This window comes from Leptosomus discolor, chromosome 5 (assembly GCF_034619465.1).
Source record: "Leptosomus discolor isolate bLepDis1 chromosome 5, bLepDis1.hap2, whole genome shotgun sequence".
Lineage (NCBI taxonomy): Eukaryota > Metazoa > Chordata > Aves > Leptosomiformes > Leptosomidae > Leptosomus > Leptosomus discolor.
In genome coordinates this window covers 26,537,144-26,788,306 of record NC_141395.1, presented here as the reverse complement: position 1 = coordinate 26,788,306, position 251,163 = coordinate 26,537,144, and the positions used below count along the sequence as shown (strand labels likewise).

General features: G+C 38.7%; 1 protein-coding gene across 2 annotated transcripts; it reads left to right on the top strand.

The window, feature by feature from the left end:
- Positions 1–43,596: 43,596 nt before the first annotated feature.
- ZNF385B (zinc finger protein 385B) lies at positions 43,597–191,856 on the top strand. 2 transcript variants are annotated; one of them, XM_009960377.2, is made up of 9 exons: positions 43,597–43,723; positions 53,792–54,094; positions 135,203–135,333; positions 153,262–153,372; positions 166,520–166,682; positions 187,296–187,541; positions 188,632–188,810; positions 189,917–190,018; positions 191,638–191,856. In XM_009960377.2, the coding sequence occupies exons 1-9, from the start codon at positions 43,597–43,599 to the stop codon at positions 191,854–191,856; spliced, it is 1,581 nt and encodes a 526-aa protein (XP_009958679.2). The 2 variants fall into 2 exon arrangements, with proteins under 2 accessions (XP_009958679.2, XP_086321480.1); XM_086465354.1 differs by lacking the exons at positions 43,597–43,723; positions 53,792–54,094 and adding exons at positions 136,851–136,865; positions 143,659–143,670 and having other exon boundaries at positions 135,211–135,345.
- Positions 191,857–251,163: the final 59,307 nt, after the last annotated feature.

The window sequence follows — 251,163 nt, the reverse complement described above, 5'->3', positions numbered from 1 at the left end:
ATTTTAAAGTCATAGACTTGAACTCTAGCCCTATAAAGGAAGTGTTTAAGGAACATCTTTCCCAGTATAATTTGAGTGTCTCAAATCTTTTTAGATGTTTTGAACTACATAGCTTGAAGTGCTCAAGTTTATTGGAAACAAAGTTTACCAAAAAAAAAATTAAGTTGCTGCAGCAGTTTATATTATAAATTGTTCTACCTGGAGCCTTTTGAAGCCACTGGCTCAACATTCATTGTATGAGTAATGAATTAAAATCACCTGGTTGAGACTAAATCTCATTAGTAACTAAGGAAAATTTTCAAAGTCTTTCGGCATGAAATAGGAAATCGTGTGGACATGGTCAGTAGGAGAGAGGTGTTAGTTGTATATTATGCAGTTGTTGATGCTGTAAGACTATATTTTTTTTCCTTTGTGAAATGAACGCAATTGCTGGGCATATGAGAACTTACACATTTCATGAGCTGTTTTATAACAGAAAATAGAGCAATTCCTAAGGAAATAGATCAGATTTGCCTAAATCTTGTCACAACATTTTTCTAAGAAAAATGTCACACTCTTAAAATTTTTTCTGTATTTAACAGAATTTATTTGTGCAAGCTTTCATGCAATAAAACGTTTTCAGTCAAAAACATTTGCATGGAAATAAATTCATATTGCGGGAAAAAAATAAGGTTTCTGTCTTGTTATACCACACAGCTAAAAGTGCTTTAGTGGCATCATGAGGTATGTGTTGTTTAAACTATCCTGGTTTTTTGTCCAACACACTTCTCATTTTCAAAATTATTTGTGCATTTTTGGCAGTGTGTGTTAATTCCAGGAGAACTTAATTTGAAAGAATGCTTTCTAAAAAGAACTCTGCTGATAATTATTATGCTTCTTTGCTAGCTCTCTAGAAACACTATTGAAAATGATCTGTGCTTCGTAATGCTTTAACTGTACAAACTTACTTAATATATCTAGAGTAATACTTTCCTTACTATGTTACGGGTTTAATGGCATAAATTTTATTAACCCGTAACTTTTGAGATACTCTGTTCGAGTTAAAAGGGTTGTTAATGACATCTTTAGTAAATGGAAATACAGTAAAATAATAAATGTGAAAACATAAAAAAAATATTAAAAAATAAAGCATTTGATCTCAGACATGCTGATCAGGAAACGCCAGCATAAACATCTCCAGTTCTTTGTGTTATTTCATACTAGCTGACAAAAATGTGTTCTTTGAAGAAAGGGAGAGGATGAGATTAGGACTTGAGCTCGCGTCTTAGCTGCATTTACAATTTCTTGGTGGTTTTTTTAATTTCCAGAAATATTAATAGGTATTTAATAGAATGACCTATTAAATAGCTTTTATTTTTTAACCGTTACTACTCTAAGCAGGTTAACGTTAGCTAGAAGCAGTAAGACAATGAGCAGCAGTTCCGATGTCCGCATGTTAACAGAGGCGTGCTCAGATAAATGGCTGCACTATGGCAGACTATTGCAGTCTCCAGCAATCCCGAGTGCATCCCCAGCTTTTAGCAGACTGTTGCTTAAGGACTGCCTGAGCCAGAGGTACTATGTGCATCTCTACAAGGCCTCGCCCTTAAGCGACCTAATTTTTTAACTCATTTGGGGGGGTGTTCTGCAGCATCCTGTGTCAGGAGTTCCAGTAAAAGTATGTCTCTTTCATAGCTCCTGCCTGATCACTTTGATTTGCCACTTTCCGATGTGTTTTCCAAATAGTGGTGTGTGGTTGTTTCCTGCTTGCCATCTTGTGTGTGATTTTATAGACCTAAACATGTATATTCTTTGCCATTTCTTTTCCAGAAGTTAAAATTCACCTGTACTCTCGCTGTGTGGGATTGCTCTATAGCCCTGATCAGTCCTTCTGCCTTCATTTATTTAGTTATTTTAATCTATTCTTTATAAGGGAAAAGGAGTCAAAATACAATGTAGTATTCAAAATTAAGGTATTGCAGGAGTTGCACAGTGACATCAGAGTTTTGGGTGCTGGCTTGTTTTCAGTCCATCCTCTGAATCGATGTAGAGCTGAGTGATCCACAGTGACCCTCAGCTTTCTTTCCTCAGCAGTAACAGCTAATTGTAGGCCATGCACAGTAATGAAGTGACTTGTGCATTGAGTCTATAATTGATACTGGAGCTCTAGGTTGTCTTTTAAATAGCAGTTTTGACTGAAAGACTCCAAGAAGTGACTGCTCTATGACATTCTTTGTGGTTTTGCTCAGTCGTTAATCTCTGTTACTTAAAAGCGTGATTGAAACAGCCTCACCTTAGCTTTCTGCAATGGGGTCTGGTTATGACCTTGTTTAACAGACCTCTGCTATCAGAAGTCACCTTGTGTAGGTACCTCTGGGCCATGTTCAGGTAATGGCTTGGCTGCCTCTCTGATAAAATGAGTACGAAGCTGCTTTGGTCTTGCCAAACTGTGGGTTTCAATCGCAAGTGCTCTTGACTCAGAGGAGTGAAAACATTACGTCAGAGAAGTGTGCTGTGTGTTGGCCCTATAACCTGTACCACTGGCCTAAGAAGCATGATGGGAGTGAGGGTGTTCCCAGGGAAGCGGTATTGGGCATCCGGGCCTTGGTCTTGGTGTGTTCGATCATAGAACTGGTGTCAGCTTCTTGGGTTGGCTCCTGCAGTCCCTCATGCTGCTTGGTGTTCAGGTGGGACTTACTGTTGGGGGGGGCTGTCTGTACTGTCTGCCACCGCCTGTCAAGGGGGACAACTGCTGGAGGAAACTTCCAGACTCAGCTTGCTCTGAGCTGCTATGAACCACAAAGATGTTTGGGAAGGAACTTGTGCAACCTGTTTGGAACTTGTGTGCTTAAAATTTACCTTTCAAAAGTAGTTTTAATATCCAAGTCCATAGATACAGTACAAGAGATTGCATCCTGTTTGCTAGGACTCCCTGACAGAGTTCCTCAATTTCCTCACGGTGGTGGCATTAGGTGTTCTAGAGATAAGCTCCTGACTCACCCAGTGAATTCACTGTCTATGGAGGAATAAAACTCAATTGAGGTGCCTATGGTATTTGTAAGAACTCTAATTCTGTTCTGTAATTATAATTTTATTTGGAGCAAGGTCTGATGCTTGTTTGTTCATATACTCAAGTCTGAAGACATTTTTTTTAAGGGAAACAAACTACCCTACCATTGTTTAGGCCATCTTGTTACATAAATCATCAACATATGACCTCATAGTATGAAAGCAGTTAGATAAATTTTGGGACAAAACTATCTACTCTCTGTTAAAAATACTTTAAAATTATCATTAACAGATCATGCTTTCTGAAGCAGTTTTACTTGCTATTTAAGCAATGTTGCAGTCTTCAAATTGTAGATCGTTCATCTCCACAGTTCTGCATTGGAGTGGGAACCTGACTACAAAAATATTTTTCCGTTTGTGTTGTTCATGTTCATGAGTTTTACAAACAGATCATGTACATATTGAAAATCAATTTTGAAAATGACTAGTGGTACTAATTAGATTTAGATGGTATATTATTTTGACCTAGGAGTGCGGTGTTCTCTAATTTACTTAAAGCTCCAGTAACATAACTCTTAACTTTTGAATGCAGGGTATACTCTAAAATAGCTTAGCACGTGTCAGCCACCAAAAAAGTGAGCTAGGAGGAGCCGTCAAGCTCCAGTAGCAATTTAAGTGCCTCCCTGTCATTAAGTTTGTTCAGTTTTATGACTATAAAAGATGACATTAGCTCATCTTCATTTATCGTTCTTAACTACTTTGAATTATCTTTCACTATTGAGGAAAGCATAAAGCTAATTTTCTTGGAGAATCTAAAAAAGCAAGAGTCGTATTACTATGTTAGCAGAGAAAATTGACTCCAGTTACTTTAAATTAAACATTCAGAGAGCAGGGAAACTTGTCCTTCAATTTATTTTCAATTAGATAAGTTAGTATTTTTTTTACAGCTTTTTTATTTGTCAAAATACTTCTTTAAGAAACAGTGAAGTCAAAATGCAGAATAAAGGGGTATTTTAATTAAAACTACATAAAATGTGTATGAGTAGGTTAAAAATGGCATGACAAAATACTACTTTATGTACTGGAGAAACTTGAGGTCACTTCGGAGATGTTCTGCTTTTTATATGTTTTCCTCAAGCAAGTCTATAATTTGGCTGAGAGTAGTTAAAGATTTTCTTTTCTTGTCTGCCCGTGACTATCATCGAGCATTTTCTTCTAATTTAAAAAAAAAAAAAAAGAGGGGGTGCCACTTAAAACCTTAGTGTTGTAAGGAAAATGGTTTGTTAACCTATAATATTTCCCATAACCCATAAAAAGTCCATTGAGAAAATTAACTCACATTTTTTACTTTGGTTAAGCTATGTCCATTTTTAATCATCTTTTTCCATGTTTTTGTAAAATAAAGTGGGGAACAAAATTTTTCCTGAGGGAGAAAACAAGCTGCAACATTTCTTAAAAGAAGGTGGTGGGGAAAAGAGCAAGGGCGTGGAAGAGGATGCAAAGCTCCAACAAAGAGAATTTGTCTTCAGTCGCAGGTGAGGAAATGAGGTCACAGCTGGTCTCGTTGCGGGGGCCACTGACAGAGGTGAGTAGGTGCAATACTAGTTGCTTTTAGCTTGTTGACTGGTCTTGCTCCTTAATTACTTAACTGGAATGTGCCTTCTCCCTTTAAAATTGTTGGTCCCTTGGCTTTTTTTCAGTTGCTTCCCTATTGCTTTTGGACTTACTTTATGCCTCAGTCACAGCTATGAAATTTCCAGTTCTGGCCTTTTTGTACCATAAAAAGGTGTGTAAAAATTCCTTTGCAACTACCTTACCTAAAATATGGTTTAACTCAAAGAAGGTTCCTTGTGTTTTCAAGTCCCCATGGATAAGCCCACTCTATCCCATAGAGACTGGAAATTTTTAGTGTCCTTTTTTGCCCTGGAGTAATACTTGAGCTAATTGTTGATTTAAAAGGGAGAGGAGTAAGATCGTTCACCTGGTCAGTTACAGATGCTGCTCCTGTATTACCCGTATTTGTGTTGCTCAGGATTCTTACTCTCATTAGGCTTTTCCTCATTTTCTCCTGCTCTAGTTACAGTGCTACCATTTTTTTCCTAGCACTTCTGAACTTTGTTCTTTATCTCATGCAGTGTTAGCCATTTAGAAAAGTATGCTGCCAAAAATACACATCAAAAATTTACTATATATCACATCAAAAAAATGATCTTTAAAGGATAACTTGGCTGAAGGAACAGTGTGCGCGCACACCTACCATAAAGAACAAGCATGCAGCATGCTTCTTGCCTTCTCCTTACCTTGGAATAGCGAGTTACAGGACAGTTGCAAGTTTGATGAGGTTGATCAGTCTTACATTTGTAAGCATTTCTTCCTGACTGCCTTTATTTTGCAACAGCTTTGCTAGGAAGGAGCATTGGCGGAGTTCTACAGGTTTCTAAATTAAGATAAAGAGGTGGTTGAAGGGTCTCATGTATGCCAATATGCCCTCAGAGGGGCCGCTGTGGTACTAACAAGAGCAGAAAAAGTAGAGAGGGGTCAACATGTAGCATAGAGTTGGATCCCATAGGCCTCTGTGTGCCTGTAGGGAATACTAAGAGTTGGTATCGAACTAGCAGGCGCTCTAATCAACCAAAATCTTTGGGCCATAAATGCTCATGCAGAGGATCATGGAGAGAGGTGTACACTGCTCAGCCTGTTTATCCATCACCTATACCTGGGCAAGGCTATTAGGAGAGAGATGCACCTTACTGTCCCCTCCCTGTCATCCCTCATCACATGAGTTCAGAGCTAGGCATGTTATGTTGGTGTCCTTTTTGGTGATCATTGCTCTAGTTAATGTTTCAAGCAAGGTAAACAGTAGGTCTGTCAGCTCTTCATGCACACCGAAGGTTTTCACAATGGCTGGCTTGAACCCTGTGTGTCTAACCTACCGTGGCTGCTTTGCAGGTCATAAGTGAAGAAACCCTCTGCAGCATACTGAAAGAGCCCCTCTCAGCTATAAAGAGAGCTCAGAGGGAATAGCTTCATTACACCAAGTTTAGCTTTTGTAAATACTTTCCTCCTTCATCTTCTTTCTGATTCTCAGTTGTAGGTGAACATCTCACGTGAAATTGTGAAGTGTCCCAAGTTTTCATTTGGTAAACTGGAGACAATGAGAATTGCCCAAATAGTCAATGTGAAAATTCCCCTGGAAAAATAATGTAGGCCAGTGCTGCTGAAGGTAGAAAGATTCTGCCAATTCATGAGTGGTCCCAGTTAGGTGGCTGACAGCAGCCCTTTATTTTGCTGTTTCAGTCTTAGTGAGAATGCCATTCTCCCTCTCTTACCACCACTCCTTACTGCTGGGAGTGTTAAACACACTTCTTCAAGGAAATGCACCACAACAGATCTCTCAAACTGCCCTCTCCTTCCTGTCTCCCATGTGCCCCTCAAAAAGGAAGAAACAGTCACCTCTTTGTTTGCTTTACAAACTGGCATCTCATGCCCCAAACCTGATGTGTATGTATACACCTTGAGAAGTGAGCTGAAGTAATTGATAAATTTCATGTGATATTCTCTAGGTCTCCTCTGCCTGTTAACCTGTGTTAACAGACTTCAGTGTCAGGGGACATTTATGGGGACAGAAAGTTGTGTTAATTTGGAGGTCGAAATAGACAATAGAGAAGTTGATGTATTAGATCATGTTGTGCTAGGGGTGCAGACAGCCTTTGTGGCTTCCCATGAGGAAGGAATACTTAAAGTGACAACTACCTGGAGTGGGAGGCACACTTTTAATGAATATGCTTCCTTTGTTCAGGCCTTGAGATTGGATGTCTGGTTTGTAGTCTCTCGTTCTTTGATTAGATTCACAGGGCCCCCTTCTTGTGCTGTACACTTCGTTGTGAGTCACCAGAGGTGGAACACAAAAGTGCTTAAGAAAAAATTGAAGCAGAGTGACTTACTTGATCAGTGATTGAAATCACAAATTGAAAATACACATTTGGGAAAAAAAAAAAAGTCTCTTTGCAGCTCTGTTCGTTCTTGTTCTCTCTTCTTTGCACAGAAAAAAAAACCCTGTTATACCTCTTTGTAGAAGAGAGATTGTGCATCAGCCTGTTTTGATCACTGTACCTGTTTGAAACTGGAATTCTTTGAGATGTCATCCACAAGTGCTTCACAGCCCATCATTTCCTCCAGTCGTGCTGAGTATGTGATTATGGCTGTGAGTAGAAACTGTGAGGATGGGTTTGTTGCTACACCCGTGGCAGGGAAGGACGCAGCCTCCATGCTTCTTGTGGAACCTCAGGCTAAATTCATCCCTATGCTTGTGGAGTTGGTTTGTTTAATTTTGCATGTAATTCTTTCCTCCCATTTCATTTTTAGCTTTCTTTTTACAGAGGCACAGGCATATTGGAGAAGTGTATTTCCGTTTTCCACATATGTATAAACACAGACTTACACTTGCATAGTCTATTTTCATTCTCTTTTTATGCAAGAGCTTAAGATTAGTTGTATGTGTGAACTAATATAGTTCATTGGAATACATTTCAGCTATTTATACTCTGTGTAATAAGCTTTATCACCACGCTATCTGAATAGCTCCCAGACACTGTTTTTCCTTTATACCCTGTTAACAGTACAAGATATTCATAGTCTTGATGCTGTGAATCTGGGTAGAAGAAAAAAATGGTACATGGTACATTAACTGAGGTTCTGTGGTGATACATGGTGTAATACAATGCCACTGAAGTGGAAAAATGTGTATTTTTTTTACAGTACTTAATGACAGGCACTTCAGAAAGTGGGATTACAGATACCAGCACTGATAGTGTATATTTTGGTGTCACATTCGGATGTTTTATATACACACAATTATACTTTCCTTTCCAGGAGTAATTGAAGTTGAAGCTTAACTAGAACATTATGTCTGTCAAGATGAGGCTCTGCCTCAGCATACCAGGGAAGATGGGTGGCACATCCTGTGGTCTCTGTGACTGATTACCAGTGTGGTAAAGAGCAATGACTGGGTTCAGTGCACAGGGTTTCTACCCAAGATTCGAGGTCTACCTCAGTTTGGGTGCATATATAATCAAAAACTTTCTTTGTTTCACAGTATTTATAGGAAGGCTTTATTTCCATAATTGCAGTTTCACTGTAGTTTATAGAGAAAATATAGCATGAAGACTCATTGTTTTAATCATCTGTATATCATACTCCAGTCAAGGGAGAGTGAGTTTCAAGGTTAGTTGCATGGCAGTTGTTATCAGTCTGTGAAATTCTCATTTTGAGTGACAGGTTTAATTTGCACTTTAACCCTAGCGCTGGCTTTAACTTCATCTCCTTCCTTGTTCCTAATAACTCCAGTCTCTCCTTTTTCTGTGAAAACCATTGCAGTCTTTTTATAAAAAGAAATTAAAAGGAGGGGAGGGGAAACCTCATATCTCCAGAAGGTCCCTTTTATTTTCTTAATGAGCTTTCTGCTCACCTGATTGTTCTGAATTACACCTGAAATATTTAATTCCTTATCAGTCAGTGTTTCAGAAGATGTCACAAATCTTGCAGACTATTATTATGGAATCTTCTATAATATTAAAAGAAAAAAGCTGTAATCTGTTTTAAATGTGTTGTTTTCATTTTCATTGAATGTCTCTCCTGTTACGAGATAGGGTAATTTTCTCTTCCATATAACATTCATTATTGCCCATGTCCAGGGCTACATGCTTTTCTATTCATCTTTCCTATAAACAATTCTTCAGAGTTTCACTTCAGAAGGAAAGCCTTCACAGCCTATAATAATTTGTATTCTCTTTCCTTTCTCTCTTGCTCTGCCTGCTGTGATTCTGTGCTATACTCTGGGGTCATCAAACATAGCATCCCAGTTGATGGGACCATACCACTAATTTTCAAAATCACATTGTATTTTCTGTATTTTTTTTTGTTTGTTTTGCCTTTCCTTATACTTTGGAACAGTCTGTATGTTTGCTTCTTGACGGCCACTGAACGGTGATCGGTGAGACTGAGCTGTCCATAGTGATGCTCTTGTCTTTCTTCCACAATTGGTACACCAAACTTGTCTGAATAATTCACAAGATTTCCTCTAATATCCATTACCATGTTCTTGTCAAAAATGACTTTCAGCTGTCATCATGTTGTCCTTTCAACTAATTCAAGTTCTTTAGTTTCCTATCACTTTTGTTCCAAGCAGCAGTACTACACAATGTTAGAACATCATTTTGAGTTTGTTTCACTGTTAACCTATTGGTATACAGAATATTGACCATGTCTTTGTATGCTTTTTCTAGCACCGTGTTTCAAGTTCCTGATCTCTTACCTCATAAGTAGTTGGTTTCTTTAATAGCCTTTTTTGTGCAGGACTTGTTAAAGGCTTTTTGAAAGTCCAAATGAATGAGATTATTCCAAGTAGGTTCCCTCCTATATCTTTTGGTGGTTCCTACATTTTTAATTCCATTTAAGTTAATACTTTTAATTTTTACTGAATATTTATCATGTAACTAAAAATTAGGACAATAATTCCCCTAAAGACCTTTGACAACTTGAATTAAAGGATTAAAAGGTTGAAGAAGAGATGAAAATCTTTGCAAGGGGATAATTCAAAGACTTTAAGTTCAAATACATTTTTAAATGTATTTAAAAGGAAAGGTATTTAAATGAATACCATAAAGAGACTGGGTGTGAAAAACCCTCTCCCTTGTTGTGGCTCCAGGTGGTTGAACAGCTTCATTTGAAACTACTTCAGGAACAGTCAGAGTTTAGTTTGTTTCATGCCGAGGACAAAAAAAAACCCCAGTGAAATAAAATGTTTTACTTATTGAAAGCCATCTTAATCCCTTGAACTGCTTGGCTCAATCACAAGTAGATGTTACAGAGCTGCTGTGTCCTTGACTTGCTACAGCAGGTGACAAAAGCAGGAGGAAGTGTGAAGACAGCATTAGTCCCTCTGGATTTGCTAATCCACTGTCAGCCCAGGTGTTACCCCAGACAGAGAGGTGCAGCAGCCCGGCATGTAGATAGGGAGAATGTCAGATGCAAAAAGGCTTGAGTGCAAGGCTGAGGACAGCACTGCCACATCTTTGCTTGCTTCATTGTTAAATGCTTGACTGGGCCCTTCGTCCCTCCAGCCAGCTGAACCGATAACAGGACAATGGGCCTGGCTGCTAGCTGAGGGAAGCAGACTACTGGGAGGGAGGGCAATGTCCCAGAAGAAGCCTGGTGCTGGAGCCCAGCACTGGACCATGGCACTGTGCCCTCCATGGATTCTATGTGATGCAGCCCTGAGGAGGGCATGCGGGAACGCCTGGGCTGACTGATGAAAGCTCATACAGGAACAGGAAACAATCTCCTGGGCTATAAAGTCCCTTATTATAGACAACACTGCATGCAACGTGCTCTATTTAGGTTACTAAATACATGCACACAGTTCGTGCTGGAGAAGCTCAGAGCTGGACAACCAGCGCCGACTTCATCTTCCCAATCCGTTCTGCAGATTCCTCGCTCTCTTCTCTGTCCCAATCTGTTCTGCAGATTCCTCGCTCTCTTCTCTGTACAGTTGTAAGCAAGTTTCTCATCCTGCTTTATATTATTTCTAGGTCCTAATCATGATTGGTCTTAAACAAGGTTGTAGTTTTCAACATGAAACAGCAAAATACTGCATACTTTCAGATGTGATTGGTGTATTTGGGGCAGAAACCAAGAAACACATGTTCATAATCCCAAGACAGAGGTATCCACCATAACCCCCCAAAATTCAGCCTGATTTCAAGACGAGAGGGGAAGAGATCCCCGAGTTGATACCAGTTGTACTTGTAGAAGTAGACAGGGCAGAGGAAAAAAGATTGAAACACTTTTTGTCATAACGAAAAATCCCCGATATCCCCGCCCCCCCTACAGAATTTTGCTAAAGACTTGTGTTATTCAGTCACAGGGGACCACCTGGTACAAGGTTCACACAGAAACTCCACTTGCTTTCATCAGCTGAGAGCAAGGTATGACTCCGACCTTTGGCCAGAAGGGCTGATGCTGGCCTGCCGGCCCGTGCAACAAGGGCTGCCAACAGGCAGCAACCAAGCTGCAGCTGCAAAGAGCTCTTGAGAAATTAATTTGGTTTTCTTCCCCATTTAGTATGCCTCACTCTACTATGAAGAAAGAACAAATGCAGGCTCTTAGGGGGAGTCTGTCTTCCTGCTATGTTTGCTGTCGTGAAGATTTAAACTCCAAAGGGAATCGGTGGAGGTTGTACAGTTTTGTAGGACGATGGCTGGCAGTAGAGACAGTCATGTCATATAGCGTTTCGTTTGCTGAGACACAACAGCCTGTCTGTGCCATGCATTGCCAGACTGTCACATATTTTCAAAAGAGCCAATTTCCTGTGCCTACTGGGAAAAGAAATATGAAAAGTTGTCCCTAATGAGCTAAAAATTGTGAGCGATAGGGACTTTGTGTAGGTGTAGATCTGAGCAGAGCATCACTTTGTCTTCCTCTCAGTCTGATCCCAGAATTAATTCGTTCGTTTCTATGGTTGTTTCCAATAGGGATTTCTTGTTATAAGAAAATGAGATTATCCAGTATCTTGCTTGATTCTTTCCTATTTGCCCATGTTGTGCAAATGTAAAAAAAAAATCCTACTGTTTTAATATATCTGGATTGTTTAGTGTAAGGAAGGTTGTTATTCATTGCTGCAGCCACGATTGCTCATGTCCTGATCAACCTAGTCATTCATTTTACCTTTATGGCGAAGTAAGAGGGAAGAGGGAAGGAATGAGTGCACAGGAATCTTTTGGTAAAATATTCTGTAGGTTAATAGCTCATATCTACCTTAATTTATTCAAATTCCATTCAATTAATTTCTTTGCATAATTACAGAGTGGACCAACTTTAATAAAACCTCCCTAATAGATAAACTGCATTTGTTGTTTTATAGATAAATGTGTATCTGCACACTGAAGCAGTCTCTTATCCACGTGGAAAGCAGAATATTCATTAGTGTTCCCCTTAGAGCTTCCATTAAATGAACATGGTAGGAGCTCAGGGGGAATTTGTTTCCCCTTTCTGGCACAGGCAGTAAATCTTGTACCAAAATCTGTGCAGTCTCCAAAACCTGTAAGAGACCATGAAAAGCTCTCTGAGATCCCTGTGCCTTATTACCCCTGGGACCACTGTTGTGTTTCCTTATAGCCTGCTGGCACTGGCCGGCGCTCACAACACCCAGGAGAGAGCCTTGTTCTACAGCCAACAGAGGCTTCATGAAATAGGATCATTGTGATGTATTTTTTACTAGTTCTGAGGAAGCACGGTGCCTGGCACATGTTACAAACCAGTGCCTCAGGCCTGAATGCCCTGCGGAGATCCTTGACCACAAGGATGGCTCAGCCCCGTGTCTGGCACAGTGATGGGAAGGGTTTCACAAGGGACCACCTTCCCTCTGCTCCGATGCCATTGCTATCTGAGGAGCTCAGTGTGGTAAGAAACCACCAGTACAAGACTAGGTGTGGCTTTTCTTTGCAAAGGTAGTCTAAGTAATTCGCTTCTGAGAGCTTCCCATTCTCCTTTTCTTTTTGACAGTAACACATTTTTTGTGCATGCTAAGCATCCTCTTAGAGAGAAGGCAGAACCCACAGTAGCACAGATTTTACCTTGTACATGAAGTTTCATTTACTTCTCTGTGGTTACATCAGATGTAATTCGGTTTGGTGGATACTATTTTGGTGACTGTTCTTTTTTGGAACTGTGTAATCATATGGAGGCAGCTTTTGGTCTGTTTAGTATATAATTAAGCTGTATCTATTGCTGCATTTTTTTCTACAGAATGAGTGAGTAAATGAATGAATGAAAATGTACTGGGAAAAAACCCAATTATTTTTTCAGCTGTGTTATAAACCCTCAGAAAATCATATGTAGAATTCAAGTGTTGATGTAATTTCTATTCTATCAGAACTAATCTCCTCCTAAAATCTTAATGTTTAGGATCCACACAAACAATCTAAGAAAAGATTAATTACTTTAAAATTGTTGTGGGACTTAGTGGCAAATATAATAATTGTATTTTAATTACAAAATTGTAATTTTGTAACACTGTGGGGTTGTATGTTTAATAAGCAGCTATTTAATTGCACATCATGTTGGGTTTTTAAAAATACATCATGTAATTACAAGGCTGTGTATTAAAATTAATCTTTAAAATGAGGAACCCATTTTAAGTCTTCCAAAGTTATTTTACTGCATTATCTGCCAACTAAAATCCAGTAATCGCAACATTACTCTTTAACCAATAGTGTAATCCAGTCTCAACACTACGCATAAAATCCCTGTGCATTTTAAAAATGGTGCGTCCGCATAACAGATCAATCCCTCCCACTGGTTAAGCAGAAGTAACTTTCTGGAACTCAAATGTATGTACGCAGGCATAAAACCCCCTATGAAAGTAGGAAATCGGAATACTCTAAATCTTGTTCTTGGTCACCGTTTGTTTCTTTTTCCATGCTGTTCTTACGGCACAAGTATGCTTTTGCAGGTGTCCAATTACTGTGCCCTGTAGACTGATTCATATGACTCATCCAGTGTGTCTAAGAGACATCCACCCTGTTGATGCAATTTCTCACATTTGTGCTGAAATTAAACAAGCGCAGCTGCAGCTTGTCCTTTAAATAGTCTTAGACCTGGTCTCCGTTCAGATTTTGTATGGATGTAATTATTTAAGTTAGGTTTGGGTTTTGTCCTGTATTTTTCTGAAACAATTTATCTTTTGACAGAAAAAGGAAGGGGGAAAATAATTAAAAAAAAAAAAGTCTTAGAATGGAAAAGTTTCCATATGAAAGAGAAGTCTTGACATGCACTCTGTTTGCTGGTGGGGAAAAAAAACCAAACCAACAAACCAGTAGTCAAACACTTAGAAATTTTCAGAAATAATGGTATGGCACAGAGTGTCCAATAACAGAGGTAATGCTAGGATGAACTTCTAGTGTGGCTCTTCATATCAGTAGAGCTGATGTGTATACACATATCCTGCTATAGTGATGGACTTGCATAGCCTTCCTGTACTGGAATATGCTGCAAAAGCAGCATAAAGCACCTAAGAGATGTGTCTACACTCATACATAGAATTTTATGGCATGCTATACCAGTTCAGTTAAGTAGCTAAGTAATACCACCTGTGTTGCCAAATTTGCACTGGTAGTCTTGTTTGAGGTACAGGCTCAGTTAGAACCAAATCCTATTTTTGTTGTCGCTAGAGTAATTCTCCCTGGGGATTAATTAGAAGAAGTATTATTTATTTTATTCTGGATGATGCACTGAGATTTCATACTGAATAGCGTTATTTCAAGTACGTGCAATCACGGATCGTAATGCATTTTCATAATGCTTTCTTTTATTCTCATTGTTCAGAGAAGGTCCTGGGGCTGTTGTAAAGAGTCTGTCTTTCACCATTGCCTTTCATATTTTACTCCACATTAACTTTTCCAAGGTAAGCTTTGGCTATGTAAAGAACAAAAGATTACTCTTATCCTTGGTACCTTTTTCAATCCACGGCCCAAGATAGAAGATAACAGGTTTCCCGTGTGATCTAAACCCCTAGCATTTACATTGGATTTTGTATTTTGTAGTTTTCCATCAGGGAAAAGTGGCAAAGTTATGCTGTATATGCCTGGCTTGTTGCCTATCCTTGAAGTGGCAGATCTCTTAGAGAAGAGACCATCCCTTAGCCAAAGAATGATCTTTTCAATTCAGATTTTCTTGGAGTCATAGTTTGTTGCACTGTTTTTATATCAACAGAAAAATTTCCAATATATAAGCATACATGATACATCATCCTTGGTTTTGACTCAGTGACACCAAAGAACAAATGCATTAGCTCAAATTCCTTATACAACCCTTCTCACAGTTCCTCATCTCCTATGCTGTGCAGGTAGTATCATTTTTAAAAACAGATGGGAACTCAGGAGGTGACTCTGATCTTCCACCTGTACTTTAGAATAGGAACTGCGTAGTTCTTATCTGGAAACCCCTAGTGATTTTTAATGGACACTGGTTTAGGAACGCTGAGGGAAAGAAATATTCTAATTGGTTTTGTTTTTCAGCTGAAGAACAGTTTGTTTCTATGTTAAATGGAGTAGTGAAAACAAATAGTATGCCATCTGGTTAGCCTACCTGGGTACTTTACCAGGAGGTTTTCAGATGTTCCCTCTGCCAGTTCTCAACATCTTCACTCCTATATTACTAACATACTTTCTTTACTCAGTTGTTCTTCCCTGTCTAGGAATTACCTTATTCCTTGAACTGGATTAGAATTTTAAAAATCTGACTCTCTTTTGCAAAGATTTTCCCCATCTGTTGTTGGAATTATTTATCCCCTAAATTACAAAACCTCTAATGTTTCCAACATTCACAATAAATCAGTTATGCAGAGGAACAGGCCTCCATGTTATCTGTGAAGCTGATACTCTCAGGGGGCAGGATAACATTGAATAGTCTTAATATGTACCAGTGAGGTCTCATTCTTAGAACAGATTGTGACTGAAAGGCAGGGTTTAGCTGCTTTTCAAGTGCTTGGAAAGATGTCATATGTTTTTCTTTAGATAATTTTTTTCTGCTTCAGTTTCTCAAAGGAAGAACATCCTGCAAAAAGACAAAAACATTTAACATAGCTGGGAATGTAATGAAGTACAGATGCACATATTTCATTAAAACAAAACATTTATTGCTGATTTGCAACTTTAAATATTGTTTTTACTTGGTATAAAAAACACACGTATTTGTTCATGAGTAATTTTGAGAAGAACTGTGAGTATATAAATGACAACAGATTTGTGAAGAAGCATTCATATGACTATCTGGTTATTCTGTTTATTTATTTATTATTTATATTGAATGTGCATATACAACCCTAATCATAGCTCATAGATGTGGTTTTCTGAGCATGACATAGACACATAATAAAGAGAATTCCTTGTGCCAAACAGCTTACACTCTAAATCCACGTAATTTTACTCAACATGCAATCAGGAAATAGAAATGCTATCATGGGAATTAACTGACCTGTCACACAGGACAAACAGCAGAGTTACGTAAGATTGAATGGTTGGCAGATAGTTCATAGAGTAAAGTACATTCATATAAACAGCTTATCAAATGATTTTGAATAATGCACATAATTTGCAGGTACCCTCCCCAAGCTGAATTCATCAGATACTGAGCATTCCAGCTAAAGCCAGCAGACATAAATTTATAAAAGGGGTGTCTTTGAGCAGTTAAGAAGAAAAGTGGGACACTTAAACACAGCTTAAAAATCAGGGAACTCGAAATCTGAGGAGAAAAATAAAAAGAGGAGTAGAGAGTTAATAGCAAATTGCAAAAAGCATCTCAAGTAACGAGGACTCCATCTAATATAGATGCAAGGCAAAACAGAACAACACAATAAATCATTGCCCTACTTAAAAAATAAAGATAGATTAGTTAGTTAGCAAGTAGCAGGGTGGCTAAGTAGTTGCTTTGTCTGTTTTTACAGGGGAGGCAGATGGAGATCTACTAAATCTGGGATTGTTTCCCCAGAGGCAGTAACAGAGAAGCTAGAAAATGTACAAGCATATAAGATACCTGGTTATAAAATGTCAGATTCCCTTAGAGGAACTGAAACTCAAGACACTGCATACAGCTGTGAATTTTAAATTGAGTAAGGAAATCATGAAGTTTCAAAAGTCTTAAAAAAAAATACTTGATCCAGAAACAACTCTAAAGAACTTCTTCACTGGGAAAGAAACCCAAACAGGTGACAAACAAGGAAAAACTCTTACAAAGTCTTTTGAAGCAATGTTGTGAGGAAATACCAGGGAAATCTCAGTTTGAGACAGGGACATGGAAGATCATACTTCATTCATCAGAAGGACTTTCTTCACCTTACTCTTTCCATGCATGAAAGTAAGTTGTTAGATTTTTAGCTGTGTTTTATTAAAACTCTGTTATCAGACATTAATTTTGAAGACCATAGAAATGAGTGGAAAGCCTCAGAAAAAAAGAAAAAGCAAACACCTCTCATGTTTTTTCTTCACATCTACACGGTGACAAGGCTATTACTGTTTTGGAACGGGTAGAGTGCAAAGCAAACACCGAAGGCTGTCCATATTGCGCTAAAATCAAAAGAATATGAGTTTAGAGAGTCTGGGCCAATTGCCCTGGGAAAGAAGACATGTTGAGGTAATCACTGAGAAACAGCTCCCATTATAAGAAGAATTGGTACTTAACGGGGGGGAAATACTGAGCTAACTCTACCTGTAGTCTCTGTTTCTACATCTGGTCTCCCAATTTCTGAAGTCTTTTTTTACTGAAACATTTTTCACCAAGACCAACATCCTGGTGGGATGGGGAGGAGAAAATATAACAAAAGGCTTGAGGGTTGAGACAAAGACAGGGAGGGCTCACTCACTCATTATGGTCAAGGGCAAAAAACCCTCAGACTTGACTTGGGGAAACAACATCAATCTAATTTAAACACCACCACCAATTTACCAATCAAATCAGGTAAGATAATGAGAAAAAACACATCTTAAAAACACCTTCCCCCACCCTTCCCTTCTTCCCAGGCTCAGCTCTGCTCTTGATTTCTCTACCTCCTCTCCACCAGCTGTACGGGGGGCAGGAAATGGGGGGTGCAGTCAGTTTGCCACAAGTTGTTTCTGCAGCTCCTTCCTCCTCAGGGGGAAGACTCCTCACACTCTTCCCCTGCTCCAACATGGTGCCATGGGAGACAGTCCTCCACTAACTTCTCCAACGTGAGCCCTTCCCATGGAACTGCAGGTCTTCACGAACTGTTCCAGCATGTGTCCCTTCCATGGGGTGCAGTTTGCCTAGCAATGGGCTGCTCCAGCACAGGCTTCCCTCAGAGTCACAGCTTGCTTTGGGCACAGCCACCTGCTCTGGTGTGGGGTCCTCCATGGCTGCAGGTGAGCATCTGCTCCACCATTAATCTCCACGGGCTGTGGGGGGACAGTCCGCCATCTCCCCATGGGCTGTAGGGAAATCTCTGCTTCGGTGCATCTCTTCCCCTCCTTCTTCACTGACCTTGGTGTCTGCAGAGGTGTTTCTCTCATGTTCCTCTCCCCTGCTCCCAAAGACTTGCCCGGCAGCGTTTTCCTTATTACAGAGGCGCTGGTTGTCTCAGCCTTGGCCAAAAGCAGGTCCAACTTGGAGTCGGGGGAGCTTCTAGAAGCTTCTTACAGGAGCCATCCCTGTAGCCCCTCCCATGCTACCATAACCCCTCCACAGACCCCCCAACACAGGAACTCAGCAGTTGCCTTGTTTTATGGAGGAAAGAGAAAAAGTTACTTAGATTTCTTGCACTATGTCTTTTACAGGATGAATAAAGTCTGTGAGGGTTGCTTGAAGCCTCCCAGTGGTGACATCTCCTCATAATCTAATACAAAATATCAGCCAGCTTTAGTATTGCTGTTGCCATTGGCAGGAAATACTTCCCAGCTCTTGGGATTTCCCTAACTGACTTTGGGTTGCAGGCATCCGTAAGAGGTTTGCTTGCATGCACCATTCTGCATGGTTCTATTCCTTTCAGTGACAAGCTCATGCCACACTAAATCTATTCTCAATGACAGATGTTTTAAAAACCAAATCATCTAAGTCTATTTTGGTAGAGCCAAATTTAAAGTTCTGAATAAATTGAAGTGATAAAATGATAAAATGCAGTTCTAATTCACACTCAGCATATTCTTAACTTTACTCAGGCTAGGATCCCACCTCTACCTGTTTTTATAATTTGGTTTATGCAGCTTTTCAGCGGAAATGCAGCAAGTAGCAGCCTCTCCTTTCTGTGAGGTTCCTCTGAGTTTACAGACCAGTTATCTCCTTATAAGTTCTCCTACGTTAAATCATCTTCCTGTTGCTTACACCACTTTTACAGTTGTTTTTATATTCTTCAGCTCCTAAGAAATACTAATTGTACAACAGTTTTGTAATTTCATGACTTCTAGTGTGCTTTCAGTGTTTGAAAGAGATGAAATGTGACACCTCGATAACACAGATCACAGGGCATTTAAAATCTTCCATCTTTCCCACCTATACCATCTTCTAGAGCACAGCATTTGATAGGTGCTGGAGTCAAAAATGGCGGGTTGCACAGTGGAAGATTTCACTGAAATGCTTTATAAAGATGTTTACCAGTATGGGTTAAATGTTGCTGTTTCTGATGGGAACAAGTCTTTCAAAGACAGATCCAAGACATACTTTCTCATAAAGTGTTAAAAACCATATACAATTATCTATCCGCCATTCCAGCTCTCTGTAGGAGGCTGATGGTTACCGTTCACTGAAACATCTTTTTTTTTTTTTTTTTTTTTGTAAAAAGCAATCCATGAGCTTACTGAACAGAAATGTATTTGTTCTGAATAATGTTATAGTATTCACAGGGGTTCTTAAACATTTTCATCTTAACAGCAAGTATGGTGCATGGTCACTGTAGACCACCTTTCAGGTTGAGATTGAATAACATCTCTATGGCAACTACAACAGCTGCTTACATAGAAAAATAATATTGTGTGAACAGAATATTCTTAGTTCTCTACAATAGGACTTAACAGTTGGATATGAAGAGAAAATCACTGATTATTTTTTTCAGTCCTGCTAGATATTTTCAGATTTCTGAATATATTTTGGAGACTGTTGTTCTAGATTACAGCAAGTTTGTCTTGAAAAGGGCTAAAAGACAGATAAAAGATAATCAAATGTGAAAATGTTGGATATTGCTAATGCGCAATCATACATGGATGTTCCTTTTCAAGAATTTCAATTTTGTCTGATTGACCTCAAATCCTGCCAGCCTGGTTCTTTTTGTGTGTGTGTGAGCTGAGGCGGTTGTGTACACTTGCAATTCCTCTACCATTGGTCCAATGTTCATTCAGATAAACTCAGAATTTCTGGGGAAAAAAAAAAGATGTGTGTCCTGTTTTCAGCTTCTCTTTCTAAGAGACATCAGCAAATCTTTCAAGGACACTTAGTGATGCTTTAGAGTTCAGAATTCTTCTGAGTGAGAAGTTTGTGGTAGGTAAAGTACCAGAAGAAGGGCTATATTTATGTTTTCATGGGACAATTAATTCAAACTCTGAAAATTTCCTGTCCTGAATTATAAAAGAACCTGCTGAACACAAAACTGTAAACAAGGTATGATGCAATTCTTAATAGTATTAAATAGCACTGCTCTTCTCTAAAAGCTGAAATACAGCAAGGAGGTTTGCTCCAATGTTAAATGTTCTTGTTTTCCTTTCTGCAGAGGAACAACGAAGTACCACAGGATTTCCCCTATTTGCATCATGTTCTACAAAAGGGATATTTGAACTATGAAAGCTGATAGTATAAAAATGTTTCTACTTAAGTTTGTCTTGATTTTAATGTTCATCATGTATAATATTACTATTTTTATATTAAATACACTTTCAAAAATGTATATTTTCTAATATAACTGTTAGATTTAAGATACGGTTTTGTGCTGTTTACAAATCAGAACTTGCTGGTGATGCTTACTGTTTTGCAGCACTCACAGGCAGGCTGACAAAGCCAAAGGTTTGGGAGTCTCACTAGGGGGTTGTTTAAATTTGGGAAACAAAGAGAAACACCTGATGACCAGAAACTGAAGGGGGGCAAAAGAGGCAGGAGGCACGGTATCCCAGCTGGGCGGCCAGGGGATTTTTTTTTTTTTATTTTTTTTTTTTTTTTTTTTTGAAAGCTGTTGCTCCTGGGACATGGCTGTGGCGCCTCTGACACAAGGAGCCCCAGAAAAATCGGAAAATACGGAGGTAACCGCGACCGGCCGCCTCTGGGTTTGCCCAGGGAACATAATATACACGCTCTGCCAGGGGAGGCTACCTCCAGCAGCAACCGGTTTCGTTCCCCTCGCTGAGAGACTCCCCGGGCCCCGCTACGCGGCGGGGCCGGGGTGGCGGCCGCGCCTCCCCTCGCCCCGGGCTGGCCCCTCAGCGGCGGGGTGGGCGACTCGGCGGCAGCGCTCACAACTTCTAGCGCTTCAGCCCTCAGCGGAGCCACCCTAGACGCTGCGCCCGAACTCCCGGGCGGGGGCGGGGGCCAAGCCGGGGCCGCCGGCGGCCAGCCCAGCCCTCAGCCCGCGGCGCTGCGGCCGACGGCCCCTCAGCGCGGGCGCGGACAGCCCTTCCCTCGGCCGGGGAGGACCCGCGGCCACAGGTGCCAGCGGCCTCGCGCCCCCGGCGCGAGCGCGCAGGCTGCGACCCCCGCGGGCGAGCCCCCGGCCCGCGCGCGCCCCACCTGAGGCCGCTGAGGCGGGGCGGCGGCGGCAGCGGCGGTGGGGAGGGCCGGTGGGGAGGGCCGCCGGGGCCGGGCGGACGCATGCGCCGGGACAGCGGCAGCGGGGGAGCCGCCGGGGTCCGGCGGAGTTGGGACGCGCTCGCCTCGGTCGGGCCGGAGCGGGGCTGCCGCGCCCGCCGGCGCCGCGCTGCCCGCTGCCTCCCTCCTTCCCTCTGGCCGGCGGCTGAGGTAAGGGGCGGGCGGCGCCCCGGGGCTCGGCAGGGGCCGGCGGGGACCTTGCTCAATGTCACGGCGCGGCGGAGGGCGAGGGGGAGTTGGGGCGAGCGCTCTGTGCGGCGGGGATGCCCAGCCCGGCCACGGGGCGCGGCTGGAGCCGGAGCCCCCGGTCAAGCCCGCCCGCTCCGCGCCGCCGGGCAAACTTTGCCGGGGCGAGCGGCGGGAGCGGAGCCGCAGGTAGCGGCGGCGGCGGTGCGGTGTCCCCGGGGTGTCCCCCTGCCCGGGAGGTGCGGGTTTGTCGGCGTCTCTCGCAGCTACGTTTGTTTCCAGAAAAGATAAGGCGCGCCTCTAAATAGGTCAGGGTCTTCAGCAGTGCGTGAGATTTGCGTAACGATTTTTCTTACCTCGGAAAGGTGTGGGGCTTCTTTTCCTGGGCTTCGAGGCTAGACGGAACTCTGTTTCCCTTGCATGCTGAGTGACTTGGAAAAAATAGTTGCATGAGCATAGATCGACTTTCATGTTTTGTAAATCACGACGACTTTGGGAAAGGTAAATTTCTTCAGCAAAGGAGGAATTAACCTACATGAAGGAGTCATCCTTGATGAGCTAATTACCTGTGATAAGTGTAAGTGCTTGCCTTCACAAGCTTCTTCATCACAAGCCCGTGGACAGTGGTGGCATGCTTAAAACATTAAAGTCCTGGTGACACTATGTTACAAGGCATGTAAAGGAGAGGTAGATGCAAGGTTGTGCGCCCTGTGGGTACAGACGGGAAATTTCTTTGTTTCAGGAGGATTGTCAGAATATTCATGCATGTGTGAATGCTCATGTTTGTTTTCTGTTGATTTTTGACTTCTGAACAAACTAGGGAACTCTTCCTTCATGTGTTTTAAATCTTCTGGACACTAGGTCTTCATTGTTAAGCTTGAGTGGAAAAGTTAGAGAAGTGTGGCACTGTGGGCACTCAAAAGTTTAAATAAATCCTCAAAGTGAACAGATAATTGCAGCCACTTATATTGCTACTTATAGGAGGAAGAGGATAGTTTTATTTCCCGTCCTCTTTGCTGCTACTTCAGTGATGCCTCCCGCAAAGTATAAAAATGAGGTACAAAGAAAGTTCTTTATTACTGTCAAGAACCTGTAAGTTTTCTTATCTGAATGAAATATATAATTATATATATAATGTGAAACAGTAGTGTAGAAACCTTAAATTGGTGGGGGTGCGCCTGTGTGATCACGATAGATGTAGGTGAAGTGTTTCTACTGCAGATCCAGAATGAGAGGCACTCGTAGGACACCCAGGCTGGTGAATGCAGGGAGGACGTGCGCTTTGAAGCCTCTGCTTCTCACAGCAGCATCGTGCTCACCAGTGGATGCAGCTGCTCTCTGCCTTGTTACTTCAGCTCTGAAAAGGAGAAGAAGGTATCTCTTTGCACAGTCCAGAGCTAACGCTAGACAGGTTTGAACGGGTTATGCTGCTTCTCCTTTTCCAAATAAGTAATCTTTCTGCTCCTGCCAACTCACCAGGTCAGTAGACTGCTTAGAGGGAGGGACAAGGGTTTTCTTCTTTTTGGTCCCTAAAATGTTCCTTCATGGCCACAAACTTTTTTCTGGTCTTTAGTCTCACCAGCTGGGTTTTCTGTTCCTCATGCCTTTTCCAGTGAGCTGGGATTGATGTGATTGTGTGAACCCTGAAGGCAGAAGAGAAACTGGGAGTTGTGAAATTGGCCACACCACTAACTTCTTTTTCTGTTGTTTGATTAAATAATCCATAAAGTAGTGAGAAATTAGAAAGGCAACAGTCCTCTTACACGATGTCTTTACTAAGTTACCAAGTTCCTGTGTTTTTTCCCAAAGGATAGTATAATGGATGCTTCGTTAAACTTAAGAGTGTTAACCAAAACTAGCTGGTATCAAGAGATTGTGCGTCTTGCCTCTTTCCGCACTAGTGGGAGCTGTCCATTGCCCCTGTGCTCCGTCTGTGCTGCGTGCTCTCTCACCAGGGACGGATGTACTCACACCAGCATCAGTCTCTCATAACCAACTGTTCTCAACTGCCTGCGTCTTTTTTTTTCCTCTTTGGGTTTCTTCAGCTAGGTTTTAACTGAGAGGATACCTTCCTACTTGAGTACCGTTGTTCAGGGATAAGGTGGTATAAGAGCAGGAAAAAGCCTTGTGGAAGATAATCTTTTGGGAGAGTATAGGCTTGTTAGTTAATTAGCTCTGCAAGTCCTAGGATTTCAAACAGCGATGAGGAATGCTGCATAAAACATAACAGAAGCTTAACCGTTGTTGCGGTCTTTGCTCTTCAGGTTATCACAAGGGACTGTGGTTTGAGAATATTTGCTCCAAGAGTTTTGAGAATTTATGAAATGAGGCTTTATTGTAATTTTAAAAATGAACATATGGTACAGCTGTGGTAGTCTCAAATCCTGAAACGTTCGCCAGGCTGTGTTGGGATACAACAGTACAGAACTGGAGTGCAAGGTTCTCTCTAGTGTACTGAAATACGCTGCAAAGCTTAGGTAATCTGTAGTTAATGGGAAGAAAAGATGACTTTGCAGTCTGAATAGCTTGCTTTCCGAAATGCTGCTATCACTTCGTAATATGCTTTAAAATCATGTAAATTCCTTGAATGTCAACTTGCAGCAGATAAATATTTTAGTCCTGTAACTTTTGCATTTCATTCAGAAAATTCTAGTACTTAATATATGTCACCCATCAAGATACAAGCATGAGTATCTTACCCGATGTCATCCTGTATTAACTCCAATGCAGTGGACATAGAGGCAGATGTTAAGTGCCATAATACCCCAGTTAACAAAGGGTAAATTTACCCAAATCCGTAGACTGCACTTAACATCTTTTATCCTCAAGCTGGTGAGTGCACAGAGAGTGAAGGAATTACAGGAACTTCACTCTCCTGTGTGACTGTGATATGTCTCTAGCTGAATAGGTTGGCAGTATTTTACTAGATGCTTTACTTGCCGAACTTTACAGATGTAGTTCAAATGTTGGTTGAAGGGCTATTTTTTATTGTTGTTTTGCCCACAAGTGCAAAATGTACAGGTTCTTTTCAAAGGTAAATTTTCTCTTTTTTTCTGCAGCTTCACAGAGCATGCATAATCTTACTGTAGGAAGTTTATAGTTTTCATTATTTAACAAATGACAATGTTTTAAAAACAAAACATCTAAAACATTTTGAAAACTTGTATCTTAAGGGTTTTGAAAACTGTTTTTCATAAAATCAGTCTGTTTTCTGATTTTACATAATGCACAGAGCTAACTGGGAAATTACTACAAAAATTCTGTTGTTGGGCATCATTCTGTGTTGCAGAAAGTGCTGCAGGACAGTAGCTAGTATTCTAATACAGTTACATTCAGTGGAAGCGTATATTATTAAGCAAGCGTTGCTTAATTTATAGCATCAATAGTATGTTAGTAAAAATAACAGAATACTTGGTAGTTTGTTTTGGTATAATGTGGCTTTTAATGACAGGAGGTCAGGGTCTTACTCTGTTTGCCAAAAAGAAAGCCTTTTATGTTATGCTCTGGAATATATCACCTTTCATGAAGTTGAGCTAATATTTCCAAGAGTTATGAATCATGCCCATTAACTTTTGCAATTTTATTGTGTTTCCTTTCTAGATGAACATTCTCATCATCTGCAGTAATTCTTTTGAATTTCTTAAAGTAAAGCATAGAGTCTTAACACGTACTTGTACATTTTGCATGCAACTGTGATTTTTCTTATGTATTAGCTAAAGCTGACATTGCTTTCTATAAACATATTAATTGACAGGTTAAAAATTCATTAGAGAACCTGAGCTGCCAAGGCTTGTAGAAATAGAAGCCTTGTAAACCAATCTAACTATATCAGTGCAGTTCCAGTCCTTCACTTATCAATATTGGTTCCTTACCAATTTGCTACTGTTGAGCTGCCAGACAGATCCTGTAGTGACGGGTAGTGCTAATACACCTCTAGGCATGTTAGCACTGGGCTGTTTATGTTATTGATGAGTATTTGGATATGAAAGCATTGGTAATACTTCGTTCCTGAGTGAAATTGTCCAGTAACACTTTTTATCGACAACAGCTTTTTTGGTGTTTAACATCTATAGTAACAAATTTAGGGGGGGGGAGTTAGCTAAATATGAGTACAAGTAGAAGCTTTAGACACCTAAAGTCCTTTTCATCTCACTTTATATACCTAAATTCTCCTCAGTTACACTGAAGAACAATTCTGTACCTGACTGAAATGATAGGGTTAAGGTCAGGAGAGCAAAGTAAAATTAGCTGAGGTGAAGCTTGAATTACATTGTGATGTTAAAACATACTTTTTTTTTTTTTTAGTGTGCTGTGGTATTTTTATGGCTTGTGAGGCTTTTGGTGCGTCATGGCAGCCAAAATGCTGTCATTCTACAACCAGTGTCTTCTCATGCGGAGTGGTTCATAATTGATTTACTTAATGGTGGCTGGTGTAGTGCTGATTCCCAGCAGAGGATGCCACCTACTGAATCTTTAACACTACTCAGCATTACTAAGCTTGTCAGATATAATGAGTTTGTAGCAGAAGTGGTTATGGCTGTAGGCCATGCTGTTCTCTCTGTATATACCTGTGCAGGTATCAGGAAGTTAAACATATGGTAGGAGATTTTGTTTAACAGCTCGTGCTGTTGAGTTTTAATTTGACACTTCTGAGTACATCCCATTTAAATACAGAAGAATATCAGGTCTCCATAGTCATATTACAATTTGATACAATTTCAAAGATTAATTAGTTTAAGGATCACTGATGTGACAGGCATCATTAGTACAGTATGCTTCAAAATGGGAAGAGAGGAAGAAAGAAGTATAATATGATTTTTATGTAACTTAGTTTACACTTTACAGTGTTTATTTTTATCTGTCATAATTTTGAGCTTTAAAAATGAGCTTGTTTTCCTAAGCCAGGGGAAAAAAAAAAAATGAGCATAGACACTCACTGTCAAGATACATCCCAGAGAAGATGAGTTTTGGTACAATATTAAGAGAACACTCTCAAAGTTCTAACTTTGCCCTGTGCAGCAACATTTCCAAAGAAGGTATTGGAACCTCCTAACAGGATTTGATAGTGAAAATGCTAATACAAGCTAGTAGAGGAGTACCTAGTCACTGTCTTTGCATGACTGCATATGACAAAAATATATACAGAATTGTGTAATCTTTCTTCCTTTGGCCACCTGCTAATAATTGGATGGTGAATCTTTGACTTGGAATTGCAAATGCATGTAAGTCCCTAGATGCACTTCATCTATGTTTTAAAATTACATTATTTAATACATGTTACTAATTAAGAAGATCCCTTGTAAATCAGTGTCAAAGCTTTACAGAAAAAGATTCTGCCTTTGTCCATTTCTGCAGTCTGTTATCTGCCATGCAGGTGCAGTCTATGCCAGACAGCTGTATATTTGGTAGGTTGTGGGGCCTGTGCACAGCCAGTGCCATGTTTGGTGCTTAACTTGGTTCCTTGTTAATCAGAGAAACAAGAATACCCATATTATTGACATCAAACAGCATTAAGACAACCTAAAAGTTGCAAAGTTAACTATTAGAAAATTAGGAAATGCCAGAAAGTGTTGTCTGTAGAACCTGAACTGAGCTTGTTGGTGTGCATAATCGCTAGGCTTTTTGTTTGTTTGTTTGGTTTGGTTGTTTGTTTTGGTTGTTTGTTTGTTTTCTTCACTGTGAGACTCACTAGAATTTGTGCACAGGATAGGTAATGCTTGCTTACCGACAAGGGACTCTTCCCGTATCTCTTGTTGTGTGGCTTGTCACTCGAACGTTATTCTGAGAATGTGAGCTTTTCACTGGTGCTCAGCATATAGTAGCTGTGTGCTTCACAAACAGTTAAAAAAAAAAAAAAAAAAAAATTAGTCTTTGCAACACTTTCATGACGTAAATGAATGGCCTTCTCCTGACACAGGGAAGGAGCTTCAGCAATGTTAGATGCTCAGTTTGAGTCGTGGGGCCTGGTGTGTCAACACTTGGAATGATGTAGTGTGTGTTCACAGCAGAGCTTCTGTTGCTTTGAATGGCAGCATGAGCATTCAGCAGCTCTGTAAACTAGAGCTCGCAGTTATCAAGTTAGGCTCCCAGAAAAGGCGTCACAATTAGTGATTGTAGAAGGATTCATCTAAGCAACTTGCCTAGCATTACTAGCATCTCTGTGGTAGAGCCCAGGATACAAATAGATTCCACGCTGCATCATTCAAGTGCCTTAACCTTGAGAGAATCTTTTTCTCTTGCAGTCTCCTGCTTTTCTTCCAACATTTTTAGCAAATGAGATAGCTTTTTTTTTTTCAGAAGGTAGCTGTTCTTAGGACTCATGGTGATTGTCTTGATTCATCTCCAGTCTGTGAGGAGAGTGAAAAAGTGATCTTGTAATTTAAAGAGCTGTACAATCTGTCCAAAGGAATCATGGTAAATCTTCAATTGTTCATCAGTGCTTTTCAAATGTTTAGATCCAGAGCCTGGCTTCTGGAGCTTATGGAATGATTGAAGAAATGAACTTCATAGTACTATGTGGAGCAGCATTAGAGGCTTGAGGTGCTTTGTCTGAGTTCCACTGGTATTTGCTCAGATATCGTCAGATCCCAGTCTGGAGAACTTCAGCACGTTCTTTTAGACAGGTGACATCAGAAGCAGCAGAACCTTAGTACAGACAGTTTTGGGCAGCCAAAATGGAGTTATGACACTCCTAATCCCATAGGTAATATGAAAAATATGAAATAGGCTAACATATGGCTAGGGATGTTTGGTGCTATTGCCTTATTCTATAGAGTATTAAATTGCTCAAAATTAATATATGTTGTCTGAAAATCTAAGCGATAAATTTTGAAGAAGGAAATCGCTCTTCTTTTAGAAGTATCCGAGACTGCTGTAACTTTACTGATCTAGGTTTGAATAAGACTAAATCCACTGAACACAGGACCCATTCTCTGCTGCAGGCAGGTGACAGATGCTCTGGAGCAAGTGATATTCCTAAAAGGCTAGAGAAGAGCCACCTACACTGGCATTTTCTTTCTCTTTCAAACGAGTTTGAGAAAACATTTCAAGTCAAATTCTACTGTTTTTCTTTGGCATGTGGGTTAGTCTCACCAACTCAAGAATGCTACAAAAATAGCTTAAGAAACCAGACAATGGAGCCTTACAATCTTCAGCAAACATCAAAGAAAGTTTCAGTGATGATCAGCAATAACAAATGTTGACAGAACTAATGTAAAAATTTTATGATACTGTCAATTTCATAATTTGATTATATTGTCAACTGTGTTGCAATGCCATATGTTAACTCTGTAAATTTGATGAGTCTTAGTTGTCCCCTTCATAATTACAATTTATCATGTAACTCAAATAGGATGGGGAGGAGAAAGGAAGAGGTAGACAAAACAGCAATGCTGTAATGCTTGTTTTTAACTCTTTCAGTGAATTTGCATTAGCCAATATTTCTGCATATAACTTGGTGGCAGTTGTTGCAGTTTGAAAGAGCTGGAAAAATCTCTGCCCTTGAAGGAACCCCTTGGACCTCTCTTACATGTTATTTGTAGCGCTTAGAATTTTTTAACCTTGCTTTCTTAACTATGAACTAGAATGTTGATCAAGTTGGTATTGTAGTTTTGTAAGAAAGGATTTGAATTTCCTTCTCCATATGTAAAATGGACATCTAGATCTTGAGCTAGGATAGGAAAACTTCCTTCTTGTTCAGAGGGAAAGATTAATACTAACCTAGTTTGGTGAATGTTTAAGAAAAAAAAAAAAAAAAAAGAAAAAAAGCACATGCTGGCATTAAACCCCAGATAACATGACACAGAATCGCTGCAAGGAGTCTGTGGCTGACAGGAGCGTGTGGGGTTTGTAATCTCTAGATGCAGTGCCACGGCTGCTTCCTGCCTCATGTGCTATACGCAGTTCACCAGAGGGTTGTTGTACCATGTGGTTGTGATAACTATGGGAACTGTCATGGGGAGTTTGGAGTCAATGGCATGTTTCATGCTGAGTGCAAGGGTCTTGGCAGATTTGCTTTTGTACACTAGTACCGTATAAATGTGTTTGTAATATTAACATGATGTTTTGTATGGAGTGGCTCTTGTTTTTGCAGAGCTGGAGATCACATTGTGTGACACTGCATCAAAGTTTTGAATGCTTCTATGTATTTTTGACTACATATATATATATATATATTTTGAATCTGTTCCTGTCATTTACACTGTTGCTACTGCCATGCTGCTTCTTCCATCTTATGAGAACCCTCAAATTCCTTTCATGTCAGTGACTTGTTCCAAAAAACAGATGTATTTTAAAATTACTTATAAGATTGAAGTAGCTAGCTTTGGGACACAGAAGTATTTATGTTGTTTAAAAGGATGATTTCAGCTTGCGTTTCTGAATGGGCTAGTTTTCAAAAATGGGCATTAGTGGTTTTTAAAGTATTGTCAGATTCTGTCTAGAATGCTTGTTACTAGGATTTATATTTCATGTTTTTCCAAAAAGCCATAGGCATAACTTAATTCATTTATCAGAGTACTGACAAATGCTTCTTGGAGTTAGGGTAGTGTGAAGATGAAAAACTTCCTCGAGATTGCTTGGGATCCTTCAGGTTTGAAGGTCACAGAAGAGTGATCTGTGGCTTCACGGCCTGACTGCTGGCAGCCCTGCCTGACCTCTGCCACTCATCCCTCCTGCTCCTGATCGTCCTCCACACCTCCCTCTTTATTGCCCCCTCAGGCAGCTTAATGCCTTGGCTTTGGCCTTTCCTTCAGTAGTTGTATTTCTTGGCTTTTCTAATTTCTTGATGTCTGCATTGGCTTGGTGAGTTATATATTTGACCTAGTTGTCTATCTGATCCATGTCCTCTTTCCTGATTGCAGCCTAGCTCTACAAATTGCCAGAGTGGCTAGCGACTCTCTGGGATGCTTGGGATACCCAAGTAAAATGCGAATCTTCAGATGGATGCTGCCCCATTTTTAATAAAAATATTTTTGAGCACCTTTTCCAGTCAGTCAAGCCTGAAATAAAAGTATTAAAAAAAAAAATTCGCATACCTTCTTTTTTTGCCTTCAGTAGAATAAAGGAATGCTCTTTATTTTTAAAGCTTAATTGTCAAAACTGTATATACGTTAAAAGCGGAAAAACATTTGTTGTTCCTTGTTTTAAGGTATTTGGTGGGAAACCAGTTACAGAAATGAAGTATAAGACTGCCATATAAGCACTTGACTATTCCTTGCAGTTACACATGATGAGACTGATGAATATGTATATTTTAAAATTTATATAGTTAATAATTACTCTGAGATTAATTCTCTTGCATTTGATGAATTGCTTTAGTAGATACAATTATTAAGTCACTGAAAAGAAGGTGAAGAAGAAATAAAAATAAAATATATATCCATACCTATAAAAATCCTTTAGAGAAAAACCTCTTGGAGTTAGAAGATCATCCTCACACTGTATTTTTATATGGTCTTGGTGTAACGGCTTTCTCACCTACTAACGGATGCTCTAGGTGTCACAGTAATATTATGCATACTTAAAAGTCCTCTTGGGTTTTGAGATATATATATATATGTTTCAGTTAACATGTCTGCATCAGATTTACTTCTAACCTTTCAAAGAAGATCTTTTACCACATAATTGCAGTGACTGAGAAATCTGGTATCAGGGAGTAGTTTGTTTATTCTCAAGTGAGCCATACCTTATTGGCAAAGGAATCTTGTAAATAGCCTTAAGTGCTCACACTTAAGTTTAACTGCTAGATGCATTTGATTAATGCTTTGCATTAGTGCATGTAGTGATTTCTTGGGTTCTGAATTTCTGTCTTCAGCAGCACAGAAATTTGCTCTAATTGGAAGAAAAATTGACTAAGTTCAGGGCTGTTACAAGACTGCACTGCAACATGTACTTAGGGACATGGTTTAGGTGTTGATAGACCTAGGGCAAAGGCTGGACTTGATCTTGAAGGTCTCTTCCAACCGAAACTGTTCTATGATTCTATGTGTGCAAAGCAGAGTAAGTCTGTTATTAAAAAAGAAAGACTGACTCAGGGTTTCATGGGGCTTCCATGCTAGAAAATCAAATACTGATGTCTTTCAGATAGTAATGCCCACCTCTTGGAAGAAAATACTTATCTATTGGAAGTGTCTTTTAGTATTTGATAATATTTTAAACAAAATATGGCCAATTTTAGAGCTCTCTGATATGCAACAATGCAAAATTATATGCTTAGCTGACCTTTTAATTAGCTCTCATTCTGTCTCACGTGATTTATGGCTCCATGACTCCTATGTAAAAATGATATATGACTTAATGATGTGGAAAGGTAGAATGGGTTCACGCCTCTAGTTGTTTAATGGTTTCCCCCTAGCTAGGTGACTGGTGTGCTGGAGGAGAAGAAAGCAGCCGTAAGCATCTCCTCATTTATTATGACAAGGATGAAAAAGTCCGTGTTGCTGTGACTTATGTTTGTTTGCTTCCTTGTCACATATACAATTCATTGGAGCAAGGAGGGAATGTGGCTTTTCCTTAAAGCATAAAAATAGCAGGTAAGAATAGAAATGCAGGTATAATCTTTCTTGTTCAAACTTAGTTTAATACAGCTGCTTCACATATTCGTAATCTAGCTCTAACTTTTTCTTGATCGTAGAGAAATAGTATTCCAGTGGGATTTAATTCCAATAACAGGGTGGAAAACGCTTAGCAGGCCAACTGTTTTTGTTAGTTAAGGGGTTTTGGGGAGGGTTTTTTTTTCAAGTGGTACTTGGTCTACATAAGTAACTTTTTTGAAGAAAGAGGTACTAGTTTGCTCTATTACTCTTGCACCTGAAGTTGCTCTAGTTATATTTCTGTTAGTTTCAGAATATTTGTGTTTACAACGTTGTCAAGGGTTCAGGCTGGGCAGGCCACTAACAAATGACAGATGGTCTCTATTAACCCTCTCCCTTTCCAAAGTGGGAGAGAGAGGGAATAAGGGAGAGAGAGTTACAGACTGGAAAAGAAAACTAATACAGCTTTAATGAAACAGTAACAATAAAAGAAAAGATAATAATATTAATAAGAAAATAATGAAATATATACAAAACTAATATCGAACCCAAGCCCCTGATGACGATACATCACCACTGATGCTGCAGGGCTGGCACAAGGGAAAGTACCAGACTGGACTCCCCAGCAGAAGGCAACCAGGCTTGGGAACTGGATTCAGGAATGCACAGATCAGGGTTGAAGGCAGAAAATCGGATGGAATCCTCCTTGGATGCTGGCTGTTGAAGAAGAGGGCTTAACCCTCGTGATCCCGCAGCTTTATACTGAATACAATGTATATGGAATACATAGTTGGTCAGTTTTGAGTCACTTGTCTGGCTTGCTCCTCCCTGCAGGTGCGACCTTTTTACTTAGTTAAGAGCCTTTTACATTCAACATGGGGTACAACATTTAGCAGTGACCTTGGTTTCTATAGGAGCAAGTATAAGCAAGAGCATTCCTGCATACCATTCCTTAGTAGTGACTCTAAACATCAAGCACTATCACTACTAGAAGCAAGCACTGTCTGGAAAAATATGCTGTTAACATCAGAAAATGCAGTCACTTAAAAGAGACTTAGCTGAAAAGTCACTGAATGGAGAATTGGTTCTGTGTTAGCTCAAACCAGGACAAAAGTCTTTGATATGGTGGTTCTGATGTTCTTAACTACAATACTCTAAACTCAGCTTAGTTAATTATGGATTCTTAATAGTTTAACTGGTCTAAGTGTGTCTTCTGGAGTGGGGAGGGGGAAAAAATCAGGGATATCACAGAAATGAACTGACTTCAGCCTTATTTTGACCTCCAGAAATAATTTGGTTTCTATTTGGGGCAGCTGCTTTCAGGAATTGCTGGGGGAAGCTATCTGAAATACAGGAGTGAAATGAGAGGTCATTTTTATTTTGCTGTGCAGCTGCATAGTTTAAGTTCAAGAATTGCCACCTTCTGCGAAGAGTTCAGTGACATTACAAGTATACCTGTTTCTAGCATCTGTCTGGGACACAGATGCGCACATACTTAATTCTGAATCTGCTGTGATCTAGGCATTCCCTACATATTCCAGGAAGTGTCTATTCCTTACTTAGTCTCTAGTCCTGTCTCCATGGAGCCACTACAGCCTTTACTCTGGCTCGCATCTGGGAATTGTGGTCTGTCCTGAGAGATCTGTGTATCCATCCTGTTTCTTTTTTTTTTTTTTTTCTTTTTTTTTTTTTCTCCTCTTGTGAAACTTGGACTTGCTGTTATTAATCTTCAAAGAACTGTGTGGTACCTTTGCAGTTTATATGATACTGTATACATGAACTACTGAGTTTGTAAGTGAAGTCTGTAACTGACTCCCATGGTGGGAGATACGGTTTCCGACATATATTTTTGGGGTTCATAGAGGGTAATGTTTTCTGTTGCCAGGTGTTCATTCATTAATTAAGTATTTAAAGATTTGTAGAATTTACAAGTTCTTCCTTCAAATTTCTGATCACTCTCATATTCATAAATATTTGTTCAGTGTTTGTGGACATTACAATCTCTTGGATGGCTGGTCCAGGAATTTTTAGGTATCTGTGAAAAAAATAACAATACTCCCCCTCCTCCAAGCATCCTCCAAGCACTGGCAGTGGGTCTAATTGTGCAAGTGGCCTGTGTGGGTCATTGTATTTGTTACTTCAGGTTCCGGGCATTGGACTCGTCATTCTTTTAAATGTCAGTAGAAGAAAAACTGTGACTTGCCATTTTACAATTGCAGTTTGTGCTTACTTTGTGATTGCAGTTAAGATAACAGAAATACAGTATTCAAGGAACTATGCAACCTTCTGAGGTTGTGGCAGAGCTTGAGAAATTAGTGAAAAGCAAAGGTTACTGGGCTTGGGAAGGTAAATCAGTCCTCTTAAACTCTGTATTTGGTGAGGTGTTAGCTTGTGATTCCAGAAGTGAGTTATAGAAGCTTTCCCAGCACTTCTGAGACTGTTGCACCTTCTGGGAAATCTCAAACAAGTTGTAATTTCTGCTAGACCTCTCAAGGAGGTTGTTTTGTAATATGTAGTAAGGAAATTGTTCAAAGTACAAAGAACATCAAAAGCACAATTTCCAGAGTAGAGTAAGGAGTATATGTGCCATTCACTGAATAATGGTGGAAGTGCTCGCTTCCATAATGGCAAATTTCATAGTGCAATCCTCCTCGTGCCCTGTATGCTGCCATGTAAGCTAATCTGCCTCACTCCTCTCAAATCTGGATGGAGGCTTTTTAAAGGTTTATGTGTCAGGCTTGTGTCTCAATTGTAAAACAGAATTTTGGCAATGATGGTGGTTCCTCTTTCTCTAGGTTTGTGTTAGTTCGCTCATCGCTATGAGGTAGGCTGAGGTCACCTACTGGGAGTGGCTCTACATGTGAATGAGGATACCACAGGAAAATGGACTTTTTCTTTCTAGTTTAGGTCATCAACTAGGAAAGAGTTTTAGTTAATGTGGGATATAAGCACCTGTGCTGAGGTATTGTATGTAAACATGTTTAGATGTGTGTAAGGTAATAGCTACGGATGCTATTAAGATCATCCAGCATCTTAATTTTTCTTTAAGAATGTTTTATCCAGTTCTGAGTAGGCTTATCCTGGTTTAACTTGGGATATGATCACTTATATTTTACAAGGTGATACGTTTTGTAGGGAGTTGGAATTTTAGTTATGCCTTTTTCTAGGTAAGAAATATGTATGTTGATGAATATGTGAATATAATAGGGTAACACTGATACTATCTTTATGTACGAAGGTGTTTGCATACTTACTGTGACCATAAGGTTATTACTGAACTATTCAATTGTTCTTGTTCCTGACTCCAGCGTATTTTGAGGTACAGATACATTGATGTACCTGGCTCTAATCATGCAAATATATCTGCATCTGTGGTTCCTCCTTTTCTAGGGAGATCGTTGCATGCTCACTGATCCACCTGTGCAGAAGCATTAGTGAGATCAGAGCCTAAGCGTATTACCGTTAAATGTAATTGGATGTTAGACTTGCACCATAGTGCAATTTCTTCCGTGTCACCCAAGATTAACTGAAAAACAGGAATGATTGAGGCCACTTTAACTGCTGAATCCTTGGAAAACCATTCTGAAGAGGCGGACTTTTTAAATAGAGAACTGGGGACTGTGGGCCATTACTATGTGTAACTCCTTGCTGAACAGGGAGTTTCAAAATGTTCCTCCTTGCTTAGTCTACTTTTAAAGAATAAATATTTTTTCCTGTGAAATAATTTGATCAAAAAAGTAGTATCTAAGTATCAGTATATTGATTATTTGCTGCTGATTTTCTATATCTTGAGTGGTGGTGGTGTTTGCTGATAAAACTGTCGTCTTTGTCTATATAAGAAATTTGGAATGAGAATCTAAAAGGCAGGGTCAGTATGATCAAATCAAATATTTTCCAACTTGAATGAAATATTCTATTAAAATGGCAAACAGTGGATGCCATACTGGCACTGTTTAGGCTTGCTATGTTTTAGAAACCTTGGGATTAGTGTTTATCTGTCCCATAAAGGACACAAATCATTTAGATTAGAAGTAATCTGATTGTATTGAAGTACAAATTATAGCACAAAGGCCATTCAAGTGGGTTAAGTGACCAGGGTTGGTAAACACCATATGACTGCTGATTGGTCGATGAAAGAGTATTAACTGAAAGATAATGATGGATTTTAATCCAAATCTCTAAACCACAACAGCTGTAGTTCTCAAATGAGTTCACTCTCCAACAGAGTTTTAGGACACTGATTTGTTTGTTCCCAACCATTTCTCTTTCACAAGATTAATTTGAAATATAATTCATTATTCCTATATAGAATATAGCTATTCCATACAGCTTTCTTTAGTTAGATTTCTCTTCTACTTTCAGTAAATGAGTTCACTGTGATTTCTAGGCACATTGGAGAAATTGCAATGTTTTCATTTCAGTGTTCTGCAGTATGCTAGGGTAAATTGTTATTGTGATTTGATTTAGGAAAATCAGCTGATGTTCTTCCTTGTTCATGTCTTTTATCAACAGAATATGAAGCCTACTTCATTATTTTAGGGGGGAAAAAAAAAAAAAAAGCAAACTGAATAACCAGTATTCCACATCAACTTGTTTCCAGAATGCTTACTGATGTTATTGCCTGAGAATGGCAAGTAAATGCTAATGTGAATTTATGTGAATTTGTGTAGTGTGCTTTGCTTCAGAGATTCTACATGTATTTTAGAAATGGGAGTTGCATCACACAACGATGAATTTATGATATCCTGAGAGTGAGAAGTGGCAGCTGTTTAGGAGTATAATGTGACATTGTTTAGGATGCGAGATGAAAAATTTAGGCAGGCTGTATTTATTATGACCTCAGTGTTGGGGCTATACTACTTTTTTCTTTGGTTGTTGTTGCAGTGAGAACTTTGCAAAGTTTCTGGTTCTCTCTTAATTTTTCCCCCCAAAATTTGTGCTTACCCTGAAATAGGAAATAGGCATGTTCATTAAAGGAATCGGATGAATGATTGCAAAAGGAAAGTAATTTAACTTTATGGTTCCCTGCTCCATCTACTTGGTTTGGGAAGGTCAACAAGAGAACTGATGAAGTGATCCTAAATTATTGTGTACAGTCCAAGCAGTCAGACACAGGAAAAAAAGTTAAGTTCCTTTAAAATGATATGGTTTAATCTTATCTGTCTTCCTATCTAGAAAATGTGCATGATTAAACCATTCCTCTGTTGTTATTCAAGATTTATGCAGATAATTAGGTAAGATGTGCCCTCATGGCTGGAGCAGGTACTAGGTCAGCCTGTGTATTGTACCTGCAGATTGTTTTGAGAGCAAACATAGAGCCATTAGTACCAGAGTCCTGTTTTGTCCTATAGGCACACCTAATGCTATAGCAAGTTGTCCTGGGTTACAGTGTAAAATGTGCCAAAAGAAAAAAAAAAAAATATTCTATTACCATCTTCAGGAGCTGTTGAGACCAGGTGGGGCGGTGCTCCCTGCCTCCCCCCTCTGGACTATCTCCTGTCAATGGGCACAACAATGCCTTATCGCCTGACCCATCGGTAACTCGCTCCTGGGCTATCTCCTGTTAATGGCCCATCAAGGAACTGCCTCACGACTCCCCATCCCATTGTGAGATGCTCCGCCCGGGGAGGGGGGGGGAAGGAGCCAAGCAGTCCATGCCAAATAAAAACGGAGATTTTGAACACCCTAGCAGCCTTCTTCCACTGGATTCCCAGAGGAGCTTTTCCCCCCACTGGAGTTCCAGAGGACAAGAGCTACCTACCTACCACTGGACCTTCGGAGGAAGACCAGACTCTTTTACCTGATCGCTGCTTCCACAGAACTACACCCATGGCTTCAGGAGGACTGCAGCCAGCATCTTATCGGACTGCTACTGCCACCCTAACAGGGTGTCAGGTTGTATTCCTGACTCTGTCAGTGTAAACCAGTGGGTTGTTTGTTTTTCCCTGCCTTGTGTTATATATATATATATATATATATTAGTAAAGAACTGTTATTCCTATTCCCCATATCTTTGCCTGAAGGCCCGTTAATTTCAAAATTATAATAGTTTGGAGGGAAGGGGGTTGCACTCTCCATTTCAAGGGAGGCTCCTGCCTTCCTCCACAGACACCTGTCTTTTCAAACCAAGACACAAGTACAAGTAGGTATGGATCTTGTCCTTTGGATTTACAGTATGACTCAAAATGCAGTTAGGAAAACTTTAGCTAGTACAGAAGTTATTGGTGAACACCTTTGCAGAACTGGAAGGATGTTGTTCAGTGCAAGTTGAAAGAAGACCTTGGATGCAGTTATGTTAAAGTAGTCTGAAATGCCTTTAGAAAATCATGACAAAAAGCTTGTGACATACCTCTGCTTGGTTTTGGACCCTGTGAAGTCTCTTATTTTAATTTGTTTTCTTATAAATGTAATAGATACTGCTCAGTTATTGCAAGGCAAGAATTTTCTCACTGCGAAGCTGAATAAAAAAGACTTCAAATAAATGGTAACTATACTGCAGGTGCTATCTTGAGAGTTAAAAGTATTTGAGTATTGGCTTGTGCGTTTGGGTAAGAGGATGTCTGTTTTACTGCTACTTCATGGAAAGGGTGAAGCGAGAGAATCTGACAAAGTGCCTGTATATGTTTTATATATATGTGGGTGTGTATATGCTTGGCCCAGCAGTAGCAATGGAATATAATGGTGTCACGTGTCATGCTTGCTCAAGGAGTTCTGTGAGAACTTTTGGTCTGCCCAAAGTTAGGATAGGATAGGAGATAGGATAGAGCAAACTGTTAAATTTTGTTTCTTGTGTTGACAGACTAAACGTGTCTTACAGCTTTTGACATTTTGAATGTGGTTAATCCATAGGTGATTAGCTCTGTGAATATTTTTGGTCATTGGAGTTTATGAAGCTGGGCAAACCCAAAGGTGGACACGAGATTGCTCCCATTCTTTGTCTGCTCCAGTTGCCTTTGTGAATTTCTGCAGTGTGAGGAATGTAAGGCTGGGCCTAAAGTATGCAATAAGAAACTCAATAAAATAAAAATTGTGACTCTCCCATGACTTTCTCCTGAGAATTTGTCATGATCCAATGTGAACCTTGAATATGTTTAGAGGTCAAGATCTCCAGTTGATCAATACCAGGTTATTGTACTGTGGCTGAAGGTTCTGCTATAGCATCTGTAGTCGCACTGAGTTATGAGAGTTAGCACTTAAAATGGCTCTTTCTCCGTATTGGCTATTTTTTGTTTTGGGTTTTTGGCTTATTTTTTAGAAGAGATTTTTCACATATCAAAGGAGGAGGGTGGGGATTAGGATACAGCCCCATTTCCTGAAAGATATTTGTTGATCATATCTAGCATAGCTACAAGCGAGCCATGCCCCAGTTCAAAACATGAGCAGGATTGAGGAGACTTTTGTGATATCAGCCTAGTTCACGAAGGGTCTCTGAATTAGACCTTGCTGGTTAAAAGTGTTTGGAAACTGAAGCCGCTACTTCACTTAACTTTTCAGTGTCAATTTTGATTCTTGCTCTAAATTTGGGGAACAGTCTTTAAATGTTAAACATAAACAAACCAAAAACCCTTTGAAAGTTGCTTCTGTAAAATTTAGAGTTCTTGAGTATTCAATTTTTCCATTTGCAATGCTTGTTTGACAGTGCTGAAAGAGGTGCTCGTGATCCTATTTAATGGCTAAGCAATTTCTGAAAATAGCATTTTGACTAAATTGATTATTTTCTAGAGAAAACTTTGGCTACAAAACAGGATTTTCCAAGGGGAAGTAGAAAATGTAATTGGAAAATTTGCAACTGTATATATTTGGAAATCTCTTCTGGAATCTAAGTCCTTAATATCCATTCCTTTGCAAGGATGTCTTGCAGGATCTCTGAACTCTAGTTGCTTTCACACCTGATTTCCTGTGACAGATCACAGTCTGGTTCTACTGACAGTTGAACTGGGCTTTCTTTACTTATGTCATAGCTAAGGACTGATAAATATTTAAAAACAATAAAGTGGCATTTAATTGACAGTTTGGGTTACTGATTGAATTGGCCATTTAGCATATGAATGCTAAGCTGAATGAATTACAATAGCTGAGAACTCTCACTGATACTTGCCAGTTACTTAATTGCTATACCTAATGAAACATGATTAAACAAATACAAAAATTGATTTGTGTATTGTTTATGAGTAGTCTGTTAAATGAACTAGTGATGGATAACCTTCCTGCTTTTAAGGGATAAGGAGGCATTAATGTCACAATTGCAAAACTGATGAGTCCCCATCTGGAGTTCAGGAAAGTGGTTTGATTGCTGCTTGTGATGAGTTCAGACTGAGATGGGTGCGGAGAAGCATTCTGGTTGGGGAAAAGGAGATCCTGTTTTTTTATGGGAGGACTGCCTTAGTCTTGGAAAATAAAAGCTAAGGGAAGGGAGAGGTTATAGGAACACGGGAGAGGAGGAAACACCCTCCTGATGCATTTATGCACTGCACACACCAGGGAAAGAAACTTTAAACCAACAGCCAGCATTGGCCCAGAACAAGTAGCTGGAGATCACCCTGGAAAACCTTGTATGGCCAAATACAGGTCTGATTGTCAGAGTTTTGTCCCGGATGAGGTACATGAGGATTAAACTTGAAGGTGTGGGGTTTTTTTTGTTGGGTTTTTTCCCTCCCAAGTCTTGTGTTTCTTGCAGTGATAAAGCACAGCAGCAGTACAGGACTTAATCAAGTGCATGGCTGAGAGAACATCAATGCTTCTGCCTAGCTGCCAGAAATAGTCAGATTTGAACATTCAAAAATCTTGTCAAGTCCTAGAAGAAAATTGAAATTTGTTTCTCTTTAATTCCCTTCTAGTTTTTGAGCCTTTAGGGTTCATATTTTCAGTCACCTCTGCAAGGATTAGAGGGATATTGAAAAAGCTAGAATTCCTAGGGATTTTTATGACTTCATGAACTAGGCTTAAGAAAAATGCCTAATACTGCAGGATATAATTCTGAGAGCTAGCAGCCCTGAACTCGTGAGTGGAGTATCATAAGCAAAAGAGACATCAGATTGATAAATTAGTTTTTCTTAAGTAAAGCTTTCCAAGTGTTTGATATTTCAAAATTACCTATTTGTGATGTCAGCATATTCAATCCACTGGATCTTTTAAGGCAGTGTGTTTAAAACTGTCTTTTAGCAGTAATTGTGTTCAGTTATCAGCGATTCAGCAAAGTATAACTTGAGCACAGGTAAACTAGGCAAGCTAGTGAAAGAGCAAGGCCTTCAGGGGATCTGTTAGAGGAATTGTTTATCACAAGGACATTTCACATTATGAAATCAACTGTCCACACATTGCGAAAAGAATATTTTTTTAAATTTCTTAATTAATAAATTATTTAGGAAGTTGAAAAACTACTAAATGTCTCCAGCGAACGTGACAGCTCGGACAAGGGAGAGAGATCTACTGAAATAAGATATAAAAGTCAGCTTTACTGCAATCTTAAAGTTGCAAAGGGCTTTGAAAAGTGAATGATCGGAGAGAAATACTTCATGAAAGTAAAATGGGCTTCTGAAGGATAACTTCAGCTGTAAGTGCTAAAGTAAAAGCTTCTTGTGCACCTCAGCGTTTTTAAGTGCAAAAAAATATATATTCTGCTCACACTTCCATCTTTCTGGGGGTTATATTTATTCAGAGGAGATTAACGGCCAATTTTCAGTGTGACTGCCTTCACCAGTTGTTTATCCCTTCACAAAATGACATTTTTACTTTTTATGGGAGCAGCCTGCATGGATTTCTGTGAAGACTTCAGATTCGTAGTTGTAAAATGAAAGGTGGAAAAATATTTACATTCTGAAGGAAATGCCAGAATTGTATTCTGTGCAGGATGACAGTCTAAGATTAACTGTGACTTATATAATTTTATTTAACACGAAAGGATCTGACAAGTAACTTTTATTGTGGTATTGAGCTTTAATTACATTTGTGATTGCATGGACATTTAATAAAGCCATGTGTTCTGTAGACAGCTGCAGCAGGATGCATAGATAGGTATTTGTGGTCTCTACAGTAGAGGAAGCAGTCTGGGATAATTTAAAGCAACTGACAGTTGTACTAACAGTCATTTAAAGAAGAGTAAGGAACCTTTTGTTAAGGAGCACTGAGAAACTCAACCTTGTGCCCCTTATTGCCTCTGCTTGCTGAGGGGGAGAGGAACGTCAAATCCTTCTCTTTGCTTGTACATGGTATGAATGCTGGAGGAGACGATGCACTAGTGCTGGCTGGAGGTGTCTTCCTTCAGCATCTGCTGCCAGGCTCGCAGGAGGATCTCTGCCGATGCAGCAGTGTTGGTGTGGGTTGTAGCACCAGGAGCTCTTATAGTGTTGGGCACCTGCAGACACCTTTGCAACCCCTGTCTCTCATTACTGTGCAGTGCAGCCCTTCGTGATCTTCCTTTGTGGTCCTGTTTTTCTGTTGTTAATGATTTAAAGGCAATTTGGCTGAGTTTGAAATTCTACTTCATAAGGGCTGGGCTTAAGCAATACTTTTTTTTTTTTTCTGTGCAGACAGTGGTGTAACCTTCACACTTGTGCAAGAGTTAATTCCCTGCCTCAGCAAAAGGTTTTTGTGTACCTGGTTGTTTAGAAATGTTCGGAAAAATGCACTGGTGGATGTTGTTTTCTGTTTTCTCTGCTTGCTTTTACATCTTTATCAACATACAAAAAGAGATTTAGTTAGATAACTTAAGAAGAATGTGTAGAATTATTTTATATAGCTTGAGTGTTTAATGGCCCTGGATTGGGGAAATTGCTGTATTCTCTGTTAGCTGTCTGTAAATGGATATGACAGAAGAAGCGAGGAAGAGGAAGTTTACACTGTTTGTGAGGCAGGCAGAAGATGTCACACTAGTTCTGCTTTTTAATTAACTTTTCTTTCCTCTATATATGTCTATAGTATGACATCCATGTGAATCTGTGGAGATACAGGGGTAGGAAAGGAGTTGGGGCTGGGCAAGAAATCATAAGATGGAGAACAGCTGTCAAAATGATAGCAGCAGAGATGCAAGGAAAGGAGGCAGAAAAAACATCCTGTCAGAGAGAAAGAAAATTTCTAAAATTTCTTTAGGCTAAAGAAATCTGAGTTCTGCAGAATTTCATCTTCCTTCTTTGTCTCTGGTTCCCTCTGAGCTTGTGGGCTGTATGTGCCTTTCGCCACTGATCACAGTGAGAATCCTTGGTGCTCTCATGGTGTTAGAGGTGGGCCCAGCAGCACATTGTAACTTGTTCTTGATTTACTTCATGTCTGTTACAGTGCAACTTACCCTTCTTGTATTGGGCATTTAGAGAGCTGTAGCCTCCTGACCTGCCTGATCTAAAATAAAATTAAACTAACCTAGTAGGTCTCAAAAAGTCTTATAAACTTGACAGCAGATGGCACATGCTTTTTGTTTAGCCCTGCATATACTAGCTTGGTGGGTGGTAACTGCCTTAGGACAAAATCAGCATCCTACCAGTCACCATCTGGGATGGCAGATGATATGTGGGACTGTCATGAATAAGCATTCAGATGTTTGTAAATGTCCGAAGGAAGACATTGCTTGTTAGCACGGCAGTTGGTATGCAGTCAACACTGCGAGAAGCTCACTTTATGCAGTAATCAGCAAAAGCTGAATTCTGTACCTCAGGTCCATCTCTGTAATATGGGTGGGTATAAAGTGATTCTTCCATAGTTTTTTAATTTTGATAATGAACTTGAATGGCTCTTATTTTGGCAAACTTCTAATCTTTGTTGATGCTTTTGTGCTAAAAAAAATTCTTCTGTTTCTTAGGTACTGTGTCAGAGGTGATGTTTAGATGCCTCATATCAAACCATACCTGATGCTGATAATGAGTACAAATGCATGCTATAAAACGTGCCCTTGCTTTGACAGTGTAGTCTGAGTTGATGGGTGAAGGGAGGGGATGATTTGGACACAAAGGTGTAAAATGACTTGCAAAAGAACACCCCATAGTTTTGTTCCAGATGCAGTAGTGGAAATGCACATCTGTCCCTCCTCTATTCCCATTTTCTCTTCTCCCAGGTGGGGGATGCCCAGACAGACGTGTGAACCATGCAGATAGTCGCAGACCACTTCCCTCATCCTCTCTGTCCCTGGCTCTATGCACTGAGCCTTTTTTCGGGACACAAGTGCTTTGAGAAATACTGTTTAGACCAGTTTTGATTGGAAGGGGTTGCTTGTCATTCATGTGACAGGTTCCTTACATGGAGTATTTTAGATAGTAAAGCTGGTCCCGTAGGAAGCTCTGGGTTGTATCAAGTACAAACATATTTGAAAGGAAGAAATCTGTGCATCTATCATGCAATTTGCTTTATACTGCAGTTAAGACATCTGTTTTGGTTTGTGTCAAGTCATGTTTTATGAGCACTTCGTGGGGCTGTGTATCTGCTGAAATGGGTATGAAGCAAAAGTTCAATAAAATGGCATCTACTATTGATTCAAATAGCTGGCTGGACTATTCTTTTTCTCAGTACCTTCAGGATACTTAGTGCAGAATACCTAGAAGAGTGTGGGGTTTAAAATGATTATGCAGTTTACTGCTGTTGGAATTGCCAATGCTTCTTTGGTATGAAGGTTTGGGGGGGGACGACTATACTATCTGAGTCTCTTCAAGTGCTTTTGCTTCTTAAGTATGATATGCAAATAGTATACTGATTTTATACAAATTAATAATAAAAGAGAAGAAAATCAAACAAAACTCCACATGAGTTCTTAGTTCAATTACTACCTTTCAGCTTAAAATTAAAATGTAAAGGTTAGAGATATGTGCAAAAGTTTATCAAAGCCAAAGTAGTTTCATGCAATAGCATGGTTGCACTGTCTGGAATGCAAAGAAATGAGGAATGTTTGTCTGTCAAATTTCTATGAGCAAATGCACTCACTCTAACAGACTCTTAATTGAAGGAAGAGCAGGGTGGGTTATCTGCAGCATGGAAGCACATGCATGTGCTATTTCTGGATCAGGTGTGGCATGTCAGCAAAACCAGCAAAAGGCTGCCCCATTTTTTATGAATAGAAGTGTGTATTTTAATGTGGAATAAAATAGGTATTCAGAATGGATTTTGCAGGCAGCAGTTGCTTAAAGCCTGAGGTGACTGGCAGCTCAAGTTGAGAAGAGGTCTGTGCAAGTCTATGGACGGGCAGGAGGAACTAGGTAGCAGCCATACCTTCGACTCTGCCGGAGGCTTTTCTAAGTTCAGTATCGGCACAGAATATGATTAGCCATGATTCCTTTAAACAAGGAAAACGGGAAGTGAAGGGTTACATTCAAGGCAATGCTAACTTTGACCTGGTCTGTTCCTGCAGGTGACTTCAAACTAGGTGATCCACTTGCCTGTTTTTATGGTCTGGCAATACCAGTTGGATAATTCTCTTATAACTTGATCACAAATCTTAAGTAGTTAATAAGGCAAAATGTATTTTATGTCCCTTTACCTTTGTACCATAAGGGAACATTGCTTTCAACATTTTTTCGGTTCCAAAAGAGAATAATGGTGTACATGGACTGTCTTTTATGGATGATCAATCTGGGACCATCTTTTTAGGAGCACTTTAGGATTCATGTTCACTGCCACTGATCATGCTTGCAGTTTTCTTTTCTGAATATTCTTAGTGCTGTCAAGCAAGCTGTGTGTGTCTCACGCTATTTCTGAATGTTGCTTGTTGTTTGTTCATATTATTTTCACACAGTCCTCAAAGTTCTTGCTCTTGTGTCCAAGAGCTCTTTTGCAGCATTACCAGTCTTTATCCTGAATGAATGGTTTCCAGTACAACTTATATTCAGCTACTAGCATTGTCAGACTTAGGCCATGTGAACCAGATGGCTGTCTACTATGCCAGGCTTTCCATTGTGGCTTCTTTTTATGCTCAGGTCAATTCTCAGTATTTTTAAGAAAGATTGGTAATGATTTTTGCTTCCTGAGACTTGCTCAAGCAAGATAAAGCAAAAGCCAGGTACAAATACCCTGTGGGAATCTCCCATTATGTCAGTGGGTTTTGATCTTTATTTGTGCAAGTTCATGCCTAAAACTCTTTTTTATAATTAACTTAGATGCTTCATTAGAAGTACCTTACATCTTGTACCAGTTCTCCAGTTAGTTAAAAGCAGTTTGCTTTGCAGTGGGTATTAAGTTATTTTTTAAGAAATTATTCTAAAACATATAGAAATAATTTTTTTTTTCTTTAAAAAAGACATGATTTTTTGGGGGTCCTTTTCTTGTTGAAGGCAGGTTCAAACTATATCCTCTACATCATTTGACTTTTATAAGTTTGTTTTCACCTCTTCTGAGTTGTAAAATTTGGTGGAGACATCTAATTAATGTTTTGTATTATTCAGTGTAGATGTTTTTTCTATGGAGGAATACAAGAGGAGTCCTTTGATTTAAAAGAATACTTGGATATGATACTTTGAAAGATGCAAGTGAAAAACCCAGTCTAGCAACTTGGTAGAAGTCTAGCGATTTAAGAAATAGTCTTAGAAAATTATCTTAGAGACAATACAACTAAATTCATTTTATTAAATTAGTAATTTATAAGACAGTTCCCTAGCCTCAAGGCAGCAGATTGTGAAAATAGGCAAAATTTGGAATACACTTAAGAAAACTCACTTTGTTCGTTTCTATTTGGAAAAATAAAGCTTTTTAAAATTTTGATCTACTTTTTGAGGAGTTACTATTAAAATGACTTATACTTTTCACATGGTTAACCTTTTAAAAGTATCCCACGTATTTTTTAAAATTATTAATTTTTGCTGGCTGCTTGGCATTTTGGCACGTGAGATGTTTTAATCTTGGCTTTGTCCAAAGAACCTGTTCAAGTCTGTCTATATTTTTGTGGGCTTTTTCCTCCTTCATGGGTGTTGCTTTAGGGGTTTAGGTCTTTGGGGTTTAGGTCTTTGATAGAAAATTAGAGTTCCTGGATGAATTAAGATGTGAATATGGCCCGATACTGACAATTAGTGATGTTTGGTATGTCGTGGACTCTTTTTTTTGTTTGTTTTGTTTTTTGTTTTTGTTTTGTTTCTGGAGACACTAAACACAGAGACTGGACTGTGGTACCTGACTGAATGTGTTGCAGACAACACACTACAGGTGGCAGTGTGGTTATGAGGAATGCTGTATGAATTTATTCAACAGACTTGTTGATGGAGAAAGCTGAGGGACCTGAGTAGCATTTTCCTGGCAGGCCTATTCTCTCTATAGACTTATGCATGGGGAGGATGAAAGTCTAAGATGACATATACAACCAGACGTTGGACACTTTGGGTATCTAGATGTTCTTGTACAATTAAATAAGAATACTTAAGTAGAGTGCAAGTTAACTGAAGGTAAGTAATGGCTTAGTGACAGATTCCCCAGTAGAAGGCACCAACTTGTCAAATGGTTCATCAAGCAAAAACATGTTACGATAATGCTGGAAAGCTCTCTGTTCCTCTTGAAGCATAATCCAAGATAGCTGTCTGGGCTCCAAACTTGATTAACCTTCTTGGCAGCAATCAGATATGTTATGTCAGGTGAAGATATATCTCTTTGGCAAAGAAGTTGTCATGTAAATCTATTCTTGTTAATGTTAAGAATGCCAGAAGTCTCTAAGTACAGCGGCTAAAGAGGAATGGATCAACCTTATAATTAGACCTAGCTACAAACATGGGCACATGCAACCAGTCTGTGAGAATCTAAGTCGAGAGTGATTTTATTTACTCCAGTTTAGCTGAGCTCACAGTCTAGTACAGTAGGTCTAACTTTAGGTTTCCTTAACATGGACAATTTCAAGGCTGGTAGAACAAAGCAAAATACTAGATACTTGAATGTTTTCAATTTTCTGAATTACCTTGTACTGAACAGCTAATGTTTGTGTTGTGAAACAACCATCTGTTTTTGTAGTTTAAAGAGAATCTTGTTCAAATGTTAAATCCTCTAAAATGTGTTAGTGAAGAGGCTGTCAGCCATTTGTCATACTACACCATTCAAAACTTTTCGTACACAGGAATAGCAAGCTGACTTCCTATTCCTCTTTGCATTGACAAACTAGCATCAAAATACAGGCTATAAAATTACTTAACCAGGTTTGGTCAGTGTGTGATGATTAACTGATTATTCTTTATCTGTTACAAGGAATAAAAATGTATTTACTTTTCTGAACCATCCAGTTTCTACTGTGACTTTGAATTAAAACATTCTATGTGCTTTGTGAACAGAGATGCAAGAAATAAGTGAGTTGATCAGATATGTATGGATGGATAATAAATAGTCTGACAGGTGGAAACATTGCAGAATATGATGCCTCCTTGAGGAATTCCAGAACAAGATGAAGATTAAACATGGCAGTTCTCTGTTTTGATTTGTGCTGAAAGAAAGAGGAACACATTTTCTGAAAGAAAGCTGGTCCCTTAAACATATGGGGGATTTTTCAAGGTTGGCTTCAAAATAGTCTCTAGTGCTTTTTTAACACTGTAGGATACTGCGCACAAGGCACTATGCATATGCTATTCACCACAGTATCCCAATAGAACTTGTTGCCCAGATGGTGCAAACCATATGCCTCTTGATAGTTTATCTATGTTTGGGAAATACTATCTAAAAATATAAGAAAGGTCGTAAGACTTGTCAAAAGCAGCTCTAGTGAACTTCTTTTAAATAATGCTCTGGAGGTATTCAAGCTGATTGTTTTCTCTTGTTGCTTTTTTTTTTTTTGTGTGTGTATATGCATATGTTTTATGGCAGAGGTGAGGAACTATGGAATCAAACTTGCTGCAGTGCAAGACCACAGCTCTTAAGGCATGCATGCAGACTTCACTGGTCCATCTGCATAGATAGTTTTTCCCCATAGGAGGTTCTTAAGAGGTGTACGGATCAAGGCTCAGTCTGGGGTGTCTCTCTTTCTCTCCCCTCCTGCCCCTGCCAGTTGACTGAATTAACATATCTGGAAATGTAGCAATATAGAAAGCCTGTTAACTTTTGTATTTGTTTCTGTGTCTTCTGTAACTCATTTGATTATTTCCAAAGGCGAAATTTCTCCAAAGGAGAAAATTCTCTTTGCCCATATGTAAGTTGTTAAAATACGTTTTCTGTTTTGCTTACCTGGCACAGATCCACTGAGGGATGGCAGCCTAATTACATTTCCAGCATAGTGGTTCTTTGAAGTATCAATTCATTAGGAATCGGCATTCTAAAAGTTTAGACCAGCACTCAGGAAGAGAATGCTTCATGTAACCATCACTAATTTTTAGGATAACCAAAGCTTATTTCCTTTGACTAAAGATTTGCACATTCTCACGTACAGCAGCGTACTATATATAATACTTCTTTGTGGCTCTTCTGAAAGCACAGGTCTGTTTAAAAGTAAATTAGCTGAATTGAAAGGCTAATTGCCTTGAGCTTTGAGTACAAAGCATGTCCACACTTAGATTTCTTTGCCAGCTGTAAGAGGCTGAGAAGATGTGGTTCCAGAAATCCTAACAGGGTATCTCATGACACCTAAGAATTTTAATGTGGTGTCATAAATCACTAATTTATTCTTGCTCCAGTATTGCTTGCAGAATCTATTCAGGTAGATCAGTTCTGTGTACTGGGGAGGAAACATAATGGGAGGACAACTTGTTTAGTCTGGTAATAGCTTATGTCAAATACCTGAAAAGCTCTTATACTTGCAGTGCTTCCTCTTATGATTTTGATCAAAGTAAAAATAAGTATATCTGGTTTGAATCAGAACTTACCTTTGCAAGAAAAAGAAGCAGACTTTCAAGTACCTGTAAAAGATGAATATGGCATACAATCCCTTTATGGACTCACATTTTTCTGGATCATTTCAGCTGGATGTTTTCTAACATGCTTGGATGCTCTTCTTTGTTTCCTGTTTTTTTTTTTTTCCTTGTTTTTATGTTCTCACCTTTCAATTTTTAATTGGGTCTAGTCTTGTAAGTCATTGAGTAAATACAACTACAGTGACATGGCACTACCTTTGCAACGTGTGTGTCACTCCAGTATGATTCACAGAATCATGTTCTTTTTCTGTGGGACATTTTAATTTGTGAATATTGTTGTGGATCAGCTGCTGCTGAGACTTGGCTCATACTGTGCTGTATCCAGGTTATACAAAAGTGGGAGCTCACAGGATTGATCTGTTTTATCTTCTTCATATGATAATTTCCATCCTTTCTCCCTTTTAATGAACTCATATTCTTGTTTTTAAGATTTAAACCTACTTCTAAATACTTCACAATTCCATCTATAACTCTTACTCTAATTTTTTTTTTGATTCCTCAGAATATAATGATCGTGTAACTTCTCTTTATTCTCAGTTCACTGACTGTAGTCTCAAGTAGCTGCTTCTGTTACATGATAATGTTATTGAGCTATGTATAAGCCTGAGGAACGAAATGGCGCAATTTCATATCTGACTGGGGGTGAGTGAGAATAAGTACCATCCAGAACTCTTCAAAATCTGTCTGCAGTGAAAAGCTCTTTTTGAAGGAAAAAGAAAAAGATGCATGCCAGATGCTTGCTTGCATAAATTTGAGTAAATAGGAAATGTAGAGAATAGGAAGAGTGCTCAAATTTTTCTTTTTGTAGTTTGTGTTGGTTTTTTTTTTTAATTACGATTTAATGTGTATGTACAAGTTTCTCTCCTAAGAGTATAAAGCATTCAGATAGCCTTCTAATGAAAGGTTACCTCTTACAAAATAAATTGCATTCATGGTGAGATGCTTGACACTGACTCAATGCAGAGTTGTACTACTTCTACGTATTCTAGGGCCAGGACATTTCAGCAGAGATTTTTAAAGGTATGTTTTTCCAACCCTAACTTTAAAGAGGAAAGGAAGGAGTCAGAATTTTAAGTACAAATGGGACCTTTAATGTAATAATTTTTTATTTTTTCAACAAATACATACACCACAAGAAGTGATGAGTTATGGTAAAAGCTGTATTACTGTGTGAAACATATGCATACTGTAAAATCTCGGTGGATGTTTGCCACCAACATTTTCTTCTTAAACACTTAAGAAGGGACTGGACCAGGCTTTCAAAACACAGATGATTTGCTGTACCAAATGTTCAGGTCTCTTAAATCTCAGGAAGATGAAGGCTGGGTTTTCTGTGTATGAACAGGTAGACTTCTGAGGACCAGCGTGGTTTGGTCTCTGGCTGCATGTACAGGTCCTCTCCAGGGTTGGACTGGTCAGAGTATGCCACTGCAAGCCCTCCTAAAGTGAAGGTTTAAGGTGCTGAATATAGGTATTTTTTCAAAAGTGCTTTGCATCTGCTGCTCCCCGCAGTTGTTGGGAGGTCAGTGCTGCTTATAATCAGGTCACCTTTTAATTTAGATGCAGAGCTTTAGGCAATCAGGGTTATTTTAAAATTTCAGCTTGTGGTTTTTACTTCTTAAATTAGTAGCAAGAGATTGCTTTAAGGACTCATTTGTCCTGTGTTAATGCAACGAAGACAGTACTTTGTAGTAAAAGTGAATTTAAAACTACCCTGTTTGTAAAAACAAAAGTGAAATTTGGACAGGTTTCCTTTTGTTTGTCTGAAGGTTGATTTTCATTCTAGGCTGGCAGCTAGGATGCTGCCTTAGGGTGTCGGTATGGTGTCTGAGTCCTTAGTACACTCAGTTGTTCTTTCTGGGTGTGTCCATATGAAAAGCATTTTTGGTTACATAAGGAGTGCACAGGAGTGCACTTCCGAGGCAAGTGTTCTGATTTTCCTCATTAACCCTGATTTGATTCATATTTCAGAAGTCTTGGACTTTACCAACGGAAAGGTTTCTTTCCTTTCAGTGAAAGTAAACCAAAACATGCAGTCCAGGAGTGTGTGTATCTCATGCTGCAGTGATAATGGGCTAATATGGTACCAAGCTGGTGCTTTCCAGAATAAGCCCCCTTTGAAAGGTTCTGGTGATGTTACAGGCACTCAGCAGCAGCTGCCTGCTACATCAGTCTGCCTTCTGGTCCAAGCCGCTTCCTAATGCAGATATTCGCCTCTGCCACTTTTAAATGTATCCAAAATGGCTTTCATTAAGATCTTACAGATTATTGAAATAATTCCTGAATTATGTTTTGAATTATTATTTGCTTTCTGCAATCTAACTTACAACGTTTCTGACAAGTCAGAATTTTTAAACTTTTGCCTACTTTATTATTAAATAATTATGGTTTTATGTTTATAGCATCTAAAACTAATATAAAAAGACTTTCTTTTCCAAACCTTTTGCTTCAGGGAACAAAATCTACAACAGTGCTGTTGAAATAAAAATATACAGAAAACAAAGGGAGTTATTTATGGTTTTAAAAATGCATTGAAAAGTAACGAATACCAAAGCTCTAAGCAGATTAAATTTTCAGATGAAAATGTCATCTAAGCTCAGCCAAGTTGAGGATCTTGGTTGTTTGCCTTGAAATATGATACTTACGCTTAAATGATTCAGTGTGACAGTGTCTAGCCTAGGTTTTCAGGATCACTAGTATTTTGTTTTTAAAAGCAATTAGGTACTTGGACCCTACAATTATTTTTAATAATTATTTTTGTTTTAATATTTGATATAATGTGTATCTTAATAAATGTACTGTTTATTTTTTGTTTATTTGATGACTACTGTCAGTTATATGAAACAAATATATGACTACATCTATGAACTCTATTTAGAATACTTGATTGGTGAACCATGCTTGAGGAGGAATTTGTACAAATACTAAAATTCTAAGCATGGGCTAGATTTAGGAATGTGATGAAATGCTCCATCCCACCATATAAATGACTCTTAAAATAACCTATTATTGAAGTTGATTCCATTTAGATACCTGTGCCAAAGAACCAGACTTTCTCCTGGCAATATACTTGTCTGGATAGTGAGAGGAGTATTCTAGTATTGCTTGTGAATACTACATTGTTTTGGGGAGGATTGCTACAATTGCTTTTGTGGGGTTTTTTGTGTGTGTGGAGGTGTGGGGTCTCTCATTCCTCCTGCCTAACAGGGAGGTAGATGCTCACAAAGATCTGGTTCATTTGTCATGATGAGCTTTTTATTCTCTAGGGACAAAGTGCGTATTTCAGTTGTTGTCCAGGGACTGTCATTTACTGTGTATTTATGTAGCTCCCACATGACTAACTTCTAGCTGACACTTCTCTGTATAATAGTTTTAATAAGTGAAGCTATTGATGGACTACTGTAGACAACATCTTAACACTTGTATGAAGGCTGAAGATTTGGGTGTATATAAAAGTAGAAAGTATTAATTAGTCTCACTTGAACAGTCTGCTGTCTTCTAGTGTTTCAGTAGCATGTCTTGTTGGCATCCTTTTTGTCAAATAATTGTATTTGGGGCAGTGGGTACTGCTATGGGCATAGGAAAGTGAAAAGCTCTGGAACCAGTGTTTAGTGCGGTGGAGGAAATGTATTTGAAAATAATCTTAACCTCTGCTAGAGATGCAGTAATAAAACTGCTTTAAAACAGAGAGCTTACAGAACAAAATGAATTGTTGTGAGTTGCTGTTGAGTGCAGACTATGATATATTACCAAGCTATTATTTCTGAGCTCTGCAGTGTGTCACAAATGCATCTGTTTCTCTATTAAGCAGCACCTCTGCAATTTGGAACCTTATTTGTTGGAACTGGTCTTTGGTTCATGTTGTATAGCATTTTCTTTTTTAAAATGCTGATTTAGTAGTAAGCATTATTAGCTGGCTTCTGGTAACAATTTTGTCTTTTTGCTTTGTAGGTATGAAGCGTCCATTAAGTCCTGACCACGTCTTTGAAGATGGGATTATGAATCAACCAGCTGTTCTACGAGGATTTGAAGAAAAAGGACTGAGGAGTGACAGACAGGAGTATCAATTAAGCAAAGAAAAAAAGAAGATACTATTTTCCTTCTGTGAAGTATGCAATATACAGCTGAACTCTGCAGCACAAGCTCAAGTTCATTACAATGGGAAGTCCCACCTGAAAAGGGTGAAGCAGCTAAATAATGGAAAACTCCCTACAAGTACAGCTCCTGGCACTTTGTTTGCAAGTACAAGCACAGGTATATGATTAGTATGACTTCTTGAATTTTGGTCAAGAGATCTGAGGAAGCTTTTTAAGTTCTACCTTCCCTACCCAACATAACCATTAAAATTAATATAGAAGAATACTGGTAGTTAATAATATTTTGCCATGTTCAGAATTACTGGTGTATTTCTTTTCCTGTGAAGCCAACTTGTACTGAGGCAATATTGCATTAATGCATGAATAATGGCTGTGTTGGGCCTTGTGTAGCTGAGATGTGGTCTATTTAAAAGTAGCTGTTGTGGCTTCAAATAGTGATGCAATTTGTCATCTGCTTTGGTTCCCAAAACATTCTGGAAGGATGCTGTGTGTACAGAAGAAATTTTTAAAATAAATTTAGGATGGGAAAGGGAAGAAGAAAGCTGGAATTTACAGGCCTGGCCCTTTCATTATTTCTGCTTTCAGTGGTCTGGCTTTTAATTACTCTCATTCAAGTGAGAAGTAAATTTGAAATAATACTTCTTACTTATTGGGCGAAACAAAGGTCTCGAATGCTTGGGCAAAATACATTTAACATGCAAGGTATAGGTGCAAAGCACATAAAGTCCTGCTTTTTGTTGTGTTTTTTATTTTTATTTTAGTATTAGACTCAGCTCATAGCTATTCTGAGAAAAATGTGGCATTTCCTTACTTCTCTGCGCATATAAGAAAGTGAACACATGGAACAAATGATTCCATCTTGTATGGTTGTAAGGGCGTGACTCTCCTTCCCTTTTTTAAGGGGTCCTGGTATGCAATATGGTCTCTTGCATGGGTCATAGTTTAAGGATTTTGCTGCAGGATTGTCCTTTTCCTGTGATGTTCCAACAGCTTTGAAGAAAATTTGTTACAGCACTTTAAGGATGTTTTCTTGCTGATAGTTGAAATAGATACTTTATTTTTTCCCTTCCACTTATTTTGTTAAAGAAATTTCTGGGTTTTTTGATACTCTGTAGAATCCAAAAGGGCCAAAGTTGATCTTAAAGTATTCTTCACATCTCGATCAAGTATAGCAAGTCATCCTTTCTAGTTCTGAGATAAATGAAATGCTGTAGGTTTAAGGAATTATTGTCTAAAAGAAGCAAAAGCTGCTGCTTATTAGCACTTGGTATTGAAGTAACAGATCTCAAATCTTCATGAAAGAAGTTTTATTAGTGTGTTTTTTTTTTTTATTAGCCACTTGAGGGGATTTGCTTTGGGATTTGTTTTTTTAGAAGCAGTCAAACTGCATTAAAGGGTTTAGCTATTTTTTTTTCCTGATTTTGATTCTTGTTAACGGAATTTGACCTTTTTTGAAGTCTATGGTATTGTTCTGTTTGGTTTAAAAGCGAGTAGTGTCTAGTGTTTAGAAGCATAAGGTTTGTGGTCCAAAAGATTAAATTCCTATGGAATAACACTTAAAGTACTTAATTGTGTGCATTCTTAAAATAGCTTAATATCTATGGGACTTTCTAATTTAATTTCAATTCCTCTGTGTACTTATAGAAAACATTTCAAATGTTTGCGCTGTATATTTTCTGTTGCTTTTTGTTACCTGGAACCCTGCAGTCGATGTCTTTACTGTCATTCCTGGGGATTGCATCTGATGCTCTGGCACCATTGCTCAAAGAATGTTTTGATGCTGAGAATATTTTATGTTTGCTAGAACACACACTTTGGGGTTACTGTATAGCTTAGGAGTTAAAATTCATGTTTCTTTGTATTTTATTCACTCATCTCTGTGTTGGGCTATATCCTAGTTATTTACTAGTTATGCTGGACTATTGAGTGCATGTTGAAATAGGTGTTCATAACTGAAGGATGTTGGTTCTCACCTGCCACCCTGAAAACAAGGGCTACAGTATCTGCTCTTCCAAGGCGGAGGAACCAGTTTTGAGAGTGCGATACGAACTTGGCTAATTTAAGATTGCTTGGCTCCTTATCTGCTTACAGAGGTAGCTAATGGGTTGCTTGATTAGGAACCAAAGATCGGAGGGGACAGCATTTTTGCACGCAGGGAAGGCGCCGTGGCTGCGGGATGGCAAGGCTTCCACGAGGTGGTGCTGCAGCCCGGCGATTGAACAACCGAGCCACGGCTGTGGGATTTGTTGGCTTGTTTTGCCTCTATTATTTTCTCAAGCCTATTTTATTAAGCAAGCTATCTGTAGGGATTACAGCGAGTTGTTTGGTAATCTGTTCTGTGGCCAGCTTTGTGCATGATTTTGTTATATTCATCCCAGTTCTCCTTCGTAGGTGGTGCTGAGTTTGTTCCACAAATTCTCATTACCACCCTGGGGTAGTATCTCATGGTGAATTCCTGGATTCTGTCTCCTTTGCCCTGATGCTGACATGGGAACGGTTGTAGTTTTAAGAGTGAGTGTACTAGAAATACCTATCAAAGTCCAAATTTTACAGATCCGTGGAAATGGATAAGGCATTTTCATTTTTATTACTGCTCAAGTTCTAGAAGCAGGCAAAGCAGAAACACTACTTTCCTGGGTCCTAGGATGTTTTAAACAGTAAATGTGCTTTGGGGTCCAGATGCCACTCATTAATACCTGTTTGAAGATCTTTCTGTGGGTTGGCTAGAAGTGAGATTGGGATATCTGTCCTCTGGCAGTGTATTCTGGTAGCAGCTTTGCCTTTTTGCTCTTGAAATCTTGGACCTTGCAGGAAAGTTTTGGAAGCACTGTGGGCCCTATGCTGTGACTCTTTGTAGGGAATAGTCCTACAAGCTAATGTGTTCCCCTGTGACACTGAGGAAGTAATCAAAGGATGGTTTCCTGAGGGATACCAACACACAGTTGTGTGATCTGGCTCACAGCAATGACAGCCATGGATTTGTTAAACTAGCAAAATAAATGCATAAATGTCTAGACCTCTGTTGTGTTCATGAATTAAATCAGGTCATAAAATGGGCCTGGTAATGCTAGTGCAAGGGAGAAGGTAAAACAGCAATCTTGGACATGAGATGAGAAGAAGGGAGTACGGAGAATGCAGATTTTCTTCACTTTTGGCAATAGATACTAGAACTACTTTGCCTCCTTGTGCAATGCCATATTAAGTTAGAAGCCTAGGCGTCCTTTCAAGTTAATGGAGGCAGGGAGGCTTACAATTATAGTGCTAAGAATTGTCCTTCAAAGATCCATGGGCTATATAGTGAACTTGCGTATTAGTTTGTCAAATGTCTAGAGTTAGGAAGTGTGCGTAGGGTCTTCAGCTATGTCAAATGAAAAGGAACTTCTTAAACATCTAATATATATTAATAATTAATTTTCTAAGCATTTGATGTTTTCTTTCTCTCAAAAAGTAAAAATGACTATTGAGAAATTATTTGGAAAATATTCCAGCTAGCCTTAAATCCACACACCCACCTTTGGCCTGGTGCATATGAGGAAGACTTTTTTTTTTTTTTTTTAAAACTAAACTGAAGAAATTACCATGCCAGGTAACTAGGTTAGTGCAGGATTAAATGATGGTCTGTTACCACAAAATGAAACTGCAGTGCTTTACTTGAATTTTAGTGGAGTTTTTCCTTGGTTTTTAATTGTCAGGAGAATCTGATCCTAAATGGAGGTCTTTGTGTGTAGGTTTGAATCCTTAGCTAGGCCAAGAGTAGCTTTCTGACGGTTAGCTTAGTTGCCATCTGAGGCTGCTTTGTGGCGACTTAATGAAGAATAGAATTTCTGCTTACTTTAAGCCTCTTGATCTAAGTCCTCAAAGTCCTTATCAATGTCTGTCTTTCATTTTTCTGAAAAAAAGAACAAGGATAATCTGACTTTTATTATGGAAGATCTTTATGAATTATTCTACCAAGTACTCAAAGCAATGCTAAGCAGCAACCAAAAGTATCTTGAAAAAGTTTGTGAGCAGAGTCCTACTAAATGCATGCATGCATAGCTGTAGAATTGGTGTGTAAGACTATGGAGAAGAGAGACTATAGTAGAAAGCACTGTGAATTGATGCTTTCTTGTGTTATGCCAAAACTGTTTTTAGACCTATAGAAGGTCAACGCTTATTCTGCCTTCCACATTTTCTGCCTACAGCCCAAACTTTTGGGAAAGCAGTTTGAAAAAAACCTGCTGCTCTGGGGGCACAAAGGAGAGCAACGCCTCCAGGCTTTCTCACTCTGCCCTCTGTGTGAAAAGGTGAAAGGGAGGTTGCTCCCTGCTTTGCTATCCTATTTGGCTACTCTGTTTGGAAAAGATAAGACTCTTGTTAAAACCAAAAGTATTACCTTTCTCCAATATAATAGTGATTTTTTTTTTAAAAAAAGAAAGAGTTACGTTCCTGTGAAGCAACTTAGACTAGTGAGCTGTTGAGAAACTGTCAGTATTTCAGTTCTCACTATAGGGTATGTTGACTTCTTTTCTTATTCAGTGGACATTTGTTCAAAATCGCATTTGGTAGATGGTTCCACGTTCTTCCCATCACTTGAATATCTTCCACAACTTACTTGAAAAAGTCAACATTTTTCTTATAATATGAAATGTGTTTATGATAAGTGATTGCTATATTTCTTTCACAGCAGTCATGTTAGCTGGTCTGAAAATTAAGGGGATTTATTACATTGGTTTTGGTGCACTTGGTACCACTTACGAAATGTTGAGTATGAGAGTTAATATCAAGGGACAGAGCTGACATTAAAGATGGTTTCTTGTTTGCTAGAAACTACAAACTGTATCTATAATGCTTTGTTCTGTGTTTGAGAAGCTGTACTGTGAAAGTACTGCTAAAATTCATAAAAATAATAAGTAGATGATACAGGTACTTACTGGTAGTCTTCAAGGAAAAAAAAAGAAAATTGTTTTCTTGAGGTTGGTTGGTTTTAAGTGATTGTCAATTTGCATTGGAGCAAAACATTAAAAAATTCCCTGATGGAAAAGGAAAACCCAACCTTTTTTGAAGTTGGTAAAGGTTATCAAGACTTATTATTCATTTGTAGCCTCCACTTTGTTCTCCAGGAGGTAGGGAGCACATGAATGACACTTGTAAGCAAACAAACAGAGTATGTGGCTAATATGGAAAAAAAGCAGTTTTTCTTTATCCACTGGCAGTAGTGCTTTGGCTGGAGTGGGGAAGGGTTTCAAGATAAAATTGGCTACCACAGTTTGCACTCTTTGCCAGTAGTTTGCATAAATACATTCTCATATCAAAATTCTCCACAACATTTCTTCCTGGAGAGTTTAACTTGTCTTCGGGGGCAGTTACGCTGTGGTAAAGAAACCAGCATTTGAGACATCACTTAATCAGGTGTTCTAGAGTCTAGGACCAAAAATATAGCTGGTCAGCAGCCATGATTTCAAGCTGAGAATGGCTGCAGAAGTGGTGATGACACAACGTCTGCTCAGGTTGGGGGGCCTCCCATGTCATTTAAACAGTCTAGCCTGGAGAGCTACTGAAATCAGTGAGTTCATGTTGCTGCAAGGATTTCTTCACTGTCTCTTTGAAAGATGTGATCCACAGTTTACAGGAGTAGACAACTTAAATGAAAAGGGATCTATAAATGCAGAGTCATCTTTTTTTATTCAGTGCTCATTTCCAACAGTGATTTCTGTATTATAGTGACTGAAAAAAAAAATAATCAGATTTGTTTATTATTATCTTGCAAAAGTAAGTCAGATACTTTGTACACTAAGTATCCTTAGCTGGGATTGGATCCTGCCAAAATTTCTCTCCTAGTTGTCTCATGACATGGTAGTATATTTGGATAACTGTACAGGTATTATAATAAAAAGTCCTGTATCTTTTTATTTCTTTGCAAACCTAACCTGGTTGTGATTACATCTGATTCTTACTGTACTGTGTATCTCTGTGGGTGTGAGTATGCACAGTGACACATGCCCTCTTACCTTTTTTGGGAAAGAAAATGTATGAAGTACCTGAAAAGACAGAAGGATTTACATAGTGGGAAGTCTGTGGGAGTAGGAAGAACGTGAATTTAATAAGCCATGGAGATTTTTCATAGTGAGTAATTAAAAATTATTGTCGTTTTTGAAAGACGAAGGCATTGGTCATGTAATGTCATGCATTCAATATTTGTACCAAAAAAAAAAAAATCAACAACTAAATCTGCTGGACTGTACAAATCTTTGCTGGGTCAGTATTCTGAAATTTTTCATCCAAATATTTATCCTGCTCTTTAATAGATATCCTATTTGTTTATGTATAATAGACTTTGTCTGTTATATGGTTAAAAAGTACTTATTTCTTCATTTGCATAATTGTAAATTAATCTTATTTAGAAAAGCTTTAAGGAATCATTAATTTGTATTGCTGGATTTTTTTTCCAATAACGAACCTCATCAGAATACAGGCTACTGATTCTCAGCTGTCTCGTGTTCATTGTAGAAAAGACAGAGCTATTTTTAACATTTACACAGTCTAGATAGATGATTCTTCTTTCTGTGTGGTTTGGAGCTGAATCTGTAGAGCCTTTCATAATCATATCCTTTTATTTACTGGTTTATTTGAATTTGATCACTGTAGCTGATTCCATGCATTGATAATGAAGGCTTGGATTGCCTGTTTCTCAGCATAAATTCACCTCAGACTTCTACTTTGACAGTGCTCTGTGTTTCGGTACGCAAGAAGATACAGAACTGAAATTGCTTTGCTTTCTTTACAAATGACTCAGAATGTGCTTGTCCTTCCCTAAAATGTTGCCAGCGTGTGAAGGATTTTCAATGAGCAATGCAATAAGCCGGCATCTGGGAAGGTTTGAGGCTGCACTGGTGTAACAGTGACTGTCACACAGATGATCAGGGGCTGGAGCCAAGTCTCTGTAGCACCGTAGATCATATTGGTCAGATACTGGAAGTTTTGTTTATGTAACTTGGTTGCTGTTTAAGCTGCTTAAATAGTATTGCCATAATGTGGAGTGGACTTCCCAGTAGAGGTGAGCATGATTTTTATTATTAAACTTCACTGAATTGCTTTGTGGTATGATATTAAGAGTAGATGCTTACGTGTTTGGCATTATTTCTGTGTGCATGTCACTAGTGTTTTAGTTATTCCAGTGGAAAGGATAAGAAAAATGGCAAGGCATATAATGCATATTTTTTTTTCTTTTCTTATTTCAGTATTAAAAGTAACTCTAAATATGTGGCAAGCTCCCTTTCCTTGCTTGCTGTTTGCAGAGGGCATCTTTCCAGTAGGTGACTTCCTATGCATTTTAAATGTTTTTGGAACATGTCAGTGATGCTACGTTATTGTTATAGAAAGAAGCTAATTAGCAGTATGACTAAATACTTCTTACCAAAGCTTGCTTTCTGGGTTGTTAAGTCTCAAATTATAATGACACGTAAAACACAAGAGCTGTCGGATTCTCCAGATAAAATAAGAAAGTAAAGAATTAAATAAACTGTATACTGGATTTGACATCTTGCATATGTCTATCATTGTTAATATTAAAAGTTATGATCTGTCGTGCCCAGGATAGCTTCCAGTAATTCATTTGCACTGACAACTTGCTTTGAGAAGGGTATAAAATTACTGTCACTTCTCCCTAACCAGTTAAATTTGACGTTTAGTGCAGTAAGTTTTATTTAAGGGAACAGATAGTGTGCTAAAGGTAGCTCTTGAAGTTTTAGTAGTAAATCTTTAAGCTTGAAAGAAGCGTTATCATAAACTAAATAGACTTTGTACCTGTGTGTTTAAAAAAAAAAAAAAAGTTTTATTGAGAATTTCACCTATAGCAGAACACAAAACGTTAGTTCAGCTGAGTTACTTATTAAGCATTGCTGTTCTGCTAGTATGTTTGGTTTGTGGTAAGACCTGCTATGACTATATTTGCATTTGCTGATAGTATTTTTTTAACAAAAGAAGGAAAGAAGATGAAAAATATCTGTTAAAATTTTTTTCTTGCTTGCTACAGAAATGTCTATGCTTTACTATGTGAAGACTGCTGTCAGTTTGTTTGGTTTTTTTTTAATGAGGAACTAGGACAGCTCATGCGTTTTCCTGCTAAATATATTTATGAGGCAGCTGTTTTATAGCTTTCAGCTCTAAAGTTATAGATAAGTGTGTATTTGTTTGACAGAAGATTCGAGAATTTCCGTTTACTGCCAGTACATGTAAAGCTTGGCTAAGCAGACTGCATCAGGAGCACACACCATTTGTATTAGCCAATCTGTCTTTGCAAGTCCCAGGGCCACTATCTTGCTAGAAGCCACTGTGTGCTTTTGAAAGCATGAAATTAGTTTTATACTGAGCACATGGTTTCTCATTTAGCAGTTCTTTTTATGGTAATGGTCAATTTATGGTTCAGTGCCAGAATTTTGGTGTTCTGTCAAAGCTGATAGCTTCTACTAAGGTGTTCTTTGGAGATAAAAACAAACAAACGAAACCTGAAACAACACACCTCCCACCCCCCCAAACAAAACAACAAAAATGCGGTTTGTGGTGGGGATCATGGGGAGACCCTAACAAAGGAAAATTCTCCCCAGTGACTTGAACTGCTTACATTTCTGGAGTTATTTTGTTATAGTCTTTCAGATAACATTTGTGACATGAAATTTTTAAATTGATTGTCACCTTCTTAAACTTCATAGAGAGTTTTATAATCACTTTGCAATAAGATTTTTCATTGCATGGAAAATTATGATCCCTCTGCTAATATGCTCTGTGTGCTTATTTTAATGATCAAGGACAAAATACACTTGAAAAATATATATGAAACACCCTAACCATTCAGGAAAGATGCTTTTTAGAAAGCAACTTTAGAATGCCTTACAAACTTTGCTCTTTCTTCGGAAATCTATAGGAGTCAAAATGAGTTCTTAGTAAATACCTTTGTAAAACCTCCTTTAATACATGTAATTCATAAATTGATAAGCCAGCTTTTTACCGATGTTTCATTCTTGGAAGAGGGCATACTAATTCTGCCAGATTTCTAGCTGTTCCCTTGCTAGCAGCTATCCTTAGTGAAAGATTAAGGTGGTTAACGTGCACTGTTAGACTTCACTTGGGTTACTTTGTCCAGCTTACATTAATCTCTCTTATATATTAGGTAATTTTAAATTTCATTGCTTTTAATATAGGTCTCCATAATTCTGGTGTGATCCTGCAGTAAGCATTTATTTATGATACAATATTTACTTCTTTGCTCACTTCTGGCTGCAAGGGGCAAAATTTGACATTGCATTTTGTGTGAAAGATGTGATGGGCTCTAGAACTGGTAACATTTCTTCTCTTAAGTGCTGAGGAGAGATCCTGATCAGCTACTGACATGCCTTCCTGGGAAAGAAGAAGCTGGAGGCCATAGCTTCCAGAAGCTTACTTAAGAAGTAAACTTAAGCTAGTGTACCAATTTTTTGTTATTCCATCATCATGGAGGAGGAGAGAAGTAGAAATTAAGGAGACTACTGCTCTTTGTCAAAGACGCTTGGAAGGCGCAGCAGAGTATCGCTTCAACAAAGCTTCCTTCTCAAAGCCATGTTGTTTCAGTCGTCCTGTAGTCATGAAACAGATGCAGACTGACAGCTTGGTTTTCATACAGCTTTTCTTTTTTTCTTTTTAAAAAAAAGATTGCTGTCATTTTAGGACCTTTGAATAAATTTGCTTGCTATCCTTCAGCACATTTTTAAAGGCTACCAGGCAGAAAATATCATTACGAACATTTGGAAAACAATGTGTGACATGTCACTACCATGACATATAAAACTTGTTTTATTTCTTTAAGTCCTTGAGCTAGAATGCCTTTCCTTGTCCTTTTATTCTTTCTGTGATTCTTTTTATCTGTGCTTTTTAACACTATAAATACAAGCTTGTCACATTTCAAGCTGGCTAGTTCTTTGTTCCAAGACATTGTTGTTTGTAAGGTGCTTTCAGCTTCAAAGATCTTGCATCCTCTTCCAAGTGTCTTTATTGCTGCTTATTTTCTCTCCTGCTGTTTCACATTGGTAGGTGAAGTGAGAAGCAAGATCTGATGTGCTTGTTACACTGGACAAAACTAGTTTGCTTCCTGGTAGGGTGCTCTACTGTTGCAGGAGCCATTTCTGTATTGGATTGCTAGTTAGCACATGGCATCATAATTCTATTTTGTTCTCCTTTAGAAGACGTCAGTGTTAATGTATGGTGATCTTTTGCAGTTTGAAAGCGTTTGGAGGATAGCAGCTGCACTACTGCAAGGTTACTTAACAAGGAGATTCTGAAGGAGAAGAGGATACTGTAAGCTAAAAGGAAAAAATGACTGGGGAAGTGGTATAGGGTTGTGAGCAATGCCATGTTGATCATGTGACTTGGGGACTCAGGTCTAGCTAAGCTCTTTGTGGAAATCTTGAATTTGCATTTTTAAATGAGGGTCACTGACTATTCCTGCCAGAGGAGCTAAGTAAACTGAGAACTGTAGTTCACTGTGGCAGTCCTGTTGAAGCTCTACTGCTGAAGCTGGAGTTTATATATGTTTTTCCCTGTATATAGGCTAAAGAGCCAGAGATGTTCTGGAGGTCTCACCCAGAATGTTCAGCCAAGAAATTGTTTTTTCATCTGCTTTCTGTTCTGTTGGATTCTGATGAGTGCTCATAACATGTCTGGGAAAATGAACTAACCTCCCTCTTTCACGTATGCTTTTTGTTCCTGTAAGAATCTTTTTTTTTTTTTTTTTTTTTTTTTCGGAAGTGAGGAGAGCAGGGTACTTTTATATCTGTACAGGTGTAAGGAGAATGCTTTTGAATTGACACCAGCAGTTAGGGCAGATGAAAGGGTAAACTCCTTAGCCTTGGCTAGGTTCAAGACCTACCCTGAAAAAGCTTTTTGTCTGTGATTGAGCAGTGCAGATCTCCGGAGGAGATAAGGCAGTCTTTTTAATACTTGGTGAATAGAAAATTACAGCTTCTTTAAGGACTGAGATTTTCAAATTCATCTAGTGTGTAAAGGAGCTACCTGAGGGAAAGTATATGACTGTGAAAGCTCAGTGGGCAAAACTTTTCCTGGTAGGCAACTTGTGAAAGTGTCAGGACTTTTAAGTGGACAGGAATTTGCAGTATGATGTGTTTGGTAATACCACTTGTTAGTGTTTGTGGTTGCTCTGGATGGTGTACAAGATCTGTGTTCAGGTGATTAAAGGATGTTTCCGGGTCTAGGGACTTCTGAGATTATTGTGGTGTATTCTTTTTTGGATTTTTTTTTGTTTGTTTGTTTTGTTAGCTGTTCACTTGGGTAATGTTTATACTTTTACTGAGCTAGAAGAAGAGACAGAGAGAGAAGGTCTCTAATGTGCTGGTTTCCTTTTTGCCTCTTCAGGCATTCTGTAATGACATAATTAGAAATCAGAACACATGCCTGGAAGCTTGTGACTTCCACTCAGCGGCCTCCATTTCCCTTCTTTAGGATACCTCATAGAAGACAGAGTGGAGAGAGGAAGGAGAGGTAAAAAAATCCATGCAGGAAGGTCTTAAAATTGTCTTTCTGCTTAACCTGGATTCAAAATGTGCAATCTCTTCTCACTCAGCCTAGGGTGTTTGCAATGATGACATCCTGAAATATTTTGTTTCATAGTAGGTAGAATGAAACCATAGTTCTGGGACTGAGCATTTAAATGTGAACAGAAAAGGAGGCTTTTCTATCAGCAGAACACACTTAAATGGAAAATGGAGAAAATAAAAGAGGTGAGGATGATTTCTAGGCTTTAGAGTGGCACATCTGGATAAAGAGTCACAGAAATCACTTCATCAAGAAAAAGCAGACTAGTTGGAAAGAACTGAAGATTATTGTTAGGAATTGCAATTAGTGTATTGTGGCCAGCTTTGTTAGTGGTACCATTGAAGCCTGATGTGTCTCTAGTAAGATTCTGAATAGTAAAAATCCATCCTCTCTTAAGTAATCATTGTAGCAACCTCTTTTTAAGGAAACAAAAATAGCACTTGGCACCTATGTACCCAGGTTACTTCTGAAAATAAGATTCAAGCTTTTCAGTCACTTTGGCTGGTGAGCAGGGCACAGACTTTCGGAGAAGCCAAAGCTGGAACCCTAGAAATTTGTTTGTTTGGGGATTAAATCATCATGAAAATATCTTCAGGTTTTTTTGTAGACTTTATTTATTATAAAGAATGTTTATATGAAAGTGGTGTAGTACCAGATTTTTTGTTAATAACTATTGACATAAATGAGGAAAAATCTGGCAGAAGCAAGTGAAAATATTGTTGTCCCTTCATTTTGTTTGTCATTTGCAAACATTTGCTCATTTTAATAATTTATCCTCTGTAACAAGTGTTTCTCCTTTGAGGACAAAAAATCTCTTTTTTTGCTTTTCCTCCTTCCTCAAAACATATCAAATGGCTTTGTTTCAGAGATTACTTCAGACTTACCTTTGCTGGAAAAAAAGTGTTTGAGTTGACATTGTTCTCTTAGTTGTATACTAGACTTCTACTCTGGAAGTTACTGTTACTGAATGGTATCTATGCTGTCTATATCCTTCTGTGTAGGTAATGTTTCTCAACTGGGCAATCAATGAAGCTTAAAATCCAAATCAATAAAGTAATAATTTATCAGCAGCTAATTAATTGAGTCTGTAATCTAGTTATACTTTGTAAGGAAATACTCACACGTGAATATCTGGGTGATGAAGCTGTTTGGCAATTTATAAAGTATTTAAGTAATATTTAGAAGATTTTTGTTACAAATAGTCAGTGTTTGGTACTTAAATTGTTTCATATTGTTCGCTAACAATTATTCAGTTAAGAGGCAGAAACAGCCTGTTGCTTGGTAAGTATATCAGGATACCCACTAGCAAACAAGTGGTAAAAATGAGAAAAATATAACTTAAGGAAAGATTAGTTTGAAACATGTATCCAAACTATTAAGTAATTATGGGGGGAATGAATTGACATAATTTCCTATGTGATTTGCTAAGTACAGCTATATCATTGTGATATTGGATTTGTAAACATTTGTCAAATAGTTTCATCAGCTTTAACCAAAGCTATCATGTTGTTCACAACATACTTATTCATTGATCAAGCCCTAGTTTACTGGAGTCTTCTGAGAAAGACAAAACAGAATGAGCTGTTGCAAGAATGGATAAAAGCTGCTGGGGATTTCCGTGCTTTGAAGGTGCTCTGGAACCTAAACATGTGTCTTTCCGTCCCGCTGTCTTTTATGCACATGCTTGCTTGTTGGAAAGATGTCAGTGGGCTTGGTGGTGAAGAGAGGGACATTTGGGTTAGAGCTTAAGTATTATGTACTAGTAAATTAAAATAAGAGTAAGGAATTTGTGAGATCAGAAGGCATTGCTGCATCCTGATGCATGAAATGAAACAGTGACATGGCTGGAGTCAGGATGTTCCAGACTTTCCAACGGCCAGCTACCCTTACGTGCGCTTTATCTGAGACTTTAGTAATGATTAATTGTGCACCTAAGTTTAAACATTTGCGTAAGTGTCCACAGGTGGTTGGATATGGTTCGTGGATATAAGTTTTAATTGCAGCAGGAGAAAATTCCTGGCTGTTGAAAATTCCGTCTTAAAAAGAGTTGCATCAAACCAAGATGAAAAGTAATACATAATATTTTTGGGGAGAGGCCTAAAGAAACACTACTTGAAGAGATGCACACTGGATTTTGATTTTTTTTTTGTTCTGTTTTTTCCTTTCTGGCTGCTAGTTTGACCAGTTTCCTTGTTTTCCTGCCTGCAGAAAGTGAAGCTGATGTGAGGTGTGCAATGGTGCAATACTTTGCCCCAGAAGGTGAGGAATGTTGAAGCATCCTGGGTCTTGGCCCCATCAGCTGGGCTTGTAAACTGGAAGTGAAGTTGATCACAGCTGAAGAGGCAAATGACTAGATAGCCTGAATTCTGATGTATTTGGGGGGTGTGTGTTTTGGTTTTTAATTTAAAACATTTTTTTAAACCTAGGAAACCTTGTGGAGAATATTTGTTTGAGGAAGTGCACAATCCATCAGAAAAATAATTCTGAAGAAATGCACAAACACTTTAATTTTTTAAGTATTTTGTGTTATCTGTTTGTAGCAAGAGGCTAGTATTTGAATAAATATGGTATACTTTAACTTTTTATCTGTGTTTAGAAACACATTTTAATATAGCAAACTGTTTATAGAATCATAGAATCATTTTGGTTGGAAAAGACCTTTAAGGTCATCAGGTCCAACCATTAACCTAACAAAACCCTGTTAGATCATCAGGAGTCCATTTTATGCTTAATAGACGTGTTATTAAATAAAACAAAATTCAAAAGGTTAAAAATAATTTTATAAACAATATTTTCGTCAGATGATTTAATTTTTACTGTCATTGTTTCAAGTAAATCTTCCAGCCACCTTTACTGAAGCCTCTTTTGAAAAGAAGCTTTGTTGAGTTCTGTAATTGTTGATGTAGGTTTCTCTGGGTTGTGGTCTTTTATATAAAAGAAATATATTTGAAGGGCTGTTAATTTATTGAATACCAAACATAACTGAAATTTAAAGACCTATTTGAAATTGTAGATTTCAATTGCATTTTATGTCAAGACTCCAATGACAGAAGGAAAGAGCAGGTTTTAGTGCATAATGATCCCATCTATTGCACATTATTGAACTGGGCATCTACCATGGCAAAGACAGGCCATGTTTACAATCGTACTGTGCTTATTTTTTGCTTGAATTCTTGGGGAAGGGATTGAGGGACAGACACATGCTTTCTGGCTTCAACTAAATGCAGTTATTTTTTCATCTTTGTACAGTTTTGCTTCAGAAATATTTGTCATGATTTTCTAAACTTGAAGTCAGCGGATGAATTGGGCAAATAAAGCTATCTGTACTTTTAAAGTATTTCTACTTTGTACCGCTTTCCTCATTTGAAAACCTGGGGTTGCTTTGATAGATAGTGAGCACACTACCCTGGCTGCTCAAAGTCTTCCCTCTGCACGGTTGGTGCAATGCATCAAAGTTACTTTAGCTGCTTAAAATAACTAAGATAAGAATCGTAATCACAGAAATTTTCATGCATTAATTGAATAACTACGGAGTGGAGAGCAGGAATGTATTCTTTCTGCTGCCTGCCGATTAGCAGGCTGTTTGACTGCTCGGAGACTCATCCATCCTCTACGAGGGGTTATCATTCTGTGCGCTGTGCAGAAGGGAGCTGATCCAGCCCCTCTGAAAGAGGATATGCCCCGCTTGTTCAACAGCGATCCCTCTGTGGCAAAAGCATACTGCTAGAAAAATACTAGGAGTTTAGAAAAACTGGATGAGGTGTCCATGTACAAGATAGGGAGCATGCATGGAATTTGGGTGAAAAAATGGCAACTTTTATTCTGTCTTGAGTGGTCAAAAACATGCAGCTAGAAATGATATATCCTAAAATGTGTGAAAATAGCAGCTTTTAGTAAGTAGTTGAGTGCTGATTATGTGCAAGAAGCTGATGTGCTACTGTAAATATGCTACCTATCCTGAAATTGAAATCCCTTTGCTCACTGTATTATTTTCTAGTCCATCTATTACATGAATGTTGTTTATTGCCTACCTTTAATAGAGTTCTAGTGTCAGTAGGAAATGTATTGCAAATTCAAGATCTCAGATGTTAAGTAATTGTTAGCTCAACAACCAGTAACAGTGCAGACACGCAGTGAAGGACTTTGAGGAGCCACAATCTTGTAGAAATGTTCTCTTTTTTTTTTTTTTCTTTTTTCCTTTGATCTTATTACTGACTATTAGTGGAACATGACTGTATTATTGTGGTGTGGAGCAATCAGCTGTCAGAGTGGAGTCAAGTCTGAGGGGATATCTACCAATTAACTGAAAATAATTAGAAAAATCTTCTTGTTACACTAATCAAAGCGAACTTCTTACCAAGAAATTTGGAAGTCAACAAATTTCTAAGCCATGTATGGTCTAGCCTGACTCTTCTGGTATAAACAAAATCAGAATCAGTGCATTCGCTAGGGCTTATAGACTCTGAGGACCACAGGAATCACCAAGCCTTATCTCCTGTGCAACACCAGACAAAATAATCTCAAGCATTAATTCCTTCAGTAGAAGAAATTGCTTTCCCTCACTTGCCAGTGCTTGCTGTTAAGTCCAATAAATTTCCAATTGAACTAGAACACATTATTTAGAGACACATTCTGAAGTCCTTAAATTAAACTTGAATGTGATGATATTACTTGTTACACTGTTGAATCATTTAAACAACCCTTTACCTTTGCAGTTAAGAACTGCATCTTACTGCCAATTTGAATTTTCTAATTATGAGCCTGGAGGTGCCTTTTCTTCCCTGCTGTTAAAGAACCCCTATTATTAGATACGTTCTTCTTTCAAAATGGCAAAGAAGCTTGACTTAAAGTCCAGCACTGTTTGTATTAAGTGTGCAATTACAAGCACAGATTGTGTAACATCTGAAAAGAGTATGTATTACTTTTTTAATAACATGGTTTCATTAGTGGTCTCGGTGACTCTCCGATGAATTGGAATGACAACTTTGCCTCTGCAATAGTGGACTGTTGGGTCCTGTTTTTTAAAGTCTGCACAACCTACTCTTGACAGTAACAAACACTCTTTCAGCCACAACTGAGTTCACAAAGCTCTCTTTCTTAGAACAAAGTTAGGAGCATGAAACCAATACTTCTCAAGATTTTTCTGGACTTTTGCTGTCTTTTCCTCTCCTCCAGTTAATTTTCAGCTGGCAGGATCAAGATTTTCTCAGTGAGCACTTGTGAAAGGGCAGTCGTTTTCCAGGTCAAATCCCTTGCCTGTGCTACATAACTGCTTGTTTTCATGTTCTATAGAGGTTGACCTCCATTTCTAAAACTGTATGTTAAATACTGAAAGGTAGCTATGCAGCAGCTGTATGTCCACTTCTTGATACCATCCAGGATGTTCAATGACCTTTGTTGTCACCCAAAGTTATTTTATCAATTGTTTCTCTTTTTTTTTTTTTTTTTTTTTTTTTTTCAAATGCGTGAAACTTAATATCAGTCTGGGGATTGGGATGATGTAGTTTTAGTGTGATATCCTTTATATGATCTGTGCTTAACATTTCGCCTAATTTTCTTGATGTTAATTTCAAAGACTTCTATTTATCTAAAGCATACCTTCAGTGAAGATGCAGAAAACAGAATACAGAATCTTCTGCCTATTTCCAAACCAGCTTGTAAAGACACTGCATAAATGATTTACCTGACAGATGTTTTACAGTTTTACCTGAAGTTTTGGAACTAAGAATATCTGTAATTCAACCATGTAAATAATTTTGTGGAGTCTTTATATTTTTTGGTACACTAGTACTAGTACCTGATAGGCATGCTCATTAGCCATTGTCTTTTCCCCCACTTCACTGGGATTCTTTAGAGACCCAGTGTTATAGTCAGACTATTATCCTTGGGATGTCTTTAACTCCTGTGGAGCGTGTCCCCAGCACCCATGTCCATCCATCCACAAAGACTTCTTTCTGTAGTTTGTGGTAAGAGTGGAAGCACAGCGTAAGAATACCGATTTATTTGGATGACTAATTCCTTCCTCTTTTACTTAAGGTAAAATGCTTACAGTTTAGTTGTGCAAAACTATCTTGACAAGATGGCACCGTTAACAGGCTTGCTCTTAAGCCTGTGACTGTAGTACATAATACTAATCTTTATAATACCTTGCTCACTGGTATTCAGGATTTCTGACTCCAAAGAGTGTGCTGCTGGAATATGGCTTTTTTTTTTTTTTCCTGATACCAAACTTTCTCCCACAGAAGTTGGAGTGGAAAAGCTGTATGAATTTAAGTATTGCTTGGAATTTATTTCTGCAGTTTCTATATCACTTGCAAACTTGACCTTTATCTAAGGTCTTCTCACTTCTCCATCAGGATGACCACTAATCCATATGTGTACCTGTATTCAGGATTTTGAGAGTGCTGACCGTGAATAAATCCAAAAATATGTTGCAATTTTGTATTTTAAGAACTGACAATCACAGCATGGTTTGAATTAAAAAAGGAAGTTGTTTTGTAGCACTAGCTAAGGTGGAAACACTCAAACTAAAACAGAAATAGCGTTCTGCTCATCTGCACATCATCGAATGTCTGGGAAGGTTGGTCACTCCTGAATTGCCTGCTGTTTTCCCTCACTGTGTAAGCCCTCCCTCTACTTCGCCCTACTGAAGTAGTTAAGCCAGGTCAGTTACTTTTTTTCCTGAAGCATCATCTTATGCTCTTGTAGTCTAAATTGAAATTTTATGTAATCATGTGGTAGTATTTTTCTGCCCTTCCTGTATATTTTTCTTTTAGTGTCAGAGTTTGTAACTGTTTTTTCTCTAAAGTGAAGTAAGAATGTGGTGTGCTTTCCTGTGACTTCTGTTCCTTTAGCTGTAGAATTAACTTAAGTTTAACATGTATAAAGTTGTTTTTGTTTTTTTTTATAAATAACTGTTCAGGTATTTTTTTTAATGACAAACCTAGTGTTGCCTATTGTGCTTCATGTTTCATGTCTGAGAGTATCTGAGTATTTTGAAACACAGTTTTGGAAGTTGCTAGTAACTGCTGAACAAAAAGACTTATTTTTTGGTAAATAAAACATTTATAGAATATGAGAAGTTGGAAGTAAAATATTTTCATCTAAGGTAGTGACCTTGGCTTGGTTCCTCTAAAATGACAACACATAGAAGTGCTTTTCCTCTTTTGTCATCCGTCACCCACATGTACATCTGAGGTTTCTGATCTTTGGCTTAAACTACTGTTAAGTTTTCATTATAAATGTGCCACTTACTGGAGCGAAAGGCCCATCAGCAAATATTTATTAATGTTATCTTCTCCCAGACACATCTGCATAGTAATTTCTTGCTAGATTCCTGTGCTTCTGGTTGTCAAATCTACACTGCTTCTTGTCAGCCTCACCATAGGGTATGAAAATGGTAATAAGAACTGGAGAGGATGTGGAGCATGAAGGCTTAATAAAATGCCTTTAAAAAAAAATTAATACAATGAATTATAATGAAAAATACCTGCCTGCCGATGAATGTCCAATAAAGGAATCTTACATGCGTAGGTACTGTATGTCTTTCAAGATGAAAAAAAATAATGTAATTGTTCAATATGGCCTTGTAGCAAAAAGAGACCTTAAACAAGATTTTAGATTACACTGTGGATTTTTGTTGTTGCTTCTAAAACAATTCTTCAGCCTTTTCTTGGCACAGGACTAGTCATGATCATCTTTACAAATGAGAGGTGTTTTGCTCAGAACTTGTTGTCTTTTATGTTATAGTAATTAACTGAATGGTTATTTGTATTGCAGGCATGTCTTAAGATCCACAGTTTTATTATGCTTAGAGTTGTACAGTATTGTGGGAAAGAGTTATCCCCTAAAATTTTATAATCTGCTTTGGAACATAATGCATTAAGACAGTAGAGCAAATTGGAAGAGAGTGATCTAGAAACAATCACTGCTGAAGTCAAGTGGTTTTCTTGATGTTTCTCATGAAAATGAATGTTTGTTTTGGCAACACTTCATTGTATCATAGTGAAAAAATAGTTAATGTATGAACAAGCAGACTGGCTTCCTGAAGATTAATCTGGTTTGCTGCACATTAAATTTGTCTGTTCCTGTAGGACAGTCTTTGGCTTGGGCAAGGTTGCTATTTTTTTTAAATAGGCTAAACACAATTTAGCTGATATATTAGTGAGACAGTTATAAAAAATTTGGTGGTTTTCCATATGTAAGTTGCTAGTTGTTTCCTTCTGTTCCTTGCAAGTAAAACTTGGCCAAGAGGGCATTTGCTTTGGAAAAGGAAGAATGACTCAATGAACCACCATCAGAAAACAAGTATGCAGTCCAACAGGCTATGAAGCATGAGATACAAAGAGGTCAGAGACCTAACTCCCTATCTCAGGTGGTGATGCATGTTGCACTTACCCAGGTATTCAGCAGCCCAATTCCAGGTCCTCAATGTTAAATGCAGAGAATCCAAATTTTACACTTGCTGAATCTTAAACTTCTGTTATAATTCAATAGAAATATAAATATTCAATTGCATAAATTTGGAGGTTTTTAACATAGATCTGTAAGCAGATCACCATAATCAGTGTCCTTGTACACTGCCTGTGCATTCTTTTCATATGTCAAATGCTGTTAAACTATTTTTTGATCTGGAAATGTTGGGATGGTGTTAAACATTTGGTCCATATATCATAGATAAATAGAACGTAAGTATCTACGAGAAACTGTCAAGGAGGATGGAATGACTGCTGATAGGGCTACACGGTATGTCTGGGATGGCACAGTAATTGGATGCAGCTAGTGGCAGGATGTTTTCCTTCAAGTCTTAAGGGGGAAACTGAATTTCTTAGTCATAGGCATTTGTTGCATGAATTCTCTTTTCCGTTGTTTATTTAATAATTGAACATCAAATTTCATATTGCTGGGTGAAGGACATTTAGCTTTATTAAGGTGTTTTCTGATATGTGCAGCTGAACCATTTCAAAAACATTCATTTTTTCTAAAATATATTTTCTTGGCTTTATGCATATCAAATTTGTGAGCAAAAAGCTTGCACATGCGTTTTTCAGTGCTGCATGAACAAAGAAAAGACATGTTGAAAGGCACAGTGAATTAATGACTTTAAATGACTTGAAGATCTTAAATGAAAGGTTTTACAGAAATATACGGATTCTGATTTTTATTTTCTCATTATGGAAATATCTTTGTCTTAAGCCACCTCCTTGGAGAGAACAAGCTTTAGGGTTTTTTTTATTTTTGTCTTCTCATGACTCACCTGGTTTTATGTTAAGTAGTCCTGCTTATGGAAAATATAAATGACTTCTTTGTCTTTGGTAGGTGACTGAGTGTAATCTTCTACAGTTTTGTAAAACAGGCCAGGGTATATGTCTGGCTTTGCTTCAGGTAGTGAGCACTTGGAGCGAGCTGGGGCAGTGCTTCAGGAAACATGCTGCTTGCAGGAACAGGGCTCACATTTCCATTGGCTGGAAAAGTAGGAACATCAGCTGGAGTCATTAACATCGTTTTCTTTAGGGGTGCCTGTAGCTGATCTGCCTGCTTTCCTAGAATGGGACACTGAAGCCAGTAAATAAGGCAATAAAATATTTCACAGGTAATAAATCTCATACACCAAAAGAAAATAAGATCTAAGAGTTCTAAGAACACAATTCTTTCAAATGTTAGAAGATTGAGGTCATATGGAAAGGGCATGGATAAAGAAAAACTCTGCTATTTTTATAGGATATGGTAAAGATTTTATCACAGGAAACTTCTGAAATGCTTTTAAACATTTCAATAATGAAAAAAACAGAAAAGGGAAGTAAGTCCTAAGCAATGTCTGAAAGTGAAAACACTTAAAGTATGCGAATGTAACTCAAGGAAATACCTGAGTTCAAGAACATATCCCAGGGAGATATTTGAAATAAGCAGAGTACACTATTACAGAACTGAAAAATAAAAAAATCAAGTTCCGCATGCAGTTTTATGGGCATGTGGAACTGATTCAAGGCCTATTTCTTCATAACTGGGCTTTCAAGGATAGAGAAATGACCTAATCTATTATTAAAACCATAGTCCAAAGCATGATTTGATTTTTCAGAGTGATTTGGTTATTAGTCTTTTGTCTAATGGGTTAAATCAGCAGTGTTTCAATTTATAATCTTTTATAGGGATGTATGTGCTCGTATGTAGTATACAGGTATGTAGAATTAAAAAATAGCTAAAGATAATTCTAGAATACAAAACTGAGTTGAGCGGAGAAGTGCTATGCTAGTTGTCTAAGCAGTGATAGATGATTTCAGTGAATTGCCATTAATGTAGAGTTGTGTGTATTCATAGTGAGAGCATCAATTATTTGGTTCTCATTTCAGTTTATTTCCTGTTATGCCTAAGCAGAGGAAATATGCTTGGCAATATGCGCAATTCAGGATGACAGAATCTAGCAAAAGTGGAAAAGACGTGCTAGTTGAAGTCACTGAGAGATGTGCCATACCTGTACGTCTTTCATAAAATATTGTGGCCTCTTATTTACAGCTGTTCAAAAGATTTTTGTAACATTAATGTCAACTACTAAAAAATAAATCTCTCTGGAGGAACATCTGGAAGTGTTTTGAAACTCAAAAGTTTTGGGTCTTTGTCTAACTCAAATAATGATGCTTTTCTAGGGTAACCTCAAAGTGAGCACTTTTTTTTCCCAATTGTGTGTTGTAATCATAAATAAAACTGCAACTTTGTCTGCCAACCAAGAATTGTTTGCTACTTACTTTTCAGTTGATACGTAAGCTAAACAAGTGTGCATCGCATTATAATATGTTCTATTCATGATATTATACATTCCTTGTCACTGTCATACTGCACACCCTTAGAATTACTTTGAGATGATTTAGGCATTTTTAGTGTGCACTTCTTCCTATGTGCAGGAGGAAACTGCAAGGAAGGTTTTATGAAATAAATGCATGTATACCTTTGTATATGATATATTTTAGTGTGTGTGGTGTGGGAAGGCTTTAGGTATCACAAATTTGAGCATGTCTGTGTCTTGTGCTAATGCCATTGTGGTTGAGTTGTTGTTGTTGTTTTTTTTTTTTTCATCCTGGTAACCTTTATGGCCTGTGTCGACCATTGAAGTCACTTCCACTTTTGTCATTTGAGAATGATGACTTGACTATGGTTGTCAGCATCTTGGACGAGGTTCAGACTCATGTATGCCATTAGGAAATCTCCTTCCAGATATTATTCCTTGTGAACAAAAACCGCTTCAACAGAGGGAGTGGATATTGCTGAGCGTTTTTGTGGTGCCTTTGTACTCTGAAAGACTAAAATGGTCCTTAGCTGGATTTGTAAAAGCAGTGGCTGCCTTCCTTGTTTAGTATGTTAGATAAAGGCTTTTCTGCATCTCTTCAAGTGCAAGAGATTGCAGACCTCCTTATGTGAAATGACCTGTGTCTAGGTGATAATTTTGGGTTTTCCGTGCTGCCAAATAAAACCTATATCTTTATCCACTGCCATAAGTTGAACTTTCTGTCTTGGTTATTTATTTTGAATACGTATTTTAACATTCTGCATAGTTCACAAAAGCAAACTGATTTTTTCTTTTGTCTTTTCCAAACGTAGCAGTTAAGCACCATATTGCTGAAAATAGAAGCTAGGTAGGATGATTTGCATCCATGGCAGATGTTGCTGTCTATTCCTCAAATGCTTTTTCTGGCATGCCATTAACCTTAGCCCACCAATGGCTATTCAAGGGTGTGCACATGATTAGCATGCTGTGGTGCCATTGCTGATACTTAGTCCGTTTATAGCAAGTACCGCATTCTGAGTTTATTAAAGGTGAGCTGCTCTTGTTTACGTAGCTTGTTTGTATTTTGAACGTGTCCTGTATAGTTGCCTCCATATATTCACTGTCCCTCAATTATATTCTCAACTTAGCAACTGATCAAAGAGAATTAACACTTGCAAAATTAGGTCTGTGATAAAATGTTCCAGCGTAGCTGTGATCAAGTTACCACTTCATGAAACCCAAGCTGAATCACTCCATGTTTATAATAAAAGAAGTATTGTGCACAGCTAAGCTTTTATACAAGAACAAATGTTAGATTATACTGACTGCCATCAATAATTAGTTTCTAAATTCTGTCTTTCTAAGATGGAGTTGCAAATCCAGATGTCCCACATCTAGAATTCTGCATTTCGACCTCTCAGATTTCTGAGGGGTTTGTAAAATTCTCAGTTGCCAAGCTGCTTTCCACTGAGCACACCTCTGTGGCTCATTTGTTTTATCCAGTAAGAGTCTTGAATCAGTTTCCACTCCAGAAATGTGTTCCTGATTTCCCCATTCAAGATGGTAGTGTACAGAGAATTGAGTTGCTTGAAACTTCTGCTTTTAGCCAGATGGGACTGCCTTCAAACACATGTGGGAAACATTAAGCTATCTGAATGTATGAATATTAAATTGGCAGAAACCTGTATAATGTGAAATTATACATTATAGTTGGATTAGGTCCTGATTTTTGAGTCAATAGCTGTATTTATTTGTGATAGACTACAGCAACTATTAATATGATAATTTTATCAGATAAATGTGATACCACAAGGCGTGTTGGTTTACAATCTGTGTTTAAAAACCCCTGTGTTTCTTGCATAATAACATGAACCTCTATTCATCTGTTAACATGCAATGCACTTATTTGGGTTTTTTCTGAAAAACTGTACTTCAAGTCACTGTTGGGGTAAAAAAAAGTATTCACTGAAAACGTTTTCAAGATTCATATCAGTAATATGGATATTAAAATTAGCAAGGTCAGGAAAAACTCAAGGTAAACTTGCATGATAGTACATCCTACACATAGCAGCTTAATGGTTAAACAAAGCGGCATGCATTTGGGTTTCAGCAAGGACCTAATCTAGCATGGTGTTGAACTAGCAATCCAACAATGCACTTGAGAGCTTAATTTTAAGTTTTTAAATAACTGTCTTGAAGATTTGTGATTGAACATGGGTTTCTCTTTAGTGACTCAAAGGCAGTAAAACCAGTGTGATGTCTTGTACTCTGGAGCTTCACCACTACTACTGGGTATCACTGGGGTTGTGCATCAGAGCAAGGTCAAACAGTGAAGCAAGTTCTGTGAACTAAGTGTGATAATTCATCTTTTATTGGCAAATCCTCGGTAAGATGCGGAAAATTCGGTGTGTTCAATGCTTGGAGACTGCTTGGAACTGCTGTAACTTTCTTCAGAGTGTAGCACCCACATCAGTCAGCTAATTCTCTTGATTTGTGAGTGGTTTTGTGTTTACTGCTTTAACAGGCTACTTATGTGTTTTTAAGTAAAACATGTTTGTAAGGCTGTGAGATGCAATTTTATTGAAATGTGCTGCCATTGATAGCTATATGAAAAGGTATGATTCATTTCTCTCTATGCAGTTGATGGAGAATGACTTACTTTTAATGTGTTTCTCGATTCTGTCTATTTTCATTTACCAAAGTTGCTTGAACAAAAAAAAGGCTAAAGTAGTGTATTGAATTTCTATAGTAGCATAGAAGGTTTGGAATTTTTAATACTTAATGAAACTTGACTTGTCTTAGTATGTCTAAATGTATTGTCAGTACTACTGAATTTCAGATGATATTTTCTCTCTTCTTTAGTTACATACAATTTCGAAATTAGGTGATAAAACCTAAAAATTTTATCACCTAATTGGTTTATAAACCTAAATGTTTATTTATGCTAGCTGTAGCCAATCTTATTGCATTTAATAATTTCAAAAGAAAGAATTGAACTTCAGCACTGAAATTTGTATTATATGTTGAAATAACAAATGTTATTTCACTGCTCTGAATTGATGTGAATGAAGTATGTAGCACTGTTGCATGCTTTTTTTATCGTTGCACCTACACAGATACACCAAAATTTACATACCATGTGGGAAATTGTATTTGCACACTTTCTACAATATTTCCTAATCATTCTCTTTTTCAATGGATAGCATTCACATTTATTAAAAGTATACATTTCTTAGAGTAACTACTTTCCCCCGCCTTTCCTTTGATCCCAGCACATTCATAAGGTTTTGAATCCTTACAATACTAGGTGCACAGTTTCTGGGGGGAATTTCATTTAGTTGATGAACATTTTCAGGCTTTATGATTATGGTACTGAAATGTAACTCATTACTTCTGTAAGATTTATGCAGTTAGTTAATATGTGGCTGGTTAGAATTACATAGCATTTAGAAAATGTCTTTGCTCTTATTCCTAAAAATTCTACAATATATTAATCCAGATTAACCAAGGGGAGCTAAAAGGTTCTGTATAGTACTAACCTTGGGGACTTGGGGTTGCTGGTGGGTGAAAAACTGAATATGAGCCAGCAGTGTGCGCTCGCAGCCCAGAAGGCAAACCACATCCTGAGCTGCATCAAGAGCAGCGTGCCCAGCAGGTCGAGGGAGGGGGTTCTTCCCCTCTACTCTGCTCTGGTGAGACCCCACCTGCAGTGCTGTGTTCAGCTCTGAGGCCCTTAGCACAAGACAGACACCTGCTCAAGCAGGTCCAGAGGAGGGCCAAGAAGATGATCTTAGACTGGAGCACCTCCCCTGTGAGGACAGGCTGAGAGAGTTGGGGTTGTTCTGCCTGGAGAAGAGAAGGCCTGTTGCGTCCTTTCAGTACTTACAGGTGGCCTATAAGAAAGGTGGGTGCAATCTTTTTAGCAGGGCCTGTTGCAATAGGACAAGGAGTAATGGTTTCAAACTAAAAGAGGAAAGATTCAGACTGGATATAAGGAAGAAGTTTTTTACAAGGAGCATGGTGAAACAGGCTGCCCAGAGAAGTGGTAGAAGCCTCTTCCCTGGAAACATTCAAGGTCAGGTTGGATGGGGCTCTGAGCAACCTGATCTAGCTAAAGATGTCCCTGCTCACTGCAGGAGGGTTGGACTAGATTACCTTTAAAGGTCCCTTCCAACCCAAACTGTTCTATGATTATGTGATTGTAATCTACTTAATTATCCTCTGTGTTTGACGTACAAGTATTAATAGGATATTTCAATTATTTTACCATATTTTAACTCTAAGACTCTTGAGAGTTTCAGAAATCATAGGTTTGGCATTTTTCCCAGCCAGGACATGTAATATATGCACATCTCTAAATTGAAACAAATAGCTAAATTACTTCCATAATTATTTATAAAATAAATTTTGAAAACATTATCTTTTTATACTATTTCAGGCGTGTGCAAATGTGTTTTTGGGGAGTGTTCCCCTTGCAGTTGCTGCTGTTGAAAATCAGTTTCTTCCTGGATAAAACACAAATGTTGCTTTTAACACATTATATGCAGTTCTGTATAAATAAAATGTGAATTTATTCGTATACATTATGCTATGTTTTTATTTGAATTTCTAAATATTATTAGTATACTTTGGGTAGCACATTTTCTGAATTCTTTTACAAGCACTTAAGTAAATGAGATTAAATTAAGCAGGCACTCCATTATTACAGGTTGTGTACTATTGAAAGGATGGGAGGAATCCTCAAAGTAAACAATTTTGAGTTAAATAATGCAAAGTTTGTACATCTGATTGTATCTGCTAAATTTTCCACATTTTCTCCCCAAATTCTTACTTTTGGTATCTTATGTTCATGGCAGTAACTTCAGTATCCTGGTAAAATGTTGTATGTCCTGCATTTTGGCAGTCAGGGTTGTGTTGTGGTAGACTCCCCAGTAGTAGAGGGCACAAGACAGTACTGATTTCCTGATTTACAGGGTGCTTTAAAACAGGCTCAGGAGGTGTGGGATCACAGATGGAGGGAAGGAACATGGTTATTGGCCAAAATAAAGAAAATCACTTAGAAAATACCTGAAGTTTATATAGCCCAAATATGTAGCGCTGTTGCTTTTTCACAAACTGTACAGTATAAATAGGTTAAATATGAATTCCCTCATGAACCACCTACCTAGCAATTAGGTGGTGGCAGTTTCTTTGAAATAATCCGTTAAAAGGTTGCTGATGGAAAAAAGGGTACCATTAGACAGAAACTTCTAGTGTTGGGGTAGCATAAGGAGTGACTTGCTTGTGAGAAACTAATGAGTTGATGCTCACATTATTGATGGAAGGATTGGTAAGGGGGAGTAGAGAGACTGCTTTGCAAAACTTAAAAAGTTACTGTTCAACATCTAAACGTAAGCTATGCTAGTGTTCGTCATTGATGAGAGCTCTCCCACCACTAGACAATGCACACAGGTTTTGGTGGTGTCTGGAGTCCAGCCCCTCTTTCAGACTGTGCAGCAGGTTTGTTCAGGAGAAGTCATCATTGGCTGCATTTCAAGAGAGTCCAATTTCTGCACTTGTGTTTAATGAATTAACATCAAACTTAATGTAGATGTTCATTCTGGCTTATAATGGTGGTCATAACTATAATACCCAGATGCTGTCTTCCATTATTTGAGCATTATTTTCCCATTCTCTTCAGCAAGCTGTCCATTGCCCAGGCTTGATTGGGATGTTGTGTATACTGAGCAAGGCCTTACAGCAGTGCAGTCCCACCAGATGCAAGAAATGGTGCTATAGTCAAAACCAGAACACTGACACCTCACAAAGCAAACTGTAAGTTAAATTGCAACCAGGATAAATATTTGAATAAAAAGCAACCAGTGTGGAGAAGAATGTACTGTAGAGACTTATTAGTCATATCTGAAATGAGCCCAGAAGGCCAATCCTATTGCTTTTATTCTTATCTTGATGACCTTGTAGTTTGAGTTAATGGTTTCTAAATTAGACTGAAGAGTTTTCAGGACAGTCCTGTTTGTCTCCAGTCAAGGAGAAAGGAAAGTAATGTAGAGCTGAAAAACAGGCTCTTAAAATTTTGTTGATATGCTAAATCTTTAATATGTATTTTAATTTCCATGGGTGTAGAGTCAATGAAAACATTGTATTCATATAATCTAGACAAGACTGAAATGTACTTAATTTATGTTAAATTATGTATTTCTCGTAATGATCTGGAAATCATATGGAACTACAATAGGTGTACTTACTCTTATCTAACAGAAATTCCTGATGAAACTGCATTTTGAGGTGGAGGGAAAAAAAAAAGAATGGCACCTTATTGATCTAAAAGCTGGGTTATTTCTCACTGTGGCATTCTTAGTATGGCTTCTAAGGCAGAATCATTTATGCATATCTGTGGATACGTTTTTCTAGTGAGGGAGCTGTTCTAGTTTTGGAAAAGAAGGGCCGCAGAATCATCTGAGGGAACGGTATTTTGTGGCAGATCGTTAATCAATTTTAAAATTGTCACAGCTTCTGTAAATCCAGACATAACAGCGAGTATGCAGCATTTCATGTAGCTAACGTTAAGATACATCCTGATTTTCAGTTCCCACACGGCATAGTGAACTTCTCCTTCATACGCAACATTGCTAAAACTTGGATGCTGGGCATCTTATAGACGAAGAGGTGGTTGTGCTCTCATAAATGTTAACTATCAGAGCAGTCTGCATAAGATCAAGAGGCATCAAGGGATAATGTAATTACAGTTTTCCAAACAACTGTATCTGTTTCAGAATGAAGACTCATTATAAGAAAAAATAAGACAAAATAGATCTCACAGTATCAACATAATTTTTTGTCAGTGGCTATTATGGGAAAACTTTCTTAAATATTTCACTCTTACCCCTTTGAAAGATTTGATGTTAGATGAGCAGGATTTTAATTCAGCAGCTTCCTATTAAACAAAAGCAGCTCTGGTTCCCAAACTTGTAGCCAACAAAAAGGACCAAAGCTTTAAATACCATATTTAATTACCCTTTTTTTTCCTGATGGACAGCTTCTGAAGTCAGTCAAGATGAGGGGAAATTATGTTAAAGCACCAAGTGTTTTGCTCTTACTAAAAAGTTGAGAAAAAAGCAAACTACATAATAATATATAATTATATAAAATATATAAAAATAAAATTAGGTTTGAGCATTGTTCTTTAGTTGTTATGGATTTAAATTATGTAGATATGTCTGCTCTTGGGAACTTCCACATTAGTATCCTCTTCAGGAAGGTGATTAACCATGCTTAAGCATGTGCTCTGTTTTGTATGTGTAAGGAACAAAAATAACAATAAAAAAATACCCAACAAACTTACAGAAGGTATAAAGGGGAAAAGAAGCTTTATTTTTACAACTATTTTTGGTTTGGCTCAAGTTAGCTTAGTAACACTATGTAGAGGCTTCTATATAAAAATTCCGTCTATTATGAGCAGTATTAAAGCTCCCTTTTAACAATATTGACAAGTAAACACTTGACCTATTACATGTTATTGTAATAGAGATGTTTGAAAGACAGTCTTATCAACCTCCACTTGGTTCATTTGTTGAAGATGTCTGAGCAGCAGGCTATGTCAAGATTTTAAGATAGATTCTTGTATTAATTGGCTAGTCTCTTATTTCCTGTCCTAGTATCATTTAGCACAACTTATTATTATGCCTTTTTTTTTTTCATGTACATGCTATTGCTAACTCTCACATGCATAGAAAAGAGTTAAAGCCCGTTGTTGAGGTCTTGGAGTATCAGCTGCCATTTTATTATGGTCTGTCTTTTTATGATGTTGCTTTATCTTAACATGTAACAGGGAGGAAATGATTTATGTAAAAACAGTAACTAATATTGAAGTAATAGAGTTCACGTGAGTAAGGTAGGTAAGAGGAAAGAACTTGTGGCAGAGCAGTATATTATACAGAAAATGGATAATATCTTTACTCTGGTGAATTGATTTTTTTCTGGATAGACAACACAAAAATAGGAGGTACAAGATGAGTAAAGGATTTGGGATTTGATCTTTCTATTTGTAAAACTAATGAATACATTTCACAGTAAGACACTAGTCCTATGCGAAATGGTAATGAGCCCATTTCCAGGTCAGTATTGACTGGCTATTCTTATCTGCTACAAAAAATGCCTTCTCTGAGGAAGAGGAGCATGTAATGTTAGGTGCTATCACAGCTAGTTATAATCCGCAAGCACTTTCTTGTCAATATTATAATAAGAGAGAAAATAAAACCTGACAAACAGTAGTGGATTTTTTGTGTGTGTGTGTTTCCCCTTATGTTTTAGCAACTGAAGCTGGAGACATTAAATTGCCATTTCATATTCACTTTTTCCAAACAATATGTGTAATATTTTTTGTTTAAATATAAAAGTGGATTTCCTATGTCATGTTCACACTGGAGCTTCAGAGAATACTTGGAGCAAAGGAGGCCTTTAAAAAGCCTCTTAACAAGATCTTTCTTGGAATTTTATATCTTGAAAATTTTATGTCACAGTATTTCGAGTTGTGATTGTTTAGTCATAAAAACAATAGTTTTTCCATCTCTCAGGGTTCTGTACAAAGAATGGACTCTTAGTCATTTCACATAGTCTACAGGGATTTTGATAGGTGGCTGTTAGCAATAGAGATGGCTGTTTTCCCTTGTAGGTTGATTTGAGTAAAGGTTTCTTGATGTTGTTTTTATGCTGTAGAATTTTATGTTTAGGTCTCCTATCTATTACTAGATAAAACTGTTCATCTGCGTATAGTGGCTGTGACTTAGAACTTGTTTAAGCAAGAAACACTGTACAAGCAGAATTGTGGAAATCATCATAAAGTTTCAATGGCTGTTTTGAAAAAGGGTGAACAAGAGAAGTTTTTTTTATAATATTGTGTTATGTTAATTTAACATTCTTGTGACTTTTTCACTACGTTTTTTTTTAAATAAGTCTTTTGGAATCGTCAGCATACATATGTGTCCTTATAACCTTTATCACGACGTATTCCTGCAGAACTGGTTAATCATCATATCAGAGAACAGCCCACTTTGGAAAGGACCTTGAAAGATCATCTGGTCCAACCTTTCCTAGGAAGGGGAGCCTAGATGAGATTATCTAGCACCCTATTCAATTGTATCTTGAAAACCTCCAGCCATGCAAACTTCACCACGTTCCTGGGGAGATTGTTCCAGTGAATGATTGATCTCGCCGTAAAAAATTTTTTTCCTCTTAGAAGAAGAAACCTCTCCCACTGTAACTTATACTCATTGCCCCTTGTCTTCTCCATGTGGCTCTTTGTGAAGAGAGAGCCTCCATCCTCTTTGTAGCTGCCCTTTAAGTACTGAAATACTGTGATGAGGTCCCCTCTAAGCCTTCTCTTCTTCAGGGAGAAAAGACACAGGGTAGGTTCTCCAGCCCCTTGATCATCCTCAAGGCCCTTCTTTGGACATCTCTAGTCTGTCCACATCTTTGTTGATTTGTGGGGACCAGAACTGTGCACAGTACTCCAGGTGCAGCCTGACAAGCTCTGCGTAGAGTGGGATCATCGCATCTCTGCTTATAAAGCCCTGGTGGATCCGGGATTAAAGATTAATCTTAATCAATTAAGATTAAACATATTTGTGTTTCATACTGAGATTTTGAAAGTGGCTGAAATGACAGTGCATGTTATGCTGTTCTGTAGTCTCTCTGTGTTTGGATTCACAGCCAGTAATGTCAGACATGGTTTTTGGTTTATTCTGTCCTTTGTATGTCTGAAGACATACAGTCTGAAGACTGATAGAAGATGTCCATTTCTCTGTAAGAAAAAACTAGGATATTGGTCTACCTGAAAAAGTAGATGTGAGGTTGCAAGATGATGTATTTTGGTGCTAGTCTTTACATAACTGTGTTCCTTGTCAGCCTTCCCATATGAAAATAAAAAATTATATGAAGGATTGAAACAAAGCTGCTCTGGCTCTTCTTTGCATCTCAAGTTTCAGTCTAGATCCAAATCTGGCTCTGGTACAGAAGCAACTCTCCTCTCTTTGGTCAATTTTTCTCTTGTCAGGGACCAGCAATGCTGACTGATACAAATGAATGTGAACTGTTTGGAGGGGTAGACAGAAGAGTGCTTGTGTGACTCTACTTGGAGATGTCCAAGAATAAAATACTGAGTTATTGTTTTGCTGATTTACTAGTGTGGAAATATTTGTACTTCACAGGTCTGTTGCTGCTAATCTTTTGTGTTTATTTACACTGGCGGGAGACAGTTGCTTGGCTGCAGGTCCAATTTATTTCCAAAGAGGGCAAAAATTTTCTGTAAGGGTCCTTTTCTAGGTTCAGGAGGCACCACTCTCTTTCTCATGATGCATCTGAAAATGGCTGCCCTGTGCAGGTTAACCCACTGAAAAGAGAATATGCTCTGGGACAAGAACACTGGTCTGTGTTCTTCCCACTGGTTTTGAAGGACTTAAAGTTCTTGGCTTGTAGGATTTGCGGACATTGAGTTAACTGCACAGGCTTTGCCTTTCTGTGGGTTATCTTTTATACATTTCTTTTTGCTTTTTGTATAAACATCTTGAAACCTATGCTTCTTTTTAAAGCAGTTATTTTCTCATATACAACATATTTTTAATAATTTGAGATGCCACATTAAACACTCATTTATCCCTATGTGCAGTGTTTTGTTTTCTGTAGAAGTCCAGTTTTTAAAATAAGAAACCAAAGTCAGTTTTACTCTTTTTTTCAAGTTTCTCTCTAAGGACCCAATTTTTTGAAGAAAATTCTTAGGAAAGATGTTATTTTTGTCTAAAGAATGTGAAATTGAGAAGAGGAAACCTAAGGCTAGGTTATCCTAAGATCAACCAGTTCTGCTCATCTTCTACCAAGTTTACTTAACTACTGTGTGCCCATTACATTTTTCTTTGAAATTGGTGAAACGAAAGAAGATACCTGACATACTTAGTAGAGCAATGGGCATGGAGACTCAGAAATATGTGCAAAATACAGAAACAGTAAAATAATACCTTGCTTAAATATTTGCAAATAGGTTGGCAGTGGATGAGCTGCTTCCTCACACTGCCTGTTCAGTAAATTAAGTCATTGGTTGAGGTACTTATTTTAACTGGCAATACTATAGTGCAGACAGCAAGCCCAAACTACCCAGTTAATCCATTCCCAGACAATACAGGTATTTCTGTATATTGCAGGAGGAAGTGAAAATGACATTAAAAATACAGTCCACCGTTATTCATTTGCTTTTAAAATGAGGTAGTGTGACCTAGCCTTCCAGGCTGCTTTGTGCGGCCATGTTTCTAGGTGCTCATCATGTCTGCCCAGCGCCTGAGGGGGGCATCCCAGGTAAGCAGGAAATCACCAAAGGAGTGACCTGACATTGTTATAAAGTAGTGCAGATCACAGAAGAGCAGGGCTGAGTTACAGGTAGTTGCTATACCAGTCAGAAGATTTGGGGAAAAAAAGAAGCAAGTGACTTTTCCATCCCAAATTCATACACTTCTTCACTAGCCTGACTGAAAGAAAAATGTAAAGTGAAGAAAGGGCTTTAATGTTAGTCTGTTAGGTTTGTAGGTAGGTGCTGGCTCCATGTGCTGCCCAGCAGGGCTTTTAACAGGTCCTGCAGTCTCCTTTTTGGTAGCATCTTGATCTTGGTGCAGTAGTTGATTTGCATTTGAAGAACTGGGGGTGGGTGTAAAAGTGTTTTTCTCCACTGTGATCCTATCAAGTGCTTGATGCTGGCCCGGGGATTTTTGGAGTGGTTCATAACAACTGTATCTGAATTTGTCCATATTGGGAAGAAAAAAAGAGGGAAGGGAATTATATAACTTATATAATTATTTATATAATCAATTTATTATATAATTTGTCCCTAAAGGAGATGTAGAAGTTAGCTTATTTTAAATATTTTGATAATCATTATGATGTAACATCTTTTCCAGATGTTTGGTACAGTTCTACAGCTGTCAAAATGAGCAGACTTCAAAACTTGACTCATTCACAGAAAGTGGTCCTCTGCTCAAGTCAATTAAAACTTACTTCTCTAAGCTTAAACCTTTCTATTTAAGAACACAACTGTTATGATTTTATTAAACTGGAAAATATTGTGATCTCCATCACTGCTTTCCTGAGCCCAAGAGGCCAGACATAACTGGGAAAAGTGACGGACTTAGCAATAACTTGGTAAATTGGGAAAGAGAGAGAGCTGATGACAAGACTTCATCTGAAGTTCTGATTTATCCAGAGTACTTTTTCAAGGAAAGAGTCCATAAAACCTTTATATGTTTTTATATATATATAAAATATGTATTCTATATAACACCTATATACAGTATGTGTTAAAAGACAATGTAAATTGTCTCTAATTTTCATTAAACTGTATTTAGAGTGCCATTAGGTGCCTAAATGCTCGGTAGCTAAAGGAGATACTGGCTATACTGCGGAGTCCATCTCATTCAGCTGTTCTTAGTTCATCCATTCTTGGATTATTTGTTCCTAAATTATTTATTATTGGTGTTTCATTGTGTGGCAATGCATAAAGCTTCCTTAGGCAACAGGCTTGCTCAACAAAATCTGTCTTGTAGTATCATTTACAAGTAGGACAGATGTAAGCCTCAGCCACGTTAGTAGGTCTTGCCCATATTTTCATTAGGAAACCTTTCATGGCAGCTTAAATTACTACTGTATAAGCAGGCGTAATTGCAATTGTTGTGGTTCAGTACCATTCATTTAAAGAGAGCTTGAACTGTGATTTCTTTTAAGGGTACCTCAGACTTAAACTGAGGTGAAGCTGAAGGATTGGAAGTCCCAGAAAGACAGCTGGCCCAGTTTTCCGAGGACACAGTATCTGGCAGGTTTTTTTTTGGCTTCTGTGTAGTTTCAGAGGCTCAGTGCTTTTGGAAACTGGGTTGAGTGGCAGATAATAGTGAAATAGCCCTCAGGAATGATCACCAGATTAGGCAAAGATTAGTCAAATGGCTTTGTACTTGTGATATTTTTATTTAGATAACAATGCTATTGAAATAGACTAATTTGAATGAGATTTTTATTGGAAAAAATGCATATGCATGTCTTGTATTAAAAAAAAGTTATGATGCTTATCTGTTTTCTGTATGACAATTAAAAATTCAATTATGTTTTTATGGGAATAAATCTGCACCCTGTCATACATTGCAGTATGTTGGTACTTTGCCAAAAAGGTGGCAGACTGAAATACTATGAATCTGTTGAAGAACATACAAATTTGTTTCAAGAAAACTGGTGAAAATACATGCCATTCTGATTGAGCAAATCCAAATTACTTCAACTGATGACTATTTAAATTAGGTTGCTTCAACAGGTGTCTGGAATTACCTTACTTAATGCTATCTGTGCTTTAAATGTCTCTGGAGAACTTGGATTAGCTGACCGAGTACCCTGTTACAGAAAGGATGTCCTGTGTGAGCAAGTTGTTCCAAAGGGATAAAACTGGTACATCTCAGATACCCTGGAGGAAATCCATACCTGAATGGATGTGATAAAAGGCAGCTAAGGTATCAAATAAGAAGCTTAGAGGTTCAAATTGCAAGATTAGTATTTTATCCAGATTGGAAAGGAAGGATGTCATGTACATTGCAAATAACCTTCTATGAGGAAAGCTTATCAAATATAATGTGATACAGAGATAATATTTCAAGATGAAGTCATCGCTCTGAGATGTTGCTGTGATTTTTGAGCTGTAGCAACATACCCTACACAATTCACGTGACTCTTTTAGAAGTGTTAGCTCTGGAAGCTGCAGGGCAAACTGATGGAATTTCCCATCAAAACGGTATAGGTAGAGGTCTGACAGTGGAGCCACTGCTGCAGAGCTGTTCCTGGAGTGGGGGACGGTAGGGTTGTTTTTCTTCCATCCAAAGCCTGGAAATTTTCAGCCAACCTTCTGTATATCTTACACTTGTTCATACACAGCTTTGGGAGCATATGCTTGTGGAGTCTCAGAAACTTTTAAACAACTGTGTGCATCTGTGAACCTGCAAACCTTTTGGGATGGATTTTAACAGGTGTAAGTCTGCTTCTAGTTCTGATGTGTCTGTACAGATGCCATCTCTCCAAAGTCCATGCACACAATTCGATGACTTTGTAGAAAGAGAAGGCTGGCTGCCAAGAGAAATTAGCTCCGTGTCTTGTGTCAGTTAAGCAGTTTAATTGGCTTTCACATCTAAGGCTGAAATAAAAACGAGCTACTGCTTGTCATCATGCCCTGAGAGACTGGTCTCTTTGTAGAGTAACACACATCCATCTGCTTCAGAGGGAATTTATTACAACAGGCTGTGTCCTACTGCACTGGAATTCAGCTGCCTGACCCCAGAAGTGATGTCCCTATTAAGTTCAGAGCCCTTGGTCATCTTCTCACACACATCTTCCATGTCCAAAATAACCCTGACATGGATTCTCATGTGCTGCGTAGCTCCATTCCTTAGAGCCTTTCTCCCTTCCCATGATCTGCAACATAACTATGCTGATGCAAGAGTGTGCTTTCTTTCCAGCTGGCTCTGAAGATCTGATGTGTTGCAGAAATACAGAAACACTGGAACAGAGGCTCCAGAATGAGATATTGTGCAAACTCACGGGAAAAAATCCAAAGCAGCTGCTAACTCAAGTAGCACCAAAGAGGAAAAGGATTTGGTGTGCAGGAAAAGGATTTGGTGTGCAAGAAGAAACAAAGGAAGAGAGGCCAGTATCATCATAGTTATGCATAGTGGAGTGTGAATTAAGTAGAGAAAGGGTAGATGGAAAGACCAAGAAAAGGAAAACTGAGAGAAAGTGGCAAACAGAGAGGAAGGATTGAAGGGAAGAGATTCTGGGAAATGTGCAATTCCTTTCCAACTTGAAGAGGCTGTGTGGGAGAAGCCTGGAGCCAATACACAGTCCACAGAAGAGCAGAAATCTCACTTCACATTTACAGAGTATGGGTAAAAATTGTGTTTCTCTGATTGTGCCAGTTAAGCAACTCAGCCCTTGAAGGCAGGAGGCTTTTCTCAGCACCTGTTTTCCAACTCTGGATTAACACAAATGCTAAGAGTTGCACTGTGTCACATTTGAGTCCTGTTGAAACACATGGGTTAGGACTAGACTGAACAGTCTTTCAGCCCTGCATTTTATCAGAAGTGTTTTCATCTGTAGAAAATTCGTGTTGTGCCTTACTGTTAAATGAGAATGCCCATTCGGGGTGGAGGGTGGAGGAAGTTAAAATCTGAACAAAAAGACATAATAATATGTTGGTTAAGACTGCCAATAAGATCCCCTAATGAGTGAGCTCATGAGTCAGGGATGGTGTTTCTTGACATGGTTTCATTTCTTTTGCTGGTTCTGCTTGCATCAGGATGTTACTGTCTTCATAACCCAGCATTCAAACATCAGAAGGTAATTTGGAGCCATTACTAGCATAAATTTGAACAAGTCGGTGCTGTCATCAACTCTGAGTGTTATTTACAAAAAAGGCCTGTCCTGACAAAAATATGAACTTTAAATTGATCAATGTATCATTATCTCCTTAAAAATGTAAATTAAACAAATCAATTCATCAAATGTTTTTTGTCTTTGCTACGCTGCTGCTTCTAATTTAAAATTCTGTTTTGAAACACTCCAGGGAGAGGGAAAAGAACAAATGAATAGTTTTTGTGAGATGGTCCTTGAAACAGGAGATTAATGCAGTTTGAGCTGTCAGCTCATATTATAATACACCTGGATGTGTCATTTGTTTCTTATGGCTTCTTTCTCTCAGTAGTATTTCCTGCTTATGTTCAAACTTTTTGGTGTCTTAGTCCTTGCAAACAGTATGCATGGTTTTCTCTCCCTTTCCCTTTTCCCTTTTCCCTTTTCCCTTTTCCCTTTTCCCTTTTCCCTTTTCCCTTTTCCCTTTTCCCTTTTCCCTTTTCCCTTTTCCCTTTTCCCTTTTCCCTTTTCCCTTTTCCCTTTTCCCTTTTCCCTTTTCCCTTTTCCCTTTTCCCTTTTCCCTTTTCCCTTTCCCTTTCCTCTCCTCTTTTTAGTACTTCTTAAGGCTCTTGGGGTCATCGGAAGGATTTGAATGTATTTTCCAACTCAATAATGGCTCAGAAGGCTGTCTTAAACTTACTTTTTCGTGTCAGTGTGAACGTCTAATTTTTTATCATGAATCTAACATTTCTGCTTCCGTTTATGTCACGTGAATTGATGATTGGTTTGCTAACATCTATAATCCCTTAACAACAGAGAGAAGAATGCTGATTTTAAAAAAATAAAATAAACCTGCATGGAACTTCTTACTGTTCCTCTCCCATAGCCTTTGCTGTATTTTCATATTTCTAGTGTTAAAGGGGAGGCTATCAAGATAATTAAAGTGTTTCTTACAAGCTATTAATGGTAGTGAAGTCCAATACTTTCCTTAGAAATCAGACAGTAGCTCTTACTGGTATCAACATATGCCGCAGTAAGCTCCCCCTGCCCAAGCTGTAGAAAGTTCTTTCAGCACCCTGAATCCCTGTCCCCTACTCCCTTTTCCTCTTCCCTTTTGCCCTGAAAGTGCTTGTGCTTTTTTTCAAGTACAAAGACTTCCCCAGACTGACCGTGCACGTCTTTCCATCACAATTTGGGAATCTCTGGAGCATGAGTGTGGCTTCTTCCTCGGTGACAAAGTGCTTTGCAAATAGCATTGGACTGTTAAGCATTTGTGAGGTTTCTTTTTGTTGTTTCTTTGGGTTTTTTTTAAGGTGCATCATCACTTTCTAAAAAATATTGTTATGTTTCAGGAGTAATGTTACTGTGATTTATCTGTTGTGATGGGATAACTTTTCCAGCTCTAGTGAAGATGTCTCAATTAAAGAACATGATCAGAATCGAACATGCTTAGTAGAGAAGACTTGCTATTATAAAGCAGAGGCATACCACATACTTTCTTTTTGACTTTGGGAAAGTCAAAGATGCTTTAATTCATTATACATAAAACTTGATGTACATGTCACATGTATCTTTTCTGGTATTGCTTACTTGAACTGTAATCTCTTAGGTCAGGAATTCTTTCTTAACCTGTGTATGTAAAGCTCTTAGTACTGTAGAGCATGATGTCATTTGACACCTCTCAGGATTACTGTAATATATATAGTTAAAAATCATCAAGGGATGTTTTACAAAATTTTTTAGACTAACTTGCAGCTGCTTAAGCTCTGTGATTCCCTGTTCACATTATTTAGGAAGTCTTTTTATCATTAACATTATGATGAATGTAAGAAAATCGGTATTTATTTATCTGTCGATATTTATAAGGGTCTTAAGGGCTGCATACCTGTTGGGGCCATTGCAGTCCTTGAGGCTGGAGAAAGATTTAAGAATTTGTCTATGAAGATCCCTGTTCAGGGGTGAGAATTAAATTGACACTAAGTACTTATTGCTGCTTCATCCCTTGCCAGTGACACCTGGTTGCTAAGTATGGAAAGACTTCTGTGCTCCATGAAAGGGTAACATATAGGGGAATATATTTGTCATCTCACCTGTGTCCTAGAAGGAATTATTGTAGGTAAAATGTCATCTTTCAGGACGCACTGTGGGACACCTCTCATGATGGAGTGTCATTCCAAGGTGCAAAATTGAGATCTAAGGAGCTGGAATGTAATGATATAATTATATTTTCTTTTTCTGAATATGGTAAACTGGAACAGGAATACTGTTTTATTATTTCATTTGGCATGCAACAGAGCACAGAGTGGTAAGTTTAATGGGATGTATAGGCACATGTTAATACATGTGTCTAAGTTTGATGCATCTGTGTGAAGCAGATATACTGACAAGTAGCAATAAGCAGAATTTACTTCATGTAAGCACAAGTAACAAGATACACAGCATGAGCTGGTAGTTTTTAATAGTTCTTGCATATGCATTTCAAGAATGTGTTTACTATGAGAGATGTGTTTTATCTATAAACTGTGGCGGACTTAAATGATGCTTTTCTAAATCCTCCTAGAGCAAAACTTCTAGTGAGGGCTGGATCCAGTGTTCTGTATGATAGGAAGAGCTGTAATTCATATATGACTGGATGTTCATATGGCTTGGCAGGTGTTATGATTTGAGAGTTTGGGATAATACAGTTGCTTGCCTTTGCTTTGAATCTGTGTCTGCACATACCAGAACTCACTGTAATTAATCTGATGTCGGAGAAGGAGAAGAATAATTGAACTCCTTTGATTCAATACTTTACTGTTCTGAGAAATTTCTGAGAAACTTTGCGAGTCCATTGTGTCCTGTGAAATTTGTCTACTGAGAAAGGGCTTTAACTGTTACTCCCAGGACACATGCTTGACGACATCTTCTACCTGTTCCTGTATGTCTGTACAGTAGGGTCAGGTTACTCTACCTCACTTCTGACTTCTGTTTTCCTCCTTCAAACTGAGATGATTCTTAGGGATCGTATTAAATGCATTGGATTAAAATGCCACTGAAGTGTGGCCAGCAGATTCCCCAGCATGTTTGACAGAGCTTCAGTATTCTCCTGACAAAGTTACCTTGCCTTTGCTTTGATTCCTGCCTCGAATTTTAGAAGCAAAATATGGGTGATTTGGCACTCCCTGTGCTTAGCAAAATTTGAATTACTGATGCGAATCCTTTATTACAAGAGGTAGGATAGTTGTGTTTTTTATGGAACAAAGGTCCTTTCTTTCACATACTAGTCATTGGTTTAAGTCAGTGTCTCTGGAGTGCTTGTAATTAATTAGTGTGATATTCTATGTATCATTATAAATCCATTGAGATATTAATGATACTCATTTAAGCTGAGATCTTAACAGTAGCATTCTTCTGCTCAAAATGTATACGTGAAAATACTTGGTGAACGAAGTTGAGGATTAAGGATTGTGATGGGTAGTACAATAACAATAAGGTCAAACCTTAACTACTAAATTTTGTCTTTTTCTTAACTTTTATGTTATTACCAGATATAGTAGCTATAGCCCATTTTTCCTAGACTGCCCTTTCATGAAAAGCTTCTGCAGCACTTCTGTATATGCCTGGTCTATGGTGCACTGAAGACACAACCTTGAGAATGGGTATGGCAAGCCTAAAGAGTTCTTTGTGCATGAAAAGCAAAGAACCAAACCTAAAGGATCGAAGCACAGCCATGCAGAGAAGCCTCTTACAAATTTTACAGCAGGGTGCTATTGTGACTGTTTGACACTAATCTTTACAGAAGTCTGAAGTGCTGAATTTTGGACTTCTGGAAGCTTGATTTGCTCTGTGCTCAAGCTGAAAAGACAGCATATCTACACACACTGTCCATTTTTCTTCAGTCATATCCTGACAGTACAATTCTCCAAGTTTCTGAGCATCAGCCAAAATATAAGCATGTTATATTGCAGTCTACTAGGGAGACTTACCTGTATCAAAGTGGTCTGGGGACAGAGAATGGATGTAGAAAGAATGGAAGTGTAAACACAATGTTTTGTGTAGACATTGATGGATTCCATGTGACTTTTGTTATTAAAACTTTTTAGACAGAGATAGTAAGTAACCTATTACAAATGCTCAAAATGCCACTTCTCCAGCCTCCACATATGAGAGAGAGATGCTAGGAAAATATAGGGAAAAAAATTTTAAAGCATGAACTTTCATGTTAGAAAAAAAAAAAAGACACCACCTGAGCGTCTTAGCAGTTGAGCTGGATGTCAAGTCTTCATTCTTGGACTACAGGAATTGCTCATGAATGAAACCTGAGTGCACTTGCCCTCAGATAACCTCCTCGAGGCCTTTCTTTTCTTGTTGCTCTATGGTATGCGTGCTCTTTCTCTTCCTCTTAATTATATTTGTGGTAGTAGGTACCACACTTCCAGTGACTGTTGTACCACCTTGTCTTCTAGAAGGTCAGCACCTGATAGCTAGCTGGAAAAAAAAATGCATTTACTTTTGTCATATTTAATTTACCTTTGTTCTTTGTCAGTTTTACTTCATTTCTTCTTAATGTTCTTGCTTTCTTTTAATCTCTCCTTTTCTGCCTTCTGCTGTCTTAAAGTAACATTTTGCCCTTTCATTCCATTCATCTCACGTATTGTACTGTGTTTAAGCCCTTTTTTTTTTCTTTCTCCTATGTATTCCACTGTTTCTCCTCTTTCTTCTCCAGCACCTGTCCTTACCTTTTCTGCTTCTTTGCACCATCTATAATGCAACAGCTGCATGATCACCTCAGACTGGTGCTCAAAAGAAAGTGCTGTGCTCCTGCTTTCCTCCTCATTCACACCATCTCCATTGTGCTTGTACCTATTGTGCTTGCACAAGCCTATTGCGTGCCCTCATAGCCAAACAAGTCATCATGCTGGTAGTGTGGAGTGGCCATCCGTGCTGTAACTGCTCTGATTATGCCACTCTGAAGCAGCCTCCTTGGACAAAACCAAAATCAAGGGATCTCCAAAATCTTGGGATGGTGGGCATTAGTAGAGTAGATGTGAGTTAATAGTTGTTTTAAAGAGAAGGGAAGAGATCTGTAGTTAAAACTGTGACTATTTGTGTCCTGGAGATCACATTTCAAATGTGAGCTGGAGGGAAGGATAAAATGTTAAGATTGTGATTAGTGAGTCCTAAGGCTTTCCTGTGCAACCAAAGACTGGTCTTCTGTGAGACAGGCTGTTAAATGCTATTGAGAGGGAAATAGAAGGGAGCTACAGTGCGTTGAACCAGCTACATGGTTAAACCTGAGCATGCTAGTGCATTCTAATGGCTTTAGCAAGGAACTATTAAATATTGCCAAAAAAGAGACATTAGAGTCCTTGAACAAGTGGAGGGAGTGGGATAAGCGTGCCTCCCAGTTCAGGGGAAAATAAAATCCTTGACATTTTGTCTTGCTATAATGCGTAAACATACTATGTGCTCACGGAACATGGGAGACGCTTCTGCAGTTAACAACGAAATTTAAAAAAAAAATAAAAAATCCTTCAGACTCTATAGAAAATACAAGTATTAGTATTATTGTCAGCATGAGAGAATGTAGTATTTACTTGAGAATACCGGTCATCTTGCTAAGTCATCAGAGTCTATATAAAACCCACATAAAGTTTCATAGAGGTTCGGTGTTGCCAATCCCAAGTGCGCAACGAGAATGAGTCACATCTTCCAAGATCACAAGATTTGCTTAAAAATCAGAGAGGTTTATTTTTAATTTGGTTTCATTTTTATTTGCCTTTTTATGTCAAAGCCGATTCATTTTTTTCCACTGTTTTTCTGTGATCATTACTGCTAGTAATGCCCACCCCCCTCTTTTTTGAAGGGACTAGGGACTTTTAACAAGATACCAAATATTTCAGGACATGTAAGCATGTAATTTCTGCCAAGTCATGTTGGCAGGTAATTATTGAAGTAATCCCCCTTTTAGTAGAAAGAATGAGGAGGAGGAGGTTGTAGAATAAAACATGATTATGCTGAAGTTTCATGTGTGCTGTTTTGAGTAACAAGTAGTCATACCCTAGAGAAGAGTGTCGTCACTGGAACAATATGTTTTATTAAGGACTGGGTACAAAATTAATCTGGTCACAAACATTTTGTGTAATGTTTCTAGGTATGTGGAAGTTTGTTCCAAGTAGTTTGCTTTTCAAAGTCTTCTTTGACCCCTCATCCCATCCCTTCACTGTTGTAAAAAAATTTTAAAAAAATAATGAGGAAATCAAGTAGATCTTAATTCTGTACGCTTAAGTCAAAGCACTAAAGCACTGCAGTGGGAGGGTTACATACAAGGTTTCTTCCATAATCTTCAGTTTCTCCATGAGGAATTATCTGACATAACTGCAACTGCAAGTTGCATCAGAGAAAAATCTGTCCCTAATGCTCTTGGATTTCTTTTTTCTTTTTTTTTTTTTAAATAAAATTAGTTTTATCAAGTATCCTTACTCTTTTGCAAGTATCTATTCTATCAATTATCCTTATTCTTTTGAAGATTCAGAAGTTCTGCTCAGACCTCAGTTGTAGTGTACTGACACAGCTCAGCCCAAAGTGGGGAGATGCAGGGCATGGGACCTCTTTCAGTTAGAAATTTATGATTTGAGTCCCAGCTTTCAGATGATGTGCTTTTTGCTTTTATCATAGGAAGAGGGATTTTTTTTCCTCTTCATGGTAGATGTTAATTTTAATTGTGCAAAACCAGTCTGTGGTGGATTTTTGTGGATAGTAAGTACTTGCCATGGTAGCAGCAGCATTCTAAATGTTTTTATTCCATGTCCCAATTAGTCTTTTAGGTGACTTTTGAACTAAACTAAAAATCCCAAACACGCTCCCTGCTGGTAATTCTTTAAAGGAAGTCTTTTGTATTGGAGGAGACAAATTCAGCTGTGGATATAATCAAGCACTATGGAAAAACATGTTATTTGCTTTTGCAAAACTTGAATTTAGCTTACTGTTTAGATTTCTTTGGTACGGTCTATTACTCTAAGTAATACAGTAGTTCTGTAGGGAGTTTTTCCCTTGCTCAGAGATAGGCAGCTAGTTTAAAACCAGTTGCAGGACAGATATATTAAAATATATAGCTTTAAAACTTTAGTTAAATGACAACTTTCTTTTCTTTTTTAAGCTTTTGTTACCTCAAATTAAGGTGGCACCAGCTACCGCCTGTCTCTCCATGACTTCTACGTAGTCTGAAGAGGTATCATTCACCAATGAGAGTTAAAAGTGTGCCAGCAGCTTTATGGGGCAAGGCAGATTTGTCAGCAGCTCGAGTTCAAACCCTACTCAAAGCCTGCACCAAGTCAAAAAGGAGCTTGTGAGAACGTTCCCTTTGCTAGATCTATTGTGCAGAACTTTCTATTCTGCTGAACTAACTGTAGATGAGAAACATGCTTCTGGGTAAGTAATTCCATGTGGAGGTTGAAATCTGTCTTTCAACTGGCTGCATAATAGAATGCTGTATGCATGCTCCAGCTCTATGGAAGGAGAAATACAGGAACTGTTTGGCTGATGTATTTTTAATAGCAATCCATTAGTGAAAGCTGTACTCATTTGCTGTAGTTTAGGAACTGAGTAGTCGAATCAGGAAACATTAGCACTGTGGATGGCTGTGATCTATTTTTTTAGATACTTTTTATCTTTAGGTGAACTACGTCAGAGAAATACAAATGCCAAAATCAGCATTTTTTTTCCTGTTCAGATGGTAATCATGACATTTTCTGAAGGAAGGCTATAAATTAAAATTCTTGTTAGTAAGCCCATTGGAAGAATGTATTTCTTTAATATTGAAATAAATTTGTTTCTTATTTGTGAGCATACTGATGGTTCACTGTAAAAATTTAATGCTTGATTATTGTATGTCTTTAATTTCCTTTTAGTATTATGCTGCTAAATCCTGTTGACTGATATTGTGTTATGTAATAGTTTCAATAACCATAAATAGTAATAGCCTTTGAAATAGGGAATGCCTTTATGTGTATTTTAAAGAACAAGTTATTGAGCTTATGAAATGTTAATATGCTGCAAATTACACTGTACTGCTTAGCTGCAATGTTAAAAGTGTGCATAATGTATTCAGAAAGTACCTCTTAGGATGCCTTGTTAGGTCGAAGACATAAATGCTTTCTTTCTGTCTTCGAAGTCCTGTTTATAGTTAGACGATTAGCTTGTAGAAAACATTTTTTATTTATTTTTTTTTTCATACAAGGCAACCTTGTCTGGAGGAATGTCATTGGGAGTTTTTTCAGATGTTGAAATAAATACTAATAAAATGCTCATTTGCTGTGAATTGAATGTTATAAAATATCCTCTGCTCTGTGTAAGTATGATCGTCCTCTGACTTTGGCAAATTCTGTTCCATAGGATTCCATTGCTTTTAAAACTACTTCTTTTATCTCTGTTGGGTTTTGTTGTTTTTTTTTTTTTTTTTTTTACTAAAACAATATGTATCCATTGACCATAATTTTCTGGTTACTGTCACCTTGGTTTAACTTTCTAAAGGCATGAAAATGGCCTGGGGAGATGTTGTTAGGCAGAATTTAGGATTAGTGCAGTATTCATCTTAGTCTAGTTAAATTGTTCAGATTTCAGCAAACTAGGTTGCATGTTTGTAGGTGCTTCAGGACTGCAAATACAGCTATTTCATAAGCATTTATCCCTAGTTCTCCTTCTCTCCATATATGTGTCTGTAATAGTGTTCTTATGTTTTGTTTGACGGTCATAGGTTTACAGCTTGGATGCTGAATTCTTTGTGGTAGGGAAATGCTCTCTGATTTTTCTAGACCTCTGCTTCTCTGTGTCATTTTGTATTCAGACATAGTCATGATAATAACTTGCTGTGTGGCAGAGAAGTACATATTGTAGAAAAATTTAACAGAGAAGTCTGAGAGACATCTGGTGATTTGGTTGTTGCTGTTGCTCACTTACGTGATTTCAGCATTCTGTATTTAGAAATGTATTAATTCTCTCTGAATTTGTAACAGTCCACACCTTCCATACTGCCTTCAGGATGCTTAGTTAAACATCACTAGTCATAATTTCCCTATGCTACCATTATCACAGTAATGTCTAGATTCACATTTATCTTTGGTCTTCCAGTATGGCTCATCCAATAGCCCACAGAATGGGCCAGGCTTCCATGCGTTGTCCACAGCAAATGGCTGCTGGGCAGTGCAGACAGCCCAAAAATCTTGGGCTGTTCTGATGCCTGGGAGACAAGGCATAGGTGATGGGCAGTCTGTGCTGGCCAGGCATGGTCTGTCTGCTGCTCTTGGGCAGCAGGTGGCAAGTCCAAGCGGACACTGTCCTGGCAAAATGGCTTGCAAGCTGAGAGACAGAAGTGAGAGTCCAAACTCCAAAAAACCACACAAAACCCAACAAAAAACCCCAAACAAACCCAACCAAAAAGGCCCAGTTTTTGCTCTTCAAAACATCAAAACTGCTTTATGCAGAGCATGCAGCTCTGTTAAGCTAAGAAAGATCTTCTGTTGAGAGTGGAAACCCAGCAAAATTTGGAAGCTTGTGTACAAAAGATGATGTGAATTTTGGCAGGAGATGAGCAACACAAGTGCTGCCAGATGAGGAAAAATGTCTCAGTCTTGCTGGTGGCAGTGACTCCTGCTGGCCCTGCTTTCAGGGAAACAGGCACAGGGCTCTGAGTGACAGGGGCAAGAGGCAGCAATGAGGGTCAGAAAGAGTCCTGGAAATGGGGGTTTTAAACAGGACTCTTAATTTGTGGGAGGTGTCTGGGTAAAGAAGAGTAATCCAGAAGTACAGACGCACTCCACAATTACTTTCCCAATGATGTTTTGTAATAATAGTAATTTAAAAAGCGTTCTCTGTAGGACAGATAAAACTGACTTTACAGGTAAGCAAGAATTTCAGTGAAGGGCACTGGTAATGGGTAGTGCGCAAATAAAATTTGCATCAGAGGATTGTGTTCAGGTGGATATTCCAGATGCATGTACAGATTTCTTGCTTTTGCAAACAGATAATTGGGTTTGTTCAGTACTTGAAAATTTTGCCTTTGGGGAATAAGATGCTTTTATATGCTGTAATACTAAAATGCTTTGAGCAAAGTTTAAAATCATTATATTCTATAGTTGTAGATAACACTGAGATCTTTAGGAATGGTTTATTCAAATGTCCTTATAGTTGATGGTGTATTCATATTTGAATAAATTCAGGAAAGATTCATCCTAAGCTGGTTCTATCCAGTACTACTTTAAAGAAAAATGAAAATATAATCATTTCGTCACTTAAAGCTGCTTAAACCTTCAGGGGAAAAAGGGTTACTACTTAAATTTCAGATGAAAGGAGTATTTTGTGAATTCATCTGTGTCATGTATTCATACCTGAATTAAAATGAGCCATGATGTTCTGCACTTTCTTGGGAGCATTACATAAACTTCCTTGTTCTAAACCACGCACAAGTTTGAAATGTGCAAACAGAACTGAAAGAGACTTTGCAGTAGTTTCTCCACAAGCAGGAAACCTAATATTTACACAACAACCAATAGGGTAATGAACACAGAGACAAGCAGTACTCTCTCCTACAAAACTTGGTTTAACTGGTAAAAGCAGGTAGGTTCTATCTGAACAACAACTTTCTTTTTAGTTAGATGGGTATGGTTGGGAATGGGTTTGGCTTGAATCCTGTGGAACCTTGTTGGCCAAGATTCGGAGTTGTGCAATTAAAACAAGGGATTGTTTAGAAGTGTGTTATATTTGGAGCAGTTTTCTCCCGCTTTAGTTTCTGGGATTTTGATCAGGTCTTTCATTAGTGTTTTCATGAGCCTCTGAAGAAGATAGCTCGAGGAAGAATCTGATCCTGATACAGCTTGCTTTGGCATAGATAAGGACTTTCTTTATGTATGATTTACTTATATCTTCCTGTAATTCTTTGCTGTAATATTTATTTCTGTTTGTCCTGTCTGCCTTTAGGGAGAAGTTCTGTCTCACTGTGGACAGATAGGCAAAGGGAAGCAAGAACCTAAGTGACCTCAGAGCAACCAGAAGTGGACAAGAAGGGACAGGGGACAGTAGACTTAAGCATATTTTTTGTTATTATCTGATTTACAGGGCTAATAAGACTATCTGACAATAAAAGTGGCAATTTTCAATTAATGCAAAAAGTTGCTGAATCCAGGAACTTGTAAAAGGAAGCTAAACCTGTCTTGGTTCCTCTTGTTTCCAACATCCTTCTTGCAAGGACTCTGAAAAATGTTGTTGTTCCCTAAGTTCTGTGAGTAGGAATGATTGCTAATAGCATGTGCTGCCTGCAGGAATGGTTGAGAGAAAGGCCTGCCTGTCCTCATATCCTTGGATGAGACTGTCCATTGGAAGGAGAGGAGATAGCTGGAGTATTGAGACACTGTGCTAAATTACAGTTTTGAGAGTGGATGTTTTGCTTTCTTACCCTGGTGGTCTGTTTCACTGCTCCAGTGGTTATAGGGGACCAAGTGTGTGAAGGTTGTGGGTATGGCATGAGCTTTAGAAGTAGCATGGTCCTTTCTGAGATTGTTGAAAGTTTTTGGTAAGTTGTTGAAATCTCTCTGGGGCAAAGGTGAGGGTAGGAATTGGTGATTTTTAACGCTTCAGAAGGTACGTCAATAAATCTAAAATTAGGTGTACAGGCTTAGGACAGTCTTCCAAATATCAACAGTCAACAGAAACATGAGAAGTTCCCCAAAAATTTTAAGAATCCTTTTGCAATGACATCAGGTAATCCTAATTGGGTGATGTCTACCAATTTTTCTTTGTTCAGGCGTATATGCCCCCTAGTTATTTATAATAGCTGTTCTCAGAAGTGACTTGAAATTTAAAACAATAGTAAAAATTTAAACTAGCAGGAAGACTTCAACTAATAGACTGACAAATTACAAGCTGCTGAAAAATGTGTTCGTACAATAAAAAGTAGTGTGCAAATCTCCTAGTTATTCTAAATGTGTTGCCTGTTATAGTAATACAAGCCAGACAATGAAGTTCAGTTTATACTATGAAACAAAATTTAATTTTGTATTTTTTGTGATTGAACTCTCTGTTTTATTCGGTAATTTCATTGACAGTTATTAACAAAAAGAAATGTATCTCAGACTTGCGTGTTTCAAAGGGTAGTGCATCCCAAAGAACTTGTATATACACCTTTCGGGCATAGATCCAAACCAACGTCCAGTGTTCCCTGATGAAGCAGATTCCTTTGTCTGAAGAGGTAATGATTGATGTAACAGTGATAAGTGCAGTTATCCACAAGTGATGAGGCATATCACCAGCATTTACAAGGTAACTTTCTATATGTTATTTTCAAAACCCACCTGTTGGCCAACTTAGATCTTCATGTTTATGCAGAGCTCCATTTGGTATTGCTTTCTTATTTAGCATCCTGCTTGTATGGGTATGCTTGTGTGGTACTAGAATAAAAAAAAAGAGACTTTCACTTGTAGCTAAATTGTATTCTGAAGTAATTTTTAATTTTTTCCGCTGTTTTTAGCATATATTCAGGCAGTAATTAAAATGTGTGTACTTGGTGATTCTGTGCTCTGTACTAGACTAAAGTTGATGTCTAAAGAATCAGATTATTCTTTCTAGATTTTGTGGGGAATCTGAAGAGAGAGAGAGCTTTCAGAATGGAGGAAAGAAAATTTCTTTTTGAACTCTTCCTTTTTGTCTTTCTATAACAATACAGGCATTGTTGAATGTCAAGACATTTGCTCAACGCAAAAGAATGCTCAAGTTCATCTCACCATAGCTTGCTCCTTGTTACCTGTATTTCTTGTTCTTGCTCAGGAAAGCATGCAGTCATACTACATTATAAAAAACCCACCATATCGCTTAACAACTTGGATGGTGTCTGTCCTAAGCCTATAGCCTCTGTTTTAATTGATTTAGAAGAGGATAAGAATAAAAGTAAAACCCCAAAACAAAATACTGCACCCCAAAACGCCTAAATTGTCATATAGTTCTATAGTCGTGTTCAATTTAGAATACTTTGTTTGTACATCATTGTAAATAAACTAAAATGTAATATATCCTTCTTGTATGTAATATATAATTGTTAAAATAGAATTATAACTGTTGTAGACTCTGGAGACTTAAATTACTTTTATGTTACTTAAGATTACTTAGGGATACAATCCTACAGTGTTAGGAAAGAGTTTTTGCTGACATATATCAGGAGGCCTTCAAGAAACTAGACTTAGTGGATAATGAAATAGTTGTGGCGAGAAGTTAATGAGTCGGCCGTAGGCCAGCTTTTCCTTTAGAAAGTGCAGTATATTTAAAAAGCAACATCCAGTGATTACTTCAAAATAAAGATTTGAAAAGGTGCAGTGTTATTCTACATTCCTTAATTTTTTTACTTTTCTTGGTAGCCCATGTCTTAAGGGTAGGTACCAAATTAGAAGAATTCTGAAAAGGCAGCTAATTCTGAATCCCAGAAAAGCATCTGAAGCATTGTTTTTTCCCAGAATTCCAGCTTTAAAGAAGGTGAAAATATTTTGAAGGTTCCATGCTACTGAAACCTCTCTCTTTTTTTAAGATTGAATTTAAGAGGATTGTGTAGATTAGAGATTGTGTTTGGCAATAGCTTCCAGGACTGTTCTTAGGTTGATTCATGTGCTTTCTCCTGTGTAAAAATTAATCAGCTTGTTGATATTAACAACTGTTCTTTGGTGACTTGAGACACCCTATATTAATGTCTGTCACCATGTCATGGTGGCACAGCCTAAACTTACGTAGAAATGTCAGTAACAGGTCTAAAAATAGTTCTGAAAAGTTCTTGGGAAAGCTACTGCCAACTTCCTGAAATGACAGGTAGTAGCACAGCAGGGTAGGAAAGCAGCCTTGTGTGTGGGTGAGGTTACCTCTGACAGAGAACCAAAGTACTGCATGTATGGGTAAATAACAGAAAAATCATGGCTGACTAGAAAGCAAATGTTTTGTCCCTTGAGGGCTTAATGTTAGTCTAACTATAGGACATTCACTTATGAACTTTTAAAACTTATTTACTGATAAAAAGAAGGCTGCAAGTCTTAACAAAATAGCAATAGTTCAAAGATCTTAATTTGAACATCCCTACATATATTACATAGCTATTCAGATTTTTGGCAAATACAAAAAAACTCATAGGAATTCATTAATTCTGTCTTGAAAGGTCCATAGCTAAAGCTCTTCCTAAATCCCTGCTCTGTCCCTTCCCATGTTCTTTCAAAACCAAGAAGCTTCATTTAGTTTAATCCAAAAGCCTGTCTATTTTCCTCTCGGGTAGTCCCAAATCTCTAGAACTACAGATAACTTGGTAAAGTGCACCTCTGCAAATAGAGGATTTGTTAGTTAGGGTGTCTGGGAAGAGAGGCCGTTTTGGAGGTGTACATTTTAAAACTTCAAGTTGTGGGTGACTGTGAGTCAGTGGCTGAGGCTGAGGAGGAAAATTGTATGAGCAAAGTATTTGCAACTTTTTTATTTTTAATGTGCTGTCTGAAAGTGAAGGGAGGAAGAAACCTCAGAACAGGTAGGGTGTAATTTCTGTGCTTACGTGATTTCGACAGCATTGAAAGGGTAGCAGTTCAGACAGTAAAAGATACAGGGAATACTTGGAGGTAAAGGCTTAGGGTGTCCATCTTTCTTTCTCAGTGTTCTTGTAGCTTATGGTGTGTTCCAAGCTGTAAAGCCGAGTGACTGGGTTTTACAAGATTCCGTGTGAATGTTGTTCTTTACCCTTATATTGCTAGCTTGTAATTCTGGTTTAGTTGGAAGTTTTGGCACTCACTGCAGTGGAATGAGAAGTTGGCCTCTGAAGTGGTGTATTGTATTTCTGACATGCTTTAAAACTAAAGGCTGATCAGCATCTCCACTGCCTATCAGTTGCCTAACGTACTATAAGTCAGTCTGTCACGAGGCATATGCTTCAGCTCAAAGTGTCTTGTGGCTGGCTTGCTTGGTCTTTATTTTTTACCCATGTGAATCCTCTGAGGCTAGTGGAATTAATCTAATGGACAAGAGCATATGTGAGAGTAGAAATAGGCTCAGCAATCCACAAAAGCTGGTCTTTGTCCAGTTTAAATGAAAGATAAGTAAAATCTTAGAAGGGGGGAATTTTTGTTTTGGTTCTGCGTCTTGAGTGCAAAGGACTCCATGGGGAGTAATGTGTGGTTTCTGTTTAAGTAGAACTCCAGCTATAGAACAAAATCAATCAGCTTTTCACTGTTCATAGTCAATAGTAAAGGATATACTTTAAGATCAGCAATGTTAGAGACTACCTGATTACTCTGTGGCTCTGTGCTCTTTGCATTTTTAAATTATGGCAATTATCACATTTAAAATACATTTTATAACTTTTAATATTAAAAATACAATTGAAATACAAGTGAAACTGATATTGAAACACATAAAAATAGGCTGCACTCACTAATTTCATTATTTTCTGATCTTTCTTTAGAAGTCCTAAGCTATTTGGCTTTCCTGCCTTTCCCGTGAGACACTGTCCTTTTACTTTATTGGATAGGTTGTTTTGGATAGTGGTTTTCCCAATATTAAGCCTTAGGAATACCATTCATTTCTTCCATCCCATCATTCCCAATTATGCCCCAATGTATCAAACTAAGTGACATTCTTTGCTTACAGTATTTATGCCCCAAACATTTGTGGTGCAGTGAGGCGTGCAGATGCTGATTTCCTTTTAAATTAGTTCTGGTAATAGCAGTAGGAATGGTGTTCTATGACAGCATTTAAGGGTCTTAACAACCTTATTGAAATACATATTTCAAAATTGTCTGTATCTAGTCAACTCATAGATGCCTTTTGAACAGTGCTTTCCCTGCAGTGGAGTTAGTCTGACATTCCTGCCCTGGTCACTGGGTTCATAAAGGTGGAATTCAGTATTCTGCCATTTGGTTATTGCTGTTCTTTTACGTACAGTAACCTTGGAGTTAGTTTTAGTGGCATAGTCTGCACATATGTGGTGCTTTGAAACATTTTTTAGATTACATGAAAGGACTTTAAGCCAAATGGTTGCTGCTAGCAGCTGTAAATGGTATCAGTTTACTGTTTTAGCTGTCTCCTCTTGGGACATTAAGAACAGTATCATTTTGCTTTTTGAGTCCCTGTTCAAGTTTGGCCATTGAGAAATAGTATCAGATAATGAAAGGGATGGGATCCTATTACAGCTTCATAATAGTAAAACAAACAAGCAAACAAAAACAATTAAGTCTTTCTTTTTCTCCCCCTTCAGGAATCAAATTAAGTTAAAAGTAAAGATGTTGTATACTGTAGTGATACTTAAGAATCTAGTAATAGTCTTAATGTTTCAAAGATATATTGCTGGGATCTGAGTAGCTCTTTGAGTTAAAAGAAATGCGCAGCTTTTGTGAACTGGGAGGGTGAGCTGATTACAGAAAAACTAACCACAGAACAAACAATAAAACTTTCTAATACTTTGTCTAAACAGAAAAGATTCATCCCAATACATTTAACATGCTGGGCCTGTAAGTCTAGGGATTTATTTTGCTCAGAGTTTGAGGGCTAGTTGTAAGATTTGAGAAATCCTTCTGTTACAGCTGTTTGTGAAGTAGTTATGCAAGTCTAACAAAAATGAGGATCTCAGCACTGTCTGCTTTTTAAAATTAAACAAAGGAAAGACAACTTCTTGAAAGAGAGGAATTACTTCTTGTAAATCTGAACATCAGGAATTGAAATCCTAGACCCCTAGAGCAAGGAAAGCGTAAGAAATGTTAAGAAGCATTAACAAAGTTTCTACAAAGTCAGTATTTTATATCCAATTGTGAGTCATTCAGTACTTTAAAATTACATAATACTGTCAATTATGAATACAAATCCAGGAGGAATTTTAAGACCTTTCATTAGAATTTTAAAACCCCGATACCCTAAGGATTAATTCTCTGAGGAAACACGAACACGTATAATGAAGTACCTTATGCTGACCTCTGAGAAAATTCACAAAGTCCTGTTATCTGGAATGATTGTTCATGCCACAAGAAATAAAAGGATGAATGATGGACTTATTGGAAGGGCAGCAACGCTTCTTAATTTGAGCTGTTGCAAGGATGTTACATGGTGGCTGTAACAGCTTTGCCATGCTCTGCCCAGAGCCCCTTGCTCTGAGCAGCAATACAGCTTCTTTCTGCCAGACTTATTAAGGGAAAGGCATTCCTGTGCCTTCACATCAAGGAATCCCTCATCTCACTGAGGGACAAGCAAAACAAAGGTGCAGAAAGAAAGTACGAAACTAATATAGCAAGATAGCAGCTAAGTCTGTGCTTTTTTTGTTTATTACTAGATGATCTATGGGTGTGTTTGCCAGTGTCTGCATCATTCTTCATTTTCATAATTTGATTGGATCCTTTCTAAAACTTTACATATAGTTTGACCTCTACTTACTCTTCATCTTAAATGCATTTCTTCCTTTGCACTTGAGTAGTCTGAGTACGCTACTTGTTCACCCCTCAGTTTATCCAGATATTTGCCTTCTTTATTTATTTGAAGTAGAAATACAGTAGCTGAAATCCTAGGCAAACCTATACCACTGCAAGTCAACTCTCTATAATTACCTCAGGGCATTAATTTTCTTTTTTTTTTTTTTTTTGTTTGTTTGCTTGTTTGTTTTTAATCTAATTGTCGTGTAAAAGAAAGACTCCTACTTTGTCTGAGGAAGTTAGGTCTGGGTCTTTCTCAGGTGTCCTTAAGTGAATTAAGCTAGACTTCACATAGGTGCTAGTACGGTGTCTCTCACAAGGAATTTGTGTGAATAGCTATTAAACTTTAAATGCACACCCTTTCGTATTCCTCTGAATATATGTTAATTTTCGAATACAACTTGACCTTGAAGCTATCAGTTTCTTGCTTTTTTTTCTTTTTGAGTTCCATTTGGAATTTTTTTCATTGTATGGTCTTTTCCATAAGTCTTCCCCCCATAAAATGATCTTTCCATATAACCTTTCAAATGGAAGCCTTCTATTTCCTGTCTCATCACATGTTTCTTTAAATTGTGTTTCGACAAATATTTTTCTTTCCCACGATGGGAGAAGTTCCAAACGTATTTGATAAAAATGCCAGTGGGACTGAGCTGAGGCTGCCACTCAGCTGTGTTCCTTTTCCCTTTGAGTTTTACGTAGTTTCATGGTGCATGGACTTCTTTCCCTTCCATTCAGGCTTGACTATGGGGGCACAAGGATCAGAAACTTCATCATTTTGTTAGCGGATTTATCTTCTCCCTTCGTCCCTTGCTTTTACAGAGGTATGGAATTGGGCTTGGCAATCTGTCAGAAGTGATGTGCCAGACTGCAGTTTTCTGTCTGTAGCTGGTGACCAGTGTGTTGGCTCAGCCTCATCAGAAACTGGCAGCTGTTGAAGTGTTGGTGGGGTGATGCCCAAGTCCCAGCCCTCTGCTTGCCCTGATAGATGATGCTATTCCAAAGGGGGAGTTGCGTGCTGTTGTTGGGCATCCCTGCCATGGGCTCTTGATGCCTCTGAATAAGTTGCCATATGAGGAGTACACTCTTGTCTCTTTGGAATGAGTTCCTGTCTTGCTGGGCATCTGCCCAGGTGACTTGCTTAAACTGTGCAATCTCTCTGGGATTGAACAAGCCTAGAGCAGGAACTGCTGAGGCAAAACTGAGGCTGGAATGATAAAACTCCTGAGAGTGGGCAAGGAGCTTATTTAAAATACTGTCTTGCCCTCTTTTCAATGAAGTTGCTCTTATGTTTTCACTCCTCTTTGTTGTTGCAATCATTTGCATCATGTCCTTTAGACCTTGGGATTGCAGATGAGTGCTGTCTGAGATGCTGAATTAAATAACTGTAAAAAAAACTTCTTTCATCGTTGTCTCTCCTCTTCTCCCTCAAGTAACAGAAAAATATTTGCTCAAAAGAACAAAAAAGTAGTGTTCTTTCAGAATTTTATTTCCACTTTAAGCACCTTTGCAATAGATCAGAGAATCTGTAAAACTAGGATCAATCTGTGTGTTTAATTTCATCTTATCAATAGAATGTTCTCACTCAGCTGGAAACTTCCAAGCTAGAGGAACAGACCTCCACTGTCACAGCCTGCCTGTTCTTTCATATATTAACATTTAATATTTTTGCTTCTGAGAGCTCCAAAGTCAATTCAAGGCTTCTCAGCAAAAGCAGATTTTGTCCAATGCAAGTTAAAGATCATAATCCTCAGTGTGAAGTGTTCTTTCTGAAGTGTCAACAAAATGTATTTTGGCACAGAGGCCAGGTTGTTGAAAGCTGTGCATTCGTAAGAGGCTTCTGTAGAGGTGAAAGGAACCACAAGTGGGAGGTCAGGGCTGTGGGGAGCAAAGGCAAGGAGGGCAGAGACAATTCAGTGACAGGGAAAGGGTATGCAGGAGTTCTTTCAGCAGGAAGGTCTGGTGAGGAGGAGGAAGAATCATCTTTATCTCAGTCTTCCTCCTCCTCTTGTTCATTATCCCCTACCACTTGCTGTCTTGCTAGAATATTTCCTCCTGACTCTATTATCCTGTACCTCATGGGAACAGGCAAGTCAGGGTCTGCTCATGGGGCAGGAAATTGAGGGGCTAAAGCTGCTCCTACTGCTGGGGAAGGATCAGGCAGCAAACCCTGGGAATAGGTTTTGTGTTCTTGCTGCCATTGAGGTGTTGGGAGAAAGGCAGCAGTGTCAAGTGGAGGGTGAGGGGAAGGCTCTAGTACATGAAAATATTCCTTCAGCTGTCCCTGACAGCTGCTTGCTTTGCCTACTGGTTGGCTTTGCAGGGCAAGACTCTACTGCATTTTTTTCTCTGATCCACTGTACCAAATCACGGATAATCTGCTATTTATAATGATCTTTAGAAATTCTCTGACTTGCCAACAACAGACAGAAAAGTCTTTAGGTGATACTTATTTTGATCCTATGTGTGCTGTCAACCCAGGAGCAGGAACTGTGGTGAGATGGAAGGAATTAAACATCTAGGACTGGAATCTGAAAGGTGCCAAGTATCCCAGGGCTGAGCACCCTCAATTCCCATCAGTTATCCTGTAATGTGAGTTTATGGATTGTGAGCAGAGAGCAGTGGGATTCAGCTGTTAGTCTGAGCTTCTACACATACTCTGTGTAGGAAGGGTTGTGCTAGAGAAAAGGCAGATCTGTATGGCTAGAGGAAGAAATTCAAGAAGCTCCTTGATTTTTATCCTAGTTTGTGTTGTGTTTCTGTGGATGGAGCAGCACTTTACCTGACTTGGTGAGGAAGGTGAAGCATGGAACTTTCTTATTCCTTCCCATTTTGAGGTTATTTGCAACCTAGAGGCGCATGAAGAGAAAATAAGGTAAGCATCTTGGTGCAATAACTGTTGTATCCATCAGGATGTGGGGCTGGAGGCAACTTCTGCTGTGCTGATCTCTTGTGCTGCAGCAGGGAGACGGTCTCCTCTGCCTCTGTTCATGACCAGTAACACTAGGGTGGGCAGAAGGAAACATGTCTTCTTTTTTTTTATTCTTTTATTTTATTTTTATTTTGTCTTTCCTTTGAGTGAGGTTTAATTCAAAAGTTACTACTTCAAATAACTTCCATCCATTAAACCCTGAGACTCCATACTGGCAAGTAGCATCCTTTTACTGAAGAATAAGCATTTCTCAAGCATTAAAATTGCTATTCAGCTGTTCTTTTGTCTCCATAGCAACTTTAAGTGTAACAACAAAGCAGTAGGTGATGTTGTCAGCCAAAAGATCTGTAATGCTCAAGTGATTGTTGATAGCAACAAAATGGATGCCAGTGCAGGGTCACTTACAGCCTGTAATAGATACTGCACCTATGACTAAAGTATTGCATGACATTTTAAACAGAAAACATACCAGAAAAAGTAAGGCTGATGCAACTGGCAGTTTTTATAAATTATACATGAGGTGCTGTTTTAAAATTCAACAGGAAACTGTGGTTTACCTTCTCTAATGGAATGAATTACATGAAAAGCAAAGAGCTGCTTGTGTATACAGTATGTGCCACCTGGAGAGGAGCTCAAGCTTTCTTCTCAGTAGGTTGATGGAACAGAGAACAAATGCAACTTTAGAAAAGTGGGGTCAGTTCCTGAAGGGTTAAAAGTTGAAGGTTAAAGTTCTCAACTAGCTTCAGTGTTGATCTGAAAAAGGAAGCATGTTAAAAAAGAAAAGGCAATGCTTTTCTTACAAATAATAAAATGAAAGGGGAGTGGGAGGAATTATCATCAGTTTTTGATCTTAACCCCATGGTGCCAGGGGCTTGGATATTTTACTGACATGTAAAATTGAAAATCGTTCATGGGGAAAAAGCCTTGAGAAAGTCAGACTGAACTCTGCCGAGACTAGTGCAGGAAACCAGCTATGAGAGGAGAACAATTTCAAAGAAGAGTGCTTGATGTTAAAATGGAGAGAATAGGAATTAAAGTAGTTTTTATGTAGTTGAACCATAATACATGAGGAAATACATTCTTAAACAAAAGTAGTGACAGATGAGTTAATGAAAGTAAAACTATATTATTTTGAGTAATTTGTGTCCAATATTTGACAAATTTCTTTGAACTGTTGGTGCTGGATGTACTGTGGGAATTCTGCTTCTTAATATGTATGTATGCATGCTGTCAATGCAGCGTGTACCAAGACACCCTTTGCAATCTTAAATTAGCTGAATTTGAGTGCTGGTTTCTCCAGGTAGTATATCATGTTATTGCTCCATATTTTGTAAAGGTGTCACCTCATTTCTTGAATCCAGGGTTCCTGATTGTTTAAACTGTCTGTTATCAAAGAAAGCTTTTCTCTTCTGTGAGACAGATGGGAGATGGAGATTGCAACCAATTTTCTTCAGAGTCTGACTGGACAGCATCACACAAACAGTCTTTTAATTCAGGCAAATAGAACAGCTTCTTTCACTGACAACAGCATGAGATACCACCTGATGTCTGTTTCAGACTTTAGAGAACTGGACAGATACTCATGTGGTCCTTGGTTGCCCATGACTCCAGTTACACCTGTTTGTGTCCCTCACAAATGTAGACAACATTAGTGTATTTCCTTTATTTTGTTTTATCCAAATAATTTAGTGTGTTTGCACTATGAAACACATCCAGCTCTCGCTGAAAGCTTGATTTCAATATTTGGTTTAGTTTGTCTCAGATACAAAAGCTTTCTGGGCAGTCTTTTGGTTTTGAAAAGTCCATAGGCAAACCTGAAGCATACATGTAATTCAAATAAAATAACAGATTTTTTGAAGCTCCCAGTTATATTAGACTTTCTTAAAACTCTTAGTTAAACTGAAACTCTAACCTACATGGTCCTCACCTGTTTGTATGCCAACTTGTTGTGTGACAACTTAAAACTTAAGCTAAGACCTTGTAGCAATTATTCATTTGCTTGCTTACAACTTCTGCTGCTGTACAGTTTGAGACCAGATCTGCTTAAGGGAGTAATGCAGCCACTGCTGTGGTTATCATTGGAACTACAGGTTTCAAATGAGAGCACTGTTAGAAGCTGTTTATTTCTTGGTGTTAACAGCTCTGTAACTGTCTTATGAAAATATGGTATTAGTTTGATTGAACTAATGAAACTTTTGTCTTGTATATTTTCTCCTATATATTTATTTTATACAAACAGGCATCCTTCAAAACATAGACCACTTCAGGAAGTTGTGTTTGTAGTCAGCACTGATGCAGGCTTTCTACAAGGGATCTCTTCCAAATCAGTGTTTGAACTTACTTTGTGATAAGCTGCGATGATGAAAAGTGGAATGGTATGGGAGCACACTCTCAGGACAGCAAGCCACCCTGGATAGGGTGGGGATGGGAGCTCAAGGCAGGGGCTCCTGCTTTGCTGTGAGAGCTAACAACAACAGTAGGCACATGGTGCTAAGGAGACATACCAGTCAGATGGGGAATAATAAGTCATCATGCATGTTCTTACCAATTCTGCTGTCTGCTGTGGTGTCAGGTCAAGCAACTAAGAAAACTCTTTGGACCTTCTTGTCTGTCAGTGGAAAGACATTGCAAAGAAATTCACAAATGTCAAGATTTCTGTCATTTTTACTTTTAACCTTTGAAGGGTAGACATCAGGGTAAAGAGCTGCCACCTACTCGTTCATGTGTCTGATATATTCAGCTATCCGTAAAGCAATAAAAGAAATGAGACAGAATGGTAGGAATCTAAATGAATCATAGAATCATAGAACGGTTTGGGTTGGAAGGGACCTCAAAGATCATCTAGTTACAACCCCCCTGCCACGGACAGGGACACCTTCCACTAGACCAGGTTGCTCAAAGCACCATCCAGCCTGGCCTTGAACACTTCCAGGGAGGGGACATCCACAAGTTCTCTGTTCCAGTGTCTCACCACCCTCACAGTAAAGAATTTATTCCTAATATCTAATCTAAATCTCCCCTCTTTCAGTTTGAAACCATTACCCCTTGTCCTATCACTACACTCCCTGATCAAGAGTCCCTCCCCACCTTTCCTGTAGGCCCCCTTTAAGTACTGGAAAGGCTGCTAGAAGGTCTTCCCAGAGCCTTCTCTTCTCCAGGCTGAACAACCCCAGCTCTTTCAGCCTGTCCTCACAGGGGAGGTGCTCCAGCTGCCTCGTCATCTTCATGGCCCTCCTCTGGACCTCCTTGAGCAGATCCATGTCTTTCTTGTGCTGGGGGCCCCAGAGCTGGAGGCAGTACTCCAGGTGGGGTCTCCCCAGAGTGGAGTCGAGGGGAAGTATCACCTTCATTTGATACAGCCCAGGATGCGATTAGCTTTCTGGGCTGCAAGTGCACATTGCTGGCTCGTATTCACTCTTTCATCCACCAACACCCCCAGGTCCTTCTCTGCAGGGCTGCTCTCAATCCACTCATTGCCCAGCCTGTATGTGTCCTTGGGATTGCCCTGACCCAGGTGCAGGACCTTGCACTTGGCCTTGTTGAACTTCATGAGGTTCACACAGGCTCACCTCTCCAGCCTGTCAAGGTCCCTCTGGATGGCATCCCCTCCCTCCAGCGTGTTGACTGCACCACACAGCTTGGCGTGGTCAGCAAACTTGCTGAGGGTGCATGCATTCCCACCGTCTGTGTCACTGACAAAGATCTTGAACAGCACTGGTCCCAATACCAACCCTTGAGGAACGCCATTAGTCACTGGGTTCCACGCAGACATCGAGCTGTTGACTGTGACTCTCAGAGTGTGACCATCCAGCCAATTCTTTATCCACCAGGTGGTCCATCCATCCAATGCATGTCTCTCCAGTTCAGAGACAAGGATGCCATGCAGGACAGTGTCGAACGCCTTACACAAGTCCAGGTAGGTGATGTCGGTTGCTTTTCCCTTACCCACCGTCGCTGTACCCCATCATAGAAGGCTGCCAAATTTGTCAGGTGCCATTTGCCATTGGTGAAGCTGTGTTGGTTGTTAGCAATCACCTCCTTATTTTCCGTGTGCCCTAGCATAATTTCCAGGAGGATCCAGTTCATGTAAGTGAAATAAACTTGGGCAAATGTGCTTGATGAGATTATTTGGTATGGGTTGATGGAATTGTGGGACAGTAGTTGCCAGGTCACCTAATAAAATGAATTTTCTTCTCATGAGGGACAGGATGACAGCAGCACTTGAGACTGACAGGCTCTTTTTCGCAGCATGGTTATAGCATAAGTAGTGGAGGCTTCTCTGTACATGTTTGCTTTCCTGAGAAACAGACATGGATGTAATAGTGCCAAATGTGACTGTAGGTCTGTCATAGGATGAACTGAAGACCACTAGGTAACTCCAGACTGGCCTCAAGCCAAGCAGCGCCTGCTTAAGTCACTGTCCCTTCAGGCTCGATTCTGCACCTTGTCTTACAGTGAAACTTTATGTCCTATTTCAGTCCTCTTCCCTTTGCTTGAATCTTTTGGGGAGCATTTACCTTCTGATGTGTTGTGTGTGTTAAATCTCACTGATACCCTAAGTTGTTCAACCTACAAGCAAAACTGTTATTGCCCCTATGTCCAGCCCTATAAGCTTTTCTGAAAACTGAAAGTTGCATGTGATTCTTTTTTGCTGTGATTTATCACCAATGACAACTTTTTTTGCAAGCCAAATATGTATTTATACTTTTTTTAACTGCAACTTTTCCAGTGTCAGCAAAACTTTGAACAGTAGGATTCCAGACCTTCATGGAAAGATTCACCACATGTCTATGTTGTTCTCACTGGTATTAGACAGAACAGATCTCTCAATATGTAGTTGCTATTGAAGGATGAACTTTGAAATGACTAAGTCGTTGTTATAACTCCATCAATTAGTCTGCATAATTAACAAGTATAATCCATCTAATTATTTTTCTCTATATTTTCTCTCAGGTAATTAAATTCCAGACTATGAGAAAGATCTCGACACTTGTCATTATTTGCTTTTTACTCTGTGGGTATCACAGAATCTTGATGACACTTCTTTTAAATGTGGGACGTATTAGGGATTTTTGTAGTTTCTAGTGAATACCTTTGTACAGTTCACTAAGATCTGTTTCAACGATGTGATTTTTTGAGCTAAGCACATACACAGAAAATGCACCAAATTCCATGGAACTGGTATCAATCTATTTTTTTTCTCCTGCCAGCTTTTCACTTACCTTTACTTCTTTTCCCTCTGCTCTGAGTGCCATTTATAGTAAAGCGATTTTCAAATGATGGGGAATTTGACTGACATCGTAGATTTAAGGTAGAACTTTTGTTTTACTTCATGTAGATGTATTGGATGGCTTGAGACTGTCTATCCCTACTTCCCATGATTCAGTGATCAGCTTTTAATCTAAATGCTTTGATGTATCTAGTAATAATGCCTGAAAGTTGCTGTCACTCCAGAAAAAGTAAGTATAAATTCTATGATAGATATCTTGCTTTGTTGCAACTTGCACAAATCTTAATGTCCCTAAAAGAAAGCTGTTCTTGTTTTTTGCCGATTCAGCTCACGGTGCTTTGCATGCAACCAAATTGTTATGGTAGGTGTAAGGGACGTGGCAACTAGCAGCTGTGCTCAGGGTGTTTTATCATGAATTTTGGTAGAAATGCATTATGGAAAATCAACATTTAAATCAGATACAATTTATATTTAAGAATAAAATTGTAAATCTTGGATTTATGGCAAAGATAAGCAACACTGCTCTTGACTATAATCCATGTTTGACCTTAATATGAAAATAAAAATGTTCCGTGAACAAAAGTTCCCAGATTCATTACAGCTGTGGAACTTTCCATTTCGTGTGTGGTGGTAGCATGTCTCCATACAAGTTTCTCTGACAAAAATAGTATTTATATGAAGTGGAAAATTCCACTTGCAGAGTGAGAGGGAATCTTAGCAGCCTTGTCTTCCCAGAATTTGCAACTGCTACTGTATTGAGAACTACTAAAATGCTCAACTGTCGACAACCAGATTTGACAGAAGCGTAAATGTGAAAAGTTTTTCTGCTTTACTTGTCTGCAGGAAAAGGTACATCGTTCCTATCAGAGTGATTCTGTTAGTGTTTATGTTGTTCTCTGCATTTCAAATGAAAAAAATGCAAGTACCATAGGAAAATAAAAATGCAAATTTCGAACAGAAATACATGCTCTTGTCTCTTATTAAGCTAAAGCTTTTTATTTCTCTATACAAGGAAATACGGAGATATTTCTATATATTTCCATGTTATGATGTTAAGTTTTTGACAACCCTGTTTGTGGGCGAAGGACCCACTTTCGTGCTGTAGAATGGACGCAATAATATACGCTGCACTGGGGACATCATTGATGTTAGCTTGTGGCATATGTTTGTTCTTTTGTTTACTTCTGTTAAATTTTGTTTTATTGATCTCTTGACCGAAACTCATGGTTAAACTATTTCTGAAAGACAGAGCCTTCTTGAAATCAAGCAAGGCCATGTTTATGCTTCGTAACACTGGCTATAAACAGCTTATTGCAATTTGTCTTTAATGATTGTAATCATAGTACCCATTGCTGGTCATCTAATGCTCTCCTTGTCAATGTGGAATTGCTTCTCTTGTACATATAACACCTTTTCATTCAGTCTTGATACAAATGCATGTGTAGTTGAGATTCCCAGATTCTCTTGGGAGGTTATTTCCAGTCTGGTACTGCTCAAAAAGGCTGCCACTGTGAGCATTAAATATCACTCAGAATAATCGTGGTGTCAAGAAGCTTTCACTGATGTTCAGACCTGTTTTTCTGATTTATATACTTTTATGTCAGTTTTCACTATTCTCCAAACCTTTCAGAATTCTTTACTTCAGAAGTTTTTCAAATACCCTGTCCGCACTCTTGCCTCTGTGTCTGTTCTGTATTGTTCCTAGGATGTCCATATTTAACTTTTCTACTTTATAGACTTCCCAGAGCTTGCTTCTTGTATTGCTTTGCCTCAGTCTCTTTTCAATTTGTAAATCCTTTTCAAGTTAAAAGGTACCTGCAGCTCAACACAATAAGCTTTATCAGACAGGGACTGATAAGTCCTTGCTTCATGCAAGTGATACAGTGATACTTTGAGCTTTGTCCCTCATGCTGTGGCCAGGTTACTAGGTTTCGTGCATGATGGTTTTATGTAGAAGAGGGACCTGGGCTTTTTCCTCCTTTGCCGTAATTGCTACTCTGGCAGGTCAGTCCCTCACTCTTGCAACTCAAATACTGTTTGGAAACACATCAAAAGGTTTTACTGTTTATACCTTTTTCATATTTCTCACTGCATGACCAAGGTCATCTTTAAAAAACTTTTCAGACAGAATGGCCAGATATTTTTATTTTCTGCAGGTTTTGTCTAAGTCTTACTTTAACTCTGTGCCACTGCTGATGGTTTGATTTATCGATCTATAATGTATACCTAGCCCAACTTATGAAGGCCAGGTGCTCTTAGATTGATTTACAGATTTTTCTCCACTATTTTCTTTGAGTATGCATGTACAGAAATAGAAATACTGGGAAAGGCTCATCTTGTCCAAACTTTTGCTCTTGTAGGCACAGAGGTTTACAATCTCAAAACTAGTTGGAGTTTTCTAATTCTTACCACACTAGAATCCAGCTGCTGTTATAATTTCTTCTTATTCGCATCTTAAGTTCATTTTTCCTATCCTTCCTCATGGATACCAAGAATTAAATACTGTGCTGCAGGTGAGATCTCGTGCCATGGGATGACTACTTCTCACTTTATGTTGGAAACATATTTCCTCTATTTCTTTTCATGTAGAATGATGGCTGTTCTGAAGTTCATTGTTGCAGATAATACTATTAAATCTGGGAAAAAGAAAAAGTTTATGGCTATTTTGTATTCTGGCTCCAGTGATGTCTAAAGACATACCTATCCTTTTTTTTTGTGTAACTTTAAGAAGTGTTTAATAGAAGATGTTTGAAGGTCATGTCCTAGGAAAAAGGTGGTGTAGAAGCCTGAATTTCTGTGTTGGGAGAAAGTTGTAAGATAAAAACTGTCTTTGCAAAACTTATGAAATGTACCTTAAATTAAAAAAACCCAAAACTTAATGCATGTCACATCTTTAAGGGGTGGATTTAGAATACTTTACATGGAGGCAAATGGACTTATTCTTCTCTTTCTTATTCTATTCTCCACTCTGCCTACACTTTTTTAAATACCTAACGGATTTTTTCCTTTGGAAGCAGCTAAGGTCATCATGCATCCTCCTGATCAAAGCATATAAGAGCAAGTTAACGATAAGTTCAGTTGCCTGGTCTTCTCCTGTTCTGGCAAGCATATACTGTAGTTACGGACAAGTTTTACCTAGACTCTAATATCAAATACTTCCACAGGCAGTGTTGAAAATCATGGAAAAATGACACAGACATTCCAAGGGTGTAGGCACCACCAGTGGAGGTGGAGGGAGATCGCTTGTGCTGTCTGTTGTAGGTGACCGTGTTAAAAATGTGGGCTCTTCTGTAGGTGACTGAAAAAAATGCAAAGTGCAAAATGCAAGTTTAGAGCTGCCTACTTAATCACTTGCTTAAGGAACTTCACTCCTGAATTAGGGACTTTGGCTATACAGCAGTGAGTATGTACTGGAGTATGGTTTCACTCTGAAAGGCTGTATCTGTGGCTGAAATATATGGCATATTTTTAACCCATTCTGGCATGCATGATTAACTGTGAAACCGTGACTGGTGTATCCACAGGAACGTATAAGCCTTGACCTTAACTAAGGAGCCAGTCTTTCATCCTTATGAAAGGATCCAAACTTCTCTTGCCAAATTTGGCATGCTACTGTAGCAACTATTTATGCAAGGAGATGTTGTGATTCAGGACATTTGCACAGAAATGGAGGGAGAGCTGCAATGTGTATTGCAGAATATGTGGTAATAGAGTGGGTAAGCTGTGATCCTTTCCTGGACTGCAAGTCATTCTGTGTGACTTGCTTGCTGTGGTCCTCCTGCTACAAATGCTATCTGTGTAATGGCATAGTTTGCCTCTTTCCATTCAGTGTTCATGCATTTCATGTCTTCACTGGGTTTGTGCAGGAGTTTAAGAATTATTAGCCAACAAAGAGCATGTAGCAGTTTCCATTCATGTAGTATCAAAATGAAGACATGAAACTGTGCTAACGAATACCATGGTACCTCCTTTTACTATTGCTTTGCATTGAGAAACACCAGCTATAGCGTCTGACCTGTCAGCTGTTGTTTCTACACAGAGCTCCTCCTGCTGAAGTTAATCAGCCAAATTTCACACTTGTACTGCTGCTAATCCTAGTGACTCTGTGGGCTTCGAAGGAATGATGATAGATTTGCACCAGGGTAACAGATCTAAGTTTGGACCATTTACTGGCATTTTGTACATCACACATCGCAGCTCCGGGCCTGAAGTTTATAAAAGCAGTCTTGCTTCTCTCAACTTTGCAAATACATACAATTAAAAGGGAAAAGCAGAGGTATATTATAGATACACGTTTTTTTAAGATTCCTTTGTGTCTAAAAGTATACTCTTATAAAATGCTTTCAACTGTGACTTCAAAATCTTACATGAATAATTCTCTCTCCAATAATCTGGGTTACATTTCAGGGGGTTTACTCTCCTTGTTGCAGTGAGTGGCATTATAGCTACTAGAAACATCATGAGGGGGAGGAAGCCATGTCTGTGATAGCAGTTTTTCCTCCTTGATACCTTTTGCCAGTTCTTCCCACCTTACAAAAACAAAACATCCTTTCTTTGAATTATGTAGTTTCATCTCATTGTTAAGTTTTGAAAAGTTTGGTGATATAAAGCCACATTTTATCCATGTGTTTTGTGTAAAATGTGTGCTGCCCTTCAGTCAAAAAGCCTCTCTTTAGTCTTTCCAATTGCTAAGTATGAAGTGAGGTTAAATGTGCATGTTACGCTTGAGAATTAAGAAAAATGATTAATGTGAATTTAAAGCCCAGTGGTTGGGAATTTAAGCTCATTTTTAAAACAGGAATCAGGACAGATGAAAAAAAATGTGAAGTGTTCATTGCTTCATTCTCACTTCTCAGAATGATAGGCTCAATTATTTACCATAGTATATAACCAGGGTTTTAGAGAGTTAAAGGGTGAGGGAAATACATCTGCCTGTTCCAGGAGGCAAGCTGAAGCCTATGTGATGCTTAGATCCATCTTTAAACTAACATTTAGGAAACTAAATATTAACTATTGATTATTGCTTTTAAAATCAGAGTGAAATATTACACTTCTTTTTAAGATAGTGCAAAGAATATTTGTTAGAAGTGAGAGGGAGTTGCTTCTTAATAGAACTAATAGCAGAATAGCCATCTTGTCTGATGTTTAAGTTATGCTGCAAAATGCTACTACATTGTAGTACACCAAACAACCAGTAGTGAAAGTAACTTTGAAAAGAAGATTGAGTGGATTTTTTCTTTAAGACACCCTTATCAGGATATTTATTTTCTCAAGCATACTGTAAGGGTTTGGAAGTTCTATAAAAGAGACCCTAGAAAGAGCACAACTGCAAACTATCCCATGGTAGAGGAAAGACAGGAACTATGGCAAAGATAATTTGACTGAACTATAATCTCTTTATGGACTCAAGCACAAGGACTGTGTGTACAGGTAGGAAAGGGAAAGTAGTTTAAATTACTAAGGATGATGAAGAAAGAGTAACTTGAATGTGTAGGACAAAATTAGAAAGTAAAACGAGACTGAAATTAGCATAAAACTTTAAGAAATCTTTCTGTAAGTGCACTCACAATACCTACAGAATACCAAAGAAAAAGGTGGATTTTTATTCTGTGAATGTCAGAGGAAACCAAGAAGTTTGGGTTGCATGGTGCCATTTTTGCATTACTTTTTATTAGGAAGATCGATTGGGTTAATGGGACAGCCATCAGTCTAAATAGCAAAAGCCTGTAAGAACAGGTCAGAGTATCTTGATGAACTAGAATCTTCAAAACACTGGTTCTGAAAAATGTGATGCACAGATACTTGCACGGATGGAAATATCAGAGCTGTTACCACTTCTGAAGAGAAGACAAAGTCCCAGGGCACTAGGAATGCTGATGGGGTCCCAGTACATTTAAAAGAGAAGAAAGACCAAACTGGGTTTATTAAATAGTAGATTATCTTCCCTTTGAAGAAAGGGACAAATTAATTATGCCAAAGTACACAATGGAAAACAGGAGCTGAGTAATAACCAATGCAGCACGTAAGCAAGAATCACTACTCTCTGAATGCAGGAAGGGATTGCTGTATGTCACATGCTGAACGTGAGTTAACACTGCCTTGTTATCAACTAAGACAGATACCATCCTGAGAGGTATAACCAGAAACATAGTGTGACAGGCATGAAATTTGTCTGCTACTCTGCAAGGAAGATGAGGGCTAGTTCAGGCGAGTCTGGATGAGAATAAGAAGCATCAGCGCTCCAAAATTTTTCAGCCACCCTCATCTCTGTACTCCGTTTCACGACCATGAGTTCAGCTCAGCCAGCTGACTGGTCTGCTTGAAAGCAAATTTCTCTTCTTGGTTTATTGCCAGTTTGTTTCCAACTGGTCTGACTCCCTGCGCTGGCTCAAGGAGAGTGTCAGGAATGGAGGCACGGTGAGGCTGTCCAGCCATCTCCCAATGTGGTCATGGAAAGTAGATGCAGACTACATGGCATGTTTCATAAAAATGCTTTCATTTTTTTTTTACATTGACTCTCACCTTCTGTTTATTTCTCTTTATTTTCAGCATAGTGTTTGATTAATTAGATTTAATTTATGAAATAAATCATATTAAAGTGATATTAATTAATCTCTGGGAATTAGAGGTGACTTTTTGAAAGGCTTGCACTAGCTGAAGTCCTGTTAAAAGTCAGTTCAAATGTTTTCTTAAGAAAATTTCTTCTTTGGTTCAATCTCAATTTAATCTAACAGAAACATTCTGTTATATACTGCTTTTTTTTTTTTTTTTTCTCATCTGTCTTTCTGAATGTAGATGAGGGTATGGTTGCCCAAGCTCGTGTCATGCAGTCTTTGAAAATGTAACACCATCAGAAGCCTTTGTGGTCCAGCCCTGGGGCACCCAAAAGCAGGATAAGGTTTCTAGTCAGATACCAGTGTTTAATTAATGTTCAATAAGATCACAAGTGTGGTGATCTGTGCTAACTGATCTGTTAATTTGACATCTATTGCCTTCATTCCTCCCTGTGTAATAGAGGGTAGATAGCATGTGTTATAGTTTTTTAAATTTTCAAATTCTTTTTTATTCATCGGTCCTGACTTTGAGAATAAGTAAAGCAGTGCACCTTAATTCAGGAGAGCCAGGATTTGTGGACTTTGATCTTCTGAGTGTTGTGACCCCACACTGTCTGTAACCCTGTGCTCCGAGGCCCCCTTTTATGAACTTTTAAAAATTCAAGCAGACACCATTTATTTTTTTTATACTTTTTTTTTTTCCAGAGGCTATTTAAAATGCAGCTCTGCAGCAGCCAACTAGCTAGTAACCCCTCTTAAGTTTACTTCAAAGAATAATAGCAAGGAAGATGCCACTGAAATATAGTTTATCAGTCTTCTAGGTTATATGTGATCTGTTGATGTCAATAGCAGGCTGCCCTCCCTCTGGAGTCAAGTTGTAAACACTCCTCAAGGGTAGTTAAAGTTAAGCACATAATTACAACAACCCGGATTTGTTCAGACTTGCTGGTTACCCACTGTCTCATAGCACCCAACATCACAAAAGCACCATGTTGAAATTAAAGGATTATTTATCTCTAAGTCTTATGCTGTGAGTATGTTTAAGTGCTGCAGAGGACGTGGATTGTAATCTTAGGGACTAAAGTAAGCATCATGGCACTGATTAACAGTGGGAAGCCTTTATGAGACTACCTGGTCCGTATTTTATTATGCTTTTGCTTTGCTAAAATTCACAGTTGTGTGGTCATAGCAAAAACCTCTGCAGCTTCTGAATATTGTAAGGCACTGGCGAACTTGTAGTATCTGTCTTCCATTTATAAATGGCCTAAAGGACTTTGGTCAGAAATGCAACCCCTGTGCTCTTTTTACAGCTAGGTTGAAGTACCTTTATTTATATTTTTGGGTGAGAGAAGTGCTGAGTCTGCCTCCTACTTTCTTGAGTGGAGTGATGTCTCTTCACTTTTTATGATTCCAGGTACAGTACAACAGGGTGCACTGGTAACTTGTAAAGCTTGAGAAATGGAGCTCTTACTTGTCCCTTGCTGTGACTTTTATGAGTGCAGGCTCTGAAAAGAAGGAGATGTAGTATGACATCTGATAAGGAGAAAGTTGAAATCCTCCAGGAAATCCTATGCAGATGTTCTTGTTGCTTTATGTAGGGGCAGCAGATAGAGCACCAGGAAGAATTAGAGAAGTTTGGGAAGGAGGAGCTTTTCCCTTCTGTAGTATTAACTAAGAAATTATGAAATAGTTCTTTTTCTCTTTAAACTACTTCTAAGCCATCTAGGAATTTCTTCAGTAAACCAGTTTTAGAAAAAAGGTTCGTGTCGCTTGGACTTAACTTAAACTGCATGTGTGGTCAATCTGCCCACTACCTTTACACACTTGACCTCTTTTCTAAACAGAAAGATAGTGGTTATTCTGAAAGCATGTACCTACCTATGGAAATGACAGCAACTAAGGGAGAGATTGTGACTGAAATTGTGATCTTTTGGATAGAAAAGAGATGGATTGGATTTTCAAACTTAGTTTGCATTTTCTGAAAAATTGAAAATTTTCATTGGCAGGAAAACTAGGTTTCATTCAGTAGAGATCTTGATTTCCATTGCAGGTAGTTTCAGTGGACCACTTTCAACAACCTAAAAGATTAGCTGTTGCGATCTTTTATGTGAAGGATATTTAGGGAGCAATACCAACAGAAGAAAGTACAAAAAGAAAACAAGAAGCAACTTAAGTAACTCTATTTTCTAGAAGTGGTTGTGGAATATGTGGGAAAAGTAAATGAGGTGTCAAGGCTGAGCTGTGATGACTTTTTAAAAAGAGTTAGAAGTTGTCTAATGTGGTTAAGTGATTAGACACATTTGTGAGGATGCATATGGGTCTAGACCCCTATTACCTTTGTGCACAGTGTTGCTGAGCTCGTGTGTTGGAGTACTGAAGTGGGATTAGAGCAAGAAGGCAAGTGCAGACATAAATCCCCCAAATGGAAAAGTTAAGGCATAGTGGCTTTGACTGACTAATAACAAAATGGTCACCCAGAAGAAGCATTCCCAGTGATAGGCTTGTTTGGTTTTAGTGAATAGCAACTCAGTACCTTCTGAAAGAAAGTCTGTGTTGAGGCTCACTGAGGGTTAGATGACAAGTTCAGTGGTGACAAAATTCAGGATAAGAGCTGAATTTTGAGAAACATCAGGTTATATGAGAGGTGAAGTGATAACAGACTCTCCAAAAAGCTAGCTGCAACCAAGTCCTGTCCCCCAAATTATGAAACTTTTAAGGTAATGTAAATTGGCTTTTTTGCATCTGTTCCTTAGTAGGGAAACTTCAGTTTGTAATGAAACTTTGTTTTAATCAGAATACTGAACCAAGAGGGAAGGGAATGCGTAACTTTTTCCTTAAGCATTTTGATATCAACACCTGCTGTTCAGATACTCAGAATTATCCTGGGAGACTCATAGGCTTGATGCCCAGGACCTAAGAATGTGCACTGAGGGAAAAAATGGGGGCTGGCATGGAAGTTGCACCATGCTCTGGACAAGATTGTGACTTCGGTAGGCGTGTGTTGCTGTCATGTTTTTAGTTAAGGGTGACAGCAGAAAAGCAAACAAATACCCTGTCTCACTGTATCTTTGTGTTGGGAGAGCAGAAAAGGGAAGGGTGAACCTGGTTTAAATAAATCAAGAAGATCCTAAGGATTTCAGAAAGATCACTGTTAGTGCAGATGGCAAGAGAATAGAGAGCTGAAAAAGACGCAGCTGTTTTTTCTGTCATACTTGGAAAACTTCAAAGCAAAAACAACTCCAAAGCAGCATCTCCTAGAAGCAGATAAGGACAGAGGAGGGGGCAGAGCTGCTTGCTCAGGCCGTGGATACCAGAGGGAGAGGCTTGAGTAAGCCAGGAGATTCTGAGAAAAAGAAACTGGGATAGACTGCAAATCTCCAGCTGACTTTAATGCAGGCAGGAGCATTGCTTTTATTAATAGTTGTCGCTGTTTGATTAGAATAAAATTCAACTTACTGAGCTTGATGGTGTTAAGCTATAATGTACCGCTCTGCTTTCCAGGCAAACAAGTTGCCTTGGTTGCTTTAGAAGTCTAGAGAATTAACTCTCTTAAGAAACTAATGACAAATATTTCCATACTATCTTTAGATAATAGCAAATTGCAGTTGTACTGCAGCCAGCATTTTCCTTCTAAATACAGTGAAGGATGTTCCGTAACTGATTTAATTGCTTAGGCTTGCCAAGGAGCCAGGGCTAACAGACATGTTTTAATACTAGTATAGTACTTCTGGAGTGCACTTGACTTGGAAATAGAAATACTGCAAAAAATGTGTGGAACAGTATAGCACAATTACTGTATAATTGAGGCTGTACATTGTGCAGGTGTGCAAGTCCTTTCTCAGCCACAAGAACCCGAGTGGTGGCTAAAGGAGAAAGGAGTGGGAGTCATACGTTCTGCAGATCCAGGGATCTTCCAAAGGTCAGGCAATTTTAACACAGTTATTTAAGGAAAATGCAAGATAATTTGTTGCACTTCTAATTATTGGACTTCTCTTCCCACTCCATCTGTTCTGGTATCTTCTATATAAAACCTACAGGGATTCCTGTTGTTATTGCAAACTTTTAGAAATGTGGTACAACTGCAAGGAGAATGAGATTCTTGATTAATGTTTTGATGTATTTGTCTCTAAAATACTGAAGTTCATTTCCTACTGTTATGTCTCTACCCTCACCCCCACCAGGTAAACATCATTCTTTGTTCTCCATGGTTTTGATGAACCAAATGCAGACATTAAGGAAACAAATATTGACACAGTTCTTTTGAATATTAATGTTATTATAGTAGAGGTTTTTAATATCAGCTTTTCCATGATTGTCTTCATATCAAATGTATGTATAGCATTTATGATATATAGTCTATGTTTTCACTTTTTGAAATGAATGTCCTTCAATCATAAGACATTGGAGAAGGAAAACAGTTAGACAGGCAGAGGAATGTTAACAATTCATGGAAGTTAAAGTAATTCCAAGTCAGCCCCTAATATTTCAATCAGGAAGGGTCTGATCTAATGAAGATTTGCTTACTTGTAAGAACAAGTAGGTTTATGTTTTTATTTTTTAGAATTCTTGTGTGAAATACATGCAATATATAGCTATATTTCTTTTTTGATTGTAAATGAACTATATATAATTATCAATTTTAGGTAAGTAAGTGATGGTTGGCTTTTTGAATTGATTAAATGCCAGAGCTTCCTTTCATTTCAACAGCGCCAGATTTCAATTTATTTTTGGTATTGACCTAGCTGATGGAATCCTGAATGTATTTGAAATGTAGAAATACCTCATTTCATGGTATCTGATTTTATACAAAAGGAGAATATGGAATTCTGTTAACACACCTTCATAGAACATTTATTTCTAGATGGATAATAATGGAAATACTAACTTTGTGCTCAAGCATACTGGAAATCATGTTTTAATTTGTAGGGAGATAATTATTTTAATAATCTGACATGTTTTTTTGATAAGTCATTCCTGAGCATGAAGAGCTTAAACTGTTCAATATATAGATAATTTGTACATTGCAGTCAAGTTGCAATGCAGAATGGAGTGCAAAATGTTTAGCATGTTATTTTGTATCCATATGTTGCTATGAAGGCTAGACCTGGACCAGTGCTTTCTTATCAGTTGTCTTATGTGTTACACTGCGTGGTTCTTGTTTAGTGCTGTTGAGTAGCTATAAGCTCTACACCCGTTCTTGCTGCCTTTCCTTGCCGCTTCTGGAAAAAAAACACATCTTTTGAGGATTTACCCATTTTTAGTTGCCAAACATCTGAATAATGTTTAAGAGGCATGAATTAGGTTTTTAAAACTCTTAAAGTTTTAAAAGATTCATGTGTATCAGTAGCTCTGATGGTAGTCATATCAACTCCCAAAGGAGCTGCGTCCTCATTTGTTAGTGAGGTAGTTTGTACGGTGCCCTGGGGGAAGAGAAGTTCTTAGCATTTTTCCTATTGTCACCTGGGGGCTGTGCCATATCTCATATTTGCTGGGCTTCTGCTTCAAGTTATTTTTAAAAATAAGTTGCCTGGATAGTGAGTTATCTCTTAGGATCACGTTAATTTGCCATTTGGGAAAATCTGTTGAAGCAATGGTCTTGTCTCTCCTTGACTACTTTACTCTTGACAGACTGTAATCCCTATGGGTATCGTCTCGTTTATCATAATACCATATTATAAGGAAGCAATGTTTGTTCTGCTGAGTGAATCCTCCCCCCAAATCTACTGAAATGCTGTATTTATTCATATTTCTTTTTATTTGAGAGGGGAGAATGTCTTAAGGTTCGCCTCCATGAGTATTATTAATGGAATGCTTCTAGCATAACTTTTTCCTTAAGCATTTTGATATCAACACCTGCTGTTCAGATATTCAAAATTATTTTACTTGCACTTAACTTGTTTTTAGCAGTTTATCTTAGCAATAAACAGAAACACATGACATTCTCTAATATCCATGTATAGCTGTAACTAAACAAACAAAATTAGAAAATTTCTGATCATACTGAGAAAGAAAAAAGACTAATATTTTTATTAAGTAATGAGAAAGATCTTAGGGGCTAATGTCATATAAATACCTAAACTACAAAATGTAATGACTTGCAAGTGATTGATTTTTATGTTATTTTTGGAGGAAAAAAACCTGTAGTGAAAGCAGATAGATCTCGGGCATGATGAGGGAACATCAGATGTAAGGGAAGAAAGCTATTAATTTTTTTATGGTGTGCATTTCTGTAGTTAGGTGGTTCATTATTCTTTATAAACATAATTTCGTTGTGCCAGTCTTGCCATAGAGTAGGAAAGTCTTCTGCAAGTTGGGGGTTTTTTTGATGCTGGGTTTTGGGTTTGTTTGGGTTTTTTTTTAGTTTCTTGTAAAGCATAGACAATAGAACTGAAGAGATTTTTATACATTATGAGAGCCTAGGTACAACCTCTGGCTCTAACCTGTTTATAAAACTGTTTTTTGAGCCATATGCTAAAGTAAGTATTTCTGACAATGTTGAAAACTTTCACCGAAAAATTAATAAACTGTGCTGAAACTGTAGGGTCCCGGAAAAAGCTCATAAATTACCATATGCAGAATTATCTCAGAATCATTCCAGGGAGCCGTTTCAAATGTGTCCTGCCTGGTCTTCCTCCTTCTGGATTTCTGAAGGAAAAACGCTGTAAATTAATATGACTGTGAGGTCTAAAGGCAGGGTGGCTGTGCATAGTGTGGTTGTAGTCCAGAACGAATTCAGCCAACAAGGGCAAAACAAAAGGGTCAACTTGTCATCTACCCTTGAAGGCATACTGTTGGCTTAAGCAGTGTCTGAAAAACACTGCACTAAAAAGGTCGAGGGAGGAGAGAGCCAAGAACTGACCCATCCCATCAGTTATATTGCTACTGTTCCCTGGCCAGATGAGACTAGTCAACATTGGTATAGAAAGTAAAGGTTCCTCATAGCTGAAAATGGACGGGTAATTCGGGGATGAAAAAGCCAGCACAGACTGTCCCTAAATTGAAAACTCTCAATGTAATGCACGTAAGTGGTGGTGGGTGTGAATAACTCCAACAAGGTCCCTTTGAAATTTTCCCAAATACTCTCTGTGGCACAAGCTAAAACAAAGGCAACCACGTGCAATCTGATGGAGGATGTAGATTGTCCAGGTCACAGAAATTTGTCAACCGGATGCTTTTATTCTGTCCTGATAGCACTTCAGACTTCTTCCTTGGATTGGAGAATTAAAACATCGCAGTAACATCTTCAGGTAATAGAAAAAGGGGAGAGGCTTGAGTATGGATTTAGCTTTCTGTCTAGTTGCCTTTAATGACGACTTTGAAAGAGCACGCTTTCAAGTCCAGAAGGTAATTAATTTCTTTAAGTATGCTGCAATTGCTCACAAAATGTGTTTTAGATGAGTAAGTTTTGTGATGGGATTGGATTTTTCAGGTAGTGGTCTAATATTGACCAAAATCAGAATAATTAATGTGCAGACATTACACCTTTTTTTTTGTGTTTGTCAGTGAAAAGAAAAAAAAGCACTTAGGGAGAAAATCGTACAAGTAATACTTTCACAAATAGTTTTCAGGAGGTACAAACAGATTTGACTGAACTTGACACCGCTCTTACTGGAAAGAGGTGAGCAGTGACTGTTAACCATGGCCAAAGTTAACTGTGATTGCTTCTGCCAAAACTGCGATCTTGGCAGTCTTGGCTTCCGCAGTTTTTCTGTGAAGCTGCAAAAGAGCTGTGGGGAGTTGTTGGTAGAGACTTCTTGAATCCCCATGTTGGCTGCCCTGTTTCTGGCTCCTGGGTAAAGCATGTCGCACTGGCTGCTGGGACTTGTCTTGCTGCAGGAGTGACCAATACAAGATTTTCGAATTGCTTCCACAAAATACCAATTTCACTGCTTAATCCATTAATTGTGTACCTTTCTTGTTAGAGACAGATCAAATTTGGGTAAAGATTACAACCTTCCATAACTTTTGCAAAAACATCAGTGTCCCAGTGTGTTGCAGTGTGTGTGAGGCCATATGTACGTGGCTAAAGAGGAACAGCGCCTGTTGCACAGGGACTTGCTTTTCAGATAAATATGCATAGGAGGAAGAAAAACTTTTGACAAAATGAGACATTTTGGATCATTTGCTTAGATAAAAACCTATTTTCCTCCTCTTAGACAAGGGTAAAAGGGACCAGTTAGGATCAGTGCCTTTTGTCGAAGTCTGTCTGCTGCTTGCATCTCTAGTACATAGGTAACTCCTGCTGCGGGTGTCAAACTGAAGTTACAAAGGTAAAATACTGATTAAAAATCATGAAGCTGAAATAAGCAAATGCATTTACAAGAAAGATCAGTTATATTTATGCCAAATATTTACAAGTAGTTTAAAACAATCTATGTTTGACATGGTAAGTTGTCTTTATCATTAAAATGATCATGAAATGGTAAACAACTGTTAAATTTATAGAGATAATGAAGCTTGTCAGCTACATCTTTCTTGTGCCGGTATTCCTGTTTAGCTCAGGTCTGCATACAGATTTGGTGGAGTGATGATGAGAATCTGTTTGACCTTTGGGAACGATGCCAGTGTAAAGCTGTGCCCTGTTCTGTTTGATTTGATGAATTTGTCCTGAAGTGCTTCTACCTGTAGTTCAGATCATCTTTATCTGATTATTCTTCCAGACGCTTTCAAAGGTGGGTCTGAAAATCAAACTTCGGTCAAACAGGGTCGCTGGTATTTGATTTGCAATAGTTGAAGTTAGTAAACTGGAAAACAGAAGTCGTATTTTTAATGTGTCCACTAATCAGTCTGTTTTCTATTTTGTACGGATCCTGAACGTATCCTAGTCTACTGGTCACATATTACTCTGGCACAGAAACACCATGGACTGCAAAACTGTGGGGAGATTTCAAATGTCTTTGTTGTTTGAAATTATCTGTACTCAGCCAAGGAGTACAAAGAATAATGCATTATTTACAGGAGGATGCTAATTGGTTTTTTATTTTTTAAAACTTTTATACCAAATGCTTTCTATACCTTAGTTAAAGACAACATCAGAAACCTAGTTTAACTCTGATTTTAAATGTCAGTAACAATATAACTCTATTCTGTTATATTTTTTTTCTGTAAGATTTAGTTAAAATATGTAACCATAGCTTCATTGAAGTATGTATATGTAAAGAGAGGACAGGTCTTTTTTAACTTCATGGATCTTTAATTGCTTATGAACTTCAAAGAGAAACTTGTAGAAGGTAGATTGATGACAGCACTTTACTGTGCTTACAATTTAAGTAATTGAATACAACATAGCTGCTGTTTGAATACAGCTCTGAAATCCAAATTATGTAAATCTAGTGTTTCAGAACCAGCTAGTAGAAATAATCATCATTTTCGCAGTTGAAGATATTTTCTTTGGATAAATCCTCTGACACAGTGCTTTCCTATTGATGCGTTTTTTTCATTATGGATATGAAGAAGAAACTGTAGGCATGTTTGCCTTTAGCTTTTTGACGTTTGTGACTCCACTTGAATAAGCTTTAACTTACAGTTAATTAAGCACAACTGTCAATGAGCTTCATGGGCTTATGCAGAAACAAACCTTACGTTTATGAAAGTATTGGGGTAGGAGAAGGGAAAAAATATTCTGGGAAAGTGTCTCAAGCATATTTTTCCTTTCAAGTTGTGCAGCTCAGCTGGGATGGTGTTCAACCGTTCTCTGTCCATAGTTGTCAATGACCCATCTTTGTGCAATCATCACACTTTTCCTATACAAGAAACACAGAACAGATTATACCCTGCTATTCATCTGCTAGACCATAATATAATGTTTACTGCGCTGCAGCTGTGATCAAAATGACTGTGTCTCCAGCATCTACAAAATTTGAGCTCAGGGCTAGTTATAAGTGTTTGGTCATCCAAAAAATCCATGCAGCCCCATCTGGCTTCTGAACTCAGCTTTCCTCTTGGATACTGTAAGATGGGTTTGAAATTGTGTCCATGGAGGCAGTATGATGAGATGAAAAGGAGGAAAATTTCTACTCTGCCTTCGGTTTTGTGTCTCCTTGACAGGGAGAAAGGGAGATGCATTAATGGAACACTGGCACTCAGGCAGCCCATATGGATTGCCCAGCATCTTGCAAGTAGATGTAAACAATTTGATTTTATGGGAGAAGAGAAGGAAAATTGCTTGTTTACATTGCTTGTTTACATTCCCCCCCTGCCCGCCCCCCTTCCTGACTGAGTTTAAAAAGCTCAGATGACTTTTATGAGAAAAAGCTTAGGTGTTGTGTCAGCTCTGCTTGAGACCAAAGAAACTCCTAAGAGGACTGTTATGCTCCCAGCTGATGTGATGGCCACCAATGAGTGGGAAGAGGTGGCAATTATGGAGAAATTCTGGCAGAGGTAGGAAGGGCAGAGTGTGACTCACCCTTCTTCAGAGGTATGGGACACTTGTGTTCCAGTACCTGCTCCAGTTGGTGTTGAATTATTTATTCAACCCAGGAAGGATAAACTGAGACTTTTTTTTTTCCATTTTATTTCAACAAGTGAAATTTTATTTGAAATCTATTTTGTATGATTTCAGGAAAAAAAATACTCCCACAGGCATAGCTGGAAGCTGTGTGCTAGCCACGCTGTTGTGTGGATAGGGCAGGTACCTAGTTAAAAATGAGTATTTCAACATCTGTGCCTTCCTGTTCCTTTGGGGTCTTGCTGGGGAATGGTTCTCAAGTGTATACAGAAAGAATTTCAGCATGCAGATTTCTGGAAAGCTCTTGTTTGGAGAGGAAGATGGGGGCTCTAATTAAGAAAATGCTAGTTTGCATTGCATGTAAAGAGTTGTGTTCGTTTATGTGCTAGCTGATTATTTAATTGTTGGCTGTTTTCTAATATTTGTCTTGCGCTGTAAAACTGAAGGCTTTTTTTAAATGTTAGGTGAAATGGTGTTTGTGCAGCACCTGATAGTTACTGTCAGAAGAGCAAAAAATAACAAGTGGCTCCATTTTTGGAAACAAACCTCTGGATTTCAGCTTGCATGTATTGTCTGTGCTAGCTGATGTAATAGGCAACCTTGAATTGCAAAACATCTGACTTTCGTGGGTGCCTATCTCAGCGTTTATGGCACAGAAGAAGTTTTCAGCTTTAGAAAGGATTTATTCTACCTGCCAGTGTGATTTACATACCGTATGTCTCCTCTTCAGGGTCTGAGTATCCATGGCCATAGCAAAGTGCTCTGCCTCATCTGTAGTGTGTGGAAATAGGTTTCTTTTAGTGATATTAACTCCTACAGAGCCACTTTATTGCCATCCTGTATTATTTTTTCTTGGCAGTTGTGCCAGCTGTACTGTGTGTGACATGGAAAGGAGAATACTATGAATTCCTGGTTTTGTTTGTTCTTGGCAGGCACTACTACACTTCCTACCCTCGTGCGCACACCTACCTTGATGATGCAGCCTTCCCTGGATATCAAACCCTTTGTGTCCTTCCCTGTGGACAGCAGCTCTGCTGTTGGATTCTTCCCAAATTTTAACACAGTAAGTAAAGGTGTTTCCATATTTAGTTTCAGTATATGCTTTCCAAGCCAGTTCTAAGATCTGGTATTGAAGTTGCCTTAAAACAGTGCATCGTGGACACAATTCTAGAGAACTGTTTTTGTCTGTGCTGTGGTGGTTGCTGTTCCCTTGTGCGGAAGGCTCAGAGTGGTACCCAGCCTTCTTGCTGTGAATGGGGCCAATTCTTTTTTAACGTGGTCTGTTGGGGTCGTGTTTGCATACTGAAAGAAACCACAGCAATAGAGATTTGATGAGCAATAGAATAATTTTCAGCATTTGCCTGGGCATGTGCATTTCCATGTGCTGTTAAAAAGGAAAAAGCAAAAGCTAACGGAAAAACAGGTATGACAGGTAAGACCTAGATCTGCCACTGACGTGAATCAAGCAAAGTCTATTACAGCTAGTGAAGCAATTGGAGAATCTTGTTAATTCTGCATAAAAATGATAAGGTCTGAAATTGCGCAGCCAGCCAATGTGAAAAATGTGAACCTGCTGCTTTTAGTTAATGGTGAATAACCTGGGTTTTTGCAAAAATAGATATTATTGCCAAAATAATGCTGAATGCTTCTTTAGTTCTTCATGTTTTTATCAGAGCAACAATAACAAAAATACGGTCTATTGCAGTTCTCATTTCTTTAACAGCTCATAAAATGGTTCTGTAAGTTATCAAAATGCTTTTTTGCTATTGCACTTAATCATTTGTTTAATTAATTATTATCTTAAATGCATTGAGTACAACAAAAAACAGTATTTTGTATGTTTCCGTGTGTGGTGGTATTTCATCATGGAATGAGTCGGCAAACAGTAAGCTAATAGCAACAGGAAGAGAACTGCTCTGGGTCATTTCTGCCAAGTCAGCGAGTACAGTCTGTTCATATGTGACCGTTGCCTGAACTGTACAGTGTTGCACTTGTCATCACTGTAATTGCGGGGGGGATGGAAAGGGAAGCAGGGTCACCACTGCCAGACAGTGATCAGCTGAACCACTGCCAAGGGTTTCTTTTTGCAAACTCACCTTCTGTCTGAAGTAAAAATGGCAAGAGGATTTTTTTTCTTCATGACTTGCAAATACATCGTGCTGACAGGCCTTGTGCTACAGCATGCAGTGCTGTGGGATGGTTATAAGGTAACGTATCAGTTAGATTCTTTCAAATGTCAGCAGCCTAACACGTATTATAAACAGTAGCAAATATTACTAATTCATTGCAAAATGTATATGTGAAAATTGTGCATTTGTGAGGCAGATGTGGGGATGTGCATGTGTAGATACTGGGGGGGGTACATGCACATGTACAAAGAGATAAAAGATTAAAAAGAATGCTGGTATGTTTAAAGTGCAGGACCAAAACTCAATACAATTTTAAGAAAGCAGTGTGTCATTCTCATCTTCTAGGCATGATGCAATTCATATTCATTTTCCATCCTCTTTCTAATACATTCAGGAATTTTATTTGTTACTGATTTGTCTGCTTTCCAGTTGCACTGGTTTTATAGGTGAGCTTTTTCACAGAAATGTAAAGACTTTGAGAACTTTTCTTTAGGGATGCCGTAGTTGTGTCAACCAACATTATTTGCTTACTGGTGGTATTACTGAATTTCTGAGTTGCAGTAGGGTCTAGAGACAGATTAATTTGGATATTTAGAATGGTTTTGTCTGTGTACACTAGCTTACATCTATCCAGGTTACATTAAGTTTGCCTAATTCCTGGAGTGTTTATCCTTCACACCTGTTGTTTCTCTCCAAACTTTTATGGGTTTTATTAAAAAAAACCCAAAAAGGCCTGGGGTAATCAGCAAATATTGTTGACTCAGTGTCTACTTCCTCCCTTCAAATTCTTGATGATCATATAGAATCATGCTGCTATGAGCTACGGACAGCACATGTTTAAACTCTTTTTTGAGGAACAGTGGTTCAGTACTACTCTATTTCTAATTCACAGACTTTGCCATTTATCTTGCAGGTATTGATTTTCCCTAACAGTCCTTTACAATGGACTTTAGAGCTCATTGGAAAAGTAAATCATTGATGGTTATTTACTGACAGGCACAGTGAACACCAGCTGTCGTGCACTTCCTTTCTTTATAACTTAGCACAGCCTTTGCAAACATAGATTTCTATGTTTGTGTATATATAATATTTTTTTTTCTTTTTCACTGCGAAGTGGTGGGAGCCGTATGTAGAAAATTTGTAGAAAGCCTTTTTCCAGAAGAGTTTGAGTGAGTAGAAGCTAAATCCAGTTGACACATAACGTATGCATCATCCAAAGTGCCTTAATTTTTCATCTTGTGCAGGAACAGAATATTATAAGAGCTTTTTGTCCCTTCCACACCCCACCCCACCACCATCCTGCCCCTCCAAAGCTATCATTTACCTTATGGAGCAATCAGGAAATCTATGCATTTCACTCACAAGAGGACTTGTCAAGGACTGTAGAAAGTGAAACCTCTAGTGTGCAGCACTCAATCTCTTTGCCTTCAGTAGGACCCCCTACAGTGTTTCCTAAAGAACTTCTCTGATTTATGGGGATATATTTAAAATCTGAGGTAAACCCTTTCTTACATAGTTAACTTTGACATTTTCAATTCTGAAAACATCTGTGTTGCTCCAGATAAAGCATCAGTGTTCCCATTTCATTTGTGGAAGTGTTCTGATTACTTGCTTCTCTCCACATGGGGTACTTTCAAATGAAGCACTGAGCAGACCCTGATTTTTTTTTTTAAGAGAAATGCCTACCCCAAGTATATCTTATTTTCTTGATGGAATTGTGTGATTTAGTTTAAAATGTCTCCTTTCTGTTTCTCCTAGAAGCATTAATAGTTCTAAAAACATCATAGACATATGTATAGTACTTACCAATTCATGCCCCAATTACGTTTATCTTTGTTCCTTAGGACTTGCTTATTATATAGGAAAAATTAATTGATGAATGATTGCACTAACTCCTTGGATACATGCCTTTATTCCTTGGTAAGGGTGCCTTCTTGTTTCAACAGATCAGCCAGAAGGGAATCTTCTAAGGGCAGAGTGAACAGTTGCAAGCAGAGAGGTATTGCAGAATAGGTGCTCTCTTCTTTCCTGGTCTTTTCACGGCACCAGGAAAATAGTTTTGTCAGAACAGGACAGGCATGATCAGATGTCACAGCCTGAACCTGAGTTGCTGCACAGAAGGACAAACCCTCTCTAAGAAGTGCTGTAGCAGCAGATCCAAAGGTGACATCATGTTTGTCCTGGCATCAAGTTCTAAAAGCTCTTGCTCGGTTACTCATATCCCTCTGTCTGAAACACACAGATTGAATCAAAATCTCGGCTGGTATTACTTAAAATGTTCTTGTTTATAGTGGAGTGGGCAACAGCATTATAGGAACTTCCCAAACTGGTACCTCCAATTTGGAACGGGTGCTGTACAAAAAGGTGTTGTTGAAGCAGAGCTCCTTTTTAGCATGCTAAAATGACTCTAATGATTCCTTAACGTGTAATACCTTGCGTATTGTTTATATTTAAAGATCTGTAAGACTTCAAAGTCAAGTGCATAAAGTCAGCGGAAATCAAATTTAAGATTACTGTGGTTCCCGTTGTGTGTTTATTATAATGTAATCTTGAATTTTACATTCCCTGGCTTCCACCACACAGCTTCACCTTCTGTACCATTCTTTCTCTGCACTTCCCTGACTTTGTCTCATGTCATCCATCTTGTGTGCTGAATGAGGAAAGGGTGCTTTGTGATCACATCATGGAAGGTTATCATGCTGCATTTGCTAAAGTGGTTAAAAAGTCAGGATTTATCTTGCAAGCTAAACATAATGATCAGTCTACATCTCTCTAAAAAAGGATGTATACTCCCCAGGAAGAAAAAAATTCAAAACTCCAGTGTGTTCTACCTTGTCCTGAAGTGAGAACAGCACTACGTGATTCAAATTTAGTCAAAGTGTACAGCCAGGGACCTGTCAGTCTGCACAAAAGCAGTATCAGCAACTTCTCAGATTCTATCATCATAGAAAATAATCAGCAATTCATATGCTTCCTTCTGAGTTTGTTGTGGCCCCAGGGGTAATCAAAGATTATAGCATCTTTTATAGCTTTCACATTAGTGAAATATTTTCCATCTAACTAGCCCATGATTGGTTTCTAAATGCTGGTTCATACCTTTGTATTTTAGAGGACACATAGGTTAATGTGGCCTAGTTACTGCTTCAGTGTCTATTTCTCTTCAAGTAGGTTTATGCTGATTCTTTATATGAGAGTTCCCTCAGTCCCGTTGCCAGTGGACCAGAAGTATTTTACATCTGCCAGTGAAGGTGAGCCAGCTGGAATGTGCTACAGGAAGAGAAAGAGGAGCTGACTAGTAACTTAGTCAGAAATATCTGACTCTTCTCCAACATTAACCCCGCCTGGACTAAGTATCCCTGGCCTTCCCCCAAGACAACTATTGGGAGGGATTAATTTGCACTTTCCTCTTCTGCATTTACAATTGTGTCCCTCATTTGTATTTGCTACCTATCCAGTTTTCATTTGAAGGGCCCAATAATCAGCCAAGGCAGAAGCAGAGGTCTGCAGATAAGAGTACAGGGCACTCATATTGCCAGCCTCACTCGCCGCCCTGTGCCAAGTGCCTCTTCTGTGTTTGGCATGGCATTGTGGCTCAGGAGCTTTCTCTTTCCTTAGCAGAGTCTGAATTCAGCCACTTAACACCCTGCTGCAGTGCCAGAGTACGCTCCGGAGCTCGGGACTGTATACAGGAGGAGCAAATTACAGATGCAGCCAACTGGATGTTGCCAACCCATTATCTATGGTCCTCTTTATCTAAGTAGATTGTCTATGTGCTCTGATTTCCCCTTTTCCTTTTTGTGAAGTGCTGGAGGGAAGTGACCTGCTCTGCTCCTCTCCCTCTGAAACACTCGAGATTTGTAAGAGCTATGCTTTACGCTCATTAACAGCACAGAAAGGAAATTTAAGTGATTAACTGAGAAGGAGAGGTGTTTTGTGGGGTAGCTGTGTATTTTGTTGGGGATTTTTTGTTGGCTGTTTTTTTTTAAATCAAGAAATGGCAAGATTTTTTTCTTAGACATTTTATACCCTTTTTTATAGTCATGCCGGCACAAAAGGCACTTCAGGTGTGCCTATTTCACTTTTAGTTATTATGAATATAATAGTTCATGTTTTCAGAGTCATAGCCAGAGTCATCTGAACTACAACATGAGTTGTAGCCTGTTACATTTATAAAGGCAATAAAAGAGAATAATAGGTTTTTTCCCAGATACTTACAGGTGAGGAAAGCACAGGTTCAGGAACCACATAATAAAGTCCAAATTCTGGCAGCACAGACCTCTGCTCTGTGGCTAGTCTGCTTTCTCCTCTGACTCTCTCCTCTCGCAGTTCCTTAGCTGCAGAGGCCCGTTACCCTCCATGTCTTCCTCTTTTCAGTTTCCTGTAGTCCCTTTTCTTTGTGTCCTTGGGCTTTTTGTACCAAGCCAGGAATTCCTCCATGTCTTTCTATAGCTTTGATGCAAACCAGCAGAGACCTCTTTCAACTGTGGTAGCAGTTTTCATAAAAATGCTTCTTAGCCTTTGAAGGACCTGAAAAATGATGATTTAAGGTGGTATATTTTCCCCACAAAATACTTGAGCCAGCAAACACCTGGTAAGATACACTGAGTTGGATATGGAAAAAAAAAAAATTGCTGCCAAAAGCAAGGAGTTGTCAATCAGTCTTTGACAGCTTTTACAGATTGTAGTATTTTAACATAAAGATGCAGGTTCCCTAGTTCCTGTCAGAAATTTCTTCAAAGACCAACACTTTGTTAAAGCGCTGAGCCTAAATAACTTCTTTTCTGCCTTGTTTCTAGTCTTTAATACATATTTTTCTCAGGAAAAAGTCTTAAAATAATACAGACTGGCTTTAAGGGAGAATCTCTTCAAACATTAATTATTGTTTGAAGTTTCATGTTACTTTGTATTTTCTCTAACAGGAATTGAATGGATGAGCTTCCTCCTCTCTGTTCCCAGATCAGCAGCCAGATAGGAAACCCTGTGGCTAAGGAGAAAGTGCAGTGACATGCACTGGTGAGAAACAGAAGTCACCAGGTGTGGTAGACTTTCCCTACTGCTCTACAGGGGCTCAGCATCCATGGTGTGTTTTTTGCTAAATTGCTGCAATATGTCCATTGTTGGGCATACACGTAATTAAGTCATCAGCCTACTTCTTTGAAGAAATGCAGTTTCTGTATACAAATCCTACAGTTTGCTAAGTCCTTCAGAAAATCTGCTCCTTTGCTATGTATTTCATCTCTGCCTTTACAGAAAGCTTGGAGTTAGTCTCTCCAACACTTCAGCAGTATTTATTTCTTTTATTGGTCAGCATAGGGGAAAGCTAAGAAGCCTTTATCTTCATTGAATTGCTTTCTTCTTGAGTTAGTAGTATGTTCATGACACAAGCTGGTTAAAGGGAAAGGGTTGTTAGCCATGAATATTTTAGGCATTAGACCACAGAAGGATGTTTTTCAAATAGACTGTGATGAAAACGTCTACCCCCAAAACAAGCTGTTGTAAAAATGTAGTTTAAGGCGAACAAGGCACATGTGTTGCACCACTGTGCTTATGAAGATTTTCCTAGTTTCTAGTTATGTCTTGTCCTAAGCAAAATTCTAGAGCACCCTTTGAGAAATCTGATTTTCTTTTTGTCTGATGAATACAGAAATGACTGCTTTTGCAGCATCCTGGCTGTACGTGGCTGGCTTTCCTGCCCTCCCTTAGACCTTCATCACGTTATTCCATGAGAAACTAATTATTACTGCAATAATTATTAAGTAGTAAATTAGAAGAATGTAGCTAGGAATTAATTCCTGTTGTACTCTTTCTTTCTGATAGTGGGTATAGCTAGTGGTCTCTTAATCTAGATGCAGTCAAGTTTATGACAATTTAAAAGTACTGAATGGCAATTTAAAGTCACGTGTGAAACCTGTCTGTCTTTAGCATACCTGAAAACCAATGATACACAGGTTTGAAGCACAGATCAGCTCATTTCAACTACTAGAGCAAGGCTGATTTGAAGATCTGTGCATTTCAAACTAGTCTTCTCTGTATTCAGTCTGTCTGCTCTCACAGTAGCGATACCACGAACTTCAGCTGCTTCCCCAAGTTAACACTAGGGAAAAAGGATCACATTTCTTGCTCATGTGTTTGTTAGAAGAGACAGGTTTCTACCTTGCTTTGTATCTCATTTACTTAGGTTTAGAGAAAAAAAACCCCACAAAACCAAAAAAAAACCCCAAAACAACAGACTTCAATAGTACATTAAGTTTCAGGGCAGGTTTAATTACAAATGGAGCATTCCTTTAAAGATTCATATCTAAACGCAGCACATTTTAATCAAAACCATTTTAAAGACTGTTTGTGTAGTGTGTGGTACTGATAAAAAAAACAAATGCAAATGCAAACCAGAAACATCATTATCGATTTTTAAATGAAGAAAGTCTATTATTCCTTACTATGAAGATTAGATGACAGCTGTCAGCTAGCATACTTACGCAGTTCTCAGTTCTGATTTGCTTCTCATTTATATTTAGCCATTTTATACATTTATATTCAACTATATATACACATATGATTTATCCTCTTTTCGTATTTTTTTTTTTCAGTATGTGAAATGTAGTGAATTAATTTTGGAAGACTAGGCTTCTTGTGTCTGTATTCTCTCCTGCTCACAGAATTAATCAACGCCATGAATTTGTCCATAACCTCTCTTTGTACAGTTCAGAACTGTAGAGGAAATTCAGATCTACGTAATGGGATACCATTCATCTTTGTGTTGCTCATGTTCTGGAGTAGGTTGGGAGCAAGAAAACTGTCAGCAAAACTTAGAGCGGACCCTTAAGAAGAAAAGGGTCATATCTCAGGACCATCTCAAAGATGAAAGCAAAAATCAGGACTCTTGTTATCTAAACTGTTTTTCTGACTACAAACTCCTAGGCTTGAGTCTTTTGGCAGGATTCTACTGAAAGGTAATTTTTCCTGTTGTTTTACCATTCATATTGTTTTATTGTCAGATGGTAATAGGTAGTATAACAATAGTTTTGCCCTCAGAGTATGTTATTGGTTTGATTTTCAAACTGTAGTATGTTTTTATTTTTTTGCTGAATCTGGAGGCAAGATGGTTTTGGTATTTTTTTTTTGTTTAGCCACACACAGCAGAGTGTTCTGAGTAACAACAGCCTTAATAATATATAATAATATATAATAAATAGCAGTTATATAGCATCTTCCGTCAGATTAATTTGAAGACTTTTAAACATGTTATTTAGACCTTTCAGCCTTTTTGTGAGGTTGCAAATATTTTTATCCCTATTTTACAAATGAATAATATGAGGCTCAGGTGAAGTGACTCGTACAGTTAAACTTGTGAGCCAGCAGAGCCACAAAGGAAAGGGGAATTGTCATATTCCTTGAGTATTAGTTTAACCATTGGGTTTGTACTTGACGTCGTTCTTTTTCTCAGGTTTGGTCTGTCATGGTCCTAAAAGTTAATCTTATAGATACAAAGTCTTGTAATATGGTAGAGGAGTGATCAGGATGGATTAAAAAAGAAGCTGATGATTACTTAAAGCTGGTTCAGTTTAGTATTAAAAAAGCATTAAACCTCAGATACTTGCTTTTATCCCAAAACATTTTCAGCAGCTTTCTGTTTCTCTGTTTCACCTACAAAAATATCCAATCTTGTCTTGAGCAGAAAATTTGACATTTTTCTACCATAAGGGTTAAATCTATTGTTGATGTTTACATTAAAATACAATCCTTTTGTGTATTTATATCCTTACTTGAGAATAAGCCTTATAAGAAACTGAGACCAGAGTCAGAATTTTTTTTTTTGCTGTTGTGTCTCACCAATTCTTTCTTTCTTTGGGTTAAGTCTTTCTACAGGAATCAAATATTAAATTTTAATAATATTTGACATGAGAATTTCTAATACAGCACTGGTATTTAATTTCCAGAATACTCTTTCTAAGGATCTCCTGATTACAATTTTCTAAACCAGATATTATTTTTAACATGCAATAAATATCCCCATGGATGAAGGGAAGGAAGGGCAGAGGAAATTTCCGACACTGGAACAATAGTAGTAAAATTAGAATTAAAAGGTGTTTTCTCAGTTCTCTTTTGATCTCTGTGCTTAATCATACCACGTTATACGGGGAGAAGAGAGGGATAGGGAGAGATTGATATTTTTATTTTAAAATCAGAGTTTCTTGATTTAAGCCAGAGAAATGCAAAGACAGAGGAGGACAGAAGAGCAAAAGATTAGAAAATCTCTGATTTTATTTCAGTTGGACAGTGTAGTATGTTTTTCCTTTTGCTTATGTTGGTCTAAACCACAATTTTGGACTGGTTTAGGAGGAACAAAATTCTACTGAGAAGGCTGAGATTCATCCTTGGCCTCCTGAGCTTGGTCGGACAAAGCCTTTCTACGTGAAAATCCTACTGAAAGCAGTCTCTGCTTCAGCATAAGAGTCCCAGTTTGGTGCTTTTTCAGACAGCTCCCTTTCCCAGACTGGGTCAGAGTATATCCTAAGGTAGAGAAGGATGTGTGGTGGTGAAATTATTTGTACTAGCACACAAGATGGATAAATGGGCGTGTCAGTAAAGATTTAGGGCTATGCTTCCCAAGTTGATGCTGAGGCAAAAGATCAATGCATTTCTTGTTAAAACAAAAAAGATGTAATTATGTAGGTAAAGAGAAAGTATATTTGAGCATATTATTCTAACTTTTGGTACCTATGTTTCAATGGTGTGTTGAAAATCTAAAAAGGAGTCAGAGAAAACCTACCAAATGAATCAAGCCTCTTATAGTGAGTGGCTTAAGAAACTTACTTGGCTTATCAGAGAGAAGGTTAAGAGCTGATCCAGTTGCAGTGTATCAGTGCCTACACGTTCAGAAGGTATCTGAGATTAGGGTGACCTTTACTAGAGAGTTACAACTAGATCGAGTGGTTTATAATAGACACGATAAGCGTCTCTTCCCCACTGATGTAAATTAACTTAGTTGGAAACTTCTAAATCAGGCTGTTGAGGTTTTTTCCCAAAATTTAGGCTATGGTTGACCGCAAATTGTCAGACTTCGTAATAGGAAGGGCTAAAACTCTCCAGTGAATGAAATTGTGTCATTAATTTTTCAGGAAATCAGATGTAATGGTTTCTTCTGGCCTAAAACAAATCTGTAAATTGCTGCAGACATTGCTTTCTGTATGCTGTATGATTGTGAATACAGGCATGCAGAGAGAATCATCCCCTTTTTCATTTTTCCATGCAAGCTGTACTTTAAAAGGGGAACATGCAAGAGGCTGTGCACACCAAGTTGTTCTGCATTGTGCCATAGGACTGGATGTAGAAAAGTAGGGAGGGAAACCTAACTCTAGTGGCTGGGGACAGAAGATTGGTCTCCCAAGTCCGGGACCCCAGCCCTGCAGCTCCTTTAACAGAAATGATGTGGAATTTACAAAAATAAAATTAGCTGAACCTTAATTTCTAAAGGAAAATGAGGAAGCTGAATTTATTAATATTTCACCTCTTTTAAGACATAAAAGGTTCTTCCCAGCTCTAGCTACTTTTTTAGTTGTTTTTTACTAAAAATGAAGTAGAAGTGTAAACTCCAAGGATGTCTCTTTCCTTTTTTATTTTTCAATACTTACTGTTATTTCAACAACTCTTCATGGATAGCTGTAATATCTGACATGTTAGCAAGTGAATTACAGCAAGATTTTTGTTTTGTTTAAAAATACCTCCAGGCTGATTTCACTGACTAGTAGTAGTGTGTGGAGGTCACAGCTATCACAGCCGTTGTTTTCCTCAGCGAAGCTGGAACTTGCTGCCAAATTGATCAAGAGGGGGAGAGACAAATACAGTGAGAGGTTGCATTCAGAGAGATTTGCCTTCAGAGTACAATGTTGTTAGTATATTTTGGGAACCATGTGGAAGGGAAGGGAGATTTTAGTTCCTGTGGTCTGAATTCTTTCGTAGTGGGTGCTTGTGGCTTTCTGAATTTGGGGAAAGACATATACTCAGAATGTAAAAAAAAAAAAAAAAAAAATCGTGGACTCATTGCAACCTGAGTGGTGTTGGGTTTGATTTCAATGACATCCAGGTTTCATTTCAAGTACATTAAGACATCCTGTTAAACAACAAAAGCAACCCTCAGTTAGACCACAGGATTAGGGTAAAAAGACCATATAATGTTGCAAATTAACTATTCTTTCTGTTCTAATTAAACGTTCGCACAAGTGTCTGAATCAGCTGCTGGGAATCTGACAGAAGCCCTCCCCTGCCTTGGTTATTGGCCATTTACATATGCCTGTTTTTTTCAAGCCTGAAAATGTTGTGAAGAGCATAGAAATAGAGGTGTGGGGAGGTGATTAGAGAACTGCAGGCTCATCATACAGAAATACATCTCTGGGGACGTGCTCTGTCCTAGTCAAGGAGAGCTGATATGCAGGGAGCAGTGATGGCATTCCCACAAGAAAAGTAAGTTGTGCACATCATAGAATCATTTAGGTTGAAAAAGACCCTTTAGATCATTAAGTCTGACTGTTAACTTAACAGTACCAAGGCCACCATTAAACCCTATCTGTTAAGCGCCACGTCTACATGTCTTTTAAAGGCCTCCAGGGATGGTGACTCCACCACTTCCCTGGGCAGCCTATTCCAGTGCTTGAAAATCCTTTCAGTGAAGAAATTCTTCCTAATGTCCAATCTAAACCTCCCCTAGTGCAACTTGAAGCCATTTCCTCTTGTCCTATCACTTGTTACTTGGGAGAAGAGACCAACACCCACCTCACTACAAACTCCTTTCAGGTAGAGCTCCATCAGTAGAGCTGACTCAAGTGTTCCTGGCGATGCAAAATAAGCAAGGAAATGTATAACTGTATAGCATTGATTTGAACAGTAAAGTACACTTAGCATTAGCCAAATGCCAAGTATGTTCACTGTTGGGACAAAAGCAGCATGAAAATGGAGAGAACAGATTCTTGCTAGTTTGTGTTGGCCAAGTATGGAAAGTATTGCATCCCAATGTTTCTGATTTTATGCTAGGCAATTTAAATAAGTGCTTCTATGCACATACAACTATGTGTATTCACTTCTGTCGCTCTTTTAGCCATCATAATATGTACAGTTATGATAGGAGGGCTGTGTATATGTGGCAGAATTTATGATAAGCTTCAACGTATGGTTATTCTTCACGGTGGCAGTATGCTTGCCTTTCCTGACAACTGGAGCTCAAACACAGGAGGAGTTCATGTAGGCCTTGCGATCTAGAAGGATGTTGATAAGATCTGATCTACAGGATGCTCGTTGGTGTTTGCCTACTTACATCATCATCATGGCACACAAATAAGGAGTGTTGTCCAATGGTTTAAAAAAATCCCAGACCTTAATTTAGATGCTGCTCCTGCAGTGGTAATTTATATATACCACTGTTTTGTCCTGTTGATTGCCACAGGGAAACATTGGATTGTATTATCAATTCGTTCCACATACAGTTTAAAATTTTGCTTTATCAGAGTAAAATGACACAGTATGCCATAGGGCCACTCTCAGTCTTGTTTCAGAAGCTTCTTAATGCGCAGTGGTTAAGTGACACTCAGTTAAATCTCTTCTACACACTTACAATATTCTGCTTACAAATGCTTGTCTGACAGCTCTAGATTTGACCCAGGAGTTACATCATGATGAGAGGTAACTGAACTGAGGGCATAAATTCCCAGTCACAATTTTAAACGTTAATCAGATTCACAATTATGCTGCTGCTATGAGAAGACAGAGCTTTTGGGTGTAGATTTTTGTTGTAGTGGTAGCAATAGCATGTATGACACTTGCTTAGCATGCTTCAGTAGCTAAGCAGATCAGGAAGAGAATGAAAGTGTAAATCAGTGCAGTATCACTAGCTCAGATGTGTAACCAGCAATTTAGCCCTGGATACCAGCCAAGCACTGATAGGTTCAACTCGGATAACCATCTGAGTTTATCCTAATTTTTAAACTGAAGATTGTACCTGAGCAAAACCTAATACAAATATTCTGGATTTCCAACATCACAAAAAGCAGCTTTTCTTTCAACGTAGTGTCACCTAATTTAAACAAAAGGCTAAGAAATTTTACCTAACCTTTCTGTTTGCAGCAACTTCCCTCTTTACAGGATCAGTGCCGTTTATTTCTGAGGCTCACAAATTGGTGTTTGTACTGTCTGCTATGTGTAAAGAGATCTTTTCTATTTTAAAATAACTAGAGGTTATTTTAAAAGGACTTCTCATGATGCATTTGCTCATTTTTTTTTTTCTCCTTCCTGTGCCTAGTTTGATGTCTCTTAGTAGTCTGGTTCAGTTCTCTGAAGGCACCAGAAGAATTCATGATACCATGACACACAGCAGGGCAGGGAGAGTTACTAGTTGCAAGAATTATTAGAGAATTCAAGGATTAAATTGTTAAATAACTGACAATAAAGTATAACAGCTCATGTAAAACTGCTTTTGTACCTTAGGACTGAAAGGTGACAAGTGTGATGCAAATTTTAAAAAACCATTCCATGAAAAAGGTAAGCTTTTGGATGACATGTTTTTGTGAGGGAAATTAATAGAAACCTCAATAAGAATAGTATAAGAGGACACCTCATACTGTAAACTGCCTGTAAAGTGTCAACATAATTCCTTTTTAAAGATAAATCCCTCTTTAAAAACCTGTCTGTAGGGGTCAACAAACATGTGAATAAGGATGCTTTAATTGACATATTTTGAGTTACTGAAAGGGTTTTCACAAATCCCCTTGGCAAAGATTTTAAAGAAAAACTAAATTGGCATAAGAGGATCCTGGTGTGCTGAAAAGATACTTGTGAGGTAAGTGAGCTGAGGAAGTTTGCTAACGGTGAAGTTCTCCAAGGTGGTAAGGACAAAGAAAGACCAAAATATTGTGAAAGACCTTAATGAGACTAAGAAGCCAGACAATAAATGGTTGGTGAAGTTCCATCTAAATAAATGTAAAGTGATACACACGCAAGGAAAACTTCACAAAACTTCATGTAGAAAGTAATGTGCTATGAGTTGGCCATTAACACTTGGGAGTGAGATCTGAGGTTTACAATAGTGATTTAATGAAAACATGAGCTCAGAGTTCAGGACTGATCCACTCTGAGTATTATGTATGGTTCATTTTCATGTTTTCAAAATATTTGATTGAATTTGTTAAATTGTGGTAGGGTTAGAAAGGCAACAAGGATGCTCAAAGGAATGGAATGGTTTCCATGCACAGAATGACTGAGCAACACAGATAAAATTGAGTTGCATGGAGCTAAATTTAAACAAAAATAATGTTTATTGACACAGAGGATTGTAGGCGTTGGAACTCAATGTAAAGAGTGCAAACTGGTCTACATCAGTTCAGGGAGTGACTATGCAAGAGAAAGTCACTGGAATTTACCAAATGTGGAGGAAACACCTGGCTGTGGAAAAATATGTGAACCTTGTGAAGATAGTCGGGGGAAATTTGATGTATGTGTGTTCTCTTGGTAGCTACATATGATTATTTTGAGGGATAAAATGATAGGCTAGATGGAGCTTCAGTAGAGTTCAGCAGTTTTTCTGTGCTTTTGGATTGTCTGTTGCTACATTTGCATTTTTTAAATGCTTTGAAAGTCATTGTTGCCAGTCTTGGTAGCTGTAGAGTATTTCTCAGGTTGGCGTGTTCTGAAATCTGGAAATTGAAGTAGTAATAGTAGGTTACTGCTGAAACCTGTCCCGATTCTGTTAATCCTTGCTCACTTCAATAGTTTGGGTGGTTTTAAGGAGACTCATTGCAAGAAGATAGTATCTTCTAACTTCGTTGGAAAGGCGTTTTTAAATTTAACTTTTTATTAAACCAATTGAAATAGAAGACTAAAAGGTTGTTAAACTTAATTACGGCTATTATTCCTCCTGTAGCATAAACAGTGGAATGTAGCTTTTTGTTTGCATTTGTGGTAGCTGTTAGCTTCTGTTATTACTTTGTTTTATAGAACTAGTTTTTAAATACTGGTGCTCCCCACTGGGCAAAGTGTGCTGTGTCATTTCCTAATATATACTTCAACAAATTACTCTCTCCCTCTTTCCTACTCCCTCCCTTTCTCCCTGCAATGAAGAGGATAATTTTGTGTAGCGATCTGAGATCAGTTTACCTTGCAGCATTAATCTTCTAACAGAGAGATACTATTTTATTTTTCCAGTATGCTGTAATCCACCCCAGTTTCTCATATATTTAAAACCTATTAATTGTTAATGTTGCACTTCTTGAGTTCTAATCATGACCAGACTACATGCGGGGCTCTGGTTTGGGAAGGATCATTAACTGTTCCCCCGTAGTACTTTCTGGAGGCAGTGCAAGCTGTATTATTTGTGTAGATTTTGTCCTTGTGCTGCTACATCTGTTTGAAACTGGGACTTTGTACATAGTCTGCATTGTATGGTTTTGAAGTGCATTGCCTAACGCTAGCACTGTGGACTGTTATCTGGAACGCACAGAGGAATCATTGATCACTGCTTCTTTTTCCCTTTATATTTTTTGAACGGGACTACAGACGCTAGTGGGTATTTTTGCTATTTCTTTTCACCGATCTCAGACACTTCAAATGATTGAGGTACTTTTCAGCATTACTCTTTTGTTCTAGGTTACCTGCTCTAACAATTAGTAGTTAAGTTGAAAAGCAAAACATATCTTCCATTTAAGAAAAAAACCCAAACAACAAAACCTATTCCCTAATAATATAGCAACCTTTTAATATATATTATAAATGTAATAGTAGATATTGACTGGCATATCTATTATAAAATGGGTGCTCAAAAGGCTTATAATCTGCATGTATAATTGTGATATATTATGCAGGGTGATGCAATAAATGGTACAAGTCAAAAACAGATTTTTTTTTGTTATATTTTAGGCTTTTAAACTTTGGTCTGTCACTATATTCTAGAAACAGAAGAATTAGGAAATAAGGATATTTATTTTGGGGTTTTTTTAGACTATCACATTCTTTGTAACAACACTATCTCATTTAATAATGCAGTAGTTCATTCTAGATGAGGTGTTTTAACTTTTGTAATTGTCTTAATATAGTACCCCTATGGCAATGAAATACAGTATTTAACGGCAAAAGCTGATAAAAATTGTGTCATCTCTCCAGAAAATTCGTTAGCAATGATATTTACAAAACCATGCATTTGGTTTAAAAGGAATGTAGCAAGAAACCTATGTAGCCATAGTCCAAAAAAAATTAAGTGTTTAATGTTAGGGAATAGATTATCGGGGAATGTCTTCTTAGGCTTACACAGTGTAATATGTTTTTCTTAAATTTGTTTATTTGTGTGTGTGCATATATTTGAAAAAAATCCTTATTAGTGCTGGCTTCTCTGGAAGCTTAAATGTGTGTAAGAGAAAATTACAGTCTTTATCTCAGGATTAGAAAATCCGGAAGCAGCTAATTTACTGTTACAATTTTTTTAACTAATAAATCAGTAACTTCAACTTTTCTCTCTTGGTTTTGTGAGTCAGCTTAGTTATCAAATATGTGATGTGTAGCACCCAAGATTAAACAGCCAGGTTTGGTTTCTTCAAATAGTACTGTAAAGGAAGAAAAAACATCACTGTGACTGCAAAGCAAGTTTCAGAAAAATATCTTTGTAACAAATTGAACTGTTTTCCCCTGAGCTGTTTTAAAAACCAAGTTGGGAAATGAGCACTTATCTTTTCTTGTAGATTGCCATTTTTTGCCCTCTGCTCTTTGGAATCTATTTCTCATCTTAAATAAGGATGGAGGATCAAATGTGAACAGTTGCTTATAGGATAATTTGGATTGAAAGGGACCTTAGAGGTCATCTGGTCCAACCTCCTGCTCAAAACAGATCAGCTGTGAGATCAGACCAGATATTCTGTTTTATTTGTATTAGAAAAATATGTTTTAATCTTTTTGAGTCAGGAAATTAATTTTAATCTGTATCCATGCCACATCAAGAAAAATTACATATTATGCTTAATGGAGACATTGATGCATTAGCAGTTACAAACTGTGTTTCCGTAACATCCAGTGCCATTCCCCAGCTCCTGCAGTGTGTACAACAGAGCTGTCTGTGATCTTGAGGAAATTCTAAACTGGTGGTCAACAAGAGTCCTAGTATTTAGCAAAGATGTAATCAGGATTAATATATTCAGTCCTTCGCTTATCTCACATTTTTCACAGTGTTAAAATGTTTTCTGTAGCGTGGTAACTTCAGTACCCTTTCCTGGTGCAAACGCTCCCTGCGTGCTCCTCCGAACTTCAGCCTTCCCATGGGCTCCGTCACTTATCAGTTCTGCATGGAAATGTTTAGGGATTGTGACCTTTTTTCCCAGCAAGAGGTGTTTCTAACAGTGCCTGCAAAGGACCTTCTCTCACAAAAAGGTCTCCAGGAGAGAATATTTTGCAAATAATACTAATATCTATCACTGAACAGAAAACAAGTAGAGATACATGACAGTGTTTTGTTAGGGGGCAAACGTGGTTTCTCATCAAGTGTCTGTTGGATCAGCAGGTGATAAGGGAGGGCTTTCAGGGGGCTCTTTGCAATTCAGATGCAATAGTGGGGCCCTGCGGCATGGAGGATGTGCAGGGCTGGGGGAGGAACTATTTCATAGCCTGGGGATGGCAGCAACAATGGAGCTGCCTTTTCTTGATAAGATTTGGCATGCTACCAATTCCCTAACCTATGTTAAATCCAATTATTAGGAGGGCTGAAATTTTGTTTCCTCCTGTTTATATCAAAAAAATGAAAGAAAAAAAGCTTCCAACAGAAAGTGTTATTTTTAATTTTTTGTCTGTACTGTATATTACCCTGAAAATTTGTAAATTAATTATCTTTTATTCTCCAGATGGATCCTGTGCAAAAAGCAGTCATAAACCATACATTTGGAGTGTCCATTCCCCCAAAGAAGAAACAAGTCATTTCCTGTAATGTCTGCCAGCTTCGCTTTAACTCCGATGTGAGTATTGGCTATTTTCATTCCTCTTTTTTTTTTTTTTTTTTCCTGGTACATTAGGTTTAATTAATCTAAACCCCTTTTTCCCAAACAAATTATTCCAGTTCTGCCTGCATTCTGCTCAGCCTGCTGGGCTGATATTTTGTCCACTCAGAGGTGGAAGTCCATAGAGGTATATTGCTCTTTGATTTTCTTGAGGGGGTCTGGCATGATATTCAATAGCATGTCCATTGATGATATCCCATTTGGCAGTCCAGTAACCTTCAAGAAATACTGCAAAAAGAAATTTTTGTTCGTTTGGTTGGTTGGTTGGTTGGTTTGGTTTTGGTTTATTTGTTTTTTTCAAAAAAAAGGAAGGGGAGCAGACAGAAAAGCTTCCTTGCAAGTTCTCCATGTCATACCAGCTCTTCTAGAAGAAATAAGTTTTTGCTTTTATTCCTACATCCTTGCTGATAATGTGTCATCTGATTTCTTAATAAAGTCACTCTTCCAGTAACTTTCATTTATAATAAATAAAACATTTACTTCTAGATGTCTTTCTGAGTATGATAAAGTTCAAGGAAGCTGTTTTCTGAGGTGTAATTAAAAATAATGCATTACAAAAGAGTACATTGACTGATATGTTTAAAATGTATATCCCATTAATGTTGTTTCTGAGTAGCTTGAAAATTAAAGAAATTCAAGAAAGTTATGTCTATGAAAATTATGACCTTTGGCACTTTAAAAATATGTATTTGTTCTTGGACACTACTTACTTATGTCATTAAGCTAATTAAAAAAACCCCTAAAATTCTCAGATTTTTTGTTGATTTCGAGTGTAAGAACAAATCCTTAAGGGATGTGTTAATATTATATATTTTGTTGTTATAATTTTGATCTAAGAAATAGTTTGCAGGCACCTCCTCACAGCCTTCATGTACTTGATGCTCCTAGAGATTCACAGTAGAGCACCCATACCTATTACTCTGATTTTCTCTGCCTTTACGATTCCACTTTGAAAAGTGTCCTGTAAAGTTGTTTCCCCAATTTGGGTTTAGGCTGGTGTGGATTTTGAAGCAGTGCTATCTTACCTTCAAATTGATTTCTAAATCTGTCACCTTTTGATAAGCTTATTAAACTTTCTTTGAAGTGGCAATATCTACTCAGTTAACAGACTTCAAAAGTTGTTGTTTAAAATTTAGTTCACTTGTCTTTCCTCTTTAAGGTTAAGATTTAAGGTAAAAAAAAAAAATCTTTCTGCTCTGATACGTGGTCCAGATATCTACTTTTACTGATTAAAACAAGGAACCAATAAAGTTTTTAAAAATTTCCCTGGGTTTCATGAATCTGAATCCTGCTTCTGAGCTGGACCTTACTGTGTCACCAGGGAGGGAGCTCACTCTGTTTCTGCTCTTCCCTCTCTTCCAGAGGTCAGGGTTGCTCTGATGATGAGTCCTGTCCCTAGAGGAGTCAGTCACTTTGTCTGCACTGACATTCAGGTGGACAAACAGCACTTCAGCCAGATGGATTGAATCGCACTTAGTGGCTCGAAACAAAACAAGAGCTGAAATATTATGTCATTTTGTAAATCTGCCAACCAAGCTATTTTCCTATCTAGAGTTAGAAAGTAGAACAAGAAGCGCGTATCATATTCTGCTTTCAATAGTGGCATCACAAAAGCATGGCGGATTATAGCCTTCTTTCATCTTCTGGGACAGGTGTATTCATATGATGTCGGGCTTCTTTCTTTCTAAATGTGACCAATATGTTCAGTTCTAGTTGCTAGAAAATATCATCCTCCTTTTGTAATGAATGATTGTAAGAAAAGATGAAGCATCATGACTGTGCCACTGTTAGTGATAAAATGCAGTTTCTTACTTTCTACAGCAGTTTGCTTTACCATAGCATTCACAAACAACCTGGAAGTTTTAGCTTAGAATGCGCTGAGATTCTAGTAGTGTTATTAATACTAGAAAATACTTTAATATAAATTCAAGTTTCACAAATAGTTCATAACCACAGCATACAGGAATATTTGGAGAATGAGTTTTTGTAGTACAGCACTTCTATTTTAAAAGCTACCTAGCCTTTCATCAGATTATTGAGCTTCTCCTGGGAAGCTCACATAAGATTTTAAATCTTTTCTCCAGGTTCAGTCTTTTGACCTTAAGAGTTATTTATCTGAGCATGTGTTGCCTTTTTTTTTCCTGAGAGATTGAAATTGTATTTTATTCAGATATTATTCTTACCACTGCCTGCTCCCATAATCTGCGTTGTAATTTCAGTGAGGTAATGCTAATGGCCTTTCAACTAAGCTCTGCAGACTCTTAAAGTTCTTTCTTAGCTTGTTAAAAGCTCCTTCACAAAAAAAAAAAAAAAAAATCTGGACTCTCTGCTTGTATTTTTCTTTTGGTCCCTTTATAATGTGGAATTATGCTTAGAGGGTGGAATGGTCTTTAGAATTCATCCTGTGTTTGTGGACTGGGGAAAAGGGAGTCAGATTTTTGTGAACCTTGTAACTGTTGAATTTTTCTGTGAATCAGTTCCACTGTGTAACATCCTAGGAATGTATTGAGAGCCTTTCAGGTGGCATCAAACTGTCATAACCTGCATTAAGATCTTGAGCATAGCACATTGCAGAATGAGATTTGTAGTAGAGCCACTTCACACTTGCAGTTTCTTCTAGCTCTACAAGGCTGACATGCTTCTTGTTGTTGATGGGTGTTTTGTTCCTCTGAACTTCCTTTGGCCTAAATTTTGCAAGCAAATGAAATAAAGATGACAGAAGTAAGCTATGAAGTAGTTTTCTTTCTTTTGTTCTCCTAAATGAATTTCAGTTGCATCATGTTTGAACATTCTGACCTGATTCTAATAGTGCTTTATGTATTGTATGAGTAACGTACGGACCAGTGGATGTTCATCTGTGAGAACAAAAAAACTGGTTTCCTCGCTTGCAGTCTTTTCCTCACACTGTGTATGCCCACTGGTCTGGATCAATAGACCAAGAAATTCAGACTAGTCAATTTATGGTCATCAAACCTCCCACTAAATTAATACAGTAAATTGCAAAGGTTTCAGTTTTCTGCTGCTAGCACGTCTGCAGGTTTAGCTTTGGTGAGAGTGTTCTGGCATCAGATTCAGAGGCAGGGATCTGCAGCTATCTGCAGGAAGAGAAAGTCTGATGCCAGGGATGGAAGGAAATTTTAAAATAGGTTTTCTCCAATGTGGGAGTAAACATACTTAATGTTGAAGTTATGCCTTCGGTATTTTGAAAAATAAAAATTGCTAGGATGATGCTATTTTTCTTCTACCATATTATAATTTGAAGAGAGTGTTTACTAACTGAATTCTTCAGGATCTCCCAGTCTCCTGTACTTTTAAAACAATTTTTGAAAGTACAACATTAAGAAAACATCTGTGTACAAACTCTAAATTTGGCCTGTTTATCCTCTTCCAAAAATGATGAGGTTTGACTCATACTCATAGGCATTCACCATCGTACTCTATCCGTCCTTTTCTAGAATTCAATAGCTGCAGTTTGGTCAATTTGGAAGTTGTGTTTTTCTGCTAATAAATTGTGGCACAAACAATTTGAGCACTCCAGGAGAAACTGTAGTGCAGAAGAGGTGATCCAAAATCTTGAGAAACAGAAAAATAAAAGGTCAGCTCTGTGAAATAATACCAAACTAAAGTTGTTTCAATAGCCTGAACTTTGAGGTCCTTGAATGGGAATTTTATCTGTAATAGTAGTGTTGACTTGACAACCATGATAACTGCGGTTGCTTCAACAATATTTTTCACATGATCGAGTTAAGATGCTTTAGCTGGTACTTAGAGTGGGATTGTGTGCCTAAACCTAAGTGTCTTGTCGTTTGAGTATCCAAGGTATTTAGGACGTCCACGCCAGGCTGGTAGACCTGACAGAGCACCTGCAGTTGGAGGTCAGGCTGCAGACCTGAGGACATCCCAAATTATACTGGATGACCTGTTTCTAGAGCTGAATCCCCACTCATTAGGTTTGCCTTCTATTTTCTTTTTCTTTTCTTCTTTTTTTCTCTTTTTGGAATGGGAGGAGGGAAGCAAGATTTAGTGAGGGGGAAAAAAAACATTAAAAGAAATAGGAGAAAGTTAATTGACCTCAAGATTATGATACTAGAAAATTAATAGAGTTCTTAACAATTCAAAGGAAGTGAAATGGCAAAAAAGTGGGGGAATAGAGAAAAGGCCTTTTTCCTAAACTATTTTTTAACAATGGTAGATACCAGGAGTCAACTGCTGTTGAATTAAGTTGCAAATCTCAATTTAGGAAGCATAGCATTGTGAGGATTGGTAGTTGATAAGATTGATAAGTCAGAATAGTCAATGAGATCCTTATTCCAACCTACTTAAACTTGATTCTGTTATGCAGAGGAACATACTTTTTTTTGGAAAACTGTCTTAAAAAAATAAAGCAACACCATCCATTAATATTTACAGCTGGATTTGCTCCAGTATATTAGACTGAACACAGGTGTTTCCATCTTTGCATCAAAATATCTGTTAACACCATTTTATCTTTCGATTTCTACGTGATGATGAAACAGTATGTGTTCCAGTGCAGCAATGACTAGTGTGTCAGTGAAGTTCAAGCTACAGTCCTGTGTTATAATCTGGCTCAGAAAAAATGAGAAATATCTCAGTTACGTTTACTACCACGAGAGACCATGCACCAGAAGAGGAAGAATCCTCTTCGTGGAACAGATTGTGATAGTGAGTCAGATTTAACACTTGCTTAAAGGCCACCAGAGCAAGGGACGTGACTGTGTTTCACCAAGAGGAAGCAAGACATGCTGTGGAAGATCTAGCTTAGCCTTTGAAAAAATACTTTTTTTTTTCCTTTTAAGAATTCTGGGATTTAGCTTTGCTAAATAAGTTTTCATATTAATTACATAGGTCTGGCTTGTTGATATTAAGTATTTATATTACAGACATTCTAGCAGAAACAAAAAGCAGCTTGACTGAGTTTGCTGAATCCTTACAGTACCTGTAAAAGGGTCCAGTAGCAACAGGGCAAGGGGAAAAATGGCTGTTTTCTGTCCCACATAGATTCCTTCTCTGCCTACTTTTGGCTTGTTCTTTCTTGTTCCTTCTGGCCACCAGATGAATTTGCAGCATCTCCTGCAGCTGCTGTGTGGCAGTAAGTCCCTCCAGCAGCTGTGGAGCTTTGGCTAGACTGTCCCCGAGATGTCTGTTATATTCTGTTATGGTGTCTGACACTGTAGCTTGCAGACATAAGAGAAAAGTGAGTGGCAGTTGCAAGGATACCTGTTTGGCTTCTGCAGAATTGCCTTTTTCTCCATATCTATGAATCATCACCTTATGTTCAAGAAAATTCTATCTATTCTTCTCCCTCCTTATTTGAATTGATAGTCCACAGAGTTTTTGGAGCTTGGGCGCTATACAATAATGTCAGTGCTAATCCAGTCCCTTTCCTCAGCAGCCAGATCTCTCTGTACTCCAGGCTCACAAATACATTATGCCAGCAATCCAGCCAGCAGTCCACACAGGTTTTTGTCCTTTTTTTTTGTTTGGTGATGCTTTTTTTTGAGAACAGTTTGTCATCTGTTGATCACGTCTAAAAGATCTGCTTCCCTCTGCACATTTTCTGTTTCTTGCAGAAAGGTCTTTGGCTGTGATACAGCCTGGTAGGTACCATCTTGTTGATAGGATACCACTTGATTGAAATAAATAGGTTTTGTGCAGTGTATGGCTCTGTGAGTAACGACTGTAAGTTGGTACTGCTTTTTGGTGTCACCTGTGAAGGCTCAGAAATAAAGAAAAAAACACCTTGTAGGTAGATCAGAAAAAGCAGATGTAACAGTTGGGCGTTAAGAGATGCTGAAGGTCATCTTATTGTTGAATGCATTTATAGCTAATAAAAATGATGTGATGATAGTGATCATCTTTTTAAGAAGCCAGAAGGCAGATTTTTGAAGTTTAGACAAGTTATTATCAAATGTTAACTTTGCAAATTGGAATGAATCACTGATGCTGTCAAAAAGATAACACACAAGATAATCAATAGCATCAGATAGCGTCTACAGAACTGTCATCGTCTTTTGTCGAGTATTTTACATTTTCCCTATAAATAAGACTATTTATATTGATTCTTTAGAGATGGAGGGTAGTGAAGCAGATAGGAGGTAATTAAAAGCATAAATCTCAGGAACTTGTGAAGGTAATTTTCTGTTTTGTAGACAGAACTGACAAAATGATGAAAGCTGTTAGTTCCAACATGACAGAAATACTGCACGATTGTAGGGTGCAGGGTTATAACTTGCTGAAAGTTCTGTTCAAATAACAGCTATTTAGCAGAGCTTTTAACTAAGTTGACTTCTTATGACATGGCTGATCCTCACAACTTTTTGATTTTTCTGTGTCCTTTTTGATAGTAATCTACCTTATTATTTGGAGCAATTAGGTTTTAGAAATCCATTGAGAACAGAATTGAAAAAATAATGCGTACCTTTGGTAAATAAATGTATGAACACGTCAGTTTTGCAGATTTCTTCAATTACATCTATTATTAATGTCAAATGAGGTAAAACTAAATATTTCAACACCACTTCCTAATTTACCATTTCATGTAATTTTTATTAAAGTTAGGATTCTAGTCTAAATTCTTCTCAATTTGTATACTACTCACATAAATATGCATACTCTTACAGTGTGGTTCTAACAGGTAAATTATGTGATCAAATATCTGGTAGACCTCTTACTATTTTAAGAAAGGGACCTTTATAGTTTAGGACCTGCTGTGAATTAAAATGATAGTATGTTATGGATACAAATACATCTGTGCTCCTCCAGTCTTGCACAGTTAGATGCCTTCTCTAATAGGACCACTGCCACTGCAGCCATGTCAGGACACCTGTGGTAGGGATGCTGCACACACTTCATTAAACCACTTCTCCTTACTGCCTAATGGGGTGCAATTATAGTTAGTCTAGCTGCTTCCACACTAAGAGCTTTACCTGCAAACACAATGATTTTTTTTTTTTTTTGTACGCGAGACTATATAGTTATGACGGAATTCTGTAGTTGTCCGGATTTATGGAAGTCACGGCCTAGCTTATATTCGTGCTTTTAAAAGAATACTATTACTTATCTTTTGACACTACTTAGGCCTTATTTATATCTTGCCAGACACAAATTCTATTGACTTCAAAATAAGCTTGGGTAATTCCAGCTATTGATAATTTAGGATAAAGACCTGAATACTTACACATGTTCAGTTCCATTTAGTTATGGCACTGACCTGATGTTGCAGAGCTTAAAGCATGAACCCAGACTTCCCATGTGGATACTTCAGAGTCTCCCTTTATTTCTGTATTTCTCCTTCCTAATGTCATGCTGCTCTACATATATTTAATTGTATATGTTAATTGTCAGATTGGATAATGTGGTAGCAGATTCAAGCATTCAGCTTAAGTGTTGATGGTCCAGTGGTCTTATTTCTATGAAGACTTATTGAAGTGCTACTTCAGCTGATCCTGAAAAAAATGAAAAAAAATCTTGGTCTTACACACATACACACTGAACCTATTAGACTTAGTCAAACCTTGCATTAGGTTGTCATTGAAGGGATCTGGTAGGTTAATATTTCGTCTCTTTATGTAGTAATAAATTCAGTTAATTAGTCGTTCAGGCACCAAATAGATTCTAAAAATCAGTCACTTGTGAACTGTCAAAATGAATAATGCTGATTTCAAATATACTGTCAGTCATTGCTCTTGACAGGGATAATTTTCTGTAATTTTTTGTACTGAAATCTTATCTGAATTTCAGTTTTCTTAAAGGTAATACCACTGTCAATGAACCTGTATGATCTGTATGTTTCCTCATTATCTATATCTTTCTATATATACATATCTATACATATACACATATTTAAGTTCATGCAAAGTAAAGCTACTGAGGATTTTTTGAGCACTTTAATATACTAACGATATTCACGTTTCTGTTAGAAAGCATGTTTACATGTAGAAGATGAAGATTTGCCTTGTTGATGTTTCATCAGATGCAATCTAGTGTACAAGGTTAATGTATTGTATGTAGTCTCACAGTTTAATATCCTGATACTTAAATTTCAAACAATAATTTGGAATTGAAACTAGCAATTAACTTTAGATTTTAAATAAAATGTAGTATTTAGATGATTTGTGTGTCTCAATGAAATGTATTTTTAAGAGAGGAAAAAAAACTTGTTCTTTCTTACAACCAAGTCATTAATCCTTATAGCACAGAAGGCTTTCTTAAAAAAAAAAAAAAAAAAATTGCTTGGGGTTTTTTAATTACTACTTAAAGACTGTGAATGGAACTAAAAATCTGGATTGCTTAAAGAGAGGACAGGCATCCTCCCACAATTTTTAAGGTGTAGAAATTTGAAAAATGATGGGAGAAAATCGCATATTTATTTGTCTGTCAATGATGTTCTTAGTTATTTGCAAGTGAATTCAAAATACAGCTTTTCATTGAGCCGTGATCTTCTAAAGATTTAGATATATGTTTAGTGTCTTAAAATATGCATCCCGTTGATCAAAAAGTAATGCCAGGCAAATGCATAAACACTTTTGTGGAATTTGGCCTGTCAGTACAAAGGTATTTTTTTGCATTCTGGTATGTAATGCCACATTTATTGCAGCTTAAAGCTTTTCTGGTTCATTTAATCATATTAGCCAGTACTTGGTGACTTTCTAATAAGTAGGGGGATTCAATTTTAGAATGTTGCAATGTGTATATATCAAGCTAGTAGACCACAGCCAGTTTTAGAACCAAGTAGAAATTAGATTTTTCTTTTAGGTAGGGAGTTCTTTCATATGAAATATTTTCTTATTTCACTTCTTCAAAAACCTCCTTAACCTAGTAAGCGTTTCATTTAAAAATTATAGTAATAATAGAAGTTCAGTGGTGACATTTAACTTTGATTATATAAGCAATAAATTTAACAATCTTTTCACAATAAAAAATTAAAGATTCCAATAATATTGAATTGTGGCACACATAAATTATTTTGCTATAGAATTAATTCTTCCCTACAGTAAATGCAGCCCTATACACTGGAAAAAGTTACTGCACAATTGAAAAGCATCACAGTACATGAGTACAGAGAGCTATGTTAAGGATACATATCTTTATTTTTGCTTTTCCTAACTTTTTCTACTTTCTCGAATATTGTTTGGGTGATATGGAATTTGCATGAATTAGTTGTACTTAGTTTAGTTAATGTTAATGATGATCAAAAAGCACACTCAGTATCCATTTAAAATCCTCCCTAAGATATTTAGTCTTAATTTCACTTTGTATTTTATTGGGGTTTTATATTAAAACTGGTAAATTATCTTTCTTTTATACATGTGACTATTAAACTTTGTATGTACAGAACTTCCTTTGGATTATCAGAGCAAATGAAAATAATTTTTTGGCTTCTTGTCTTAACTAAAAATGAACATTTTATGTCACAGCTTATTTCAAAGATATGTTTAGTATTTCAGTGATGTATGTTACAAAGCTTGTAACCTGTACTGCATTGCTGTATTTGTGTCAGAAACAAGTTTTAAATGAGACTTGGAACAAATACGTTTGCCTTTAATGTGGTACTTGTGCAAATATTTTATAAAACATGGTTAGTAACGATCAGGATGTTAATAATCAGAATAATTAGTACCAGTAATAATCAGAACTTGTGTTCCAATTTCAGATTCCCACAGCCATCTTTTTTCTTTTGCTTACCAGAAAATTCCAATGGCTTTTGTAACACACAAAACACAGTTCTGTGTTGGTATTGCATTTTGGTTACCAAAAGGTAACCAAATCAATTATTTGTCCCACAGTGGATAATAAGCAAACTCTGAATATCAGGTGTATCCAAAAGGGTTAGAAAACAGTGCTTATGTGGCTAGGAAACATTGTTTCAGTTCCTCAAGGAATGCTTCTCTAACTTCATGTTTGAAAAGAGTATCTGTGTTTCTACTCACAGAACAGAGATGAGTTGAAAGAGCCTAGAAAACAAAATCCAGCCACTGAAAGTTGAAACTAGACAAATCTGGTGTAGAAATAAATGGTATGTCCTTGACTGACAAAGTGAAACACTGTAACAATTTGCCAAAGGTAGATTTTATCATCCCTAGCTACTTTAAAATCAAGGCTGGACAATTTTATTTCCCCAAAGGAATATGGACTTGTTCAAATAGCTTTGGGAAAGGCTGGTGTTTTCAGAAACCCTACTTAGGTGGTCATAGCAATGCCTTTTGGCCTTATAATGTACAACTATGAATTTGAAAATAAAAAGATTATAATAATTACAAAACTTAAATTAAAAATGAGTCCACTGCATTTCCATGAGGCTTTACTTGTGTGTATGGAAGTCTTAATTTTAATTCTGCCTGGGCTTGTTTGTTCTCAACAGGTCTCATGTACACTATAAGAGGATTGAATGAAGGGAATCAAAGACTGTAGTAGGTTATTACTGATATTGCAGGCATTATTATTGCAAATATCAGCAGAAAGGCTTATTATCAAGGAATTGACTTACTAAGTCTTTCTCTTGAGTGCACTTATGTCTCTTATGTTATAGCTTTGGCCTCAGGCAGCATATGATCCTATCAACAGCACACATATGCTCAGAGCATTGAGTTCAAATATTTAAAGGGACATCATCAACTTGAGAATGCTTGCATGGAAAATCTTGCTATTACTTAAAGTTAAAAGTATTGGAACTGAAAGGGTATATATACATCTCAATTTTTAGCTTCATATCTTGTACACTGTAATGTGTGAATAGTTTATTTAATTTTGTTGATGGCACACACTCCTTCTAGTGCATCACGTAGCAACAGCAAAGCTTAAGAGAAGTGGACAAAACTGAGCAAGGGTGGAGGGAGACAGGGTGAGATTCCTGCGCTTGTGTAAGGCCCATCAACATAACAGGGTGCAAACAGATCTGTGCTCCTCTGCCCCCATTCAGAACTGAAGAAGTCCAACCAGAAGTTGACAAGTGTCCCTTTAAGTAGTGCACGTAGTAGTAGTGGTATAGCTGTTTAGTTTTTCTTTATAATCCTTAAATTCTGTTTCTACACGTGTTAATATTTCAAAGGTTCTAAAACCAAGAAATAGTTTAGTAGCAATTGATGAGGAGATTCTTTGCTGGTTTTATAATAAAGGGGCTTTTTTAAAATCTTGATTTCAAAGGAATTCAAAGTAAAACTTATCTAGCAGCCTTTCTTACTGAATGCTTGCTTACTGAAATCTCCTATAAAAGAAAAGTGGCAGACACACAATGTCACATACACTATATCCTTTCGAGGTGGAAAGCACTGTTTCACAGGGTGTGTAATCACTTAAGAAGCTTCGATGTATACGAAATTCTCTATTTTAGCAGCAGTTCTCTGTCAGTTTTAATGGTGCGTATAATTTTGTGAGGACTCCAACACACTGTCTATTCTTTTGTCTGGTCCAGCTGTTTATACTCTTCGCTTACACTCAAGCTTACACTCATATGATAAAACTGTTATTACATGATGTCCCAAGGTGACTATTGTAATGCCTATTTCTGCTGATCTTAAAACTATTTTCCTCATTCTGACAGCACTCTATGGAATTCAAATGTCTTAGATGTTATAGCTGCTTTTTATAAAAGCATGTGACTTGTTTCATGGCTTGCTTCATTTAACACAGTGAACTAGATAAAATAGTCCTAATCAATTGAGGAGAGAGAATGTGTTTTTGCATGAACATAGTAAAAGTTTACTTGCACTGATGTTTTTATATGCCAGGTGCCAAGGTGTGGTCATCTGGTTACATGAAGCATGCTTTCTCTGAGTGTTTTACTTTGAAATAAATTACAATATTAACTTTTGTAGTTAATATGTAACCTTCAATAGAGGCACCTAGTAGTATGTCTGAAATAATTTTTTTTGATTGTGTTTGGAAATACTAATAGTGCGAAGTTATTGCTGAACAGTATAATGTTATGAAAATAGACTGTGGTTTTTATAAAATTATGTTTCTTACCAATTTTTGTTAATTTCTTAAGAAGTCAAGAAAAACATTTAAATTCATTAGCTGAAATTTCCAAGCTTTGGAGTTTTTATTAAACATGTAGTTCCTTAGTTTTACACCTAACAAAGTGGCTTGATTTGGGAAGACAATTGGTTATGTAGAGTCAGGAACAATAACGGGGACTGAAAAAACGGGCATTTGTTTTTGTGTCTAGGATTAGCTTCAAAAACAATGACCTACTTTCTGAAAATAGTTTTAAGACAAATGTGAAATAAACATAACATCTCAGTACATATTTCTACTGTTCTTTTTGGGCAGAACAAGAAGAGTATATTATAGACAAAAAAAAAAAAAAAAACCAACCAACAACAAAAATCAAAAAAACCCAAACCAAAACAAATCCACAAAACAAACACACAGAAAAGAGGACAATAAATATATGCTTCTCACCTTCCTGTCCTTCAGGTTCTAATTTTCTCAGGTTTTGGAAAAAAATTATTCAAGGCAATTTATAAAACAGTCAAGACTGATAAGTATTTAGTTTTCTGTGTTTTACTTGAGTATACTGAAGTTTGTAAGTATGGTGTTTTTTCATTTTAACCCTTCTTTCTTGATCTGATAGTGAAGTCATAATGTCATCAATACCTTTTTCAGTTGCTGTTAGTGTAATGATGAAAATACTTTCTGACTTGACTAGATCAAACAGAAGGAAAAATGGATTATTTAATCATGTTACAGCATGGTACATCTTTCTAACTACAAGCAATAAAGACTAGGGAACAGTACATTAAAATTGAGTAGCATCTTTCTCAATTGGATGTGTTTACATTTGTGTAGTGCTTTAAATCTTTAAGCACCGTCAAAGTAAAGAATTATGTTAGAGCGACAGAGCTTTATGTAATCTTGAAGCCTCTTTTTCCGAGTTACTGAAAACATGTACCATTCATTAAAATCTTGTCCTTTGAATAAATAAGAACTTTCATCAAGGAAAACTGTTAGTATAAAGCTACTAAAATTTTCTGGGAGGAATAATGTGGTGCCTGCTATTGAAAGTGTCACTTTTCTGCCTTGTCATCCATTATGTTATATGGAAGTACAGAAAACAGTGAGCCTGATTTGTTCTCCTTTGTAGAGCCAGGCCGAGGCCCACTACAAAGGAAGTAAACATGCCAAGAAGGTCAAAGCACTAGAGGCAACGAAAAATAAACCCAAAGTTGGTTCTTCCAAGGACAGCGCAAAGGCTAACACAAGCTGCTCCACCACGCCAGTCACAGCCAACATCTCTGACAAATCAGGTCAATGAAAAATTTTGTTCTATGCATTCTTTATTTTCTCCTTTTTTTTGGTGTTTGTACAAGAGAATCTGGTTGCATGATAGTGATCTGTGACTTGTGTTTTCTAAACTATTTGCTATGCTTTCTTGTACAGAATTGATTAGTTTTGATATTATCCAAGTGCTTTTTTCACGTCTGTGAAACATCTGGTATCCCTGAGTGCTAGTCTTTTTTTTTTTTTTAATTTGTGAAGTTTGCTCTTATGAAGTATGAATGTTGTTCGTAAGACAATAGTAATGGATGGGTGTGGGTGGAGGGGCAGGTCTTTTAGCTGAATCATGATAAACCTTTGTAAGGAATTTTTCCTTTCTGAATAGAATAATACTGCTCAAACAGGAAAGCACACCAACAGAAACGTAGTGAAGCTTCATGGCATGGATATTTCCTGACTTCCACAGCTCATTAGTGCTTCAACATGTTGAGGTTTTTTTCTGTATTAGTAATCTGAGGAAGATCAGTAACACTAATTGCAGTGAAGTTGCTTGAGTCTCTTTCTGTTCTGTCACTGTTGTGTTACTGAATGAAACAAGAGAATTTTCTGAACTTGCTGACAGTCTGAAATACCATACTTGTTATCCAGGAGAAAGCACCTACTGGAGGTACCTGTTGGTCTAATAGACTGCTTCTGACAAATCTGCTTCTGCCTTGGTATCCAGTTATTATCCTCTTTGCCAGAGCTGAGCTTGACTCAGATGCCATAAAGTGAATGACACAGACAGCTTTCTGGCACACACACACACGCAAATTCCATATCAGAGGTTATTTGTCATCCTGCTCTCTTCACAGCAGCACCATAACTGTCTTTGTCTGGGTCTTTAGCAATGACAATGGGTCCCAAATTTTGGGTTGATTCACCTAAGAAATCCCATTTTAGGTTTGAAAGAGAGAACACGAATCCAAGTAGCATCTTCAGGTAAAAAAGCCAACAGTAGCAAACTACCATTGATCTAAATAAGATCTAGACTATTGAATGGGAAGAGATTTAAAATATTTGATAAATCTTTTACTCTCTGAAATATCAAAATTAGCTTTGGTTAAAATAGCTTACTGCTCCAGGTTTACACTGTAAGAACTCAGACAACTGCTTAAGATATCAGTTAAAACTTTAGAGAATTTAACATGTTAAGAATGCATTCTGTGATACTGTGATTGTATAATGCTCTCCCCTGCTTATGTCAAAGGCTGAGGACCAAATAACAAAAGTTTCAGCATCTTTTACAGATTCCATGATCTCTTCCATAAATCTGGATCTGTCTCATGTTTCCTTTGCCAGACTATGAGATCTGTCCCTGAATTAATTTTTTTGTTTCTATACAATGTACCTAAAATTATTCATACCTCTGCATTCAGTTTTTGATAAAATAATCTAAACAATGACAACGTAAACCTGTCTTGATATTTTTATATTGCCCTATTTTGGCAGTGTGTTGGTTTATGCTATTAATTACTCCACACAAATTAGACAGATTACCATCTGTGTATGTTGGATTGTACCACTGCAAGTGTTTCTACATTAAAAATAAATCACAGTGGCAATTTAGTTAAATGCTTTCTCCCCATTTAGGAGAACAGTGGGATTCTCTGTGCAGGGGAGGCTCCTCAGAGCCTGTTACTGCTCTACAGGAGATTGTGGATGGCATGTTTGGAGCAACAAAAACCTGAACCTGGAGTGGCAAATTCTTCATATATGCAGGGAATGTTGCTCACAGAGGTGGAGAATAGCTTGGAGACTGGGTTTTTTATCAGGCTGTGGACTTGAAACCAAATAATTTTGTTCGGCTACTCTTTCCCTTACAGAGGCTATTGTTCATCTGTTCTTTAACATATGTTTAGCTCTTCAACGTAATGCTTATTGCAGTAAAAGCAATCACTATGTTGCTTCTGGGAATCAGTGGTGGGTTTTTTTTTTGTCTTGGAGCAAATTAACTGGTACCATTTTTTCTGAATATTTTAACACAGCTTTCATTCTCTGAGAAATGGATCATTACTATCTATTAACTGTATAGGTATATTTTAGTTTTCCTTAAAAGATTTCTAATACTAAGAGTTTCAGTTCATGTGTGCACATGTGGTCTTGTTTTTTTCTATCCTGATTTCCAGAGGAAATGAGAATTACGGTCACATCATCAATCTTATCTCTGTTATCCTCTGGCCCTGTCTTCACAACTTTGTATTGCCTAGTGTCAAAAGAATTCATGAGATGAAGAGGTTTTAATGAAACTCCTATAAATTTGATGAAAATTGGCACCTGGGTAGAAGAGAAGCTTTAATTTATAGTCCATCCTGAGAGATGCTACTGTATAAGCTGGCTTTGCTTGGCGTACTGACTGGCAGGCACTTTGCCTTCAGGACAGGGGCTTTGAGAGTATGTATGTGTGGTGTAGGTCTGAAAAAAATGCATTAGAAGGACATAAGGTAGGGGCTAAATGGAACCAAGGAGGGGTATTCTACCTCTTGTGGAGCTGTTGTTTAACCATTGTGCTTTGGAGAATTGCTAAGTTCCTGAGCAATATTCAACAAGAAATTCTGGTGTGGTTTTTTGAGTATCGAAGAGGTGAATAAGAAGCTAAACAGAGAAGACAGTTTTAAATTCTTGTGTTCCTTTGTTATCCACTGTACTTCCACTGGTATTAGTGCAAAATGGGTAGGGACTATTGTACTAAACTGATAAACTGAATTTACTATTCTTTTATGTAGGTCTGCTAATAAAAGGACACAATAGGCATGACCAGCAGCCTTTTTGGCGTGCTGTCGTTTTGAGTGACATAATGATGAGTGATCTGGAGCTCTCCAGACTGAACAGTTGCTATATATTGAACTAAAATGTCAAGTTATGTTTGCTACAGAGCTACGTATTCTGTGGGTCAGACGTAACATGAGATCCAAAACACTTATTTGTCAGATGTCACTATTGTAATAGTAACAGGAGAAAGAATTTCTCTGTTAGCTGAGTTTGCGTAATGAATCTATCAAAGGCAAAACCCAAATTCCAACAGTCCTTATTTTTTAAGACTTATGATGCAGTGGTCTCGCAACAGCTGTCTCCTGCTGGTAGAGCTACAAAAGTTAAGCTTTAAGATATTTTGGGAAGTTTCCACAAGAACATTGACTCCTGCAGAAAAAAGTGGCCTCAACTGAATGGAAAGGGGTGACTCTGGAACTTGGTTTGAGCATGACAATGCCCAAGTTGTGAGAGTCGTCTTCCCTACTGACATTAATAATACATTATGACTCAGAAATTACTTTTGTAAATTGATCATCGGCAAACATGTAACAATAAAGCCATAGTACTGTAATGCTGAGTTGGCTGCAACCTCAGGTAAGTGGATATTGATGGGTTGGATAGCACAAGGTTTGCATCCTACCATGATTAGACTACTGTGTGGCCTTATTCACTAAGTGCACAACTCTTCACCATTTAGAAAATACTTGTTTATTGGTACTGGTAAGTACCACCATACTATCCTGTTCACTATTTCTGTGGATAGGAAGAAAACACCACAAGCCTGTTGTTCCCCTGCCTCTTGTTGGGTCATATCTGCTTGTCCTGATGGGTAGACTGGAGGTGTCCATAGGGGACCCTTCCATAGCCTGTCTCCCACATAGTTTCTCTAAACACCCAGGAAAAGTCTAGTAATGGCTATAGAACAGTTTCATATGCTAGAAAATCACTACTGTGACACTGCAAGCTTTTTTTGTAGCTGCTTTAAGACATGGTAACAGAACAGCAGTGTTAACAGCACTGGGAGCTTCTCTTTCGTGTGGTGCTGTGGTGGGTTGACCCTGGCTAGACACTAGGTGCCTACTAAAGCCACTCTATCATTCCCCCTCCTCAGCTGGACAGGGGAGAGAAAATATAACAAAAGACTTGTGGGTCAAGATGAGGACAGGGAGATCACTCAGCAATGATCAGTAATGGGCAAAACAGACTCAACTTGGGAAAAACTTACTGATCAAATCAGAGTAGGATAGTGAGAAATAACCCCAAATTTAAAACACCTTCTCCCCACCCGCACCCCTCCCTTCTTCCTGGGCTTAACTTTACTCATGATTTTCTCTACCTCCTCCCCGCAAGTGGTCCTGGGAGACTGGGAATGGGGGTTATGGTCAGTTCATCACACATTGTTTCTGCTGCTCCTTCTTCCTCAGGGGAAGGACTCCTCACACTCTTCACCTGCTCCAGCGTAGGGTCCCTCCCACTGGAGACAGTTCTCCAGGAACTTCTCCAACATGAGTCCTTCCCACAGGCTGCAGTTCATGAACCGCTCCACCGTGGGTCCTTTCCAGGGGTGCAGTCATTCAGGAACAGACTGCTCTGGCGTGGGTCCCCCACGGGGGTCGCAAGTCCTGCTGGCTAAACTTGCTCCAGTATGGTCTCCATTCTCCATGGGCCCACAGGTCCTGCCAGGAGCCTGCTGCAGTGCGGGCTTCCCAAAGGGTCACAGCTGCCTTTGGGCATCCACCTGCTCTGGTGTGGGGTCCTCCATGGGCTGCAGGCAGCCATCTACTCCACCATGGATCTCCATGGGCTTCAGGGGGACAGTCTGCCTCACTGTGGTCTTCCCCACAGGCTACAGGGGAGTCTCTGCTCTGGTGCCTGGAGCATCTCCTCCTCATCCTTCACTGACCTTGGTGTCTGCAGGATTTTCAGCACGGCTTCACGCAGAAGTATAGATATACATGTGGCATATAGGTATGGCATTACTTTAGAAAAGGGCAGGGGTAGCAATTAGTACATAACACAGTTTAGAGTATTTAGAGTGTGTTTTGAATATAGTTCTGAGAATGCAATAGAAGACGGTGTCTGTGATCCCAGGTTAGCATAGCCTAGATGCTTACAGTGATGACTCCTTTAGGAATGCGTATGGTAATAGCTGAATTGAAATATCACTGTTTACTTATCAAGCAAAGAGGAATTCTTTGATCATATTTCCAAATCAAAATAACTAGTTGAAAATGAAGCAGACAGATGATGTGGTATCACCTTCTTTGCATTTTGCTTTGATATAAAAATCAGGAAGTAAATGCAACTGTTTTAAACTACTCAAAAGAGTCAAAACCAGGTTTCAGATTATAAAAGTAAGGTAATTTTTTTTTTCCTGTCTTTGATCCATTCAGTATATGCTCTGTTTCCTTTGTGCCAGTGAGAGTTGTCTGTGAAATTATAGGTATGGGCATTTGAAGCTCAGTCCTCATTCGAGTAAGAGAAGTCTCTGCTACTTGGGACTTGGTAGGTACAGACAAATCCTTTGGATGCTCTGTGGAAACTCCTTTTTGTTCAGCTGGCACAGAATATGCAACATTATGCACCTAACTAGGCCAAATGCTAGACTGTTTCAAATCCTGACCCCTCTTACTACTGCTTTGTTCTGTAGTTGTATCTCAGGGCAGCTCAACAAGCAGTGTACAGGGTCATGGTGATCGTATTGCAGCATATGAGTAGTCCTATGCTGATCTGCTGTGTATGGCAAGGACAGCAGGAAAAGGATGCGACTGGAAAATTGTTTTCCAGCTTCTTGATACTAAGCAGGCTCTGTAAGAGTTATTCCAGTCATTACAGCTGTATAACTAAAACCAGCTGGAGGTTGTTCTGAGGAACATTGCCATGCCAGAGTGCGGTTTAGTGTCTTAGGCTGAATGGGCTAGCTTACATTTTGAAAACAGCCTAAACATGTTGATGGACCTAATAAGTGCCACCTGATGTCATGTAGACATCTGGTAATTAGTTGGCCCATTAGACAGGACTGGCAACTCCAAGCTTTGTCAGACTCAGAAAAGTTGATCTTGAGGTCTTGTCTGTGGGTTTTAGTTCATTAAGGCCTTTCTGTGGGCTTTGACAACAAAACTGAGGGTTATTTCCTTTTATTTGTAGAGTGCAACGTGTTCAATCACAATTACTCAGGAAGATTACGATGGGTTGGATTTCTCCAGTGTCCCAATTACCAGTGCTGTTTATTCATCAACTACCAATGAGGTGTAATATTCCAAGGGAAGGCTCAGCTTGTATTTCGCAAGTCTACCATGAGGACACTCCCTTAGTCATGTTGCTTTTATGACTTATTTTAAAAATCCTTCTGCCAATGCTTAAATTCTAAACTTTTCCATATGCATCTCCATACTTGGAGTAGTCCTAAAAATGACACTAGTTCTCTTAACAAAATCATAGAATCACAGAATGGTTTGGGTTGGAAGGGACCTCAAAGATCATCTAGTTCCAACCCCCCTGCCATGGCAGGGACGCCTTCCACTAGACCAGGTTGCTCAAGGCTCCATCCAACCTGGTCTTGAACACTTCCAGAGATGGAGCATCCACAACTTCCTTAGGCAACCTGTTCCAGTGTCTCACCACCCTCCTTATATATAGTCAAAAAACCCTTTTCACCTTAATATTTATTTGCATTTAATACCTTGTTTTCCACTCATTTTGAAGGAATGGCTTGTACATAGATCCAGTAAACTTTTTTTTAGATAGTCCTTCAGAAATAGATAGGAGATAGAGACATGCAGTCTCCACAGCTGAACTGTGGTATATCTGTTCTGGGGGATTCTAGGTTATTTGTCATACAGATACCATTATAAGAACCTCAAAGTTTAGAGTGTTTCTAGAACATTTATTCTTCAATCTTTAATTTCTTTGTAATGTACCCAAGTCCTCTAGACCTCAAAATATGTTGCGACAAAGTTGAATTTTGAGGGTGGGGCAGGGAGAGAGAGAGGCTCTGGGAGAGGAACATGACAAGGATGCGTTTGGCTTTCTGTCCTGCAGTGTCAGTGAGCCATATTTAGACGTTCTGTCTTATGCCCCTCAAAGATGCTTGTCATTGTGTGTAACCTCTATCGAAAGCTACTGTTGAGCCTCTTCAGTTCTTCACATTTATGCTTACGTAAAGAATTCTGCCGAAGTTATACTCGGTAAAAAAATCATGCATCTGTGTTTATGTGTATTTAGATAGTGCCTGCTAAGCACAGGCATATTTCTGTTAGATAAAGGCATTAGTTTATGGTCAACTACATAGTAAATTCAATCAGATTCAGCCACCAAGGAGAGTCATTTCAAGGGCATCTTTTTATTAAACCCTCTGAGGATAGTAAGTTTTGTTCTCTCTTCATTCAATGTTTCACAGCCATCTGAACCACTCTATATTGAAACTCTGTCACCAAAACAGAGGTAAAGGCACAGTATAGAATTTGCTGCTTGACCACAGTGCTTTTATAGTTGATAATATAAAATAGAATTAATAAATGCTCATAAATTCATCACAGATACACGGTTGCAAGCAACCATGAGTGTATTTAAATGAACATTATATTATCAGTATTGATATGTAAAATATACTGTCAGTGGGACATTAACACCTGTATTGGACTTAGTAGTAAATAGCTTCTGGGCATTTTCTGGTGGGTTATTTCAGCAGCTGTTTCAGGAAGTTGCTGTTTGGTTTATGCTCTTAGGATGAAAGGTTAGCCAAAAGGATAATCAGCAAATCAAAGTCTATTAACAGGAAAACATTATAACAGGTTGGATCTTTAAACAGTTTTTTTCCCTGTCACTTCTACTGTTCATACTTTTCAAAAGTGGATCTTCAAGCCTCATCTTTCCATGTGCATCTTATAACCTGAATGGAAGAGCAGTCATTCTGCACATTTTGGTATTGATAAACTCCTGGGAGCTCCTGGAAGTCTTCCGGTGTTTCTTTGGTCTGTCTGTGTAATGCTAACTAGCACATATCAAATTCTGCACCTCTACTGAAAACTGATTATAGATGCCATTAACTGAAAAATAAGCTCTGTGGCTGACACAATTACACTGATGAGATGTTGCAATTCCTGTTCAAATTGAAAAAGGTCACTCTTTTCTTTCTCCAGTTATTCTATCAATCAGAAATACAGGCAAGCAAGATTTTGTTTTGAAGAAATGGTAAGCTTTTTCTCCTGCAGTAATTTAAGCAGAAACTCTGCATCAAGAATTTAAGATGAAATAAGACTCCTTTTGGGTGCTCTGCTCTGTGCTTGAGCCTTCATGTGTCCTGTATCTTTAAAACTGTATACCACTATTACTTTTACTAGTTCCAGTTCTAAAAACTGGAATTTCATTGCATATTTCTTCATTAGCATCCTTAAAATTATACAAAATTTTTCTTACTTGGGGAGAGCTAAAGATAGGCATTGGGCTAAGCAAGATTGACTCTACTAATGTTGCTGGACAGTGAAAGTAGAGCCAGGTATGCTCTCAGTTACTGGGTTTTTTTTTATAGCTAGATGTAAGTAGTCATTTAAAGAATCCATTTATATACGTTGAATCTTTCAGGACCTCTTTTTTATTGTGAAATCAGGCATCTGTTTTTCTTCTTTCTTCTGCTAATTGTGTGCCTATTGAATATCCAAAGATTTTTTTGGGTAGGATGATGGTGATAATGGAATGATGATAATTGAATATGAAATAACAAAAATTACTAGCAAATGTATGTATGCGTCTTTCCATAGAGGAGGTAATACCAGAGAGGTGGCACTATTATGTGTCACATCATTCTTTACTCATCATTGTCTTTATGACGTACCATTACAAGAGTTCTTGAGTCTTCAGGTAAGGAAGTGGAGACAGAGAGAAAGTGAGACAAAAAAGAAATAGCTGGCAAAAAGAGACTGAGATACCAAAGTCACTCATCTGCTTTGCTGTTTTCTATTAGGAAGAAAGATCCTAAAAAGTGAGGGTTGTGTAATGAGACTTTGTAAAAATTACAAATGGGAGGAATAAAATATCATCTTCTGTCATCTTAAGATGGTTATTATTTTGATGATGAATGACAGTATTGTTTGCCTAAGAAAAAATTAATTCATTAACCAAGCCCTAGGTTTGTTTTTAGGTGACTAAGAAATTCAAATCGGTGGAGGTTCTCTTTATTTACTCAGTACTGAAATTAGCCCTTTAAATCCATTAGAATGGAAACCCCCCTAAAAAAGCAGCTGCTGGTTTTGTTGGGTTTTTTAACAACTCTGGAATTAATAGCTTTATCTATACCTAATGCTTTTACAAAGCTTAGTAAAGAAATACATTGCTAACAAAGTAAGGCCATTCTGGAAAACATGTCTTATAAGCAGCAACTGAGGGAACTGGGATTGTTTAGCCTAGTGAAGAGGAGGCTGAGAGGAGACCTTATTGCTCTCTACAGCTACCTGAAAGGAAGTTGCAGTGAGATTGGTGTTGGTCTCCCAAGTAACTGAGAGGACAAGAGGAAATGGCCTCAAGCTGCGCCAGGGGAGATTTAGTTTGGATATTGGGAGAAATTTCTTTACTGAAAGAGTGGTTAGGCATTGGAACGGGCTGCCCAGGGAGGTGGTGGAGTCACTATCCCTGGAGGTGTTCAAAAGACGTATAAATGTGGTGCTTAGGGACATGGTTTAGTGGTGGGCTTGGTAGTGTTAAGATAATGGTTGGACCTGATGATCTTAAAAGTCTTTTCCAACCAAAATGATTCTATGATTCTTTTGATGCCAGACATTTAGTTTTCTCACGTAATCAGAAAGTATATAACAAGAGTGCTGGCAATTACTCGTATAATTGGTAGTTTAATGGAATTTTGCCTGTGTCTAGTTATGCCAGAGTTAAAGGGTGTGTCAAGTCTGTAAAATTTGGATTAAGTTTCTGCCTTTTCTCTTAGCCTTTGAGTGAATTTAGTCTCCAAATGTAAAAGAATGGGTCAGGCCCAATGCTGTTGCTTCAGGATGCTTTGGTTATTTTGAGATAAGTGTTCTATTTTTTAATATTTTATTCTGGAAAACATGTACTTAATGATTGGGGAAAACAGTCTTGCTGGTGGCTTGCTTCTGTATTTCTCAGCAACTATTTAAGTAAAGGAAAAAACGAGAGTACAAGCTGGTCTAGCAGCAACTTCTACACGATCAATAATGTGGCTTGATTTGGGTTTTTTTTGGTAAATGTTATTTTTACTCATACTTATCTTTGGTTTTGTAACATAGATGCAAGCAGCATTTAGAACACGAGGAAAAATGCGTGTTGCTAGGGAATGACAGGCAATTGTGAGACCAAGAAGTTGATGAGTTGGTTTTGATACAGAATTGTTCAGAGATCCTGAATCAAAAACAAAAGCAAAAATATCCCTGGCTGGCACATCAGACATTTAAATAGGTCTTTTGAAAAATCTTCCTTTGTCATCTTTCCAGCCTTATTTCTACAGCTGCTGTGTTGTTGACTTGGTATGAGAAATATGCTACATTTCCTATAGTATAAAAACTATATATACAAACAATAGGTTACATATTATTTCCTTATTACTTGTTTTCAAGGAGAATGAAAATATTTTGGTGTCTGTTATACAAGTTATGTTTGAAATGCAATTTTTTTGTCAAATCTTGAGGGCATGACTAAATACTCAGAGTCTTCAGTCAAACCTGCCACTGAAGTCAGCGAGAATGCACAATTATAGATGTCATTTAACTGAAATGAAGATGGGTGTTTCATAGTTGACTTCAATGGCAGTTCTGCCTGGGTAAGTACTGAGTAAGTAGTTCAAACACAGGCCCACAAGAATGTACTTGCATGCAGATTGTCAGTTCTTCTTGATTCATTTATTTAGACACCCATAAATTTTGTATTGAGTTCCAAAGCACTTTAGCAGCTGTGGGTAGAATTTTAAGACTTTTTTGCACAAACAGCAAGTGAAATGTGTTTGTAGTAATATGTTTCAGTTTCATAGATGGAGGAGGCAATGTTATTTTTATAGTTGAGGAGAATAACCAAGACATTTTTAAGCAGAGGTGAAGGATGTCTGCGCAGAATACAGTATGTTTGTTGTAATCTTCGAATGTTATTTTTCTAAGCATTCCTACGTTATTAAAATGTTAAAAAGACAATGCAGTACTATAGAAAGTTTGCTTTCCAGGACATCTAAAATAAATGTGGCAAAGTCTGTAATGGGAGTATAAAATATTTACGAAATAATAGATGTCTGGTGTCAGAAAAAGATAAGTGTAACCAGTAAAAACATTTTCTTTCATCCAGATGAGTCACATTTTGCAATAACAGATCTTATACTATATTTCAAACTTTGCCCAAACTGTATTATAATTTTCCAACTCTTAAATTTTTTCTTTCCAGCAAGTACAGACTGGCATAGCTCAAGAAAGATGAAAGGTTAAGGTGGACAATTTGTCTAGACATACAGCAGCAGGACACAGGAAGACTAAACTGTTGGATAGTCTCCTTTTATGGATACTCATTAAGTTAATGTCCACCCTTGCTAGCTGTGTGGTGTTATGTGTCCCCTGATTAGATCCACCTTGTCTTCAGCTGCTGGCAGCGTAGTGCTACTGATCTTGCTGCGTTTTATGAACAAACTTGTAGTGAAAGTTCTCCCAAGCGACTGTAACAGGGCTGCAATGCATCATTGAGAAATTAGATATCAGCAATGTACACTAGGAAATTGCTCTGTATTTGTGTTTGTAGACGAGCTGGTTTTCTCCAGAACTAACATCCTGCATTTACCGTAGTTACCCATTCACCCTATTCAGTCTAAAAAATGTAAAGAGGGGAGGGGGGGGATTATTAATCTCTTTTCAAATGAGAAAAAGAGCAGTCCAATATAGCCTGCATTCTGTAAAAGAGCAGAGCTGAAGACAAGCAGGTGAAATGGAGATATAATCCAAGTTGCTCCAAGTGAGTGACAGAAGTTAGGTTGTTTGCTCCAGCCATAGTAGCTACACTCCTGCATTTTGGCTAACAGTGCAGAATCAACTCTTCTTGTTCTTGCTTTTACACAGAGAAAATTCCATTGTGTTGAAATATTAAATAAGAGATTTTTTTAAATGTGAATGTCCTTTCCTTTCTTCTCTTTTCCCCCCTGCTGAGTGAACTCAGATTTTTCTTGAGCTTGGTCAGTAAAACAAGTCTAAAACATCAGCCAACCAACCAAAAGCAATTCCCCAAGAATCCTAACTGTTGCACGGAATTGACTAAAAATCACAGATGATATAGTGGGATCATCACAGACACCCCAGTAATTGGAGCAGCAGGCACTCTCTGTCCAGGAAGGTGTACAGATAGGTACAGAAACAGATTTTGCAGGGCAAGATTTTACAGTTGCAGAACTGTGTGTACTTCTGAATATTTTCTGATTCTCATCAGTCTGCTTTCATAAAAAAAATTAAACGCATCCAAAATTTGAAAACCAAACCTGTTACACATTTAATCTGATCAGTCACAAATATTTTTGTCCTCTGAAAAATCGACAGGTTACTTTGTAAGAAAAATCCGTAGTGTCTTTGGTATGCCAAATCAGAAATAAAATATCTGAGAGATTAAATGTCAACATCACTGTTGCACCATAGCCAAACAAGCAATACTTCTGAAATGAAAAGATACTTCGGCTCAGCCTGTTGGAGAGTAGTGATGCAGTTAATCAAATAATCAGTCTAGCTACGGGGTTCACTCAATATTGCAAAGCCATCCAGACATTTCCTGATGTAGCTTCAGTATCTCGAGAAAATATGTTGTAGCTTATTTCAGTACATATTTGTGTTTGAGATGAAGAGCTTTATATTTATAGCTTCCATTTGTTTCTCGTCTTTGTATAGAAACAAAATTGGTTTTCTTTAGGTTGCATCAAGCAGGTTTATTTCATTTAACATGAATTTATATATAATTTTTCATTATGTAAAACCTAGCCATTTTTCAGACAGGCATGAAGTACAAGGAAAAACATTTTACAAAAACTGAAGGTAATCGAAGTGTTAATAGATACACTGTGCTGTCTGATTTGCGTGTAGGTTTGCAGTGGAATTTTTCTAGAACAGAGCCCTACAGGGTTTTCAGCCTCATTTCTCAGTAGACTGCACAACTGGTGAGAAAGCAGGTACTTTCTGTGACAGCCATTAGTCTCATTATTCAGCAAATGTGGAGATAAAACAAAAAAGATTTTGAAATCCCTTATCAAAGTTAGCTAACTCTGTCTTAATGAGTGTCAAGAAATAATCTAATGCTTTTTGTTGTTTTTTTGAGTGATGCTGGGATGCAGGACAGAGTGCTTACAAATGCTGTACAGGTTGTGACCATTAGTGGCTTAATTGCTTTCCTGCTATTGCCTTTGTGGCATATATTACTCATAGTGTTTATCCTTTTTATGAAGAAAAAGATTATTAATTGTGTGAGTGCATGCTTTATTCCTTTATAGCAGTGTGAGCCAGCAGAAGGTAAGACTTTCTGTGAAGAACAATGTTTTGCTTTTCTTAATGGAGCTATTATCTGTCTTTCTGTTCAGTAGCTTTTCTGCTAATATATTGAAGGAGGCCCTTCTTGTCCTTCTATTAATTCAGTCATTGATCTCCCTCTGTATCCAAAGAGATGTACAGCAACTATTGTTTCCAATATGATGACTTGTGAGTCTTCTCTCTCTGCCTCAGACCTATGTCCCAGGGTAGATCCTAGGGTTTGTTTAGGCAGCCCTTCAAGTACGATGTGGCTAAATAAGTTTTCCCCACCTTGATTTTGTTTTATCATGGCTTCATAATGTCTCCCTTAATTACTTTCAGCCAGGCTTGTAACCTCTCTGACTGTGATGTCTCTACTTTCATGTTTGTGTTTTGAATGCTGCAGATTTTGTTACAGTATTTCTGTGGTATAGCTAAAGCTACTGATTTTTCTCTCTCTAAATTCTTCGTGTCCTTCACTTTCAAAGCTCTCCATACCTTTGTATGTCTTTTGTAATGTGCTTTCAAGATGCTGACTTGCACCTACCACCATCATGCATTGGAAACAGCTTCCTGCTTTTCCTGGTCCTATTTGTGAAGAGGTCCCTTGCAAATAGCTGCTTACTTCTGTTACTCTCACCTCTGAAAACTTCTGTTTCTCTGTGGTGGATTGAGAAACAGAAAAAAGCTTGTGAAAAGTTTGGCTGCCGCACCAGTGCCTGTCTTGGTGACTGGTTGTCTCTGCTGTAGTTTCATGCCTGTCTGTCTGCAGCTGTGATCTCTGCTCTTAAACTGAAAATAGCTTTCTGGGGTCCACCTTACTGTTCTGTGTGCAGAAAGCTTAGAACAGCAAGATTGAAAGATAGATTTTAGTAATATCAACTTACCTCTCTTCAGCATTGTCAATGGGTATGTTTTAAAAAGAAGTGTAGGAAGAAAAACCGTAGTGGGGAATACATGTCACTTACTATTTTTATGTCAGATAAGCATCTAACATGTCAAATTTTAACTGAGTTTTATTTTTCAATACACACATTTGGTCTTTGTGTTTATTGATGCCAATTTACCTACAGTGATAAGCTTTCCAGCAAAATTTCTTCGATTGTATATAGCTGTAATTAGTGCAGCTGATTTTACCTTTGCTACACAGTTGATCAGGGAAAGTGTCAATAGTCTGACGATCTGATTGATTTCCTCTTCCTGTTCTGTAATCACTGTATGCTTCAAAGGATGTTTAATGCAGCCAAATATTCATAGGCATTTTTGGAGCTGTTGAAATTGTAAGGAGAACCTGAAAATATGTTTCACTCGGTACAGCTCTGCTGGTTTGGGAGATATGCTTGCTTTACATCAAAGTCTCAATTACTATCCAAAAATCAACACTTCAGACCAATACGTGTTCACTGTAACACAGCTTAAGTGAATTCAAGGCTATCATAAGACAATCTTTGCACCACATTTCTAGTAACCCATAAATAAAACATAAACCCTTTCTTTCAGAAATCAGTTTCCTAGTTACCGTAGGAAGTGGCATAGTCGGAAATTAATTGAAGGTGTTCAGGGTCATCAAGCTGTCCGTGTTTTAAAAAGTTGATCTTTCAGTAGCGATGTGGTATTGTAACATACCACCGTAAACAAGGCTGGTTGCACCAAAGGATTTGTGCCTAACCATGCATCAGTTCTGCTCACCGGTGGCATAGCCTTGATAACCATGCAGTGATCGAGTTATATGTAAATTATTTTGTTGCTGTGTTTCTCCTAATGTAGCTGTTTTCAGGCTGGAAATTGAATGGCTCTTTCCTCCACGTTTTTCAAGAAGAAAAGCAGCCACAAGTATTTACTATTTCTTACCTTTACAAAGGAGAATAAAAAAATATCTAGACTGCCTAAAATAGTTTTTCCATTATGCTCTTGTCTAAGCTGGCAATATGGTCTGTTGTGTGAGCAGGTGGAAGTATATAAAAACAAGTCTCCATTTGTAGGACGGGGAATGAAACAAATCTCTCAAAAGGGCTTTGGTGTAGGGTTGTCTAGAGCAGCAGCGGCCACTTTGCAGTGCCTGTGCTGCCCTTATGTTGTAAGCACTTTGCTGTTCAGTGCCTGCAGCTGGGGATGCAGTGAAGGACCTGGCACAAGGAAGGGTGCGAAGCTGAAGGCTGGAAGTGGCTGGTTAGAAGCATGGCATGGTCTCTTCCCAGTGAGGAGCTGCCTCCATTGCAGCTGGTGCCACTCTGGGAGGCTGTTCCCTGTCCTGGGATCCTTGTCTGTTCGTATGCTCAGCCTTCAGCACAAGTCATGGGAAATGGTCCAAGCTTCTGACAGAGAAGAGAGGCAGGCAGGTGTAAAGCTACACTTTCTATCACGTGCACACAGACGTACACACAAAATACATATTTACAGTAACTGAAATATTATTTCTTCTGTTACTGTCACGTTAAGAGCAGGTTTATTCGTTACAGGCAGAAAATGTATGTGACAGTTTTGTAAGGGTTATTAAGATCATAGCAGATCTCTATCTAAAAGCTTTTAGTGTACGTGTTGGAAGGGGCTCCTGCAAGTATATAACATGTCATCTTTACCTTGGATAATCCTTTAATTTCAATTGCTTTTGAACAAGCTGTTGCAAAACAGAAGTTTATTGCAAAGTTATGTTTTGTGTATTTTCAGTGATAAAAGGTGTGCAGATAGGCATGTTGTGGGATGTAAGTAGCAATGACTATTATTGATACAGATAACCTTTATCATTTGAATTTCTAGATTTATACATGAGTTTTAGAATTCTCCTTGTTTTTATTTTTATTAAGAATCTCAATTCTGAATTAAGGATCTGAATTTTAAGTTACTTTTCTATTGAAAATAGCGTGTATCTTTTTGTCATGAAGTCCAAGTTAGAACTTCTGCCTAACATGCACCAAAATCAACACTCAAAAAGAAAAAAAAGTTGTTTCCTAGCTGTAGAAAGCAATACCTATAGGCACATTTTAGTATGGTAAGAGATCATTTTAAAATACAAATTTATAATGTGCAAATATGTATACATGTTATAAAATCGTAAAGACTTCACACAAATCATAAAGTAAACGAAGTGAACTGTCTTAAAGGTACCTTATAAACCAAACTGCCTAATGGAAGGGTTAGGGGGATGAAAAAATACATTCTTTTTTGCTTTTTGCACTGATCACTGAACTATGAGCCAGGGCAGAGCGTTCACATTCAGTTGTTCACCGGGAAAGAAAAGAACTGAAAAAAGTAGATGCATGTTGAGTGTCAGAGGAAGAAGTTTTACGGTAACATTTTTGCCCTGTTTTAAGCTGGGGCTAAACCTGTTTGCTTAGCTGGACTAGGATTTCAGCATTAATGGTCAGGTCCTATAGATTATGCCATAGCAACTGTAGTGAGGGTTGCATGGCCTGCAAAGGTTGGTGAATCACTTCAGCTGGTCTAACGTTGGAAGCTAGAACCTGTTAGGTTGGAACCTGTCAGATGTTATCCTGCGCTGTGTCCTGACTTTGGTACGTACAGCTGAGATGAGGCAGTACTAATTAGATAAATAAGTCTTGAATTTTAACATGGTGCTGACACAAACGTAAGGCAAACAACCAGAAATATGTGAGAACCACTTCAAAGCAGAATTGAAACAATGTAAGTAGGCGGCAAGAGCATTGATATTACTGAGCCCAAAGCAATACTTAATTAGCTTGCTTTATTTTTTCCTTGGGCTCTATTTCAAAATAAATTCCAACTTCAGTAAGAACTTGAAATGAACCATTAATTCACTTCTTTGGAGTCTTGAGGAAAAGGGAGGCTTAATTTAAAGACAGGAATTTAACACGGATGAAATATTGCCTTTCTGTGTGGAAAAAGAACATAGTCGGACACAATGCAACAGTATGGGTTAGATTTTAAACGAGTGTCTTGCATGTGAATGATGATGTGAGCATTTCAACCTGATCCTGACTCTGGTTGAATCACAGCTACAGTTTTCTGGGAGGAGCTTGATACCGCCATGGTCTCCTGCTTCCAGCTGTGCTCTGCTGAGCTGTGCAGCAGAAGCCTCTGGGTTCGTGGTCCTGGGCAGGATGGACTCACTCATGCACTTGTTTGTCCTCTGTCTGGCTCTGATGGGCTCTGTGGGCTTGGCCCAGGTGGAAATCAGAATCAATTTGTGCCTATTCTCAATAATATTTGCCTTCAGAAATAGCAAGAGGACTATAATCCTACAACTGCATCTAACCATCCACATGTATTTTATACAGTGATTACAGTTTCAAAGTATGTATGTGTGTGCAGGCATTAACAGTTACATTTCTGGTTTCTGCATGGAGATATTATTTGTTAGCTCTGTGCTATAAGTACAGATAAAAGAGTAGTAGTCATCTTTGTGCTTCATGTGTACGTGTGATTTACATTTCCTGTGCTTTGCACAGTTGAGCACTTGGTACTTCTGTCTCAAACATAAAACTGTAAGTAATGATGTTTTGAATTCTGTGGATTGAAAACAAAAAGCTGTTATCAAAAGCCCGTTTGGAGAAGTGCAATTTTCTGATTTTAGAAGCCAGGAAAACCCAATTCTGGCCCCACTGCAGTGACAAATATGCACTTAGCTCTGTGTACTTTCTGTGGGAGTTAAACTGTGTAATAACCTTACAATTACGATCTTTGAAGATGTTCTGCATTAAGCATTTAGAATGGTGGAAGGAAACATTAATTCATAGAGGGGTGTATGTCTCTTCTTATACATCCCCATGGATGAAGAGCTTATTTGTGTCAGGAAGCTTTCCAAATGATAGAATTATTATGTGAACTGAGGTTCTTTCCAAAAGCTGCAATACTGGCAGAATTGAGCCCAGCTGGATGCTGGTAACTTCTCTCTAGTTTTCTGTAAGTTTTCTTGTTAACTTGTTATACATTATGTACTCTAGAATTGCTTTGTATTATGAATAGTGAAAACACTGCAAATCTCGGGAATGTTTTAAAAAATTCATGTACTACATCAGCTGGTGGCCAGCTAAGTGAGAAGTGGGAAATCAAATCTGTCATTTTTCAATCATCTGTTAAATTCAGTGATGGAAAACCATCACTCTGTGATGGTAATTGGTGGCCTGTGTAAAATGGATCTTACTCCATTGCTCAGGATTTCACTCCACAGATGTTTGACGGCAAAACAAAGGACTAAAAATCTGCTCCCTCTTATAGCAGAGGGTTTGAACAGGTAGGTCAGGGGCTGCAGGCAGGAGTGTGAGCGGTGCACTTGCTGCACGAGGCAGGCTCTCAGTCCTCCTCTCACAGGAGGAGATGATTTCTGTCTCCAGGAAGTGTTTCAGAAGCACCAAATCTTTATGCTTACATTAAAAAAAAAAAACCCACACTGGAAACAACATAAGAAAACTCTGAACTAGATGTATAGTCTTCGTATGTTACCATACAGCTTGCAGTTCTACAGGTGTATTATTCTTTTAAGGCCTGAAATGCAAAATACTGAGGAACCTTCCTTTATTGCAGTCACGTTCACATATATGCTCGTGTTATGCCTTTTGCAGTCTGGCATAATATTGTATAGAACAACAACATCAACAACAAGTTTGTTTTCCTATAATGTGAATTCACAAATGGCAGTGGTTTAGCATGCTTCCTTTGTAGATGTTAGCATCTCTGAGAACTTTCCATATTGAAAACTCTTTAATTTAGAATGTTGGCAACTGCTATTTATTAAAACCATGTATTTTATGAAGACTCACAAGTCATATAATGCGTTCTAGAATTTTGCAGATGCGGTATTACTATAGAGACATTAAAATTGAATAATCTGTGAACTATGATTTAACATCACTTTCTTTTGTCTTTATCAATCAAAATACCTTCAGAATCTGGTTTTGTCATTAATTTGGTCCTAATAGTAGTCTTTATACTTGATAATTTTCAATGTTTAATACAGTTCGCATTGTGTAATTTCAAAGTATTACTGCTATTTTAAAAAATAATAATTCTTTTATTAGCATTTTCTTTCTCCTGTTTTTTAGCAATCTAAAACTGATGTGCTGCAATGCGCTTCCAGGAAATATGCCAACAACTGCGGGTTTTAGTTTCAGGATGCCTGTTCATAGTTCATACACGCTCTCAAGTGTTCATTGTAGGGGCTACAATCCTGTTTTCAGAATTCTTGGTAGCACAGCATTGGCCTGATACACAGAGTGATGTTAAGACAGTCTGGAAGCTGTAAACATAAAGTGCAAGGGCTCATATTTAAAAATAACTAAATGTCCAAAATAGAACCTAGTTTTTCAAATCAGTTCAACACTGTTTAAAAGTACGCTATAGGTTTCAAGTGGGATATAAGTAGTTTTTAAGGGGTTGCTGATATATAGATATTGTACTTGCTTAGATGATAAAATTTGATTCCTGCTGTTCAGAGTGACAACAGATCACTCATGCAATAATTTCTTCTGTCCATTTTGTCAGGGTTGCTCATACCGTAACCACTATACTGTCCCACTCCCATCCCATCTTTTGTAGAGGTGAGCTTGTTTTACTGCTGGCAACTAGTATGGCTTGTGGTCACAAGGACTCCGGTTGAATAGATTAAAATGCAATGAGCTCTTGTAGACAACACGTAGGCAAGGGGCATTTCAGTACTGGCTCTGGCACAAAATTCCTCTTTAGGCACAGTTGGGACATCTAATTTCTCACCTTGCAACTGCCATCTGTACAATGAAGTAATGCCTGCCTGCCTATCTCATAGGAGCACAGATGAGAGATTCATGCTTGTGAAGTGATAGAGGAATGCACTGAATGCACGATAGAGCCATCTGATCTACAGGGAATTGTTCTTGAAAAGACTAAAAATACTAGCAGCTATGTTCATGTGTGTAGTATAGTACTTTAATCAACTCCTGTAACTGAAATGAGGGATATCGTATGTCAAGAAGGTGCTGGAGCCTTTCAGTGTCCTCCCAGTGACTTTGAGAAACTTGAGCAAAGGCAAATATATTGCTTTTCAGAAATATTTTTGTAATCCCCAGTGCAAAGCCTTGCATGTTTCTGAGTGCTCTCCAGTCCTTAACTTTGGCTGCCTTTGGGCTTTCTTGGGCTCCTTTCAACTGGCCAAACCTACAGCATGACAGCAACAACAGCTGGCATGAATTTGTCGAAGTCATTGGTATTCACTGGTAACCTTAAAAATGGGGAAATCGTCCCTTTTGTCGAATTACAGACATTGCACGGTAGGATTTCAACAAGATTTCAAGGATGCTACTGTCCTGTATAAAATTAGATGAACTAGGCCCCTGTTATGTTCACTAGAACCACAGGACAGTTACTGTATGATTTTTTTGTGTGCTGCATATTATGACATAGATATTTTGCTTCTTTTAGAAGATAAAGGGAAAACAAAGCCCAATAGTGCAAGTCAGCAGTCCAGTACAGAAGTGGGTCCTTTTCTTCCCAAACCTGGAGTGGCAGCAGTGGCACCTGTAACACCTGCCTCATCCTCGAAGAGCACAAATGGAGCTCCTAACACAGTTTCTGAGTCAGAAGAGGAAAAAGCCAAAAAACTACTTTACTGTTCGTTATGCAAAGTGGCTGTGAATTCCCTGTCACAACTAGAAGCCCACAATACAGGTGAGTATGCAAACAGTGCAAGTCAGTTGTGTGTTATAATTTTAAAAATCCAGTGTAACAAGCTGGTTTTCTGACACTGTGGTAGTCACACTTCGCTGAAGGGTCTTTAGTTGAAACTTACAATAGCAAGTTACAAAAAAATTTCTGTTAATGACAATTTCTTGTGTGATGTTTGATATTTTATTAAAGTGCTCTCTAAAGTTTTTTGAACTGTCCTTTATGTACTCTATAAACTTTTAGTTGACAAAATCCCTACACTTCCTGTTATCTAATCGGATTCCGTCATACCTCCATAGTGAGGACCATAGTATGATCATAGTGGTTTCTGTTACACTAAGGTTTCTAAAGTGTCAGTTCTGTGTCTCTTTCATATTTCATCTCACTATTTCTGGTGTCTGTTTTTTTGCTGGTACAACATATAGTCATTTTTGTTATTTGATATTTTTGATAATTTTAGGGTTGACTCCTTAGATTTCCAAGATATCTTAGAATCTTTTGATTATTGCAGGTTAGATATGCTCCCTTTAAAAGGCCACAAGCAGCAATCCCTAGTGTGCTCTGGCTGCTCTGTGATGTGCTGGTGACATAAAACTTGTTAACAAACCATTGAAGCTGGTTTTACAGCTGTCATCCAGTCTTGAAATGGCCAAAGCAGCCATTTCTTACAAATCAGGGGATACTTATTGAAGTGTTACTGTTCCTAGGCAGGTTTTGAGTGATTGATGTGGTTCCTCTCCCACTCTTGGCTAATGCCTTTTTTCGTGACTCACCAGCTGTATGGATTTCGGCAGAAGAATAAGCAACAAACACCTTGGTCATACAGACGCACCCTGCCCCCAAACAGAGAGGCAGTGATCCAGCATGCCTGGTGTTCCCTTTTTGTGCAAAACTTTCTTCCATTGTCTGGCTTCCCTTTAGATTGAGGAAGTGGAAACTACACTGACCAAGAACAGAGTCGTCATTAATCCCGATCTGTGGTGACTTTAATCATTCTGTCTTGAAGATAAATGTGTTACAAAAAGTCCCAAGGCTAATGGACATGGTTGTATCTTGCTGATCATTAACTCACCTGTGTCTCCTTGCCCATTAGGCTCCAAGCACAAGACCATGGTTGAGGCTCGGAATGGTGCTGGTCCCATCAAGTCTTACCCTAGACCTGGATCCCGGCTGAAGGTGCAGAACGGCAATAAAGGCTCAGGACTGCAGAACAAGACATTTCATTGTGAAATCTGTGATGTCCATGTTAATTCAGAAATTCAACTTAAGCAGGTAGCTTGCATGCATCTGGGGCTCCTTTGTTGGTTTTAGTTGCATTGCAATATTGTAGGTGAGATGTATGTCTGTGTGAAGATGTTTTGGCAAAAAGTGAACTTAGTTTTTCTTTTCTGTCATCCCACGACTATTTCTAACATTTCACCATAGGTCAAGTTCAGCTAAGTGTTTCAGCTGGGAAAAAATGAGCTTGAGAGTCATAAAGCAGAGGTGGACAAGGTGTCAGTTTCAAGAAATAACATAACAGATCTAGTTTAAAAGTTTGCTGTGGCTCAGGAGAGAGATTTGAACTTTGGTCTCCCAAATGGAAGAAATTCTAGGTTTAGGTTCCCTGAATTCCTCTTTTGGTGCCGTTTCAGTCTGCTGGGATATTTTTTAATACTATGTGAGAAGGAGAATGTGACTTGAATCTATTAGTTTAGGACAATCAGCAGGAGGGTAATACTGCAGATACATCTGAAGTGTGTAGGGCAATGTTATCATTAACAGCGTAGCTGTACGAACATGCAGCTCTGATCTGTCTGAGCCAATTAGCTGTGAGTTCTGAACTGTGCCAACACAAATACAGTGTTTCTGATACCCAGACGGGAGTCTCTAACTGGATGGTGCTGTGCTGCGTGGATGTGTCCTCTCATTCCTGTTACTTCAGTTATCTCTAAGATGGTCTTAAATTTCAGGGTGTAGACGTATCCCTGGGTACTGGTTCTTCCTTCAGCTAATACTAAATTATTTATACAACTGAACAGCATCAGTAAGACTGAAATTTACCTCCTACTTCTGAACATCCCTGTGACCCAGTGATTACAGCTCTGCCTGGCTCAAAGCTCCTCAAGTGGAAAAAGGAAATATTAACCAAAATATCAATAATTTGCAGGGCCTGGCTTGGATCACAGAATGCACTGTATTTGATTAGTTTCTGATTCGCTATTTGATGTGCTCCGAATTGTTATGTTTAATTTAGCAAAACTCATTTTTTCTCTCTCTAAAGAACCTACTTTATCTTACAAACAGAGGCTTAGGCATATCCTGCTGATAAAACAGTTTCAAACTCAAAACTGAGAAATGTTTAAACAGCTAATTAAATGTGAGGATATTTATTTCAGCACATTTCCAGCCGAAGGCATAAGGACAGAGTTGCAGGAAAGCCTATGAAACCTAAATATAGTCCTTACAACAAACTGCAGCGCAGTCCAAGTATTTTAGCAGTAAGTATATTTATTTCTCATCATTGTCTGTGTGAATTTGTGACCCTGGGGACTCCCACCGCCCAGAGCCAGGAACATGACAGACCTGACGCTTCAGCAGCGTTTGTCTCCCTGCAGGCTGAGCCTGCACGGTGATCAGATTTGGAGATAGTTATGTATTCTGTCTGCCCAGTCAAAGGCACGCAGACAGCACTGCAACTGTTATTTACTGCTAGGAAGAAGGGAATAATCAGTGGAATGGGGAATGAACCATGTACCTCATGGAAAGGTGTCGGCTCTGCTGTGCTAGTGCACTTCTTGAAGGCTGCAATGTATATACTCTGTCTTTCTGGGCACCTGAGATAACTCTTAGTTATGATGAATGCAGTCAGAGAAAAGGACATAAGATTTTAAGATACAAAAATACTAATTCTCATTCTCCGTATGCGGCAAGACAGAGTGCTGTGTGGATTTATTATGTTGGTGCAAAAGAGCTATCGGGTGTTTAGGAGAATTGATTGCCTATCTGCACGCTCAGGCCATGTCTGTCACTGGCTATCAAAACACCTCTCCTGCCTTTCTGCCCCCAGCCATTCCCCTTTCACACCCACCTGCATTTCCAGGAATTCCCCAAGCTGGTTCTACCATTCAGCTGCAGCTGGAGTTCAGGCTGGCTCTAGCACAGCACAGCACAGACTGTATGTTTGTTTGCTCATGACTCAGCCTGTATTTTATTCATTAGGGAAAAGTGCTTGCCACCTGTGGCACAAAAACAATTTATAGGTTGGAGAGAGAGATGCAAATGTGTGTGTGCAAGAATAAGCATGTGAAAAGCCTTTAAAAGCTGAAATATTAATATGTCATTGTAATTGTACAGAGGCAAATGAAAATGCTGCAGGCTTTCTCTAAGTCTCTCCATTCAATAGGTTCTGCACACACTGATCTTCATGTGTGTAATACATAATTTTATAATCTATTGCATAAGGAGAGACTAATAAAGGAGGGACGTGTCTTTGCCCTCAACAAATGTGTGATTGTGCTGCAAACCGTTTTCAGTGAGACTGTAGTGTATATATTTCTTGTTAGCTTTTTCACCATAAGCACCAGCAACAACTGTAGATCACAAACTGAGAAATAATTCTTTCAGAAAGAATTCTTTATGGTATTGATCTTAAAAAATATCTCTATTTTGAAAAGAGCAGCTCTGCACTGGCAGGTAAAAAGCTGACTGGACTAACACTAGCTTCCCATCTTGACCTCTCTGCTTCTCTACAACTCATTTTTGCAAGTGGAAAACTTGACTTTTGACATTGAAGTCTTAATCGTGTTTCCTTAATATTTCTTGCACAGTTATGATTTACATGATTTAATGTTGTTCACTTGCAAATTATGTTTCCTTCTAAATGTCAGCATGACTGCCCTTACACTCAAGAGATTTATGTATCTTTAAATATACAATTTGGTTGCTTTAATTGCCTTGGGAGTAAGAAGACAATGTGGGTAAAATTTCTAAGCAGCTGACGTGAGGCTTCTCTGAGAAACCACAGCGTGCCCTTTGTCAGAGTTCATTTTATCCCTCATGTAAAAGTAGGCGTGGGGAAAACTGTATTTACATTGCTTTTTTGTGTGTTTTATTCTAGGCAAAACTTGCATTCCAGAAGGACATGATTAAGCCGCTGGCACCTGCTTTCCTTTCATCTCCTCTTGCTGCAGCTGCAGCTGTATCGACAGCCCTGTCCCTTCCTCCCCGTCCCTCTGCCTCCTTGTTCCAGGCACCTGCCATACCACCAGCTCTCCTCAGGCCAGGCCATGGTCCCATCCGGGCAACACCTGCCTCCATACTTTTTGCACCATACTAATTTATTGGTGTAAGAAAGAGATAACTATGGCCAGTAGAAAGGGTAAAAGAAAAGCAGGAAAAGGGTCGAGATTTTAAAATGTCTTTCTCTTTTTAAATGCCAGCTAGCGTGACACCTCAACCTCCCACACCATAACATTCATCATTGACGGTACTGCATTTTGGAGTCTAGACAAGTCTCCTTCTTGGTCTCTCTCTGTCTCTCCTTTTTTAATACAAATAGAGAGTGATTTAGTAAAAACTTAATTGCTCATAAAATGCATACCATTAAAGATTCAAGCGTCTATTACTTTTTTTTTTTTTTTTTTTTTTTTTTTGCAATGTGTATGATGCACCTTGGAATCAAGGAACGTAAAATATTTTCCTGACAGACTTGAAAACTAGGGTCTTCCTCGCTCACGCTTATGTAAATACTTCTCTGAAAACCAATGGGGTATAATCTAATGTGGAAAAAAAGGTAGATGAACCAAATGCTTGATTGTGGACAACATCTCAGAAATGAATTGCGTCTTTTTTTTTCAGTGTGCTCTTGTTGACAGGGATTGTGTACTGTCCTAGGCCCCAGTACTGGTGTATCTTGTGTAGTACTAAAGATGTATCACATGTCTGATTTTGATATTTTTAGTTTCTGTGCAAATGTTGGAAAGCAATGCAGCGCTGAAGCTCTTAATTATTTCTTTTGTGTCACACTTTATTTAGAGAAATTAAAAATAGAAAGCCATATAACATAGTCAAGATTACTACTTGTTTGCTACTTTCATTTAACTTATTTTTGTTGTTTCCTTACTGGTGTTGCTAAGCAATGTTTAAAGAGAAAAAAAGCTTTTCAATTGCACATTACCACAGCTCACATGCATTGTTCAAGAAGACGATGGATCCATGTATTTGTACATAAATATCCTTTTTTCTTCATTTCTAACTAGTTTCCTTTGTAACGATGCTGCATAAGGTTGTGGCTCCCTAATGCAATAATGTACAGAACATAAAATATTTATAATTGACCGTATTCTCTGTTTACTGAATATATTGCAGTAATGCCCCACCTGTCTTCTTACCTCCCCAACCCTTTTATAAAGGTGATATCAATATGCAGTACTCAGACTGAAGTCATTATGTGATGATGGGGACAGCAAGTGGAAGAAAGGAAAAAAAAAATAGAATTAACTTTTAGAGCATCTTTATCTGCAATCCATAATAGTAAAATGTCTGTGTATTTTTTTAAATGTACCTTTTCAATAAAATAATAAGAAAAAATATACATGCTTCTTGTGTTTATTAATTGGTATGGGAAAAAAAAGAAGAACCTGAAACAAGCAAATTTAGCTAAAAGAGTCTTCAGGAGCAGTCAAAGCATGAGAGTTGCAATAAAGTATAATTACAGAGCCTGTGTTTCCCCCCCCCATGTGTTTTAACTCTTTTCCTTGCTACATCCATTACAGCCTTTACTGAGGTGTTTTTGCAGTGAGACTATAAACATTCACTACCTTGGAGATTCAGAGGAAGAAGCAATAGAGACAGGTGGGTGATTATGCACCACCAAAAGCTACAACGTGGTTATGCCATCTCTGGTGGAGATTAAGGATTAACTTGAAAACCAGCCTGGGTGTACCTGAGACTGGAAGCAGGATGCTTTGGAGGCAGGACTCGCTCTGAAACATGGGCAAAGTACGCAGTTGCTTGATGCAGCAGAGTTTTGAAGGCAGGTTTGGGGAAGCTTTGAAATGATCTTTTTCACTGCTGAAAATCTTTTCTTTGTTAATATAAATTGAAAAGCAAAGAGTGCAAGAGTAAAAAGGCTCAACTGTAAGGCTGTTAGGGTTAATATAAAGCTGACAGGGACATTACAAGTCCACAGAGGCTGAGGGATAAAAATTTCAGGAACTTTATAATAGAGAATTTACAGACCAACATTTGCCTCATAGTTGCAATGTATTGGAGACCATTTTCTGCAAGTGTAATTCTGCCCAAATTACACCATTCAGTGGATCAGTCGACTGTGTTGTGAGAGGATAATTTGCTGGAGAATCAGCTACGAAGGCTTAGGTAAGGGAAGGCTTAGGTAAGGGAGTCCGGACTTTTAGCGTTCTTTGGGGAAGCAGGTATGCTTGTATTAACCCTGTGGACTGTGAGAATTACAAGGTAGCACAGGTAGGCATCTTCCATGTGCATCTGTTTGCATCTGATTTTGTAACTCATGCTTGTAGGGAGTCAGATTTAACTGCTCAGCTACTTTCCAAAGAGTTACTTGCATGAGGAGCCTGTTTCTGTCCAACATGAGATAAGTTTACAGAACTGAGTATTTTAATTGGTTCTTCAGGAAACAGGCTGTTCATGCAGCCTGCGTATTAAAACACAATTTTACCTGCTTTTTATAACCTACTGTTGATGATAAGAAATTTGAAGCAATTACAAGTTTCTGCAATGGAACATGCTCCCGTATAAAATAGAGAAAACCTGTACTAAGGGAGGGGACCAGCCAGGGGTGTGTAGATTTGTTGGACAGCTGATTATTTCAAAGAGCATCTTACACTGGAGAAATATTTTAGTCACTAAGAGTGAAAGAATGTGTCATGTCATTGAGCAATGAGAGGATTACTTAACCTGTGAAACACAAGGAGCTAAAAGACTATGATTGTAAGCCAAGGAAGACTCATGTTGTTCAACGCCCTTTGTACTCTTTGCTGTGTTAACGTACATTTTGTGTACTGTAACTCTGCTTGCCACCAGTTTTGTCTATGAAATGCAGGACTGAGCATTTGAGATTATAATTATGTGATAAACAACAAAACCCCCTCTCATTATGCCTGCTGGGATTTCACATTTCAGAAACGAGGTTTACATGAGAAGGAAAATTTGTATCATACTTGCATAAAGGCTATCAGCTGCTTTTTTGATATGTTAGGATGTTTTCTCCTGAGGTGGAATAGCATTACAGACAGCTGGCTATGAAATTAATGGATTCATTATAACAAGTAACTAGTACTGAAATACAGTATTTGCAATGCAGTTGCCATTTTGAATAGATACATTGAATGTGCAAACCACTAAGGTAATAAAGTTACGTTATAAGTCTATTATTCTAGGTCTGTTCACTGCACTCTGAGCTGCAAGGTGTTCCTGTATGAGAAGTCAGAAGTGGTAAGGGGCACTGTGTTGGTCAGGGATTGTCACCTGGCACTGCTGTCTTTCTGTAGCTGAAGAAAAAGGATCCAGACTGGACACAGACACATCAGCAGGAACTTTCAGCTGGCATGTGTGGCTGGATCGTCGTCCCTGTACTGCAAAAGATTTCCATAAAGTGTATCAAACAGAGGACGTGATCCAGTAGTCTATACAGATATAAACATTTAAGAAAAGTAATAGGAGTAGGATCTCCTTCGACCACTGCAGGATACTAGTTAGTATGTGTGCCTCTCATTTCTGCAGGTCAAAATAATAAAATCTTTCCCTCTGGTTTTGGTAAGATAGCAGAAGGAAGAAGACAGAGGCTGGTACACACATTACTCTGTCCATATGACCACTTGAACGCCTATGATAATGTTACACTGGGAATTAGAGTCCATCTCCTATAAACTAATAGATGTTTCTTGTAAGAAAAGGATTATTTCATTAAAAAATAAATTACCTCATTTTAGTCCCTTAGTCTGTGATCTCAAACTATAAATTTGTCACAGTTGTCTGGATAAGAGTACATGGTTGTTTTAAGATCTGCAGGAAGCAGTTCACTACCTTTATGCATCTGGCAATAACCCAGTGAGCCTCACTGTGTATCTTTTGAACATGTCACCTTGAGTAAGTGAGGTACTGCACTATTTATTCATGCTTGGTTGGACAGTAAATCTACACAGCTGTCTCCTTCTGGTCACAGTGGTCATGATGATTTTCTTACTATGGCTAGTATTTTTTTAACCATTTATTTCTTAACATTGTTGTTTCATGTGATAACCTAGGCATCCTCAAGTATTTATTGGAATGGCGAGCATTTCAGGTAAAACTATATATACTTTTTTGAGTATCTAGAATTCTTAGATTATATAATGGTTTTGGATTCTAGTAACATTGATTTAGTTTCTAGTTGATTTACTTTCCTGTTCATATTTATTTGTATTGATAGAGTACTGTGCTAGATGCTGAATGCCAAGAGCCAACTCCTGCCAAGCACTAAAAGTGGAGGAGGCCAAACTGAGCCTGTTTGCTTTGTAAGGCTGCAGTTGAGGCAGGTCGCCAGTGACTGGGGAAAAAAAGACAATTATGTGCCTATCTTCAAAAATGGCAAGAAAGAGGTTCTGGGCATGTGAAAACAAGTAGGTGATTGGGATTGGCCAACATGGGTTTACAAAAGGCAAGATTGTAATTTCTGTGGCAAGATGCCTGTCTGTGCAGACAAGGGGGAGCACTGGGTGCCATTACGTTGACTTTAGTAAGGCTTTTGGCACCATCTGTCATAGAATCCGAGCAGGCAAATGGGGGCAGCATGGACAGGGTGTGTGGCTGTAGGAGTGGCTGGGCCACCAAGCTGCAAGCGTTGGGCAGCCGTTTGCAGACTGTCACAGCCAGTTGAGTGCTGTTCTTTGGGTCAGCAACACGTAGCATACTCATCAGTGACCTGTACAGTGGGATGGAGAGCACTTGGCAAGTGTCTGGGTTTTAATACCAAATTAGAGGGCCTGCCTTTCCAGGCGGTATGCTGGAGGGTAAGGCTGCTGTCCAGAGGGACCTCAGCAAGCTGGCCACATGGTTTTGACAGGAACCTCAGGGGTTTCAGAAAAAGGCCAAGTTCTGCATCTGGAAGGAGCCACCCCATGCAATATTGCAGATCGGGCCCGCTCACCAGAAAGCAGCTTTGCAGGAAAGGACCCGGGGGGCGCGGAGGGACACCCGTATTTTGTGGTGGACAAATTGAAGACAAGTCTGCAGTGCGCCCTGGTGGCAGCAGAGCTTAATAGAATACTGTGCTGCAGTGTTGATCTGCTTGAGGGTAGAAAGGCTCTTCAGAGGGACCTGGACAGGCTGGATTGATGGGCCAAGCCCAACCTTACGCAGCTCAATAACACCAAGTGTTTGGTCCTGCACTTGGGTCACAACAACCCCGTGCAGTGCTACAGGCTTGGGGAAGAGTGGCTGGAAAGCTCCTGGGCGGAAAAGAACCTGGGGATACTGGTTGACAGCCGGCTGAACATGAGCCAGCAGTGTGCCCGGGTGGCCAAGAAGGCTGATGGCGTCCTGGCTTGTATTAGAAATAGTGTGGCCAGCAGGGATAGGGAGGTGACTGTCCCCCTGTACTCAGCACTGGTGAGGCTGCACCTCGAATACTGTGTTCAGTTTTGGCTCCCTCACTACAAGAAAGACATTGAGGTGCTGGAGCGTGTCCAGAGACAGGCAATGAAGCTGGTGAAGGGTCCGGAGAGTGAGTCTTCTGAGCAGTGGCTGAGGGATCTGGGGCTGTTTAGCCTGGAGAAAAGAAGGCTGAGGGGAGACCTTATAACTCTCTACAGCTACCTGAAAGGAGGTTGTAGTGAGGTGGATGTTGGTCTCTTCTCCCAAGTAACAAGCAATAGGACAAGAGTAAATGGTCTCAAGTTGCACCACAAGAGGTTTAGATTGGACATTAGGAACAATTTCTTCGCTTGAAAGGGTTTTTAAGCACTGGAATAGGCTGCCCAGGGAAGCAGTTGAGTTGATATCTCTGGAGGTATTTAAAAGATATAGATGTGTAGTTGTGGTGCTTAGGGACATGGTTTAGTGGTGGACTTGGAAATGTTAACAGTTGGACTCAATGATCTTAAGGGTCTTTTCGAACCTTAACAATTCTATGGTTAGCAAAACTGTGGCCAGCAAGTTAAAAGGTATGTGGTAAAGCTTCCCTGTTCAGCACTTTTAGAAGCTGCACCTGGAGTAACGTGTCCAGTCTGGGTCCTCAAATACAAGATTTTGACAAATTGGAGGAAGTCTGGGAGAAGGACACAAAGGCAATTAGGAAACAAATATGTTGTGTTCAGGAAAGTGGGTTTGTTGAGCCTGCGGAAGGCTGTGGCACTTCTGGCCACTGTCCTCAAGTGTCTGATATGTGGTCACAGGGAAGAGAGATGGATATTTCTCAGAGAAGCCCCAGAAGAGGATGAGAGGAGGCAGCCAGTAGCTGGAGGAAAGACCATTCTGACTGCACATAAGAAAAAAAAGATTTTCATAGTAAAAGTGGGTAAGACCTGGAGCAGGTTGCCCAGGAAAGTTACTGCAATATCCACCCTTGGGGAAGCTCTTATATGCAGCCAGATGAGCAATCTGATCCAACTCTGAATGCTTTGAGCAGGAGGATGGATTAGGTGACCTCCAGAAGATCTGCATCTTAAATGAGTCAAAAATTCTAAAAGATAAAAAGGTCTTGTTCTGAAAAAAAACAGAAGTAATCATTGTATTACAGATCAATTAGAAGCCGAAGGAAACTTTGCAGCGCTAAATGCTGTCTGACCATACACAACATGGTGAGGATCTGCTATGAAAGCCTGAAAAAATGAAGACAATCATCTTACCTGTAACAGATTGAAGAAGGGGAACTGAAAGGAGGATGTACATGGAAAGGTGAGAGAGTCAAAGTGACAGAGAGGGGAAAGTAATTGTACTGCAATATTGTGACTGTATTTTGGAGGAGGGGCTAAGGTTTTCTTTTTCAGGCCAAAAAAAGGACTTTGCACTAATTGCAATGTGATGTGTTTCAGCCCTTGGTGAGTTTTGCTAAAACAAATGTGTTTTCACAAAGCTATTTGTTTAGATTATCTGAAACCTTTTAACCAATTCAATGGCTGAAAAACTTGCCAATCTTGCTCAGATCCTGTATTCATGTCAAGCAGCTTCTGTTAGTGCATCAAGGACCACAGCCGACACCGGTTTGACATGTCTCTGGATACATGTGCTTTGGAGCAATGGACTACTTGGATTTTGAATGGCGTATTTCTTTTGCACCCTATCAGACTTAGAAAGGAAAGATCAATACAAATATTGGTCATATATTTTAGACAAGTGTCAGGGACTGTTTAAGGGAAATGTTGGCGATATAGAAAAGCAGCAGCCAGAGAGTGGATTACAATAGGAGAAAAGTACTTTGTGTGCAACAGACAGTAAGGCTGCTCCTGGCTGAATCTGATGAACATCCACTCATTTATGCAGGTAAGACGCTGATTGAAAAAAAAAAAAAGAGCACCTGCTATCTCTGAAGCAGTGTTAGGTAAGGTGGAGACAGATTTCTCTGCCTGGAGAACTGGCCAGCAAAATCCAAAGAATGTAGATGTGCTGTCAGACAAAAATTATTCGTTTCTCCCCCATGAAATAAAGGTAAGCAAAATATTGTGATTTTATTGTGCAAGCCAAATGAAAATGGAACAAAACTGAAAGGTGGAGTTCATACCTTAGAAACAATTTTTTACTGACTGTTAAAAAGTATTTGAGTGCCTCCAGTATTTGTCTCAATCCCATGAGATATAAAGAGAAAGGGATGTTAAGGACTTAGGTGGAACTGAAGAAAACAGTAGTAGAATATTTTCCATCAGCGTAAAACATGTTCCATCAACATAAAATATTTCAATGTGCTGTGTGAAGGAACAGAATCAGGTCAGTCCCTTTACAGGAGACTGAGTATGTGTAGGCGTCTGCAGTGGTTTTGTTAGTGCAGGAATCACTTAGACACAGTAGACAGCTTCCTCTTGCACAGAAGACCTGATGCGCCCTGGAGGAAAGGGATGCCTCCCCCATCAGATGGACTGAGGAGAGGACCAGGCATAGCTAGGCTCGCAACCACAAAATGCAGGCAGCACAACTGCCAGGATGGACAAGTCTAGCCCCGTGAAGCAGGTTGCATCAGGAAAGGAACAGACATGTTTAGGTCAGTCTTACATGAAATTTGGCTCTAGTGGTGCTGAAAATCACATTCATTGGGAGATGTTAGCTACTGTGAGCTATTTTTCTAGCCTAGGAGCAGCTATGGCACACAGGCTTCTTTTTCACAGACTGCGGTTTACACCTTAGATACACGATGTAATTTCAGCAGATTTAAATGCCCAACATGTGCAGCAGCCAGTTGGTGCTGTCAGAGCACTAAATCTGAGCCATAGCTTTCAAGATACTTCAGGCAATGAGAACACTCTCTGATGCTCCAGATCCAGACCCAAACGTAACTCTTGTCCAGGATGGGAAATTTCCATTTTGTTTCCCCAGGACTTTTTGTTTCCTTGGGGAAGTCTCTCGCTCATAAAAAGATGTCATCAGCCCAGGTTACTTTCCATTTAGATACTTCCTCCCCTCCAGCTGTAAGAGGGAGTTTTTTCCCTACTGTTCGAGGATCAATTTCTGCCAGCCAAGCTCTCACCGTCCCATGTCTGAACCTATTGCATCATCGTCCTGCCTTCTGGTTATATCATCTAACTCATCCAGCCATGCCACTTGTTTCTCTGGTCCTCTATCAGCCTCTTAAGTATTGGTTCTCATAGCTTGTCAATATGTCAGCTCCTTCCTCCATCTCCTGATTGAAGTCTGTCTTCATTTTCCAGCAGGTGCTGGTGAGATTTTTCCATTCTACCCTTGAACTTGAAAGCAGCTCCCTAAACTATGATGTCACCAAACAGTCCACCTTCAATATCTTCCCTAAACCCCACTTAAAGCAGCAACACCTCACCTCCCACCCCCCCAAAAAAAAAACCACCACCACAACACCTGCGAGGAGAGTAAAACTGGCAGGAGATCTTATGATGTCAGATTTTAGCACATAAGAAAGCCTAAGAACAGGGGACAACATAACCATCACCCTTTTCATTTTATCTGTCTAAGCTCTGTCAGCCTTGACTGTGCTAAGCACATTTTCTGGCAGATCTGATGCTTGCCTTAGAGGGTCAGTGATGCCTGCAAACACTTCCTTTTCGCGATATATTATCTCCTCAGGAAGGCAGGTGGTAGCTTCATTCAAAACTAATTTTCATGTTCAACTGTGCCAAATCAGGTTTTCACATGCAATTTGAATTTAAAAATGTTCTCTAACATTTTGTGCAAAGGCTGAATGAAAAAATGGATCTTCACTGCCTGACTTCGCTGGAGCTGCTTTGAGGCTCTCACTGTTGAATAGTGTGAGCCTACCCATTGCCAAACAGGGCAAAGGAAATAGAAGGGGTTTGGTTTGTGTAAAAGCAAATACACTGGCTCCAACCTTGCTTTTTCTTCTCCGTATAACTCCTGATGGGACCACATAGATGTGTGCTCCTGTTCTGAACACAATCCACCCACCCCACAAAACAGCACTGTTTGCAGTGTAGCCACAGTACAGGAGGGCGCATACATGCCTTATAATTTTTCCTGGGTTTTAATTTCCTTTCCTGCTGAATAGCTAATATGCATCAGAGGGAAAAGGGATCTGTCTCCTGTTGTCTGTCTGCCACTGAGTCCAGGGCTACAGTGGTCCCCTTCCATATCTTGAAACAGGAATCCTCTGCAGTGCCTTGAGTGGATGCCTCTCTCCTTCCCCTGGGCAGAGATGGGTTTCCTGCATCTCAGCTTCCTGATGCACTCCCCCAGTGGAGAAATGATCAGAGTTCATTAGAAAAACCCTCCAGTCTGAGATTTACCTGTGACTTTCACTGGTGAGTGTTTGCTGATGAATTATTCAGCCCCCAAGAAAAAGGAGATGGGAACAGGAACACAATGTCTATCTGACACCAGTTTGGACTTCATTAGTGAGTGCTTTTCACCTGTGACAGCTATCAAACCATAAATCCCAGGCTCTAGTTCCTTGTTGATGTTAAACAGACTCCAGTTATATTCTCCCCTTTCTCTGCTACGCATCTTTGGAATACATAAGGGGTGAAGAGATCATGCAAGCACAGATACTTTCTACCACCTGAGCCCCTTGTGGTGCCAGACCTGGCACCAAGCTCGTAAATCAGCTTCAGTGGCTGCTCTCTGTAAATGATTCAGTGCAGGAGATACTGACTAGTGGTAGCAAAGGCACCAGAACTGTTTAAATGTAGAGGGTGATAAGAATTAAATCCACATTTTCAAATGCAAAAGTTAATTTTGAAAATTATGCCTTGCTGTTCCCTCTCTGAGACTGAATGCTGGGAACGCTCTGGTGCTTTCTAAATCATAGGAGCTGACCTGCTCTGCAGTCCCCTGTCATGGGAAATAAAAGCATTTAAAGAGTTTTAGCTTATACTTAACTCTTTACATATGTTGCCTGCCATTATTTACACCTATTTTTAAAGAGAACTAATGGAAATTTGAGATTTTTCTATTTAAATTTGCATCCTGTAGCAAATGCTTGTTGTGTGCCAGGATGACACTCCACCACTACAGAGAGGAGGCAGCAAGATGAGAGTGAACAAGTGGGCTGCAAGAGGAGAGGGAGCTCTCTCTGCACCGGATTGTTGTGTGAGCTCTAAGAGGTACAATGCATTCACAGTCATTTAAGGAGGAAAAAATATTTAGGAAGGTGTGTTTTCAGACTGTCAGTTTTTGTTTTACACTGTGAGTGAGCAAGAATTCATTTGTGATTTGAAATGCACTTCTGTGTTGACACTTAAAGAATATATAACTAGAGACTTAAACCAAAAAGCTGTTTGATAGATGCTTGATAGATCTTATGAAGTGGGCCACTGAGGAAGGGACTCAGTTCCAGGAACTTCACCTGGACACCTTTAACCCATTCTACTGGCCTTTCTCTTTCTGTGCACCATCGCTTGATCACCTATAATACATATTTGCACACTAAAACCATTAAATTTTTTTTCATTTTTTTTTCTAGGGCTACAATTTTAACTCCCAAATTTGGCTTTATGATTTGAAAAAGCTCCAATGTGCAACAAGTTCAGAAGTTCTATTAATTTTCTACAAGGCACATTTACATTTATTGTCATTGCCAGCTCCAGAGTTGGCAATGTTCCAAGTCAAGGAGTTACCAGAAAGCAATGAGGAAACTTGGATGGTGGTGGTTATTTCTTTCTATTCATATGCTCAGTGCAGTGTTTACTCTAAAGTAGGTAAAGTATAGTATATATACTATATATACTATAGTAAAGTAGAACAGTGAAGGTTGAACTTTAAGACTACTAGAACTTGTTGGATATTTCCAATAGTTCAGTAAAAATATTGGTGAGCACCAAAAGAAATGTTCTTCTTGGCATGAGAGACAAAGGAATTCTCTTGTGCTGATTCATTGACATTGTTTGACCTTGGCATAAGGAAGAAACACAAAATGCTATTGCGTGTTGTTCCTCAGGAGGCAGTGATAAAGAACTTCACAAAATGTTGGCTTCTCAACGTAGTAGTATGGGAATAAAGAACAAATGTTTCTGCTTTTTTTTGCCTCATGTTCTTAGTCTGATTTGAAACTTGTTCGTGAGGCTTAAATTAGATGATGTTGTTTGGATACTGTCTTCCACTGCTAACACAAATACTAAGTGGACTGATGACAATGTTTGAATGCGGTAACTGCTCATATTCTTCAACGTATCGAATAGGAATAACATTGAAGTGGTTACAACACAGAATTTAAATACTGCATATCTGCTTTATAAGCAGCAATCCTCTCAAGACTATATTGACATGACGAGACATCCTTTAAAACGTCCCATGTGCAAAATTTATTGCTGCCTTGATCGCATCTTAAAGTATCTGATTCTTCCAAAATACATGTAGGGGTTTTCAGAGAATAAGGTCAATAGAAATGGACTCCAGGTAGCAAATAAGGTTTCTTTTAAGAATATGTGAATCAAAAAATTACAATCACCCTCTTTCATTTTAGAAATATATTTCACCACATTGTCAAAGGAATTGTCTTTTCTTATCATGACAGATAGAGAAGATTAAAATCATCAAACTTTTTTTGCTTGGTATTTGGAAGGCTGATAGCAGTGGTTGTTCCCACCTTTTCTCAAAGCTTGGCTGCATACTTTCAACAAGCAGTTCACACAATGATGCATTTCAACAGATCACCCACTTTCTTTCCAGTTTCATTTAAAATAAGAAAATTTTCAGTTCTGTGAGTGTTTCTTTCACATGCAGCTGAGACAAAGGGATTTTTTTATATTGCCTACTGATGACAAGAAACACCAGGACCTCAAAAACAGATAATGATTCTTTGAAAAGGGGAAAACACAGGCAGTTCTACCAGGACTGAATCAAAGCCAGGCCCCTGTGCTGATGGGAAAGTAGCCTCTTACCCATTATGTATTATTAAAAGGAAGGGCTAAGAAAATAAAATGGCTATCACGTCACAATTCTTTCCTTTGCCTTATAACAGCAAGGAGGAAGGGGTGATGCCATTCTCTTCAACCAGCTGAATGCCCTAGCCATAACTTTTCGAACACTTGAATGCTAGGCTTCTCTGATCTCTGGCATTTATCCTGCAGCTTGTGACTTCGCAGCCAGCCCACAGACAGGGCTGCCTTGTCATGGTGGAGGACCTGGAGCTGGTCTCTAGGAAGTATGTACAGGTATTGTAAAGAGAAAAATCCAGTTTTCAAAGTTGTTTGTATCTGATACATCTCATAACAGTAGACTAGCCAGACTCATTTTCTTATTTCTGTGTGCTGTTAAGAAGGCATGATATTTGGTCTACATATACTACTGGTGGCAGGGATTTTTTTCCCCTCTATTTGCCTCGAAGGCTCTTCTTATTCCTAGCAGCATCAAAACAAGTAAACGAACAAAATGCTTCTGCTTTATTGGAATGCTTTATTTTCAGAGTTAAACCTTTGAATAAGCAGACTCTGATCAGAGTCTCTTTAGAGGATAAAGAAGCCAAAAAATTAACACCACCACTCTCCAGCAGAAATGCATTTCTTCTTGGTACTGCTTGAAAGTACAGAGGTTAAACATGTACCTCCAAAGAAATCTCTTTATAGGCATTGTAAAGGATTTGAAGCTGATGCTGAGTATCTCTGAAGTTCCTACAGAATCTTCATACCGGGACAACAACAATGGACCCCAAGGAAAGCTCAGCAGAGCTTGTCACATCTGGAACAGCTGAATGTAGGTTTATAATAGAAATATTTCAGTCTGCTGAGAAGCCTTTAGGTTGATTTTTAAAAAAATAAGAAAGAAAAGGAAAACCAAATAAATTATCTACTGTTGCCTGAGAACTTCACATTGATCATGCTTGTTGGTTTTCCTTTTTTTTTTCTTAATGTATGTTAAGGTACTGAAAATAATCTTTAATATTCTCAAGATAGAGCTGAGTTAAAAGAACTCTTCAGGATTTTAATTAGCTAGAACACGGATTTGTAATTAATTGTATTTTCAGAGATTCCTCCCATACGTTTATTGAACCACACAATGCCTGCACTTAGAGATACAGCCTTGGCTGCCACAAGAAGCCTAATGATTGAGGTACACAGCTCAACTCCATGTTCTGACATGGCCTCTGCCCTCCTTTGCTTGATCTCCCGTGGAAGGAAAAATACAGTGGACAAAAGTATCACAGAACTTCTGCATAAAAGAGTTTAATTTAAGGAATTTCCTTTTCTTCACTAACCCAAGAACAAAAGAAACAGGAAAGAAGGAAATAGGAAAGAACTATACCCCTAAAATCTGTAAGTCTCTGTTGAGCAGAATCCTTGCAGGAATCTCCATGACATCAACCCCACTGCAGCTGTCTCACCAGCTGTGCTCCTCCCACAGGCATGACTGCTGAAAAGAAAAACAAGGCTCTTTATATTAGAAATTCTGACTTGATATGCAGATAAAGACTAACAATCTGTGACTCCTTCTGATGCTTCATGGTACCTTGAAATGCAAAACTTTAGGAACAAAAATATAGCTCTCTTGGCTATCAGTCGAGTCGGCGCTAGGGATATTTGATTTATGCTGCATCTCAGAGTAAAGGAAGTAATGCAGGTAGATGGATTTTCTTGTGGCCAGCTGCTGTTGTTCTAAGATCAGTGCAGTTAAACTTTCAAATAGCTTTCTTTTTTTCTTTTTAGAACTACAGCTTTAAGTTGCAGAAGTTTTGCAAGTGTCTAAAACTGAGCCTACCAAGGACCTGTTTAAAGCCTGCCACATATGCTTCAAACTCAAAGAATTATTTTATTAGGAGAGAGCTAGCTGTACCAACATTTCTTCCCTAAAATACAGATTAATCAGAAATATATCATTAAAAGAAAAAGATAAAGTACTTTCCAAATTCCTTTCCTAAAGTAGTTAGATTACTTCAGTTTACTGTTAAAAGTCAATAAAATTGTTTGCCACAGAACCTAACAAGACATTTTAAAAATACAGTGTACAATAAAATGTTACTTCTTGTAAAGACACATTAAAAACTTAACATTAACCGGCATTTATCATGCTATAATAAAAAATGCTAGTGATCCTTTTTTTATAGCCAAGTACTTAATTAATCTGAGCCCATAAACAAAAAAGAAAGAAAAACCCCAAAACCCAAAGATGCAAATCCTTAAATCTAGAACTACATATTTTAATTTAGAACCGAACTACACTGGGCTAAGATCTCTGAACAATGGAGATGCATATACCATGATGCAGTCAGAAAATCTTTATACTTCATAGTACTATGAAATTCTGTTGAAAATGTTCTGCTAAATGAAATTATTGCAGTTTGAAAAAATAGATGGAAGCCCAAAGAACCTCCAGCTGGAGAATCAGTTAGACCTAAGACCAAAGGACCCCTCTAACTGGCTTATTATAGATTTTCTACAGAAATTCAAAACGTAACTCAAAGTTGATGATCGAAGAGGACTAAAATTTGAAACAAGTTTAACATGTTTGGTTTCACCCTGGATTAGGGTTTTCCCTAGAACAAACATACTAGATAGACGCAGAACAGTTGAAATGGTGCCACGTGGTTTGCAAAGGTCAGTCACCCACAGCGGATCACATCTAACACAGCAACTCCTGCATATCAGCAGAAATACCCTGGGGAAGCAACCTGTGATCCTTCTGCCAAGTCCTGGTCTTGAATGCCTGCCTGTGCAGGAAGGAAGCAGGTACTTGTCCACTTCAGCTACAACCTTTTGTACCATCCAGAACCCCTGGTGGCAATTCCTGCACCTTGTCTTCTTGGGTCCAACTAATTAGTGAGTCAAGGAGGATGTAAATGCGTACGTACCTCTCAATATGTATGCTATATACCAATTTAGACTCATTAGCCAGTATGTAATTATGTCTAATTTCACGTAACTCCTGAACTTGGTCCATTAAGAAAACTTAAAATAGTATAACTTATGTTCTCTGAGACAGCAACAGTCTGACCTTAAATGAACTGAATGTGAAATTGCCCAGTGATTGATTTTTTCAATTTAATTATTTTATCTGTAGAAGTTAAATTTAAATATGGCACTTTGCACTCTAATGAATCTAGGTCAAATAGATGGGATATTAATAATAACCCACCCTGTGTGAAATCTAGGGGTTATATTTAACAGTAAATTCAGTTTGTGGAATACTGTGGAGCCTGAGTTTCATGTAAGTAGCTGTGTCACACAAGACAAAGGCATAGGCCAGAGTTTCCCAGACTTCTGTACATACTCAAAACTGACCTGAGACTCTTCCTTCCTGGCACACGCTTCCTCCTTTGTACCAATTCTGGGCATCACAGGCACAGTCAGAAGTAGACAGTTTCTAGATTGAGATTCTCTTTATTCCTGTTTAATCAAAGAAATTGAGTGAGCAAAGGAGGCTCTGCTATCTGCATATGTGCAAATGAAGACATAGGGTTGTTTCCCCTGGATCCCAGAAGGAAGCAGAATTCCATGCTGACCCAGCCAGAAGGCAGCTGAGCTAAAAGGTGTTAGGTAGCATCCAGTCCAGCTAAAACACCTCAAAAGGTAAAAATCCAAAAACTAGGCCCTGCAGGAATGATAAATCAGTGAAAATATTTTGGATTGTGTGAGCTGAAACAAAATAACAAAGTTGGAGATATGCAATTTATTTGTGTATTGGAGCTGATTTGCTTTTCTGAAAGATTCTAGAAGCTTTGGTGACACTTTCTCTTTTTTTTACTGCTATGTGGTCTCTGTAATTTGCTAATAGACGATATTTCAGAAAATTAAAGGGTGAACCTCTCCCTGTGTTTGGCTCTTGTGAATCACCTGCCTGATGCCAGACAAACTGAAACCAGCTCAGCAGAGCGGCAGCGACTGGCTGCAGGATGCTGCCAGCATGGAGCAGCCCACTGGGCCGCCACCGCGGCTGACCCGCAGGTGCTGCCCAGCTGTGTCCGGTGTTGGGTGGTTGTACAGCCTTGGCACACCTTTGGCTGGGTTTACTTTTCCCCCATGGACAGACACAGTAAGTCCTACAGTGCCTAGCCGTCTCTGCAAATTCAGGGAAAGTTTATTTCTGCACTTGACAGATAATGGGTTTTGTATTAGGGATCTGATTAACAGCCCTGGTGAACTTCTGTAATTTATTCAAGCTTCTGGTCCAGATGATTTAAAAAAAATAAATCCCCTATGCAGCAAATGAATGTAGAAATGGAGAGCTGGACAAGTGACAGCATACAGAATTGGGCAGTTAGACTGTGATAGGTAGAAAGAGCATTTAACATTTTTGTTGAAAAAGTAAAATTTGGTGAGGGAGATATGGAGGACAACAATGAAGAGTTACATTTGCTTTGAAAAAGAAAATGCTTCACAATCTATCAGAAGGATGGGGGGGGGGTGTGGTGTTTTTAAATGCTTTTTAAGTGAAACCATGGAATAAATGAGTATGTTCTATCTGATGCCTCTTCTACTCATGGGCTTTTTTCATCTCGTAGATGTCGTGGAACTGGGAGCTCCGATAGCCTGTTGAAAAGCCAGGAAGGCCTGACGCAAGGGGAAAGACTTTTTCCAGGCGTGCTGATGAGCACTGTAAATCCGGACAGACTTTAGAACAGCTCTTAATGAAACCAGAGGTAAGCTGATGTCAACCACCCGCAGTGCAGACGTTTGGAGCGTGCTGTTTGCATCTTGTTGCTGTAATGCAAAAGTCTATCTAAACAGAGAAAGGCACGGGGAAATCAGACGTGTGGTCCCCTTACTACGGTGTCAATTTATCGGCAGCTAATGAGAATTTCTCTTCCCCCCGCCCCCGAACTAACCAAGTCTCTCGGTACGCGGGGAGCCGCGGTGCTGGTGGGCGTTTTGATGACACCTAGTGGCAAAGTTGGGATAATGCGCCAGAAATAGAAGGCGCGTATGGGTGAAATCAGTGTTATTGAAACTAAAGGAAAATGAGATCCAGGGGGAGCATAATGTGAACTAGAGGCTGACAGCAAGAAGTAGAAAATAATATGTTATGAATGAAATGGATAAGCTTAACAACATTAAGAAGCAAAACCAGCTCTGATAAATGTATTGCGTATCTTCGTAAAGTGTTCCATACAGAGGAGCTATAATGGGCTCTACGGGAGCAGTTCCTGTCTATTTAAAAACAACTGTAAACAGCAATAAGATAAGATTAATTATTTTAGTTCAGTAAAGTTGTCTCCTTGGACACCATTCAAGTGACTTCCACCATTGTTCATGTGAAATAACCAGGAACACAAGCTTCAGATTAATAAATACAGTGTTCCCGATAAACATTCGTTAAGTGAATTTGATGTGGAAGATCTCTTTTCAGAGCAGAAGCTTTGAGGTTTGCCTTTAAACACCTTGCAGCAGGCGAGGGGAAGAGGGAAGAGGACAAAGCTGTCCCACCATCCCACCATCTGGGACCTGCCGCAGCGTCAGAAGAGGCCAATAGCCTCCGCAGGTAGCTTCGGTGAGCGCGGGTAGGCTGCTTGAGGATGTTACTCATTTATTTCTTTTACTGCCAAGCTGGATCTGTGAGGCTATTAAAGTAAAACGCCAGCATCTATGCTCTCAGGTACATGCCCTGAGAAAGACTCTTCACTGAGGAAAGGGTGTGATGCTTTTTGGTTTGTTTCATTCTTCAAACATACTCCTCCTGTACCTTGCAGATGAGTTCCTGAGAGAAGTTTGTCACCACTGTTACAGACCTGCAAAATACTCCAGACCCCAACCCTACCTCCAGAACAATTTCTTGTACTCTAAAGGCTTCCAGCACCTTGCTTTTATCTGTCCTCTGTTGTGTGTTTGTGTGCTATCTTCTGTTTGCTTTATGGAAACAGACCTGAAATCACCTAAGAAACTTCAGTTTAGCTTCCAGTTCACATGTCATGTCTGCTAATAGATGGTATAGAGAGAGAGATGTATACACAGAAAGGGAAGCTGCTGTAACCCTGCTGTTTGTATTATCCTCCTGCTGTGTGCCACATCATGGAAGCACTGGGGCTGCATTCAGCCTGCCACAGTTATTGGTGAGGGCACAGCTGAATTACCAGTTTGAGATACCTTAGCCAGTTGAACATTCATTTTAAAAGTATAATAACTTATACTTTGCAGAGAAGCAGTGAAATTAAAGAGCTGGTTTTCTCTTTGTTTTAAATCTGTGAAAGTTTCATGACTAGTCAGTTCTCTGAGAGGACCAGTATTAACAATTTGCACACAGTGACGCACACAGTTTCATTTTCCTGTCAGAATGTCCTCATTTTCACTTTGTAATATCACAGTTAAAGTTCAGCAACTACTGCAGTTTCAGGACTCCAAGCTGGAAAAGAAAGCAAGCAGGAAATTTTCAAAAACTTCCCTCCTCCAACAACATTTCAGTAATTTTTCTACTGTTGGGGCAATATCCTAAACTTTCAAAGCCCATTTTAGGGCTTTTTTGTCTCATTTAAATTTTTTCCCAAGGCTGAATAACATATTAGTCCTGCTTATGGGTTTTTTGGTGTTTCTTTCTAATTAGATCATTTAAATAGGTTAAACGAAAAAAAAATTGGTGAAGAAATAAAATATCAATATTCTTAAAATATGCAAGTGAAGTCTGTCTAAGCTCTAGCGAAAGTAAGAGTTAGTTATTTGTGCTTGCAAATAAGGAGAGAATTAAGTATATATTTCCAACTTAAAGTAGTTATATATAAAGCAAATATCTTATGAAGGCACAGTGGCAGCAATCCTGGATTTTAACACCCTCTTCTGTAAGATAAATGCAAGCCCCTGTCTTGGCTTGGATCGCAGAGATAGGATATGCAAAGGTACATTGGCCTTCAGGGTTGACCTAGCTATTTACAGCCCTGGAAGTGGTGCAGCCCCTCATTCAGACCTGCTGCCACTCACTACAGGAGCTGTAAGACTGGTGATTTGCACAGTATGGTGTAAGGTAAGGGTGCAGCCCTCACCAGACCCTGTGCAACATCTGCTTGTATGTCAAGCCTGTGAAAGGCTGCAGCTGAAAAGATTAAAACAACCTGTTCTTCATGATGACTGGGGCTAGCAGAAGATGCAGTGAGCTTACATTTGAGGAAGGAAGATTTAAATCATGTGTAAGGAAAAATTCTCATGGTTTGGGTGAGTAAGCATTGGCATAGATTGCCTAGGCTTTGTTCTTAAAACCTACAACAGCAGAGATTTCACAACCTCTTAGCAAACTTTTGCCAAAAATTACTCACTGCAGAGTAATGTGTTGACTGATACCTTAAGATCCCTTGCCACTCTAGATTTTAATAGTCTGTATATGCACAGTTCATTGATTTGCTGGTTTGTTCAATCATTTGACATCTTAGCCCCAGTAATTACATCAAAAGTCCTATGTCAGCTGCTAGTATGGTTGCATTGCAGAGTGCTTTGATGCGTTTTTATTAATTGGCTGCTTCTGTATTATTATTTAGTGTGTGTTAACTTTTAGCCTGATTCATAGAGAACACTTCAAGTACAAGTGCCAAACAATAATTAATGCTGTTAAAAATAACCTGCAGCAAAAAGTAGAAACTGAGACCAACGAGTGAAATATTTGCTGCTTTTTCCCCAGAAGGCTCCAGGGTGAAAGATATTACAGTATCAACTGCTCACATAGTAACAAGGCTTGTGGCCTTCCTGTTAGATCAATGCATTTCCATCAAGGATTCACTTTTTCCTGGAAAGGCCTAGTAATTCAAGACTTCAGAGTACCCAAGATAATATTAACAGCTGTGCTTTCCCCAGCCAAAGAGCCTAGCAGTCTGGCAGGGCCACCAACCTCTTGAGGCCTCTCTGTTCTTTTTCCTGCCACATACCTGGTAGTGCAGAATTGACGTGGGGTTACAGACCACTGAGGGCAGCCCTTGACTTAGAAGGACAGCTTGTTAGTTGAAAAAGAAGTTACACTGCTATCAAAACTCATCTGTATTTTGTTTCCAGAGAAGATGAGAGCAGCTGCCTAGCTTATGTTGGGAAATGTGTAAGCAAAGCCGTTGGGGCACAGTTTTAAGAAATTCAGTCCCACTTTCCCACTACCTCTAAATTAATAAAGACCCCAAGATATCCCCGTTGCTCATTTTGCAGCTGCTAGAAGGGTTTGCCACAAACACATTTTTCAGCCTCAGTCCCAGGTCTGTCTGATGGATAGGGAAACATAAATTGGGAAATAAATATTTATGATATATAGTCTCTCAGATTCTTTTATTTATAGATTGTTCAGTGCAGATGCCCATCACAACAGTAAAACTGAGCTAGGTTTCAGCATTTATGATTCATCTGCTACAGAAAGCTTAAATCATCAGTCAGCTAAATAGAATGGTTCTGAACTAAATTGTGAAGTCTTTATAAGTGTCAGTCTTGCAAAGAAAAGAAATTTATGTTATGCAGTTTTTGCATTGACCAAAAAGGCTATCTTAAATGCAAAGGAATTACCAACCATCCCTTGAATACCAACAGAAAAGCTTAGAATAACTGATGCTAGAACAGTAGCTACTGAAGTTGACAAATTTGTAAGATGACCGTGGGGCTCAACAGTGATCCGACCTATCTGTATACCAAAGGGTTTCCACAAGTCACTCGCATTTTGCAAAACGCAGTGTCTGTCACAGAAAGTTGTTGTGCTAGGCAAGATGAGTTGACAAATGATTAAAAATATCCCCTGCCTGACACCACTTTTTTGAAACCCTAGGTTGCATATTTTTCATGCAATTTAACTTTGAAGAGACATATTCATATCTGGCCATCAGAACCTAACCTTATAAGTCTCTAGCTCTGCAATTCTCCTCTTCGTGGGCAATGATTGCAGTTAAAATACCTTCAGGTAAGATGGCTCTATGTACCTGTACCAAATCATTTCAGCCTCTCCTCCAAGGTACTTTGGATCTATTGACATGAACCAACCTAAAACAGTCAAGAAATGTAGTGTCTTAAGTTAAACACAAACAAATTCTGTGTGAGGCTCAAGCATTCATTATCAGCTTTTGTACACTAGGCTACATCACTCCTCAATCTCCCTCACAAGTACTGTTTACTAGTATTTGTATTTCAAGTGATCTTAGTCAGCAATCAGGCCTCCACTCTGCTCATTACTGCTTGCACACAGAAAAGATGATCTTGCCCCAGAAAGCCTACAGCTTAGGCATATGGCACATAAATTGATGTCAGAAACTACTTCCGGGCCTCTGGAGGGAAATGAACTGGACAAAAGAAGAGAGGATAATAGATAATAACAGAAATGGCACTCCGTGTAACTACTGTACCATGACCGCATCTTTCTTCTACAGAAAGACCTTCCTGCTTTTGCTTCTCCAGCTTTTGGGAATAAGTGTCCTTCCTACAGCTTCTGTACTAATCAAATCTTATAATTGTTTCCCCTTAGTTGAAATTGGTGCCTCTTGCTCTTAGTTGTCATTCCCTCTTGGTCTTTTTCCATAATTGTTCAGGTTGTTTTAAGACACAGCACTCCTGCTGGTCCTCAGCCTGGGTAGATTTTTTGTCTGACTCAGCCCTTTACATTCACTTGCTTACAAAGCCCTCTCACCAAGCTTTCTAGCATTGTGCTTTTAAGATACAAAATAGTAAAAATTGTACCTCCGACATCATGTCCTCCTTGTGAATCCTCACTCACTTGTCCCAAGATCTGACTTCCTCGTTCTGAAACTGTGAACTATTTTTAACATTTACCATTTTCTTTATTTTCCAGTTCTGAAAAGCCTCTTTCACTTTTCAAGTCTGGTATTAGGCTTCAAAATCAAATTGATCTCAATAATTGATTTTATGAAGACCAGATCCTCTGCTGTTCTGTTGCTACCGCTACAAATGGCCCCTCACTTAGAGGTAGTAGCCTTCATTTACAGGTACCAGAGTGGGATGGTTTTCCATCAAGACCATTATTACCTCTAAAGATGGATCTTTACTAAGTAAGGTAGAGCTTCCCTGTTTGTATAATGCATATTTGATGAGCACTTGAATGAGTTGTGCTTCTTTGCATTGAACTGACATGAGATGTCTAACATTTCACCTAGGCACTTCGCCTGTGGCAGAATAATGGTTTGATCAGCACAGTGTCTTTCATAGACAGTAGTGGTATGTTGTCAGTTTGCTTTTTGTGTTTATTATCTTGTGGCACTGCCGTAGGAAAGCGGGAAAGTTACCACTCAGGCCTGAGGACAAAAAAATAACCTTGGTGCTTTCATTTTACCTTTTTGAGTATTATGCACTCTGACCATGGTCATACTGAAAATGTGCAGAAGTAGCAACAATATTTACTACAAAGTTCATTTGAACAGAGAGGTTAAAAAGCAGGACTTTATTGACTTGTTATTTCTTTATCAGTATCGTCTGGTTTGGTGTCAGCTCAATATAAAGAGGAAGAAGTGATTCATGTCCTAAAGAATTTTTGCAAACTGAAACTTAAAATGGACATTTCTGTGGATGGACCCCTGCCTGAGCCTCTGTGCCATAGGAAAAGTCAGTTCCTGTAGACTCTTCTTGCTTGAAGTGAGGTCAGGGCTGACACTGACTACTGCTTACATGTCGTAATGCTGGTTCTTTGGGAAGTAGTCTCACTTCAGTTAGTATCTGGGTTTGGACACAGTCAAGCTGTTTGGACACCTCTCTTATTGTGATAATTCACATGCAATTTCACTTTTCTTGATTTAATGAAGTTGAAATCACATCATTGTTGTTGAATATATATACTTCCTGGGTAGCAAAGCTCTACTGGATTTTTGTACATTTAGTTGGTAACTAACACTTTCTTACTAGGCTGTAATATTGTTTGCTTATCTTGCCTTTTTTTGGCTTCAGAAGCGAATAGCACAAAAATAGATTGGCTTGACTGAGGGAGACTATTTTGGTGCCAGTCTAGAAATTAGCTTTGGTTGCTACTTTTCTACAGATGTTTGTCTAGGTGATAGGCTTGAAGGTCTCTCTTCCTCCTGAGGGCCTCAGGGACTATTTTGCAGAGGGGCCCAATTAAGTCAGTAGAGGTTTCACTGCTCAGTCTGCTTTCTTTCCATCCTGCAATTCTGAGCACCAACAGAGGCTGCCAGGTTCACAGGCAACAAGTTTCCTACCAAGCAGGAGTTAGTACAGATGGTCCCTCCATCTGCCCTGTTCAGCAAAGGAGGACCTGCACTTTGTCCTATATTCCCTGCAATATGGCATAGCCACGTCAGCATGGCCATAAGTAACTATGAATCTGGCCTGCAATTTTGAAGGTCGTTTTCATCCCTTCCCGACAACAGAGGTCAGTCTGCTTAGCTAATTGCACAGAAAAGCTGCTCTCTGAGTTACGTGCTCTATAAGCAAGTCTCACTTATATGATGAGTCACTGAAGGGGAAGAGGCAAGTCTAAAGTAGGGAAGTTTAACTATCTATCATATCCTTCCCTTAATTAAAGGTTTGGAGTGAGGCATGTAGATGCAAAGAAGAGATAATGAACTTTTTTCTTTAAAGGCAGGGAGGAAAACCAGTCTTGGCTTTAAACACAACTGGCAGAATACCAGCCTGGAACTCAAACCAACCTCCATGGTTCAACAGTCCAGGGAGAGCACCTGGTTCCCAATAGGATGCAAAACATTCTCTTACTTTGGAACGCTTGGAAGCAAGAGAGGGAGAAACCACACCCTGTAGAGTAAGTGTCCTTCAGATCAGTTGCCTCATTTAGTGGTTGGGGCAAAGACATGGCTCCAATACTTCATCTTCTCCTAACGATGGCCCCATGCCCTTCACAAAGCCTACGGTCTTTACACGTGTCCTGGAATCAGCGTTACTCACACTAACAATAACTGCATCTATTGTGTTTTTAAAGCAAATTTGTCCCCTTAAGAAACTTCAAACACCACACACACTCACAAAATTTTAAACATTGTACAGTAAAACATCTGTTGTACAAGAAAAGTGCTATCAAATACCAGAAATGAGGGGAAAACAGGCTTCAGTAATGAGGCACAGCAATCATGTTCCTGATGCCATCACCCACTGTGGCTTTTTTGTGGGGACAGAAAACCCTTTAAAGTGGTTGATGCTTAACCGAAATTCGTCTCAACAAAACCCCAGATCACAACCACTTTTTGACTTTACTTTTCTCTCTCTTTGATACTTGAGAAAGACCCTTTTATCCCTCTTTTGCATTTGACAACAAAAACTTGTTTTATAGAAATGCAAAATACTATGGTGGCAGACCTGCACCACATCAAACACTGTGGGAGAGCCCTTTGGATTTTTGCTCCAAGATTTTGAAAAAAAATTATATTAATAGAAAGGTTTGGAGGGATGTTTTGTCCTGAAATGTTTTTACCTGCAAACAAATATGAAAACAAAGCCCAGGAAGTCTGTGGGGTTTACTGGAAAAGGAGTATTTCAGTGGAAAACCTGAAATAAAATACTACTTTTTCATCCTGATTCATTTGATTTCACAGAAAATGCTCAATGGATTGTAACTGCCAGTACCTTTGCAAAATTTAACATAAAAATAAACTAATAATTAAGTACAGTAGTGATTGTTGGTCTCTGGTATTTTATACTTAAGAGTCTCAGTGCCTTGAAAGGTAATATATATTATGGCATCCTGATGAGACACTGCTGTCTTATAAAGAAAATCGCAGTGCTAAATTTTCCAGACTTACATAAATGTAATTACGTCCTGCTGAGGATCTAAGTACTTATTCATAGCATCATTACTTTTAGTAATTAAGTCTGTAATTTCTTTCAGAATATGATTTGTTCCTTCCCAAATCATAAAGGTTGGGCCCAAAAGTTGTACTTCATTGGTCAATGTATAGAAATTTCATTACATCTGCTCCATGCCAGAACATACATTAAATCTTCACCTTTTAAAGTGAATCAAAGAAACTTCTAAATCCTGCCTGAGCTGTAAGGAGCAGTGAGGAAGGACAGTGATCCAGTCAAGGGAGAAGGAGGAGATGTGTCCGTCCGTCTGAGCAGATTTTAACATGAAATCCACTGGCCAGCTAGGACGGGGAGCACAGGCATGTCTCTGTGCTTCTTCTGAAGCAGCCAAGTCTCCAATTCTGCAGAAAGCCCATGAACGTTTGTGGTTATTCTTACTGAATATGTTGAACAGAATTTTGCTCCCAGTAAATTCTTTTAGCTGAGGTTGCTTTTCCTTCTCAGTGCAAGGGATCGTACTCACTTACAGAAACTTTAAGTCAACATAACAGTTTTCCTTTTGTTGTCTCTTTCTGCCTATAATATGAAACAGAGAAGAGGATATAGTCATAAGATGGTAGATAACACAACTTCATGGTAGGAAAAAGTTAGACTGATCTTTGATTTTAACAGCAGAAGCTGACTTAATGCTGTGCAAGAGTTGCTGGTGCATAAGGCAAAGATATCCCCATGTTATTATGCATGTTGAATGTTAATGTGGTATTTCCTTTTTTATAATTCAAGTCAATTTCCTTCCAATTTTTCTCTTCCTTTATATGATTTTTTTTTTTTTTTTAATTCTGCCAGGAAAGAAAAATCTTACTGGTTGCTAAGTAACTGTAGCAGTATTGCTGCAGATGTGCGATAGGCATATCTGATTACTATGGTGGTGTTTAAGTAAAAAAAAAACTTTAAGTAAAACAAACATGATATTGAGAGTAACAATGGCCTGATAAAGATGCTTTTTACTATCCCAAACGTTTGCAGCCATGTATGCATTATATCAGCTAATAGTAAAAATTTTTTGGGAAGAGTGGGTTATTTTAGTAGCATCAATCACCATAGGACCACCCCTCCCCAGAGATTTATACACACATCAGTTATGACATATGGGCAGTCTGGTCACACCTGGCTGCAGCTGAGGTGGAACAGACCTTCTTCACAGCATATTCATGCTAAAACAGGGTAGGCCAGAAGTTGCAAGGTCATGGACTCTGATTTGTATCAGTTTCTGTAAATATTTCTAGGTAAAGCATGAGTCTTATCACTGGCCAAGATCTAATATTTCTGTCCACGGAGGCTGGCAAGTCCCCCTTTGCTTTTGTCAGTAGAGTACTCCATAGCTTTAGCCAAAGTTTTATGGGAATGTAATGTGGGTGGCTATCATGGCAAAATGAATTCTCTCGACTCATTTGCACAGCTCTTTGCTGGCAGTGTGGATGTTATTCAAGTGTTGCAGTTGCACTTTCTGGATTCATTTCCCTGAGCACTGCAGACCACCTTGGGCTCTTGGAAGTCAGGAATTCCCATACTAAGGAAGTTCTCGCCTGTTTCACATCACCTACGGCAGACGGGGCGGGGGGTGGGGTGGGGGTGTGTGCATGCAGTTGTTTACTGCCTGGTCCATGTGAGGGCAGACAGCTATTTCTCTTACTAGTCATTCTTCTGTGCAAGAGAACTGTGCTGTTGGGCACGAAGTATAAGAGTTAAAATCCTATTGATCATTAATTTGTGAGGAAAATAGCAGAATGTATATGTGACAGTGAATGATTGCTCTACTGATAGATTTCATTTTAGCATTTACTAATTTGGGTATGTTTGACTTTGTACCTGGAGCAGGATTTTAATGTAGATTTTTAGCAGTAATTATATATAGATAGACTCTCCTCTTAGTGTCAGGAGAAGAATTGTAATTGTTGACATTATTCAAAACTAATACATGGCATTTTAAAGATGTGGATATTGTGTTAATATTTAATTTATTGTAGCTAGGTTAGGAGGGTTCCATTTACTTTCTTTTTTTGTACTCAGTTTAATCAAATGTGTCCATTAAGTGTAGGATGTGGCATTTGAATTCTTTTAAGGTATGCTTGCAGGAGATTGATTTTTGCATGTGTTTGCAGAGAGTGAAGGAGTTTGCCTGTGTAATCTCCAAAAAGGTTAAATCTTGACTTAATAAATGTATGATTCAGGAACATAAAGCTCATTCTTTAGGACATCACATTAATATTTATTGGGGTCTGGATACTACAAAGACCTGCTAATTAGCTAGAGCGTCTTTTGTGTATTGGTTAAACTGGCTTAAATCCAGTTTTGCTCAAGAGGGATTAAAATTGCTCCCATTATCATAAATCTGCTAAATGGAGAGCTCATATTGCCATTAATTCCTATGGCTCAGATTAGTTTGTAGCTACATCTTTCTGCCATGACTAGTGGTAGCCAAGTTTTTTAATAAATTCAGCGAAGAATATTTCTAAGAAAAATCATCCTCTATTGGACCTGGCCAAGCTTGCGAAGCGGGCCCGTGTGAACCTCACAAGGTTCAACAAGGCCAAGTGCAAGGTCCTGCACCTGGGTTGGGGCAACCCCTGCTATCAATACAGGCTGGGGGATGAGTGGATTGAGAGCAGCCCTGCTGAGAAGGACTTGAGGGTGCTGGTGGATGAAAAACTGGATATGACCCAGCAATGTGTGCTCACAGCCCAGAAAGCCAATCACATCCTGGGCTGCTTCAAAATAAGTGTGGCCAGCAGGTCGAGGGAGGGGATTCTCCCCCTCTACTCCGCTCTGGTGCAACCCCACCTGCAGTGCCGTGTTCAGCTCTGGAGTCCTCAGCACAAGAAAGACATGGACCTGCTTGAGTGAGTCCAGAGGAGGGCCACAAAAATTATTAGAGGACAGGAACACTTCTCCTATGAGGAAAAGTTGAAAGAGTTAGAGTTGTTCAGCCTAGAGAAGAGAAGGCTTTGAGGAGACTTTATTGTGGCCTTTCAGTACTTAAATGGGGCCTATGAGAAAGATGAGGGCAATCTTTTTAGCAGGGCCTGTTGTGATAGGACAAGGAGTGATGTTTTCAAGCTAAAGGAGGGTAGATTTAGACTGGATATAAGGAAGAAATTTTTTACAAGGAGGGTGGTGAAACACTGGCACAGGCTGCCCAGAGAGGTGGTAGAAGCCCCATCCCTGGAAATATTCAAAGTCAGGTTGGGTGGGGCTCTGAGCAACCTGATCCAGCTAAAGATGTCCCTGCTTACTGCAGGGGGTTGGACTAGATGACTTTTAAAGGTCACTTCCAACCCAAATTATTTTATGATCCTATGATTCTATTGCTGACAGTAGAGTAAGAACCAGGCAGCAGTGAGGGAGCCCAGCGGCAGCTGTGCAGCTGCATCTGGAACAGACACCAACTGTCCCACCCCATGCAGCATTCAGCCTATGCAGGAAGGAAGCAAAGACCAGAAACCTGGGCTAGGAGCTGCCTGAAGGAAATGCTCCCAGATACAGAGCTAACAATCAGTCAAAATTTTAAAAGTACAGAAAAATTAAGACGGCTACCATATTGAGACAACAGAAACGCAGCTCTGAAAATGGAGCAGGGAAAAGAAGTTACTGTCCAAGTAAAGGGCTACTATGCACATCTATAGTTGCAGTACTGCCCAGGTGAGTGAGGATGTGTCTATATACTGTGCAAGACAATACATTAGAAACAGCACCAGGCTGAACCGAGCCTGTAAATCCACAGGACTAAGGCTGGATCTGGTCCAGAATGAGTGCAGCTATATTTGCATAGTGCCAGCCCTAATCAAATATACTTTGCTTCTGGACTCCATTCAGTTGTTTCTCAAATACCTTTGATTACAGGGTTAGTGGGTTGGAAAAGATAAGATTAAACAAAGCAACTAGTAATCTCAGTATTTTTGTAAAGTGAGAAAGAGAATGTATGCAGTGTAATAGCTGAAAAAAGACTTGTTGCCCTGGTAGAAAATTCCTAGAATGAGTGGGCTTAAGAAACGCTTGTAACTAAAAGCTCATGCCTTATGTTGAGGGACGAAGCAACAGAGTCAGAACTGGATTGAAAAAATAAGGGTGGAAAGGACGTAAACCAAGAATCATATGGTGAAGAATGACACTAAGCAGAATCACCATATTGTTTTCTCAAAGAAATGTGGGACTACTGTTCACAGGCATGCAACTAAATGGTGCAAAGCAATGTAGGGATGACAGTATGTTTTGTCAGCCCAGGATGCCTCAGCTAATCCTGCTTCTTGACATTGTAGATTGTGACACAGACCAAGGTGGGGAGGATGCTGAGGAGGCAGGTTCATGTCTTGTAGGGATTCTGAAGTGAAGGGAGGAAAGTAAGCACATACATATGTTTGAGGAAATTGAAGAGAATGCACTCAAATGAACTGTAGTACACCAGCTTAAATCTTGGAGGCACTTTCTGGACTAGTCAGTGTGAGATAAGTATTGATGGAACTTCCCTGACCTCGAATCAACAGAAACTTCTTTGTTTTCATAGAGTGCATAGCATCTGATTCATAGCGTGATCCAGCTGAAGGACTTTGCACCTCTGCACAGTATCATCAACGTTGTGGTAGTCTGGAGGGATAATGAGATTTTAAAAAATGGTTGGGTGCAGCTCTGGGAATCTTAACTCCTGTAATTTTTTCTGTTTGTTTTTCTTTCTGACGGGTATTATTCTAAAATAGAAAAATACTATTTCATAAAACCTCATTTAAGCCCCATGCCCCAAATCTTCAAGACTCTCATCTCTTGGTGAAAGGGAGAATAATGGGCAGAGAGCAAACCCGTCAGCATAAACTGTTTACCCAGAACTTTTGATAGGGTAAAACCACAGAGTATAAAGTGCTCTCTGCTTTTAGTTATTGGCACACAGGGAAAAGTCAGCCCTCAGAAAGCTTCATTTGCATTAGCTTTGAATGCAGCACTTCGCCAATGATGCTTTTGAGCCGTAACAGGAAGCAAATTAAAAACTGGTTTGGATAGCAAAGCTGAACTTAATGTAGAGTTCAGTTTGAAGTCCTTCTCCAGAAGGACTCTCCAAAAAAAATGAAGGTTCTTCTAGAAGATGAAGGGAGTGATAGCAATTCTGGATTAGCTCCATGAGGGCCTCCTTTTTCACAGAGGAACAGAGCTGAAGAAGTGGCCACTGTTGGCTGAGCTGAAGGACAGGGTCAGGCAGTGTTCCGAAGGAGCTGAAGCCTCTTCACATGTCCTCTTGGACGGTACTACACAATGAAAACCGTGTACCAGCCAGAGAAGTGGTGGCTAAAAGCATGTATACTTCCTGCATGCTCTTTCCAGTGAGTGAGGAACCAAAATAATGAACTATTTCTAACACTAGCTTAAGGGAATATATTATGTAACATCATAAACATCTTGCTGGGGGCAGTGTTCAGGTTGAAGCTGTGTTTCTCTAATAATGGTAATCTCTCACTTCCTACCACCAAGAATCCAGTGCTTGGAAGTGGGGAACTATTTTTAAGGTCTCTCAGGGAATATATTTAGTGTTTCCAGAAATTCTGGGTGAAGGCTTGAACTAAAGGTATAGGAGAACCCCAAAATACATTGAACTGTTTTCCTGATTGTTCCAATCAGCTAGGAGAGAGCTTATATGACTTGAAGCTTTTATTTCTTGCTAACACATGTTCACACACACAATGGCATTCTGTTGAATTGTATCCAGAAAATTAATTATTCTTCAGAAGGATTTTGGCTTTCTCTGAGGACAGTCTCTACTTTTCTGCATTAAACAAATCTTTTGTCTTTGTTTAACAAATAGGTGCAGCAGGGAAATACTTGCCTGGGAAATTCCTGGAGGGAATAAGATGTGCAAAGATCTTGATGCTGCAGTCCAAGATAAATAGGACATTGTAATACACTTGGCAAATGAAAATGCAAATCACAGAAAAGTAGAGGAGGAAAAAAAATATATTCCCTGGCCTGAGCATTAGGAGAAAGGGAGTGGGACTGGGAGGTGTCTGACAAGTACATTATTTGCAGTCTCTTGCTAATTGAGTGTTATCTGAATTGCTTGCGGCTGTCATTCCATGAGCAAATGTATTTGTAGAAATGCCAGTAGTTTCAGAGAGATTATGCACTTAACAGAAAAAAATCTGAGCACTGTAGGGAGACTACAAGCAAATGGTAACTGGTAGAAGACATGTCCAGGAGGACTCCTTGTGCTTATCAGGAGCCCGTCCTTAAAACCTAATCAGTGTGGTGTTAATTTATCAGTTGCAGCTAAAGAATCTAATTTTCTTTGTTTGTATATGTGAGTTCAACTTATCAGCATGCTTGGCCTCTCCACAACCTAACAATGAATTACCATCTTAGCAATGAGATGTAGGTGAGGCCAATGCAGAAAGGTAGCTGGCAAAGAAGGAAATATTTTTAAAGGGACTCAAGAAGTAGGCATACAACTCTGTAAGACTAAGGAAGCAGGAACACCAAAGAAACAAAGATAAAAAACACAGGGGGAGGAAAGAATAGATGTGGAAACAATAAAGGAAGAAATTTGAGGAAAAGTGTAGAAGAAGAAGCAATAGGAGAGAAGAAAAGAAGGATTGTGCAACAGAGGAAAAGTCACAGAGGGGCAGAAATAGTTATACAGAGGGCAAATAGAGATTGGTATGAGGAAAGAGACTAAAATAAGAGAAAAATGTGAAAATGAGAAAATAAAAACAAATTAACAGCTAGAATTATGGAATGAATAAAAGTCATACCTAACACTGTGCTGAGTGAATGTTTCATACTACTCATCTTAGGCTGTCTGATGAAACTATTTTATCACAAACCATGAAGCCTTGGTGTGCCACTGATGCACAGCAATGTGGATCTTTGTAAGACGAGGCTGCTTGTAGCCAAACTGAAAAATGTTTTGCCTACAAGCAGGTGTGTTGCTATGTTGTGATCCCCAAATGCAGCTTGAGGGTGCAAGGCTACCTTTTAGATGCCCCCGAAAGCATTTCTCTCTCTCTTCCATCTGTCTTTGGCTGCTACTAAATCACAGATTTGTGACAAAGTATGAGTCTGAAGGACACTTACAAAGTAACTACGTCTCTGTAATTCATAGTTTTACTTGGCAGATACAGTTTAACAAGTCTTCTGGCATGTATGATGTTGCTCCTTGTAGATTGTAGGAAAATCTTGTGTACCTTTTTAATCCTTTTAATGACATTGAAATATATGTTCATGTTTATTTTCAACTAGAGATCATTTAATTTCCACAGTTTCTCCTTTTGGGAAAGCAGTTTTATGGAGATGGAGCAATACAAATGACTCCATCCAACAAATTCTGTTTGAAATTTCTGTTGTGTGGATACCAAGCAAGTGATTTGGGAAAAAAACCCACAAACCTCCAAATATTCCAAATTCTTCAAAGTCAGATTTGCATTGAGGCATCCAACTGCTAGCAATACCACTTGCCGACTGACAAACCCCATGATATACTGTATAGCTTGTGATGCTTTTGCCATGGATTATTGATTTGGCACTGTGGTCAGCAGAGCATTGGTGATTCTTCGGTTACAGCTGTCTGCAGACATACGGGTACGCACACGCCTGCTCCAGCCATACCAGTGCAACTCTGTTTTCAAAAGCTTTAATCATTGCAGAAGCGCCAGGAGAATAATTGAAGTCCTGTGGGCATTTGAAATAGTTCAGCCCCACTGTATACTGTGAAGGCTGCCAAGCTTTATGTGTTATGGCACAAGTAGAAAATGCTGTTTGAATAGTGTGCAGGGAGAAAGAAATAGATTAAAAGCCACTTTCAGCACATAGCACCTTTTTCGAAGTGCTGACTAGCAGCAGTTTGTGTTTAGACAGTAATTTGGGGCAGAGAGGATGCTTTCAGATCTGCTCCAACCTAGCTGTGAGGAGTATGAGGGTGTGGGGAAGAGGACTTCATATACTGACTGCCTTGATGGCTCTGCTGCTTTCCAGCAGTGCTAATATGAGAGGCTTGGGGACCTTCAGAGATGCAGGGACACCACGTTTAAGATAACAGAGCTCCAAAAAAACGGAGTGACTTGACTCAACAGGGTTATTTTTCCCTGAATTATGGGCTTATTCATGCCTATACTCTTATAAATGGGCTTCATTTTAGGCATGTTATCTCTACCCCTGAAGCCTCCCAGTAGGTACTGCTGGTTTGTTGTTTTGAAGATTACATCTACCATAGGTTTACACAGACAAATTCAATAACATAAAAAACTCACTAGAAACTGCTGCACGCACGTCTATGTGCTTTAGATGATCCCAGAAGAACAGTGCTACTTACAAATCACTATGAATGTGTAACGTCTCCCAAATAATGGGTAAGTGCTACCATTCTATAGATGTCATATTTCAAAACAAACAAACCAACCATGCCACCAATATTAAAAACAAAAAACAAAAACACAAGTAGGAATGGTTTCTGAAGAGAAAAAGGGCAGCAGTTTTTTGAGTATCAGTAAGAATAAGGGATGTGTTCGCAGTTGATGAATATTTGGAGAAGAAGCAAAAAACTGCAAAAATATCTATCACAGCTTTGAGAAACTTTGAGGAACAAGCATACTTGTCCTCTTGAAATGAGAAGACATTGTACAATCACCTTGGAACCAGTGACAGATAACCATTTGGTCAGTGCAGCAACTGAAAAAACTCCAACCAACCAACCAACGAAACAAACAAAAAATACCAAACAAAAAACAGAAAAGGAAGACCACAATGCAGTTCAGATGTATATGCCCTGAAATATTCAGTGAAATACTGTTCTAATATTTGAGTTCATCTGTCATTTACAAGTGGGAATAATTAGCTCACTTAGTTTTATCTTTCCAATTTTCAGGGTGTATATTTAAGCTGGTGTTTATTAGAAACCCTTGAAGTTTGAACCCAGTCCTTTCTGCTGTCAGTAAAAGTCTGATATAAGGGCTCTATTCCCCCATCTTCTTAAACATGGTATTTCCTGAAATATTTTGCAGTTAACATTTGGATATTTAGCCTTAATCAATACTCAGAAAAGTGTGAGAACTTCCATATGCTGCCATGTACTGCAGGGCACTGTTGAATCTTCAAATTTGTTCTTACTTAAACTACATGTGCTGATACCTCTCTTCCTATTACAGTTTGAGTACATGCTCTATTTCTAACAAGTATAAGGTCATTAATTGTCTCACACTTGTTTACAGCATCCAGCATTATGTTAAATGCCTCTGCCATGCTCGAAAGAGCAGCTTCAGTGAAGAATTTATAATGTCTAAAATAAGGGACCAGAAAGTCACCAAATGATTGGCAACCTGAGATCAATTTGTGTGAACAGCCTGCATTCCTCCCACCTCCCTCCCTATGGGGTCAGGCATGCGATTCCTAAAGGTGCTCATAATACACCTTCCTCAACATAAGTGCAGGTGCTTGGCAGGACATTCTTCACAGGGACCCCTGACAGCTCTGAGATGCTTTCTTCCTCTTGCTATGAAATGCTTTGGAACTACTCATTTTGAGGCACAGGTCTCAGCTCATTTGTTCCAAGTTTCCTTTAAAGAGGTGAAAAAAGCATGAAATACAGGCTCCTGTGTCTACCGTGGACACCAGCTATTGCTTGTGGGAGAAATGAAATAGATTGCATTTTCATTTTTGCAGTCTGAAATGGTTGATGGGACATTCAGATGTGGTGGTTAAGTTCCTTAAACTGTGCTAAATTTCAAAAAATAGGAGAAAAAAACTTGCAACTTAAAAAAAGTTACTCGTAGTTCAGGTATGATTTTAAAAAGATACTGCACCCACTATTGGCTTAACTTACTTTATTTTTTGTTTAAATATGCATTACTTACTGTACTAGTAATATGTGAAAACATACCTTGTTTTCTCTTACAAAGGCAAAGTTTCTCTTGATGCACCTATCTATAGTCTCTGCCTACTTTGCATTTGGACTCTGACAAATAAACCTCACATTGTGGTTTTCAGTGGTCATCAAGATATTAATTTGTAAAGCTGTATTTCTGTAAAGGCCTCTACCATGTACTAATCTCACAGCAGAGAATGCTCGGCTGTTATTTAGATCACCATACTTTCCTAGCCCGTTTTCCAATGTCAAAGTTTCTAAGTAATCATCTGTTACTTCAAATAATATAAAAATAGCATGTCATTACCATTAAACACCAACTGCAAGGATTTAATTTTAAACCATTTCTCCTTCCCCTGGCTGAAGAAATGCCTCTGCGATCATTTTTAACCTTTCATTAGCATAATTGCTAAATAATTAACAATGGTTAAATGATGAGTACCTGAGAGATTTGAAAATTATTACTGAAGTATATATTTCACTGGAGCAATGACCTATATGAATCCGTTTCAAAATAAAAGCAACGTGTATTCACCAGTGGTAGCAGCACAATTTCTTTATATGTGCTAGATCTTCTGATATATGTGCTTACGCCTTAGCCCCTTACAGCTGCCCCTGGTCCTATGTCAAGGGTAAAGACCATCTCACTGCGCAGAACTTGTGTGCTGAGGCTGAGCTTTACTTCTTCAAGGTTACTTCATAAAGCATTGCACTTTTTGCACACATTTCCACTAATACAAATTACTTACTCCACCAAGTAAGCTGTGCAAAACAATGTAAAGGCTCTATAATCCCTTTCTATTTTTGTAGCAGGTATTGAATATTTCCTTACTTCTGTTAGCTGAGTTGATTAGCATGCTGAGTTTTTCTGCAGTTTCTCAACTCTTCTTAATAAGCTCTATGCGCTGATTTTGAATATGCCTTTTATACGCCCTTTACAAGCCAACAGTTGTCAGCCTCTCCATCCTGTCCCATCTCTATGAGTCATCGGGATTTGCTCACTCTCCTTTGTCTCCTAACTTGGGTATGCTTAGAAGTTGCACATAGATCTGCTGGGATCCTGATGGCCTGCTAATCTAGGTGCCATCAACACGTGGGCCCTTATGTCCTCTCCTGCTGTTTGTTCCAGGCATTCCCATTCAGTGTCCACTCACCACATTTCTGCTACAACTCTCTGCATAACAAGGGTGGGAACACAGGGAGGAACTGAAGGTATCTATTGATGGGGGGAGGAGAGCAAGGGCAGGAGAAACCATGGGAGCATGACCTGTACAGCCGAAGTCTGTCAGAAGCCTGGCTGCTCCCTAAGTGAATTATTTTTCTGTTTTTCCTTTTTTTTTTTTTTTTTTTTTTTTTTTTTGTAAAGGTGGTTAGTTAGTGTACACAATGTTATGGTGACACTATTAGGACTCCCAAATCACACGTTTGTCTACAGATCTTCAGGTGCTTCTGAAGTTCATCCTTTTTGTTGGTAAGTTTGTCTTCCCCATAATTTTTGGTAAAATCATGACAAGTTCTCAGTGGCTTTCACTCCCCATTTTGAGGGTGTGGATATATCTTACATCTAATCACACACCTGCATCTCCCCTTTCCACAATATTCTTCTTCTCAATTGCATCATGTACCTTTAGTGGTGGATGTGATTCTGCAGTCAGAGGCTGACGCAACTGCCCTTTGAATTACAATTTCCTCCGGTTTCAACCAAACCTCTCAACAGCCACTTCTTTCTTTCTGCATGCTTTCATCTGTTGCTGTGCCATTCATATTCAGCCAAAGTTTATAATTTTATTTCATTTTTTTTAGCTGAGGTTTTGGGGGAAGTAGTGGCAGAGAGGGTTTTTTTTGGTTTGGGTTTTGTTTTTTTTTTTTTTTCCTGTTAGGGTTTCTAAGATATGTATTTTGAATCACCAATAGTGTCTATAGAATCCTAATGACCCTTCACTCCTGTTGCTTTATTTATGCCTTTGAGCTGTTTAAATCAGGGGCACCTGGCTGGAAACAAAGGGAAGTGGCTGTCTGAGTGTTTTCACAAATAAAAGCAATGTGTCTATTGCTTCAGCTATAACCCTACCTATTCCTCATGGAGCATTTAGCACAAGGGTGTTAAGCAGGCTTTGGCTTTGTTAAACACCTGCTGAGATAATCTGCTGACTACCAGAGACCATAGGAGTACAGCAGCCCATTGACGCTTGCTTTTGAAAATGCTGGTCTAACACCAATACAGCAGTTGTGATTCTCTATGAGAAAGTGCTCTAAATGCAAATTTTAATCAATGCCATTTCCTCATAAATCAGTCCTTCTGGCTTCCTAATTATCAGCGCCAGACTCTGAATTGTCGGAATTATTCTTCTCATATTGAGGTCCAGATTGAAAGTGATATCTTCCTGTGCTGCACAGGAAAGGGTTCTGACTTTGCTGCTCTATCAGGGATCTGAGCATACAACATAAAGCTGATCAACACACCTTCTTCTCTCCTGCACACACAGTTCCACCACCGCAGCTTTCCTACTGTAAAGCTATTTATTTTTCATTCTTCTTTAAAAAAACCCAACCAACCAAACAAAACCTACATGACGCTTCCGCAGTACTGTCATTTACAGCTATTTTTAAGAAATGCCAATATGAAAGTTGAGCCAACATCAGGCTTATTTTATTATGCAGTTCATAAATAATGTGACTGTTGTTTCCCTTTCCTCCTGTGCTGACATTTTTGCAGCCTCCTGCTTTTTCTGAACAACTGAAAACCTTTAGATCAATTAAAAGACAGTGAGTTTTCACTGGAATGGCCTACAGACATCCAAGCTTTCAAAACCACTGTGAAATAATTTCCCTCCCCAGTAAAATAGATGTAAAATTTGTTGGCAAGCAAGAGCATGTTCTGTTATGTGTAAATAGAATTTAAAAAGGAAGTATGATTCCTGTATTATAATTGTTTGGAAAATAATTGCATGCAACCTGTTTCCATTACCAATAAGCAGAGCTTATTTATTGATTTAATAACGTAAAAATAATCATACGCTTTTTTTAGGTTGTTTAGTTTCCTTACGACTGGATGTGACCTTGTTATACCTATTATAAGAATAAAATTTATTATAGCTGGTATTTATTGTTAATAAAATAATAAATAAAAATGAGAATACGATCAAATTAAGAACGTACAATCCTTTTACTGCAAGAAACAGTGAACAGTTTGCACATTATAGAAATTTTTTTTATTCCTTAAATGGAGAGTCTTAAAGAGATTTTTGTAAAGCAAAGAGAATAATCTTGCTTTTTGCATTTAAACCTGAAACAAGAAACACAGATTATATTTTTAAAAGATTGCATAGTGGCTCAGCACTAGGGATACTGTAGTTTATTAATGACTTTTGAAGGCATGCCCTGCCAGGGAAGCCTAAAAATGTAATTGAAAAAAATGCACGGCAGCCACTGATAAAAATAAGGCTATTAATGAATATGCAGAATCAAAAAACTTGAAATCTATTCAAGGGTGAAAATTTTGAGGCATAATCTGGATTAAACCCAAATACAATGTTTTATTTACCAACTACAACAGAAGACTTTAGGGTTTTGTTCCCTTTCTGGTTTGCTTTGCTGCTGATTAACTGCTGCAACTGTTTAAAACAGCGTATCTGTGTCCTGCTCCCTGTGGGAAGCAAAGAAATGCTGTGCATTTTCTGTTATGATCTGGGATGTATCCTGTACACTGGAATAAACTGCCTTTGTTTACTTGGATCTGGCCTCTAATGTCTGCTTTACAGGACAGAGATATCTCAACACAGGTTTGTCAGTTTGACTCATCTTTCATGCTGCTAGAAGTTCATTAGCTATTCCAAAAGACTTCTGATAATTAGAAACTTGTTTTTAAATCTTTTCTATCGTTCATATGCTTATGTGGTTTATAGGTGATCTACAGCCCAGCCCACAGTCCTGCCAGCGGAGCTACAGAAATGTTTGAAGTTAATAGGGCTTCTTGTTGGTAGTAGCTACCTATAAAGATCCAATTACAGGATTTGCACTCCAGTGCAAAAAAGATGACTAATTCTGCAGATATTTTACTGAAACAAGCAACTTCACATACATGAGTAGTCACCTTGAATTGTAAATACAAGAGCACTAATTACACCGATGAGGCTTAGCAGGACAGGAACAAGAATTATGACAAGGCTTTTCTTCCCGCTCTGTCAAAAATGGTTTAATTTCTTACATTGGGTTGAAAATTAAAAAGAATGAAGGAAGAACTCATATATAACTGCCTGGGGAATCTCTGCACAACTTAGAAATTCTGATTGATCTCAAAACATTTCTGTATTACTAACTACTACAGCGTATATGTAACCTGCTGCATGCTGCCAGAGGCTGACACACATTCAAGAACTGGAATATTAGAGGGCCCCTGAATTTTGCTGGTGGCACTGAAGGGGAAGTCACTTGAAGATTGGTACAGCAGCAACTGAGAAAATCCTGGCTAGTCAGCTTTGTTGGACAACAGCAAAATGTTTGAAGAGAGGACTAGTGAAGTCAAGGATTGATATCAGGAAAGGCACAAAGGACTGAGCGAATACTTAGAGAGAAGGGCACATGTGACTGAACAGGAGGGATCTACTTTTTAACTCGAGGTGTTTGATGAATACTTCCTTCAGTGGAAGTGCTGGCTGAATCAGCTTTGCAGGGAGGGCAAGAAGCTGATTTTGAACTTAGTCAGTTCTCCAGCCTGGCTCACTCTGTAGCTGCACAAATTAAAATGCACAGTGAAAAGGCAGTGGCAAGAGGGGCAGGTGCAAATGAAGTTAGGGCTTATCAAACTCTGGCCTGAGATGACCAGCCACGGAGGGGAGCCTGCTTGTAGGTTGGAGGATGGAGAGACACACATGCCATCTTCCAGGTGACAGAAGCATGGGTAGACAGGCAGCATGACCGCAGTGAGTGCATTTTGAGCTAAACCCAAAACATGTTTAGAGCAGGGATGAAACCAAAACAGAGACATGCATAACAAAGTTTCTACTGTTAGCTGAAGGTAAAGCTGAGAGGGCTGTTAACTTCCTTTATGGCACAACACTGAAGTGATAAACTCTAGGCACTAAACAGGCCAGCAAGTTTGGAACTCAGAAAAGGACTTCACCTGAGCTAGTGAGGATGTTGAGGAAGCTATAGGGGGAGAGCTGGCACTAGCATGGGTGACAACTGATGGGCATGACATATTTCTGTGAAGGGGTAATAGATGGCCTTGACTGTTACAGGAGCCAGCGAAAATAAATGGGGCCTATTATCCCAAGGAAGGTTTAAAAGCACGCTGCTTCTGACTGCATGCACTTAGTATGCTCATGAATTTTAAGCAGGAATGTTCATTAGGACAATTTGCTGCAATGTCAAGATATGGAAAACTCAAATGTTTCTTGCCAGTCCTGAGAATTCTAACTTTCTATAGTTTTTTTTCCCTCTATTTTATTCCAGATTGTCATCATATAGGCATTCGTAAATGCAGTGCAGCTAATTATAAGCAAAATAGTTGCTTTTAGAATAGAAAGGCAAACAGTAGTCTGGTTCCAGTTGCTGATTATACCTAGATGACACACGTTTTACTTATGGATAAAATATGAAAGATAGCCACAGTTATGAAAAAAAGTTTAGGAGAAGAATGAATGAAACCCCATTATTTCATAAAATCATTTGAGACTAGCAGAGTCCTTTGAAAAGGCTTAAGCAAAACAATCTCAAAGCTATGCATTTATTGCATTGTTTCAAATATGTTGATGTTTCAAATATACTTCAGATTCAGTGAAACCAAACTTTTCAAAAATCCTGAAATGCAAGCCTGTGTAGAAATAAGCAATAAAAGACAGTAATAACATCAACTCAGCAAGCAATACATCCACTAAAGAAGCATAGAACTTGAAAAGCTCTAGCTCCAGATGTCCATTTCATTAGGTACAAATTATGCTTTCTCCTCCAGCTCAAAATACAATTTTGCGAAACCTGAAAAGGAATAGAACTGCCACAGTTTTGCTGAAACATGCAAGTGTATGCTGTTGCGAATAGCTGTTCCTTTTCTGTAGAGTCTGAGAACAAATATAGCAGCTTGATTAGCTCATCGTAAAAGGATCTACAAACCACACAGATCAAGTGGCCCAATTTGGTCGGTAGGTATAGACAGGCTGTCGTGATAGTTCTGAGTCAGCTGCCACATACCCTGCACTGGACTCCAGGAAAGAGTCCACCCAACTCCTGCCTCTCTGAAGCTAAACCAGTTAAATATTAAGAAATAACTAAAGTTCAGCTCTTAATGCTGAAAAATGAAGTACATTTAAACACTTTTATTACCATTACAAGAAAGACACTATTGAAGCAATAAAGTACTCATCAATATTTATTACAGTATAAGAAATCAGCTTGTATACAAAATTACTAATTTTAAATTTCTTACCTAATGTAAGTACAGAAATATTTTCTCCCCCTGCCATGCCCTAAAAGTGGAGTTGAACGCATGTACTTGAGCTGTCTCTGGCTGTGCTCCCTGAGATTCCTTTCCTTTTATCTGTGTGCATCTGATAATTTTCCTTATAGTTTGTAGTACTGAAAGTTTAATTCATAGTACATTGGGGTTTCAACTTGCTCACTGGCTCATAGGAAGAATATGAGGAGGTTTAGTGATCTTTTCTTTAGAAGGGATCATTTGCTGGAGTAAAATTTGCTATGACTGTAAGTGAAGGTTTTTTTAATCTTTTTTTTTTTTTACATATAGAAATGTAAATTTTAATGTTTTGTAAAATTTTGCTACATACAGTAACTCAGTGCATAACATTCTTCAACAATATTTGTTTCTATGAAAGTTTTGCACTGTTACCTTATTAAGTAAAAATTGTTGTATGATTTCGTTCATCTCTGCCCTATTTTTCCTATCTCTCAGTATGAGCTGTTCTGAAATTATGTTCATGTACTAGAAGACAAAGTGCCAAGTACCTAATTTAGTACTCAACAGTTACATCCAAATTTCAGTTGTTGTATAACACCAAATACTGTAAAGACGAAAAGCTCGAGAAATCCTTGCCTCAGACTGTTTATCAGTACTTTGGATTAGGCAGTATTATTCATATGCCATTTAAATAGTACCTTAATCTCAAGGTGGCCTGAATGACTTTAACAATCGATTTGTGGTGTGTGTGACCGCTGTGAAGATCAGTATTGCAGCCTGATTGCCCATGACTTCTGAGGTATGTGTGCAGCAAAGTGATACAGGAAGAAGTTTACAAACTACTTTGTGAACTATGCAAAACAACAACAAAACAAGGACCAATGAGTGGCATTTTAAAACACCTCTGTGGATTAGAAACATGTCCCATGATTAGGCTCCTAGGGCTTTTGGATGTATTAGAAAATCCTGGCCATTCTGACTAAGATTTCAGAAATATTTTAAGGATAAACACAATTAATTAGACTTGAGACTACTTCAAAATGCATTAAAGTTTGTACAAAACAGTTTTGATAAGTCAATGAGAAATTACCTCCACACATTCCAAAATATTTTACTTTTTAATTATAACTACAGATGTAATTCCTTTCTTTGGTAAAATAGTTGGGTTTTTAGCCATGACATTCTCTCTTTCTTGAAGAGGATTTCTGACATGCAGGGTGAGTACTGAGTAGCTGAACACCAAGTAACACTGAATTTCTGAGAAACAGGCACTCTTCTATACCAAAGGTTACAATTTAAAGCTCCTAAATGCTTAATAAATGTAATAAACCATAAAGTCAGAAGGCTTTAAGGACATCCATAGACTAGCAGACACAGTGATGAATTTTAACCAGCTCAGCCACTTAGTCCTAAAAATGGCTTTTCTCTGAGAGTGAAGAGCTCTAGCTTACTGCCTCTAAAAATAGTTCATATTTCTTAGCCTCTTTCAATTCACTGCCACTAACGATTGTGATTAGTGTTAGTATATACCCTGGAAGCCAGCTGCTCTTTGTAAAGTTAGAAATCCAAGCCATAGGAAGACGAAACTATACAGAAGCTGTATTTAAAATCCATAACTGACCAGTTCTTGTTAATATAGAAAGATTTGCTATTTAGACATACAGAAAAAAGATGCTACTGGGGAACTCCCTTCAATTTATTATATTTCCAAATGATCCTTTCTGACCCTCAGAAGAAAATTAGATTTTTTTTCTCAGGAACATGCTCATTAACACCTCCTGGCCAGAACTGCACTAGAATCTAGAACCACCCAGTATGGGGAATGCACACAAAAAGGGTAAAGCTGTCATTGTCTTCCCTTTTTCTAAGACCACATGAAGTAACAGCTCCAGTACAGGACACCCATTTCTGAGGTATGCTACCATCTAACCTCCTTTATGCTGTTAATGTTTTGCTAATAGTTCATTCTGAAGCTGGGAATGAAATCTAAATCCAATGGAAGCAAAAATGGTAGTGGTACTAAATGTAGCTTCTTTTACAGGCTAATGCTAATAAACCCCACGGCCAAAGAGCAAGGAAATTGCAGGGAAACAGTAAGTAATCGTCTCATTAGAAAAAGCCCTGTTCTTTCTTTTTTTTTGGTGCAACCAGAAGAAAGCAGCATGGAGCTGCAAATATGGTTCCGGCAGAACATTAGGTGCTTTGTATGGGAGTCATTCAGAATGTCATTGACTTTCACCACTCTCTCTGTTACTTCTATAGTTAGCATTTCAGAGTCATGGATTTTTGGAGGTGTTGTGCCTCAGGTGATGACTAGTATGGTAAGTACAGTCATTCCTTTTCTTCACCAAGCACAACTGCAGTAATCCCTGATCAGATTGAGCCATCAGGCAACACAGTATGCTGCAGACACCCCACCAAACCTGCTCAGTGGTATGGCACAAGCACCTAACATAACAGGTGAGTTGGTTGTCATCTCCTTCCCCTGCAACCACAAATGTGACCTGAGACATGCCCATCTCCATTCTGCTGTCATGTACCTTCTGACTGAAGCTACAGAAACGGGATCAAGATCCATAGCCTTGTTATTGCACGTCAGACTCAGGCCAGACCCCATGGACCCATTTCCTGTGTAGAAAGGAAGGCATTCCCCCTGTATTATGGAGGCTCAGCCAGAAATGGTTTCTGCCAGCCAGAAACTGTTTCTCCTTCACGAGATGAAATAAATTTGTGAGGAAACCATGTTCGTGTCTAAGAAACCTGGGCAGAAAGATACTGACCCCAGATAACTGTCCTTCCCATTAAACATTTCTTAGGCAGCTACTCAGGCAATGCAGCCTTTAGGCATCTATTTAATCTTTTACAAGAAAGCCCTTATTCCCTCAGAAGGAAGGAAAGCATAAGTTATGAAGATTGTATTTTACAGAAAATAAAAAGTAATTAATCAAAGTAATAAAAGTCACTGCAGTGTTTGCTGCAGGACATACAATCCAACAGCCTCCAGTATTTGGAAGGATATGATGAGTTCAGGGTATGCTTTATTGTTTCTACCTGAGCACCAAGAAGCATATGAAAAAAAGACGCAACCCCGCCCAGTTTCTTCAAAATCTTGCAAAGATTCATACTGCTGTCTCTCATTACAGACATGTCACTCATGCAAAGACCTTTATAAAACAAAGACTTTTTTTAAAAAATAATTTAACTGAAGAACTTCAAAATTATTGCCAACACGAGGTAGCTATTGAAAAGATTGTTTTATACACCCTTTGATAAGTATGAAAATAATAAAACAAAGTTCCTTCAAAACCTGCTAGGCCCTGCCTACGCTGAGTGCCAGGCTTTCAGCTTGTGCTAATCAGCAAATGCAGTCTCACGGGTTTGGGCTATTTGGGACTTGAGTTTCAGATTCAATTAAGAGCATAATTTAAGGCTTTGTTGTTAATTGTTTCAGAAGAAACAATCACTCCTCAGTTCAGGATTAAAAACTAGCATTTGTGTTTAAAAAGACATTTCAAATTTTTGTGCTAATAGCAGGTGAACATGGCTACCTTCAGAAGCTAGTGAATGTTAGCTCACATACTGACTACTGTAGCAGATCTTTTGTTTGTTTCTGTGATGTTTTGACTGTGCACTGAATGCTTATATTTTTCTGTCACTTCTACCTCCCAAACCTCCTGATACTGCTTATCAACATAGAAGGGACATTCCCCACTGTTTTGCCAACATGAACCTGGCTGTATGACAAATACATAAGGCTTTAAAGTAGTAGATGTCTCTGCTGCTTACCTGTGAATGCGATGATACCATCTTATTATGATCATAAAGATTCACATAAAAAACATTCTCCAGTTTTTATTTACAATTCGTCACTGCCAGCCTACACTAATCCCACTGCATATAGTTATTTGCTTATTTACTGTATATACCACTTATGAAGTGCAGTAGTCTGCAAGTTACACCTCTAGCCACTTAACGCTGGGTAGTGCTAGCTGGCACTAATTTAACTACTCACATTCAGTTTTGTGCTACAGGTAAAACCAATTGCCTACCTGTTGCATGGAAATGTGGAAGCAAGTAACGAGCAAGGCAGGAGAGTAAATCACTCCAGGTAGAGAGTTTCCAGCCTGCCTGGTTCAAGGCTGTTCCCAGCAGCATCTCCCTCTGCCCAGTGGCAAGTGGAGCAAGAGCAATAATATGTAGCAGGCCCGTGGGGTGCTGCACAGGATGGCACTTGTCACGCGTGTTGGCCAGTGTCATGGTGATGAGCTGGTGTCCACTAGAAGTGCATGGGGGTTTGGTTTGTTTTTCTTTGAAGGCTGATTTTCTGGAAGTGCAGCAACTGAAGCTGGAAGCAGTAACTATTGTGAGAGAACTGCTCTGCCTGTAACAAAGGCTCTGTTGTGTTGGCACACAGCACAGCACTCAAAGCTCAGGATGTTTTCAGCCTATTTACTTTTATTCTTATTTGAGTAAATCTGGCATGGCCACTGGAGAATAACAGCATATATTAAGGCCCGTTTTAATCAAATGGATCCTTGATACAAAAGTGTACTGTGATTTCTTTCTACTGGCAGTATGCATGGCAAAGGCAATTAACGACAACGCTGAACTGCTGGTATGACCTTAAACAAAATTGATTGTCTCAGATTCTGTCCTGGCAAATCGTTCAGCAGAGTACACACGGAAAAGGAAAGTCAGAAAACCTGTTACATCTGGATACCCAAACTAGCACAGCTCCAGCCAGAGCACAAATGAGAGCAACTTTGGGGTTGCTCTGTCTTAGAGCATTGGAAGCTGCTGCAAGGGGTTTGCCCTCCTCTCTGCAGGATAAACCTCCTTCAGTCATTGAGAAGAGATTCCAGTTGTGACCAGGAAAACAGAGGAGAAGATGGATCTGTGTCCTTTTGGCCTAAATTTCTCTTCTCTCAACAGTAACTAAGAAATTTTATTGGATTAATTCATTCATGCATACTGAACAGTTTGAGATCCACAAACCAAACCAAAAGCACCAAAAGTGCACAATCTTGTCATAAATGGATGTACTTTCATTTATAGTATAGGCTATGTGATAGGAAAGGTACACAGAAAGTGATGTCTGTAGTCTCGAGGCTTTTAGAAGTGTGAAATAACAAAGAAATCGCAGTATGGCAATCTGCTGTAGTTTTCCCTCTGTTGATTTTAGTTTTGCTCCTTTTAAAGATATGCGTGTCAGTGACTTCCACTGAGTTTTCACTTGTGCTGGACATCAGTGCTGAGCATCAGATAACTTATCTAGTGTTCTGAAATATTATTTGTCATGCTGTCAGAGATTACAAAGATACAACCTGTGGGATCTTAAGCAAATGTTCATGAACAGTAAAAGCTTCTTTCTATTGTCTTACCTTGTGAGCACAAGTATGCAATAACTAAGTATAAATGTAGAAGTGACCTGAAAGTTGTATCTGGCCCATTCTTAAACCATTAGTGTACACACTTAAAATATTGTTAAAATGTTCCTCTTTTAATAAAATACAAAATAATTTATATGGTTCTCCACAGCAGTTTTGGTGGGAAGCTGATGAAGATCACTTATCTCTGTTTATCTCTACAGGTTGTTTGGGAAGTTTAGTTTGCTCTTGCACTTCTTTTGCTGCTGCTGTTTTAAGTATTCTTCCAGGAAAGAAAGTCCTGACAAAGAAGGTACATTCTCGGGGCTGACAGGCCTTGGCTGATAGGCCTCCTCTGAAAATGACGATTCTTTAATAACAATTCTTTATCTTTAGCTCTTGCATGTCCCATCGGTTGCATTGCTGAGAGCTTTCTGAGTTAGCAGAAGCCAGAGATGAGGTCAGTATCATAGGAGTGCTCCAATGGTGATGCTGAGGACAGTTGCTACAGCAGATGTTGACTGGCAGCCACCAGGAAAGGGGGGAACAGTGTCAGTTTTGCAAACTGTGTTTTGAGGGCAGAAACCAAGCAGTTGCAGCCTATGTGAGACAGTTTTCACATTTGGAATGAGATGTAGTAAATGATATCAAGTTGCTCTGCAAACAACAAGAGCAAAATTTCTGTTTGCAGATAAGATAAGAGTTTGCAGAACGCAATTTATTTTTTTAAGAGCCATTATGTAGCCTAAAAATGTTGTGTTCCACAGAAGATTTAAGACTGACAGCAGTGTGACCTAGGGCAGCTAGACTGAAAGCAAGACAAGTGTCCTGTCTGGCTTTCTTCACAGCATTTCTTTCCACATTTTTGCCTGTATTATTTTGGTCTTGGCGTGACAGAGTTCCGGGATGTTTGTCCAGCAGCCTGGACAGACGATGGGTTATTAGCTGCGATCCGGGGGAAACAAACACGCATTAGCGCTGCGATTACTGAAGCACTGACAACGGCGAAGGGCGCAGGTGGAAGCCGACGGCTGCCTGAGGCACTGCCAACGACCAGGTTTCACCTGTGATCAGTTTGACTTGCATACGCCACACGCACTCACGCAGACGTTATCTCCAAAGAGTAAAGCACAACTACGTTACCTTAACAGGGCTGCTTGTGCTAAAACCCCTATCCTCCGTGAGACTCCAAGCCCGCCCTACGCTGAGCATTTACTGCAGCCCCTCGGCCACTGGCGGGCGGCGGGGTGGGGGCCCGGGCGGGGCCGAGGCCTGCGGGGCGCAGCGCTCGTCACCCCCTAGCGGGGCGGCGGCGGCGCATTGTCTCCCGGCGGGGTGGGGCTTCGTGCTGCCGTTTCTCGGCCGGGCCGGGTCCCGCGCAGCTGCCGCGGCGGCTCCGCGCCCGCAGGCGGGGGGGGCTGAGGCGAGGGCAGTGGAGCGGAGGCGGGCCCGGCAGCGCCCGGTGCTCGCTGTCTCCTTGCCGACGGGGGAGGGGGCGGAGCCGCCCCCGTCCCCAGGGGTTGCCGCTGGGCCAGCGAGGCGGTACAAGGCGGCTGAGGGCGGCCGCCGCAGCCTGGCCGGAGCGGGCGGGACCAGGCTCCGCCCCGCGTCCTCCCGCCCTGCTGCCGGTGTCCTCCCAGCCCGGGCACCCGGAGCGCCGCAGCCGGGTAAGTAGACGCGTCCGGAGGGGCTCTATCCTCGCCCCAGCCCCGCGGAGGGGCGGCCTGGCGGCGCCGGGCGCAGCGCAGGCCCTGCGGCCTGGCCGCGCTTTGTTCCCCGGCGGCGGCGTTGGAGCTGTGGGGCGCCCCGCTCCGTCGGGCGGCGGCCTGCTCCCGGCCCTCCTGGGGGGCGGCGGCGGTGGCCCGGCCTTACAGCAGGGCAGCCCTCCCGCGACCGGCCTCCCTGGCCGGCGCCGCATCCCCGCGGCGGGCGGGCGAGCGAACGGGCGAACGGGGTACCTGGCGGCTGGCTGTAGAGCTCGCCTCCTTCTTCACCGGCCGCCCCCCCCCCCCCACCCCCCACCCCCGTTTACCCTGCCTCATTGTGGGTCCCGCTGACTATTCCTGGGCCGGGGGCACGTCGGGTCGGTGCAGCCCGGGGGAACACGCGCAACAGGTTTGGGTATTGTTGGTGCCGCCGCTACATACGTGGCCGCGGTGGTGGTAGGGCTCCCGGGGGGCCGCTACCGCCGCCGGCGGGGTCCGCCTTTGTGCGGGCGGCGGGCGCGGGAGGGTGGCGGCCCCCTCCCGTCGGGCCCTGCCGCGGCCACCCGCGGGTGTCACGGCAGCCTCGGGAAGGAAGGAGAAGGCTTCGGGCAAGGGAGACCTCCCCGGAGGGAGATGAGGGCGAAAGCCGGCTTCTCGTGGGGGTTTTCCCGGTGCGTCGCCGCTGGTTAGCGCGGCGGCGGGCTGGTGGGGACGAGTCACGGCCGTGTCACTGCCTCGGCGTCGGGCGCTCCCGGGTTTCTGGAGGTGCTGCCTCGTCGGGAAGCTGATTCATTGCTGAAGCAGTGGTTGCTCGGAGCCGTGGTTGCTATTTCTTTGATTTTTGACGGGTCCATTGTCTAGGAATTTTGCCTTCCCCCCCCCCCCCCCCCCCCCCCATAACGGTAGTATCCCTTGCTACACATTAACAGAGCTTTTTAGCCAGGCAGTTGTAGGAAGGAGATGCTCTAAAGCACCCTTTTTATTAATGAATTCGAATGAGTGTATGGAAGCAGGAGTGGAGGCAGTTAGTGGAGAATGGTTTGGGGTTTTTTTTGAGGTTTTGTAATATTTTTAATGAGCAAAATTGGTAAGGCTTACATGGATGGGTATTAGTAGGTGCTTTTGTCAGTTACACTTTCATCTTCATCCCGAAAGAAGTACTGGTCCTTTGCGTTTTTAGTATTGCAGTATCTGCATTGTCCTAACGATTGGACGTTGACTTTGTTTGTGTATTAAAATTCACTGTGATGAAGTAGTACTGGCTTCCCCTCCTTTCCTCATTATAGTAAATAATAAATGCTCTTATTACGTTATAGGAACAGTGGTGGTGGTGAACTTCCATGCTAATACTCATTTTTCTGAATGTGAGTTTTTGTAGTCCTAGTCCAATTGTCTATACAAAGCAGAAACTTCAGGAGGAGAAAAGGGGAAGGTGGACCACAGAATAGAACTTAGGCTTGATCAGAAAGGCCTACTGCTTGCTGGTAAGGTGCTGATCATGCTTTGCTCTGTTGGGGGTTGGGGGGAAGCAAAACAAAACCCTCCACCAAAACTAGGAGCAATTACGATGGTTTTTTTAGTGAAAGATTTTACGATTTTGCACAGTTCCTTACATCATAGATTGTTGCTTGAAGAATCCTGTGAAATTGCCTCAAACAACTATTTTCCCTAAAGTAGTGTGCTAATAGATGATATTTTGTTTGCAGTTTAGATGATCTGTAGCATCAGTTTTCATAGAAACAAAAGTGCAGAGAAGAAAATACATGTAGTTTTAAATTTCTTACAAGAAACAGTGCCATCATGTCTCCTGGAGTTGTAGGCTATGATTCTAAATTGGCTGTGGGATGACATTTCTCAGTACAGCTTATGTAAATAGGGGAAACGTACATAGTTTTGTTATTTTCCTAGCAGGAGAATAAAGAGTCAGGTGAAGTTCAGGTCAGTGTCAGTTGGCTGCTGCTTGAGAGGGTACCTCCCCTGTCCAAAGGACGGGAACGGCAGGTACATCTGGAAGAGACTAGATACATTGATGGTGAACTTTAATACAGTGCTACATAATTGTCGAGAATCTTAGGAACAGAGTATGAAGAGAAACACCTTTATTCCCCAGTGACTATGAGTAGTTGGAGAAATACAGCACACCTTCAGTAGGTAGCTTCTGGTAAAGCAGGCAAAGCCTACCCTAGGCTCTTGTAGGGATAAGGAATGATGTTGCAGGATTTCCACTGCATCTCTGTTAAAGCTATCTTGAGCACTTGCTATTAATATTCTTGTTCCTGATCTATAGGTGTGTACTCTTGCCTTCTCCCTATCTTTTTGAGGCTGATAGTTTATTTGCCTGACTAGAAAACTCCTGAGTTTTTTTTTTAATTTAAAACTTGTTGTGAGAGAGATTACTGTAATGACTGCTCTGTCTGAGTGACTGTAAAACCTGTGAAATGTGTTTAGCATCTTGGCTTCACCTGTAAGACAGTATACACTGATTTTGAGGTTTTGGATTTCGTGGGTGGAGTTTGATCAGTTACAAGGTTTCCTGCAAGTCTAAAGTATTTGCTGAGGCTTAACATTTGATGCTTATCTCTTAATTCATCTTCCAATACACATAGGGTTTATTTACATTTTTAAGTTCAAGTTATAATTTGGCTTTTTAACTTTATAGTGGCGATTAACTTACTTTGTAGGAATACTGTCTTCCTCTTTTCACAAAAAACGCTGTTCTATTTTCAATTTTGTCTTAAACTTTATGTAGCTTACCTCTGTCTGAAAGCAAACTACAAGGATTCTGGTTCTTGTTACTTTCTCACTGCTTCCGGTGCTGCCTCAGGAGCATTGCCTGCTAATTATAAACAATGTTGATGTCTACCATATGTTTTGGTAGAAAATATGGGATTCCTGCTATCCCACTCAACTTCAATGCCTAGCTTACAAGTGTTTGGGAATACATAATGGAAATATTGACCCCCCTATCATGTAGTTTTATAATGAACCCTTGTTTTCAGCCTCCAAGGAAATAAAGTTTTAGATTGAGTATTAGCATCTAAAAATATGATCAAATACTTTTTTCATTTAAATTCGCAGAGTCTGGGATCTGGAGCTCAAACTTGCATCCCTAGCAGACTGAGTTGCATTCCAGTACCAATGGTAAGTAAGATCAATCAGTTCCAAAAATAAGATCTTTGAAATTTTCATGCAATATATTTGATTCTTATGAAGCACCGCATAGAACAATATCTTTGCAATTGGTTTCGCACGCTTATTTTGGCTATAACTCATGCTGTCTTTAACGTACCTACTTTGCTTTGTTTTCATCTTGTGACTTTTCAAAATATTTAAAAGGTGCTATGACAGAACCAAAGCTTCTGATACTAAAGATATGTTACATAGTTTGGCTTAGGTACTATAAAAGTAGTGCCACTTCTGTTATAGTGTCGTATGTAGTGTTAGTTAGCGTCTCACACAGAGAGTAGTGTTGCAAATGTATTAGAGGGTGTTTAAGCATAAGACCGGAGAGATGCGAATTCTAATTTAAAGAGGGAGCTGTGGTTGTGGGTGAGTGTAAGGAAAGGAAAGAAGTTTTAGAAGTGTTGAGGTACATTGTTGCTGCTGTGGTGGGGTTGGAGAGCTTGTGCACAAAAGAGAAATTAGAGACTGCAGCACCTTGAATGAGCAAATAGAAGAATGCACTGGCAAAGTTTCTCACTCTTTAGACTAAATGAGAGAGAGATTTTTGAAGTGAGGATTTCCTTACAGCAGGCTCTAAACTGGACAAGGAAGCAAGTGAGAACCAATATGGAGTGTTGTTTTCCTGTTTCTAGGTGAGAAGATGAGCTGCTGCATTTTGGACAAGCTGAAGTTTGGAACGCTGGGACATAAAGAACCCATTAAGAAGGAAATTACAGTAGTTAAGAGGAGATGAAGGTATGACTTAGGGCTTTGCAGAATCAGTGGTTCAGGCGAGACAGATGTAGCAGGCATGTGAGAATTCGGAGCTAAGCTGAACTCCTGTGGTGTTGGCAGAGATGAATTTAAAATGTGTTCTTAGGGGACATCATGAAGGATAAATGTTGGCCAGACCAAGCAAGGCCAAAAAAAAAAAAAAAATGTGTTGGAGGAATAAGATAAATGGATTTTGATGTTAACTTGGTGTTTTGGTCACTAAATTATAAGTATGCCTGAACTTGAGAAAATAATGCCTCTTCTTGAGGGAGAGGATCAGGATGGACACATAATACGTAGATGAAAGGTGTCATGGCTTATCTACTTTTAAGTGTTGGTAAAAGTGATGGTTTCTTTCTAATCAGTATACCTTCAATGCAGGTTGTCTGTTTTCTCTCTGCTAGCATAGTGTTTGCTAATTCTTTTGGTTTATGTTCTAATTTGTCCCTAGAAAATAGTATCGGTGGAAAGTGTGTGAGTTATATCTATGCAAGATGTTCCGGGTAGCAGTTTAGAAAGCTTGATTTTATATTCTCTGAAGCATGTGACCATTTATTTATTTATGATAGTGGAATGCTACATGCTTTATTTTGAGGGGGTGGGAGAGAGGGAGATGTGCTGTAATTACTGCAGGTAGTTTCTGTCGCCAATTTAATTTGTGGTTTGAAGCTGAAATGTTCAGAATTTTGAACACGAGTACAAAAACTGAAGACATCTGTGCAAGTTAAGGGAAGATTTATTTCTCTTGCACACAGTAGTTCAAGAGCAGCATAGATAATTATTTTTATTTTGTAGCAGTGAATTAATGTAATTCTGAAATACTTTGGAACTTCAAAATGAAAATGAACAAGGTATTTATGTACCAGATCTGGAATATTTCAATCTCTTCTACTTTTGTGTTTCGTTAAGATTATCAAAGTTCTCAAATTACTTTTTTTTTTATTCCTTATGAAGGGGTTTTTATTATTATCCTCATTGTATCTACCTTATGTGTTGTGCAGTGAGGTGGTGGGAAGCACTACTCTAGGTTGTGGGGTTTTTTTTGGTTTTGTTTTTTTTTTTGTTGGTGGTTTGTTTTTTTTTTTCCAAAATGCAGAGGAAATTGTTTATGACGTTTCAAGGTCCACACAATTTTACTCTTGAGCTGGGAACTTTTTTGTCGTGTATCAAACCCGGAATTTTAGATATTTGTAAACAGTCTTTTTATTAGCCTCTCATTTGTTTTCTTCTTGTTTTGGCTCAGTTTTCTCAACATAAAAAGGATGACTGCTTTTGTGTCTGTTACGCTTATGTCTACATACCACACCCTACTTTTCGTCTCGAACAATCCCTTGCCCTTTCATAAGCCCTGCCACTCTAGATGGTTCTTGGTTTAGAAGAGCATTTCTTTGATTCCATTCAGCTGTAGTGTTGCCATACTGAGCTGAGAAGTGATTCCTGAAGGCCTGAGCTGCATGTACTTGTAACTAATGCGAAGTATGAGTATTGTTATGAAGTTGTAGATTGTTTTCTTATATAAATGCTATAAAAGGAGCAAGAAGTTCTAATCTTGCACCCCAGAGGGAAGTTATTTTTCATTTGCTCCGGACTGCCAACAGTTGCACTCAGCAGTGCAGCTATTTGTCTTGTGACTCAGCTTTTTATGGCCTGAATTGTCCGATATCATTCCTCCCAATGTCTTAGTAAGTTAGTTTTATGAAGTACTGAAGGTATAAGAGCTCTCTGTTATCTTTCATCACAAACTGTTTTTGGACAGTTCCTTAAAGAACCAGTGATAAAGTACTCATTTCCTCCAGCTCATTCTTGGAAGCTTTTATGACTTGTTTGGTTTTGGTGGTGTTTATTTTTTATTTTTTAGTAGGGGGAGAGGGGAGTATGTAATTTTATTGCTTTATGATTCACTGATTATTTTTTTCCCCCCCAACCTGTGATTAAAAAAACTATTTCTGTGGGAGAATTTACAATCTGTTTGGTTTCTGTCTTATTTCCATATGATCTCTGAGAAAGTAAAAGTTTAAGAGCTGAACCTGAGATTATTTTTTTATGGGCTTTGGGGAAGTGTGATGAGGAAGAGAAAACATGTGCTATGCTTTGAAAATAGCATTTCAATTGACCTATTGCTATGTATAAAGTGGTGGAAGAAGCAACCTCCCAAATTGCATCATTTTGCATGTTTTGTGGTCACTTGATGCTGTGAAGTGAGTTGGGACTATACCAGGTGACTGCAACTTCTGTGCTTTTGGCTGCCTGTTGGAAGGAAGGGTATAAGGTAGACCAGACTCTTCTGTTGCCTGTGGTAACATCCTACATGGGCAAGCTATAGGGTTCTGTAGGAAGATAAACTTGGGGTCTCTCTCTGTAAATGTTGCAGAAAAGGAAATGTGGGGATGCATCCAAAACCTGTGACTTCTCTACTATTCTCGACTAAAGAAGCATGGAAACTGCTGTAATTTAGCATATACCATATGTGTTCAGCTTGGCCTGAGGCTGGAAAGGGTAGCAAACACTAGCAAGCTATCATTTTGTGTGTCATGTGTTGTAGGATCATTATGAACTTCTGCATGTGTTCTTTTGGGTTGGAGCAAGACTGCTGTCTGTGGACAAGGCCTTTGAATCCAAAGAAGTGCTATTCTTTGAGAGAGTGCTAATTGCTGCACAGTGTCCTGCGCTTGCCCTTCTTGTATGAGAAGACTGAGGTTGTTGGTATTGTTGTTTCACAGCTGTAGATGCAGATGTTATTGTGCATCCTTAGATATATTGTTTCTGTGCTTGGTACTCTTACTTTTCTTTTCCTCTGACACTTGCTCTAAGTCTGAGGAAAAGCTCTACCATTCTGTGAAATGAATAGTTGACCGAGATCAAAGTTAAATCTTACGAGCACAATGCCTTTTTCTTCTTGGATGGCATAACCTCTCTTGTTCACTTGTTCTCCATTTGTTGATTCACTGTTCGTTATATTGCTTATCACTTCTTTTTGCCGCTCATCTTTTATTTCACTTTTCTCAGAATGTTGAGGAGGTGAAAAACAGTGGGGAAACTAATATGGAAGATGGATAAGATAGCGGAAGTAGTTAAGGGACAGTTCTTTTAAGTTCTATTGTTGGCTACAGTTAGAAGACAGTGTACAAGGTCAGACTTGAACCTCCAGGTGAAAATGTGCTTTTGGATCATGGCCTAGCAACCTATTAACCTTAGGTTTAACAAAAAAAAATACAGCACGTTATCAATCTGTTTATTCATGTGCCGTCACAAGTTGCTGAGTTAGAGTACTAACTGTGTATGTGTAATGGAACTGACATTATACGGTTGTGTTTTGCTTTAAAATTAAACAAGCTTACATACTGGTGAAATCTACTGAGTCTATAGTTTTTCTTTTCTTAATCCTTTAGTGTGAATGAACAGGTTATGGAAGAGCAAGAATATCTTCTTTGTGTACAACTTCAAAAATCAGGCATAATATAAAGCTTCAGTGTACCCTTTTTAATGGATTTTTCTACAGATAGTCTAAAATAAAAAGAACAAAGTGATTGAAAAAGCAAAAAGCTTGATTTGATCTTCCCTAAATAGGTGGAGTTACCTTTTCTCCTAAGGCCTTAAGGGGCTCTAATGTTAAAAATTTTAGGTGCTGCTTATGTGTTAAAGAGTAAAAACCAAACGCTGCATTTGAGTACCTAAGCTGATGTTCATCTGTCATGTTTTATTGTTGTTTTGAAACTGTCCAGCTGAGTCACCCGGTTTTATGTGCTCTTTAATTGAAGACAGCATTAACTAATTAATGCTTACAGCCTTTTTCTTCTTTTTGAGAAAGTTTGGTGCGCTTCTCAAATTACCCTGGGTTATCAGCCCTGGAGACACCTTCATTTGTGTTCTCTCTGTCTTTGTGCCACTTAGATGTGGGACAGATGACATCCTTTAATGTAGCTTTAAAAGAATGTGAAATAGTAATCTACATAGCTAATCATGATATTCGGCTTTCTGTCTGTCTTTTGCACATGGATTTTATTTCTGTGTGGGACACATGAACACTTTTTTTAAGCTGATCTAGGGCAAGAGTGACATAATGCTTTGTGGGTTGAAGTTAGCTTCTGAAAAAAACTTGCGTGTTGGCTTCAGGGAATGAAGCTGTTAATTTTGAAGGTTTGCAATTCGGAAGTTGATTTTAAAAGAGAAAAGATTTTCATCTTATGATTGAGGCTTTTTTTTTTCCTCCGTATTTCAGAATGTCTGTTGTTATTTGTGCTATTGTTTGTGCCTGGACTTGCAAGCTGCTACAGTTTTGAATGTAGCTGCACATCTGCTGCTTGGTTATTTATAGGCAGATCTGTGGAGTTTCTTCTAATCTCTCAAGTCTTCAAAAACATTAATGAATTAAACATCACAATACTCTTGTAAAAAGGGAGTTAGATGGAGGGACTGAATGAAGACTAAAAGGGATAAATGATTTGCTGAAAGCCATATGTATATTTCATAGCAGAACAAGGAATAGAAACCAGATATTTTTTTTTTCCTGACTCTAAGTCCTGTGCTTAACAGACCAGCTAATCTCTCTTGCTTGATACTGATAAGGGAATGAAGAAAGTACTCATTCTTTGAAACTTGCAATAGATGTTGGTGAACAGACTAACCCATTTAAAGACCTTGCACCATGTACTGAGAGTATTAAATGTTTCAGGTCTAATGAATTTGAGTAAACATGTTTACATAAATTCAGGCTCAGTGAGAATTAGTTTTGGTTGTTAATGTTTTTGACCAGTGGTTCCCACTGTTACTTAAAAAGAAAACATGTGTTACTTGCAGGACAGTTTCTCTAACATCTTCAGGGTGTCTTATTTCCAGTCACCTACTCAATGTGAGTCTGTCACCTTCTCCTTCTGCCCTCTCTAATAGAATTTTAAAATGCTTTTAGACACTGTCTGGACATTGGTTCTTATTTGATTTTTTTTTTTTTGTAGAGAAGACTGAAGATGTGTAGCAGAAAATGCAGGTGATGTTATTCATTCATCAGAAATCATGCACTTTTATGCTGGATTATACATAGTTCTTGCTGTGTGTGAGTTTTGTGGCTTTTTGGTGGTTTTTTTCCTAGAATTTCAAACTTAGAGTAAAACAATGTACTTCACAATCTTTCCATCCACACTTTTCTTGGTAGACGGGATGCAGTCTACCAAGTAATGATTTATTTCACATTGGGGTGCAGCCTGAAATACTGTTTGCGTTTTTATCTGTAAATTCTGTAAATTTTTTTTTACTGTTTGTTTATTGTCTTCCCATCCTCCCCCTAATGTATACCTATTTCATTTAAGTTTATATGTAAGAGAATTTTCTTCACAAGTAGTTTTTCTTGGTGGGGACATCGGAAGAATTTTCTGCTTTACTGGAACGTCTTTCACATATCTAGGTTTTAAATAAAAATATTATGTGGATTTAGTCTTGCTACTTTTCTGTTGAAATCTTCAAAGGAAAGAATACGTTGTTGGCGATTAACATTGCTGTATTGATCTAAAAACCTGAAAGCCCACATCATTCTAAACAAGTTCAGTGAAGTTGTTTAATATAGCTCTTTTATTTAACACGTTTCCTGTATACACAAGTTTCACAATTTGGAATATGGTATTTTAGTTGGCAAAATAGGTTGCAGGTGGGCATAGAATCATAGAATGAGTCAGAGAGTGGTTTGGGTTGGAAGGGCCCTTAAAGATCATCTAGTTCCAACCCCTTGCCATGGGCAGGGACACCTTCCACTACACCAGCTTGCTTAAAGCCCCATCCAGCCTGGCCTTAAACACTGCCAGGGAGGGGGCAGCCACAGCTTCTGCAGCCTGTTTCATGCAGCACTCTAGGGTGTTTCTGAAATTCAGCAGATTTAACCTCTAACTTGTTTCATATCTGTAAAATTTGAGCATATAAAAGTTAAGTCTTTTGTTTGGAAGTAATAAAATGCAGCCTCTTGAAGTATTTCACTTAAGTGAAATCTGTTCTCTTCAGTGCTAAATAGTGGTACGACATTGAGCAACACATCGTTCTTTCCTTCTTCTAAACAGAGAGTTTGGTGGCCAGTTTATGAGCCTGTCATTTTGTCTTCCTCTGAACAAGTTAGAAAGACTTTACATTTTTTCTTTGTAGGTCTAAATATACTTATATTTGCTTTTTAGTAGTACACCTTTTTAAAATGCCTTTGATAGCTCCTGGTAAGTAGATGCTGGGTCTCTTGAAATTTTCACTTTCCAATATTAAAAAAAGACATTTAGTGTGATTTGTACTGAGATTCTCTGGAGTATTAGAGAAGGATGTTAAGCCTTATTTTTAAACCTGAAGATTTTTCCCTGGTGTGATCTGGTAGCCTGCTCTGGTAAGAGTCTTTAGATAGAGCATGTGAAATCTCTCTCAGAAGACAGGTAATTGAAAACTTCAGGAGTTTCTGGAACAAAGGCTAGGTGTTTGAAATTATCGACAATTGTTCTAATTGTTCTCACTTGCCTCCCTTCACTCTGAATGAACAGAATACTTCCTTTGGTTCCAGGAAATACTGAACAAAAGAACTATTTTGGTATGTGGACCGTACTACTACTGCAGCAGAAAGCCAGGCAGTGCTTTCATACTGAATAAATTGGTCTTTTCACAACAGCAAAGAAACATGCTTCCTAGAGTTAATAAGTTGATGCAAACTTTTGTTCATATGTGAAAATATGAAGATAATGAAGCGTGTGTGTAGGTTTGGGCTTTCTGTGTTGATCATAATAGAGCCATTTGTAATAATTTTGAAGTATAACTTGGGGAGGAGAGGGAAAAATCATTATCGGGTACGTGTTCCACATCTTAAGAAAAAAAGTATACTGCCAGAGTTAAATAGCTTAAACAGGGTGGTTTGAGCGTGGTGTTTGAGAGACAAAAATGTCTGCCTGAGTAATTCTTGAGTTTTGTGTTTTATGCAACAAATAACCTACAAATTTTTGCCTGAAGCATATAGGAAGCTTTATCAGGCTGCTTATTTGAGTAAGTGTTTAAAATGCAAGCTGTCTTGGGGCTTCGTTTCCTGAAAGAACTAAAATTTGTTTGTGTCCTTCTGTAATATGGGAAATGTGTATTTT

Excerpts from the sequence above, each read along its gene's own strand:
- ZNF385B (XM_009960377.2), top strand. The coding sequence starts at position 43,597 with ATGTCCGAAGGAAGACATTGCTTGTTAGCACGGCAGTTGGTATGCAGT. Across the intron at positions 135,334-153,261 it reads TCTTCCCAAATTTTAACACA|ATGGATCCTGTGCAAAAAGC; the intron begins GTAAGTAAAGGT and ends TTTATTCTCCAG. Across the intron at positions 187,542-188,631 it reads ACTAGAAGCCCACAATACAG|GCTCCAAGCACAAGACCATG; the intron begins GTGAGTATGCAA and ends CTTGCCCATTAG.